The 282,875-nt window shown below is 43.5% G+C and overlaps 6 protein-coding genes across 11 annotated transcripts; 3 read left to right on the forward strand and 3 right to left on the reverse strand.

Annotated features, from left to right (window-relative positions):
- Positions 1 to 3,908: 3,908 nt before the first annotated feature.
- LOC117057989 (collagen alpha-1(XV) chain-like) lies at positions 3,909 to 49,411 on the reverse strand. The gene is made up of 3 exons (XM_033168828.1): positions 49,317 to 49,411; positions 49,130 to 49,212; positions 3,909 to 4,669 (listed from the first exon to the last, which is right to left on the reverse strand). Exons 1-3 carry the CDS (start codon positions 49,325 to 49,327, stop codon positions 3,909 to 3,911), a joined length of 855 nt encoding a protein of 284 aa, XP_033024719.1. The 5' UTR covers positions 49,328 to 49,411.
- Positions 49,412 to 70,308: 20,897 nt separating this feature from the next.
- Positions 70,309 to 84,661, reverse strand: TRIP13 (thyroid hormone receptor interactor 13). 2 transcript variants are annotated; one of them, XM_033170404.1, is made up of 14 exons: positions 84,581 to 84,661; positions 83,579 to 83,681; positions 82,598 to 82,763; positions 81,858 to 81,987; positions 80,675 to 80,730; positions 78,363 to 78,453; positions 77,782 to 77,854; positions 76,924 to 76,987; positions 74,728 to 74,814; positions 74,276 to 74,382; positions 73,606 to 73,759; positions 72,338 to 72,450; positions 71,091 to 71,160; positions 70,309 to 70,772 (listed from the first exon to the last, which is right to left on the reverse strand). In XM_033170404.1, exons 2-14 carry the CDS (start codon positions 83,668 to 83,670, stop codon positions 70,677 to 70,679), a joined length of 1,299 nt encoding a protein of 432 aa, XP_033026295.1. In that variant the 5' UTR covers positions 83,671 to 83,681; positions 84,581 to 84,661; the 3' UTR covers positions 70,309 to 70,676. The 2 variants fall into 2 exon arrangements, with proteins under 2 accessions (XP_033026295.1, XP_033026294.1); XM_033170403.1 differs by having other exon boundaries at positions 83,579 to 83,685.
- Positions 84,662 to 84,889: 228 nt separating this feature from the next.
- Positions 84,890 to 106,442, forward strand: BRD9 (bromodomain containing 9). 4 transcript variants are annotated; one of them, XM_033169430.1, is made up of 17 exons: positions 84,890 to 84,995; positions 85,896 to 86,116; positions 86,626 to 86,758; positions 87,117 to 87,177; positions 88,274 to 88,418; positions 89,452 to 89,562; positions 90,799 to 90,914; positions 93,243 to 93,375; positions 94,513 to 94,588; positions 95,614 to 95,709; positions 96,338 to 96,470; positions 96,827 to 96,938; positions 101,483 to 101,521; positions 101,976 to 102,047; positions 103,992 to 104,094; positions 104,294 to 104,461; positions 105,597 to 106,442. In XM_033169430.1, the coding sequence occupies exons 1-17, from the start codon at positions 84,890 to 84,892 to the stop codon at positions 105,692 to 105,694; spliced, it is 1,923 nt and encodes a 640-aa protein (XP_033025321.1). In that variant the 3' UTR covers positions 105,695 to 106,442. The 4 variants fall into 4 exon arrangements, with proteins under 4 accessions (XP_033025321.1, XP_033025323.1, XP_033025322.1 ...); XM_033169432.1 differs by having other exon boundaries at positions 90,802 to 90,914; XM_033169431.1 differs by having other exon boundaries at positions 87,120 to 87,177.
- A 5,092-nt stretch (positions 106,443 to 111,534) lies between these two features.
- Positions 111,535 to 133,278, forward strand: LOC117059112 (probable palmitoyltransferase ZDHHC11). The gene is made up of 10 exons (XM_033170634.1): positions 111,535 to 111,582; positions 111,967 to 112,076; positions 117,301 to 117,513; positions 120,037 to 120,215; positions 121,083 to 121,184; positions 125,262 to 125,386; positions 127,152 to 127,307; positions 127,890 to 128,011; positions 128,845 to 128,897; positions 131,899 to 133,278. The coding sequence occupies exons 2-10, from the start codon at positions 112,059 to 112,061 to the stop codon at positions 131,912 to 131,914; spliced, it is 984 nt and encodes a 327-aa protein (XP_033026525.1). The 5' UTR covers positions 111,535 to 111,582; positions 111,967 to 112,058; the 3' UTR covers positions 131,915 to 133,278.
- A 4,725-nt stretch (positions 133,279 to 138,003) lies between these two features.
- Positions 138,004 to 180,054, forward strand: TPPP (tubulin polymerization promoting protein). Of its 2 annotated transcripts, none has more exons than XM_033170310.1 (4): positions 138,004 to 138,074; positions 152,702 to 153,018; positions 175,738 to 175,888; positions 179,586 to 180,054. In XM_033170310.1, exons 2-4 carry the CDS (start codon positions 152,708 to 152,710, stop codon positions 179,778 to 179,780), a joined length of 657 nt encoding a protein of 218 aa, XP_033026201.1. In that variant the 5' UTR covers positions 138,004 to 138,074; positions 152,702 to 152,707; the 3' UTR covers positions 179,781 to 180,054. The 2 variants fall into 2 exon arrangements, with proteins under 2 accessions (XP_033026201.1, XP_033026200.1); XM_033170309.1 differs by having other exon boundaries at positions 138,017 to 138,091; positions 152,704 to 153,018.
- Positions 180,055 to 193,324: 13,270 nt separating this feature from the next.
- CEP72 (centrosomal protein 72) lies at positions 193,325 to 222,165 on the reverse strand. Its single transcript, XM_033169945.1, has 14 exons — positions 222,027 to 222,165; positions 220,280 to 220,407; positions 217,047 to 217,239; positions 213,442 to 213,556; positions 210,500 to 210,678; positions 209,488 to 209,591; positions 208,030 to 208,081; positions 207,175 to 207,384; positions 205,803 to 205,867; positions 203,108 to 203,237; positions 201,608 to 201,807; positions 198,823 to 198,949; positions 195,021 to 195,132; positions 193,325 to 194,134 (listed from the first exon to the last, which is right to left on the reverse strand). Exons 1-14 carry the CDS (start codon positions 222,097 to 222,099, stop codon positions 193,993 to 193,995), a joined length of 1,830 nt encoding a protein of 609 aa, XP_033025836.1. The 5' UTR covers positions 222,100 to 222,165; the 3' UTR covers positions 193,325 to 193,992.
- Positions 222,166 to 282,875: the final 60,710 nt, after the last annotated feature.

Here is a 282,875-nt window from a genome sequence, read left to right on the forward strand (position 1 = left end):
TCCGGCGCCCCCGCCATGCCGCCTCTCCGCCGCCTCCCTCCCGCGCTTGCCACCCCTTGGGAGGGGGGTGGGCGAGCGGGGGATGAGGGGTGTGGCGATGGAGCGGCGCGGGGCTCTGCGCGCCCTTCCAGCGCTTCCGGGATGGGAGGCGAGGGCGTGGCGTGGCCAGCCAGCTCCCTTGCCGGGAGTCAGAGGGCGCTGCCGGCAGGCACTGCCAGCGGGGCTGGAGGGCGGAGGCGCCCTCCAGGCCATTGCGCCCTGGTGCGCCGCGCCACCAGCCCCAATGGCTGAGACGGCTCTGGTCATGAGAAAGAGAGAGATTAAATTAAGAATATAAGAAGGCCCTGTTGGATCAGGCCAGTGGCCCATCTAGTCCAGCATCCCGTTCTCACAGAGGCCAACCAGGTGCCCATGGGAAGGCCGCAAGCAAGACCTGAGCACAACAGCAGCTCCTCGTCCTGCAGTTTCCAGCAACTGATATTCAGCAGCGTATTGCCTCTACTGAACTCCAATCCTGCTCTTCCTTCAAGGAAAGAATGCAGGGCAGCATATTATAATACCATGACAGTCCAGAGCACCTTTAGTGCACATGTGCATTTAAAAGTAAAAATTCTGAGGAGCTTTTACAACTGAGAATCTGTCAAAGAGAGGTAGGTAAGGTAATGAGAGAACAAAGTGTTGTGTATTGATTCAAGGGTTATCATATCTGATTACAGTACTATTGTCTGTATTCACATTAGGGGAAAGTAACTGCCTTCCTGTTCCAGAAGGAACAGTTACTATTGGTTCATTCAAGTTGCTGCATTTGGATCCTCAGTCTTATTGGTTCCCACCAAAAGGCAGCTTTGTGATTGCTTGAGATTGTTCCCTCCAAAATGTATCTTTTCTAGCCAGTCTTTCTGTCCCTATAAATGTATCTCCCTCTCCTCAGTTCCCCAGTCTTGTTTGTCTGAATAAAGAGTGTTACATGAAGAAGCTGTCTCCTGCCTGCTCTGTCAGAGCTGAAATCACTTGCTGAATCATGATCCCCACACTACAACACAAAGTACACTAACATGCACTGAAATGCACTTACGTGTACCTTTTCATATGTATACAAATGATTGACTGATTCATTGATTGATTTGTATCCCAATGTTTTTAGGGAGCTCGGAGTGGCAAATATAGTCCCCCTCTATCCATTTTATCCTCACAACAACCCTATGAATCATCTTGCGTTGTATGTTGAATTTCCTCCTGCTCATTTATTTAAAAGGCAGAGGGGGAGGTTAGTTCAACTTTGAGTATAAAGGGAAATATTATGTGAAAGGGCAATCAACAAACGCACCCTACATAATAATAACAAAAGAGGTTTAAAGACTGTCTCAAGGCAAATCTTAAGAAATGTAGTATAAACACTGACAACTGGGAAACACTGGCCTGCGAGCTCTCCAGTTGGAGAACAGCCTTTATACCAAAGGTGTCATGGGCTTTGAAGACACTCGAACTCAGGACGCAAGGGAGAAACGTGCTAAGAGGAAGGCACGCCTGGCAAATCCACACCGTGATCAACTCCCGCCCGGAAACCAATGTCTCCACTGTGGAAGGACGTATGGATCCAGAATTGGCCTCCACAGTCACTTACAGACTCATTGTTAAAACCATGTTTATGGAAGACAATCTTGGCTAAGAGTGATTGCCAAAGAATTATTATTATTATTATTATTATTATTATTATTATTATTATTATTTCACCTGCGGTTTAAAATTCTAGAAATGTACCTGTGAGTACTGTCACACACGAAAAGCACTGTAACATAACCTACAGTTTCCATGATGGCATTATGTTCTGTATTCCAAAAATATGGAAGAATTGGGAACTCTCAACATGCATGGATAAAATCTACCCCACATTTCCAACCTTGTCCTGTTTTAATGTATCAGTTTCCCCTTAAACCAGCTGATACCATCCTAGATGGTCTATGATTCCATAACTGTTTTGACTAATCTATTCTTATTTCAGAGCCAATTTCCCTTCCTATTTTCTCATAAAGCTATTGACTATTCTGTATCTGAAATCATCTAATAGAATTTGCCTATATAGTACCTCTTCTCTCTTCACTTATGAACAGTATTTCATGTTTATTTTCTGTCCTTAGTGCTTTATGCTTCCTAAGTATAGAACTTAATCTGGGGTGGGTGGTGGGTGGGATGAAAATATTGTGGGTCTTGTTTCCCTCATTATTTTGCAATTTCCTTGTAGGACAAGTCCGCTTGCCCTCTCGCTACGGCGGAAGCTCCTTCAAGGGCCCCAATGAAGGTGGCTCAGGATCAGCGCCCAGTCTGGATGTGTGGCGGGGGCGTAAGCCTGCACCGCCTATCAGGAGCTGGATCCAAACCTCCACCCAGGATTGGCAAATGGGGGTGCAGGTTTGGATGTGGGCTGGGCCAGGGGGCGGAGCTGATGGAGCAGGAAGGCTTCCCTCAGGTCCACGCCTGGCCACGGGCGTATTTGGTGTCCTCACCTGGGTTTTTCCCTCATCGAGGACACAAAATTGCATATGAGTATATGCAAATTCATGTCCTCTTTTTGAGTGGAACAGAAGACTCAATCCAGACATACATGCATTGAGCCTAGAAAATCCTGTTGGCATCTTTGTATTCTGTTCTGGTCACCACATCTCAAAAAGGATATTGCAGAGCTGGGAAAGATGCAGAAAAAGACAACCAACCTTGTCAAGGAATTGGAGCAAATTTAACATTGTTGACACTTTTTTTGGGGGGGGGGAAGTAAAGGGAAACATGACAGTGGTCCATAAAACCATGCACTGTGTAGAGAAAATAGAGTAGTTTTTCTCTTCTCACACAACACTCAGAGTCGCCCAATAAAGCTGAATTCTGGAAGATTTGGGACAGACAAAAGGGAGTATTTCTTCACACAGCACATGGTTAAACAATGGAATTTGCTACCACAAGATGTAGTGAGGGCTGCCAACTAGGGGATTAGATACAATCGTGGAGGATAAAGCTGTCAGAGACTACTAGTCATGAAGGCTGCTTCTGAACACCAGTTGCTATGGATAGGAATAACCTATTTCCAGTGCATGTCATAATTAAGTTCCATCTCATTTCTTCACTAATGTGCAACTGTTTTTTTAAAAATAAAAGTCCATATGAAAATTTGAAAATACCTATTTTATCATAAAATAGTTAAATCTCAGTATATTCCTTTCTAAACATATTATATATATATATAAAAACCATTTTAAAATGCATTTGGGTGTGTTTTTGAGCAAAGTTCAGGGAAGTGTGAAACAGAAGGGATAATGGTCTTCTGATCCATCTATCAGTATGGTACATGGAAATTAGGTCAGTTCACTTAAAAATGCAGACCCTCCATCTCCTGCTAGGATTCTCTCCCCCACAGACACACCCTTAGTACAGGGCTGTCTTAGAGGGATCGGCCGCCGTGGTGCAGTGATCCCTCGGCGCCCCCGGCCTGCTGCCTCTCCGCCCGCCTCCCTCCCGCGCTGGCCGCCCCTCGGGAGGGGGGGGTGGGCGAGCGGGGAATGAGGGGCGTGGCGTTGGAGCGGGCGCTCACGCGCCGGCGGGCAAGGGATGAGGGGCGGGCAGGCGCTCGCGCACCGGCGGGCGGGCGGGCTGCAAGCTGGGGCTCCAGGAGGCGAGGGCGTCCGGCTTGCAGCCCTCCCGCCCACCCGCCCGCCCGTGGGGGTGGGGGCGGGTTGGGGAAGGGGAGCCCGGTATGCCGGCGGGGAAGTTGGCCTTCCAGGTGCCAGTATCAATTCTCCTTGTCTCAAGAACCACCAGGGCCAGCCCTACCATTAGGCAGAATGAGACAGCTGCCCGAGGGAACAGATGCTGAGAAGCAGGGAGCAGGCAGAGCTTTGTGTGCCAAGCTGGCTTGCTGCCTATTGGTGCAGCGGATGAAGCTGTCCCAATACCAGTGCCAGTACAGTCAGCTTCTGTATGTGGAATGGGGTGGCGGTGCTGCCATCTTGCCCTTTCCCTTGGGCATGTCTTGGGCTGGCCCCGAAAGCCACGGACCAAACCTCTCTCCTGCAGAACCGCTGTGATAGACTAGCTGCAGAATAATCCACGCATTTACTACATGGTGTACTTACAGTGAATCTTTCCAGTCCCGTCGCTCCAGCGTTGCCAACAAATATTCCTGAGCTCGATTCAAAGAGCAGGGGCTGGTCTGATCTCTGAAACTGCACCCTGTGATATTCCTCGCAGTCCATAAACAATGTAATGTCATTGCCCTGTACGGCTATTGTAAAGCGGTTCCATTTGTTGGTCATCACTGGGACTTTAAACGAAGCAGCTTCTCGGGATATGTGAGAACCTGGTTCAGTGTAGTACATAATTATTCTCTGAGTGCTGTCATCCACAGGCGATAGTCTGGCTCCCAGGTAAATTGTCTTCTGGAAGGCATCCGTTACAGCGAACAAGACACCTCCACGGTCGCTGTTTGGTTTGACGGTGACGGCGATAGCAAAATCTCTGTAGAACGGTTGAGGTATCAGAGTCCTTGTCAGGCGGCCAATGTTTGCCTCTGGTCCAAAACTGTATGCTGGAAACCCTCCATAACCGGTAATGAAGGAGACAGAAGGTGGCAGTGGGACTCCTATTAGTTCGGTGAGATCAAGGTGCTCCTTTGACCCTCTTTCTGCAACACAAAACAAAAAGTATTTATCCTAAGGCCTGTGGTGCATCCATCTAAACAAATGCTCTAGACTCAGGGAGTGCAAGCAAGAGTTGTAGCCAGGATAGGGGGAAAGGGCAGCTGGGATGTGACCTCTCCAGGGATGTTTCAGGCACCTTCACTGAATTCTCAGCTTCCTTTCTCTTTAAGGGTCTAGTTCCTTTTATTAGTAAGAGCATGCAGTCAGGATTCCATCCAATTTTTCCAACCTTCCCAAATTCTCCTGACCAGTGAGAGAAAAGGAACTCAGACGGTTAAGCAATGGACATTTTTTATACTGTTAAATGTCACGTAACTTTAGACGTAGACCATTGGTACTGAGCTTCTGTTGTTGTTTTTTTGCCTTTTGCTTCTGCATTGGTTTTCATTCTTCCCTGGGGACCTGGGCACCCACAGCTCCCCTTGCAAAATAGCAGGGGGGGGTAATGAGTAGCAGAGAACCAGCAAGTGTGTGTGCTTAACCCATTCTTTCTCTTCTCTGGGCATCAAGAGTGGGGGTGGGGGAGACAGCTGATCTACAGAGCAGATCAGTCACAGAAGCACCCTCCCCCCACCTGCCATTTCTTTGCTGCACATTCCATCTGACACATCTACCTTGGTTTTTGAACAGCTTAGTTCACGAACCACTTGGAACCCGAACACTGCAAAACCGGAAGTGAGTGTTTCCGGTTTTCGAACTTTTTTTCGGAAGCCGAATATGCTCTGTTTTGAGCCCCCCCCCCCCGTGTTTCCTGTTATGCTGCTAATTTGCGCCCCCCCCTTTATAATTCAAGCCTTCCATTTCCGATTGCAGTGTTCTAAGGTGATATTTGGAGCTTATATTTGGTGCTATTTATTTTGCGTTTTTTGTTTTGAGGCCTTTTCAGTTAATTTGTTTTTGGGACTGTGTGGATCCCAGTTAAGCTACTGATTGATTGATTGATTGATTGATGGTGTGACTGCGGAAATGGATAAAAGCCCCCCATCCAAACAATGACTATCATCAGTGCAGGTAAGAAAAGAAGTAATTTTAATTTTTATCATCTACAATACTGTTTTATTTATTTTATAGTACAGTACATTGATTATTGCTTTCATTTTATGGATCAATGGTCTCGTTAGATTCATGTTAAATTGCTGTTTTAGGGGTTGTTTTTAAAAGTCTGGAACGGATTAATCCGTTTTGCATTACTTTATATGGGAAAGCGCGCCTTGGTTTTGGAACGCTTTGGTTTTGGAACGGACTTCTGGAACGGATTAAGTTTGAGAAACAAGGTCCCGCTGTAGTTCCACCCTTGCTGTATTGCAGTGTGCACCAAGCATTGATCACGGTCTCAAAACCGTGCTCCAAGGCAAGTAGTTCTGCTGTGAAGTTACAGCATTTCTGGCACATAGCTTGGTGCACTGACCTCTTCCCTCAGACCACAGGCTCTCCCTCTTCCTTAGAAACACCCTCATTTCCCTTCATTCAACAGAGAGGTGGGAGAACCGCTGGCTCCAAACACTCTCAGGCTGTCCCTTCCAAAAATTGGGGAAACCTGATTGCATATTGCATTTGTGTTTTTCAAAGAACTCTTTTGCACTGACAAACCTAGTACAAAATCAGGGCGACCAGGAGATTTGGGGTTATCTGGAATGACTCAAAGAGTAGAAATGAAACACAAGCTCAGCTGGTGTGAGGGAAGGGCTAGACAAAATCTGTTGCTAATACTGAATGTATGGGCTGGCAGCGCAATCTTTACAAGGTTTCCTTTTGTTTAAATTACACAGAGGAAAGTGCAGTCTAATCCCCTCCATTATAGAACAGCTTTATATTAATCCTTTGGAACACATAATCCAGCTTGTCTACATAGTTTGAAATGAAGCAAGGGGGGAAAAATGAAAGTATAGACTGTAAGGGAAAAGACAAAATGGAAAGATTTCATCCTCGGAGTGTATTAAGTTTCTGGAATTCTCTTCATAAATCCCACTAATTAGACAGACGGGTTTATTTCATGTATTTTGAACTGTTTTATTTAGCTGGTAGTACTTTGCACGCTCTCTTTTATTGTGGTTTGATTTAAAAATAATTGAATGCCTGTAAGGAGTAACGTAGCTGCACTTTTTTGAAGGTGCCCCAGTGATACCAATAACACCTCATCATAATGCCATAAATTAATAAATATGAATCTGATAAGGTCATGGAGAATACCAGCATTTTTCTCAAATAAATTAATATAACAACAAAAGAGAAGTATTTCCTTCATTGGCACATAACGCACAGAAGGTACTTTAAGAGGTGCCTCCCCAGCAGAACGCAATATTAGGGAATATATATATATATATGGAAAGAATTTCCATCAAGTATTCTGGTCCCAAGCTGAATTACTGACACATGCAATCCCCGTAATTAAACAATGTGCAATTTTTCATTAGTGTGTCATTATTCCTGAATGAGAAGGTGGTTGTTGTTGTTGTTTTAATGTATTTTGTACACTGAGATCCAAGGCCTTATGGTGGTTCCCTCGTTGTGAGAGGTGAGATTACAGGGAACCAGGCAGAGGACCTTCTCGGTGGTAGCACCCTCCCTGTGGAACGCCATCCCGTCATCGGAAGGCAGCCCTGTATCGGGAAGCTTTCACTGTTTGATGTTCTACTGTGCTTAATGTTTTGAATTTGTTGGAAGCCACCCAGAGCGGCTGGGGCAACCCAGTCAGATGAATAACTTATTATTATCAAAATTTATATACTGCTCAATCAACAGAAAACCTCTAAGAGGTTTACAAACAAAATGCTCTAAACAGGGTCATTATAGCCATCATACAAATTATGCAGAGAAATCAATAATTAATCTTCCAACTTTTAAACAAATGAAATGTAGCCGTAGGAACATTAAGACATACTAAATTTAATTGTGGGAGTGGTGAGCCCCCCCCACCCCACCTCAATGAAGTTAGAGTGCCATCATGCCATTTTTCATCATTTTAATCAATCCTTCAAAGCTGCTGATTGCTCCATAGTAGAAAAATTAAGGCTTCTGAAAGGAGAGCTTTTGAATTTGGGTGTAGGTCATCTGAAACTACCTCCCTTGGCCCCCAGAGCTTTATTTCAAGGGGGGGGGAATGTGCTGGCACTCACCATGAAGTTGTTACAGTGAGTGCCACACTTTTAACTTTGGGGGGAAAGGTGCCAGTACTGCATACCCTTCAGTGCCCGGGGGGGGGGGGAGGGAGCACTGTCATTTCCCCTCCAGAATTCTCTTGGGAACTGTGCTACATGATGTCATTGCACCAGGCACACACGGCAGACACCAAGAGCAAGGCAAATTATTCTCCCCACCTTCAAAAAGTTAACCCCCTTAAAAGCTTTGCTAAAATACCTCCCCAAATTTTGCCACTTACAAATGACTGGCAAAATTGCAAGTATGCTTTGCCTCATTGCTAGGCTAAACCTCAATCAAATTAGCATCATCATGTGTTTGGGGGGGGGATGAATCGACAGACCAACCATGGACCTCTCAGCATAATACACATAGTTTGGCCTACTGTGCCAGTCTTTTCTAAGCCGTGAGTGGTCCTAACCAGCCTCCTCCACAATTCCACCCATGCTTTGTATACGACCCTATCCCTAAGGCTTAAGGTAGGTAATAACATTCATTGCAATTAATTTGCATAATAAACCTGCTGAATAGAAAGGCAACTTATTATTCCAATCTCACAAAAGAGCGACTGATGGTGAGGGCTTGCCCATAATTCCACTTCTCCTGTCCCTAGAAAGCACGGGTCTGGGTGGTTTTCCGTTTGTCCTGCCACTTTCCCCAGGAAAAACTGCTCTTTACTGCTGAATCGGAACAAACGTCAACCCGCAGGAAAACCAATGGATGTTTATTTTGATTTAGTGGTAAATAAGCAGCGTGTTTCTCTGGGAGGGGGAGATCAGTGGGGCAAGCAGAAGTGTGGACGAGCCCTGAGAAATAATAACCTACACAAGACCACCCAACAGCTGATCAGAAATTGGAATCAAGGTCTCTCTCCGCTGATCACAAGAAAACCAGCAGTCCACTTTGCTGGGGCAAGCTCTTATTTTACAGCTAATGTACCTGCTGCTTTCTTCTGTTTCCACATATTTATTTTCTCCGCTGTTCTGTACTCCAGATCTAATTCCATAGCTGTTTTCCTAGGGAAATGCACGGCTATTTTTCCAGTAGCTAAGGTAGGTTTGGAAGGTACACCAGCAACACGTGACGCCATGCCAGGAGTATCCCGTGCTGCTGAAACTGCCAAGCGACTGGTTGAATATATCCTTGGCTTGGGAGAAGTAACAGGACTGGCAGTCACTGGCAAAGGTGAAATAGCTGTCCCAGGAGAGCCCCACAGCCGTTGCCACCACCATTGACCTTGGACCAGGCCACATGGCATTAGGAGAAATAGCCAGGCAAGTTTAGCAAGCATCTTCTGTTTCAAAGCCAGCACAACAAAGGGTCAAAACTCCTTTCTGCTTCAACATCTACAAGTGGCCTGTCGAGAGTGAAAAGAAGCAACTTCATCCTTCTGCTTGTTTTAAAAGAAGCTCCATGTTGTTCTCGGTGGTGTATCAGCTTTTCGATGGAAGGACAGGGTGGAGGGGTTGCCCTTCTCCAAATCCCACTGCTCCTCTTAAATGATTCTAACAAGCCTTCATCCTTCTGCAAAGCCTGTTAGTTAGCGATTTCCTTTCTCATGGAAATGAAGGGTTTGCCAGCCAGTATTAGGAGGAGTCTTTTGTGTTTGCCAATCGCAGTAAAGGGGGCCAGTCTGCCTCCCTCCCTGATCCCAAATCTTTGCCTCCTAAGCAGTTTCAGGGAATTCCATCACGTGTTAAGTCTCTCCATGGTAGGTTCAGGCACACATAAGGAATTAGGAAGTAATGTTCACATTAAACTCAGAAGAACCAGGGGTGTAATCTTTATCAGGTGCATTTGATAAGGGCTTCTGTGAGACATGAATATATGGATATAGATTTATTTTTCTGACTCTTATCACAGCAGCGTTAAGGCGTGAGTGAGATTTGCTCCTAAACATTCTGCTCTAACCCTGACCTGCGTTCTTCTTTCTTCCCACCCGTAATAATTCATAGTTTTGGGGAAAGCAGGAAAAGGCATCCAAATGAGCATGCTATTTGTTTTATGGTTACATATCTTTTTGTCAAATACAGTCATACCTCGGGTTACGGAATGGGTTACATCTGGGTTTCAGCTCTCGCGCATGCGCAAAGACACTAAATCACGCTTTGTGCATGTGCAGAAGCGCTGAATTGCGTGGCGTGCGTGCGCAGATGCAAAACGCTTTAGCAACCCGAGTGTCCACTGTATATATCGAAAGAGTTATTGATACTTATTCAAAGATATACAGAAATACATACTGTATATTCTGGCGTGTAAGACTACTTTTTAACCCAGGAAAATCTTCTCAAAAGTCGGGGGTCGTCTTATACGCCGGTTGGAGAATCTGCGGTCTCAAACTCTGTATTTTAACTGGAAAAGTTGGGGGTCGTCTTATACACCCAGCAGTCTTATACGCCGGAAAATACGGTACCAATTACAAAGTATCTTTTTATAATATACTGAAACATAAAAAAACTAAGATCATGGCCACTGGTCCCATCACCTCCTGGCAAATAGAAGGGGAAGAAATGGAGACAGTGAGAGATTTCACTTTCTTGGGTTCCACGATCACTGCAGATGGTGACAGCAGTCACGAAATTAGAACACGCCTGCTTCTTGGAAGAAAAGCAATGACAAACCTAGACAGCATCTTAAAAAGCAGAGACACCACCTTGCCCTCAAAGGTCCGTATAGTTAAAGCTATGGTTTTCCCAGTAGTAATGTATGGAAGTGAGAGCTGGACCATAAAGAAGACTGATCACTGAAGAATTGATGCTTTTGAATTACGGTGCTGGGGGAGACTCTTGAGAGTCCCATGGACTGCAAGAAGATCAAACCTATCCATTCTCAAAGAAATCAGCCCTGAGTGCTCACTAGAAGGACAGATCCTGAAGTTGAGGCTCCAGTACTTTGGCCACCTCATGAGAAGAGAAGACTCCCTGGAAAAGACCCTGATGTTGGGAAAGATGGAGGGCACAAGGAGAAGGGGACGACAGAGGATGAGATGGTTGGACAGTGTTCTCGAAGCTACTAACATGAGTTTGGCCAGACTGCGGGAAGCAGTGAAATATAGGCGTGCCTGGCGTGCTCTGGTCCATGGGGTCACGAAGAGTCGGACACGACTGAACGACTGAACAACAAAAACAACAAAGGTGAATGAAAGCCAAAAAGCAAAGAGAGAAGAAAAAAAAAAACTGAAGAAAATTAAATGATGATAAAAGGCCTTCCGGCTCTCTGTCCTGCAGCCAAATACAGGTATAGCATTCACTCATTAAGATCCAACCATTCTATCTTCTATAAAACAGTATTTTATTCATTCTTCAAATCCAGATACTACAAGTTCATTTTCTCTTTCACATAAAAAGTCTATAAGAAATTTCCAGTGCTTAATGAATGTCAGTAATGATTTTTCTCTAATTAAACACGTTAACTTTGCTATCTTTTTTAAAAAATTGTATTTTTAGTAAAGATTTTTAAAAGTAGTCAAGTCCAATAGTTTTATCAGCTGTATCTTTTCATCTTCGTGCATATAGCAGTCTCACCGCTGTGATCATACACTGGGGTAATCACCTTTAATCCTTTTTCAATTGTGTACCCATTAACCCTAAATTAAAGCATTCTGGCTTCAATTGAATATTAACCTTTAAAATCTGCTGTATCAATGTATGTATTTGTATCCAATATTTTTTTTTAGTCTTTTTACATGTCCACCAAGCACGATAAAATGTCGTTTTATGGTTGCAGATCAAGACACTCCCAAAAATCTCTCCCTCCTCCAAAGCCCTGAAAGCTTCAGTTTTGAAATCTTTGTGGGACAAGAATCAAAGCCCAGTGGCACACAATAGCAGTGGACCCAAACTGAAATGCTATGAGGGTTTAAACAAACGGACCTGCCCCAATCACGTAGAAAACGCGGGGGGGGGGGGGGGTATGGGAATTCCTAAATAGTCCAAACACCTGTGTCTTACTCCCCCCCCCCCAATCCTCCCAAGTTCACTTTCCCCTCGCCCATGGACAATTTTGGGCTTCTTCAGTAAATTCTTTCCCAGGATTCTTTCCCAGGATTTACTGTATATACATACATACAAATTTACATGTTATATCTCATCTAAACTAGGACATCTAGTCTTCTTCTTCAAAATATTCATATGAAGTTGAAAATTTGCAAATGTACCAAATCTCTGAGAAAGAATATTTTGAAGAAGACTAGATGTTCTAGTTTAGATGAGATATAACATGTAAATTTGTATGTACCGGTATGTATATACAGTAAATCCTGGGAAAGAATTTACTGAAGAAGCCCAAAATTGTCCATGGGTGAAACAGGGGACAAACGCCGGCAGCCTGTCAAATTTGTGTGTGTCACATCTTCAATATTCCATCTGATTGGACTTGTTTCCATCTATCAACATCTGTGCGTATCATCTGATTGGACCTATTGTCATCTATATCTACAGGAGCCTGGCTAAAGACATTTAAAGACTGAAATTGTCCTGTTGTACCAACTTGAATGAGTTTTCTGTTTGTGGCTTCTTTGTTTGACTTTTTGCATTGCTCTCTTTTTGATTGGACTACCAATATAGAATTCAATACTGTACATGGAATGGTTTGGTAGATTTGTGTGCGCCGTTTTTGTGCTGCTTATTGTATACTGATTTACCACGAGTATTGGCAGCATAGGTTAATTTTTTCGGCCTGACATTTTGTAGCTGCCTCTGCAGGCCCATGGACTGGCTGATAGGGCAACCCCAATTCTTTTGCCTGGAAAGGGGCACAGCCACCCACTGTCTGCGCCACGGGCGCCTGACCAGGCTTGCCCCCACCCACACTAAACCTCCTTTTACCCATGTTGCTCTCCCAAGGACAGCACAGCAGAAGTCTGCTCACTTTTTCCGGTGGGCGGCGTTGCAGCCGGGCAGCCAGGACTCAACAGTGATCCGGCCAGGGGAGCAGAGAGTTGATGCCCCCTTCTGTGTCATCCCAGCCGCATCGCCGGTGCTGGGCGGGGCCACACCCATCACGGCCATGCTGACCAGTCAGCACTGAGAGAGGGCATGGGCGTGGAAGATTTAACCGCAGCGTGGCCAGCCAGGACCCTCTCTCTCGCCCTTTTTGGCCAGTCTGTCAACCTACCCACCCTCTTTTAAAGCTTTGCTCTGATATGACCTTGCTATGGACACTTGTCAGCCGCCATATCGTTGGGGCCGAGTAGGAATTTTTCCACTTGGCAAATTGGCACCAGCCATTTGGTTTTCGCCTTCTTGGTAGCAATCGCCACAACTTTGAGCGAGGCCTTGGCACACAAACACTAGGCCAGGGGCCAGCAAACTTTTTCAGCAGGGGGCCAGTCCACTATCCCTCAGACCTTGTGGGGGGCCAGAATATATTTTTGGGGGAAAAATAAGAGTGAATTCCTATGCCCCACAAATAACCCAGAGATGCATTTTAAATAAAAGCACACATTCTACTCTTGTAAAAACAGTGATTCCCGGACCATCCGCGGGCTGCATTTAGAAGGCGATTGGGCCGTATAGTTTGGGGACCCTTGCACTAGGCTATGAATTCCTAATAGGGCAAGAGCCATCCCTCAAAGAGAGAAAGAAAAAAGAAAATGGTTCCTTTGGTAGAGCTGTTCATTTCAAGGGCACAAGACCTTTAAAATTACTAGGAACTGTGCAAGAACATGGTCTGGGAGAATGCAAGTAAAGATCATTCAAAGCTCTTTCTCCGAATTACTCTGCATGGTGCCAAGTTCCTCATCTATGGCTTCAATGCTCTCGTCAGAGCACTCCTTCACATTGCAGATGTGACCTACTTTTTAAAAAGTGAAGTTTTCCCATAATCTGTGGAAGTAATTCCATGCCAAGTGTCCCGGAACGTTCCAAGTAGAGGAAGGGCTGATTGCCAGAGCTTTCTGGAATGACTTTGCTAACCAACGACTGTTAGCAAACTGTACAAATCAGGAACATTAGGTTAATATAATAAAAGCCAAGCTGTTAGCCAGAATTTTCAGGGCTTCTGTACATTTTCAGCACAGCATGATATGAAGTAGGTGCCCCCTCAGAGGTGGATATAGGGCAGCGCAACCGGTTCAGTCACCCTGGGCACAGAGTTTCGGGGGCACTTCTGGGGGGGACACAACTATGATTTAGAATGGAGCATGAGAACCTGGGGTGCCAAATTTTGGTGTTGCACAGGTTGCCGCTGAAAGTTTAGACCCCAAAGTCTATCACCGACCCCCTGTAGGAAAGAACTGAGCTGCAAAGACAAGAGAAACCTCTTCCAAAAGTAAGGTCACAATTCAGGAAACACACAATTTCTGGCTGCAGGTGTACCTGGACAGGGGCGTAGCAAGGTAAATTGGTACCCGGGGGCAACAAAAAAATTGTCCCTCCCCCCTGAAGGCATGGGACGGTCAGGTGGTACCCAATGTGGAAAATTTCTTGTCAACCCCCCCCCCATTGATTCCCCCCCTGCAAAAATGGTTTTACGTTATTTCATATTTTCTTACAAAGGAATAATAACAAGTAATAATTAAAAAACTTTTATTTATATCCCACCCTCCCCGGCCGAAGTTGGGCTCAGGGTGGCTAACATCAGATACATAACATTGGTATAAAATCAAACAATAATTAAATTACCTCCTAAAAACATCTCAAAATCAAATTAAAGTCTAATTAGATGGCTTTCCACAGGGTTAGGGTTGGGAACAGTAAAGTGTTCTCTGAACTGAAATTTCAGCCTTCACGACATAGGAAAACAGCCAAGTGAACAGCTATTTTGGTGGAGGAGGGTCAAGATATTAACCGATATGCATGAAATTTCATATATAGCTATATAATCCCTAGTATAGTAAGATAAGGCATTTTCAAAAAATAAAAAATAAAAAAAATGTTCCTAGATAATTTGTCACCCCCTCCATTATGGAACACGAGGCAGCCTGCCCCCCAGCCCCCCTTGCTACGCCCCTGTACCTGGAACCTCTTTAGAATGCTGAGGTGCAAACCTTGAACACGTGGTGTAATAATAAAGGAGACAATGCTTAGGGGTATCAGCAGTTAATTCTAAAAATCTAGGAATAGAGGGCTGAGGGCTGAGCCAGAGGGGAGACCCCAGTGATTTGTAGCAGGTGTGTAGGCAGAGACCAGCACGATCCTAAGGGATATAACTAGGGATGGGAGAATATGTCCATTTTGGTTTCTCTCATTTCTTCCCATCTTAACATCCGTTCTCCACATTTCCACACCAATTTGCAACTTATTAAAAAGAGTTCTCATGAAAATTTATTAGCATTTTCGTGCAATTTTCTTCTGATATACACTTTTTATATGCAATTTTGCTTACAAACGTTTCCCCTAAAATAATGCTTTTTTTGATTGTTAGTTGCACTAATATAAGCATTTCATGGGACACGTTACCTCATTATATGAATTTTTGTACCCAATACTTGGCTGGGGAACTGTACTGCTAAATTTGGGGAAGTGGAAGTTTGGGAATATTGCTGTGCTTTGGTTCTCAGAAGTGTGGATTTGGGAAGTTCACATTTAAATGCAAATTCAATTACTTCTGCCCCTCCCCCAGCATCCTAGATAACTGATTACAAATAATTAGTTGGACGTCGAGGACTTTTCTGGCAACTGACTCCAAAACAAACCAAAAGCCAGTTATTTTGTCCTTTTTCTGGTCAGCTGCTTACCGTAAGGGTGGCCCAGCAGAGGCTTCAGCTGCAATGACCATTCCCCACATTAAATGGGGAACGACTTTTGTGTAGTCACCCGCAGCCCCCTTGGATCCCAGAGCGGCCCCTGCCAGTTCGGGCTGGCGTCGCCTTCCCCAAGCTGGATACCTGTGGTCTCTGCCTACCTCAGCCAGCGCCCTATCCTGCCTGGGGGAGGTGTTGCCAGGGGGATTGGCCAGGTAAGGGGAGGGACCACCCAGCCCACACAACAGAAGGCGTAGCTTACCTGGGAAACGGCAGTTGGGCTCCAGAGCTACTCCCACCCTCCACTCCCTCAATTAACTCTTAATTTTGCAAGTTAAACTCTTCTCTACAGGTATCCAGGCACTGCTGTGTGTTGAAGGGCCAGAAAGGAATTTCCCTGCATTGGCAGGTTTCACCTTTCCCGTAGCAAAATGTCACAACTTTGTCAGTTTCAGGCCTTGGGCGGAATCCTTTAGTCATCTTCCTAAATGGGGGTGGGGTGGTGACCCCCTGCCACCAGTGCGGTGGTGATACCAGGGTTCCCCATTAAAGGGGTATTGGGGGGAGGCATTGACCATACGCCAAGAAGTTGTCATTGCCCTCCTCCTCCAGCGATGGCGAATGGGGGGCGGGCTCTCTGCTTGAACATATGTTCTCCAGAGCCAGCCCAATCCCCACACATTCTGGATACCCCACACATCCCTGAAGTTTCCCAGATCCCCGGCTGGGGGCTGGGAAGGATAAACGCCCAATGCCTGAGCCAAGGTCTCCCTACATCTGAATCTTAATAAAGTTGTGGCCAATTTTAATCCCATAGCACGTTGTCTTGTGTCATTATTCCGCTCAGGGGTCGCCTGGGGTTTGGGGGACTCCACCTGTCCACGCAAAGGGCCTTCACAGTGGTTGGGAATGGCTTGTGTATGATCAAAGCTTTAACTGATGTTGCTACCTGGCTTGTTTTAAATTTAGCCTGACCTTTTCTAACACCCACACAGGTTAATCTTTTAGCTCTGCTTCAGAGCTAGGTCATCTATATTTCAAATATGTATGTATTTCAGTGAGTATGCAACCATTCCCCTTCAGAGACAACCACAGCCTTAACTCTCATCTATCATACATTAATCATACATATAACCCATATATTCTGCAAAAAAACAAACCACACCACCTGTTTTGTTCTGCTACTAGTGCCTGTGAGGCTGGTTATCACCATGCAATGGAAATCTCAAAAAACACCGTAAAAATGACTTAGTATAGCAATATATGGGACATTGTCCCTGCAGAACACCTTTTGCAGCAGCATCGAGTGAGCAGGGGAGAAACTAAGACTTATCATTTGCTTTATGGTTTATGATTTTAATGAACTTCAGTTGTACTCCTACATCTCATTCCTCTCTATGGTTTTGTTATCTATATATAATTTGACATGTATTGTGTGATTTGGTCATTTTCTAGACAGGATACATGCTCTCTATCCACTCCTGCAGGTCTGTATTGATACTTTCATTTTTCAGTTGTTTTGATTCTATGCCACATGAGGTTTTTTAAATGCAAACAATAACAATAATAATATAATTATAATAATTTTATTATTTATTCCTCCCCAAAATATATCTTTACTTTGCCCCCCTCCTCACACCTCTCAGAGATTTAATTTCTGGAAATCCCAGTGAACAGAAATTGAAATCTGATGAATGGGGAATTCCAGTAGCTCACTGCAGCAAACCCCTTAAAAGAGGAAGTTGCATCACTAAAAAAGAAGTCAAAAGATCACATGGATTTGCATAAAATTTGTGGGTGTCAATTTATATGCTTAGAGGCAAGTTTTAAAACAAATACCGTAATTTGAATGGGAAAAGTATGTCACATCATAGTACAGGAACTGTGGCCAGGTGACCTTCTGCAGTGTGTACCTGCTGAGACTGTTGCTCCCCACTGATGGCCAACACCAGGGCCTCCCTTTCCCATCTCAGGGTTATCTTTAAACTGGACTTGGATAGCTCGATAAAGAGAGGATTCCTTCAAATATAGAACTGTCCTCTGGCATCCCTCCCAATATACTGTAGGCCTGCCCTCTTCAAATCAGAGCACACAGCCACTCTAAGGGACAAAGAGGCTTTTCTAGCCTGCGGAAATGGATATTGCTGAAGGATTTCAATAGCACAAAACACTTTTAATGATTAAGTAGCAGATTGCAGGGTGAGATCATCTTTGGGTCAACCTTTCCTTGAATATCTACTGTACTTCCTAACATTTGTTGCTTAAGGCGTCTCTCATTCGTCTTCTGTCCTCTGCTGGACAGAAAAATAGTTCACACAGCAAAATTGCTGCTCTTTTAACTACTTTTTTCAAAACCTCCTTCCTGATTTGAAAGTCTTGTTGTGATGAACCCAATGCATACCCTCCAACATTCCTCAGATGAAAATAAGGACATTTCTCACTCCCCATCCTTGGACGACCCCCCCCCCCATTTTTTGTCCCTCCTCCGTAGAGCATTTCCTATCAGAAGAAGGCTACACCAATGGGACACAGCACACATGACTTCTGCCATCCTGAGAAAACCACTTAATCCTTATATAATTAAGATGCTTAATTTTTATATCAATCTTATTCCAGAAGTATCAGCAGCAAACATTTTGAAGTAAATACTTTTTTCAGAGATCAGCTGATTCTGTGACACCCATTATAAAAAGGTATGGGACAAAAATCAGGAAAGAGTCTTTAGAAAAAAATTAAGTAGTCTTGAAAACGTGCATCTGGAAACTATTCCATTAGCTATATACATAAACAGCTCAATGAAACAAAATTTATTGGAAAATTACTTTTGCGAAGCAGGAGACAGCAGAATGGGGGAAGTAAATTCAGAAAGCTATTAGCTTAACCATTCAACAAAGAGCAGGACTATACGGCAAATTCTTTCCATAAAGAATGGAACAGATTTAGCCAAGTCCCCAGAAGAGCTATCTCAAGTATTTTCAAATTGCTAATTAAAAGTATATAAACTAGACAACCCCAATACAGACAAGTACTTTCCCATCTAAGATACCAGACTCTAAAATTATCTTGTGACGTTCATATTGCATTATCTGAACTGGTTTTGTTAGAAGACATAGCTGACAGGGAGCTAGCTAGCCCCAATGGAAGCTGTTTCGCTCTCAGGATATCCCAGAGCCACTGTCCTTGGAATAAAGGAGATGGATCTGAGGTTTAGCTGCAGGGCAACTTTAGGGCAGACTGGGACCCAGTGAGCTGCCTGAATAAAACCAGTGAGCCATTGGGGAAAAGCTGAGAGTGGGAGCTAGCTGGAGAAAGCTTGGGTCCACACCGCCAGTCCCCCATGGAAGCTGTGAAGCCCTCTGGACCCTCTGCAACAAGGATGTGCTTGGAATAAGCTGCTTTCCCCACTGGAAGGATAAGGAAAAGGACGAGGCGGCCAAAGCTATAATGCTTGGGGCTTTCCAAGCAGCCCCACTGATCACACTGGTTCTAATAGCAGTGACAGTCTAGGTGAGATACAATAGAGAATTATTATTTTTTAAGAGAAGCAGGAGAACTTAAGGTGGAGGGCTGTAGCTCAGGTGTAGAGCACCTGAGTGTGTCAGGCCCTCTGGTCCCCTAATTGGACAATTTGAAATTCTAGGGGATGGTGGGCTATCCTGTTTTCTCTTTGTGACTGGCCAGGGGAATTCTGTGGGAATGTTTTAGGAGTGTGGATGATGATATATTACTTCATATATCTCACCCCCTCTTGAATTAACAAGCTCCAAACTTAGCAGAGTTTCATTCCCTTTTAAAACACACACAGGCTTGGTTAAAGCCTCTATAAGAAATATATATTCCTGGTATAATTCCCCTATATCCCTCTTAAAAGGCTGCACACGACACAATATATCTTAAATGAATAAAAAGAGTTTACTTACATTACTTCCTGAGTTACACAGCGTTTCTCAGAATGGCAGGCTTGCTTAGTAAAAGATATTTACATGTGGTTGCTACTTCCATAGGGAAAAGTAGCTTCCTTTGTTCTCTTGGCTGAGAGCCAGGAGAACATCTTGTTGCATCTTGAACAGACCAAGAGAAAATGGTGAATGAACCCTGGGATCTTGTTCCCAGGTAAGACCACACCTAGGCCTACTTCTGGTCAGAGGAAGTTAACTCAGTCCAGGAAGCAGGAAGTTACACCTGGACGACTGAGTTACCTTCATGTCCACTCTAGCAATGTTGTGTTTGGCTGCCATGTGTTTACATCCCACAAATTCCCCAACACAATGGGGAGGCCTTTGCTCTGTGGAGCTGAGGGCCTGCAATGACGGGCCACAACTGCTACCCATCCAGGAACTAGGTAAGTGGCCATTTTTGCCTACCCTGGGCGATTACAGGCAAAATATTCATGCCCAAAAGCTGCTCTGTAAAAGCCCTTCTCTGGGACCTTTTCCATTGTTCCTTATGGGCAGAGGATAAAACCCGGCTGTAATTCAGTCCAGGAAAGTCCGCATATTTATCTCGAGATCCTTGGAGAAGGGATGGGATAAAAGCAAAGTATAGAAGGGAGCCACAAGAAAAAGAACAATCCGTCCCGTGAAGTCAAACCCCATTTCCTTCCCAAGGGACTTCTCTTCTTATTGGCCTCCGTCTGCCATGCTATGAAAAGTCAGCTCCTCCTCGATGGGAATGCTCACGGATTAAAAACTCTAGGTTGCAGATATTTCAGGAAATGGAACAAATTACATCTCAATCAATTACTTTAGATCCCAAAATGACACTACTTTCAATATTTACAGATGAAGCACAAGATCTTGGGGACAGAGACTTAATTTTGCATCTTATAGCTGCAGCACCTCTTCCTGCTGCTATGCTCCAGGGCGTTGAATACGAACTTATATGACGCTTGTTATGCTGCTTATGTTTGGGACTTGTTTTTGATGGGAAAGTTGACAGAAAAGGTATGAGAAAGAAGACAATGTAAGCATCTACAAAACTTTTACAAAACATGGCCTACTTTTATTTCTTTTGCAGCAAAGAGAGAACATGCCGTATAAACCACCCGAGACACACAGGAACCTGTGGAACGAAACTTTTTAAATCGGCAGCTATTGAATTAATGTTTTATTTTATACAGCAGGCAGGGGCGTAGCAGGGGGGGCGGGGGTGGCCCGTCACTGGTTCCAGGGGAGGGGGGGTGACACTTTGGCCGCTCCCTCCCACCCCGCCTCGCTGGGCGGGCCCCGAACGGGGGCATGTCGCCTTTCCCCCCTTCCAGCGGCTATTTTTCGGCGTGAGGGGCGGGCCAGCGAGGAGGGGGCGTCATACTTGTCGCTGGCATGACACCCCCTCCTCGCTGGCCCATCCCTCGCACAGAAAAAAAGCCGCTGGAAGGGGGAAAGGGGGAGGCAAAGCAGGCGCTTGAAAGCGCCTGCTCTGCTTCCCTTTCCCCCCCCTCCCAGCGGTTTTTTCGGCAGGGGGTGGGCCAAGGACAAGCGTGATGCCCCCTCCTCGCTAGCCCGCCCCTCACCCCTCGCACCGAAAAAAAGCCGCGGAAAAGGAGAAGCTTCCCCTTTTCCCCTTTCAGTGGCATCCATAGCAGGACATAGTTGGGGTTGCTGGGGGGGAGCACAGGAGGGAAACTGCAACTGATTTTATGTTTGTTCCTATATGCAAAATTTAAAAAAAGAAAGAAAGATCCCCCTCCTTCCCCAGCTTGCCTACATCACAGATTTAACTTCTAGTTGACTTTGGCATGGGACTTTTCATCTTGTTTCACTGAATGTGTGTTCTTCTGAGCTGCCGCTCTGACTTCCTCAAGAAGCCGGCTACGCTCCAAACAGACCAAGCAGTGTGCTCCCCTGCCCCCCCCCCCCGCTGCCTGCACTTAGCTGACAGATGCGGCCAGGCAGTCCACAGCTGTGCATCATGTGCTATCTCTTGTCTGCAGAATGAGCAATAGCCAGCAGGAGTCCCAGTGCCAACAGCAGGAGATTGCCAGCTGATTAAGTTATAGGAACGTTTCTGTTAGCCAGAGCTACATCTTGTGACTGCCGCGTTCAAAGATAAAGCTTGCAAATAACATTATACTGCAAAGAAAGTGTTTTATCAGTATATCTGCTATTTAGCTATTTAGTGCAGCTATTTTTATAATGTCATCTAATAAAAGTAATCCCCAGGTGGTTTACATAAGAAAGAAATACAAAAATATGTGCACACAAAATCGCAACTGAAACAAGAACCCAGGTTCACCTCCACCCTGGTCTGATCTGACTTTAGCTGACCTCAGTTGGGCAACCATAAGTGAGGGGTGCCTAGAGCTTGGTGGGCTTAGCCATTTGAAAAGTCTACTGAGTGAGTGGGAGAAGAGAAACAGGGTGCTTAACCCTTTCCCAGCTGCTGTTCTCCACTCCAAATCCCCACTCACAGAGCCCCAATACATGGAAATGTCATATGGGGGGGGGAATTTGGGGGTGGTGACACGTTCTCCTCACCCTAAATCTGCTTTTAAAATATAGGGAGCATCAGCCTAGAGATACATGGTGCATAGTTTGACCCTAACAAATGTTATAGTCAAACCCTCCCAACTGGCAGCAGTAGTAATCTAGTTTCTTGTTGCAGAATGCCTGACAGAAAATGCATTGCTGTGGGGTGATAGGTATGTATTAGTTTTATTTGATTGTTATTTGTATTTTGTGGTGTGTTTGTATTTTATGTAGAATGTATGTTTTTTATTTGTTGTTTTGTGTGGAAATACCAATAAATTCCTTTAAAAAAGAAAAAGAAAATGCATTGCTGGAATGGAATCCTAGCTTGAAAGAAGAGGATGCCACAACTGTTACCGTGACAACAGACATAGAACTAAAGTACCATGGAAATGGACACAGTGATCATTGAGATGATGCAGCCATATAGGATAATGTCTGCTGGAACCAACATGTATTCGTGTGTGTGGTTTTTTTCTTCTTCTGAAAGTTAGAAAATACGTTGTGAGCAACTTCTTTTAGTTATGGCTTGTTTAATTAAAATATTGCAAAATTGGGTTTTAATATAGAAAGCGTGATTTGTGACATGTGGTGTGGAATTCATAGTGTTGTACTGACCATTCAGTATCTGGCCTGGCTGATTCTTCTTCTGCGACTTGCAAGATGATATCTGTTCACACAAATTTCCACCCACACTGTTCCCACTCATGCCTTTTCCAGCTGACAGCTGGGAAAGAAGAATACACTGCAGTCCAACAAACACATCAGCTAAGATAGCCTCCGGCACAAGCCAGAGATCTGACAAGAGCACAGATATGCTCCTCTGTTAACTGCTCCAGCTTGGGCGGGACAGGGACACAAGAAAGGAAGTCATGCAGTTATGAGAGTGTAACAAAGCAGAATGAAAATGTAATTAAAGGCAATAACTAAATAAGAAGCAGACAGGATACAGTTTCTGTAATTGAAAAGAAAGTATCATTGAATCAGGGTGCTTATACTTTTCAGAGCTGTTGCTGGTACTGCAGTCATGCATCTTTACAGTTCTATAAGCATCCAACCTGTGTGGCCATGAAGCGCTTTTTCCAAGACAGGAGCATTATGAGGGAGATCTCATATGGCATTATAATACGGTTATCAGGTACTATCTAGGGTTTCCATATTTCAAACAGTGAAAATCCGGACAGAAAAGTTGTTGAGCTGACATGGGTTGCCATACGTCCGGATTTTCCCAGACATTTTAAGAGATTTTCACCCGGAAATTTCTTCTGACTGCAGTACAGTGGTACCTTGGTTTGCGTACGTTTTGGATTACAAACACATCAAACCCGGAAGTGCGTGTCCCTGTTTGCAACCTTTTTTTTGGATTGCAACCCTTTTCTCTTTTTTTTGGGATTACGGACAAATTTTTTGGGAGGCCCCATTGGCGAAAGTGCGCCTTGGGTTACAACCCGTTTTGGTTTACAAACGGACCTCTGGAAGAGATTATGGTTGTAAACCAAGGTGCCACTGTATTCCATATATGTCTGGGAAATTCTGGGCGTATGGTCTTTAAAGTGTTGTTTTGCTTCCATCTCTCTGAACGAACCAACCACAGACTATAGAGGAGCTGTGGCTTCCAATATACCCAAAACATCAATTTTTGTTGAATCAAACTTAATTTTAAATGTGAATAAGCCCTTCATGTGGATGCTAAAGCAACTTTCAATGGACTGAACAGAATGAAACCTTCTGGGAGCATTTGGTTCTTGGTGTTCTTTTGCCATTAGTAAAGGTAAAGGGACCCCTGACCACTTAATTCATTCCGGAGGTCCGTTCTTAACCTGAAACTGTTCTTAACCTGAGGTACCACTTTAGCTAATGGGACCTCCCGCTGCCGCTGCGCCGCCACAGCACGATTTCTGTTCTTATCCTGAAGCAAAGTTCTTAACCTGAAGCGTTATTTCTGGGTTAGCGGAGTCTGTATCCTGAAGCGTCTGTAACCCGAGGTACCACTGTAGTATAGTATAGTATAGTATAGTATAGTATAGTATAGTATAGTATAATAATAGGCCTAATAGCCTTGTCGGAGTACCCTGGTGATTCCCTCAGGTGTCTTAGACCCGAGTTGTTTACAGCCTTGTAAGTCAAATCCAAAACCTTAAACCTTTTGCTTGTTAGACATGATATTGAAACACTGGCGATGATTAAGTAGCATTCTGTAATGGATGAGCTCCCGCAACAAAGCATGTGTAGCGTTTGGAGCGGATATAGTGGACTCTGTGTTTAAGCACAATGACTCCAGACCAAAAAAAAAAAAATGTCTGCAAGAAATTGTTAGCTATTCTGATTATTATTGCAGGAGCAGACAGACCAGTCTTCCAGAAGGGTCTTTCACCCAGTAACCCTTTATACAAAGATTCTTTGTCTGTCTATTTAACAAATAACCATTTAGGAAGCTGCCTTGCTGGCTTCCTTTGCAGACTTTCAAGGCTTTTGTTAGGAAACCTTTCAGGAAAGCTTTTATTATCTTAGCATTATAAAGGTGTAATTTGATATTATTTTCAAGTACTATTTAAAAGGAGGTCGCAGCTAGTACAAAAAGAAACAGCCTTTTGCTTCCTTGAATAATTTAAACTGAGTGAAGCCTTGCCGCATCTCCCTTAAAAGCAGGAACCTTTTGCCGTTCCAATTCCTAGACCCAGTCACCCACTCATAGGGCTAGGGTCTTGTTGGAATCTAGCTTCAGCTTATTGCCCCATCCCTCTTCCAGTCCAAGTTTTAGGTCTTTCACTGCACACCTGATTCAGATGCAATAGAGAAACAGAGCTCAGTGTCATCAGAGAGGAGATGGGTGGTTGACATGACCACTGCCAAATGTCCTCTCCAGGGTTGCAGAGTCTGAGTAGCTTCTTGTTATTCTGCAGAGCTGTGTGCCAGGAAGCAAAGCAGCTGAGAACTAGAGCTTAAGTGGCACAAGGGTCTCTGAAGCTGACCAGACGCTGGCTAGTGGACGTAATCAGCAGCAAAGGAGATGCATTTTGCAGTAGGCATTGCACCCTCTAGTAGTGTTATGTACTAAGCTTGGATCCTAGAACAATAGGCAGGTAGGATCCTAGAATGCAACAACTGATTGGCTTGCAGGAGAAGACCAATCAGTCTCCAGGAAGAAGTTAATCAGCCTATTAGACTGGTAGGATCCTATATTGCAACAACTGATTGGCCTGCAGGAAAAGACCAATCAGGCTCCAAGAGGGAAGCAGAATCAACCAATCAAACGGGACCCATTGTGTAAATAATGTATATAAAAGCCTGAGGTTTGGGGGGCAATTAAATCACTGTTTTACAAGCTGCAATAAAGAGTATATTTCAAGTAGCCTGCTAGCAGAGTTAATTTGGATGATCTAAAGGTTATAGATTCCCATTGTGGCAGAACCTGATGTGACCAGCTGGCTGCACATTTTGAAGATAAAAGTTGCTTGACTTTGGAGGGAGCTTGAATCCACATTTGTTGCAGTCAAAGCACCCATTGCCACAGTCTGGGATGTGCTGTGGACTCGGTTTCAGTTTATGCAGCTGTGGACAAGCTGCTTACAACTATATGCTTGACCGTGTGAGGGGGGAGTCCCTGTCCTCTTGAAAGAGGCTGTGGTACCGCAGCTTCTAAAGAAACTAGCCTTGAACCCTTTGGTTCAGAATACCTCTCAACCAAATAAACTTCCCTCATAGGGAAGGTGCTGGAGAGGGTTGTGGTGGGGTAGCTGCCGGCATTCTTAGATGACATCTCTAGTCACATTCCCATGTGGACTCAACCCTGGACACAGTGTCAGTTCCTCGGCTCGCCAGCTTGTTTTAGCTGGCCCCAGGCGCAGGCAGCAGAAAACAGCTTTGATCAGAGCAGTTGAGGTTATTCCCTTGATCACTCTTCATCCCAGAGTGATTTGATAGCCAAACCTTATGTCTGACTACCATTAATAACCACCACCAAGGCAGTCTGTCCCAGGCGCGTAGGAAGGCGTGGCAGAGGTGGGCAGCCTGCCCCAGGTGTCATCCCTGGGGGTGAGTGTCAAAATCCCCCCTGGGTGGATAGCTGCCGTGCATGTCGATCGCCTCCCTGGTGGATTGCCGTCGCATCAATTGGCCCCCCTGGGCGGATCGGCCTGCCCCCATGGTGGATCACCCTGCCCCCGGGGGCACAGCACGTGCGCCGCTCTGGTGCCCAAGCAGCTAGCTCTGCTGATGGTCTGTCCTCCCCTGGAAGTCCCCTTGCGCCTACTTCTCCTTGACTGGCTCCCTGGGATGGGAATGGAGAGGACAGTGTTACAGGGGTTCCGGTTCTGTTCCTCTTACAATTGCATAACATGCAGGGATTCAGAAGGTGTTACCATATCTTTATGGCAGGGGGAAATGCAGCCATTGAACTTCTGCCTGCTGAGCCAATCTTAAAAGCTCCAGAATCCTAAAAACCATGTTACTGTATGAACCACATTCAAGCATGCAAACGGCCAGCCCCTTGCACTGATTGTTATAACCAAGCACTCGTATGTGTGATAGAGGGAAATCAACAATTGTCACAAACTGACACCAACAAAACCTTTACTGTATTCTTAAGCAAAGTGTAAAAGATAATAAATATGCTGTTTATTCCAAAGGGGGAAAAGGAAGTGCTTCAATGAGAATTTATATTAAAAAATTTTTTATCAAAAAAATCATTGTGCATACATATAGACATAAATACAACAGTTGTTCCATGCTGGAAGTCACTGCCTTCTTATCAGGCTGTCTATTCCTTTTTACTCGTGGGACACGGGTGGCGCTGTGGTCTAAACCACAGAGCCTAGGGCTTGCCGACCAGAAGGTCGGCGGTTCGAATCCCCGCGACTGGGTGAACTCCCACTGCTCGGTTCCAGCTCCTGCCAACCTAACAGTTCGAAAGCATGTCGAAGTGCAAGTAGATAAATAGGTACCGCTCCGGCGGGAAGGTAAACGGTGTTTCCCTGCGCTGCTCCGGTTGACCAGAAGCGGCTTAGTCATGCTGGCCACATGACCCGGAAGCTGTCTGCGGACAAACGCCGGCTCCCTCGGCCTATAGAGCGAGATGAGTGCGCAACCCCAGAGTCATCCGTGACTGGACCGAATGGTCAGGGGTACCTTTACCTTTCATTCCTTTTTACAGTTAATCTGTTTCCATGGACTTTCACAGCAGAAGCTGGAAGGGCTCAGTGCCGATTGGCCAATGACTGTAATGCCACAGTCCACCTCCTTCCTATAGTGGATTTCTCATGCTGACTACTAAACAATATTGTGTGTCTGCACAAGTTTTTTTTTTTAATATTGTTAATTAAATCACTTTCCATATTTACTACTACCCTAAGTGGGCAGTCTTGTTTTAGCATTGTCTAGGAATACCCAAAATTGATGCACTAATTGAGACTGACAAGGAAAGGAAAGTGCAAAGACACCTTTCCTGGAGGAAAGTGGAACTTTATTTCATTCCCAAAAACACGTGTTCCAAAGGTTTAGAATAACCTACAGATCAATGAATTAGAACGTGCTTTATAGATGTGCCATTATGTATGGGAATATAGGTTTTCATAATGTATGGTGCCCCAAAATCATGCCTCTCCACTCTGGCTAGGAGTGGCTAGGAGCTCAACACGCTCCTTTGGAATCCCCTGGCTCCCCCCCCCCAATTCTTTCCACACTCAAGGAGGGGCTGCCATTGAAGAGGAGTTGGGGACTTGCACGCATCAGACAAGGGGGGGGGGTTAAAGAGGCAGGGGGTGGGGCTCTATGCTGTCGCTCCAACTGTCTGAAAGGGCACCACAGGTCTGTAGCCATAGGTTGCCTAGAGAGCTAGCTAGTAGGGAATGTCATTGTATATCACTTGCACATAAGGAACCAATGTAACTCAGTGCTTTGCCAATAAATAATTAAAGATCTAGCAGCTTGTCCTCGTTGGTCCAGGTGCGTTCAGGACACCCACCAGCAGGGGCGTAGCAAGGGGGGGCATAGGGGGCGGACCACCCCATGTTCCGTAATGGAGGGGGTGACAAATTATCAAGGAACAATTACTGCCCTGCTAGGGCGGTTCGTAAAAAAAAACTTTTTTAAAAAATCCTGCTCCAAAGGTCTTATCTTACTATACTAGGGATTACATAGCTATATATGAAATTTCATGCATATCGGTTAATATCTTGACCCTCCTCCACCAAAATAGCTGTTCACTTGGCTGTTTTCCTATGTCGTGAAGGCTGAAATTTCAGTTCAGTGGAGCACTTATTGTTCCCAACCCTAACCCTGTGGAAAGCCATCTAATTAGACTTTAATTTGATTTTGAGATGTTTTTTAGGAGGTAATTTGATTATTGTTTGATTTCATACCAATGTTATGTATCTGATGTTAGCCACCCTGAGCCCGACTTCGGCCGGGGAGGGCGGGATATAAATAAAAGTTTTTTATTATTATTACTTGTTATTATTCCTTTGTAAGAAAATATGAAATAACGTAAAACCATTTTTGCAGGGGGGGTGGGAATCAATGCGGGTGTGTGACAATAAATTTTCCGCACCGGGTACCACCTGACCTTCCTACACCTCTGCCCACCATGTCCAGTGGTCACCACCTGCCACTGTAACCTACCTAGGTCCGGATGGGACCGAGATCGTAGAATCATAGAATTGTAGAGTTGGAAGGGACCCCAAGGGTCATCTAGTCCAACCCCCTGCAATGCAGGAATCTCAGCTAAAGCAACCTGTGCAGGTGGCCATCTAACCTCTGCTGAAAAACCACCAAGGAAGGAGTGTCTACCACCTCCCAATGGAGACTGTTCCACTGCACTGTCTAGTGACCTGAGAGGGGGCAGGATGATTTTCCAGACTCCTGCCGTGTGCCAGGCAGGCACAGTCCAAACGGCAATTCCCGGAACCTCTCCTTGAAATCTCAGAGCATGAGCAAGTTGACTGGGCAATGTAAACAGACTAGTTCTTGTTGCTAGGAAGCACGTAACCAATTCCAGAGTTCCAAATTACAAGAACATATTTATTTAAATTTGCATAAGAGTGGACGAAAGTGGAAGTGGCTTTAGAAGAAAGAAAACACATGTTCCCCATCTAAGCAATTTACAAATTATCTTCATCGGATATCCAAAGCATCCTGGGTCATCCGAGGCAATTCAAGGGAGAGAGCCAGAACACAGGAAACGTAAATCTTTTTTCATCTCTGTGAATTGAAAGGTGGGGGGCTGGCCAGGTAAGGGGGGGGTCACCAGTGGGGACATGTGCCATATCCCTTGGGCATCACATCCTTGAGATTTATCATATACACAGAGGGGGATTTGACCAGTCACATTTGCCAACAACCCAGCAAAGCTGCGACAAGAGATGGGAATGAAGCCAATCTCCTCCTGGCATTTCCTGTAAGCTGAGAGCATTCCTATGTGGGAGATACTTTGACCATGACTTGCTATCTCCTAGCTAATGGTGTAAAAAGTGTATGGGGCAGTTAAATTCTATGAAAGGGACAGAGAGAAGGAAGACTGGATTTTTGATAACGAAAGCGGTGACTTTGGGTCATTCACTATTTCTCAACCTGACCTTCCTCACAGGATTTTTGTGAGGGTATAAGTGTGGGTGTGCCTTGAGCTGCTTAGATAAGGTATGGGACATACTGTGAATGCAATAAATAAAATCGTTTTTGTCTTTGTTGCATTTTCATTTTTGGCTTTTCTTCCCACCTGCTGTTTGTTTAAATTCCTGCTATCTGGTTTTGTGCAAAACTCCAGCTGCTGAAAATTTGAGGGCATGTAATGGCAAGAGGGGATGCGGTGGTGGCACTGTGGGTTAAACTACAGAGCCTAGGGCTTGCTGATCAGAAGGTCGGCGGTTCGAATCCCCGCGATGGGGTGAGCTTCTGTTATCAAACCACCATACATGACTGGCAGGAGGTAACTGGGCATGTTGAGTTCACAAACTGTGCAGGGTGTCATTCTGGTTATAGGCATCTGAGCTCAATTCAAAGTGCCAGTTATTAGTTTAACTGGAAGTAATAGGCCTAATGGGATGCGGGTGGCGCTGTGGGTTAAACCACAGAGCCCAGGGCTTGCTGATCAGAAGGTTGGCGGTTCAAATCCCTACGACGGGGTGAGCTCCCGTTGCTCGGTCCCTGCTCCTGCCCACCTAGCAGTTCAAAAGCACGCCAAAGGGCAAGTAGATAAATAGGTACCACTCCAGCGGGAAGGTAAACGGCGTTTCCATGCGCTGCTCTGGTTCACCAGAAGCGGCTTTGTCATGCTGGCCACATGACCCGGAAGCTGTATGCCGGCTCCCTCGGCCAGTAACACAAGATGAGCGCCGCAACCCCAGAGTCGGACACGACTGGACCTAATGGTCAGGGGTCCCTTTAATAGGCCTAAACAATTTGGTCCTGGTTATTAGAAGGAACAACTTCTCCCCTGTAAGCCTGCCCACGCACCATGTTCCATGGCCTGCTTTGTTTGCTTGTTTGGGGTGCTAGATGACTTTCCTAGATGACTTTTCAGTAAATTGTAAAGTTTTTATTTTGCCAGGTCCTTGCCTTGATTTGATCTGTTAATTCCCTTTCAATGAGTGGTTTTAGCACCACTGCTAGCTCTCTTTTACAATTTTATTATGTTATATTGTGTCCAGTTCTGGGCACCACAGTTCAAGAAGGATACTGACAAGCTGGAACGTGTCCAGAGGAGGGCAACCAAAATGGTCAAAGGCCTGGAAACAATGCCTTATGAGGAATGGCTTAGGGACCTGGGTATGTTTAGCCTGGAGAAGAGAAGGTTAAGGGGTGATATGATAGCCATGTTCAAATATATCAAAGGATGTCATCTAGAGGAGGGAGAAAGGTTGTTTTCTGCTGCTCCAGAGAAGCGGACATGGAGCAATGGATTCAAACTACAAGAAAGAAGATTCCACCTAAACATTAGGAAGAACTTCCTGACAGTAAGAGCTGTTCGACAGTGGAATTTGCTGCCAAGGAATGTGGTGGAGTCTCCTTCTTTGGAGGTCTTTAAGCGGAGGCTTGACAGCCATCTGTCAGGAATGCTTTGATGGTGTTTCCTGCTTGGCAGGGGGTTGGACTGGATGGCCCTTGTGGTCTCTTCCAACTCTATGATTCTATGTTTTTAGAGCTAGAGTTTTGTTTTTATGTTTTGAGTAAAATATGTTGCCCTGAAGTCTAAAAGGCAGCCTAAAAAATTATGGATAAATAATAAATAATAAGCTCCCAAACTTGAGATGCTTCAGAACTTTCCCTTCTGCCAGTAGTAATGAAAATACACAATTCAAATTTTAGAAGCTGGGTTCAGAAGAAATCTCAGTTTTAATTATTTGTAACCATCTCATCAGCATTGACATAGCTCTAAAACATAGAATGAGAAGTCAATAACATGAGAAATTAGTTTGCATAATGGTTGCACTGCATAATGGTTTGCAGAAATGATAGCATTTCAACACTTACCCAGCAGTTCCCAGGCATCAGTGGGGCTTTGTGAAGGCCTAGTAACATTGCTGCAATAAAATGAAATAAATTCCAGACTTGGAAACTGCAAGTGTGGTTGGGTTTTGTCGAGATAGTTATTTTCTCCTGCTGCGCCAATCTCTTACGCAGCAAAAATAGCATGAAAAAGAAGCCGTTTGTTAAACTACATTTACAAAACTAGAAAGCAGAACCCCTGAAATAACTTTGGACTTCACTAAAAGTTGCCAAAACTCCTTCTTAAAACACACACACACACACACACACATACTGTTCCATATATCTCTTTCGTGTTTGTTTGTTTTTTAAATCAGGACTTCCAGTTGTGAGCTGAGGGACTGTGATCCAGTAAGGAAAGTTGATGCAATGGAATTCCTTGCCCTAATTAGAGTCAAACTGTACGCTGAAAATCTCACAAGAAAAAGCCTCTTTTGGAAAGTGCCCCCCACCCTTGCAACCAGCTCAGTCTTATGACACAGAAAACAGCTAGCTGGGGCGATGTGAACAGAAATTAGTTCCATATTTCTTGGGAAGGGTTCGTGCATCAAAGGGGAAACAATTCCTCTGGGAAAGGCAGGGGAAAGCGCTCGAAACGACAAATCCTTAGTTCAGCATTGCCCCAACTTATTTGTCGTTTGGGAAGAAGAACTGCATCGTTTGGAAGACACAGAAATATGGCTCATTTCTTGCAGATGTGGATTTACTAAGCTGAGCCTTCACAACCTTCTCAGGGGCCTTGTATGAACTAGATGTTTATATATGTGACGCCAGTTAATTTTGCATTTCAGTGTTTGCCTTCGCCATGATGCTTCCAATCCCACATGCCAAGCAATCCAGATAAATATTGTATTAAATATTCTTGAATCCCATGCAGAATTCTATCAAATGTATTTTATGTGCTATACTGGACGCACACCAAGAGGGGAGGTGTAGCTCATCCATTATATATTTTGTAAAGTTGTTCGTTTGCTATGCATATGGGTAGCAGATCCAAATTCTACCTGATGGCTCCTGAGATCAAGGAGCAGATTTTCATGTATGTTGGGATACAACTGGACACCATTTTGAATCAAGATGACAAACTGCACTGATTTTTTTTTGTTTTGTTTTCTTAGAATTTTTGAGCAATGCAGGGCACAGGGTGGCTGGCAATTCTCAGACTGGAGATCCTCTGAAAACATGACACCTGCCACAAGCTTCAGGAACATGATTATGAAAATGCAGATTCAGTATCATTTAGAAGCACAGAATAAACTAAAGGAAACATAATACTGAAAATCTAATCTGGAAGAACAAAATATATCTAGAAATCTGTCTGCTCTGACATTATGGTGCAGAGGTAAATGCTTATATGCTACAAGCACTTTTGAATCCCAACCATTTTTGTATAGTTATATAGACAGCTAGATGTTGTCTTGTAAGCCTCCTTCCGGCAACTCCTGCAGCCAAACTGGTGCCAAATGTATTGCTCTACTGTGGGGATAACCAGCATCTGGGACGACCAGTAATTCCCGGAGTTCCTGCTCCCACTGGCCGTGAAAGGGTCTGCTGGTTATGAACCTGAAGGTCGTGAGATTGTTGTTGGGAGTTCTGAAGGTTTCTGAAGGTTTCTGAACATTCCGGAGGTTCTGGAGGTTTCCGGATAGGAAAGATAGGCAAAGCTAAAGAAGCGGCCAAAACTAAGAAGGCCAAATAAACTTTTGAAATAAAAGAAATAAAGACTAAGAGACTGCAGTCAATGGTGAAGTTGCGCTCTACTGCTCTGTGCGGCTTGGTTTCTCTTTTGGTTTCTCTCTTGCTTGTCTCGCACGGATGTTCTCTCTTGGCTTGTCTCGCGCGCACTCCACACCGCTACAGAGAGCAGGGGCTATTTATTAGGAAGTTGAACATCATCATAACATTGTCAATAACCAATCACAACGTTGTATCTAGGTGAGATTCTGGGCGGGAAACTCTTAACTGACCATTAATGAAGCTTGTCTTGGCGCGCTTTGCCCCAAGCGCGGAGGGATCCAGGCAGCAACCTCTGCCGGATCTCCTTGCCTTCCATGCAATGCGCGGAAGGTTACCTTAAAGCGAACAGGTGCAGGAGCACCTTAAAACGTATTCCCACACTCTGCTTTCCTTTGGACAACATCCGCAAGACTGAGAGGTGGGTCTTGTTGTCTGGGCAGCCCAGGACCTCCATACACACTGCTGAGGCCTGGGATCCAGAGAGGTCACTTCAGTACTGCTAACATAGCTAAAGCAACGTGGGAGTCAGCAGTTACGAGTTACCATTCTCTGCAGCCACAGCAGGTGCTGTAATTCTTCAGCGGTTTCACTTCACCTCTTGAGGTGCACTCCATTGTCTCTCAAGACAGATGAATGTCAACAACAAAGGTGTATAGCAGAGAAAAGTTTAGCCCTACAACCCTACATTTACTTGCTGGTGATTTTCTCTGGTGCTGATATTTTTAAAAGGCTCCAGAGATGCTACGGTTTGTTTACAGATGTCTATTCCAGTATTTACCAGACTTGGGAAGAAACTACAAGCTTGTGATTAATCACCTTATGTATTAAAACAATCCAAAGAGAGGAACAAAAGAGATTTCAAGATAAAAGCTCAAAGGAGCTTTGGTAAATATTGGAAATGTTTAAAATGTTGTACAAGCAAGACAACTAACCGGCAAACAATCTTCATCTCTAAGTACCAGCTTTACTTGCTTGTCTCCTTCCTCTGTTAATTCAGTTCCTGACATTCAAATCGCATGTCAAAATACAGATAATCTAATTGCAATGCAGCAAGGCAATGGTGATGAAACCCCTGGCACTGAATTGTCCAACTGTCAATCTCTTGTGGGTTGTCAGAAAGACCTCTGCCTGCCCCCTGGCAGATCTGTTCTTTTTCCAAGGGAGATTAGACTCTTGAAGCTAAGCAAATTTGGCCCTGGAAGCTGCCTGAATGGATACCATATGTGCTTGGTTACCATACATGATCCACTCTGAGGTTCTTAGGGGAAGGGTGGCTTACCAGTATGAAAGACAGAGAGAAACAGACAAGGTCAACAGGAAAAAAGGGACCTGCTTTACACTGGCTAAGGTGCTGTCATCCTAAATCCCAGCTACCATTGCTAGAGCCCAACAGATACTGAAAGGGATGGGATGGGAGGAAGCTATACAAGGAAGACTGGAACATGGTCAGAAAGAATTACAAGGAAACTGAAGTGAGGGTGGGAGAGAGAAAACTAGGACAGAGTAGGGTGCAGGGAGGAGAGATGATGGCCGAAGCTCACATGTTGGTATGAAAAAAGCAGGCAGACCAAGGCTATAGGCCTTTAGTCTCGGCATCAATAAATATTCTTGATAGAGGCATCCCTATTCTGAGACAGCCAAGGATTCATGCCAGGTTTCCTCATGGTGCGCATATTATTTAGCCATTAAGGGAGTTAGGTTGGTATGTCAAGCTTCTCTGAAGTGAAAGCTTTGCAAACTAATGAAGTTCCCTGACCTTCTCTTGCAACTAACTTGAGAACTTGAAGCCAGCTATCTGCATAATTGAGGGCAGGGTCGGCTAACGTGTGGCCCTCCAGATGTTGCTTGGCTGCAACTCCCATCAGCCCCAGTCCCCGTGGACCCTGGTCATGGAGGAGGAGAGCTCTGGTCCAGCAACATCTCAAGGGGGTTGACCTCGCTTGGCTTAGGGGAACATGTCCCTAAGGTCACACGTCCATTGGAATATAATGAATCTCGCTAAATCTGCTAAGCAGAGAGCAAAGCCATGCATGACTTAAGTCCCAAGGATTGCTGACTAGCAGGATATTTTTCAACTCAAATGCCTGGATACTAAGTAGAACTCATCCTACGCTTTAGGAGAACTGAAACTGAGCTTCTTGATATTCCCCAGCCTGGCAGTGAGCAACTACACGTGTGCTTGTGTATATATCAAGCTAGTCAAGACTAGAAGAGCGCTGCCATGCACAGTGTGTAAAAGGCATAACCAGTGTGTTTCTACCTCATACATTCCAGAGGTAGCAATCTTAAACTGTTGCAAGAAAGACAACTGAGCCTTCCTAGGGACTATATTATTATTATTATTTGTTGTTGTTGTTGTTGTTTACCCACACTTTACCCTAAGCTCCCAGGGTGGATTGCAACTTTAAAAAACAATGTTAGATACAGTTAAAAGCAATTTACAATCACAAAAATAAGTTGGGTCATAAAAATATATAGGATTGCACCCTAACAGATGCATTGTAGCATGAGCTTTTGAGGGTCAGAGTCTACTTTGTCAAATGCATGAAATAGTAACCTCAGTAGTTTATGCGCTTGAGCCTGCAGATAAGAAAGAGATTTACCGGTACTTATTTTTTCAAAAGTGAGGCCACAAGGCAAGCAATGCTAAAAAAACAACCATAAAGAAAAGGAATAGAAAACGATACCAGTTCCAATAAGATTGGATGTGACTATGATCCATCACCAGAAGATGATGAGCTGGCAAAGCAATATTAGTTAGTTAGTTAGTTAGCTTGTAGCCTGCCTGTCCATCAAGTGAAACAATAATGGAAATGCAGTTGAAGAGGCGAAGATCACTTTCAGCCAAGGACTAGATTTGAACATTGCCAACCTTTTGAGGCTGCATTCCAGTGGTGGGTGTCACCAAATGTAGAAGTAGGTTGGGCCAATGATAATGAAATGAAATGCTTATGAGTGGGGGGGCTTCTCCTCCAAAACATCCACCATTTCACTCGCAAGTCTATTGGGATTATCCCAATACAGGAATGTCTCAAACTCATGAACCAGTCAGAGTTGTGCACAGGTTGTCCCTGCCCACTTGGGCCTCCTGCTGCAATTTGAGATAAGCGAGCAACCCAAGATAGGCACCTGCTCTCTCAGGGGGTGTACTAACCCGCCCAGAACATCTCCTTAATTCCTGCACCTGAGAGCCATGAAATCACACCACCGCCATCTTCAAAATCCAGCTGCAGTTTATTGGCCCTAATCCAGCCCACTGCCAGCTCCAGACCCTGGTCCAACACCTGTCCAGCCTCTCTAGAGTCTGCAGTTCTGGAGTGAGGTCACTGGTGGAGGAAGAGGAGTGCGGAGGGAGCACACCGCCCCTGTCAGGGCGATCCTGGTGGGGTGCCATCGTGGCTGTCCCCCCCCCCCCCACCAATGCTGGGCAGCACGCTCCTGCAGTTGGCGCACCATGCCCCCAGGACGCGTGCCAGCCCCGCCCCTGCCTGCCCCCCCCAGGTGCCGGAGCATGAAGCTCTGCGACTGAGTGAGGTGACTTCAACTTCTATCAGCTCCAGTCAGTATGGCCTGTGGTCAAGGATTATAAGAACTGGACTCTAACAGCATATTGGGGAAGGGTGCATACTCCACACTGCTGATAAACGATTTTCAAATGTTCTAGCCTCATGGAACCATTTCAACATGTTCTTCTCTGCAAGGGGCCCCAGCTCACAGCTTATGATCCTGAAGCATGTACATGGGTGCAGCCTGCATGAATGGAGAGCTCACGCTGTAGAATGCACTTCCATCTGCAAATTACAGGGAAAGGTCTGCAGTGGTGGGCAGGGAATTGCCTTCCATTACTGATCTTCTCACTGAGGAGCCCCTAATAAGATATCCGCAGGCGCCAGAGTTCCCTGGAATACAGTTTCCACTCATACAGCGCACCCACCAAATCGATGGAGGCTACTGAAAAAATAATACACTCCAGGTCAGATCTTTTAAATTATTTGTGCTACACTTTTCTCCTTCTGGCAGATATAGTTCTCAACTGAGATAGCATTTTTAATACTGTACACATACTCTCACACACATTGCTTTTAAAATATTTCCCTTGGAGAAGCTTCAAAAAAAGGTCCCAAGAGTCATTTGCAGTTCAGCTGTGAGGAACTTAGCAAATACATTTTGTTTGTGTGCTTCAAGCATTGCTACACAAAGGCCAGCACGCAAACATAATCGATTTTGAAAACAGTATGTAATACGGTAAGTCTGCTTTACTAAAATTTGTTCCACGGGGGTTACCAGAAACCCTCTCTTACCCTCGATGCAGATTACACTTGGACCCTTTTCACCCCCAGATAATTGGCTCTCCTTTGATTAAGGGAATGCATTTTAACGGCCATAAAACCAGGACAGGCTGTACAAGAAGGAGCAGCCAGCACAGCTGGTAACACCCTTGAAGATGTTCTGTAAAGATACAAAGGCCCTTGTTTTAATGTGGACGGCTGGGCACAAGTACAATATTCTATACGGAAAGGCAGCGGAATTAAAGGGCTTATCCCATGCTTTTTAGTGTCAAAACATAATTGTACTCATTGTTTACTTTCTTGGAGCAGAACTGGAGATACTGGGCCCTTCCTTTCCACATCTGCTTCAACATATTTATGGATGGATGGATGCCTGTTCACATTCAGAAAATGACTGCCTGAATGCATTCTTATTTACACCCACGGCACTGGCACTTTGAAGCAAAAAAATAAATAAAACGGCTCCACAATCAATCTGCTGCTCACCCACAGAATTCCATGAAGGTGACCAACGGATGTCAAGGCGCAGAGATGCTGGGCTCCCTTTGGAGCAACTGCTGCTTCTGTCAGAAAACTGAAGGAATGAGGCTATAAAGATAATGTGCGATTGGCAGAGCAAGCCAGGATCCGGCTGGGAGAAGAAAGGGGGTCTGGAAGAGCAGGTGGGTCAGAACAAAATAGCTTTGAGGAACTCTTAGGGCAGAGACTATTCTAATGCCATTCTGGATTGTTCCCTCCAAGCGCAGGCCTCAGCAGTGCAAAGTTTAAGTCAACATTTTACTGACCATCGCTGCATGTGCGCTTAGAAAAGACAAATATTTACTCTCCAAGACTGTTGCCGAGCACTTTATTTACAGCAGGCTGCATAGGTTTGCTGATAATACAGCACAGATGTTAATGGGAAAGGATTTAAGGTCTTTGAAGAGAAAAAGGATTCAGCTTATGGTGTGACACATCCTACAAATTAATACCTAACCGTCTTTTATTCTGAGCTGTGGAAGTGTATTAGCTTTCCAAGTGTGACTGTTTAGCATTGTTAAAAGAAAATTCCGGGTTGAGAGACTACTCAACAGCCCAGCTCATCGGAGTACAAGTCCCCCGCGGGTCCATGCGGTCAGTAAAAGAAGGAAATTCCAGCCAAGTAATTTGGAACAAAACAGCAGTCAGTAGACTTAGATCCTTTATTGTTGCGCAACAGGTTCAAACAGCAGTAAGTGAACCCAGAGCCTGAGGCGACATTGACTTTTAAAACTTCCCACAATACCCCAGAATGCAGTTCGTACAGCATCATTGATACATCATCTTTACATCACTGACATGTCACAGAAGGGGAGGGGTAGACAGGGGTTACAGTAGTTCAACCTTGGAAAACATGTCCACACAAGTGCTTGGTACAAGATTAAAAGGTAAAGGTAAAGGGACCCCTGACCATTAGGTCCAGTCATGGATGACTCTGGGGTTGCGGCGCTCATCTCGCTCTATAGGCCGAGGGAGCCGGCGTTTGTCCGCAGACAGTTTTCCCAGGTCATGTGGCCAGCATGACTAAGCCGCTTCTGGTGAAACCAGAGCAGCGCACAGAAATGCCATTTATCTTCCCGCTGGAGTGGTACCTATTTATCTACTTGCACTTTGTGCTTTAAAACTGCTACGTTGGCAGGAGCTGGGACCGAACAACGGGAGCTCACCCCGTCACAGGGATTTGAACCGCCGACCTCCTGATCGGCAAGCCCCTAGGCTCTGTGGTTTAGACCACAGCGCCACCCGTGTCCCTTTTTGGTACAAGATTAGCATAGGCAAAACATGTCCAGGCACCTCTCAAGTACCCACCATCAAAGGACAAAAGAGCTCCCTTTGCACATCCATAGCCTGGGGCAAGTCCAGTGATGGGCTTTTGGAAACTAACTGCTCAGCAACTGTCACCCCTGGGCACTTCCCTGGGTGGGGTGGGTGTACATGTCCTGACGAGAGGTGGCAGGGAAGAGTCCTTTTTCCAAGGGCAAAATGGCGTTGGAATGGAGGAAGTTGGCAAAGGGGTTGATTTTATATAATTTATAAAGCTAGGTATCTTCCCTGAGCTGTCAAGTCGAAAGAATACATTCAGGCATAATATTTGTAACATTTAACAACTTTAAAGATGTGCCCTGCCTCCATAATTTCCGTAACAGCATGTACTTGAATTACTTGGGGGGTTGTTTTTTTGATGGAGATTATTCATCGTGGGATCCAGGAGGCCAAAAAAACCTGTGTTTCCCATTTACTCATGTTCACAGTCCAATGTTTCAGATTTGACCTTGAGGCCAAGTAATAGATCTGTCCAACGTTATGTTCTCTGATTTGTTTTATTTCAAGCTATGGCACATCTTACAAGTTTACTTACTATTTCAGCACTAATCAAAACACAAAATAAGTCTATTGAAAAGTGGGCTTCATTTATAAACACTTAGAATGATAAGATTCAATATAATATAAAATTGTATATTTTTTAAAAACCCATTATGAATTCACCTTCCTTCATCAATTAAATCCCACCCTTAAGAGATAGCCATTAACCTTCTGAATAACCATAATGTTATGATGATATCAGATAGACCAAGGAAATGGCCCTTATTTTGTATTATTTGAATTTCATTCAATATACTGAAGCTATCACTCTACATATACTTTATGCGTTTCCGAGCACAATTCAAAGTGTTGGTGCTGACCTTTAAAGCCCTAAATGGCCTTGGTCCAGTATACCTGAAGTCTCCACCCCCATCGATCTACCCAGACACTGAGGTCCAGCTCCAACGGCCTTCTGGCGATTCCCTCACTACGAGAAGCCAAGTTACAGGGAACCAGGCAGAGGGCCTTCTCGGTAGTGGCACCCGCCCTGTGGAAGTCCCTCCCACCAGATGTCAAAGAGAAAAACAACTACCAGACTTTTAGAAGACATCTGAAGGCAGCCCTGTTTAGGGAAGCTTTTGGTGTTTGATTGATTATTGTATTTTAATATTTTGTTGGAGGCCACCCAGAGTGGCTGGGGAGGCCCAGCCAGATGGGCGGGGTATAAATAATAAATTATTATTATTATTTATGCTTTTAGGCTTTATATATTGTTTTAAACTTACTGTTGTGCTTATATTTTATAAATTTATATTTTAATGAAGGCAATTAAAAGACATCCCAAAAGAGCACTGGAAGAAAACATGTTTTCACTGACCCCCCCTGAAAGGCAACCAGAAGTGGAGTCTGGTGGATCTCTTTCAAGAGAGCAGTACAATTTTGGTGCCAAAGAAGAAAAGTATTTAATGTACAGTAGTTCTTCTGTTGATGGAAGAACACAGAGCAGGGTCCTCAGTGATTGCTTCAGCACTGAGCAGAGTCAAGGCAAACCATCCTGGCCCCAGGCTATCTGAGGCGCAGGTAGGAAGCCTGAACCCTCCAGGTGATGCTGCACTTCCAACCATAGCTGTCAACTTTCCCTTTTTTTGCGGGAAATTCCCTTATTCCAGCGCCGTTTCCCAATGCGAAAAAAGGAAGGTTGACAGCTCTGCTTCCAACTGCCACCAGCTCCAGCCAGCATGATCAGTGGTCAGAGGTAGAAGGAGTCCAGCAATGTATGGAGGTACTGATAGTCAAAGAAGGCAGTGTGTTTATTTATCGAAATATTTATATTTTGCTTTTTCAGATGCTCAGAGTGGTTTACAAGTCAATAATAAAAATACAATAAATAAATGCACATAAAAACCAATATGAGCTAAATCAGCTGCCTGAGAAAGATTTAACCAAAAGACAAACTAAAAAAAAAGTTCTATTCTTTCTAAAAAGGAAACGAAGAATATGCTTTGGAATATGTTTGTGCCTTCCAAGATCTGTCAAAATGCTCATAGCAACACTCTGCACCAAGTGAATCTTTGAAGGCAGCCCCACATAAAACATTTGCTATTTTACTGCCCATTCACTCAGTTCTGAGAGGTCCTTTTGGAGCTCTTTGCAGTCTATTTTTGTTTTAACAATCCTGAAAAAAATGGGTATCATCGACAAACTTGGCCACCTCACTGCTCACTCCTAACTCTAGATAGTTTATGAACAACCTAAACAGCACAGGTCCCAATATTGTTCCTCGGGAGACTCCATTTACTGTATCTCTATTTGGAGAACTGTCTATTTAATCCTACTCTTTGCTTCCTGCAACCAATTCCTGATCCACAAGAGGACCTCTCCTCTTATTCCTTGATGGCTAAGCTTACTCAGGAGTCTTTGGTGAGGTACTTTGTCACAGGTTTTTCAAAGTCCAAGTGCACTTTGGCAATGACTCTGCCTGCTTCTTAAAAGGAGTACAGGATCCAGGGTTGGCATTCTCTACCAATAGAGCTCCTATCCTGCCCAATTGCCCTTTTAACCTATTCTCCCTCACCCACCAGACCATGACAACCAAATCCTAATGAAGGACTGAGATAGCTGCTCCTGTATTAAAGATATGTAGAACTTACTTTCAAATGAAAAAAAATTATCTCCTTTGGTACCTGTGGGTTTCATCTGTGCTCCGCAGTTAAAGCCCTAGCCTCTATGTTACTGTGAGGAGAACCAGCATTTGGGAAGACCTAATAAAACCTTGCCAACAAAGGTCCGTATAATTAAAGCTATGGTTTTCCCAGTAGTGACGTATGGAAGTGAGAGCTGAACCATAAAGAAGGCTGATTGCCGAAGAATTGATGCTTTTGAATTATGGTGCTGGAGGAGACTCTTGAGAATCCCATGGATTGCAAGAAGATCAAACTTATCCATCCTTAAAGAAATCAGCCCTGAGTGCTCACTGAAAGGACAGATCCTGAAGTTGAGGCTCCAGTACTTTGGCCACTTCATGAGAAGAGAAGACTCCCTAGAAAAGACCCTGATGTTGGGAAAGATGGAAGGCACAAGGAGAAGGGGACGACAGAGGATGAGATGGTTGGACAGTGTTCTCGAAGCTACCAACATGAGTCTGACCAAACTGTGGGAGGCAGTGAAAGACAGGAGTGCCTGGTGTGCTCTGGTCCATGGGGTCACGAAGAGTAGGATATGACTAAACAACAACAAGAAAACTTGACCTCCAATGGCTCCTTAACTGTGTTGGGGGTGGTAGGAAGTAGGGCACAGCCGCTGAGGGTAGAAGGAATGGCTCTGAGTGAGAACTGAGGAACTGCTCCAGCATTCAAGGATTCATCTCTGGAAGTCCTCCTGTTTTCCCAGAGCCTGGACATGTCAAAGATTGTGCACATTGCCTCTTATTGGTCTGGATCCATTCCTGGGAGAGAGTCAGCTTGGCAGCTGGTGGGCTGCAGCATCTGACTGAGAAGGCCTGGTAGTCTGTAAAGAGGTGCTTGAAGTTTCACCAAAACATTTTCACATAGTTTGAAAATTAACTTATTTTAGACTTGATGAAGGTTAGCTACTCTGTAATGCTCTGGGGGATTTTGCAGCAGTCATGAAGCCTCTCAACCGACAGGTTGAGCAATGCTGATGTCATAAAGTCAAAGCAGCAGTGATGTCACAGACGGACAGAACACCAGAGATGCTGAGGAAGGCCAGACTCAAGGTTGCTGATGGAAGAGAGCAGACTGGTCTACAGGCTGAGGATCAGGGCCTGGGTGAAAGAAGTGGGAGGAGGAATGGAACAAAAAGGGAGCGGGCAGGTGAAGCAAGAAGCCCTACAAAAGTAGCTGAAGACAAAAAGAAAGGGCAGAGATAGGAAAGGAAGACTGGAGCAGGTCGAGAAGAAGAGAGCAAGGAAGAAGGTGGCTTCAGAAAGGAGGCTTGTTGTTGTTGTTGTTGTTCAGTCGTTCAGCCGTGTCCGACTCTTCGTGACCCCATGGACCAGAGCACTCCAGGCACGCCTATCCTTCACTTAGAACATGGTAAATGCGGGTGGCAAGGGAAAATATAAGTATAAAAAGGAGAATTTCCGGATGCCAGGATCCAAGTTTGAGGCAAGTACTCTTTGGTGAGAGAACCCCAGCAGAGATTTAAAATCACAAAATGTGCAACAAAGTAAAACATGGAAATATAGGCTTTTAGACCTTTAAAATAGACCAACTTCCTTCCAAAACTTCCCTCTTCCCCTAGCATAGAAAAAGAACACATGTTTAGTAAATTTTAAAATGGATTAATTACAAACTCTCCAAAGGTCAGATTCATGTGTTTTCCATATAGCATTCAGAAAAAGTTGCAAAGGCAGTAAAACTTAGTTACAGTGCTGAAAGTTCCTAAATCATTGGTACAGGAACTCGAATAGTGGCTTGTTAGAGCCATGCGGCTAAGCACACACTGAGCTCAGGTGGACTGAAGGGGAACAAAGACTTAGTAAACATTTCTATTTTCTGAATCTGACTTGCTGAGGTGGCAAGATAGCCAAAGAGGTGAAAACCTAGAAGATGCTAAGAAAATGTTTATTATGAAGAACTGCAGGTGTAGAAGTTCAACGCCTAATTGTTGTTGTTGTTTTTTGCCCCTCAAGGGCAATCTCTGACAACTGGTCATGGCAGCTAAATGGACCTTACATGAGAACAGGCCATGTACTTCTCTGAGCACCACTTGGTGATGGACAAACAGAAGGGGATGGCAAATGATTCCATGTTCTGCTTCCAGAAACTTCTGGCTCTGGCTCTTGCTTGCACCAAAATAATGGACTACATGAACCCTTGGTCTGCTCCAGCAAATCAACTCTTAGGTCAATTCTTTATGCTTCCCATGTAAGTGACCCAATCTAGTCCCATATAAAATACTCAACTGCAGCCCATCACAAGGAATCATTTCATTTGTTTCATGCTTCATATTTGTACTCCTCTTTTGCAGCAGTGTGCCTTTTCTATGGCATGCAACATACATCAAAACATTCAGCTGCCAGGGAGGCCATCTCTGTTATGATGTAGCTAACAAGGTAAGGATTGTCTTTCACAAAACACTTTCTCTTGGGCCTGCAACTCCTGGCTCAAGGAAACCATAGGACCACACCCTATCCATCACTCATTCACTTAAATAAATACAGAATTAGCAAGGTTGTCACCTGGAAAAAATGAACTATGTGAAATAGAATTAATACAGGAGTGACTAATCCCATGCTTTGGCTGACAAAAGAAAATAAACTCTTACATTCTCGGCTGTTTTAAAAATAGTCTGTAGAATATTGGGAGCAGATACAGAATTTTAGGAAGGGTGTAGAGTAAGAACATTCTTCCATAGCAATGCTGTACAGAGTTCCATGGATTCAAAACAAAACGAATGTTGCGTTACCCTGGGCATGCAGCACGTTCCTTTTCTGAGGCCATCAGGATCTGCTAGCTAATGCATTTGAAGGAATTTAATTCCCAGTGTTTATGGCATGCCCTATAGCAGGGGTCAGCACACTTGTTCAGCAGGGGGCCGGTCCACTGTCCCTCAGACCTTGTGGGGGGCCGGACTATATTTTGAAGAAGAAGAAAAAGAACAAATTCCTATGCCCCACCAATAACCCAGAGATGCATTTTAAATAAAAGCACACATTCTACTCATGTAAAAGCATGCTGATTCCCAGACTGTCTGCGGGCCGGATTTAGAAGGCGATTGGGCCGCATCCGGCCCCCAGGCCTTAGTTTGCCTACCCATGCCCTATAGGGTGTCTCCACCAACTGGCCAATGGGATTCTAATTGTGTTCTTACAGCAGGTTGGGGGAAAGGTCAGAGCCGGACAAGGATATGACCATGGCAGGAAAAGAAGGTGAAGTTCAAGCACAAATCAATGTAATCTACTCTAAAACCACCTTTGTCCTTTGCTTATTCCATAGATTTATTCTCCCTGTAAATTATATGCATAATAGAATTGGCACAATTAAAATATTTACCCCCCTGCAAGAGTATCTAAAGATGACAACTGTTACCCAACATACCAATGCTATGTGAAGCTTGGTGGACTAAAAAATACAAGAGTATCCATGTTTTTGCAGAAAATTGCACAAACATTATCTTGCAGCTCAAACAATTAGCAGGATCAAGTACTACCAAGACAATTTTTGTACCAGTTGTTGTGTTTACTGAGGACATTAAAGTTTAGTATTTGTCTTGTAAGCAAATGTTTGATGCTACAGCCAGTCACAAGCTCTGCCATCTGTAAAGGTAAAGGTAAAGGACCCCTGACAGTTAAGTCCAGTCGTGAACGACTCTGGGGTTGCGGCACTCATCTCGCTTTACTGACCAAGGGAGCTGGCGTTTGTCCACAGACAGCTTTTCCAGGTCATGTGGCCAGCATGACTAAGCCGCATCTGGCGAAAGCCAGAGAGGTGCACAGAAACGCCATTTACCTTCCCGCCAGAGCGGTACCTATTTATCTACTTGCACCTTTTGGTGTGCTTTCGGACTGCTAGGTTGGCAGGAGCAGGGACCGAGCAACGGGAGCTCACCCCGTCGCAGGGATTCGAACCGCCAACCTTCTGATCAGCAAGCCCTAGGCTCTGTGGTTTACACCACAGCACCACCTGCGTCCCATATCTGTAAAGAAGTGTGCATGCACACGAAAGCTCATACCAAGAACAAACTCAGTTGGTCTCTAAGGTGCTACTGGAAAGAATTTCCTATTTTGTAAAGTTAGATGTAATGAAAAAGAAAGCACATAAACAAGAGTTCCTAAGAATTATGGAATGACACAGGGAAACAAGCAAGGAGACCTTTAGCGCAATAACAGAGAAGTGCAAGAAACTGGCAGATGAAGGGGATGTAGAACTTTAAGCATGTAAAGAAACCAAACAACAGAAATACCATGCCAGTCATCACAACCAATCCACAAAAGAGTTCAACCAGTGGTCCATCTACAGTCCCTACCTGGGTGTACTTATTACCTCACTGAATATTAAAACCAACCTGCTCACAGTTTGTTGAGACTACCATCTATCTAAGATGGACCACACTGAAGAAAAATGCTTTCAAGCCCCTGTCAGCTCCATTCAGGTACTTTTCAAATCTGAAAACTTTGTGGATGAATCAGTTTAGTATGAGCTGTGAGCAAAGAGATATACCAAATAAATACCACCCCCATCACTGTGTTACATTTACAACATGAGCCTGACTGAACTATTGGAACCTGCTATTAAAATGGTCATCCTTTTAGTACTTTCCTTCCCAGTCACAACATGCATGTCTGAATAACCCTTTAACACTTTGTGTAGGATGAAGACTACTGCTGGAAGGAAGACCACTCCCTGCTGCAAGGCCCATTTCCACCTGGCCTAGGGGGCGGGGCCCAGACTCACCTTGGACAGCTAAAAGGGGCTCCTGGGAGTTGCTGGAACAACTCTTGGGTTGGGGCAACTGGCTAAAAAGTTTTAAAATGTTTTAAATGGTTCTAATTTTGGTTCCTCTGTTTCATTTTTGCCAGGTTGGTGTTAGTTAAATGTTTAGCTGGGGTTGGCGGTTATTTTAATTTGGGTATAACTGTAAACTGTTTGTTGTTGTTGTTGTCTATTGATTTATTGGTTTGTTTGTTGCTTCTATAGGATATTTTGTTTTTTAATGTTTGATGTTTTGTTGTGTTTTTATATATGTTGTAAGCCGCCAAGAGAGGCTGGGGAAACCCAGCCAGATGGGCAGGATATAAATTTAAAAAATATTATTATTATATTATGAAGACATGAGTGAAGTTCAACAATGAGTGAAGACAGTTGGTCTGACTTAGGTTTGTTTAGTTCCCCCCCAACCCTAACCCTGACTTGTGTTTGTTTTGTGTCCATATAAAAAATCCATATAGAAGTTACTGACCATTTTGGCAAGGGCCCTTTTTTTTTTTTCAATGAATGATCCACTTTGCATTACGGTGGTACCTTGGTTCTCAAACACCTTGGTACTCAAACAATTTGGAACCCAAATACTGCAACCCCGGAAGTGTTCCGGTTTGCGAACTTTTTTCGGAAGCCGAACATGTTCTGTTTTGAGTGTCACACTTCCGTTTTGAGTGTTACACTGAGGTCTGTCTGTTTTTGCTATTTATTTTGCGTTTTGTTTTTGCGGCTCTTTTTTGTGACTGTGTGGAACCCAGTTCAGCTACTGATTGATTGTGTGACTGCAGTACATTGTTTATTGCTTTCATTTTATGGATCAATGGTCTCGTTAAAATTCATGTTCAATTGCTGTTTTAGAGGTTGTTTTTAAAAGTCTGGAACGGATTAATCCATTTTGCATTACTTTCTATGGGAAAGCGCGCCTTGGTTTTGGAACGCTTTGGTTTTGGGACGGACTTCTGGAACAGATTAAGTTTGAGAACCAAGGGACCACTGTATATGTTTCTTTATGCTATAGACAGACCAGCTTAAACCAAAAAATAATATGACTGGTTTTGGACCTTATGTCTGGTATTTAGAGCAGTAAAGGCAGCTTCTGTGTAAAAGGTGTGAAATTCAGCCTTAGCAGGTATAGGTGTAGAGTCCTAGAGTATTGTTCAATGGAGAGATTGAAACTGTATATCTTTCTAGTGCCTTGGCCTGTTATTGTAAAATGGACAAAAAAAAACCTGTAGCCACAATACCTTTCCCTTCCGTGAATTATTTTTTGTGGACATCCATGCTTGCCTCCCTGAGAAGGCCCAATTCCACATTTGCAGCCTTAACCTAGAGTCTAAATGTCCTAAAGCTGATTAGTACACAACTTGTGACGATTACTTTTCTGAAATACCTGGTTAATTAAACCTTGAATGTGACCTAATTTGGTTTGGGCTAGTCAGGCTGGCCAACCTGTGGTTCTCCAGATGTTGCTGGAGTCCCAACGCCCTGCCAAGGGGCGGGGGTGATGGGAGGTGCTGCCCACATCTGGAGGGCCACGGGTTTCCTAGACTTGCTCTAAGACTTAGTTCACTGCCTGTGAAATGGGAATAGTGACTTCACTTAAAAAGTTGTTGCAAGAATGGATGAGAATTGTAAAGAGCCAGTGACAGGTAACAGTTTAATGGGGACTGGGAATAGGTAGAGCCAGATTTAAATCTTTTACCAGCAATGAAACAGCTGGCAATGCTGAGGCAGTTTCTCTTTCTTTTTGTCCAGCCTACCTTGATTATTGTGAGGATGAAGAGAAATAACCTGCCCTCCTCCCCATATGCTTCTCAAACTAGGGGAAAGGCCAAGTGATATGCACAGTAATTTTTTTAAGGTGATTAGAGAGCAAATGCACATTCTGTCTGCCTATCCTTATTTCTTTATTAGGATGACAGCCTGTCCCATCCTAAAATGCTGGGTTTGGCAGTGGCACACACATAGGAAATGAAATACCGTACCCATTAGGTATTTAAAACTCCACATCACCATGCCTAAAGGTCACTGGCACTTTGGAAAAATTCCTTACACCAAAGTGTTATACCATTTCAGGCATACTTTTGGAATGCTCTGCATACTCTGAAACCACGCAGAGCAATCCTTCCTGCTTTTCTGACACCAGAATGAAGGTTAAAAGAGTTTTTTTTCTGTTTAGCGAGCAGTTCTGCTGTAATCCTTCAAGTGCCAGAATGAATGACAGCTGTAAGTTTCCTGACATTCCCAACGCTTGATAAAGTTATCTGGCAGAAGCCCTCGGCATCCCGTTTTCAAGCGCACGCACATTTCCTGCTCACAGGAAAGACAGATTTCAGAATGCCCCCTCTCCCCAAAAACTAGGAAAGGGGAAAGAGGAGGTTCTTACCTTCTATGACCTGAGCGGGTAGACCAGCAGGGAGCAATGAACCCAAAAGCAGCAGGAGCAAATTCCAGGGCACCCGGGAATGACTGGAGAAAATTGGGAAAGAGGGAGAGGGAGGAAGCCAGAGGTGAGGTGAAACAATTCAGTGCCTACATGTGAGGGTGGCGAGGCTGAAGGTGGCGGTTCTTACCTGGGAAGCATTTTGTAAAAGCCAGTCTTCAGCAAAAGACAGGTCCAGCTGCTTGCATGGGGTTGGGGCAGAGAGAGGCTGCTGCTGCTGCTGCTGCTGCTGCTGCTTTCTTCCCCACCAAGTGGAACAAAGGCAGCTCTCTCTCAGGCTGGCTCTCTGTGAGTCACTGCAAGCCTACAAGCCGGGCTGGGAGCACTGAAATCCGACTCCTTCTGCTATGTTTTCCTTACAGAACCCACCATCTTCCAGCTCCTCTTCTTCTACCTCACAACTAAGTCCAGGACCTCCTGCTCCTCCTCCTATATTTTTGTCTGTCCTCAGATTTCCCATCCTATGACAGCACTTACAATCCCCACGACCCGGGAAGCTTCCTCAACTCCTCATTCTGCCTCTGAGTGCTGCATTATTATTCCCTTTGTGGTTAACATCCTCTGATTAAAAAAAGTAAGATTTCTTTTTAATGTTCGCTGCTATTTCGGGAAATTGCGGCAGCTCCTGTCTCAGCGGGGCTGACACAGGAGGAATTTCCACAGGAATAACAGTTTCACAAAAGAGCATTAAATCAGTTGGGCTGACATGAGGGAGAGCTTTCCCACGGGATCAGACACTTCATTTTCACGTGTATTTCTTGGTTTTAAGGATGCCTTCTGGTTTACTGAACATTGTCTAAAGTTGTGTATGTTAACAGGCAAACCATAAATGGTTTTTTAAAAAATTAAGTAAAGACCTCCAACAATTGTTCCTCACCACACCTCTGATATGTTCCACCTAGTTTGATGCAGCTAAACTGAAACATAAATGATGAAGGCAAGAATATCCAGAAAGATGTCACCTGCAGTATTTCTGGCTTGGGGAGGGTCCGAGTTTGTTTGTTTGTTTGTTTGTTTAATAAATCTTTATTACACATCCAACACATATTTACACAACAATTTGCCATGTTACAGTTTATGCATGAACACTACACATGAAAAAGACAAATACAACAATAAATAAATGAAAAGGAAAAGGAAATAAAGAATGAAAGTAAGAAGGATTAAAATAAACTTGCGATTGTTCTCAAAAAACTAAGTCTCATTTGTTATTTTTTACATAGTATAATATTATTATACTTAGTTTCCTTAATTTTCTTCAGAGAAATATTCTTTAGTTTATTGTCTATACATTACAAGAATCATTTAAGGTCTGCCAGGAGGTTTTTGCTATCATAATAGGTTTTCAAATACTCTTTAAATACTGGTTACAGTATTTGGTCTGCCATAGTCTAAACAAAATAAAATAAAAAATTCCTTCCTTAGAGACCAACTAAGTTTGTTCTTGGTATGAGCTTTCGTGTGCATGCACACTTCTTCAGATACACAAGTGTGCATGCACACAAAAGCTCATACCAAGAGCAAACTTAGTTGGTCTCTAAGGTGCTACTGGAAAGAATTTTTTATTTTATTTTCTTTAAATACTATCCACTCTTTATTCACCTTCTACACTGAATACCTTCTAACTCTCCCCGTCATTCTGGCCAATTGGATGAATTCTGTCATTCTTACCTACCATTCTGACTTTGCAGGTGTAATTTCACTCTTCCAATTCATTGCGACCAGAATCCTGGCAGCATGCATAAAAAGTGGTCTTACTTCTTTCTTGATTTCAGTTGACATTATCCCTAATAAAAAGGCCTCTGGTCACAGTTTGAGTGCTCCTGTCTGTCACCAACATTTGAATTTGAATTCCCCCCTCAGCATACTGCCAGGCTGTAGAATTCGTTCTAGGGAGTCCTTGTACTTCCAATAGCGAGGAGCATATTTTCACAGATACTTTTTTCATCCCTTTGTGTCAATCTGCACCCATCAAAACTCTCATTTTTATCTATTACATTTATGTCCCATTCTTCCTCCAAGAAGCTTCTCTTTCTCTCTTTTTTTTTTATCCATGTGATGTAGGTAAGGCTGCGAGATAGTGACTACCCCAGCTACTTAACTGAATGGATAAATTGGGATTTGAACTCAGGATTCCCCAAGCCTAATCCAACAGTCTAACCACTATACTATGCTGACTCTTGAACACATTTAAAGTATCTTGTTCTGTTGCTCTAGGGGGTAGATATTCAGGGAGGTGGCATTCCTCTTTGGCTTTGGCAATAGCCCATTCTGCAATAATTCGCTCCCTCCTATTCATTTCCAGTCACAATTAAATTGTTGCTGTGGGTTAAACCACAGAGCCTAGGGCTTGCTGATCAGAAGGTCAGCGGTTCGAATCCCCGCGATGGGGTGAGCTCCCGTTGCTCGGTCCCAGCTCCTGCCCACCTAGCAGTTCGAAAGCATGTCAAAGTGCAAGTAGATAAATAGGTACCACTCCGGCGGGAAGGTAAGCAGTGTTTCCGTGCGCTGCTCTGGTTCACCAGAAGCGGCTTTGTCATGCTGGCCACATGACCCAGAAGCTGTACGCCGGATCCCTCAGCCAGTAAAGCGAGATGAGCACCGCAACCCCAGAGCCGGACACGACCGGACCTAATGGTCAGGGGTCCCTTTACCCTTTACCTATTCATTTCCAGTCACAATTAAATTGTTGCTATGGTAGGACTGGGCAGCATTTGAGAGGTATTAAAACATAAAATGAACTTTATGCATGCATAAAATGGCTAACCTAAGCCCTTGGATCATGCAGTCTTTGGGTTAGCCTTCATCTTGGCTAACCCAAAGATTGCATGATCCAAGTTATTTCTTTTTAAGTCGTTAGGACGCTTTTTCTTCTTTGTCTTACTGCCAGCAGATGGAAACTTGTTGGCTGTAATTTCTGTGGTGGTGGAACATTCTCTCTCTCTCTCTCTCTCTCTCTCTCTCTCTCTCTCTCTCTCTCTCTCTCTCCGGCAAACTTGGCAAAGCTAAGTGTTGTGATTTATTCTATCCTAAATATTTTTCCCAGCTCCTGCCCACCTAGCAGTTCGAAAGCACATCAAAGTGCAAGTAGATAAATAGGTACCGCTCCGGCGGGAAGGTAAACGGCGTTTCCGTGCACTGCTCTGGTTCGCCAGAAGCGGCTTAGTCATGCTGGCCACATGACCCGGAAGCTGTACGCCGGCTCCCTCAGCCAGTAATGCGAGATGAGCACCGCAACCCCAGAGTCGGACACGACTGGACCTAATGGCCAGGGGTCCCTTTACCTTTACCTTTAAGTATTTTTGTGGGTAATGCTTGTTAAAGGTGAATGAGGGCAGATGCAAAATCTAATCAAGTTTTAATGTACTTAGAGCAATTGCCAACTCTGCTATGAGAGTAAGACTATCTCTTGCAAATATTTCTCTCCAACACCACCACACCACCACCCCAGTGGGTCTTTTGCTGTTGTATAAGAGGAAAGTATTCTAAAGGTGAAGCACCTCATGCTTCATCACTGTATCATACCACAAAAAGTTTCATCTACTAAATTTATAGTTGAATATTGAGATTAAAAGCACAAAAATATTACTCCCCTCCAAAGATGTCAACCCAAGTCGCTTCTGGATATCACACTGAAATTGCACTTGATGCTCAGAACAACCGCCCAACTTTAAATGCACAAACATTATTAGCAGAATTATACACTTGCTGCTGGCGAGTTCTTTCGGGATACTTCTGCTCCCTCCCATCCCTCAAAGAGTTGTCTTGATCTGGCTGAACTGTGTGCATATGTCAGAGTCTATGCATGTTTTAAATATCACTGCAACAGTGGCACCATTGATAAGCCTCAGAATTGTTTCCATGAGAAATATGTTTTTCTTTTTACCCCACCCTAAAGCATTCTGAATAGAGCTTTTTTCTCTCCCCCCCCCCCCCACATATGGCTGATTGTGTGCAACCCCTGCTCAAAATAAGTTGTTTTTAAAGTCTGGACCTAATCTGACGTCTTTGCTGATGTACATGACTTTGTACAAAAGGTATGTGTACCCACCCCCATTTTTGGAAAGAGGAGGAGGAGGAGCTGACACACTGAGCACCGAAGAGAGTGAAAGGGGCCTGGGGCAGAGAGAGGGGCTGGATCCTCAAGTACAGAATGGTGCTGTGACCATGCAGAGTGAAAATATGAGCTTATCAAGATATAGACAACTCTGGGGTTGTGGCGCTCATCTCACTTTACTGGTCGAGGGAGCCGGCGTACAGCTTCCAGGTCATGTGGCCAGCATGACTAAGCCGCTTCTGGCGAACCAGACCAGCGCACAGAAACGCCGTTTACCTTCCCTCCAGAGTGGTACCTATTTATCTATGTGCTTTCAATCTTCTAGGTTGGCAGGAGCAGGGAGCAAGCAACAGGAGCTCACCCCATCGCGGGGATTCGAACTGCCGACCTTCTGATCGGCAAGCCCTAGGCTCTGTGGTTTAGACCACAGTGCCACCCACGTCCCAGATATAGTTGGGTACAATTCTATACTCAAGGGGTGGCATTCAAATAAGTCTTGGAGAAAATCCATTGAAATGAACAAACCTGTTAGTCGTGCCAATCTATTTCAATATGTCTACTCTTGAGCTAGGGCAGGCACGTCCAACTTCCAAGAGACTGCAATCTACTCCCACTATAAATAAACTGGCAGTGCTCTACCCATTGGATTGACCAGAGTTGTTGAGCTTTTTGGTGGCAGGATGAGCCAAAGTTGTTGACCTTTTTTTTTTGGGGGGGACAATTGATCAGGATGACACAATTGACCACAGACACCCAGTTAGACATGTCTGTTCTAGGGGTTGTAGGGCCCACAGAGCAGGGGATTGAATTGAATTTATTTTTACGGTCACAGACCAGCTCACTAAATCAACAATACAAAAGTAATACATTAAAATTTGCACAACAAATACCATACACGTATATACACGTATACAGCAGCATTTAAAATATATAGAATAGAATCGGGGCATTTAAAATACTGCCTAAAAATTGCCATTTAGGGTTCTGTTCATAGCGACAACTCCGCTTGTTCTCTGAGCTTTATGGCTGCTACACAGTATTTAGCTACTTTCAGGGTAATCTCAGGGTCCCTGTCTTCTACAAGGCATTTAAGGCATAGGAATTCATTTAAAGGATTTTGTATGACTGGGCAAATAAAAACACGGCGTATGTCATTGTAGAAGCGGCAGCGTAATAAAACATGAGAAACAGATTCTACCTCCGGCAGGCCACAGGGGCAGAGTCGTTCCGCATATGGTTTACCTGCAGGCAGTTAAGACTCAAGGTAATTTGCAAATAGATTGCTCTCGTGAATTTTGTGAACCACCCTGAGATCTACGGAGGAAAGGAGGTATGCAAATTTAATAAATAATAAAACAATGGAATATGAGAAACCATTGACCGAAATTACTGGGGTTGCTTTGTTAACCGTATTTTGCTGCGCGTTTCATTAGTTTCCTGCACTAGATTCCACAGGGACAGGCATTCCAGCCCTCACCTGGAAACTGAGTGGTGGGGATGGAACAAAAACCAGGGAGGGAGCCTGAAGTTCGGCAGGAGAACATTGCGTGGAAAGGAAGGGAGGAGCACCAAAAACAAATTGTTGGAACATAAAAAAGGAAAAGTTATTTTTGCCACTCTGGCTGAAAAAGAGACACAGCGGTGGGCAGAGGCAGTTTTCAGGCCCCCCGTTCAGAGTTTGTGAGTTGCACCAACAACATCTGCCGTCTGTTGCACCTTTAATGACTGGGTAGGAGAGGGAAGTCCAGCCCAGGCTGTCGGGCTGACAATAGACTTGGCTTTTTCAGGAGGAAAGCCATAGCAAAGCCACTCCAAAAAGTGGCCAGTGTCAAATTTGCAAACAAGGAGATCCCTTATTTCTTCAAGTATGCAGAACAATGTTTGGCGTCCGCAGTCCTCTCCCATTTTATTTGGTCTGTTGGAATGTATATGTGACATTTAATCTGAATGGAGCCTTTCAATGAAATATATGGCCTTATAATAGTCAACATCTATTGCCAGAGGTATTTTTAAATGTTGCTAGTTAATAAGATCATCACTTTAACAGCTATGACTTCCCCTAAATAAATCTGGGAACTTGTGTGCGTGCACACACATTTAATTTTTTTAAAACCATATAACAATCTTTTTATGAAAAGCAGCCAAAAAATGTCTTGATTTATTAATATATGGAGAAACTGTACATTTAACAATCACACTCTATTTGTAAACAGTTATAAAGCCCCCAATGACATTCTACATATTTGTACAGAAATGCAGTTCAGAAGCATGCCAAACCTGGCATATTTGGAACTTCAGTATATTCCAGGAAAGCTGACAAAATCATTAACACATCAGCTGGAGTAATTTTTCCTCTGCTTGCTTCAGTTGAACAGGTAAGTTTCCTCATCACCAAAATATGTCGGCATGAGTCTTGAAGCAAGTTCAGCACTGCTGTGACACAGGGCTTCCAGCAAGAGATTGGCTGCATCTCACAAGGACTAGGAGGGATATGCTTGGCAGCAGTTTTGCAAACCTGGATGGGAGGTTTACATTAAATCCTGCAGGGGGAGACCAATGAAAAGATGGAGGGCACAAGGAGAAGGGGACGACAGAGGACGAGATGGTTGGACAGTGTCCTCGAAGCTACTAACTTGAGTCTGACCAAACTGCGGGAGGAAGTGGAAGTCAGGAGTGCCTGGCGTGCTCTGGTCCATGGGGTCACGAAGAGTCGGACACGACTGAACGACTAAACAACAACAACCAGAGATGTACTGGAGGACATCAACAGGGAAGTGGGATCAAGGGGCTCCCTGAGCCTGGGACTTCCAGTGGTGGGGACTCAGACATTACATACTCTTATCTCTGTGGCCTCATCCTGGAGGGATGCACTCTCATTATTTTTTAGTTTTAATCTAGTGTAATTCTGGATATTTGTCTACTGTACAGGAGGGCTCTCTGGTGCGTAGATGCATCACTTTGTCCTGAAAGAAACTGGAATGTTTTCTTTGCTATGGCATTTGTGGTTAGACAACACACCCATCCCTGATCTCAGACTTCCCACAACAGCAACAGCTCATGAAAAAGCAAAAGCATAACTAGATATTGCATATTGGCACCACAGAGATGGACAAATCCTAAACGACAATTTCTAACTACATGAGATAAATATATTCATGGACAGGCTATGATTTCTGAGGCACCAATAGCAGATGAACAAGCATGTTTTTTATGAGCTTGCGGGGAGTCAATCAAGTTTCCACTTCAGGCCTACCAGTTTTCTGAATTTCAGCTGGAACATATAAAACACTGACTGGCTTCTGTTCATTTTACAGTCATTACTACCAGGTAAGGGATGCTGGAGCCACTTCTTCTTGGCATTTTGGTTTAAAAAAATAGCAGCAATTCCATGTAAAAAGTAAAGGTAAAGACCCCTGGACGGTTAGGTCCAGTCAAATGTGACTATGAGGTACAGCGCTCATCCTGCTTTTCAGGCCGAGGGAGCCGGCATTTGTCCACAGACATATTTCTGGGTCATGTGGCCAGCATGACCACATTTTTAGTGATTCCATGTATCATGTGGCTGTCTGGGAATGAAGAATTTATTTTTCAGGCTGGAGTTACTGTTGTGGAATCATCTAATTTCTGCAGTTGATACCATTGTTGATAATGTAAGCTGCTCTGAGACATTAGGGTGAATTGCAGGTAAATAATAATAATAATAATAACAACAAAACAACAACAACAACAACAACAACAACAATAATAATAATATGCGAGTGGAGCCAGCTTTATATTTAAAGGGGCAGCTTCGGTTGTTTTGAAGCCTCTTGTTGCTGCTCGACTTGCAATTGCCCAAAACATGTCGCAGAGGACAGTTGGCTTAAGAAAGTGCTACCCTTTGCTATCCTGGAAAAACTCACACACCCCTTGAAAGCATTAAGTGAAAACACAGATCTGACCTAAGAACTTTTCAGCCGTTTAGATCACTATTATGACACATATGAACAATCGTTTCCATTTGAAGATTGTACCTTCCAAACATGACTTCGTATGGAACTATTCGTGACATCTACATATGTATTCACGTACAAATAGTTTGCAAAGTCCATGGTGCCTTTGGGTCTTCAGTCTTATCACATGGTGACCATTTGCCACCCATGTCCAGACACTCCCTTTTCTTCCTTTCCTCCTCTTTCTTTTTCCACCCCTTCCTCACATGGCAATGGAAAAGCCAGTAGTTTGCTTCCCCTATTTAATTACTTGTCTAGAATTTAAACATGGTTATATATGGTATTTGCACATTGCGTGTCGAGACCCTGCAACCACCCCCTCAAAGATGAATAAATACACGAGGACACGGAATATATGGTTAATGTTATTGGGTAAATTTTGGCCACAACTTTTATTGGTTACAGAATGTGAGCGGTAATTGGCTTAGGCATTGGATTTGTTGTTGTTGTTCAGTCATTCAGTCGTGTCCGACTCTTCGTGACCCCATGGACCAGAGCACGCCAGGCACGCCTATCCTTCACTGCCTCTCGCAGTTTGGACAAACTCATGTTAGTAGCTTCGAGAACACTGTCCAACCATCTCATCCTCTGTCGTCCCCTTCTCCTTGTGCCCTCCATCTTTCCCAACATCAGGGTCTTTTCCAGGGAGTCTTCCCTTCTCATGAGGTGGCCAAAGTACTGGAGCCTCAACTTCAGGATCTGCCCTTCCAGTGAGCACTCAGGGCTGATTTCTTTAAGAATGGATAGGTTTGATCTTCTTGCAGTCCATGGGACTCTCAAGAGTCTCCTCCAGCACCATAATTCAAAAGCATCAATTCTTCGGCGATCAGCCTTCTTTATGGTCCAGCTCTCACTTCTGTACATTACTACTGGGAAAACCATAGCTTTAACTATACGGACCTTTGTCGGCAAGGTGATGTATTTGCTTTTTACTATATCTGACTCCTGCCTGCTGTGCAGGAAGTCTGATGAGGGTAAACCACTGGTAAGGGGAGCCCTGTCGATGCAGACCAACTCGAGCTCGCCCCGGGCTTCGGACAAGATCCACACCCCCGGATTCCTTTAACGGAATACCCTTAAGCTTGGAGGGGCAGGCGATGGCTGGGCCTCCCCTCCCCCATCATATGGTCACCCAATGCCTAACCCCAAACCTTACAAAGTTGTGACTATTGCTAAGAGGTAGGTGGAAAACTAAATGGCTAAGCCAATCTGCCAAGTGGAAAAAATTCCAATCAGGCCCCTGAAACAAGAAAGGTGACCAACCAAAGTCCAAAGCAAGGCCAGTGAAGAACCTGAAAGCAGGGAGGGAAGGTGGGAAGCAAGCCAAGAGGAAGCCTCCTGGCTCACGCCTCTGTTTAAAAGGGTCCCAGCCACACCCCCACAGCCAGCCGATTGGCCGGCTGCCGATGACGTGGCCAGATCCGCCAGGCAATGCGGGACAACGTCTCCCACGCCTGGGGGAGAGTGGGTGGTCGCACGGTCCACCGCAACCCCGCCCCATGGGTAAGTGGAGCGTATTTGTTAAACATCCCTGCAAAGACCATGCCCCTTTTGTACCAAGTACTTATATTCCATCTGAGTCAAGCAGTATTTTCTCCGTGATGGATTTACATTTTTTTTTCATTTAAACTTCTGTGTTTTCTTTCTTGTTTTAAGATGCAAAACTATATTCTATGTATGTCGGTGAATTACTGTAAGTGAGCACTCAGCCTTTGCTGCAGCATAAGACTTCTAAACTGAATAAAACTTGAAAACTGAAATAAATGAAGCTTTCTGCCAGTTCTTCTGGTTAGACGTTAAGCTAACCACTCTGTAATTTCCAGAACCTCTTTCTCAAAAAAACGATGTTATGTTGGCCACCTTCCAGCCCTCAGCTATGGAGACTGACCTTAGGGACATGTATTTTTGTTGGGAGGGCAGCAGTTTCTCATTTCTTTACGAACTCTCAGGTGGAGGCTACCTGTACCGGCTGTTTGGTTCATTTGCCTCAGTTCCTCAGACCCCCTTCCTGAGCAAGTTGGTTCAGGCACAGGGATTCATTCCCTACATTTTCTGCAATGAAGACAAATGCAAATAATTCATTCAGCTTCTCTGCGGTTAGTAAACTCTGCTAGTTTGAATAGTGTTCAACATCAGAATAATGTTAACCATTATATCGTCATCATCCAGAGGGGGGAAATTTAGCTACATCTGAATGTTTGTTTTGCCACTCTAAAATGTCAGTCTTATGAAAGGATTATAGTCAAGCAGAGAGATAATGAATGTCTGAGAAAATATTGTTGACCAAAGGAAGTGCTCAAAACAAAGTTGGAAAGAGCAGGAGGAAAATAATAAAGAGAAACATCTGTATAAGATTATGATACCACAGGGAAGAAGAAAGCACAAGAACTGCTATTCCTCTAAAGCTCAATGCTTTGCTTCCTGCAAGCATCACTCCCATCTCTGTCTCTTCTGATGACTGCTCCAGAAGCCAGTAAACTTGTCTAGGCCAATGGTTCTAACTGTGGTCACAGATCTGGTGAACTAGGATAGTACTTTGGTCAAGAAGCCAAAATGACACTCCTCACCCCAGTATGGAGAGCCACTTTCTCTCCGGTTTGGTTTTGCTGGTGTAGTGCGTGGGCAATTGATTTGATTTGCCCCTCTTAAATCTGAGATTATTGCAGCCTATGGGAAGGCAAAACCTCAAAAGCATTTTGGCAGTGAGCACCTGCCTTTTCTTTCTTTCCCATGAAGACACCACAGCCTGCTTCCCTTCCCCATTATCCTCATGTAATAAGACTCAATAATAAGCACTCAGCTTTCCCTTTGCGCAGTACCACAAATTCCAAAGTAATGTGGTCTGATTTACCCAAAATATGCATTGCTTCATGTCATCAACGCGCAAAGTGTGGATAATATAGGTTGTTAGACCTTTCAAATATGCCCTTCTAAGTTCCTTCCAAAGTTTCCCTCTTCCCCTAGCATAGAAAAAGACAACGTTTGGTAAGTTAAAAATGGTTTACAGACAAACTCTCCAAAGGTCAAATTCATGTGCAATAATTTGTTTACAGGAGCATAAGAACAGACGTTTGGATCAGGCCAATGGCCCATCTAGTCCAGCATCCTGTTCTCACAGTGGCCAACCAGATGCCTGTGGGAAACCAGCGAGCAAAACATGAGCACAAAAGCACTTTCACCTCCCATCGTTTCCCGCAATTGGTTTTTACTGCCTCCAGCTGCAGGCACTGCTAGCCCTCTGCTGCTCCATGAATTTGTCTAATCCTCTTTTAAAGACATCCAAGTTGGTGACCGTCATGATGAAGAAGCACTTTTTTAAAAATCTGTCCTGAACCTTCCAACATTCAGCTTCAATGGATGTCCACGAGTTCAAGTGTTGTGACAGAGTCCATATACAGTGGAACCTCGGTTTAAGAACAGTTTGGTTTAAGAACGATTCGGTTTACGAACTCCGCAAAACCGGAAATAGTGTCCCAGTTTGCGAAATTTACCTCAGTCTAAGAACGGAATCAAAACGGTGGAAAGGCACCGGTGGCGGGAGGCCTCATCAGGGAAAGCGCACCTCGGGTTAAGAACGGTTTCGGTTTCAGAACGGACTTCCGGAACGGATTAAGTTTGTAAATTGAGGTACCACTGTATTCCAGATATGAATTTCACCCTGCCATGTTTCAGTTATGCCTCTTAAATCGTGTTCACCTTCTTGCATAAGTCAAGATATCAACTTCTTCCTGTTTATTTCCCATTCTCTGCACATTGGTGTAGACATAGGATTTACATCCTGACTTCTCCTTTATTTTTCCCTACATGCATATTGTAATATTAGGGTTGCCATATGACTTGCCTAAGATCCAGGACAAAGCGCCACCTTTCGAATGTTCCCCCCTGGACATCAATTCCGCCTTTGAAATCCTGGACATATGGCAGCCATGGTGGTACACTCTCATAGTTCTCCTGGCTTCATTCACTGGCCCCTGTATATATGGTATCATTCTCTCTTCGGGGATTTCATTGGTCTCCCCCTGCAGGATTTAATTTAAAGTCCTCCCATCCATGTTTGCAAAACACCTGCCAAGCATATCCCTCCTAGTCCTTGTGAGATGCAGCCAATCTCTTGCTGGAAGCCCTGCATCACAGCAGTGCAGAACTTGCTTCAAGACTCAAGCCGGCATATTTTGGCGATGAGGAAACTTACCTGTTCAGCTGAAGCAAGCAGAGGAAAAATTACTCCAGCTGATGTGTAAATGATTTTGTCAGCTTTCCTGGAATATACTGAAGTTCCAAATATGCCAGGTTTGGCATGCTTCTGATCTGCATTTCTGTACATATATTTTTGCGTGTCGAGGTCCCCAAACCACCCCTCAAGTAAATCACACTTCACACCAGATATAAGTTTTAGGTTTTTGGCATTAATTTGGCCACAACTTTATTGAATACAAATTAAGTGAGTGGTTGCTTAGGCATTGGTTAAGACTATCTGTCCCGCTGGGGACAGAACTGACATCCACCCGCCTGTGGAGTCAGTATAGGGGAAAACACTTTGGGGAGAGAATGTGCGCCCGTTCTCCCCAAATGCTCCCAGGGGCTCTTGCGTGGGCCCTGGCCCTCGACCGGGGGATACGGACAAGCATGGTGAGCCCCTGGATTCCTGTAACGGAATTCCCCTCGCAGCAGCAGCTTTGAAGGGGCAACCACAGCCAACCTGCCCCTTCGCAGCATAGGAGGGGCAACCACAGCCAACTCTGCCCCTCCTAAACCAATTTATAACCAATGCCTAACCGCCAACCTTACAAGTTGTGACTAATTGCTACGCAGTAGGCGAAAAACCAAATGGCAACATTCCAATCAGCCAAGTGGCAAAAATTCCTACCAGGCCCCTGCTCAACGCAGACGACCCCATGACAGGCATAGCAAGGTCAACGCAGAGGCCTAATAACAGGGCGGGAGGGCGGGCGATCCGATGCACGAAGCCAGGAGGGCTCCGACGCTGAGTGCAGGGTCATTTATAGGCTCTGGGCTGTCCATCAACAAATTGCAACATATGAATCTCCCCAACGACAGCCAGAGCCCAATCACAGTAGTGGCCATCCAAACTAACCCGCCCAGCAGCAGAGGGGTGACTTGTTAGCCCCCACCGCAACACGTGCTCTCCATGAAGGAGAACACGCTTTATCATGTTATTTGAAAGGGAGTGGTTATTGTGTTAAACAACCCAGTAAGTTAAGTATTTGTTTTGTCCTTTATAGTACTTTATTACTGTGCAATATTGGGTGCTTGTTGTGAGATGAATTCTCCTTGTGCAGGCATGGGTTGACTTGTTTTAATTGTAGCATCCACATGATGTGTTAAAAAAACAAAAAACTGTTGCCAGCAGCCTGTTTGTGACATTTTAAAAAACCCTTTACAACATTAAGCCCCATCTAGAAGCATCCTTATCAAATCCACACACCCACACCCCGAAAAGGGTAAATCCAGATTAAACTGGGGGGGAGAGGGCGGAAATACGAGCTGGCATTTTGATGCCAACTTTGTTGTGTGGGCACCATGAGAAACGTGCACGAGGAGTAGCTACACATCCCGCAACAAATGGGTCTGGAAGCAGCCATTGTTATTTTGTATTTGAAAAATAAAAATAAAGTTTTAAAAATACACAACTGTTTCACAGAAGGAAAACGGATGCCTGGGTAATTGCAGCAGTCTCTAACCTTTAATTTGAGCGCTAACCACTTTGGGAAAGGCCACTCTCTGAAGCAACTCATTTAGAACCATTTAGAACCGCCCTTTCCCTATCTATAAGCAAGAACCAGCTACCGTACTTACCATCCTGCCAGTTGAAAATTTCCCGACTGCTGGTTGCAAGAGATTTCTAAGCACATTCAACCAAAAACAGGTAGAATAGATAAACAAGAAAGAAAGGGCGATATCCAACGTTAGATATACACGGAACAGATCCATCGACAGCAATGAACATGCTTCCACTAATCCCAATGTCTGTTGTTGTGTGTAATTAACTGGAAAAAAATATTTTCCAGAAATAAACTTTTTGTTTAGGAAATGTCTGCAGCGTTCTTTAATTCCAAGAATATCATTACTAAAAATGCAAGTACAAATTGAAGGAGGAGGATTTGGTATTTCAAATTTGGAACTACATTACCAAGTTTATTTAATGTCAAATGCTAAATACTGGAAAGCTAAATCTGGTGTAAACTTTCTGGCCTGCGTTTTAAAATGTTATGGAATAATATTATCCATAATAATTTCATTGTGTTAAAATTGATTTTATAACCCTATTTTATTTTATAGAATAACACATCTCCAGCTAATGTCCATATTTTATACCAAACTTAGGTTCCTCTGGCTGTTAGAAAACTCAAAACAGCTGCATTAACTTCCAGCTCCCAAAAGTGAATTGTTTGTGCGTGTGAAAGCTTTGCTTAGTGAGTGTAAAATTTCAGAGGTATTAATGCATATCACACATAATTTGCGCATCTGCAAACCAAAACCCAGTAATAACTGGCAACAGGTTAAGGCTGCCGGCTGTCTTTTGGGGGCACGGCTGCTGCTGTGGTTCTTTCTCATGGGCACTAACCCAACATTTCAAAGTTTTGCATCCCTGAGAGAGCAGAGGAAGGCAGAACAAATGATAACACTCCTACGCAAAGCCCCTTGGAGTAATAAACATCATCCCTCTATTAAGTCGCTGCCCCTCTTGCCAGGCTAGTTTTCCTGACACTCTTTTTTTATCCAAAAAGTGTCTTCATCATCAAAGAATTAACTTATATTCTTGTCCAGCAGACCAATTAACTGGATACTTGCTGCTCACCGAAAAAGCTTTTGGCATTTTAATTCCTAGATGTGGAATCAGAAATTACTATCTCTACTCTCAAAGAAAATGCTTGCAGCCGCAGTAGTAGCATTTTTGGGTGCCATTCTCACACCCTCCAACATTTCTCCGATGAAAATAGGGACATCCCATTCCACAATGATAATTTTACTATTTATACCCCACACATCTTACTGGGTTGCCCCAGCCACTCTGGACAGCTTCCAACATATATAAAAACACAATAAAACATTAAACATTATTATTTATTTATTTTTTAAAAAAAAACCTTCCCTATACAGTGGTGCCCCGCTAGACGAATGCCTCACTAGACGAAAAACTCGCTAGACGAAGGCATTCGTCTAGCGGAAGGCTGCCCCGCAAGACGAAAAAGTCTATGGGGCTGCCTCGCAAGACGAAAAAAAAATTTTTCCGTCTAGCGAAAACCGCGGTTTGCATTGCCGCTTCGCTAGACAAAAAAACCGCTAGATGAAAAGATTCGCAGAACGAATTATTTTCGTCTAGCGGGGCACCACTGTATAGGATTGCCTTCAGATGGCTCAGGAATCAGATAACTCCATACCTTCCGACATTTCTCCAATGAAAATAGGGACATCCTAAGGAAAAGTGGGACATTCTGGGATCAAATCAGAAACTGGGATGGCTTCTGTAAATTAGGGACATCCCTGGAAAATAGGGACACTTGGAGGGTCTGCATTCTAAGGGAGTTCAGAAAGTGTTTCACGCTTATTCTCTTAGTCGCCATAAGAAGAGCCCGGCAGGATCAGACTAAGGAACCTTCTTGTCCAGCATCTTCTTGCAAACCCTGACTAGAGAGTTGCTGCCAGGAGCAACTGGCGTTCAGAGACATCATGCCCCAGGGTTCAAGGTCTATTGGGCTGTTGAATTAAAATACATCTATGTTGGTGGGCAAGTAGGACATCTTACGGCAGAGAATTCCACAACCGCAGTTAAAGGAGGCTCCGTGTTGAATTTGCACTGACCCAATTAGAGCTTCTTAGTATTTTCAGTTCTGCAACGTTAGATGGAAATATTTACTTTTATAGTTTCCACTTCTTACAGCTGAATCTTTTTTTTAATAATCCAGTACAAATGTAAGAAGCAAACAGTAGTCCCTTTGTACCCCTACCCAAAGGGGGGGGGATCTGTTAACTGGACGGAAGCACTTTAAAATTAGGGGTGTGAGCCAACCACAAGAATTGGTTAAGACCCCTCTTCAGAATTTCTGAAAAATGCAAGATTCAGTCTGACTTCAGTTCAGGGTTCAAATCTACACCCTGTTTTGGAAAAATGAAGAGTGGTTTCATTTCATTTCAGCTCAGACAAGCCCACAATCTCTCAAAGTGACCCACATTGGGGGGGGGGGAGTTTCATTCCAAGATTTGTCCATATCTGTGACACACCCCTAATTAAAATGTTCAGCATTGCTTTCCTTATTCCCTTCATCCCCCTCCCAACCTCCAGGAAAAAAAATCACATACAGTATGCAAATCTAAACAAAAATGTAGCGAGAGGAGAACTTTGCTGATTAGGAATGGAAACATCACGACTACAATACACAGGGGAGAAGGTTTTCAGGAAGCCCAGGGTCAAAGGTCAGGAAAAGACATTTTAAAAAATACAGATCCTAACATATCTTCAATGCAGAGAAAGAGCCAACTTAATTTTTTATTTTCCTGTTTCAAGCACTGAATATTTTTCTTAGGACAGGAGAGCTGCCAAGTTGCAACCCAGAAAGAGTTTCTTCATGTGTAAATCCTCCTCATGGAAAAAGGAAATTTTACATTATACAATTCATTTAAACACTGGGATGCATTTAACACACTTGACGGTTATTTAACGAAATGCATCTGTTTCTAATTTGCTATTTAACAGAATTAGTCTGAAGGTCTGATCAGAGCTAGTGTTGCGCTGAGAGGGGGTTTAGCCCTCCTTGAAATGCACATTCACACACAATTACTTATTGCCTTTATATATCACCTTCTCCTTGAAGGAAGAAGAGTTTGGATTTGATATCCCGCTTTATCACTACCCAAAGGAGTCTCAAAGCGGCTCACATTCTCCTTTCCCTTCCTCCCCCACAACAAACCCTGTGTGAGGTGAGTGGGGCTGAGAGACTTCAGAGAAGTGTGACTACATGCATGTGGAGGAGCGGAGACGCGAACCCGGTTCACCAGATTACAAGTCCACCACTCTTAACCACTATACCACACTGGCTCTCAAGAAGGAGCTCAAGATGACATGTACATGGTCCTCCCCCTCCTCATTTAATCCCCACAACCCTGTGAGGTGGGTCAGGCGGAGAAGCAAATTTTTGCATTGCAGGGGGTTGGACTAGATGACCCTCAGGGTCCCTTCCAACTCTACAACTCCATAATTTTGTGACTGGCCCAAGGTCACCCAGTGAGCTTCATGGCAGCTGAGTGGGGATTTGAACCCTGGTCTCCCAGGTCCTAATCCAGCACTTTTAACCACTACATCACAGCGGCTCTCAACACACAGAACATGGCCCCAAGCAAATCCTCCTATGGATCATTGCCCCAGAAGAGGGTTCCCATGGTAGCATCTCTCTTGGGACAAATATCTCTCTTGGCATATAATGTGTGCATGGGGGAGAGCTGGGGTGGAGTCCTGGGCAAGAGCCAGGAGACTGCAAGGTGTTGGCTGGGGAAGTGTTTCAGAAGAAGGAATTCATATTAGCTTTTATTAATAACATGCATTGTATTTCTGCTAACATTTGTTGTTTTAGTTTGCTAAGCAACACTTAAAGAGATATTTCTATATCTTAAGCAGCATCAAAATTGCCTAAATAACAACAACTTCATCGCAGGACTACAAGGAAGTCTAACTGGAAAGTCATGTTCTTCCTCTAGTGAATCAAAGACTCCAAATAGGAAGGCTGGTGGAGTCTGTAGTGAAGCTGAGCCTGTAATGCAAAGCGTTTGTAGCACCGTTCCTGAGCAGGTCAGTTTCTGCACATTGGTACCTGGATGAACAAGAGCAGCTTCAGATTTGGTCAAGAAAGAACCACGCAACAATCTCGTACCCCCACCATCCTGCCTGCTACTGAGAAACCCCAGCCCTGAATCCGCCAACCCATTATTAAGAGGCAGGAAAGTAGCAGAGAGGGTCAGCTCAGTGGAACTGAATTTTAACACAGTAATAATTGTGCCACCCACAACGCTAACCCAAAACACCAATTTGAGCAGAGAAGATGTCAGGATGACGTCAATTTCAGCTGTTCCCTTCTGTTTTTATGGTTGTCTTGAGTTGATATAATCCAAAGCATTTCTGCCCCCCCCCCACCGCCTCCCCTTATCCTGCAGATTTTGGCTCAAGCAGCTGGTGGAGTTCACTTTCCAAACTTTCACTGAGTCTATAGTACTTGTTAAAGTAACAACCAATTGCATCCTGCAGCCTACTTCTTCACAACCTGAGAAGGAAAACGCTTCTCTTGTTATCATTCTATCCACTCTAGTATTTTAAAATGTGTGCTTGCGTATAGATCAGCCAGCACAGACAATATTCAGGATGGGGGTTGGGGGCTGGATCCCAACATCTGGAAGACAACGCACCTTCTGCATTGCAGGGGGTTGGACTAGATGTCCCTCGGGTCCCCTTCCAACTCTATGATTCTTTGTTCTCCTAATGTGCCACCCAGCAGTATTGCTAGTGGGTTCAACATGAATTTCAAGGGGTGTTGCAGTACACTGCTCTCAACTCTCGGGCTTTTTCAGTGGGAATGCAGAGACTTGTGAGGTTCTCAGCCTCAAGGGATCTCCCTTGTCCCTTCTGTCTTCTGCTACAGTATGAAGACCATATTTTAAAGGAAATCCTTCTGTTCCTAATGATTTGGGTGAACTTTGGTTTTCACTGCTTCTTGTGGCTTATCTTTCTGGGTTCTGCTGTTCTGCTTCTTCTTCTTCTAAGTAATGATGTTTTTATCTTTATTGTGTTTTATCCATCTTGCAGTTATAGCTTTTATTGATGCTTTTAGCTGTCTCAAACATTTCAGAAAGGCAGGCTGGAAACATTTTAATGAAATAAATATACTGTAGCTAGTTTTCAGCAAGTCAGCGGTATGAAGAAGGATAAGGTGTGTTTGCATAATGAGGAGTGCTTCACTTTTTAAAAGTGTGAAGCAGGTTTCTTGAACCCCTAATAATGAAATATTAACAGGTAGGTAGCCGTGTTGGTCTGCCGTAGTCAAAACAAAATAAAAAATAAAAAATAAAATCCTTCCAGTAGCACCTTAGAGACCAACTAAGTTTGTTCTTGGTATGAGCTTTCAGGTATCTGAAGAAGTGTGCATGCACACGAAAGCTCATACCAAGAACAAACTTAGTTGGTTTCTAAGGTGCTACTGGAAGGATTTATTTTTATTTTTTATAATGAAACATTAAGTGCATCTTGGTCAGACAGACAGTGTTCAAAATGTCGAAGGACTGAGTGGTGCATGCAATAACTTAGTCACTTCACAGCAGACGGAAAAAAACAAAGCCCAAACATGCTCAGTTTCCAACAGACTTCACATTCTCAGGCAATTGTCTCTTATTCAGTGGACACCTGCCACCTAGTGGCTACAAGCACGAAAAAATATTTTTCCGTAAGTGGAAAATAAGTGAGCAATGTGTTTGGGCTGGAAACTCTTCAGCCTCCCTTACTGCATGGATGGAAGAAACAGGTTTAACTATTAATGTACTGTGTACTCTTTAGTAGCAGAGGAATCTGGAAATTACCTAAGTGTGTCTGAACATTTACAGGGAGCGGGGGACAGCTGCCTTGTATAAAGGAAGGCTATAAATTGTTGCAATAAAAGGAGAATTCAGGAACTCTGGGTTTGTGTATATTAGGGTTATAACTTTTTGACTTTTTAAAAAAAGATTTCCTGTATCATAAAGGGATGAACTTTTGCTTAGAAACACTGAGAAGGGGACTAATACTTCTCAGTTGTGAAGAAAGGTCACCGCGAAATGAAAAGTTGGAATCACTGCATATGTAATGTAACTCCTAAGTATTAGCACTTTTAAAAACTTTATGGAACTGTTTAGAACTTTTACAGCTGTCTGTAAAACTTCCTAAAACTGTTTAGAATGTTCTAGAAGAATCCAAATATTGGTCTATAGAAAGAACACGTAATCAAAGTGATACGGGAACTTTATGGTGCTTGCAGCACAAACCAAGACAAACTGCAACCTCAGTTTATTCTAAGCAACAAGAAGTGATGGACAATATACAAAACATTATACAAGTATTAGAAAATTTGCAATATCTATTTTTCCTCTTACAGGTAGGTAGCCGTGTTGGTCTGCCAGTCAGACACAGGCATTTCATCTTCACCTGATGAAACATAAAGTACTCTAAGTCTGCCCAGTAATTATACTAGTGACCCTGTGCACTTTTATATCAATCATTGTTAAATTGTGGCAGACTGAATGGCATTGGGGGGGGGGGGTGTTCCCTATTTCACAAGGCTTCTTTGTCTGCTCAGGGACAATTGTTGCACAGCACCAGAGTGACTATTTGAGCCTAATATGGAAGCCTTAGGAGTGGTGACATCCAATGACGCTTGTCCATTCGCACGTCACCCCCCCCCCAGCCCCACCACACAGGCCCAGAATCTGCTCCAGGGTTCTTGTTTTTTGGGAGGAGGGGGGGGCTGCAGCTGGGAGGAGAAGCCCTGTTGTCCAGGCAGATTCCCACTCATACTAAGCTGGATCAATTTACAATAGACTTTTACTAAGACTTAATGTGTTTCCCACTGAAATGCTCTGGGGTAGATTTGCTGGTGTCCCGTATTTCGCAAGATTATGTCCCTGTGCTAATCAGGAAGTAGAATGCATGAAGAACATTCTCCTGTCCAGTAGTAGACTATAGAAACAGGCCCGGCAACATCTGATTAATCCACTAATGGCAAATCTACTAGGTAAATCTGCCCAATTCTGTGCCAAGTTCCTACTAGACGGTAAGATTCCCAGTGTGACTTTGGCTGTTGCCAAGTTTCTGTCTGAGGTGGTCAGGATCCGAGATCAATTTGTATTAGACGAAAGTCAGAAACATGCCTAGTCTTATGATCTGTCCTATTAGTCTGTGTGCTTTTAATGTACTTTACATGCACTGAATTTCATCTTGTGGGTCAAAAGAATTGACGGAAAGACTAAGCTGGATCTCACCCATAATCAGCACATCTGTTTCGGCAGTTTTGTTTTTTTTTAATGGGGGGATCAGAATTATTTTGTTGACAATATTCTAGTTCAGAAAAATACCAGAAAATGATACAAATTACAGGTACACAAAGTGCAGGATTTCCGATACAGCTTTAAAAAATGTACATGAACAGTGACAAAAATAGTTATTTGTAGGAATTAATCAGGTTTACAGCTCATATGAAATAAAGCTCTTCATTGTATATAAAGTCTCTATGCCTAAACTGCACTTGGAAAACATATCATTGAAAAAACTATACGTTTCCCTACTTGTTCTTACTCAGGCTTTTATGGGTTCCTCAATAAGTCCTAACAATCATGCAGAAAGACAATACAACAGTGTAACTAACGGAAGTGTTATACTCAGTCAAGCACTGGAGGAGGAAGGAGAATGTCAAACGCAATCTGCAAGTTTTGCTCTTTCTTCAAATTGCTTGTCCACCACAAGTGACAAGGCTTGAAGGAAAGCTGTCGTTGTGACGTTAGGTGACTAGAATAAAAAATAAAAGTAAAAACAGGGTCAAGGTAAGTGTATCCACCACATAAGAGAGGGAGGGACTGGCCCCATGGCACCGGCATTTTACAAGCAAAAGGTAAATTGCTAAATTCCATCAAAACTGGGGGAAAGCCAATAGGCAATAAATATATTAGAGCAAGTTCCAAAAGCTGTATACAGAAGTCTGAAATGGGTCAACAAAGAGTAGGTGCTGCACATATTGCTGTTGGCACCCAATCCCTGGGTCAGAGGAAGCCAGCAAGCGAACACGGTCCATCCCTGCAGTAACAAGAATAAGTAGCATGGCCTTACCTGAATGTAAAGTGCATGTGCCAGAAAAGGAAGTTTCCTTAAAACACGGCCACTAAGTCCTTCACTTTTCCTGTATTAACACAGAAGCATGAGAGGCATCAAGCTCACTTTCACAAATACAAGCACATAAGGAAGTGTTAAGTGTGCCACGAATAGCAAAATTAGGATATGAGATTGGTAATTTCTACAACATCTCCTGTTGCTGGTAGTCAGTAGCTCTGGTGTTCAGAAATGAGTCTCCCTTAGACCTAGTTCTCACGAAGAGCAGATGAGGAGATAAGACTGTACTTGTTCAGATTGCAGGTGGGAACTCAGTTTCCCTACAGAAAATTCCCTGTCTGCTGATATTTAGATGTTGGTGGGGGGAAGTTCTAAGCCTTGTCCAGAACCAGGATGACTTCTTCCATTGCTTTTTTTGATGTATTTGACATGAAAAGCTGATTTACTTTTTAAAAAGAAAAAAAAGTCTTCCTTTTGTTATTCTTGCCGTTTACTTTGTGACAAGGAGAGGCATTTTGCAGATAAAGCGCAGCAACTCTTGTTCACTATTCAACGTTTATTATTTCAGAAAGTTACTCAAACACCACAAAACAATTCTACATCCCCTGAGAAAGAGAGTGATGAAATATCAAGAAAAAGGACAGAACTAGCCTTAGATCGCGGAAGCTCCTAGACCAGGCTTCCTCAACCTCGGCCCTCCAGATGTTTTGAGACTACAATTCCCATCATCCCTGACCACTAGTCCTGCTAGCTAGGGATCATGGGAGTTGTAGGCCAAAAACATCTGGAGGGCCGAGGTTGAGGAAGCCTGGTCTAGACCATAAAATGCAGTGGCCCACATACCTATGTTGATCACAGGTGGAAGAAGAGGACCAGTTAATTCCCCTTTGGAAAGGCTTCCCCCTTCTGGCTCACCTGGATGCAATTCATACTTGCCATAAGCACTTGCATTTTCAGTGCTGCACTACGTTATAATAGTTTTTCTCTAGCAAAAAGCTCATTAAAAATCATGGGAATTTTATTACCCTATTAGAAGCAGCATTAATTGCTTATTTTACCCCCCAAAAGTACCGGTACTAAACCTGCATAGATCCATCAAGAAACAGCAGAAAATAATTTCTCACTTTGGCTTGTATTCTGAAAACACAAGCATTTTATTTCATGGGAGAGCATGTGAAGAACCACAACCTTCACTTTACATGTGAGGGTAAAATTGAAAGACAGATAAATGAAACCAGGAATCCTACCTTGAAATTTCTCTCAATATGAGACTCAATTTCGACACATCACTGTCTAAATAACCGATCACCTCCAGCTCACGGAGTGTCAGCAGCTGCTGTCGAGGATATATTATCTGGCACTTGGGAGGGAAAAGATCTTATCTGTAATAAATGTATGAATCTCACAAGTGCATTACTACTCAAAACGTAACAAAGGTTGGGGGGAACACACAGCATCACTCCAACTGTGGAAGTCCCTCCCAAGGGAGGTGAGACTGGCCCCACCTGGGTTCACCTTCAGGTGGGAAGCAAAAACAATGTCTATTCCACACAGCTCTTAATGATTTGCAGATTGTGGAGGTTATTCCAATCCTCTGAGTTTTGCTTACACACACTCACACACATTTTGTTCTTTTCTCAATCTGGTTTGTTTGAATGTGTTGTATACCACCTTGAGGGCCCTGGGTACAACCAAAAAACAATTTTTTAATTCCCACATGTTGTCTACTAGTAGCTCACCAATATCTAGCGCAGGTAAGTAACATAATGAGCATTCAGAGGTAAATGATGGAACAACGATAATCAAACATCTGTAAGCAGAAAAGCAACAATAGAAACAAACATACCCAAGGTATGCAAACACCAAAGTATGGAGAAGTAGATTTATTTTAAAAAAAACACACAAAAGGTTTATTAAAACCCTGAAAAGTGGTAGAAACAAACTGCTCTCCCTCCCTCTGCTGTGAAACAGATGCTCTGGGCTCATGTGGGGTGGAGAGAAGAGAAGGAATGTGTTCCATTTCCTTTAAGGGTCAGGTTGCTCATTCAAAGGGAACAATGACTTCCCTATTCCAGGACTGAGAAAAAGGGAGAGTTGAGGTGCCCCAAGGATTTTTCTTATGGCTCTGCTGAGCTTCAGCAGCTGCCCAGTCCTTTTCTCCTTCTTCCCTCAGAAGGGTGGCAGGTGATCACAAGATAGCCCTCCCTTTATAGCTGGATGGGAGGTGGAGAAAGCCTGGGCACCCAGTCGCACAGCTCGGCTCCCCCCACCTTCTCTCACAGCCTGGGGAAAGCAGAGCCAGCCTGACCACACGGTCACTTGCTAGAGGAGGCAGGCCTCACCGACCCCCACCTCTGCACTGACTTGGGGCTGCCTCCTGCTTGAGCAAAGAGGGCTTTGAAGTCTCACACATGCACAGCGTTTTACTGTGAGGGCCCACCTTCTAACCTAGGATGCTAGTCGTGCCTCTAAGGATTTGATACAATGTGGATGATAAGAGCTTCTGAGCGTTTACCTTCATTAGTTCCTCCAAGCAAGAAAGATATATTTTGAACACTGCTTCAGCAGAAGGTGGACCAATGTATTGCTTGATATCTGCTCTGTCCACAAAGGCCATATCAATTTTCTCCGTGATATTTGAAGTCGTCAAGATAACTACATTAGGATACCTTTAAGAAACACACACAGATGTTGTAACATTCATTTCATAGGTTCAACACTTGAAAGTTTCCACTGTCAGTTACATTTGCATTGATAGCCTATTGGGTGACTGCACCTGCAGGACTTAATCTGAAATTTTTGCCATGCCACTCTGTGACTACAATAGCTAAGAACATACTTTGAATCTAAAAGGTGAAAGCTGAGGTTTAGAGGACCCCAAAGGACACTGGGACTGCATATCAGCGTTGTAGGGGTATCTACTGCCTCAACAACTAAAGGGACCCACTCAAAACTGGACAAATGAATCTGGATGCTTTCCAATGAAACCTGGATGGAGCAATTATCCTGTAAGAATGGCAAATATCATCTGATCATATTTTATGCCAGATGGGAGGATATAAATGTTGCCTTATTAGGACCTACTAATCAGATCTTGTAAATTAGCTCCTTTGCTTCTGTTCCTTCCAATTGTTCCTAGGCAATTTATACCCTTCCAGAAAAAAGTTATAAATGTGGTTTGTTACCTTTTGATCTGATCGATTTGTGTCAAGACTGCATTTACAACCCGGATGGCATCAGAAGGTTCTGTACCTGCCCGAAAAGCACTACGTGCTGCTGTGAGACTTTCCACCTTAAACAAACAAACAAACAAACAAAACTAGCTCTCTCACAGATTTTTAGGAGCAGTAATCACAGTAGAACATGTATTTAATGCGTGTACAGCTACTCTGTCCTGGAGGCATCAACCAGTCACATTTAGGACTTTCCTTGTCCTGTCAACTAAGTTGCCATCTACAGCAACTCTCAAACACCATTATCATAAATGTTAAAAGGGACTAAAAATAAGTTATGTTTAAATAATATGATCATCTTCTTGCCAATCAAAGTTGCCCCTTCCGCCATTCTCTTTCCCACCATGACCCAGAAATGTAGTGCAGCCAATGTTTTGTCATTTAAAATGGTGCTGTGGCCATACCTCATCGATCAGCACAAATACAAGGGCATCTTTGTCATCAATTAATTCTTGAATCTTCTGGAACATTTTGGTAACCAGTTTGCCACTCTGAGGGGAAAAAATGCATGTGTAAAAATAATGCATTCCTTTCTGCCAGCCTTGTCATTTGGCACCTTCCCAGTCACCTCTGGTGACCAAATGTGGGGACTTGCTGCCGCCACAACAGCTATACCAGCAGCAGAAACAGGACTGTTCTTGACCTGTGGGCTCAACATCCTTTGGTGAGGATGATGGAGAACTTGAAAAGAGGTGCAGCATTCCAGTGGGGCACAGGGCCATGTGGCAGATGGGGCCTTTCTCCTCCAAGAAGTCTAGGTGGCAGAGGATCCTCATGGAATTGCAGGTGTGACTGCACACACAGTGCTCCCATCTGGCTTAGAATGAACAAACGTTTTTTGCTAACAGGGAGCATCAAGCAGAGCTGCTGATTTGTTCCCACTGTAGTTCCTTCTCTGTGATTTTAGGAGAAGGTAAGATAGGTAAGAAAGGGGACACAGGTGGCACTGTGGTCTAAACCACAGAGCCTAGGGCTTGCCGATCATAAGGTTGGCGGTTCAAATCCCTGCAGCGGGGTGAGCTCCCATTGCTCGGTCCCAGCTCCTGCCAACCTAGCAGTTCAAAAGCACGTCAAAGTGCAAGTAGATAAATAGGTACCACTCCGCCGGGAAGGTAAACGGTGTTTCCGTGTGCTGCTCTGGTTCGCCAGAAGCAGCTTTGTCATGCTGGCCACATGACCTGGAAGCTGTACGCCGGCTCCCTCGGCCAATAAAGCAAGATGAACGCTGCAACCCCAGAGTCATCCGCGGCTGGACCTAACGGTCAGGGATCCCTTTACCTTTAAGATAGGTGTCCTGCTTTGTTCCTCTTCCAGCACCACAATCCACTATGTTCAGTTGGATTTACTCCCAGGTAAGCAAGTACAGAATTGCAGTCTTAGACAATAAGCTAAATCAGGGATCAGCCATAAAACCTCTCCCTCATCAGATATTAAGGCGGTGAAGGCCGTTAACTTTTTCTTCCTTGAAAAGACCATAGCACCAAAGGAAGCTGGAAGACGGACACTCTTTCCCACTTCCTTTTTCAGCTCTATGTGCTTTTCAGGATTCAGAGCAGTTCTATTGGATCCAGGCTTTACACAGATCCCTTGTATTTATGGAAATACCTTTGCAGACAATCCCCCTGACTAGCACTACTGAACTTGCAGAGTCATGAAATGTTGCAAATTAGAACAACTGACTCATAATACATGTGTGCATGCTTTCTGTCTCTCAGGGAGGCCTGATGCAAGCGAGGGAAGGGGAAGAGAAGCGACTAGAGGGAGTGGTATCCATGGCACTTTCTCAGAAATCCAAATGTGGCCTAAAAGGTTGACAATTGCTGCCATAGGCCAAGTACATGCTGCAGAGATATCCTGGTGGTGCAAGAAGTGGAAGGCTGATGAAGGGATAGGGTTCCTGTGCTAAAAAGAGGGTTAGCCATTCACACCATTTATCAGGTAAAGGCAAAGGGACCCCTGACCATTAGGTCCAGTCGCGGACGACTCTGGGGTTGTGACACTCATCTCGCTCTATAGGCCGAGGGAGCCAGCGTTTGTCTGCAGACAGCTTCCGGGTCATGTGGCCAGCATGACTAAGTCGCTTCTGGCGAACCAGAGCAGCGCACGGAAACGCCATTTACCTTCCCGCCAGAGCAGTACCTATTTATCTACTTGTACTTCGTGCTTTCGAACTGCTAGGTTGGCAGGAGCAGGGACCAAGCAATGGGAGCTCACCCCGTTGCAGGGATTCGAACCGCCGACCTTCTGATCGGCAAGCCCTAGGCTCTGCGGTTTAACCCACAGCGCCACCTGCATCCCTTATCAGGCCTCTGCAATTTTTCTTACTGTGCATTGTCACATGAGGCAGCTCTATTTTGGTACAATCTTCACAATCCACTTCATTTCGTCTAAAGGACTGTACTGGAGAACACTGTTTTCTCTGCATCAGGTTCATGGATACCGTATTTACTTTTACACCAAAAAATAAAAAGAACCATGTGCTAAAGCACAGCCTATGAACCCTAGCTACTGGAAAATTTGACAGTATCTTTAAACCACTGCATAGGCAGGAAACATTCTCTGAATCACAAAACTGCTAAGAATGTTGCATAAATACTTACCTCAGAAAACCACTTGGAGAAGAGGCTATGACTGTTTATCTCTATCAGCTGTCCATAGCGATATCTAAAATTTAAGTGAAAAGTCAGCTCAGTAAAAGCAGGGAATCATTACTGCTGCTGGTGCTCCTATAGCTCATAGGGGAAAGTCCAGGAGTGCAGTCATAACCCTGCAGAAAGTGAAATTAAGTCGAGGGCAAGGGCTGCCTGCAGCTTGATGCTTCACCTGCAAACAGTCCCTGGGTCAGTCCTCAGCGGCATCTGCAGGCAGAGCAGGGAGTCTGCAACGCAGGGGAGTCACTGTCAACAATGCTGAGTGAGACGGACAAATGCTCTGACTTGGCATAGGACAGATTCCTGTGTTCCCAACTTATCCGTAAGAGCGTTTCCCCAAGGATCCTGGTGGAAGATCTAAGTTCGCACAGCATGATCCAGCCCAAGTTAACTTTCCCACTAAAGCTGCAAGCACCTAAGTATGTCCTTTGATCCCCACTGAAAACACGCTCAACTTGTTATTTATAAAAAGTGCTCAACCTATCGTTATTTGTTAAATAATTTAGAATTTCAATAGCTACGTTATTTCAATTACTTTGGGACATAGTATTTTGTTTTCTCACTTTCTAATACAAAAGTGCGGCATTGCTTTTAATTTCTTCCATCCAAGAGTTCATCTTGCCAGTGAGGAGGCACAGAACAGAGGGAAGGTGTCCAAGGAACAATCCGCTGGAAAATTCTCTCCTGCAAGTCGCAGGCAAATGAAAAGGAGCTGCATAGCACAGAAATAGTCTACTTTTGAAAAGCAGAGCTCTTAGACTAGATATTATCTTAATTTTTAAGATACCAAACAGTTATCCGAATTACCTATGAGAAAGTCTAATAGTCAGCTTCTGGGCCAGTGCTTTACATAGCGAAGTTTTACCAGTTCCTGGAGGACCTGCAGTTAAAGTACAGAACACATTGAACACATATCTAATTTTGTAAGTTGCTTTGAGTTATTTTGCTAAAAAAGAAAAGGGCAGGGGCTAACAAGTTTAATCATCATCTCCAACTAAAGTGAGGTTTTGGCCTTTGCATGCTTCATGTTTGATGAAACTGAAGCAATTTACTTCTGTCTAGTATTTTAAGATTCCTTTCGTACATTAAAATATACACTAACTTGTGGTTTGGTTCAACAACCACAAACCATGGTTAAAGTAAACCATGGCTATGTGTCACATACGAATGAGGCCAAGGCATGTGAAGTACTTTCAACACTTTAAGGGTGCTATATAAAGGCTATAACAGAAGAAGATTTTGGATTTGACATCCCGCTTTATCACTACCCGAAGGAGTCTCAAAGTGGCTAACAGGGACGCGAACCCAGTTCACCAGATTACAAGTCTACCGCTCTTAACCACTACACCACACTGTATAAAACAGCAAAATTTAAATATAAACTTTACCATGCAGCAGAACAACTCTATTCCATGATATCAAGTTGCTGTTGACATTTCTGTCAGAGAACAGTAATGTTGTAGTCACATAATCTAATAGCTAATTGAGCAGAGAGAGAGAAAGGGGTGGGGAGAGAAAATAAAAATTCCACATTATAACAGAATTATTCAGTTGTTGTTTTTTTTAAAAAAATGAAGCACTCTCTTTTTCTCAATGATGGCAAAAAGGAGGTGTGAACAGTAACCACCACATTGGAACATCAGAACCCAGTATTGTATTTGTAGGCAAATAACACAAGACTTCCAAGATCAGTAGGCAATAAAAACTAACACCTATAGCTGTGAAATTTGTCAGATATCCTGCTGCCTCTGGCATTTCCAATATATTTACAGAATGTTTGCACAAACATTCATTTCCATTATTTGTTTTGTTTTTTGTTTGCTGTTAATGTCTTGTGTCTATTCTGGCAGACATTCCTAAAACAGTCTGTTAAAATATTAGTGTAGTATTGCATCCCATTTGGAAAACAATCATGTTCAGAAGACGTTCCTTAGAAGAGTCACAGGCAATTTCTCATTTACCATGATTAACTGTGTAATGATCTTGAAAGACATTTTCCTGCAAACCAGCAAACAAGTTGTACACTTTTGAACCAATATACCTAATCAATTAGTACAGTGGGATCCATGCCCAGCTATTTAGGGATTTAAACAGTGGACAGAGTAGTAAGAAGATAGAGATTCCATACTCAAGTCTCGTTTGCAAGCCAATAAAAAGTTGCTAGCCTGCAAAGTTTTCCACTAGTCAACTTATGGATAGCACAAAATTTAAAACAAAGGAATAACTTATTAATTTGCTCAGCATCCCTGTGCCTCCTTGACATCCCACTTTTCACTCTTCCCTTCAATAGTGCAACTTTAAATTGTGATCCTACACCTGCTTGTATGTATGTATATATGTATGTATTTATAGAGAGAGAACATTGCACTGTTAGCTACTCCAGCTAGGCACACTAAGGCCCAGAGGCCAGATCCAGCCTAATCACTTTCTAAATCCGGCCTGTGGACGGTCCGGGAATCAGTGTTTTAAATGAGAAGATTGTGTCCTTTTATTTAAAATACATCTCTGAGTTATTTGTGGGGCATAGGAATTCATTCATTTCCCCACCACCACCAAAATATAGTCCAGTCCCCAAGGTCTGGGGACAGTGGACCGGCCCCCTGCTGAAAGTTTGCTGATGCTTGCTCAAGATGCTAGATCAACATATGGAGACCAAGGGACCATTTCCAAGTGGTACAGGAACACTGACTATTACAGCAGAGGGGGAAGCGACAGAACAGGTGAGGATCCTTTTGGAAACTCATTAAATGCAATCTACAGGTAATTAAACTGATAGGGACCCTAAAGAAAGCATAAATCCTCAACAAACTGTGAGAATGTTTAGGAATTATGGAAAACTTCTTATATTTCTCATTTGCATAAACCTATGTGTCCAGGAGCCTTGCAAAATCCCAGAGCAATCTGTACATAAATAGCCCACTACAAGCAGCTTGAAGAAATTTAAGAGCCATAGAATCAGAAGAGAAAGAAACAAGGAGAGGAAATGCAACTAAATAACAAAACTGGTCCAGCAACAGAAGCAGTTTTTCCAGAAGCAGCCCTCAAAGCTGTATTTTCCAATCACAGGAAGAACAAGGATATACAGTGGACGCTCGGGTCGCGAACGCGATCCGTGCGGGAGCGCCGCTGCGTCTGCGCACACACATAATTCAGCACTTCTGTTCATGCACAAAGCACGATTTAGCGCTTCTGCACATGCACGAGCACCCAAACATGGAAGTAACCCGTTCTTGTATTTCCGGGTTTGGAGCATTTGTATCCCGCAGCGAGCGCAACCCGAGGTATGACTCTGGTTGGTTTGAGTTCCTAACTTGTAGTTTTGTAAATCATTTAATGTGTCAACACAAATAGAAATTATTAATATTGCAGTTGTTGTATAAGGGATTATTATTAAGATCAGAATATAACTGAAATTAATAAGATTTTGGAATGCAGAAACAAAGAAAATCATCAAACCATCAAATCTAGCATGCAGGTTATCTAAATTATATTTGGACGATTGGTATTGATAATTGTATTATAAATTGGTACTGTTATAATGAGACTATTAATGGACTGTAATTGAAAACTAATTAAAAAAAAAACTGCTTCTGAACTTGACACAAGCCTGAGTAAGAATGGACAACTCATCTAGTGCAGTGAAAGCTTACAATGAAGAACCATTTATATCCCAGATAAAAACTTAATACTTTCAACTTACATCTGATTTTATCTCAGCATCATAAATAAGGCTCTCCCATAGACCATGGAATTCAACTGAAATATAGAACCATTATACATCATTTCCAGTATGTAGTTTTGCAAATCAAAATATCATTTTGAAACCCAACAACCCATTTGCTACTTAATGAATTACACCAACTTTGCTGGGAACTTAATAAAATAGTGCTGCATTCTTTGCACTGAACATACTTATGAACACACATACATAGGATCACATAATATTTCGTATTCCAGTTAAGAAAACATGACACGTTTTAACCTTGGTGTGGGACCTGTTCCCTTCCAAATGTTGCTGGACTCCAGCTCCCATCAGCCTCAGCCAGCATGGCCAATGGGCAGCAATGACAGCAGTTGTGGTCCAGCAACATCCAGAGTCCCATGGACTGCAAGAAGATCAAACCTATCCATTCTCAAAGAAATCAGCCCTGAGTGCTCACTAGAAGGACAGATCCTGAAGTTGAGGCTCCAGTACTTTGGCCACCTCATGAGAAGAGAAGACACCCTAGAAAAGACCCTGATGTTGGGAAAGATGGAGGGCACAAGGAGAAGGGGACGACAGAGGATGAGATGGTTGGACAGTGTTCTCGAAGCTACTAACATGAGTCTGACCAAACTGTGGGAGGCAGTGGAAGACAGGAGTGCCTGGCGTGCTCTGGTCCATGGGGTCACGAAGAGTCAGACACGACTGAACGACTGAACAACAACAACATCCAGAGGGTCAAAGATTCCCCATCTGCAATCTAATCACCTGTAAATTTGAGTCAAGTCATGGAAAGAGCTTTTTGAGCCCTCCACCTTGCTTACTGGACTCTGGGAAATTTGTGTGAGATCTAGGACTACTCTCGCTCTTCATTTATTTTCATGTATAGCTGCAATCGTAGAATCACAGAGTTGGAAGAGACCACTAGGATAATGCAGAAATCTTTTGCCCAACATGAGACTCAAACCCCCATTACAAGTAAGTGGCAGGAACTCTAATTTAGTGTTCTATGCAGTTTTCAATTTCTTGCTTGCTCCCACCACAGCTTTAATCTAAATCTGTCCCTGCCCACATAATCAAACCATCCTTCTACTTCCTCTTGACAAGTACTTTCTGATCCTATGCTGTTCCAACCCCATCAGGGACCATCTTAAAAACTGTACATAATTTAAAAAAATACCTGCTGGTAACACCCAGTGATTAGCCGCAACAATATTCTCATCCTCTGCCTCCAGATTTTCAGCACTGGGCCCTTCTTCAACGAGATGAAAAATGTGAATGGAAAGGCTGCACTTACTCAGATTAATTGCCTGTAATGAAGAGGAAAAACCACATGAGAACTCTCTGGCAAGCAATCTGGATAAATCTTTTAAGATAACTTTTGTTAAAGCAAGGTAAAGTGTCCAGTTTCTCAAGTGGTGGTAAAAATGGTCTGAGGCAGTTTTCAAAGGAGTCTGGCCTAGTCTAACCAAACTTGCCATGAATTATAGCAAATAAGCCCTCATCTATACATGCAAGAGAATGAGGTGGTAGCGTGAACTTCACCACTTCAGACTGTAGGAGGGAAATGCAAGGAACACTCTTCATATTAAAAAAAGTGGCACTTGCGGGAGAAATGCTGTTGTCCACCCATTCTCTGTCATGTCAGTTTTCTATCTGGCGTTCTATTTTCATACGAGGAGCATTCAAAACTGAAATCTTACACAATGCATGCATTCTCCAGTAGCAGTTGGAAAAGGGGAGCCAACAATACGGGGGAATTTGGACTGCAGAAAGCATTCATAATCCAGACAAATGCACTTAATAGCAATTGTAGTGGACGTTACTTCCGCTTTCATCATCTTATTTAATAGTAACAAGCTGCAGCCTTCCACCACCACCCCCAATAAGTTTTGAATAAGGTAAGCCATAAGGTAATACCTGTCTTTCCTTCAACTTTAGCTCTGTGTCCACAACTGCAATGGACTGCACATTATTTGTTAGGAAACAATCATCAAACTCAGTCCATTTGTAATCACCAAAGACCACAGGATGCCTTTCTAGTAGTTTTAAGACACCCAGTTTGATATCCTCTTTCTTTGCAGTGCTGGGTAAAAGAGAAAAACATCATAGGTTCAGGCATAACCGTTACAGCTAGAAAAGACCCAGTGCAAGGAGACCCCACCTACTCGGTGGCCATGAAAAGTATGCCCAGCAGCTAACCCTCACATTCCTGATTATGGTATCCTACAAAGGATTGACCAAGCTGCTCTCAGCTGAAGGGCCTGCAGAAAGGAGAAACTTAGGAAAAAATAAAACAAAATCTACCTGCCTAAACCTCATGCACTAAGCTTCACTGTACAGAGGAAAGGTCCCCTGCTATGGGCACAGGTGAAAATATGCTTTTTAGCCAGAAGCGGCTTTGTCATGCTGGCTCCCTTGGCCAGTAATGCGAGATGAGCGCTGCAACCCCAGAGTCAGACACGACTGGACCTAATGGTCAGGGGTCCCTTTACTTTTACCTTTATACAAAAGTAACAAAAGTTACCCATGTAACTGATTCTCCTCCTGAAGGTACGATTTCCTTAATCTTTAGAATGTAGGAGATAGCAAAGTTCTGTGGCAGATCATTTACTTTGCATAAAGGTCCTATGTGCAATTTTCAGTATCTCTGAAAGTGATCTTGGAGTGTTGGGGGCTAGGTGGACCAATGATCTGTATAAGGCAACTACACAGAACACGCAACAACTTCGTTAAGAAATAAGGCTGTTTTTTCTAAACATTTTATACAGCGTGGATGAGATCTACACATGGTTTTGAGCCCCACCGTGTCTAGTCAGCTTCTAGGACTTATTATTTACATGACATTTTGCGACAAGTGAGGATGAAAGGGGTTTTCTGAATGCAACTTTTTTAACCAACCTGTTTGATTTTTGATGAACTTCTACATGTATCTGCAAGGATTCACATCCATTGTGAAGAGCCAATTTTAAGTCACCTGCAGCTTTGTCCATTTCATAGAAACCTAACTGTGAAAATAAATAGAGGTTATAAGAGGAAGGTCCTTATTGTCAACTGTAAAAACATTGGTTTATTGTAGTGCTCATTTTTCCCTTCTACCCTAGTGTCATTTCTATCAAATTTATGTCATTCATGTCAAAGCAACTGTGATAATAAATATGTAGAAAATGATGGTAGAATTTCAATATTTAATCTGAGGAGTATGACTGAAAGGTAGTAAATAACTGACCACATAACAGAAATAGAAAAACTATATGGCGCTATCCCCCCCCTTCGTTTCCTCTTGTACATGTTTCATGAGATGTAAGTTTTGCACACAAAGGTACAACACCCCCCAAAAATGTGATTGTGGAGTGGTCTAGAAGTACCAAAGCAACCTGAATACCAATGGCACCGTTATGAAAAATTTAGGCTAGCTGAGTTCAGGCAATACATGTAATGTGACTTTCCCCACAATAATACAGATGCTATCATCTATATTACCAAAATATCACTTGCATTAAGACAATTATGTTAAGCTTTCTGGGTTAATTTGTTAGACAAGTAATTTGAACTGCTTTATCGAAATTGGGGGGGGGGGATCCTCGCCTTCCTTGATGCTTTTTTTATATATTCTGTGTTTTCATGTTGTGAGCCGCCCTGTGATCTTTGGGTCAAGGGCGGCATACAAATTTAGTGATAGACAGACAGATAGATAAAACAAAGCAACCACCAGCTCCCAACAACGCCGCTATAAAAGTGAATAAATACGATCATCCAAAGCTCCGCTTCCTGTCCACCTAACCGCTCCAATTCCGTGGTGGCACGAATATTATTATTATTATTAACACTGATAATTTATTATTTATTTTCATGCATATGGTGGGGAGGCTCGGCCGCAGGAGGAGCGGGAGAGGGGCTCACCTCGACCGAGAAAGAGGCCGGGGCTTCTCCGCGCTTCCCTCGCTCCTTCCTTCCGCCTTCCAGCCTCCCAAGTCGAAATTCCCGCCCGCCCTTCTCATCCCCAGCCGCGTCGCCTCCCGGTTTCGTCACTTCCGGCCACGCCCCCTTCCCCCCTAGGTCGAGAAGAGACGGCTTCCTAGGCGGGCGGGCAAAGTGCTTCCTCTTTCCTCGCCGGGGCCCTTCCGTCACTTCCGGACACGCCCCCTTCCCCCTGAGCCTTCGCCTCCTCCCTCGCCTTCCTTGCCTCTTTCCCTCGGATTCGCGGCAATTATGGGCAAGAAGCACAAGAAGCACAAGGCGGAGTGGAGGTCCGCGCCCGCCCCGGCCGTCGTCGCCGCCACCGGCGGGGGAGGAAGCGGCGGCGCCGCCTATGACGGTGGGTGGGGAGAAGGCAGGCGCCGCTCCTCCTCGGGGAGGACCGTGCAGGACCCAGGCATAGGCAACCTCGGCCCGCCGGGTGGTTTGGGACTACAACTCCCATCACCCCTAGCTAACGGGACCAGTGGTCAGTGATCATGGGAGTTGTAGTCCCAAAACACCTGGAGGGCCGAGGTTGCCGATGCCTGCGTGTAGATTTATCTATGTATTGATTCATTGTCTTTCTCTCCCCTCCATCCCCAGTTCCTCCATCCCCACAACAACCCTGTGAGGTAGGCGAGACCTCATTTCCTTCTCTCCCCCCCCCCCCATTTATTTATTTATGCATTTATTGCATTTCTAGCCCAAGTTTCCCCCCCCTCCACTGTAGGACTGGGGTATTGTGTCAGGTTTTCTATTGGGGCGAGGGGCTGTTGCTGTTGGTTTTTTTTTTTTTTTGCATCTTTATATTTTGTTGTGTTTTATCGCTTAACTTGTTTTTGCGTATTTTAATGTTTAATTTTATTGTTTATGCCTACTTTTGTTATGCGGTAGTTATGTTCTTTTTTTCTGAACTCCGTAAAGGCGGCATACCAATAAAACTATGTGCAGTATGTATGTAACACAAAACCATATATGCTATAAGAAATTAATATGCTTTATCTTGCTTTTAGCCACTTTGGGTGGCTAAAATACTGTTGTTTTTCTCTCAGACACTTGTTGAGGGGGGAAGGTGCCACCTTTCTTCCTGACAGAGGGTATCGGTGCACATTTGCTTGAGACCTGCTTTTAGCATCATAATCTGCTCTTACACTTTTCTATGAATAAGGCTTATGTGAGCAGCATTCCTGCTGAATATTTGCTGTGCTAGTTTGATACTGTTTGTTTATTTATTGCTTTTTACTTTTCACCCTCTTAGATTATGCGGATAAGCCCTTGGAGAAGCCATTGAAGTTGGTGTTGAAAGTTGGTGGAAGTGAAGTGACAGAACTTTCAGGATCAGGCCACGATTCCAGTTATTATGATGATAGATCAGACCATGAGAGAGAGCGACATAAGGAGAAGAAAAAGAAGAAGAAGAAGAAATCTGACAAAGAGAAAGAAAAGCATCTTGATGATGAGGAGAGACGGAAGAGAAAGGTAATGATCCATGTCACTGACTTATTTTCAGAGATGCTGGTCAAAGCTTTAAAATGGAAAGCCCTAAATGACTTAGTGCTACTACTTTATGTAGTTTGCTTGTTTCTTCAGCAGCTCTTTGAATTTTGAATAACCATTTTCCAACACACTCTTGAAAACCAACAACAAAACAAATTATTATATTTTACTATTTATGCCCCGCCCATCTGTCTGGGTTTCCCCGGCCACTCTGGGCGGCTTACGGTACATATAAAACAGTAAGCTAAATAAAATAGCTAAATAAAAGCAGGATGACAAAGGCAAATGGAAATAACCCGTGTGCTTTTTTAAAAAATCCTGTTTTCCTAAGCATTTGGAATCTGTTTTCCCATTGCTAAGTATCCTGAATTTTTAATGTCACAAAAGACTAATTTCAGTGATGGTTTTGCATGAATATGTTATTCTTTCATTTGTACTTGAAGAGGTTATGTTGACTTGTCTTTTTTACTTTTCTGTTTCTTTGGTATCAGGAAGAGAAGAAAAGAAAAAGGGAGAAAGAACAATGTGATACTGAGGGTGAAACAGATGACTTTGATCCTGGAAAGAAAGTAGAGGTTGAGCCACCCTCTGATCGTCCAGTCCGAGCCTGTAGAACACAGCCAGGTGCGTTGTCAGTGACATCTGAAACTAATGTGCCATATATAAAGATTGGTATAGCGTAGGAAAACACTTCTCAGATTCTTGTTTGCTCTCAGCCCCTTTTTTGGTTAAGGATGCGGTTTATTCACGTGGATAGAAATTCATGTGATTCTTGTGTTATCCTTAATATTCCTCAGAATATTTCAGAAGTCCAACCACAGAATGTAATGTGTGTTTTACTGTCCTATGCAAAAAACCCAGGATTAATAGTGGCTACATTATTTTGCAGCAATAGCATCTTTATCATTTTAGAGCTGTGGTATACAGATGACAGGAACTTTCAAAGGAGTGATCATTTGCTTTTCCTTACATTGAATTATAGCAGAAAGCGAGAGCACACCTATTCAGCAATTGTTGGAACATTTTCTTCGCCAGTTACAGAGGTAAGACTGAAGTGCACCCCATAATCATGCGCAGTGACCTAGAACACAACCCCCGCGCAAAGGGGGGTTGTATGTGTTTCAAAGTTTTCTGGAAAACCCACATCACTGCTTAATAACATCTAATTAGTTTAAGATCGGTACTCAATAATGTAAAATGTGTAGATAGATGTGCTAAAGCGCTGGAGTGCTGGATCTGTACGCCCCCTCACTTTTAGCAGCAGCTCATGTTAGTATATTCAGATGTTTCTATACAGCTTATCCTGATGATTACTTGCTAATACAGAAAGTCCTGAAGTCACCTGCATTTCAGATATCAAGCTGTATTCAAGCAGGCTAGAATCATAGAGTTGGAAGAAGAGATCACAGGGGCCATCCAGTCCAACCCCCTGCCAAGCAGGAAACACCATCAAAGCATTCCTGACAGATGGCTGTCAAGCCTCCGCTTCAAGACCTCCAAAGAAGGAGACTCCACCACACTCCTTGGCAGCAAATTCCACTGTCGAACAGCTCTTACTGTCAGGAAGTTCTTCCTAATGTTTAGGTGGAATCTTCTTTCTTGTAGTTTGAATCCATTGCCCCGTGTCCGCTTCTCTGGAGCAGCAGAAAACAACCTTTCTCCCTCCTCTATATGACATCCTTTTATATATTTGAACATGGCTATCATGTTCAAATATATAAAAGGATGTCATTATAAAAGGATGGCTGATTATTATTATTTTATTATGATTACATTTCTGTACTGCCCTTCATTGCTTTGAATACACATTTTGCCAAATGCAGAAAAACATAAAATGCTCCCCCCTTTTTTAATGAAGCAAGGCAGGTGGTTTAGGGAAGCTTTTAATGTTTGATGGATTACTGTATTTTAATATTTTGTTGGAAGCCGCCCAGAGTGGCTGGGGAAGCCCAGCCAGATGGGCGGGGTATAAATAATACATTATTATTATTATTATTATTATTGACTGGTGGAAAATGCGTTTTGTTTTACATAGGTGTTTGGGGGGTGTATAGACACACACATACATTTATACACATACACACATGATTTTATCCCCAAATATAACATTCCCTATATGTATGTGTTTCCCTTTTATAGGAAAGATCCTCACGGGTTTTTTGCTTTTCCAGTCACGGATGCCATTGCCCCTGGATATTCCATGATAATAAAGCATCCTATGGATTTTGGCACTATGAAAGAAAAAATTGCAGCAAACGAGTACAAGTCAGTAACAGAATTCAAGGTGAATTAATAGAGATTTGATAAAACTTCTCACAGTGTGAATTGCTAATTATTATATTTGGTCAATAAGGATGGTAGATCATGTAAATAGCTCCAGAAATGGTTCTGTCATATTTGTACATTTCCTGTGAGTGGGCAGCAATCCTGTTACTCCAGTGTGAAAGTCACATAATTTTTATGTGATACCCCCAGAGCAGGTTGTGCACAGCAAAAGTCTGTGGTTTTAAGTGCAGGTGTCGGGTTGGGGGGGGGTTGCCCATTGAGCCCTGAATAACATGCAGAGGCCTGTGGAATCTACTAAGTCAAGCACAGCCCTGTGCACCAGGGGCTCAGTAAATCTCCTGTTTTTATTGCCTGCCTGAGACAACAAAAGCAGGATTTACCAAGCACATGAAAGGCCATAATACATTACTGGCTGTACTTGTTTTAGCAGATCACAGATTGTGACAGCTTGCCCTGTAATAGATTTACAATTCTATGGTCTAGTCCTTGCAAGCAGCCGGTGAAGAGGTGAGCCTGTGTCTTACTTACACCAAGTTACATGTGGGCATTTATGTGAACAAGTGCTGTTCCGTGTAAATGAATTTCTGGCCTATAGAAAATTAGTATGCATGCAACACGCTAGTTTTCTCTGTGGAGGAATTCTACCTCCCCCTTACAGTCTGAAGAGGAATAGTCCTAATGCAGGCTTACAATTTCGTGTGAGAACCAGGTTTTAAAAGTACTGAGAGAGAATATCAGTGAACCAGCCAGCTCCTTGTGTTAAACAGCAAGGTGTTTTGCAAAGTTTGGCATAAATGTTAAAGCCCTGATCAATTAAATCCGTTGGAAGTCCTAGTGCAGCAACATTGTGATCTAAGCTTTTCTGGTTTCATTGTTTACCATAGGAAACCAAAAGGGCCCAGGGCCCCTTACAGGTCATCTGAGAAAATGTTGGCTGATATTCACCAACTGTACTATTCATTTTAACATTCTGTTGAATTTGGCCTGGTATGGCTGTGACTGCACAACTGCAAAATGTTCATATTTTTCAGGCAGATTTTAAGCTGATGTGTGACAACGCAATGACATACAACAGACCAGACACTGTGTACTACAAACTGGCCAAGAAGATCCTCCATACAGGCTTTAAGATGATGAGCAAAGTAAGACAGCTATGAAAGTGAACATGATGAGACCAAATGTGCACGTTAAACTACTATAGTGGGTCAAAGTGAAGGATTATTTCATTAATCTGTATAAGATGGCTGCTGTATTCTTATGCACTGGGCTTTAATAAAAACCCAGTAAATCTGCACTTTTATACAAATAAAGCACTTTTAGGGAAAAATACGAAATATATTCTGCTTCTAGGTATGGAAAGAGAAGTTGCTGTGTAGGATATTGAAGCGCCACCCTGTCACCACTAGATACCGCATGGGTTTCTAAGAGTCACCAGACATTAGCCCCACACTTTTGCATAAATGCTTAAAATCACCTTCCTCTTTTAAAAAAGAAAGAAACGAAAAGCTGAAATTATGAGGAAGCTGAATTCTGAGCCCAGTACCACATTCTGCACTCCTACAGAAATATGACATTCTCATAGCATGTTATATAGAAGGACATTTCCATTATAAATCACTCGCCTTTTATGGTGGATTGGAACACCAGGTAAGATTTGGTTTCAGGGTGGAAACTTTGAACAGAAGCTTCCAGCATGGAAGCAAATTTTTCCATATTAACTTTTAAGTTCATTGGACTTGCTTAAGTTGTTTACAAGTGAAAAATAAATAAATTCTGAAACTTCTTTTGGAAGGCCAAGCATGTTAAACATCAAGGTGATGGATAGAAACATGCTTTCCTTTAAAACATTGTTGAAATGTTTTATGATTATAAAGTACAATTCATAATTCCTCTTAGTCCCCTTCTTAGCAGAAAACAGGCCCTCCCCTCATTCCTCACCTAAAATTTAAGAAAGAAACACATTTAAAGGGAAATACTTAAGGTAGGAGATGGATTTATGTATACTTTACATTAAGGTTTATTAGTACCATATTAAAAGCAGTCAAACAACTGATTTATCATATGAGCTACTGCTGCTAGCCTGTTCTGCAGGAAGATTGTGGTAAGTTCCACTTTGCAGGTAGGTGGTGGTCTTTTCTTTCCTAGGTTGCAGATATTCTGGTGTCGTGCTGCCATGACTGAATCATGTTGCATCCTCATTGAAGGTGTAGCTCTTAGGCACAAAGCCATGGCCATTCCCATCCCATCCCATCATCATAGCACCTTGGCTATGAGGGAAAGGTGTAAAGTCCCTGCTGCTCTGTCCTTTCTAATTCTAGGAACGGCTGTTAGCTTTGAAGCGCAGCATGTCGTTTATGCAGGACATGGATTTTTCTCAGCAGGCAGCTATTTTGGGCGACGAAGACCCAGCTGTTGAGGAACCTGTGCCCGAAGTTGTTCCTGTTCACGTAGAGACTACCAAGAAATCCAAAAAGCCAAGTAAAGAAGTTATTAGGTAATGATATGGATGGAATGCTTTGCCCTTTTGTGCGGCTTAATCACAAATTTGAATTGTGCGGATATGAAGCAGACGAGTTCCCTGAAATTTCAGTGTACTTAGGCAGTCACATATTTTTCCCCCATTGCAGCCACACATTTTCCAAGGTGTTGCAGGTTGTGTGTGTGTGTGTGTGAGAGAGAGAGAGAGAGAGAGATTTTCTGTTTGAAAAATCTCTTAGTTCACTTCTTTGGAGATTTACTATGACCCAAACAAGACATGTTTTGATTTTCATTTGTAAGGCAACCATATAAGTTCCACTTCTTTAAGGACTGTAGAACAGTATAAAAAGTACAATAAAGATAATAGATGTGCTCATTTCCCCCCCCCCCTTTTGAGCCACTTAGTAATTTCATTGTGCCCTGCCTCAGCCTTAACACAGCAGAGGCCATTTCTGTGATGTTGTCTTCTCGGATCCCAGTATCCTCCAGTTCCCCCTCCAAGAGCACCATTAATTCCCATAATGTTTCTGAGTGCACAGTGATGCTGGCTACATTGCAAATTCTCCCCTGAGCTTGAACTTGCCCTCAAGCTGTCTTGTAGCTGCTGCTGACCTGACTGCTTTTGGAGGCAGTGGTGCCATTTCCCCTGAAGCCAGCAGTGGCCTCCTCTTTATTGCAGTCCCTGGGCTTATAAAAGGGGGTAAGATCCTATTTTTGTGTTAGGGGGGCTGACACTTGCCCTACAAGGCATATTTTGCGGCCCACTGCTTTCCTTCTACTTCTCAAAGGGGGTGAAGATTTCTGGCCCATCAGAGCAATATTTTTAAATGACCATCTTCATGCTCCAGAACCATGCCCTTCCTACTCCCAGCACAAGCCAAAGTTAAGCATGTCTGATGCCTGTTGGTCTATATAGGGAAATAAAGCATGGACGTCACTCCCTCCCTCTCCTCCTCCTCCTCCTCCTTCTCCTCCTCCTCCTCTCTGAAGCTAACAAGACTTTAAATTGCTGAACTTGTGTCCAGTAGTAGTAGTAAAATAATAGATACAAACAAATACAATATTTGCCTATATAGGGAACAGCACAATAAATATGGCATCTATTGTACCATATTTTTAATGCTTACCTACATAAGACAGATATCTTCCCCCATGGTTCTTTTACATAGAAAATCTTCCTTTGAGTTGGTGTTTGATAAGGTGGTCATACATTCTGTTTAAAAAGCTGAAGTACTATATTCATTTAAGCATATTAACTTGTATTTGAAGTCGGATTACTTACACCTTAAACAAAATTATTTTTCTAACTGAAGGCTGAAGAAAAATTTGATTTTTTGTAAATGACACAACTGATTTTTATTGACCTTGCACTTGGGAGAAATGTGTATCTCCAACCACCCCTTAAGACGAAAGGGGGGTGGCTGGGGAGTATACACAAGATATCTGACAGAGTGGGCAGTTTATGCCACAGCAAATCTGCTAAATGAGACATAATTCTCATTAGGATATACAGTAATGGGATCCAGGCTCAAATTCCTCTTGGATCGTAGGCAGAAGTGAGGCCTGCTTTTTAGAGAATTAGGACTAGGATATTGTCACCTCCTTTATCCTTTGCTTGTTTTCCCAGGGACATCAGGCTGGCCCTTGTTGGAAACTGAAAGTTAGACTATTTGGATCTTCTGGTTCAACAATGCAATTCTTAGGTTCTTAAGCTGAAACTAAAAGCTGTGCACTGGCTAATGATGTACATTGTATAATCCCTTGCATGCCTATAAAAAACGTACATAAATGACAGGTCTCGCTATCAGCCTGCTTGCTATTTACAAATTCACGTATCCGAACACAAAGAATTATGCCCAGACCTCACTACATGCACAGCTGATTCAGGCATCTGAACAGCCAGAGTTTGCCCCCTTCTGTACTTGTTTGTGTTTTGCTGGTCAGTGGCAGGCATTTTTGGGCAAAAACCATGGAGAGTGGGCGTGGGGGAAGAGATTGGACAAATCAGTTTCTCCTTTGTGTCTGTTTTGGTTGGCTGCAAAAGAAACCATAGAAGAAACCATTATGGGAGCAGGGAGAGAGATCATGAATTAGAAATTTTACCGTAGGAATCAGTGGAAACTGAACTTGTTATGCAAACTCTCACCTAACGAATGATTTCTAGGGAACACATTGTATTTGGTAAGCGGAGCCTGTGTCTAATACACATAATAATAAGAAAATTCTGATTAACCCTGGAGAATGGCCACAGTTAGTTCACAGTCATAATCTGTTGCCTAGAAATTCTTTGGAGAAAAGTAGACATGATTTCATATTTATTGCACAACTTGTAACTTGTTTGTAGCTGCATATTTGAACCAGAAGGCAATGCATGCAGCCTGACTGACAGCACTGCTGAAGAGCACGTTCTGGCTTTGGTGGAACATGCAGCAGATGAAGCTCGGGACCGGATCAGTCGATGTCTCCCAAACAGCAAGGTCGTGCCGCTTGATCCAAGTTTCCATTTTTTCATTCTGCTTAACATTGCCAGAAACAACGTCCTTATCAGATTGAATAAGCATCTGATACGTTAATTATATTTCAAGGACCGCCTCTTCCCGTAATGGGAATTAATAAGTTAATAATATTAGTTATTTAATGGATCCAGAGTGCTGTCAGGATAGGACCTGGGAGATGAAGGTTCAGAGCTTCAGCAGTGGGCCTATCACAATCTCTCATCATCACGAGATCATTGTGAAGATAAAATAAGTGATGGGGGAGCATGTACCTTGAGCTTCTTGGAAGAAAAGGACAATATAGAAGTAATAATACACTAAATAAGAAGGTAAAAGGACCCCTGACCATTAGGTCAAGTCGCGGACGACTCTGGGGTTGAGACGTTCATCTCGCTCTATAGGCCAAGGGAGCCAGCGTACAGCTTCTGGGTCATGTGGCCAGCATGACAAAGCTGCTTCTGGCGAACCAGAGCAGCGCACGGAAACGCCGTTTACCTTCCCGCTGGAGCAGTACCTATTTATCTACTTGCACTTTGACGTGCTTTTGAACTGCTAGGTGGGCAGGAGAATACACTAAATAGCTACATGTAATACTGCTGATTGGGGCTACCAAAGGTTGATAAGGTTCTCCATTATGGCACTATGGGAAGAAAAATAAAAGATTGTAGCCTTCTGGTGAATCATATCCAGCATATTAAACAATTCAGGTGTTTATATTAAAAGCACTGATGCTCTGAACACACTCATGAAAGCAGACTAAAGATGATGCGGCTTTTTTTAAAGGTGCTTATTCATATTGGATGTGAGTGTCGAGTGGCCCAGGGGGAGGCTGTACTCTGTCTTGAGCACAGGCTCTGCACAGCAACCATAGGTGAATAAAGTAGAGAATAAAGGCGTTAAGGAAATAAGGTTCAGTTGTCACCAAACACACAAAGGAATTTTTGCATATTGGATGGAGGAAAAGCTCTGGAACATGCTATCAAAAAAGGCAGTCCAAGTGCTAATGTTGTAGATCTCACCAGCGCAGACAAACTGACATTTAAAAATCTGGATAGGTGCTTCCTTTTGATTGGTGAATGTAAAAATAATTGGTATTTCTGCCATGTTTTTTAAGTACAGATAGGCTACCTGAAAAAGAATGGCGATGGGTCTTTGGTCTTCAGCGTCCTCAATCCATCAGATCCAGAAGCAGAAGGTAAGTGTTGTGCTAACTTGTGCAAGCTTTGTTTTAGGTTGTAGGTATGCTTTTATTGTTGCATGGCTAGGTTCTCTTTTTAAATTTGCTCTGAAGTGCTTTCATCTTGGATTGAATAACCCAAACAGATATGAAGCAGTAATGATATGCATTGAAATGTTTGCAACAGTACAGTAAGATGTGTATTCTGAAATACACTTTGCAACTCATCCTAAGCTGAAATGGATATCTAATACAGACACGGTTGAAGATTTGCGGCTGATGATACAAATTGCTTCAACATTCAGCTTCATTTGTCCGTAGTGTCTAAAGAAAAGTCTAAGGAGTCTTATTGATACCTGTGATGTTCCTCTAAACTCTTGTTTGAATTACCTAGCATAAATGCATCTTCTACTTTTTCGACCTGATCTTCATCTGCTTAATTAAAATATGAATTGCCAGTCTGTGATACAGCAGTGTGGGCTTTAAGAAATTCTTGGACAGAAGGAAGAAGACCCAATGGTCTGGGCAGTGGTGTTGAAAAATATCTGTATTCCTCTTTGCCTCTCCCTGTTTGCTGGTGCCTGCTCCACAGCCAAATAAACTAGAGGCTGTGCAATGAAGTCCAGAGGGGAATGGCACCATCTCAGTTGAAGAAAAAAATGCACATCAGTGAGGAACTTGACTTGTGTTTGTCTGCTTATACATATGTACAGTGTATGGACTAAAATACATAATAAATGCTGAGTGTGATAAAAAAAAATCCATACTCAGGAATATTATATATGTGTGTTCCTGATGATGAATTTAGAGGTTTGTAAAATGTGTAGAAGGGACTTTAAGATCCATGCCAAATCAACCATGTAGTTCATGATGCCTTGGCCTTCGTGGCAACCATGGGCATGTCTCATATTATAAAATGGATTGTTATCTTACTTATAATTATTATTTTGTGTTTTTCATTGCCTTGTGAACATAGTGTCTTAAAAAGCAGGATAGAAATTAGTTATATAAATAAATGTAATGCACATTTCCTTTTAATACAGAGGAGGAAACCCACCCAGTGGATCTGAGTTCTTTGTCAAACAAGTTATTACCCGGTTTCACGGCCCTGGGCTTCAAAGATGAAAGAAGGCACAAAGGTAGATAAGGCAACTAAACATTGTGTCTTCAGGATTAAACATTTGTCCTCATATTAAACCATTCATTCAGAACCGAATAGTGATTTCAGTTAACTAGTTGTTTTCAGAACTTGATTAGTTGACTGTGTATCTAAACCAAACAAGTAAAAGAAAATGTTGGGAGAAGTAATTGGCCATGTTTGGACATTCATACTTCAGTTTAACCAGGAAGTCTCTAATTAAATGTAGTTCCTTGTTTTCTTTGAACCAGGAGAATATTAAACCCCATTTTGTTTCTAAGATCCTGGCTTGTTCTGAAGCTGGAAACCATAGTTTTTCAGCTGAGTCTTTATAGAAAACCATGGTTAATTAGAGGCTTTGTGGTTTGACTCCTCACACTGCAAAGGGAAGCGTGAAGACAAACAAATAAGTTTGTTTGTATCTTAATTTAATACGCCAATATATGTTTGTCAAAGCTGGGTGATTATTACAATTCTGTTTGTGGTGTCTGACCTACGATAGCTGATTCACACATGCATTATCAAAGGATGTACATGGATCTGTAAACAAATCCTAAGAAATGCAGTTGGGTTTGGGAGGGGACGAGGTTGAGAAGAGGATTTCAAACACGTTTTTCTTATATTTCCAGTCACATTCCTTTCAAGTGCTAATACAGCACTTTCGATGCAGCACCATTCTATCTTTCATGATCTGAAAGCAGATGAAATGGAACTGCTGTATTCAGCATATGGGGATGAAACTGGGATCCAGTGTGCCTTAAGGTAAGGAAGTTGTCGTGCACATTGAACTCTTACATAATTATTAATTGCTTTGTTTACTTTTGTCTGTCATTCGTATCATACTCTCCTTCCATCTCGGTGCAACAGACCAGACCACCAGCACAGCAGCTTAAGATTAGGATATACAAAGAACAACAATAGTTCACGTGGAAGCGAGAATAAATAGCATACAAAAATCTGTAGCTTCAAATTCCATCAGGGTGACAACTTTTTTGAAGAACCACGGAAGACGGCTTTTCAAAACCAAAATGTATTTTGCTTTTTGCAGTGTTTACATTTAATTTACAAATATATATGCAGCCAACTGAATTGCTGATCTTATGTCACAAATCTTCTAGTTTGCAGGAGTTCGTGAAGGATTCTGGAATTTACAGCCAAAAAATAGTGGATGACTTGCTGGATCAAATCACTGGTGGAGATCATTCCAAAATCATTTATCAGCTAAAGCAGGTAGGTCTATATTATGCAGAGATGCAGCCAGCTTTAACACAGTTAGTGTGGGACCAGTAGTTTCCCCTTCAACGTATTTTTGTTAAACTCTTCAAATTATGTACAGTAGAATTGGTCAGTGGTGAAACCCTTAAAGCCTTTTCTGGAAGTCATGAATACGGCTACACTGGTAGAACACCTTCCACAAATCCTTGTCCTGACCAACAGTCCCCTTCAGATCTAGCACAGTCAGAGAGGCTCAAGGTGACAAAGGTGTGCAGAAGGGTTTGTCTGCAGAGGGCGCTTCTCATGAGAAAAGCTGCACATGTATGTTTCAGTCAGAATTAAAGTTGCATAATATTACATGTTTGTAAAACTAATCCTTTGCGGGGGCAAGAGAAGCATGCTTTCTCAGTCAAGCTATTCAGAAGTACTGTTTTTTCATGTATAAGGTGAAGTTTTTTGCTTTAAAAAAGAAGTAAAAAATAGGGGGTCATCTTGTACACGGAACATGGACATCCAGGGGGATTTTTTTAAATATTTAAGCATATGTCCAGGATTTTGGCTTGGGCGGGCTAAGGCAGTCCCTCCTGCTGTCGTCCCTCCTTTCTCCCCCCCCCCCTCCCTGGGCTGCATGCTGGCGACTGGCTCGCCTCCTGGAGCCCCCACTGGATCGAGAGCAGCTGCCACTGCCGCCACTGAGAGCTGCCTCAGCTACCTCTCATTGCCCTTCTTTCCTTTTTTCTCTCTTCCCCTCTCAAACTCCCACCCTGCCCCCAGCCCATTCACCGCCTTCCTCAGCTCACTTTGCTCGATGGCATGGCCCGGCACAGAATCCTCGGCATCCTGCTTGGGATCCTCCTTCCCCTCGCTTCCCCGCAGCAGCTGCCACCACCGAGGGGGAGCATGCGGTGCCCCAGTCTCTGCCTTTGCTTCTGCACCACGGAGCACCGCATGCAGCTCATGCTGGAAACTTTGAAGGCGATTGCCCAAATAACGATAAACTTGCCACCGCAGATCATCCAGATTTTGACTTCTATTTCAGGGTTTTGTTTTCTTAATTTTGGGTTCAAAAAAATAAGGGTAGTCTTATACATGGAAAAATACTGTAAATCTTAAATTCAGGGTTGTCTTCAACATTAGTCCTACTCATAGTAGACCACAGAGCCTAGGGCTTGCCGATCAGAAGGTCGGCGGTTCGAATCCCCACCATGGGGTGAGCTCCCGTTGCTCGGTCCCAGCTCCTGCCAACCTAGCAGTTCGAAAGCATGTCAAAGTGCAAGTAGATAAATAGATACCGCTGCAGCGGTACCTAACTTGTTGTTGTTCAGTCGTTCAGTCGTGTCCGACTCTTCGTGACCCCATGGACCAGAGCACGCCAGGCACGCCTATCCTTCACTGCCTCTCGTAGTTTGGCCAAACTCATGTTAGTAGCTTCGAGAACACTGTCCAACCATCTCATCCTCTGTCGTCCCCTTCTCCTTGTGCCCTCCATCTTTCCCAACATCAGGGTCTTTTCTAGGGAGTCTTCTCTTCTCATGAGGTGGCCAAAGTACTGGAGCCTCAACTTCAGGATCTGTCCTTCTAGTGAGCACTCAGGGCTGATTTCTTTGAGAATGGATAGGTTTGATCTTCTTGCAGTCCATGGGACTCTCAAGAGTCTCCTCCAGCACCATAATTCAAAAGCATCAATTCTTCGGCGATCAGCCTTCTTGATGGTCCAGCTGTCACTTCCGTACATTACTACTGGGAAAACCATAGCTTTAACTATACGGACCTTTGCTTTTTAAGATGCTGTCTAGGTTTGTCATTGCTTTTCTCCCAAGAAGCAGGCGTCTTCTAATTTCGTGGCTGCTGTCACCATCTGCAGTGATCATGGAACCCAAGAACGTGAAATTTCTCACTGCCTCCATTTCTTCCCCTTCTATTTGCCAAGAGGTGATGGGACCAGTGGCCATGATCTTAGTTTTTTTTATGTTGAGCTTCGGACCATATTTTGCGCTCTCCTCTTTCACCCTCATTAAAAGGTTCTTTAATTCCTCCTCACTTTCTGCCATCAAGGTTGTGTCATCAGCATATCTGAGGTTGTTGATATTTTTTCCGGCAATCTTAATTCCGGTTTGGGATTCATCCAGTCCAGCCTTTCGCATGATGAATTCTGCATATAAGTTAAATAAGCAGGGAGACAATATACAGCCTTGTCGTACTCCTTTCCCAATTTTGAACCAATCAGTTGTTCCATATCCAGTTCTAACTGTAGCTTCTTGTCCCACATAGAGATTTCTCAGGAGACAAATGAGGTGATCCGGCACTCCCATTTCTTTAAGAATTTGCCATAGTTTGCTGTGGTCGACACAGTCAAATGCTTTTGCGTAGTCAATGAAGCAGAAGTAGATGTTTTTCTGGAACTCTCTAGCTTTCTCCATAATCCAGCGCATGTTTGCAATTTGGTCTCTGGTCCCTCTGCCCCTTCGAAATCCAGCTTGCACTTCTGGGAGTTTTCGGTCCACATACTGCTTAAGCCTGCCTTGTAGAATTTTAAGCATAACCTTGCTAGCGTGTGAAATGAGTGCAATTGTGTGGTAGTTGGAGCATTCTTTGGCACTGCCCTTCTTTGGGATAGGGATGTAGACTGATCTTCTCCAATCCTCTGGCCACTGCTGAGTTTTCCAAACTTGCTGGCATATTGAGTGTAGCACCTTAACAGCATCATCTTTTAAAATTTTACCTAACTTAGATATATTTATTTCAGTGGGTAGGACTAGCATTTGATATGACCTGATTTTGGTTTATTATTCCCAAAAAGTCCTGCAGAGCAACATCCTTATAGCCTGCTTGGAATCTGGTACTGTCTCTTAATAGAAACGTTTTGACCTTGACGGACAAGATATAAATGTATAAAACAATAGAAGTGGCAGGGGTTGATTGCAAACAAGGAAGGTCCCTCCAGGACTGCAAGCCAAGGGAGCCCTCTATGCCTGTCCCAATTCTGTCACCTAAGACAGGTGTAGGGCTGGAAGGAAAGAGAGAAAAGAGGAATATCTCATAAAACTGAGTTGCATTTAATGAAACACATTTTTTCCAGTCATGTGGAAGACCTTTAATTGGTAAAAACCTTGCAACCATATATATATTGTCTACAAACTCCAAAGGTTCAGCAGGCCTCTCCCTGTTCAGAATGCCTTTCTTAATTCCTGGCTAACAGTGATACATTCTTTTTCTACAATAACCAAGGCATTACAACCAAATGTGACTTGCATATTGTTTTTGTTGCTTAGCTTTAATAATAGGATAATCCTGTCTTTTCAGTTGGTGCTGGGCTTAGAGCAGTCCTTCACTCCCATGGATTTGGTCTAGTTCTGACATGTCCCATTTTGTCTTTGTGTCTCTCTGTTTCTCAGAGGCTCATGGGGTAATAGAAACCATATGGTGAACATCAGCAAAAAGTGTTTGAAATTATTTATTAATAATTACTTCTTCACTTTGCTGACTTAGCCTATTGCATTCTTCTTGAGCTGATGCAAGTTCCAGCACCTTAATTCAACAAGCTCATAATGGAGCAGAATGATCCGCAGAGCAATCTAAACAATGAAACTCTGCCATTTTGTGCCGGGAGCAGTCCCCATCAGCATAAAAAAAAACTGCATCCAAACGCTGCTTGGCAGTGTATGAGAGGGGCTCTGGCTGGTAGAAGACTCCTGAGCCCAGCAGAGCCTACAAGCACTGCCTCTTCCAGACAGTCCCAAAACACTTCCTGCCATGGTTGGGGAACCCTCCAGATCAGGGGTTGGGAAGTAGTGGAAACAGAATTTCCCTTGCATCTGCTGGCATGACATTGGATCTAACCCTTAACTGCTTCCTGATGGACACTGATCGCTGGAAAGGAGGGGTATAAACACTTCAAATAAACTAAAGAATAATAACTCTGCTCTCTGTTCTGTTTGAAGATCCTCAAAGCTTGTGGGTTTTTTGTTTTTTAAAAAAGTTGGTCTGTATTAGTCCAGATTCAAAAGAAGCAAGGTTTTGACCCTATCTTCTTTCTTCACTGTCCCATATTCCTAGTTTGAAAGTAAATACAAATTATGACTGATTTAATAGAAACACAGCTTATTCCACAGATGTCTCTCATTGGCCTGATTTGCCCATTACATTAAATCACTGTTTAAAGTGCTGGTGTACACAGCTCAGATGTTCCCATGCCACTTCTTCCTTGCTTCTACATCACAAACAAGCCAGAATCTGGTTTGTTGGGTCGACCAAACCCCAAGGCTCATGGTTTGTTTCATGCAAACAAAAAACAAAAAAAAACCCACCAGCGGTAACCAAGGTTTGTTCTTCAGTTCTCTTGGTTGGTTTGAATAAAAGAAACCTGGGTGCAGGCAGCACAGCAAGGCAGGCTCTGGCTTGTTTTGTCCACAGTGTGGCAACAAGATTGGCGTAGAAGAGACATGGGAACTTTTGAGTATCATGCACCAGCTCACTGCTTGTTCACATAAAACCATTAGTGTGCTTTACTCAAAAAAAGAAACAGGAAAAATGAACAATTTTAATGTTCTGGTTTTCAGAGGAGAAACATTCCAGTGAAACCACCAGATGAAGTCAAAGTAAGTCCTATTACATTTTTTTTTAAACCAGCCTTCTTGTTCATATGTAATAGTGTGCTTTTTCTTGGAAACCGCCCTGAGAATATGATTGAAATATGCTTTAATTGATATTCCTGCATTATAGTTCTGTGATTCTCCGATTCTACAGTAAATGCAGAAATAAGAATTGTAATCACTGTGTTCCATAAATCGTAGAATCGCTTTAATCTAGATGTTTCAGAAACCTCAAGGTTTGTTTAAATTGGGTTTTCTGTACTATTTTCGATTGCCTTTCATTTTACAAATTTTGTATTTCTTTATTGGTTTTTAAGTACCAAAGGAAAAAAATAATTCATATTGAAAGCTGGCATTTTCTCCTTGTGACTTTGTTGGTGGTGTAAAATAAAAGATGTCAAATGGAAAATGAATATAGATTGTAAATTGCCAACAATCTGAATGTGCTTTGATGTTTAAGGTTCCACCAGTCCTCATAAAAGAAGAACACAAATTGCGCAATACTTGCCCAGATGCCTCCAAGCAGAGTATGGTAAGATTTATTGTTTAGTCTGTGCCTTTTAAATGGCCTAGTGAACCACCAGACCACAGGTCTAATCCAGCCCCTCCCCCTCCCCCAGCTTTTTTATGGCTGTACCAAATTTGGCAGTGTGGAATCTGCAGGGATACGTGGTTGGAGAAGTTGATCAGATGAAGGTGGCGGGTCGGCTGCAGCAGCAGCAGCAGTGGTGTTGTCCCTGTCTGCTGCAACTTCTGCCTCTGTCCTGCTGTGCCCTTGCTCCTCTGGGCAGATTAAAGTTTCATTGGAAAACTCTGGTAACACCGTAAGGGCTTGCGTTTGATCAGAACCATGCTTCTCCTACCCTCTCCCCTTATTGCTTCCTGTAAGTTAGCATGCAGCTGAACAGCCTGAAATGTTCACATCCAAATCTTGGAGAGCATTGTTAGATCTTTACATGAGTTTGTGGGTGATCCATAAAAAGCCAATTGACATGGTTGTTGCTGTCACGATTAAGTAACCGTTTATTTCAGATTATCGTATTAAAAGCCATGCAAAAAGGTATTAGTAAGTCAGTAAGTCATGGTGGGAGAGGGTGCTCTCTTTATTAACTTATTTGATCTTTATCACAATGAAATTCATTTTCATTCATTATGAAGACTGCTAACTGGAGGATGGGGGGTGGTAGGTAATACCCAGAATACACAGATGCCTACTAAATTAACTTAAGTGGCAAAAATATAACCTCACCCATAGCTGTCAGGAATTTTTTTGCAGGAAATTCCCTTATTATAGCATTGGGAAACAGCAGGGAGGGTTGACAGCTGTGTGTATAGCAGTGGGGAACAGCAGGGAGGGTTGACAGCTATGCCTCACCTGCTTTTGGGGCTTGCACACTTTTGGCATTTGAGTTTGTAATGAGGAAATGCAGCCTTGAACCGAAGAATGTTGGCCATTATGAATTGTGGTTAGTTTTGCTTCAAGCAAACCACCATGATAAGCCAGGGTTCATTCTTGGCTTTCCAGTTATGCTTTGTTTGAGCAAAACAAAGCACGATCCCTTGTTCAAATCTAATGCTAAGCCCAGGGGTCATGGTTGGTTTCCTCCTCCCAGCCCTTGTAGGAAAGGAGTAAATCAGGTGCCGTTCAGAGAGTCACAGTGAATGGTTTCCTGTGATGGGAATGCAGCCTGCTGGATCAGGCCAATGGCCCATGTAGTCCAGCATCCTGTTCTCACAGTGACCAACCAGATGCTTATGGAAAGCTCACAAACAGGACTGAGCACAACCACCGCTCTCCATCTGTGATTCCTTGCCATCAGCATTCAGAAGCATAGTTCTTTCCATCCTCTTGTTTAATCCATCCAAGATGGTGGCCATCACTACGTCTTGTGGGAGTAAACCGCATAGTTTAACTATGCACTGTCTGAGCACTTTCTTTTGTCTGTCTTGAATCCTTCAGTATTCAGCTTCCTTGGATGTTAACAAACTCTAGTGTCGTGAGAAAGGAAGAAACACTTTTCTCTGCCCTCTTTCTCTAAACTAAAAAGCCCCCAATGTTATAACAGTTCCTCATAGATGAGATGTTCCATCCCCTTCATCATTTTGGTTGTCCTTTTCTGAACCTTTCCCAGTTCCACAACATCCTTTTTGATGTGAGGATAATCCTATGAGTTCCTTCTTAAAGCAGTAAAGAATGGTATTGGGCAATAGCGGCGAATTCTTTTTGGAATGCTGCCAGGATTAGATCTGAATCTCCAGACCATGTAAAAAATAACATTTTCTCCTCCATGCAGTACACGTTTTCAACATGGTCACCAGTGTTTGCCCATTTGACTTCCCAGTGAAAGTCATGAAGGGTGCAGTTAGCCTTACTTGACAATGTGCTTCTACTGGAGAGGGGAGTCATGTCTGTAGCAGCCCCTACATAAACAGTTACTTACATTGTATAGCTGTCATTTTTCTCTTCTTTTTTCAGGTTGGGGAAGCCATTGGAGACAATACTAGTTCCGTTTTGGATTTTTTGTCTATGAAGCCATATTCAGACGTGTCCCTTGATATATCCATGTTGAGTTCATTGGGTAAGCATGTTCTTAGAGTAGTTCAGTGTTGAAAGTATGATTCAGTAGTGTATTATATGTAGTTTGGTCCACTAATCAAATTTTATTCTAGGCCTAGTCTAACATGGTTTTGCCACAGATTGCCACCCTTTTGTTAAATCGTTCATTCAAAATGATTTAACAAAATGCATTGCATTGAATGATGTGTTGTTGTTCTCAGGTAAAGTAAAGAAGGAGCTTGATCATGAGGACAATCATTTACACTTGGATGAAACCACCAAATTACTGCAGGACCTTCATGAGGCTCAGGCTGACAGAGTAGGATCCAGACCGTCCTCCAACCTCAGCTCCCTCTCCAATGCTTCTGAAAGGGATCAACACCACCTAGGTAAATCTGGTTGAACAACATGACCATCCTCAGCCTTCTCAGTCCCACTTAAAATTGAATACTTTGTGAGATGGCCAAGATACTGACTGCATTGACAGTTTTCACAATCACATAATTACAGTGGTAATAAGATGAGATTGCCCCATAAGGTCCTTGGGAGGGCAGGATGCAAATACAAAAAAGTTGATAGATAGGACCATTACTGTGATTTATTCCTACTTAAAATTGCAAATTTAAAATCCTTTGTTTGAATACATTTGACCTTTCAATGATTATTAGAAAAAATGACAAGAAATTAAATGGCCACAAAAACCTAAGTGAAAACTATTTGCAGTATGTTGTTGTTGTTCAGTCGTTCAGTCGTGTCCGACTCTTCGTGACCCCATGGACCAGAGCACGCCAGGCACCCCTATCCTCCACTGCCTCCCGCAGTTTGGCCAAACTCATGCTAGTCGCTTCGAGAACACTGTCCAACCATCTCATCCTCTGTCGTCCCCTTCTCCTTGTGCCCATCAGGGTCTTTTCTAGGGAGTCTTATCTTCTCAAGAGGTGGCCAAAGCACTGGAGCCTCAACTTAAGGATCTGTCCTTCTAGTGAACACTCAGGGCTGATTTCTTTAAGGATGGATAGGTTTGATCTTCTTACAGTCCATGGGACTCTCAAGAGTCTCCTCCAGCACCATAATTCAAAAGCATCAATTCTTTGGTGATCAGTCTTCTTTATGATCAGTCTTCTTTATTTGCAGTATAAAACAGCCCAAAAGCAATTTTACAATGATGGCTTTCATGTTATAAGAACATGAAATTCACACATGTTTTCGTTCCAAGTCTCAGGGCCACCGCAGGAAGTGTGTGCTCATACCCAGCATCAATCACACTTCTAATAGAAGGGACTAAGTAGATAGGCTGAGTGCGGGGTTTAGCCACAAATGTAATGAAAAATTGACATTTCTAAAATCATTGATGGCGAAAGTGATTAAAAACCACAGACTATAATCCTTTACCCGTTTAACTGAACTCAGTGAGAATTCTGAGTTAACATGCATAAAATTGCACTGCGAAAATATTTCCTGAGTGTATGTAACTTTTCAAACTTGTTAATTTATCCTTTCTGGCCCTCTCCTTGTTTTCCACAGGAAGCCCTTCTCACTTAAGTGTAGGAGAACAACAAGATATGGTCCATGACCCCTATGAATTTCTTCAGTCTCCAGAACCTACAAATGCCAATAATTAATCTTGCATATATTGTATTTATTTTGTGCTTTTTATACTGTGTAAACAATTTATGTAGTTTCGTCGAATAGCATGCATTTCTATTTGCCCTTTTTATTTTGTATGAAGATTGCTAAATAATAATGCTCGTGCATATTTGTAAATATTACTTGGGTTTATATATCATGGTATTTGGACCATCTCATATGGTATTTTAGGTGTGTACAATAGATCTGAAGAAGCAATTTCAAATTACGTATTTAAGATACCTTATTTATATAAAAAAATGCTAACCAGCTGTTTATCATGCTGTCAATCATTTAAAAGTTTTTTATTTAGTGTGCAGCTATGGCCGTATAGGAGGAGCATTTTCCCCAGTGGTGATACAGTGTTAATCACAGAGAGGCCTATTAATACCAAGGTGGCTCTGTTCTACGACTGACTTTAGATATCACCCAGACATTTCAGAACCGTAGTTGTCTTTGTATTTTCTCCTTCTCTTCCTCCAGTTGCCCACTGCAAAAATGGCCAGATTAAAAGTTATAAACAGTCCAGATCCTCAATAGTAATATTGAAGATTTACAGCTTAAAAAATTCAGACCTTGCCAAATTATCCAGATTTTTAACACGTTTTAAATTTTAAATGAAGAATTTGAAATTTGACACTAAATGACCTTTTAAAAACAATTTATATTATGGATAAACTAGAATAATTTTGTTGTTCATTAACAATATTGTAAATATGAATAAAGCTCATCAATGCAATTGTGCTCTGGTGTTCTTGGTACTTAGTTCTCCAGTTCTTTGTTAACTTGAAATTTGGTGTACCAGAAAGAGACCTGCCTAAAGCTCTCTTTACATTTTACACATGGAAAATACAGTGTGGGGAAAGTGATCAGCCAGAGTTGTGATCTATGCGGGGAGAAAGTCTCTCCACTGCAGCAGTTCTGTCCAGTGCACCAACAGCAGCGAGAAAAGGAGCAGCAGAACTTTGGGATGGGGCTAAATACACAGTCCTTTCACTATGCTTTTCCTCTACACATGAGATAAAGATTAAAAAGTGCTTTGAAACTTTGGCCATGTGAAATCCTATAGCAAATCTGTTTTATGCTTGTGGTGATCCCAATTTTCTAGGCTAATGCTGTGTCGCAAAATGTTCCCAAACAATTACCAAGCTCAGGTAGGCACCAACAGTTTTTAGTTTAGCATTTGACTAAGCTTAACAGCTATCTGAGAGCTAATCCAAGACTTCCTTTTGTGCTGTGTTTCTAGGCATAGGTCTGGGCTTTAAAGGTCTGTGTCCTGATGGTCCGCCCCACCCCACCCCCCAAAAAAACATGCTTTATAAGTGAATCAGAACAAAAGACAAAGCAAGTTTTCTGCAGGTTGCTGTTTGTTCAAATTCAGAGGTAAAATGTGGGTTTTCTGGGAGAAAGTACAGTACTGGAACAAAAAAAAAAAAAAAACCCAACCCTGCTCAGAAACTGCTTTTAAAGCATGGACCTGTGCCTGGAAAACATGGTACAAAAGGAAGTCTGGATGAGGCCTGAGTGATAAAATTCCAGCTTGAGGGCAGGCTGAGGAAGAAGCTGTCAGAGAAAACACAACCAATGTGGTTAAAAGAGGCAGTGTAGCATTAAGATTGAAGATAAGCGAAGAGAAAGGAAACTGGTCTAAACCACTGAGCCTAGAGCTTGCTGATCGGAAAGTCAGCGGTTTGAACCCCCATGATGGGGTGAGCTCCCATTGTTTGGTCCCTGCTCCTGCCCACCTAGCAGTTCAAAAGCATGTCAAAGTGCAAGTAGATAAATAGGTACCGCTCCAGCGGGAAGGTAAACAGCATTTCCGTGCACTGCTCTAGTTCACCAGGAGTGGCTAGCCACATGACCTCCCTCTAGTTCACCAGGAGTGGCTGGCCACATGACCTGTACACTGGCTCCCTCGGCCAGTAACGCGAGATGAGCACCACAACCCCAGAGTTGTCCGTGACTGGACCTAATGGTCAGGGGTCTCTTTACTTTTACCAGTAAGGATCTGTTACTTTTCTTTTGGTGGCACCACAGTTAATCAGTGCAGAATTGGAAAGTGACACGTACACATCACACAATGGCAACAGAAAGCATGAACAATTGCTTCAGTTGACCAAAAGAGTGCATCCTTTGAACTGCACATGTGACATGGATAACCTTTTTACTGTATATCAGTGTTTTTCAACCACTGTTCCGTGGCACAGTAGTGTGCCGCGAGATGTTGCCTGGTGTGCCGTGGGAAAAATTGAAAAATTACTTTATATATAGTCAATATAGGCACAGAGTTAATTTTTTTTAACATTTTCTAATGGTGGTGTGCCTCGTGAATTTTTTCATGAAACAAGTGTGCCTTTGCCCAAAAAAGGTTGAAAAACACTGCTGTATATGATTTCCTGAAGAACTTTCTAATGATTAGCATCCACCAAGTTCACAAATGATAAACTGATCATCTGTTGTGGAAGGAAGGGAGAGGGAAGGGGAACAGGAGAAGTTTTGTGCTAAGTTTATAATTTGCTGAAAACCAATAAAAAATAACAGAGATATAGCATGGATGTGACAATTTAAATGCAACCTGGTACATGCTAACCTGTCTTCAGTACAGAATTGCTTGAAGGATTATTAGATTGGGGGGGAGTCCTGGATCTGCAGTTGTTGACATGGGAATTATTTATTACTTCTTTGTAAATTATTTTTATTGAGTTTTCTTATACTTAGAAAATTGAACCCCAAGTCACACACTGAGTAGCCGTGCAAGCAATTATAAATCACAATAACTGATTCCAAAATATAGCCATAGGGCTGTGAGTTTGTAGAGACGCCTAGCCTTTTAGCAACAGGTTGTGGAAAGTTAGCCTGTTTCTATACATGGAAAAGTGGAAGGGCACATGTTTTAATTGTTGGCTGTTAAGGTTTGTGTAGTTTGCTGCCTTCCCAGCTGTGTGATGTCATTTAGCCCAAAGTCAAACATTATGAAGTCAGCAGTGAGGTCAATGCACTCTCAGTGGGAGGTGACCCTTCCAGTGCCTTTGATTTCAATTTCATTTCTGTGGGACAAAGTAATTGCGATATTGGAGGGTAAAAGAAGAAAGGCACAATGGAGAGACAAGCGACCCAAGAGAACATAGCAGAAGAGAATGATATAACCAAAGCTCCGATAGATATCTTGAAGTGGCATTTTGTGATTAACTTGCAGAGCTCAGTGAAAAATGCAACCTGTCTGTGTTTGAGGAAGGGAATCGCTCTAAATAAAAGTGAAAGAAACCCTTCTATTAGTATGGCTGGGAATCAGAGGATTGGCGGTTCTCTTCTTTGCTTAGGAAAATGCCATGATGTGGTAAGAAGCACAGCTGAAAGTGCTACTTTTTCTGTAGGTACTTTTTATTACCAAGGTAACTCTAGAGATTTTTGAAATAGCAAGTGGTTTATAAATTCTTTTAAGTAAAAATAAATATTTTCCCCAATCTAATTTTGAAAGATCTTAGTTTTTATTAATGCAAAATAACTGCCATGCAGTCGAGAGTGCTCAAAGTGTCGCACTCCTTCATTTTGAAAAATACCAGTATTCCCAAGTTACGAGGAAACAGCGAGGTTTGCAGGACTAGGTGGGGTGTAAAGATTGCTGGAGTTTTTTTTAATAGGTCACAAAATGTCCTGACCTTAACACCTTAAGTTCTTCAGGTAACCCGGTCCCTTGTCAGTTGGTTGCCACGGTGACCGCTCCAGTTTCCACAGCTCCAACATTCCAAAAAGAGGCAGACACGGCCCTTCTGGACCAGATGGAGGTCATCCAGTCACAGGTTGTTTTTATTCCACATTCAGTAAATTTTGGATACCTGGGGAGAGGAAGATTAGCCGTAGAGGTAGTATATAGGAGTTGCCTGGTACTAATACAGCTGGTGCGAGGATTCCTTATGTCTAGAGACTTTTTTGGATCATAATTTGACATCTGCATTTCTTTCAATGCGCTTAGAACATCATACATGTACGGAGGTTTAATACCATGTATCACTAGCAGATGCCTCCATTCCCAGAGTTAAAAGTACATAAAGTGTCAAAGAAAATAAAGATTTTATTCATTCAGGAGGCACAAACTTATACACAGGTCCCGCTTCCAAATGCTCGTTAAATGAAAATTCACTTAATGGTAGGCAAGGAATTAGTAGCCAAGCCTCGCTATAGACGCTGCAGATTCAGATATCCAAACAGTTGGACCTGCATATGGTACTTGCAAACAAATAAGCAGCCTTAAACCACCCTTACTTGTTTTGTGTTTTGCCAGAAGCAATGGTGGGAAGGAGGGAAAAGAGATTGGACAAATAAGAGAGCATTTGTTCCTCCCTTGTTTGCCTTTTGCAAGGTTTCAGAGGATTTTCCAAGGTCTGCTCAGCAGACAAATTTCCAATCCATGTGTTGTCACCAGATATTCCTGATATGTCACTGTGAAGCCAATATGATCGTCCTGTAAATCTCATTTTATAAAAGTGAGCAGCTTTAAGAATCGTTTTAGATGAAAAGTAATACCCATAGCTGTCAACTTTTCCCATTTTTTTAAGGGAAATTCCCTTATTCCGAATAGGATTCCTCGCAAGAAGAGGGAAAAGTTGACAGCTATGGTAATACCCCAATATGGTTACTGGGCTGATCCTGGATGAAACCACAGAAATTGGGAAGGGTCATAGCTCAGTGGTGGAGCAAGTTTTTTGAACGCAGAAGATTCCAGGTCCATCCCATAGTATCTCCAGGCAGAGGCTGGGAAAGATTCCTGCCTGAAATACTTACTGCTGCTGAGCAAGGTGATCCAGGGGTCTGGCTGGGTAGAAGGCAGCTTCCTATGTCCCTGAACCTGTTTTGGGGGAGCTACCTGTTGATAGGATGTGAAGCACAAATGTTCAAGTGGCCCTGTTAATACCGCAGTTCACAACCTGTGTACACGGAGGTAGTTCTATTAACTATAATACAACTACTCCAGAATAATATGAATTATGGGTTTCACCTCAAGATTCCAATCATTTGTCAGAGTTACTTAGGTTGGAACCCTAACTATGTAAGTCCTATTGAATTCAATGGGGCTCACTCATAAATAAGTGGGGTTAGAAAATTGAGATGGCCATGGTACCCTCAGCAGAATGAATAGGTCTGAGGCTGTGATCCCATTTGCAATTACTGGGAAGTGCTGGACTGCAAATCATGCCACAGCACAAATCCTTGAACTCTGGCCAGGCGAGAGATCAGTTTTAAAGTCTTCATACAGAGAATTGGTACACCTTGACCATGGAAATCTAGCTGATGAAGAATTATCGAAACAGGACCTTGTCCTGGAATCTATTTCAACTGGAATTTGTTCCAATACCTTAATAATAAAACTGTTTGAAGACTTTAAAACTGATCTCCCGCCTGGCCAGAGTTCCTGGATTTTTTTTAAAAAAATATTTTTTGACTTCTGGATATCACCAAGAACTCCAATTTCTACGGCGCAAATCCTTAGCAAATACTTGCAGAAGTCAGCAACTTTAAAGAGCACCAAAACAAAGATTTAAAATTGTTAAAGGCTTTAAGGAAAGGCTTTTGAGTGGAAAACTGGTGAGGAAATTACAATCAGACTTGCTTCTGTGCCTTTAACAAAAGCTTGATCTTGGGGGGGAAATCAGGCAAAGGTCTTCACAGCACTCTCTTCTAATATCTGCATAGCATGCTGTTGTTAAAGAAGTACGGCCTGGTAAAAACAAAAGAAAAAGCTAGCAGCTCCCCCCCCCCACCTCCGGTCGTAGGTCTCCTGTTTGGAGAAGTTCATTCTGAAAATCTTGCGTCACAGAGGAAACCTCCAACTAATGTTTGTCTGATTTCATATCAGAGAAGCACTCAGTAGCCAGACCTTGGTGAGGTTGGTATTTTCTGCTATTTTGTATTAGGCGGTTCATCTATGGTGGTGGCGGCTGGCTTTTGGTTGCTCAGAAATTTGATTAAAAGTTTGTTTTTTCTGATAATTACTTCTAATAGGAAATCGGTGGGTTTTTTGCCATAATCCTGACAAACCAAAGTTTTGCAGGTAGGTGACAGCAGGGTGGCTGCTTGAACCACTTCCTCTGTAGGACCCAAGAGAGAACCACTGCCTTGCCGTGAAGTGGAGTGGAAACTGTTTCCATAGCTACAAAGGGAGTTGCTCTGTTAAAAAGAAACCAAGCAGTCTTTCTAAAAGTTGTTGACAGAGACAAATCCTTTAAATGCCCAACTCTCTGGTAATACTACATGACATTTCGACCCACAGGGGGAAAGATCCCACAGGAGTTGTAGAGCTCATCCAAACCTCTTTCTGCACGGCCCTGGGAATCGAGGGAGCAGAGGCCTGGCCAGGAGAACATGCTGAACATTGCAGACGTGAGTCACAAGGGGGAAATGATCCTGAACTTTGGGCTTCTCACTGAATTACTGGCTCTCTTAGGACAGAAGCAGAAGAATTAGCATTGTACCAATTATTTCTGAAAGTAAGCAAGTGAGACTGGAGACAGAAAGTTGGGAAAACCCTGCTTTACTTCATCAACAAATATGTTTCACTCAGTAGCTGCTCACTTATAAACTTTATAAACTGCTCACTTATAAACTTAGTTACTCTGAAACAATTCCCATCTGTTTGTGGGCAGATACTGACATTTCCCAGCTTTTCCATATATTTCAACCATCAGGGAATATACTCTCACATCAATTTGCTCGCTAGGAAACAGAAGCTGCACATGTTACAGAGGATTCTGGGAACAGATATACTAGGAGGGGTTAATATGCTAAAATAGCTGCCTTTTCAGTTACATTTATTTAAAATTTGTGAGCTTCCATCACAAATACCTGAGGAGTGTTTGCACTTTCCTTAATGGTTTACCATGCTAAACTGCAGATAACTTTTCCGCCATACCAAGTGACAGTGGGATACTTACCAAGGTGCCTATTGGTAAGATTCCACAAAGAACTAGAGAAAATTCTCCCAATAGTCAGGGTTTTCTTTTCCTTTCATTCTCTCATCAGTGAAAAAATCCCCTTTCCGGAAAATAACACCTTCCCTCCAGAAAGACAATTTCCCAGGGCAGCTTACAGAGTCAGAATACAGTAAGTATGCAACAAAACGTACAAAAAGTAGAAGTAGAATGGAAAACTAGCACAGAAATCTTCAGGAAAGGTACAAACAAGCTAAGTTAAAAAGGGCTGTGGAAAATAAAAGTGTGTTTGGAAACCAAGTCAGTGTCAGACAAACCTCCAGAACAGAGGTGCAGGATTACATTTCAGTTTTTAAAAGCGATTAGTGAGTGTTGCAGTCGCTGTAGTTAAGAAACAAAAATGAAGTGCCTTGGAGAGCGAGCTTTGTATTGAAACTGTCATTCAAGAGGACAAAATGCTTCCTTGCCTTTGGCTGTAGCAACAGTCAATAACTTCCTCCATGCTCTTAAGAGAAAGACATAAGCTAAATGAACATCATATTTGACTATTTTTATGAGTTTGAAAGAGCTCTTAATTGGGTCAGAGCTGATGGCTTAATCTTCCCATAACTGAGGAATGTATGACTGACCCTTTCTAAGATTCTGTAGTGTTCTCATCTCTTGTATCTGAAGAAGTGTGCATGCACACGAAAGCTCATACCAAGAACAAACTTAGTTGGTCTCTAAGGTGCTACTGGAAGGAATGTTTTATTTTGTTTTGCCAGATTCTTGTAAACGGAAACTGAAATGGCATCTTGGCGTGGAAGTGGAGTTGTGTGTTGGACTCCCTAAAGGTCTGGTGCTTATAGCACACCAACAGTCATTTGCCAAGTTCCAGATAAACCACTTTACTCAGAACTGGTCTGTTGGGTGTTTAACCATGCTGTGAGGGCATTTTTCATCCCTGAACACCGCATGTTTGGGTGCTGCCACGTGATGACAGTTAATGTGAGACATCAACACTATTCAACACTATTATTTCTTTAAAATCTGATCCTGTGGTCTGCATAATTCCATTTGCCAAGGATGAAGGGATATTTCTGCCCCTTAAACAAATTGTTTGCAGATAGAGCCAAATCCCTGGTAGGTTTTTTCCCCCCATTTTATAACCAGACACCTTTTAAACCTATTGATTATAGGACAATAAATGCTAACCAGAGCGAGAGAAAGAAGTGAGAGACAGGGGGCTTGTGAGACCAACACTTGTCATAGCTCAGTCACTTGTCATATTGCTCAGTCATAGTTTAACACTGTGTGTGACCAACCCAGTGACCATTAGGGAAGTTTTAGGTATTTCACTTGGAGTGCTGGGCCTGGGACCTACAGTCTGGTTTGGGGAAGCTTTGACGACAAGTAGAACAGAGCTCTGAATTACTCTCTTCTGTCACAAGAGACTACAGTGGTATTAAAGCATGCATTTTATGCAGAAGGACATTGCATACATATGCATGTTAGATATAAGAAGTTTTAAGAAGTTTTCCATCTGTCTCTAGCACGTGATATCTGTCTTGCAAAAGTTCACGCAGATCACCACTAGAGGTCACTAGTTCACACAATTTACAGTTGTATGAATAGATCTCTTCTGCATTTTTGCAAGTGCTTTTGTGCAAGCTGAAACAAAACCAGTATCACAGGGATTATTTAATATGAGAACAATCTATTATTTTACATACTTGATTACCAAACTGGGTTGTACAAGAATTACTTTTCATTAAAGTTTTCTTTGACATTTTCACAATACGATAAAAGACACACCAACCCACACAAAGAAAATTGAAAAAGGAAAGAAGATACAAGATTCTCTCTCACAAGTATATTCCAACTTTTGTCCCATACATAAAAATATGTGTGTCCCCAGCTCTCGCTCATGTGTGTCCCATACATAAAAACATGTGTGTCCCCATACATAAAAACATGTGTGTCCCCAGCTCATCTGTTTCTTCTCCCACCCTAATTACAACAGATGTAATTTTATTATCCACCTGAATATTCCTAGTAAATTACTGTGGTATAATTAAGCATTCAATGGAACTCTTCTTTTCTAAAATCATATACATCTGAGACATCAATAGTAATCTATCACACATGACCTGAGATATAAGGGAATTTTGTTGGTAGGAAGTTACTTTATTTTATTTTCATTCCAGACCCTCCCAGGTGTCATTATTTTCCAGGGCTGTCCCAGATTTAGAGAAGCTGTCCCGGTTTCTGATCTGATCCAGAATGTTCCACTTTCCTTATTGGAGAAATGTTGGAGGGTATGGAGTTATCCAACCTCTGAGCTGTCTGAAGGCAATCCTGTATAGGGATATTTTTTTTTAAAGTTATATTATGATTTTAATATGTTGGAAGCTGCCCAGAGTGGCTGGGGCAACCCAGTAAGATGTGTGGGGTATAAATAGTAAAATTATCATTATGGAATGGAACGTCCCTATGTTCATTGAAGAAATGTTGGAGAGTATGTGATTCTTGTTCTCTTCTTTGTATTAAAAAAAAATGCATCTATGAGAATAATAGCTGATAATCAGGCAATGTTGTGTATTGTAAACAATAGGAAAGACTGAATGTATGTTTGGGCAATGCTTTAAATAAGAGAATTTTTGAAAACCAAAAAGTAAAAGAGAAAATCCACCACACCGCCAGGGAACATTTGCTGCATTCTTGACTGCAGGTTCGTTATGGTAAGTGAAATTGGCTTTTGAAGACATAGTGCATCGTAGAGAGAGGCGTGTTGCAAATGCTCATTCTTTATTGTGCAGTAATTGCATTGGAGACGCATCTCTTGCGCCGTGGGGAGGCTTCCAGCAAATGGGAATAACATAATGTCTTATTGAACACAGAACAATGTAGGTCTAGGTTTTAAAAGCACTGATGAGTCTTTTGACCACTTCCTTGCATTATGTACCCCCCAAAAAAATCTTTGTTCCCTAGAGCTACCTAGGCATGCTTTTTCGTAGATTGTCTAATGCCATTATGTAAACGGGAGAGAGCAACTCTCAAAGGCTTGCTGGTGTTCATTGATGAATGGTGGCAGGAAAATGTAGGACTAAGAACGTGGCGAAGAATCCTGCGCTGCTTGTTTGAAACAGGCTTGGGTTGCATGAGATGCTTGCCTTCAGATGTAGATATAAGAAGAAGGGAGGCTGTTTACTACACTTCTCAAATGTTTGATTTCGTTCTGAAAAAAAAGCATTTGGTTACCATTTTTGTAGTAGAATGTACGAGGAAGAATATATTTATTGCAGGAGAGCAGAGGTAGTCCACGTGGTGCCTTCCAGAAATTGCAGGACTACATTTACCCATCATCCATGACTATGATTGGCCATGCACAATGATGGGAGTTGTAGTCCACATCTGGAGGGCATACACTGGCTGTCCCTGCAGGAGATAATACAATGATTTATGTAATATTCTTGTGACGGTAAGTGAATTTCTTTGACAATTCTTGATGGAAAATGTGCTGCCTTGATAGAGTTAGCACAGGAGTAAGAGAGACTAAGGAGGAACAAAGCAGCTGCAGCTTCCCTTCTGGAAGCCTGTCCCTGGAAGCCCTAGTTCACCCTACCAAAACGTGTGAACCAGGCCTCTAGGTCATCATCCTGGGCCATCTCTGAATTCAAGAGATCCACCAGGGTTAGCTGGAAAAGACCCATCAGAAAACTATCCAGATTCATTAGCCTCTAGGGGTGGACCATCCTAACCAGAGGTTCTACCCTGCACCTAAGATTGTGGGGCCCTGGCGTGTGTTTCACTTGTGTGATGTTACGCCCACACATCGTCATGTGCCCGATGTGTGTGTGTGACATCATGCATGCGACGTCACATCATCGGGAGGAGGCCAGTTGCAGAGCCCAGCCCAGCACGGCTTCCTCCCTCATGCTCAAGAGGAATCGGCCACTGAACTGCGCCACCCGTGCCCTCGGCATTGAGAGGGCCCACCCCCCTGCCAGCTGATATTGAGGGGGATGGAGACATTTCCACCCCTAGGAGTTGGCACACCTAATCCTAACTGAGCTTCCACAGCCGGATATGACTTAAACCTAATCAGGAAGTCAATCTGATCAGCAGAAGGGCAGAGTTGATCTTGAATTAATGTGTGACTTGAGATGAGTAATGTGCAAATCACAATGAAACTTTTTATTCCGTAGTCTTGAATTTATATTCTTACACTCGTCTTGGGAAGGAGCACTGCTTAGATTTATTTTGCCATCTGCTTTAGGAAAGCAGATTTTCTTTCTTTCTGGATGATCAAAATCACAAGAAAATAATTAACTTTTAATTGCCATATCTCAAAAGCTTTGCATTTACTAGAGATCTGAAAGCTTGACAAATGATGCACCCTTTGCCCTAAGGGTACCTGCCACATCAGTAAGAGCATTTTGTGCGTCCCTTGGTACAAGTGATTTATTTCTTAAAATTTGTATACCACTTGGTTGTGGAGGGAAAACTCAAAGCAGTGGTGGGACGTGGGTGGGTGATGTCACATTTTTGCAGAATTGTGAACGAGCGAGATGCAGTGTCTAAGATCTTCTTCCCGTCCCACAGTGTGCCCTGAGTGTTGCTGTTGTTTGTTTCTTTCTCGGCCTAGAAAGCACACTGGTTATTTTTAACAGGTGATTCTGGTTTCTGTCTTGCAGATGACCTGCTATGACAAGAAGCTGAGGCAGACAAGTCCTGAGCAGCTGAATGACCACATGGTGGTTCCACTGCACTCCAGAGTGAACGGCTGGTCTTTGCCACTCCACTCGTTCCAGCTGATCACCCTAGTGCTTTATTCGTACTTGGCCATAGTGGGCTTTGGTATCTACATTCCTCTTCTCCCAAATGAATGGAAATTGGTAGCCTATGCTGTATCCTTTCCCCTTCCGTTTAAAATCCTGTGGTAAAACTAACACTGCAAATGAACTGCATATGCCATGTGTGGCGGGAGGGATAGCCAGTGATTTGCCTAAGCTGCAATTCTGGATCCAGTTACTTCCGAGTAAGCTCCATTTAATACAGTGGGACTTAGGCTGCAATTCCCAGCAAGCTTACTCCAAAGTAACTCCCTCTGGAATCAGAGGCACTTACTTCCAGGTAAGTAGGGTTACATTTGCAGCCTGCATAGGATTGCACTCTTATTCTCTCATTGTATTCTGAAAACAGGTGCAAGTTGTGAGTTGTTTTGAAATGTGACTGATCTTTCTTTGCAATCCAGACCACATGGTTAGGGGCAAGCAGGGCTGTTCTGTCTTCATTCTCTTCTCCACCTCCACCTTTTCCACTTCCCCATTCCTTCTCTCCTTCTGGGTTTCCCACCCTCGTGAAATTAGGCCAAGCTCATGGGCCACAGAACCAGACAGGCACCTTTACTAAATTAGGTGGTTTATGTCCATAGCTGTCAACTTTCCCTCTTTTTTAAAGGGAAATTCCCTTATTCCGAATAGGATTCCTCGCAAGAAAAGGGAAAAGTTGACAGCTATGTTTATGTCCTTAAGGGAAATGTCAAAATGTTCATCTCTCAAGCTACTAAACATTTTCGTGGGCGACTTATGTCGGCAAACCTGCAGCGTGAACAGCAACATTCAGTAGTATTATGACAGCATTATTACAACCAGTGGGCCTTTTCCCCAGTTAAGTGTGTGCACAGGATTGCAGCCTTCTTTGAAACTTGTGGGGTTTTGTCTTTCAGAGGAGTAGGGTCTTGTCTGGATTGAACTTTTTGGGTACCAAAATGTATTATCCCTCTGTTTATACTTTTAAAACTTGATTGTGATCATTCAGTAATGTATTTTAAACCATTTGTAGTGGTGCTTAGTGTTGTGTAATGTGGCACGGCTGCTTCATTTAGCTGCTCTTTTTAAAAGGCTCAGTAAAGTTTCCCCCCCTTCCTCTGTACAGGATGAGGAGTCCAGGGGTCAAGAAGGACACTAACATAGTGAATAGGAAACTCATAAATCCTGTAATTGATACACTCTTTGTGTACTAAACACATGATTGTTGCTAGGAAGACTTAACGGTGCCCTCAATTATTCTTGCACACGATGATCCAGTTTAAAGTGAGAATATAATTGTCAAGTTAGAACAAGTGTTCAAGTATGGGTGCCAGATGCAGTTTTTGGCCCTTCTGCTCCATTTGAGCATCAACTAGAAAAACAATTATTTTAGTAATAAAACTTTAAATCACAAATGAGAACCATTTTCCTGACCTTTAACTATCCTGTTCAAACAGATTGAAACATGACAGCCAGTTGATTTAATGGATTGATTAATGAATTATAGAATCGTAGGATTGTAGCGTTGTAAGGGAGCCCAAGGGTCATCTAGTCCAACCCCATGAAATGCAGGAATCCCAACTAAAGCACCCGTGACAGATGGCCATCCAACCACTGCTTTAAAACCTCCAAGAAAGGGTCAATGATGAGGGCAAATCGCTTGAAGATGAAGTTGTTGTAATGCTTTCTTATAGATGATCTGCTTCTAGGGTCGACATCTTGCTGGTTTTGTTTGATCAGGGTGCTCCCCTGATGTTGGAATAAAACTTCCATCATCTCTGACTGTCAGCCAAGCTAGCTGGGGCTGATGGCCATATAGAAAGGAATTAAGACATTTGTTGATAGTTGGTTGTTATTGTATGAGTGGGAGCAGTTTTAGATCTGAAAGATAATGGGTAGATATTTTTTCATATCATGCATGGTTATTGAAGGACCTTGTCTTTCCTTTCTAAAAGTGTTCATATATGGAACTAGTAAACTTTTAAATAAAACCAACTATAGTACATTAACAGGAATTTTCCTATTCTGGGGAGAGTAAGGAGGGCACCTGAGATTGTTTGGGATTGCCTTTCCTACAAGCAAGGGAGTCTCAAGACGTGTTGTCCAGGTGTAGTACCTTCTCAGAATAAATTATTGTACTGCTTTGATGTCTTCAAGACGTTCAGTTCTGTTTGTATAGAACTGTGGTGCATGGGAAATTCCTTTTCCTGACATGTCCTGGTTTTCAGGTGTAAAAATGGTGTCAAGGGGGGGATTTTGCTGAATCTGCAAAATTTCAGGGAAATCTCAGGTCTCCCCAAAGAAAGCTCAACAGCTTTGTGGGTGTCAGGAATTTTACATTTTGAAATATGGCAAAAATGGTGGCGGTCAATGTTGAATCTGTGACAATCAGACAGTATTTTTCTCTTCCAGAGTCCTGCAAACAAATCCACTAAAACTAGTAGCCTTTCTTTGTGGCATAAGAGAAAATTATACCAGTGACAAAGCTTTCTGCCTGGCGATTTGAATACTGAGACAACTAAGCAAATCTGGTGACTTAATGTAACAAATGTAAAAAAATAATCCAGATTCTTGCATTCTCTTGTTTTTTGACTTTTCCTTAACCTCATTGCAATGCAGGTGATTGGCTTAATTTTCGTGCATCACTTAATCACTCATCTTGTTGCAATCACTATCGATCCAGCAGATCAAAATATATTGAAGAAGAAAAATTACAAGAAACCAATGCCAATTTTTGACCGAAGCAAATGCAAGCATGTTATTCAGAACCAGTACTGCTATCTTTGCGAAGCTGATGTGTAAGTCACTCCCATCACGGACCATAGGACGCACCGGACCATAAGACGCGCTTCATTTTTAAAGGAGGAAAACAAGAAAAAAAATATTCTAACTCAAAACTGACTGCAGCGGCTGCGGAGGAGGAGAAAGCAGCTTTTGGGCTGCACGTTCCTCCTCCACAGCCGCAGCCGCCAGTGGCAAAGGGGCTGGGGGAACGTTTCTCCTTCCTCCCCCGCCCCTTTGCCGCTTGATTTAAAGCCAACTGGGGAGAAGGGATGGATCCTAGCATCCTCCCCTTCTCCCCAGCTGGCTTTAAAGCCGGGGGGGGGGAGAGCCGCCCTGATGCTGTGCGTGGTGCTAGCTGTTCTCCCCCCGCTTGCTTTAAAGCCAGCTGGGGAGAAGGGGAGGAAGCAGGTCTCACCTTGTTTCGGATTGGGTTGCACTCCCCCTAAAAGTTCAAGTACCTGCTCTGGGAATTTACTTTGTCTTTGAAGGGTCAAGGAGACACAGTGGTTCGGAGAGCCTATAGCTTTCCCTGCTCTTGGATAGTACGACTGCAGAAACCTACATCCTCGTAAACTTCCTAGTTAGCTACTGTGATGAACTCTGGGTGAGGCTATCCTTAAAGATGGTTCAGAGACTTGCTATTCATATCCATATTTCTAATCCAGTGCAGTACTTTCAAATTTTAAAAAACTGTATCTCTGACTTCCTGCATGGCTCTTCTGGTTGTGCATGGACGGCTCATCAGTTCCATGTACATTTTGTAAATGCAATGTATAAATATTTAGACTTATCATAAACACGAGACAGTCTTTATTTATGTGGTCTATTTTAGTACCTGAGTTCTATTGTGTTCTATTTAATGTATCTCTTCTTCTCCTCAGAGGGCCAAAAACCAAACACTGTAGTACCTGCAATAAGTGTATTGCGGACTTTGACCATCACTGTAATTGGCTAAATAACTGTGTTGGAAGCCGAAACTACTGGTAAGCTAACAGCAGTTGGCTTTGGAAATATGTCTCTAAAATAAAGGCCCTATTTAGGAAGCCAGAAGTGAAACACCCACCCCCATCTCTAGGAACACCCGTACTTTTAAGCAATCTGCTAGTTTTGCATCCAAAGTATCAAAACTGAAGTGGTTCTATGCATTAAATAAGCATTCCAGAGCAACTAATCCAATTACCTAAAAAGCTAAATTTTTGCCCTGAGTAAATAACTTTGATTGCTTCCAAATTGGCACTTTTCAGAGGGAACATCATCCTTTGATCGCACACTCTTTATGTGGCATCTAGAAAACCTATTTGGCATTCCAATGTCTTCTGTGTTGTCCTCCTGTCTTCTCTGAGCCCTGGTTTGTAAATAATTTTTTTTAATGAAATGCAGTTGAAGTATAGACATGGTTCCATTAAGGCTCCTGTGCCTTTAATTAAATACTTACTGTTTGTTGCTTCATCACATTTTATTGCTTCTTGTTGAGCATGACGGGGGGTGGAGTTAGTGATGAATAGCCAATTAATTGCTCCTTAAATAGCCTCTCTCAATTTCTGTGCGTTTTGGTATCCGGATTCTTCTTATTCTTTATTAAATAGCATATTAATGTTGTTTCTCAATAACAATGGAAGGCGGGGGTGGGGTGGACAATGCAATTGGTCAGTAAATCCAGGGGAACAGAAACTGAAATTAGAGTGATTAAGAAAGATTGTTCAGGGCAGGCTTCCTCAAACTCGGCCCTTCAGATGTTTTTGGCCTACAACTCCCATGATCCCTAGCTAGCTGGACCAGTGGTCAGGGATGATGGGAAGTGTAGTCTCAAAACATCTGGAGGGTCGAGTCTGAGGAAGCCTAGTTCAGGGGGTAATGAACAAGCTTCTTATCACTCTATAGGGGAAGCACTCTAATGAGCCGAACTTGCAAGAATTAAACTTTTAAATGGTCAGATTTTTTATTTTTATTTTTTGCTGAATGGGACTTTTGAGTTAATATTATAGGAGGATGGCATGGGAAGGGATATCAGGTTAGGATAAAGTGCTGTATGTTCCATTTTTATGACACTTCCAGCTCACTGTAAACAAGCAGTGCCTTAGCAGCACTTAAGGGCTCTAGTGTGGAAGTAACCCGTCCTATTTTTATGAGTTATACAAGAGTAGCCACAACAAATCCTCTCAAAAACACACTCCAAATGTGAATATATCTAAGAGCAGGCCAAGGATCTTTCCACCTCTATTGAACTCTTTACTCCACACCCTGAAATCTTGGATAGTTCCCCAGCTAGAGAGAGCTACCGGGAGCGGGGAGTGTTTTTGCTTTCTGCCTTCAAGCCATCGGGGCATTTTTTACTCCACGGCATAGAGGTGCATTAATTAGGTATTAAAGAGAGCCAGCAAGATCTTAATCAACTGGACGGAACCTATTTTCAAATAAAGCCAAAGTATTGGTTTGCTTTAGGAGAAATCAGTTTTAAATCTCCCCCAAGTTTTTATATGCCGATGTTGTAATGCATTTATTATAAATGAGCTGGCTGAGGAAAAGCTCATGAAAGGCTATTCATCCCTTGTGACACAGCTCTGGGAGCTGTGTAAGTCACTCATTGCATGATAATTAATTTCTCCTCTCCTTATGCTAGCTTTCATTTTATTAATGCAAGTATAAATTGAAGGTTTTTATGCTGATGAAGATAGCCCAAAGTGGTCTGATCCAAGGCCCCTACACTGTGGCCACCTCCTTTAACAAGCTAAGCATTATTGCTCCAATTAATGCACACCACAGATGGAGAGCAATCGCCTCATGCTAGGTGACATTCAAAGAAGACTTCATTCTTTGAAAGGTTGTTGCTCTCAGTTTCTTCATTTACTGGTTTTTAGTTTGTCTGGACCACAAAGTGGTGGGGTGGGGGAATTGTATAGAAGGGACAATTTCCTAGATGCCAAGATCCAAGTTTGGGACAAGTACTCCTTGGTGAAAGAACCCCAGCACACAATATGTAGCAAAGTAAAGTATGGAAATATAGGTTGTTAGACCTTTAAAATATGCATTTTTAAGTGAGTGCCAATGTTTCCTTCTTCCCCTAGCATAGAAAAAGGTGTTTGATAAGTTAAAAATGGTTTACTTACAAACTCTCCAAAAGTCAGATTAATCTGCTTTTCCATGAAGCAGCCAGAAAAAGTTGTACAGGCAGTAAAACTTGGCTTACTTGTACAGTGGTGAAAACTCTTAAATTATTGGTATAGCAACTCAAGAGTGGCTTGTGAGAGCCTTGCGGTCGGAGCTGGAACAACCAACTAAATCTCTTGGGAACTAATCTCTGGAGGAGAACAATGTCTTGAATATCTAGTTCCTCCCAAGGTGAGGGGGAGTGACCTAGGCTAAGCCTGGCAACACAGTTTATTCTGTGTTATTAATCTCTTCATGCATTAGATTTAAGCATGTCAGTTATATGAGACTGGCTATCCCACAAATGCTAGGTGGTGTGGGGAGCACTAGTGGCAGCCCCTCTAGCTGTTTCTCCTGAACACCCTAACACTTCCCCTCTGTTGGCTGACAAAGATGTGTGTGCCCCATGGTCTTCCCACCAGCCTCTAAGCTGGCCTGCTGCCACCAGGTGCGCCAAAGGACACTGCCCTGTTGAAGTAAGAGTCTTTTCTACATGGAATGAGAGGTTCAATCTGCTGCTGTGTTCACAATCTGCCCTTCCAATTCCCTGTTCAAAATGATTTATGTCCAACACTGCTGGCTGTCCTCACTGATATTTGATTAAATCCTAATTTGCTCATTCCCTAGGAATCTGGGAATTTAAAAGGTGTCACAGCATCATGGGGAGGGCCAATGGAGATGAGAAGGCAAATAGCTCCTTCAGCATTTGGGGCAAACTGTTCTGCGGCAAAATTGAGGGCCAAGCTAAGATTGTTAGTGAGGTCAGTCACACAGGCCAGCTGCAGAACCTTTTTTGGAGAAGCATAGTTTAGGGAGCAGTATCCTGAGCCAAAATCAGTTGGTCTTGTACACTTCCAGCTGCGACAACTGGCACTGTGTGCCTTCAGATAACCCTTTCTGCTTATATACCTATCCCACAGAATTCAGAGCAGAGTATTCTGGAACATGTTCTCTTGGGAGTTGGACATTCCTGTTCTAGGGCATTAATTTAGATGAAGCACCAGCCCAAGCTCTTGGGTCTAGTTGTTGCCCTGCTTGGACTGATAGTACAACCTAAAACACACTTGCCACTTCCCTGCAGCTGCACATTTGTGGGAGATTTTGTAGTCATGGGCAAGCTGTCTTTCAGGAGAGGTGGTTTTCTCATTGACGAACCTCTGGTAGGTTTCCCAAGAATTGCAGAGTTATCTGGAACACAGTATGAAAATCATTCCTGAGCGTGGATGGGGAACCCCAGGCTTGCAGGCCTCATTAGGTCTCCCAGGGATCCTAATTTGGCCCACCGAGGCCGTTTCCCCTCAGCCACAACCCTTGCTCCGCACTGGTTGTCATGGCGTAAAGCTACAGCTGCAAAGGAACAAGCAGAAACCTTAGGGTGGGCTCCCAGGTGTTCCATCTACATGAGACCTGCATTCAGTAGCACCTTTTAAATCCACCAAGGGTTAAAATCTAATGGAGGATTCCACTGTTAAACTAGCCAGGCAAGTTTCTTGGTCAGTAAATGGCACTATCTTCTGTCATTAGTATAACAAGGGAGGTTGCTTTGGCCTGAAGACAAATGGGTGGGCTCCCCTCCCCCACTTGGCTGGTAGTGAGAAAGATAAAAGCCAGAGTTGTGTGTGCAGCTGGCACAGAAGCAGAGAGACAGAGCCATGCTCGACTTCTGCTGGAATCCAAGGCTGTGACTTGGATGGGAGAAGCAGGACCTTCTCGGATGCTAATGCTCCATTGTAGGCTCAGGTTGTAAATGTGTGCAAATGACACAACATTCACAAAGTCTCTGTTGTTCCTCATTACAAGAAAACCAAACCCTGGATAAGCACTGAAACCCACGGAGGAAACGTTCAATTTGTATTTGTACAGCCTTCCACAGATTATGGCTAACTGGAATCTTTCTGTTGACGTGTTCATAGGTTTTTCTTCAATGCGATTGCTTCTGCTGCTCTTGGAATCCTTCTGCTGATATTGGTGATGATATATGTCTTCATCCAGTATTTCGTGGACCCAGAACGGCTACGCACATCTCCTCAGTTTGAAAGTATTGTTCCACCGACTTAAAAAAAAAACTTTTTACACCAATGTGACCTAGTAGTACTTTTCCAAGGTAGTGCCTATGGTTTCTTAAACAGAAACGGGTGGTAATTAAGAGGGAAAACCAACTCATAATTGGTATAGTACTGATTAGACAGGCATTTGAGCAATGTCCTTCTCTCAACCAAAATTAGGGTTCGTTTGCACAACTATTGTAATTTTGTGGGTGGCCACACAAAGTGGTATAAACATACAGTGGTACCTCGGGTTATGTACGCTTCAGGTTACATACTCCGCTAACCCAAAAATAATGCTTCAGGTTAAGAACTTTGCTTCAGGATAAGAACAGAAATCGTGCTCTGGCAGTGTAGCAGCAGTGGGAGGTCCCATTAGCTAAACAACAACAACAACAACAACAACAACAACAACAACTTATTTATACCCCACCCATCTGGCTGGGTTCCCCCAGCCACTCTGGGCGGCTTCCAACAGAATGTTAAAATACAATAATATATTAAACATTAAAAGCTTCCCTAAACAGGGCTGCTTTCAGATGTCTCCTAAAAGTCTGGTAGTTGGTTTCCTCTTTGACATCTGGTGGGAGGGTGTTCCACAGGGCGGGTGCCACTACCGAGAAGGCCCTCTGCCTAGTTCCCTGTAACTTGGCTTCTTGTAGCGAGGAAAGTGGTGCTTCAGGTTAAGAACAGTTTCGGGTTAAGAACGGACTTCCGGAACGAATTAAGTACATAACCAGAGGTACCACTGTACTTGTTCTTTTCAAAATATAATAAAGTAAGACCCTGGTTGAGAGGACTTTCACAAGATGAATTCACCATGTAAGAAGGAAGATATCATTGAGGTGGCAAGGTTTTCATCTTGTTGCATTAATTAGTTTAGGAACATAAAAGCAGAAGAAAAGCTTTCTGGCCCGTCTAGTGCAGCATCCTGTTCTCATAGTGGTCAGCCAGCTGTCTGTGGGAAACCCGCAAGCAGGATTCGACCGCAAGAGCAACTCTCCCCTCCATGTAGTTTCAGAAGCACTGCTGCCTCCAGCTGTGGAGATGGAGTGGAGCCCTCATGGCTAGTAGCCATCAAGAGCCGTCTCCTCTGTGAATTTGTCAAGTCCTATCTTAAAGCCATCTTGGTTGGTGGCCATCACTGCCTGTTAGCACCCTGTGTGCAAGATTGCGTAGTGCATGCAATGGTGCCAAATGGTTCACATCAATGCAACACATCATGATGTTACTACTGTCTGAAATCTGGAAATATTTTATGAGATTCCAGTTTTAATGTTATACATTTCTGAGTTTTTTGGAAGTTTGTAATTATGTTTTCATTAGTAAAACTGCCCAGAGTGGCTGAGGAAACCCAGCCACATGGGTGGGGTAGAAATAATAATAATAATAATAATAATAATAATAATAGTAAGAATGTGAAAAATTTTCATGCAATATTCTTTGCTGAATTTTATTGTGTTATTATCTTCCTGAGTGGGTCATGCAAACTGCTATTCTGAATGATGCTTTGAATAGGGCAGTGGGCAGGGGGGGAACCAAGAGGGCGGTAGCCCAGAAAACCTTGGCAACCACTGCTTTAAAAGTGTGTTTCATCAATATTTATTTATTCACTGATATCCGGGTGATTGGCCAGCGTAGACCTTAGGGAACAGTTTCAAAACTCCTGCCATAGTATTAGAACAAAAGGGAACAGCATTCATTTCATAATTGAAACCAGAATAAAATTACTTCTCCCCATTATTTTTCCCCCAATAGGTGTCACTAGAAATGGCACCTGGCTGGTATTTCTCCCTGTTGCTCCAGTAGAGACCACAGCAGCTGGCATCCTGAGTGTAGCAACATTAACTGTGTTTTTGGGATCTGCTTCTTTCTTGCTGCTTGGACATTTGTTGACGTTTCATCTTTACCTCTGTAAGTAAAACAATTCTGAAAAAGAAAGGATAAGGTAAAGGTAAAGGGACCCCTGACCATCAGGTCCAGTCGTGTCCGACTCTGGGGTTGTGGCGCTCATCTCGCTCTATAGGCCGAGGGAGCCGGCGTTTGTCCGCAGACAGCTTCCGGGTCATGTGGCCAGCATGACAAAGCCGCTTCTGGCGAACCAGAGTAGCGCACAGAAACGCCGTTTACCTTCCCGCTGGAGCAGTCCCTATTTATCTACTTGCACTTTGACGTGCTTTCGAACTGCTAGGTGGGCAGGAGCTGGGACCGAGCAACGGGAGCTCACCCCGTGGCCGGGATTCGAACCGCCAACCTTCTGATCAGCAAGCCCTAGGCTCTGTGGAGTGCAAATGAAGGGCTCAGTTTATGCAAAAGACAGGCTTTTATCCCCAATCTTAATGGTGCCCTGAGTGTACACTATTTTATCACTAAAGGGAATGATGGTCACAGATAATGTGAAAGCTCACTGAATTTGCTGACACCCATCTAAGCTGCAAAGCTTTAGGGATTTATAGTTTTTAAATCTTTAAAAAGCACAAACTTCCATGTACGTAGTGAATAAAAAGATGAACACATATGAATACATGACTCGACATCGACCCAGGCTGTCTACCATATCTCGGGAAACAAGCACAGAGGGAACATCAGATACAACACACACGGTGGACTCTTTACAGGTAAGATCTTCTGTCCTCCTTAGATTTGCCTTTCCGTAGCATACCTGTTTCTAGTATATATTCATCTGGAAGATCAAACGTGTGGCCCTATTCAGGTGTTCGCCTGAATATGTGCGAACAAAATGTGCAGAGGAGGCAGGTGTGTGCATGAAAGCCCCACCTCCAACATCTGCACACGCCAGTTCCATTTGAAACCTTCCCGCACTAAGAGTGATCGGAAAGAACACACTTAGAATCCTCCCCATGATCAGGAACCATATGTTTTCAGGGTTCCCAAATCACAATGAGGATTTTGACTTCACCTGAATGTGGTTAGAATCCCCCTTCTGCAAGGGCGCTGACTTGGGCTCCAGATCATGGGTGCCCAATGGTGCCCACGACAGAACAAGACACCCTCTATGAGAAGCTTAGGTTCTGTTTAGGTGGAGGAGAGCCGGGGATCCGAGTGCTGTGGCCTCCTCGCCATGCTGCTGAACTCGCTTGGCTGTTCCACTTGCCTTGACACTTTGCCCGCTGGCTCCTCTTGCTCAATTTATAGGCAGGGGAAAGGCTTAACCCCTCTTTTTCCAACGCTATGGCCTTGATGCAAACTGCGCCACCGCCACCCAGGCTGGGTATGTTTGATGCTTTGAAGCTATGAAACATTAATTTCATGGATATCCTGCCTGATTTCCAGTTTGGCCTTTAATCTTCCAGCTTTTGCCACACATGCATTCTAGACACCATTTAGAACATCTCCCCCTCTTTAACGTGCATTTAAACTTAAATCATAAAAAGTAGTATCTATCTAGCACAGGAGCAACCCTCTTATAGGTTTGTGTTCACATTCTTAGGATGTAACTGAAGTAAGAAAACCAGATGAAGTAGCACCCTCCTCTATATCAGGGTAAGTTAACAGATACGTGATTATCATTTTATTGAGACCAGTGTCCAATGAGCAAGTGAAAATTGTTGCAACCAGAAAGAGGAATTTGGCTTTATTTAGGAATTTGCCTTTCATCAAACACCAGGTAAAGTAAACCATAGTAATAACTGCTGCATACACCTGTTTTCCATAGAAACATGAACCATGGTCCTGGGCTCAGACAAAAGGCTCAGCAAACCCAGCTTAGCTGTGGGAAGAGTTAAGGCAGGAGGAGAAAAGAAGAGCTTTGGTTTTTCCTTTGAGCATCTGCATGCCATAGTTTGTCTTGGTGTTTCATGACAACTGGCCAGTGGGTTATTTCTGTTCCAATTAAAATCATCTCAGGCTTCAACTACTTAGTAGAAAACACAGCCATTATATATGATTGACAGATTGTGACCATCCATAATGTAAGTAATCCATTGCTCAAAACACAAATCAGGGGCAGATGAGAGCCATTTTTTTTTTTTTTTTTTTTTTAACAGAATTTATTGGCATTTTCACAAAACAACATAAACCCAACCCCCACACCTACAAATATCAAAACAAATACAAATACACATACACATAATGTCAGGATTCTTCTTCTTATCTGTATATCTTGCTATAGAAAAAAAAAAAATTCTAGTTCCGAATCTTGACACTTGACTTCCCCCGCCTATGCACCTTCGGTTTTAATACAATACACTTTCTCCTTAACATCTTTTCTCTATAAAAGTTTAACTTAACTTGATATAGAAAGAAAAAACACCTTTGTCTTATCTTTTGCATTATAGCCTAAAACTTAACCAAATATTCTTAGAGCTAAACTTATTTCTTCTATCATTTAGCATGCTGCTTTTAACTTAAATTCAATATCTCCTTACTTATTTAAAATAAACTTATTTAACAAACTTCACACTCCGATTTCGGATACCATGGCAGACCATCTATGTTATACAATGATTAATTCAACCCACTCCCCTTTTGTCCATTGTCTTCTCCTGTCTTTCACCAGAACCGAATCCCCTATTGTATGCTTCTGAATGTCCACAGATCCAGGTTACAACCCCAACAAACCCTGCATCGAGCTCCAAGATGTTCATCCTCTGCATTCTGAGCTTCTCCGTAGCTTTGTACCAAAATTCTTCTTCTTGTAGAAATCTTAATTCTCTGTCCCTCGACCCCGAGCTGCCACCTCGGAATCTAGATATTAAAAAACTTTCCGTTTCAGGGTTTCTGCCACCCCCTGAAAACAGTCCCTGTTCCAATCGGATTTGCTCTGCCATCTCAGACCATCCTTCCAGCACATCTTCCAGCTCTTTGCAAAAGTCTGTTTCCATTGAGTAGATTTTTTGGAAAGCCTCCTCTGTGGAATGCAGATTATTTCCATTTATAATCCCACACAAGACTCTTAATTTTCGATTAGTCAGCTCCAATTGAAAGACAGTGAGCTTTTCCTCTACCTCCCAGTCCTTCTGTGCCAGCATAAGCGCAAAGTCCAACATCTTCGGGGAAGGGAGGTGGGTATCAAATTACATTTCCTGTCTTTTTCCTCCTTTGTCTCAATTTTTTCCTGCGCAATTCCAAATCGCCGCCATTTCTTCCGAAGCCAGAGTATAAAGACCAAAACTTCAAATGGAGATATTTTTCCTCAATTAACCCCTGAGAGGGAATCTCTACAGAGTCAGTTTTCAAATTCCAAGTACTTTCAAATGATTAGTGTAGCAGCAGTCACTTAAAGAGTTAAGTCCTTCCACCACCCGAAGGGAGAGAGGCGGGCTGCCTTTTCTTTTGATCCCAGAGCTTTTCCCGAAGTACAAAGAGTCAGTCAATTACTCACAGCTTCTGGTTTCTTAGCAACTCCTTAATGACAGGTAGAACAGAGACGCTCCTCACGGACTTTGCCGCCGCATGTAAACATCCCGGTTGGGGCATGTCCCCCTAGAGCCCGACTCCGTGGTCCCTTCACCCCCACTCCCCCCTTACAGGGGGCGCGGGGGAAGGGTTCGGAGCACAGCGGGCATAGCCGGGGAGCCCAGGGCGCGGGACGCTCTTCCCGCGCCCCAACCAGAGCCCTGCATGCGGCTGCAGGGCTCCTAACCCCCGGGATGAACTGGGTGCCTCGCCACCGAAGCAGCCCAGGACCATCCGTGATGGCGCCAGCCGCCGGAAGTACCGAGAGCCATTTTTTTCTGGAAACAGAACAACAGAAATATCAGTCTGATAGTACCATCATCACAAGGTTGGCATACTTTAGTTGGGAGGCTGTGCACTCCCAACAGGACTTAAAACAAGGCATAATGTGGACACACCACCAAAATGCCAAATACCATGGTGTACCAACCATGTCCCCTCATTAGCCATATACAGAAGAGGTCGACCCATGTCTGGCAATGGGCAAATACTTCCATGGTGAGGCAACTCCACCCCAGTCCATAGATATAATAATGCCACAACACCACCAACTTGTATGGATGCTTGAGTCTCCTTATCCTGCACACACAGTCTGCAAAGAACAACCCTTTTAAAATAAAAACAATGCCCCCCCTAGGGGGCGCGGGGCAGCAGTCTAGCAAGACAACCACACAGCCACAGCTCATTTCAAAGAAGCATGTATAGAGAATTCTGTCCTGCCAGAGATTCAGTGTCCCTGTGGGTGGGAGGAACTTTCCCCCTAGAAAAGGGAAGGCGCAGGTGTGGCCATAATTATATCTTCACAGAACCACCGCAGTAGCTCAGAATTAAACAGTGCTGAGACAGGAAGCTGGAGGAAGAAGTTTTGGGTCACACCAGGGAGAAGATGTGGTCATTTTTTCAATATCCATTTTTCACAAGTTTTGCATAGTTCTGGAAGTCTGCATGCAAATCAGCTGGAATAATTTCAGGAGGCTGCACACAGTCTATTGGCTTGGTTACTGTATATGCTCATAAGATGCCATCTCTGCCCAAAGGGCATCTGCAAGGGAATAATTTAATACTTTAATTTTGCTTTGCTCCCTAGAACTCATGCCAATTAACTGCGCTTGATCAAGAACAGCATCAGGAACAGCTGGCTTCCTCAGAAACAGCCTGTGTAGCATTTCCAGAAGATGACTGTGTTTCATCGATGCAAAATGACCATTGTATGCACTTGATTCAGCATAGCTAAAAGGAAATGTGGAACGCCAGTTCCTGCTCTCAGTTGGGTCGAAACTGGACACTGAAATCACGAGAGGAGATGTTCCCTTCCTTATCCAAATCAGCATGCTTCTTTTGTCTCTGAGAAGGTGCTGTTATGTGGAAGGCTGTGGCCAGTCAAAAGACCACATGTAAAGAACATGGTGAACTTGGAGGATGCACCAGGTCATTCTTCTAGACCAGGTCTGTGTGTACAGAACTGATGAAATTTTGGTCTGCAGGTTCCCCAGTCTATGATAATGAAGGCCTTGAAGTGTTTTTCATCAGCTGGCAATGCGTTATATGAAGACCAGCTGATAACAGCTAATTATTTGGTTATAAGCTGCTTGGAGAAGAGGGTGAGGATAGGCAGAGGGTGGCTGGATAGAATTTCAATGACAGGAATCATTTTGAGGCCCATGCCTCAAATGTGTCTCCCAACTCTGTCTCTTTTTAATGGGAGCAGCATGTGTTTCCTGAAGTTGTACCTCAAGTGTGAGTAATCTCAGCTGCAGAGCCAGCAGATATCCATAAGGCATTCACAGTAGCCATTCACAGGTTCTTCCTTGCACAGAACCAGTAATAGCTACTGTTGTGAATGCATTTGAGAGTCTCTCCCTAGTAAATGGGAAGCTAGTAAATGGGTAGCAAAATATGTAGCAGATCACAGGATATAGAGAAGATAGCTTGGAGGGTAATCATTTGACATTGCCAAAAAGAGTAGTAAGTCTTAGAGTCAAAAGTATCCTCCAAGTGGCATTGGGAAGGCTCAAATAAATTAGTCTGATTTCCCAAAAATGTATTTATATAAAGTCCTGCTTATTAAATGCCAGTTGGAAAATACTTTCCTTTTTGTCTCTATGCTGAAAACCAGTTTTTTAAAATAGAAAATGGATTGTGTATTTGATCCTTTTTTAAATTGCTATTTCTTATAAATAAATTATATGACTTTGTGGCATTACAGGAACATTTTAATAAACTCCCCCCCGAAAACAACACAAGAGTCTGTCTATCCTATTTACATATGTAAGATTGGGCCTTACTTGACTAAAAATTACAGAGGTTGATTCTCATTTGCACTTTGCATGGGGGTGAGATCCTTTAGATTGGAAAGTTTTCTAGATTTTTAATATGTGTATGATGAAAGGAAAATGTTATTGAATGAAATGTACTTGTTTTTTAATCCTCATTCTTTTCATAAAAAGCATTAAAGATAATGAAATTATTATTTTAAAATTGCCTTTCAAATATGGGGAGGAATATAGTCTATGAAATATTGGAGGCATATAAGGCAATTGTGTCATAAAGAGCCTAACACTAGGCTGCTTCGTTCTGTAGGTAAAGGTTGGAAAGCACATTCCTGAAAAAATGAACGTCACCCAAAGCTTATATTAAAAAAACACACAGTAAATTAATTGTACAAGTGCATGATGAAGAATAACTAGCCAAGTGGCATCTATTCTGACCCTGTGGAGTTAGCAGCCACCAGTTCTGCGTGGCTGCTCTCATTCTCTGGGAGCTTGTGAACAGGGGCTTTTGCGAGGGTGTTTAGTGAGCTGGTTTGAGGGAAAGCCTGGAGTGCTATGACACAAGTGTATGCAGGAGCAAGAGGCATGGGCAGTGACCTGGAACACCTGTGCCATGTTTGTTTCCCTGCCTGAGGGTGTATTGAAGTTACACCTGCAGCAAATGTAAGCTGGCTGCCTTGCTGGAAGAGAAGGTTCAGCAACCTGAGGCCCACCTCTCCACACGTAGAGTCTTCAGAGAAAGATATTCTAGAGGGAGCAGACTGTCCTGGATTAGTGATACTGTGGGGGGGGTGGTGGGACACCCCTAGAGGAGGAAGATCACTAAATGCAGGAAGCAAACACTTGGAGGAATGCGACACACAGAAGCGGGACTGTCAAGAAACATGTTGTGTCTTTGGGGCGGCACAATTGATTCCAGGCCCTCCCCTTGGACCCTTAATTCTGGGCCACAGGAACAAGGACAGCAGTTGCAGGTCTCAGAACATACCCAGATAGCTATAGAAGGAACAGTATATAGAAGGATTCCTGCCACTGTCCAGAGGAGGATGCGATGTGTTGTGGTGGAAGGTGACTCCCCCTACTGATGGGACAGAGGTTGCAGTGTGCAGATGTAACAAGATGTCCCAGGAGGTGTGCTGTCTTCCAGTTGCAAAGATTCAAGATGTGACAGAGAAGTTACCAGCTCTTATAAAGCCCATCAACCATTATGCATCCCTCCCTCCCTTGTATCCCATGTGGGTACCAATGATACCACCAGACACAGCCTTTGGCATACAGCAAGGGACTATGAGACTATGGGTAGGAAGCTGAAGGCACTTGGGGCACAGTTGGTTATTTCATCACTCCTTCTTGTTGAGTGATGGACCCTCAACAGGATGACCCAGGAAGAAAGAGGAAAATACTGGAAGTAAACAACTGGCTGTGCAGATGGTGTTGGGGAAATATTGGCTTCTTTGAACATGGTTCTCACTTCCACGAAGAAAGACTTCTGGCAAGAGATGGGTTGCACCTCATAGAGGTTGGCAAGAATGTGGATTAAATTAGGATTAAATTTAGGTTTGTTTCATAATCAAATGCCCAGCTGAACACTATTTTCTTATGGATTCTTGTCTCATTATACATGACAAAGCTATCTTTAGCCATCTCACCCCATGCTTTTTCCTTTAGGACTAATTGCAGTCGTTAACAGTCATCAACAGGTTTTCCACACCTATCAGCCAATCACCCATTCCCACCACCCTTCTGAGTAATACCCCTTCTCACTCTCTCTATATAAGGGTCTGGTGACTTCTATTTCAGTGTATCTGAAGAAGTGTGCATGCACATGAAAGCTCATACCAAGAACAAACTGAGTTGGTCTCTAAAGTGCTACTGGAAGGATCTTTTTTATTTTTTATTTGTTTTGTTTTGTCTATTTTCTCCCATCAACTTGTTCTAATCAGATAGTTGAGGGGCAGAGTCCTTTGCCCCATTGTCAAGAACAGGAAGACTTTGCAGAGGGTAACTATGCAACTCAGTCATAACTTTTGATAACAGCAGCCTAGCAACTGGGATTTATAAACAGCAGCTGGAAAACACATTTCTTTCACTATTTTGCTGAATTATTTGTTTTTAAGGCAGGGAACCTGGCACTCATTTTACATGTTTGTTTTTAAAAACATGAATGTCTTTCTCAAAAGCTGATAATACAAATATTCAAATGTGGACGGGGAACTTAATCTTGGAGGTTTGCCCTGTGCAGATGTTGAGGGAAAACACAGAGCTTTATCTTCTCGGGATGAGGAATGATCTCAACGGTAGCTGTGTTTAACAAAGAGATCTATAATGACCAGTAAACATAATCCAAACAATTGAATAACTGAACAGGGAAACTTTTCAGGGGAGGGAAAGACTTAGGCTTTCAAATCCGTTTATTTTCCCCTCCCTTCTTTGGAATCTAGTGGTTTGGCCAAAGACAAAACTTAATTTTGCAATTAGCAAAAGCAAGCAGGAAAAAAACCCTAAATAATAATTAGTGTGCAAACATTTGTATTCCCACCATGATGTTTATTATTGCCAGTTCCCAGACTGAAAGATGGAAATCTGGCAGGCTGGGTTGCCACACCGCCCACCAAGTGTTGCCTGCCTCAAGTTTTGAATTTTTAAACCAGAAGATTATGCAGCTGAAGTCTACAGAAAACTAGAGAAGTCTGCTAGTGTTCCTGAGCAAAGTGACTATCCATAGAAAAGGAACATAAGCCCTTTTGCTAAAGAAGTGTTAGAGCTGGTGTAGCATACTGGCTAGCTAGGAGGCCAAAGATGCAATAACCCCACTTATCCAGGAGTAATTCTCACTGAATTCAATATGGTTTACTTCTGAGTATAAATGGTTAAGATTGGGCTATACATACATGAGTCAGAAAGTCCTTCATTCAAATATCTCTTTGGCCACACACTCACTCCGTTGCCTTAGTCCAGAGATTTTTAATTTTTTGAGTCCATGGCTTCCTTGACCAACCACATTCTTTCTGCAGCATCCCTGTGGGGCTGCTGTGTCCTGTGGTCACTGAACCGAAGCTTAAAGATGGCAATTATTTTTTTATCACTTGTCTCCCCCTTGTTGCTGAGGATTATACTGTATTGTAAACTGCCCCATGATCTTTGGATGAAGGGCAATATATAAATTAAATAAGTAAGTAAATAAAATAAGATTGCTCTTCAGTTCCATGTACTGCTTTATACATATGCAAAACTGCATCTGTCTTGATGTCTTCACAAAAGCTAGTGCCAACAACTGGGCAAAAAGCATTCTGCTTAGGATAACTCCCATGAATTTTTATGTATTTCAGAAGTCTTGGTAAGTAAGTAGTAAGCAGAGCATGCATTATGGATGAACTTCATTAATGTTTTCTAATCCCAATGGACTACAGTGGATTGCGCCGTTAACAGATGAGTCTCAGCAGGTATGGGTGGGAAACTGATCAGATTTTGGTTTGTTTTAGTGTGTTTTAGTGTTCTCATTTTGTATTTTTATGTTGTGATCTTTGGGTGAAGGATGGTGTAACAAACAAGGAAACATATAGGTAAAGGCAATGCTGTTTTTATCCCAAGCAGGGAAATTGGCATTACTTCAGGGAAAACTGAATACTGGCTTATAGAAAGTAGGCATCGTGGCCTTACCAGTGCAATGAATGAAATTACCGGTATGTTTTAAATTTTGCCCTGTTTCCAGGAGGAAAACAATAACTTAGTTGGTCCCACCCCCACCACAGATCACTGGATACCCTTGTTTAAAAGGTAGAAGTGATTCTGGCAAGGATTCACAGAAGGACAGTTTTTTTTTGTTTTTTTTGTAGAGAGATCCCAACTGGTGGCTACTTACCTATTTCCTGCCTCCTTTCCCACGTCTGTTGATGGCAGATTAAAAACCATGTTCAATTGATTTTACAAAGTCAATAAAAGGATACCATATTGCATAGAACCTGTAGACCCCCCCCCCTCGGGATGTTCGCTTTGTTTGTCTGGACAAATTAAGTGTTTTACAATGTTGCATTCCTGCAACCTGAGAGATTTCCATTTCGTTTGCTACCACTAACTTAGCTGTATCTGTTTACAGGTAGGCAGCCTTGTTGGTCTGCCATAGTCAAAACAAAATCAAAAAATCATTCCAGTAGCACCTTAGAGACACGAAAGCTCATACCAAGAACAAACTTAGTTGGTCTCTAAGGTGCTACTGGAAGGAATTTTTTTATTTTTTATTTTGTTTTAGCTGCAAGTGTAAGAGAAGATCTTTCTTGATTGAATCTCGACTCTGCGGAGTAAAGATAAGAGGGGCGATTTTGGATCTGGGGGGCTGTCTTGTCATCAGGTTGGTTTTTGCGGGGTGGAAGTTCCCTCCAAAAGGGATAAATTCGGGGGCACCGCCACCACGCAGCAAGTCAAGACCCAGGTAAAGGCTATTCACTTGTGCGGCATGTACCGGTATGTACCTATATGTATGTGTATGTAGTATACCGCCCTATACTCGTAGATCTCAGGGCGGATCACGACACCCCCCAAACATTCTTCGGCATGATTGCTGGAAAGACTAGAGACGCTCCATGACGCAGCTACCTGCTGCCCGTGTGGAGGCTGCGCTCGGCGCGAGGAGGCGGGACCCGCTCCCGGCCCCGGCAGAGCTCACCTGCCCGCCCCGTCCGGCCCTCGGGGAGCCGCGGGAGGGCGCGCCGAGGGCCACGGAAGGCGCCTGACTGGGGCGGAGTCTCCGCGTCCGGCCGGGCGCCTCCGGGGGTGGGGTGGGCAGCGCGCGCTGGGCGGGCCCCTCGACGGCCCTTCGCCAATGCCAGGCGCGGAGGGAGGAGCCGCCCGCCTCAGCGCCGCGCTAGTCGCGCCTCGCTCAGCCACCGCCGCCGCCGCCGCTGCTGCTGCGGACGCTTCTGCCGCGGGCTCCGCGCACCCGAGTCCGGGGCTGAGAGTTGGCAGCGCGGACGGGGAGGAGCGGAGCGGAGCGGAGCCCGCCCGAGCGGGGAGGTAAGCGAGGCGGAGGAGCGGGGGGCTTAGAGGGACTGCGCGCCCCCAGGCAGCGCCGCGGGCGGGCGGACGAGCGAGCGAGTGAGTTCCGGGTCCCCTGTGGCCTTTTTTGGGCTGCTGCTGCTGCAGCCAGCCAGCCTGCTGCCCCACAGAGCTCCGCGCCCGGCAGCTGAAGGCGGCAGAGTCTGACCGACGGTCGGGCTGCCGGCGAGGGAGCGGGAGAGAGGCGCCGGCATTCCCAGCGCGCGCGCGTCTTGCGCTTGCTCCTGCTGCCTCTGGGCGCCCGCGCTGGGGCTGCCGCGCCGAGAAAGGCGCTGCTGGCTTGTCGCCTCTCGGGCTGCAAAACGAAAGCGAAGAGGCATGCACGGGGGCGGGCGGAGAGGGAGACGGCGGTTTCCCCCTGCTGAAGTTGGCCAGCGAAGCCGCGGCGTCTAAACATTGCCGGGCTTCGCTGTTGGCCGCCCTCCTCCGAGAGAGATCCCAGCTGCCTGCTTGCTGCTGTATTTGTAGCCCTCACACAGCCCCGGGCGAAAGGCTCTCAAAGCTCGTTGAGCGGTCGAAAGAAACAGGCGCATGCATGCATGCAAGGAGCACCCCAGAGAGGTGGCATTCTTTGCAATTGCAGGAGCTTTCTTGCAGTTAAAGGGACGGCTCCCTTTGGACCTCTTGCTCTGAGATGTGCACCCTTCTGCTCCAATAGATCTTGCTTTTAAAAAAACTGACTCCCTTTCTAGATCCTTTCTGCCCCTCAACCCCAGAGAAATCTGAAAGATTTTGCTGGCGAATAAAGAGCATATTCCTGCAAAAAGAAGCTGCACACATACACGAGTGGGGTATCTTCCATTTAGATGGTAGCACTTGTAGGGTGTGTGTGTGGATGTGATGAGAGAGGGAATCTTTAGGTTCTTCCTAGTTGTGGCTTCTAGATTTTTCTGGTGTTTTTCTAGGTGCTTCAGTGTTACGTAATAAATCTAGAGTGTGTGTCAGACTCGCTGAGGACCCCCTTCTCTTTCCCCTTACATTGCAGTGTTTATCTTTCATTTTCTGGGGAAGAAGGTTCCTGGGAAGCTACTGGGCTTCTCCAGCGGTTGTAAAGCAATAGCTTTTGGGGGGGGGGCGGCAACAGCAACAACTGAGGATCCTTATGCATCTGTTTCACAAGGTGGAATCTATGAGGGAGCGGCTGGATCCTTCAGTGGGATTCCTTCTCCTCCCCCTCCCCCTTCACTGTGGAGAATAAATTATGCACCTTCCCTGGAGGTAGCAGGTGCAATGGAAATGATTGACACTGGATCCTTTGGTTCCACTTTCTGATTTCATTCCAGCCAGAGGGAGAGCAATATTTACTCATTTCCTCAGCGTGTTGCTGTCTGTGCACACACCTGATCTGGGCTGCAATCCTCAGACCTGGCCATTTTCAGAGCAAGCCCCTTGCTTCAGTCAGGAACACTGAGAGGCAGAGAGAGGGAGGTGGAGGGCTGGGACAGGGGCTCAGGTGGTCTTGTGTCCTCTGCAGCAGGGGGGGGGGAGGCAAGATCTGTCGGCAAACAGTCCCCTCAGGGATGACCCGAGGCCCCTTCCCTGAATTTTCCGCTTTCATTCTTTTACAGCCTTTTGATTTACACAAGTCAATAGAAAGGAAAGGCAGGCAGGCAGGATTCTACCTTGTTATACAGTAAAACCCCCCCTCATCTGCCTTCTAGTATGCTGACCAGTGAGGACAAAAGCACTGGGGAGATTGGACTAAATGCTTAGGTGTTTGCTACTTGTATCTTAGTTATATCTTATAATTGTGGAATAACTGAACTATATCTTAGTAAATAACTGTAAAGGGTAAATATATCTTGTGTTTTGCTGTGTCGTGCCCTACCTAGGTGTTCAGAACCACATCACAGTAAGTGTGTGGGGGGGGGGGCTGTGCGTGTCTGTGTCTTCATTGAGCAGCCATGTTGGGTCTGACCCTCTGACTTGGAGGATCTTTGTACAAGTAAAATACATGATGGCTTGTTGTGGTTATCTGGGTGCTAAAGAGAGCCACTCTGCACAAGCTCAGAATCTTTTTTATTATTTCAGGACAGTTACAGCACTGGAAAACCTCTGGAGATTAGATTATTTTTATTCTGCCTGTTACAGTTTTGGCCTGGTTCTTGCTAAGGTGGCGAAACCTGTGCCCGAAGGTTACCATTTTATAGTGTAGGTGGAGACTCGCCAGAAGGAATGCATTATCTGCACATAGAAAAGTGGTGTATCAAGGAGAAGACTAGCCTAGAGCCCTTCTCGCATTGACATGCTGGTTTTTCCATGTGCTATTAACCACCTGCTTGGTTTGCTCATAGGGAAAGAAGAGCAATTTATTAGAACTTTGTAAAATTGCAAACTTTGCCATTGATGAATCTATTGCTAGGGAGATCTAAGTAACCAAAATTAAATTCTTATACCATTTCCATATGATCTTAATTCAGATTAGTTTTTGTCTACATGGTCAAAGTGGTTCCCCAACTCTTTCAAATGACACTCAAGTGTGGTAGCTCTAAGTTCTATTGTCTATTGTGTCTGGAGACAATAGTTCTTTCAGAGAGCTGAAGAGTGATCTAAGATAGGCATCATTGCCAATGTTGTACATGCTCATCCCACTGTAATGTCTCTTCACAGGTTTGTAACTTTTTCGGGTGATTCAGAAACCTGCAAACTCTTTTTAACCAGAGACAACACTGGGTGCTTCCATGCTTAGTGAGACCATATGAATTTTTGGACTCACACCCGCTTTGCCCTGCCCAGTCCTGCGCTGTACCAAGGTTTGACTTGGCTCGTCATCCAGCTAGGATTCGTGGTTAAGCTCTCTCCTCACTAATCGCAAGGAAGAACAGACGTTCACGATACTGGGCAAAAAGGACTGGGCAGGAGCAAAGTGCCTGCAGGCTCCCCTCCAGGAGTCCTCATGCTCCTGTAATCTTGCTAGGCTGCAGATTGTGCAAAACAGGCCACAGAGTAGCTATAAGGAAAAGAGGAGAGATGCCCACTTTGGCTGCTTTGAGCGTTATGGTGGTTACCTGGAACATTATTCTTTGCTTGCTGTGACTATGCAAACTACCCAGTCCCATTTTGCTTTGAATCGCTCAAAATGAGTTTTTGCGGGAGCCGAACAAGCACTACCTGAAACCAAACAAAGAATGTTAGCTCTGTCCCTGAAGATCTTTTGTGCTTGTGTTATCTCAGCCTCGGAAAGGCACCCAGTGAGAGTGGATGGTTATGTAGGAGGGGAGAAGTGATGCAGCATGTGAGCATGAGACATGTGCAAACAAAATTGTTTAGAGAAAGCTGTCATGACGAGTTCTCCTGAGAGCAGGGAGTACCTGCCCATCAGCTGATATCAAAATAATGCCTGATGACTTTCATGTCCTGCATGTGTCTTGCGTAGTGCTCTACGAGACCCTCTGAAGAAGCCCCTTTCAAAGTGCGGCAGAAGATAGAACTCTGAAAGGGGCTTCCCAAATCCCACCCCTTAATTGTAATCTCTTCCTAAATTCCTTTCCATCTTGGCCAGCACTTTGAAAGGGACTTAAGCAAGACCTGATCTGACAATCAGCTGATCCTAGAGAATCAACTCTCCATTTATCCCCCTTGTTTTGTGTCTGTGTGTGCATTTTTTTTTAAACATTGGTTATCTTGGTGCTGAGATTTACTAGCATAGGTAGATGACTGATTATGTAATTAGGATTGGTGTCTTGAATTGCAAAACACTGCTTGCATATTCTGCATCCTACTGCAGCTCAGTGCACCATTTGATTCCTGTTTTCTGTAAAGCCCTGAAGCACTTAACACTATCCTATATTAGAACTGCGGTCACATTTACCCCTGTGATATTGGTATCTATCACAGGATAGATGACCCATCTGTACAGTACTGTTGCTTGTCCTCAGGCTTGCAAATAACCACTAGCCTGCTTGCCTGCTGGAGTGAAAGAATATTTTCCAGCCAACCAGGTTGGAAAGCTTTTGCAAATGAGAGGACAGTTTATTCTTCATTTATTTTGGGCTGTCAAAAAGACCCAGCATAGGTGTGCGTGAGCTGGTGTGCTAGGAAAGCTGCCTTGTGCCTTTGCTATGTTTAGCTCTACCTTGGTCTGACCATTGGAGTTGTTTTATATGTCATTATCATCCCCATTTCTGTTCCTCCAAGCAGCTGAGAATATATGGTCAGGTCAGCTGATTTATTTAGGCAGTTTGAGCTTCTTTTCTCTTGCCTCAGAATAATTCCTGTGTGTTTTGGAAAGAGGCCGGAAAAGTCCCTATATCAAGTTGCTATGATGCTCTTATTTGCAGTGCACTTTTTAATGTACTTTATATATTAATGTGCTTTATGTATTATTAGCTTGTTTGTTCTGTCTGAAAGATACATTTTATAGGCACTTACCAGCATAGATAAATACTTCATAGGTGAAGTTTATGTAGGTTTATTATTTTATTTAAAAAAATTAACCTGAAATTGGTTCCACAGATTTTGTTTGTAAATGTGTTATATACCGGTAATTTCAAATTTTAAACTATTTCCATTTCCATTTTGTTGGAGGCATATGGGTAATGTGTAGCATTTGAACAGTAAGTTACTTATTTTAATTTTCTAAGAACTTCTGTTACAAAAATGAGACAAGACGGCCAGTTTTTCAAGGAGTCCTGTAGCACTTTGAAGAGCGAACATTTTTTTTGTGGGATAAGGGTTTTTTTTTTGTTTTCTACTTGCAGGGTAGAGTCTACTTCATAGATGCAGCTTTTTCCAAGCTGAATCAATGAAGTGCCTGACTGTGGTTTATTTTTAATCAGAATTCACCACAAGACCACATTTTAGGTATGTAGGCTGCTTGGTTTAGGATAGTGACTTGTTTCATATTTCCTTCAAGTGCCTCCATGACAAACAACCTGACCCGATTATGCTAAAACAAGAAACACTACTTTGCTCTTAATGCCTAATGAAAAAAACCCAAAAAATTGACAAGATAAAAAGCTCACGTGGATTGTTCATTAATAGTTCCATAAGCTCAAAAATGTTGGGGTTTTTTAATTTAAAAAAAAAATGAACAAAGGTTCACAAGGGCAGGTTGTGGGAATGCTTGTGTGTGTAATCATGTGAATCACCTGAAAACTACATGGATTGGTAGGGTAGCAAGCTAGCTAGGCCAAAATCCTTATTCTATTTGCAGACAGGAGATGCAGAGGAGCCCTAGTGACCACAGTAAGGCTGAGGTCCAGTTCACACATTATGGTTTTTCTGGTGTACACCAAAGATGCTCAGAGTGTACACCTAAAGCCTAATGTGTGTGTGCAGACACATATGTCATACATTTGTCAGATTGCAGCCTTGAGTTGCCCCGTCAGACTTCCAGACACAGATAGCAAACAAATGCAGCATCCCCTAGGACTGTCAACACCAACTATTCAACAGGTTGGATTCTGACAACCAGTATTCCTATCCAGTGGCAACTGGTCACAGACCTCATGCAGTTGAACCCATGAAGAATTTTGGCCTCCACCAAAGAATGGCTCCCTTCACTTTTGCTTGCAACAGCCGTGCTCAGCACAGAGTGAGAGAAACGTCCCAGGCAGAGGCAGTCTCTTCTCTTAAGACTATAGGAACTTCTTTGCTGGATCACATCAAGGTCCAACTTTGAAAAGAGTTCTGCTTTCAGCAGTGCCCAAATGTCTAGATGCTCACAAGCAAGGCATGGCCTCCACTTATTGCTTGCCTTCAGTATCACCCCTGAAGATAAGTCAGGCATGTCCACTTTCAACCTGTGTCCAGCCCTGGCAGCTGCAAGAACAAACTGGGATAAAAGACTTGACAGCACTAGCTGGGTTTGGATTGCAGGGACCAGACGTGAGAGTCATCTACATCAGCCTTAGATCACCTGGAAGGGCCAAATATTCCATCAGCTGATAGGCCACCAAACCATTATAAACCTTTTCCCATCTGACATTGTCCTACAATGTAGTGGATCTGCAAAACTGACTTCTCCCTTGGAAAGCTGGTCCTTCACTCCAGGTTCACCCCAAGGCACCCTTCATGCAATCTGGTCAAGCTTCACCAAAACTTAAATTTGGGTTATCAGCAGGACTTTTTTCAGCCAGAACTCACTGGAACTCAGTTTGGCACCTATCTGAGAACAAGAGAGGCAGTCATGGTGAGTTCTGGCACCTCTTTTTCTAGAAAAATAGCACTAGATATCAGAATTTTGTGGTTTCTAGCCCCCTACCCCAGCTCCACAATTGGAAAAAGGCTTGCAAACAGGCACTTGCCTGGTCACCTGTGGTGAGTAAGGACCAGTGGTGAGTACATGATCAGGCAGGGAAGTGCTGCAAATATTGGTGGCTCTTCTTCAGGCTGATTAAGGTAATCACACCAGCTTTGTGTTCATTTCCACCTCAGTGTTGAAATGGGATAGAGCACAACTGTTTAATTAACTTGTAACAATATTCCATAGAACTGAATTTAACAAGGCGGGGACGGAGTGGGGGATTAAATGGTCAGATTACAGAAATTTAATAGAGCCAGGAAAGTGAAATTGACACCCTGAAATCTCTCTCTGATGTCTTCAAGCAGTCACCACCTCTTCAATTTGCCTCTGACTGACACACACACACACAACGCAGCAGCTGTGCAGCACCCTAGAGCTGTACAGGGCAGCTGTTCAGAGCTCACTAAAAGAAACAGTGATCCTTTTCTTTATCAGTGGTAATGTTTACTACGAGACCCAGGGATGCGTTTAAAGTCATCCATGTAAATGCTGATCCTTTGTGACACCATTTGGCTGCAGCAGGGGATGATGGCATGGCTGCTCTTCGCTAGTCCAGTGCACACACAGCATCTAGTTTCATGCAGGATTTCCAAGCAAATCCTGAAAGCCTTCTGCACTAGCGTTTTAGGTGGTTCCTTTCTAATTTGCCCTCTAATAAAAACCAAAAACAGATTATGTCCAGTTTCGGCAAATGTGGAATGCCTTTATCTGGAAGCTGTGTTCATACAGCATGAGTGGCCCATGGCACTCAGGTCAGCCTTCCCTCTTGGAGCTGTGCTCCATTCGTCTGCTGCCATTCCTCCAAGGAGCATTCACATTTCCCCCCTTTCATTCTCACAACAACCCTGTGGTGTGGGTTAGGCTGAGACAAAGTGACATGGTTAAGCAAAGATATTAATCCTGCAGCAGCAGGGCTTCCTCTTCACTGGCCTGCAGTAGCTCTCAAGATCTTTCGTTGAGACCAGTCAGATTGTTTCTTATAGAGCAAATCTCAGGTTCTTTGCCTTTGTCACGTTTTGTTTGGTGCTATTTGCTAAACTGCACAGGCAAAAAGACTATTAAGACCGATCTCAGATGGACCGCAGTTTTATTTGCACAGATCAACTGATCCTTTTCCCTTGCATGAAGCACCTCTGTTAACACCACCGGTATTTTGGGATGTTTAGCCAGCTACAGCAATGGGAACGTGCAGTCACACTCACAAAGTACCGCAAGCTTCAGTCTTGTCTCTGATGTTTAGCATCTCTTTGAAGCTTCTGGGTGGTGGCGGCGGCGGGGCAGAATGGGGGGGGGGAATCCGGTGTTACCAATATGCGAATGACCCCAGCTTTATGCCAGCATTTCATCAGAATTAGGAGATGCTGTTGAAGTGCTGGACCAGCGTCTGGTCTTAGTTACGGGCTGGATGAGGGCCAGTAAACTGAAAGTGAATCCCAGGAAGTCTTGAGGTTCTGTGGATCAGTGGTTTACAGGTTTAGGAATTAGGGAGTTGGCCAGTTCTGGATGGAATAGTGCTTTACCTGAAGGACCAAGTTTGCAGCTTGAGAGGGCACCTTGATTCCACATTATTGCTGGAGGAATGCCCCTGCCCATGTCCAGCTGGTCTGTCCAGCTATAGTCATTCCTGGACTAGAACATCCTGACCTCAGGTACCCATGTACTAATATCCTCCAAATTTGGTCACTGCAATGTGCTTTAGGTGGACTGCCCTTTTTGGCTGCTTGACAATGTGAGACAGGGCATTGTTAGGTGTGGCCCCCTGATTATGAAACCGTGACCTCATTTAGCACAAGATGAAAACCATTTTGTTTACCCAGGCCTTTGAAATGTAATCAGCCTCGTTGCTGACAGTGTTACTAGGAACATCCTGTAGAGTCGGACCATTGCTCTATTTAGCTCAGTTTTGTCCACACTGAGTGGCAGCGGCTGTCCAGAATTTCTGACTGGGTTTTTCCCCTGTGCTGCCCAGAAATGTCTAGGATGGAACTGGGACTTTCTGTGTGTAAAGGTGATGCTCTACCGTTGAGCTACGCCACTTCCCATCGTGCATGTTGTTTTTGTGTTAATGCTAGTTTGTATTGTGCTGTGTTACTTTGTGCTACCACTGGGAGAAAGGGTGAGGAAATAAGTACATCTCTTGCAAAGCAGATATAGTTTCATAGCCGTTTTTTTGCAGTGTAGGGGAAAGCATGTTATGTATCATTTACTTATTTTTGATTACTCTCTGCAAATGTCTTCTAGAGAGCTTAGGGCAGCTGCATAGCTGGACCCACTTTACACTCCCCAGAGTGGTAACAGAGACAAGTCACTTTGGAAAGAGGTTCTGTATGGAACTACAAAACCCCCTGTGTAAGCTAATATGTTGTATTGCCCCGTCCCCCGGTCCCCAGCCATTATGTGCCCTCAGAAAAACCAATAAATTCTCTTTAGGATTTCCTTTCCTAAAGGGAGCCTTGGATAACCTGTGTTCTAAGAACTGCAGCAGCTGACAGTAAAATCAACTCTGTGTGTAGCATAGAAACATGTCTCTTAATTCAGCCCTGAGCAGAACTGAGAACCGAGAAACAGGCTGCATTAACGCTGATTCTTACTGATGCTTATAAAAATTTGGGCCAGAGATGCATTCATAGCGATGGCCTTCGGCTAATCATCCTCTGAATTAAGAGAAAACAACTATTCTCCTGCTGCGTCTGCCCAGCCCATCCAGTTTTTCTGAGTATGTTTTGTCAAAAGAGGGAATGAAAATACCAATATACTGTATAGGAAGTACTCTTATCAGGAAGTTTCTCAGTGCGAGCCCTTTATGAAATGAAAAGGAGCTGCTGCACAAGGACACACAAACTGTTGCTGATTGAATTTGATGCCCACACCTGCAGTGGGTGGGAATGTCTGTTCCCATTTAGTACTGCAGGAACACATACAGTAGTAGTGTGACCCTCCAGTTTTTAAGCATATGGGGGGAAACTATCCATTCATTTCTTTCCTCCCCACACCCTGTATTCTCAGCAGCCAAAGCAATGGTGGGAGTTTTCACTGGAATACATGCTCCGGGCTTCCTGTGTGTTCGACCGCAAACTTGAGGGGGGAATTGCCAAAATTGAGCAAACTGCTCATTTTTCAGAATTCCTCATCTCTCCTGCCTTTGCATAGTGCAGCACTGGTACAATTAAGGGCGTAGCTCTTATTCTGGTAGATGTCCGATATGGAACTTTCCTTTATTGTGGATTTCCTGGTAGGTTCTTGGCTACTGCAGACTGACATTGAGGATGACAATTCAGAAACTTCAGCCAGCCCCAAATGCAGGAGTGTGGCTTTGTCAGAAACTATGTATGAGGAGCACAGAATAGGATTATAGGTTTTGGTGCTAAATTATAGCATCCGAGGCACAGTTGACCTTTTTCCAGAAACAAACTTTGTTTGGAGGTGACTCCCCTTCTAGCGAATTCTTCCCCCAGAGTAGATTTCCTGATTGATTCAATTAGTGCTTTAAGAGAGACATTAAATGCATTTCTTTTCTACCAGGCCTTTTAATATTTAAACTGAATATTAACTGAATTTTAAACATGGGATTTGTAACGAATATTGGTATGTGGAGTGTTCCTATTCAAGGTTTCCTGACAGTGAGTCAGCCCTGTTCTTTTCAGGATACCCTGTTTTCTGTGTTTTGTTGCCAAAACATGCCCAGACCTCGTTGGATTGCTTGGGGTCTTTATTTTGCTTTTGCCCCCTTAGGTCACCCAGAAAACTTTTGTATTTCTTAAAACCTTGGAGTTTCCCTCAGCCGCCTGGTCTCTTTCTTAGCTACATAAGGATCCACATAAATCTGATATCAGGAATCACAAGGCAGAGAAACAAGTCGGAGAACACTTCCATCTCCCAGGACATTCCATACAAGATCTCAAAGTAGCTGTCTTAATACAGTACAAAGGAATTTCAGAAATAGACTGGAAAGAGAAGTGGCTGAATTGCAACTACCGTGTTTCTCCTAAAATAAGACACCGTCTTATATTTTTTTCCCCTCAACAAAACACAGTATGGCTTATTTTCAGGGGATGTCTTATTTTAACCGCATCGCATCAGTATGCTGCATAGCCACGCCTCTCCAGGCTGTTTTAATGGGAGGTGCCGCATCACTATGGCTTATTTTTGGGGTATGGCTTATTTTCGGGAAACGGCTTATATTTCACAAATGCATAGAAATTCTGCTATGGCTTATTTTATGGCCATGTCTTATTTTAGGAGAAACACGGTAATCACCAAACTTAAAACCATGGAGAGACCTGGTCTGAACAAAGACATTGGATTCTTGTCTCATTATACATGACAAAGCTATCTTTAGCCATCTAACCCCTTGCTTTTTCCTTTAAGACTAATTGCAGTCGTTATCAGTCATCAACAGTTTTTCCACACCCATCAGCCAATCTCCCATTCCCACCACCCTTCTGAGCAATACCCCTCCTCACTCTCTCACTATATATAAGGGTCTGGTGACTTCTGTTTCTGTGTATCTGAAGAAGTGTGCATGCACACGAAAGCTCATACCAAGAACAAACTTAGTTGGTCTCTAAGGTGCTACTGGAAGGATTTTTTTATTATTTTATTATTTATATTGTTTTGACTCAGAGAAGGTGTTTGCTATTAGCATATACAGGATCCTGTCTCCCGCTTTTATGATATATAGTGTCCTTCCAGCTGTTCACTGCTTCTTGGCAGTTTTATTTATATTTTATTGTGCTTCTTTTTATCTAGTGTTGTGAGGCACTTTGAGGACCTTGGCTGACAGAAGGTGGAAATTAAAACCTTTATATATGAACCTTTTCACTTGCAAAGGTTTTGTAGTTCTTGTCGGTTGGGTAATACTGGGGAGAAAATTGTATGGCCCTAAATTTCTGCACTCTCAGCCTGCTGCATGCATTGTGCTTGATGAACCCTGGCTGGAACAAGTATCTGTTGTACAGTGAATAGAATAAATAAATTGTACAATCCCTGTCCTTACCCGGCCGTTACCCACTTCCACCCTTATCTGTCCTGACATGATCTCTGTAGTTGAACTGTTGATGGACTGGTTGTCCTCTGTGCCCGTCTATGCTGAAAACAAGACTTCCATTGTAATCCTGACTATGCTATGTCTGCTCTGTCTAAAATGGAAGTCTCTCACTTGACAGGTGTCATCAGACGTGCCATCTGAATGTCTTCTACTTGGGCAGAATGCTTTGGGAGGTTTCAGTTGAGAGAGGGCACCAGGAAACCCATACTGTTGAGCATTAGGATTACTTATGTTGCTGGCTGTGATAGCAAAGATGATGGCAACACAATTTAAAAGCAAGTGTCATGGGAAGATAATGCTGCACACTTCTTTTCATGCCTTCCGGGCTTTAAGCACACCAAGGACCAGAATGATCCCTGGGCCAGATTCCAGCCTCAGACCCTGAGCTGCTGGACAGGAGGGACATTGGGCAGACAGAATCTTCCATGGGTGATAATTTCTAGGATGGAAAGCTCATGGCAGAAATAGCAGCTATGTTTAAAATTGGGGGTCGTCTTATACACGGATACAATCTCCCCCCATTTTCTTAATTTGGGGTCCCCCAAAACAGGGCGCGCCTTATACACGGGGGCGTCTTATACATGGGAAAATATGGTTGATTAGGTACAGGGACTAGAAAAATACACCAAGCCTATAAACATACTGTAATTTTAAAAGCCCAAATAGTTAAAATAGCCGCGAGGAATATTTGCAAGTGGGGGCACGTACATTTTTCTTGCTTGGCAGATATAAAGGAGGGAAGAATAGCTGAGAACGGCCACTTTCAAAGTGGCTAGAGATTTGGGGAGGGGTTTCCAAAGCAGGTGGGGATGTTGTATGGCTCACCTCGTAAAACTGACCCCTGCTTAGCAGGGAAGATTGCATGACGGTGGTTTACCTGAAGATCATAATTGTTCTAATGTTGGGAGACACTCACAGAGTAACCCTTACTCAGATGTAAGTCCTGTTGAGTTTTACATGGATGTGTACCCAGGATAGTAGCAGCTACAAGTTTTTGAAAATTGCTGGGGGTTTTGGTGGGCCACTTAAATTTTTTGTCGTTCCACAGATCAAAGTACATGCTGTGCGTAAACACACTTTCCCACCCCCCACTCCTTCAGCGCTGGCATTGTCAAAACTAGTGATGTTTTATGAAAGTGGGGGCTGGTGAATGCTTAGGGAGAAATTGGCAGGCTGTTCCATTGCCACGTTATGAACATGACAGGCCATTTCCAGGACCCTGACCTGCATTTTCAGAAAAAACAAATGAAGTGAGGGCAAAGTGCACATATTCTTGACTGTTCTGCAGCCTTCTTAGGTTCCTGAATGGAATTTGTAGAATAGAGCTTGCTTGAGAACTTCTGCTTATGTGAATGTACTGCTTGTAGCATAACTAGTTTGAGACGGTGGTCAGATTGCTGAATCTCACCTTCATCTCCCTTATGGTTTCTTGGGCAGTGAAGCATTTTTAATGGGTTAGTGATGCCTGTGGATTTATTTGCCAGGCTATCTTTAAAAAGAATAACATGCTGATGGTAATCTTACTGTTGCTCAGATACTGGTATGAATAATTTGATCCAAAAAAAATATCATTTTTTAATACATTTATTGTAAACAGATTTTGTGGTTTGGACAGCTGGCATGACTGGCTCCCCAGAGTCATTCATTGCCACTGTCACCTGGATGGGTGCCTCTCACTGCCCCCTCCTCCTCCTCCTCCTCCTCCTCTTCCTCCTCCTCCTCCTGCTTTTGCTGTTCCCTGCTTGTCTGGGAAAGGCTGCTGTGTCATCCATGGCTTCCCCCCTTGCATTTGGAGAGTACAGGATGAGACCCCATGGAGCAAACTGGGAGACGGAACAGGGCTTGCCCTTCCCTTATGTTCATCTGCCTTTGCACTGGCACCTATCCTGCACTCCTCCCCCCCCCCCAATATGCTGCTGCTTACACTGCCTCGCCTGGTGCAGGCGTCTACTTAAGACTGTTTGCTTGGGCTTACAGAAGTAGAATAACAATTCCCTTGAAAGGAACTATTGTTTGAATTTCTTTAAAATATGAATCGTTCCCCCCAAACAACAAATGATGTTCAAAATTCACCCTGAATGCCTTCTTAGGCTTGACACTCACACAAACAGACTTTGCTCGATCTCTTCTTACTTGAGCTCTCAACGCTTCCTGGTTGGCCCTTGAATAAACGACGGAAACTGAAAAGCAGATAAGAGATATGAAAGTTCTTCTGGCCAAATAAAGTAGGAATGGAGATTTTAGCCAGGGTGTGCATGCCTTTTTATTTTTCAGATTACATTAAGTACATTTGAGAAAACAACCATTGCAACAATATGCAACTTGACCTGGTATTTTTACAGATTTGTGTCATGCTGGATAATAAAAGTTTCATTTTATTATTCTAAAAGGTCACACTTATATTTTTCCATGGGTAGTGCGTGGTTTCCTGCCACAGTCCAAATAATTACCGTATTCAATAAGTATTTGCCGTGTGCTGTAGAAAGAAAATGGATTAGGCTTGCCTCTAGCTGCTCTAACTTGACATGCCAGTTTCTCAGCCAATGCTATGGATCACACTCCAGCCTACCAAGAGCCCATGCTGAGACCAGTGGAAGCGGCTCTAGGGGAGTGTGACCGGTGCAGTTGTACTGGGCATGGTGCTTCTGAAGCGCCGGAGGAGACTCCACCACTATTGCTCCAATGGGAGGCAGGACAGGGGCGCCGGATTTTGGTGCTGCACAGGGTGCCTCTGAAATTTGAGACGCCAAGGTCCGCCACTGAGACCGGTCCCAGTTTTCCAGCATCTGTCTATCTCCGTTTGTGCTGCTCTTAATAAGAAAGGCTAAGAGAGCATTGTGGGGGTGGCGGCGGCTCTGCAAGTAGAGGACTAGCAGAGTAGGGAGCAGCCTAGTTTAGGACATTTTACACTTGATACGCTGGTTTTCTTCTGGCTGAGAGTTTTTACACAGGGAAGTATTCAATAATGTCATTCTTTACTGGCATCCTGAAACGGTGCAGTCCACTGTACTATCTCTGACTGCAGCATGTGTAGACAGGGCCTCATTCACTCATGCCAACAAGCCATCCCTCACCTGACGTTGAACATCTGTTTTGGAATTCATACTTTTCAGTTGTGAGAGCAGTTTAAGAGAAACGGAACAAAAAATGCATATTGGTGTATTTTCTGAAAAGGACGAAAGCAGGGCAATTCTGTTTAGACGTGGTCTGGTTTTTGTTTTAATGCAAGCAGTGGCCTACAAAGAATGAACTTCCTCTTCTCCATCTTCTCTTTAGCACAATGGCTGACAACACAAGTAAACTCACCAAGCATGTGAACAAAACACCTCCAAGGTCTCCTGCAGATTCCGCAAAAGAAAAAGCAGCCAAAAGGTTATCCTGCGACTCAAACAGCTCCCACGACGGGGCCAGTGGGCCAGAGTTGAGCGCTCTTGAAGAGGCTTTCAGAAAATTTGCTATCCACGGGGATACGAGAGCCACAGGGAAAGAGATGCATGGGAAAAACTGGTCCAAGTTGTGTAAGGATTGCCACGTGATCGATAGCAAGAACGTGACTCTCACCGATGTTGACATCGTCTTCAGCAAGATCAAGTAATTTCTCCCTCTGCTTCTTCAACCTTATCTTAATCTCCCCCCCCCCCTGATATTTGTATTGCTGAGTCTGTTTGTGAGTAATAATAGGTGGCATATGTTGGTTACATATACCCCAATTACATCATAAACATTGTTCTTAAGTTCTGTAAAACGGGGGGGAACACCATGCTATCCTTTAGATTATTGTTGGACTTCAGCTTTCTCCAGCCCCAGCTAGCATGGGCAGTGATCACAGGTGATAGAATTTATAGTCCAGCAGAATCTGGAGAGCACCAGGTTTGTTCTGCCATGCTTTACAAGTTTAGATTGCACACCTGAGTTTATTTTTCCATACACATTCACAGGTTACACATTCCAGGCTAAAATACATTGAGTGATAGCCAACAGTCATACTCAAGAGTTGACACATTGAAATTCATGGCCTTAAGAAAATTAAGTATGTTTTAATTGACAAAATGTATGTACTGTTCAATTAATAACATCAAAGCATAGAAACATATTAAATTGTTGATTAAAATACCAATGAAATCAAGCATTAACACAAGGTTGGCATAACATTTATTAAAGTATAGTTTTAAAACAAATGCACAGAGTCAAAATTATATGTCTGGATAGACTTATCTTTAAAAATGCTTTTAAGAGGTGCCAAAAATAATGTTCCAAAGTGTAGGTGCTGCTACACTAAAGAATCAGTTCCTTGCAAGTGAGGAACAAACATTATGTGGCAGTTGTAAAAATGTCGGTTCTGCAGACAGAAGCAGTTGAGTGGGTGCATACAGGGTGTAAGGCACTCCTTCACGTCAACTTAAAGGCTTTATATACTAATAGTAATATCTTGAATTTGACTTAGAACTTTTTAAAAATATTTATTTCAACGGGACGAAATATGACTAACCTTGTATATTGGCCACTATCAGCTTCACTTCTGAAAATCTCTCTAATGCTGTTTTTATTCTGGGACAATTACTGTGCACTGGATATTTGTGTGATAAAAGCTGTTTTGCAGATTAGATGTATGGCGCCGGGTATGTACACTTCTGAAATGTTTTGGAGCCTAGCTTTTGCCGAGTATTGTTACCTTTCTTCAAAAGGAGAGATAGCGAATGCCTGGCTACCTGGTGCCATGCAGAAGGAAGGGCACGGGGAGGCCAACAGCCGCCCATCCCTTCTTCTGAATGTGCTACTTGAACATAAGGCCTGGTTGCAGTCTGAAGGTGCTTGATGGAGCAGTCTTGCGGAAGCTAAGCAGGCCTGACTTTGGACAGGGCCTCAATGGGAATAATTTGGGGGACTGTAGCTTAGCAGCAGAGCAGCTGCTGGGCAGGCAGTTGGTATTGGGTTCAATCCCTGGCATCATCCCAATTAGAAGATTCCAGGTGGAAGGTGATGTGAAAGAACCTCTGAGGAGCTGCTGCTGGCAGCCAGAGTAGAGACAGTGCTGAGCGAGATGGACCAGTGGCAGGGCTTTTTTTCCTAGCTGGAGCTCAGTTCTGGCACCTCTCAGGTGGGCGCCATTGCCATTCTAAGAGAACAAGGGAGGTATTCGTAGCAAGGTCCAGCACTTGACCAGGTGTAAAGCAACTTCCTATAAAGGAGAATGAGATAACAAGATGGACTGTGCTGCACATGGCTCCTCTGTGCTGGGAATGAGTCCCATTCTGCCATGATAATAAGAAATTGGGGGGCAGTAGGTTCTTCGGCTTCTGGTTAGGAAATAGTTCCTTGGATTGAAACTTGGCAGCGTAGGAGAGGCGGGTTGAGAATGGTCCTCCATTCCAAACTTGGGTAGAAAGGCTAGGAAATGACTTATTCTAAATGAGCTGAATGTTTGATGAGTGATTCTGGCATTTTGACGGGCGATGTCCGTTTCTGCCCATAGAGTTTGCTGAGGTGGACTTAGGAGAAAATGTCTCTGTTTTTACTGGGTCTTTTGGGGAAATGTTTTGTAAGGTCAAAGGGGAACATTTGGTATGTGCTGTTACCTAGTAGCAGTATAGCATATTTGTAGTTTTTATTTAAAAGGTACTTACCTGGCAAATGTTACTCTATGCAGGCAATAAGAAAATTCTCACACATGCTCAATATGAACCAGTGTGGTCTCACAACAATGTATACAGTCATACCTTGGGTTGCGTTCACCGGAACCGGTTATTTCCGGGTTTGGCGCTTCACACGTGCGCAGAAGCACTAAATCGCACTTCGCGCATGCACATAAGCGACGAATCACAACCTGTGCGTGTGGACACGTGGCGCTGCAGGTTACGGATGCTGCGGGTTGTGCACGCGCCTCCCACATGGATCATGTTCACAACCACTGTACTTCTGAAAATGGAAAGCTGATTCAGATTCCCTCCCAGAGCTAATGTCTGTACAGTGGTACCTCGGGTTAAGAACTTAATTTGTTCTGGAGGTCCGTTCTTAACCTGGAACTGTTCTTAACCTGAAGCATCACTTTAGCTAATGGGGCCTCCTGCTGCCACCACGCCGCCACGGTGCAATTTCTGTTCTCATCCTGAAGCAAAGTTCTTAACCTGAAGCGTTATTTCTGGGTTAGTGGAGTATGTAACCTGAAGCATATGTAACCTGAAGCGTATGTAACCTGAGGTACCACTGTATTTCACTCAAGGAAAGCTGAATTAGGGAACTCTTTGCTGCAAGGAAAACACTGTTTCACTTCTCACACCTTGTCATGGAATTTGTTCCAGGCTCTGTACACCATTACGTTTCCCCCCCCTTAGCCTGTTGAAGATGATAATATGATGGAGATCAGGATTCCAATGAGAGGTTTATTAAGATAAATGCTTGCTGCTTACCGGTATATAAATTATATGCAGTTGTTTGGAATCACACACACACACACACACACACACACAGGCTTACCTAATTACTTAAAAGGCAGGTGTTTTTACTAACTGCTAGTGACACAAACCAACACTGCAGTATTATGCAGAACTACTCTGCCTGGACTCCAGTCCTTCCATAGTTTGGCTTGTAGTTAACGTAAGTTTGCAAATAGTTACAGTGCATTTCAGTCCAAAGCTTGAATCCTATCTGTGCCATAAGCTCAAAAACTATTTAAAAGGAAGACACTCTTTTTCTCTCTCGCACTTTTATATTTTGCCGATTCTGCACTATGGAAGAGTATTGACCTACTGGACAGGATTTTTGTTTCACAATTACAAAACTAATCAAATCCCTGTGTGGGAGAGGTACAGGAGAAGTAAAGAGGAGTGTTTCACCTGCAGCCGTCTTGTACTAAAGCAGGGGGCTGGGCTGGAATCACTAGGTGACCATCAAGATCTTTCCCACCTTACCATTCTATGTGGATGGTAGTTATTACCAGTTAGGTGCCTGCAGCATGGAAGAGTGGCTCCAGTCGCATAGGCTCCGTGTGTTAGTGCAACGAAGAGGCAAATCTGGGACTTCAGTTCAGTCTGCCACTATCAGCCATCCAGCTCCAAGGTGGTACAGAAGCTGGAACTAAACACAGGCCAGGACACCATACCGTATCTCCTGAACAATGCATTTTCCTGTAATTTCCCACCATTTTGAAACAGAAACAAAGAATATATATTAACTAGGTGTTGAAACGATGAATTCTCGTGAGTCTGCTTCCTCTCCTGTTGTAGTTGCTCTTTATATCGTGAGAGAATCGCATGCTTAAATGCCCCTCCCATGAAAAAAAGCACTGCACATCGAAAGCTAGCCTGCCAAGAGGGGGTGGGTAGGTTCTGGCCTATAGTCTCTATCCTGACATGCTAGTTTTCTATCTGCAGAGCCCCTTTATATATGAAGAAACATTCAGATATACCTACAGTGTAACAGCTGGTGCCTATGATTCTCCGAAAAAGGTTATTTTTTGTTTGACTCTCCTGCCCTTCCTCTTGTCACCCAGTGTGTAGTAAATAGTTGGATTATGTTGCCATCCTCCGTTTAACAGATGTCAGCAGCCTGGATTAAGCAGTCTCAAAAAAGTGTTAAAATAGCCGCCTGCAGCGATCAACAGATTGAGGTCACATATTTTAATATTACACCATTAGTTCCCCATTAACCGACTTCGCCCATCCATTGTAAGATAACACAGTACGTTCCCATCATTTCCCCTCTCTTAAAGCAACACAGTCAATAAAACCTCAACTTGGGTTTTCTGGTTTTACTCTGTAGAAGGAGAAATAGGCAGAATCTGACTGGTTTTTTTTAATAAAAAAAAAGGTTGTCAAGGTCTAGCAAGGAGAAGAGGTTAACAAGGTGATACACAGCAGATTACAGGTGATTTGTGATGTTGTGTGTTGCTGAATGAGAACACCTGTGCAGGAGAAGAGAGGGCCACCCAAAGGTATTCTAACCCTATATGCCCAATGCAATCCTGTTACTCGGAAACAAGTGTGTGGGTAGTATCAATAAATAGTTGCGTCAGGGTGGAGCTAGGAGTTTCCTGTTACTGTTCTTGTTTGACAATAAAGTTCTTGTTTAGCTTCCTCAATGGGGTGTCCTTTAAATCTTCCATGACAGTAAATCCTCCTTGTCCCCTGGTAAGTCTGCTTCTCATGGAAGACTTAGTTGTTATTTTGATTGTGCAAACAATGAATTCGGTACTAGACAGAGAACTAGGCATCCTGAGAAACTCAGCTTTCCTTAAAAAGAATATACTGGTAAGTTTCTAGTCCCTAAGGTTGCAATGAACATTTGACCAATATTTGCTGCTCTCAGAAGCAAAGAGGTGACTGCACATCTGGAGGGCGCTGGCTTCAGGGTTTTGCATGGTTCTTTCCATCCCATAACTAGCAAAATGTGATATAAATATTGCAAAACAAAATATGTACAGACACAGATGTGTGGAAAACTTCATGCAGGTTGCTGGATTGTATCTAACCAAGCTTTACTCAGAGTAAACCTATTGAAATTAATGGAGGTGAATTAATCATGGCTATTCATTTCAGTGGGTTTACTCTTAAGTAAGACTTGCATGGGATACAATCCTCAGCTTTCCTTGGCTCAGCTGTACACTCCTGATAATACATTGGAACTGACCATGTGTGTGTTTTATATCCTGATAGGGGAGGGAGGAGCCAAAATCTTCTAAGAATAGATATGAGGAACCTATGACATATTGCTTTGGGCATATAAATTTTCCTTTTTATCGGGGTCAGCAACTGTTTGCGGGAATTTGATACTGCAGATATGCCATAAGTCATGTTGCCTGGCTGGTTGTAGTAATCAAATAGCCTGCTGTATAAATACTTTTTTATTTTATTTTCAAAGCTATGGTGGTGGATGCCACTGAAAATATGGCCATAAAGTTGCTCATTTGATGCCATTACTTGACAGAAAAAATCCAAATATTGCTGCACATACTGGCATGTTGCTATGGCCACAGGAGGCCTGAATGACATCATGTCCTGGATCTCTTGTGAGCATTTATTTAGATAGATGTCTCCATAGAAACATTTGTTTGTATATGTGTTTTTCTCTGATGTTACCAAGTGTTACATTTTAAATGTGGGTTTCTGTACCAGATTGCTAGCAACATTAATGTTAACATAAAGAGACACTATAAATACACTTAGGTCTCTTCACACCCCAAATTAGATAATTGGAAACCCATCAAAAGAATAAATACTGGGGGGGGGGGGGCGGGTTGGGGGGGAAAGAGAAGTAGTTGGTTTTCCATGGAGTGCTCCTATGTGTCTTGACTTCTGAAAATTTCCACCCATGTTGTCAACAACACAAGTTCCACTTGCCCGCTGTTGTAGCCTGGTTCCCACTGTACAGGTTACACGGGTCTCTTGAAAAGCTTCTCACCTGAGGCAAGCATGTCTGCATCATGCAAGCAGCTACAGCAAATCAAGTAAGCCAGATGCAGTAGGTGGATTTTAGGCAAGGAACCCTCTTCTGCCCTCCTTGTATGCTGTTGCTCAAGACTTCAAAGGGGTGAGCATTTCACAATTGCCATTCCTTTAAAACAAGTCCTTTATGAAATTGGTTGGAGGAAAGCTGTGCTGGTTGAATACGTCCTTACGATCTCCGGAGACTCTCTGAATGCTTTGTCTAATAGGGTGAGCTGTTCTTGTGGCTAAATGACACATACTGTCAGCTCTTGAAAAGATGTGCTAACCATGTTTTTGGTGATCAGTCATCTGGCTTTCAAATCAATTGATCATTAAACAGATAATCAAAATCTTAGTAGAAATGCATTTTTTTAAGGAAGCATGAGAAATACTTTGGATGAAGTTGCACAATACCTTTTTAATGTGTTGGGGGCTATAGGTTTGTTTTTTCCTTTGGTCTCCTTTTTATTATGTATTTTAAGTTCTCATTTTGTATCTTTATGTCGTAAGCCACCCTGTGATCTTCAGATGAAGGGGGTATACAAGCCTAATAAATAATAATAATATCCCTGAAATATCTGGTCTGAGATTGGGGGTACTTTTAGAAGCCCAAACGGCCTGAAGGACATTTCAATAGCCGCGGTTTTTGCACCAGATGTGGTTCTTCCTGAGAAAATTGGATCTTGCCGTAGTTATACCACCTTGGCAGGGCCTATGAAGCGAGGTGAGGCAACCACCTCAGGTGGCAGGAACCTCAGGGCGGCAGATCTGGCCTCAGCTTCTGTCATGGTGGCAGCAACAGTTGTGTCACACTCCCACCCTGTTCCCGATGTTCATCCTTATCTTCCACCTTGTTCCTTATATACTCTTCACTTCCCTCTTTTCCCCTGGCACCATTTTGTGGTTTGCCTCGGGTACCAAACTGTCTCGGGCCAGAAAACAGAAGTACCATATTGGCCTGAATATAATCCGCACCCACAAATAAGTCACACCTTTAAAATTCGGGGGGGGGGGAGGAAAAAAAAAGAAAATACCCAAATATAAGCCGCTCCCTTAAAATTGGGTTACAGGCTGAAAATCGCTGCGGTTGGTTGTAACTCTGAGCTAATTTAAGCCTTTGATCTTGCAAGCCCGCAAAAGTTACCATACAATCGCTAAAATCGCAAATCGCTATTCAGTTGCCACAATTCCGCAGGCACTCACACCCGTAAATGGCAAATGAACAGTCTCAAGCTCGCAAATTGGCAATAAAACTTCTTTTTTGTTCCGTTTTACCGTATGTCTGTTTCAGCAGCGGTACCGTAAAAGCCAATTTTTGTAAGGTTGCGAATTTAAGCTGCACTTGCAACTTTTCACGGTTGGAATTGGGGGGGGGGAGTGGGGCTTATATTCAGGCCAATACGGTACCTCTTGACACAATGCTTAGTAGTATCTTATGGGATTTACCATTACACAGTGTGGTAAGATCTTTCAAAAGCTATTAGACAAATCCATGGGTGCAAAGTCTCTCAAAAGCTATTTGCCGTGATAGGTAAATGGAACCTCCAGGTTCAGAGGCAGCATATCTCTGGGTGGTTGCTCTCTAGTTTGTCCCCAGAATCTATTATTCTCCTTTACATCCTGCTTGGCAACGGCTCTTGGAAACAGAATTCTCAAGTACCTGTGTCTTTGATTTGATCCATCAGGAAAGCTCTCATGTTAAGGAATGGCTATTTATAATATTTAATTTTTTTTAATTTCTGTATTAAAATGGTGCTAAAATACCCAATCACCCTGGCCCACCTCCCAGATGATCAATTTAAAGCCTATAGCCCTAGTTTTAATGCTGGAGATCCTGGGTGATTGCATACTGCCTCAATATAGTTGGCACCTGCACAGCATGAGAATTGCTTTTGTGTTCTAACCTTGGGCTATACAGTAAATAAATAGATGAGAAGAACGCAGTGCGTCTCTTGAGAGAGTTTGCCTTTTGTGCCAGATACTAAGTGGACTGTCTTTTATAGGGTCTATATTCTGTCCTGGGCTGTGTCTGGGATACTGATGTATGTTGACCTGAATTGGGGAATGTCTGCGATGCAGCTGTTCATGCTATCCAAAGCTGTTTCATGAGCATATAAATCAGGCCTGAATGATCTGAATGCCTGAAAGCAGGCTGGTCAATTTGCGATTGGTTTTCCCCGCTGAAACCAAGTACCGGTATGTAGAGAACTAGTCCAGTGCCAGTTTTCAAACACATCTGCAGTGCCTGAGCATGGGGACGCCAAGGGAAAATATCCCCGACCGACATTTTTGCCAGTTCCAGGAGAGGGTCATTAGCAACCAAGGCTGCAGTCAGCCCCAAATCTTGTTGCTGGCAAACAAACTGCCTGGACTTCCACATGTGATGACAGCAGGCTCTGATGCTGTGGCAAAATAAGTGCAAAATTTGTAGAATTAATAACAAGAAGCCAACCAACCTTCGGCCAGTGTACTGAATCTTTTGCTAAAAGGCTGGTTGTGCCCTGGAATGGATAGGCTTTCCTCACTTTTTTTCATCAATTTTCTTCCACACTATTTTGTAGATGATTCTGAAGAACTGCACTCATTTTGGGAGATCTGTTTGTTGGCTCACAGCATTAGTTCTTGGACAGGACCTGGGTTATAATACTGACAATGGAAGCTCAAATCAGTTTCCCTGTCTTCTTGTATTTTTAGAGTTTGAAATCTATAGTGGGTACATAGGAAAGAATCACAAGGGTCGTCTAGTCCAACTCAGGAATCTTTTGTCCAACCTGGGGCTCGAACCCACAACCCTGAGAGTAAGAGTCATGACAGAGCTATGTGCTCGTAGTCACTGTCCTGTGACAAGTATAATTGGGGTGGGACTTTTTAATCATTTGCTTTTACTTTGCAGATGACGAAGATGTATGTGTGGACAAGCTGGCTAGTTAAAAAAAAGCAACACCTTGTATGTTACCAACTTTGGGGGACTAATTTGTGAGGCTTCCAAAGAGCTTTGCTCAGAATATTGTGGAGGTTGCACATTATACTGGGCCAGTTTTGTTTATTTGCACTGCTGCTGTTATTATGTGGTAAAGTGAGGTGAATTGGATTGTGATGTGCTTCTTATTTTGCAGCATATTTCAGTGGGGGATAAGGGAGCATGAGTTGCTCAAACAAGCACATCAAAATGGCTTCTACTCGTGTAACATTTGCTCAGCAAATGTGAAGCTGTGTTGTGGATACAGGTTGACCTGAAGGCCGCTCTCAACTGCAGAGAGAGTATCCATTAATCATGATGCTAGGCTGCAACAGCTACACGCCAGGCAAACAGAAATCCTGAGAGTAGAGTTACGGCACAAGAATGGAAACATTGGCTTGTTAAATGCTAACCAAGCAACAGATGAACTGAGCACTTGGATCTGCTTGGGACATGATTAAAAGAGGTAGCAAGGGATTGGGGCCAAAAGAGTACAGTGCAGCTTATTAATTGCATCTTGTTACAGAATGGACTGCCATCAAAAAACAGTCTTTGCATGCTTTGACAGAGACGATAATTGGTGTGAAATTTATGTACTATATATAGATAAAGGGAGAGTTGTATTGCTAAAGGAGCCGAAGCTGATGTTACATGAAACCATTCCCCTTTGGAGTTTTCACGTTGAATTCTATGATGTGGTTAATATCTAGGATTTTATTTTGTTTTTAACTCCGGAAGGGGTAGGAAATGCAAGCATGCGCCTCTTGCCTTTTTCCATCTCTTGGTATTTTACTTATCCCATTTGAAAGTTGTAGTGATGTGGGAACGAGATTTTAACTTCTAAAACCATGTACGTAGCACAGAAACTTAGTTTTACGCACTAAGTTCTCAGAAAAGCAGAAGAGTAAATAGGACACCTCTAAAATATTGTCCAATTTTTGCCATTTCTACTTGTTGTGCAATTTTGTGAAACCCAGGTCCTCATATGTAAGATGTGCAGAAGTAGCCCATAGATCAGACGGTACCGGTAATTCCCCTGTTGCCCCTCTTTTTCCTGCTGGGTGCTGGTTTGCATAGGCAGTACGGTAATTGTGCCTGGGGTCCACCATTGGCCAGACTGACCAGGGTTGCTGGCAATCCATTGACACTTGGAGGTCCACAGATGAGCCACCCCTACCCTAGAGCACCACTTCAAGACCCACTGGAGACCAGGGTGTGAGGGGTCTTCACTCATTTTCAAAGACAGTACAGTATCCTACTTCCCCGACCTCCAGCTGTGGACACCAGTGAATGCTGGAAGCTCCCTTTGTTTCTGTCTCTGTTTGGACTTCCCATAGAAAAACTATGTGGGGTTGGGTGAGGTGAAGCTCACAAGGACATGATTTTTTGATTTTTTTAAACAGCTCTTTAATTACAATCATGTTTCCTGCAAAACACTCCCCTGCAGAACAACTGTAGAAAAATCACCATGGCGACCAGTGCTGAGGTGAATTATAGCATCTGTTTACATTTTTAGGTTGCTAAACAGGAGATTAATATAGGAAGTGAAGGAAGCATGGCTGAACTTTTCCTCATTGGGAAAATGGAGAGGCTGAATACAACAATGGCAGAAACTGAATTTAGCCAGGACACCTGAGTTAGATTAACTCCCCTGTTTCCATCACAGCATTTTCCTGGAAACAAAAGCTTGAGGATCTGAATAACAACACCATTGCCTAACTTTTTATGGGTGAGGTGATTTCCACACCACAATACACTGGTAATATCTGAGGGCTTGTTCATATTATTAATGGGGTTGGTTTAAAAAAACAACAAAAACTTACACAACTTTCAGTGTTGTGGTTGAATATTGTTTTTCTCCAGAGAAACCATTTGGTTTGTAAAAAAAAAGGTTGTTCCACATTCTCTACTTCCCTGAGGGACAGGAAGTTTCAGTGAAGCTGTTTTAGAGGCTCAGGTTCCTTGTAGGGACTTTGTTCTGGGACATGTGCTGCCTTTTGTTATAAACTACATATTTACAAAATGTGTGGGTCTCTCACATGGGCAACTACAAGTTTCAAAGCAACACCAGCTTGCTACCCTAAAATTTCTAGAAGTTTCTCTTGACACCTTTAATAAACAAACTTTACTCTCACATTAGTTTATTCCTGCCTAGGGGGGTGGAGTCAATTAATAATTTAATTTATTGCAGGAACAAATGACAGGAAAGATGCCAGTTTGATCCGAACAACCCTGTATGTATGTGCTTTATGTGTTTTTATCTTATGCTGGTCTATCATAATTGAGAGAATGAGTATTTGTACGCCCAACTTCTACAGTTGCCCTATTGCCTATTTAGCATGCGCTACTTATGGATGTACCGGTAGGTGTTTTTACCTTATGCTGACCTATGGCCACAATAAAGATTCCTCCTCTTCTTTCTTTTTCTTCACCTTTTAAGCACACATGCATGTGTCCGTACACCCTTCATGTAGAAATTTAATAGACCAGGTAGAAGCATCATTGTAATCCTTAATATGCTAGTTTGTACATAAGAAAGGTTTTCATGCTGTTTTCTCTCCCTAGCTTCCCGCCAGTCTGAAGTACACAGCCAGAATTTTGATCTCTCCTTCAGCACAATTTGTAGAATGGCTCTTAAAATTTCCAGACCCCTGCATTGCGGCATTGGCAACTAACTCTCTCATCTAGGTCTGCTTAGAATACTGTAGATCTGGTTCACTGCGCTTCGTTTTTAATCTTCTGGGTGTTAAAATTTCACTGGCCTGATAGATGTTCCTGTCCTGTGGGTTCGTCCCACTGTTATGACTCCACTATTTTTAGAAGATGTCTGAGGCTTCTCTTGGTGTTTCTTGCTGTTCAGAATGGATGAGTACTTGTCTTCTGTTTGTTTGCAGATTCTTCCTAGGTCCTAGCTCGAGATCAGGATGTAGCTGGTCTGGTTTATGCTATGTTTCTTTCTGGGGCTCACTTAATAATGCTGCTCTCTTTAATTAACAATAAAGCCATACCAGCTATGCTACTCTGCAAAGGTTACTTGGCATTCCCACTCCAAAACAAAAACCATCCAGGTTTTCATATATTTAAAGTTAAAGGGACCCCTGACCATTAGGTCCAGTCGCGAATGACTCTGGGGTTGCAGTACTCATCTTGCTTTACTGGCCGAGGGAGCTGGCATAAAGCTTCCGGGTCATGTGGCCAGCATGACTAAGCCGTTTCTGGTGAACCAGGGCAGCGCACAGAAACACAGTTTACCTTCCCGCCGGAGCGCTACCTATTTATCTACTTGCACTTTGATGTGCTTTCGAACTGCTAGATTGGCAGGAGCAGGGACTGAGCAACGGGAGCTCACCCCCTCGCGGGGATTCGAACCGCTGACTTCCCAGTCGGCAAGCCCTAGGCTCAGCGGTTTAGACCACAGCGCCACCTGCGTCCCTTTTCATATATTTAGAAAGTCTTTAATTAATGTTCATTTTCCTTTCCTTCTTATTGGAGGCGTCTTTAACCGCTACTCACTATGGCAAATGAGGAAAGGTTTCATAAGCTGGAAAAGATTTCAGCTCTTCTTTTATTCTTTTCTAGGCTCTCAGTGTGCCAATGATATCTGACATATTTATAGGTTAGCAATGTTTGTGGATTCCGGAGCACTTTGCTGTTTCACAGAGGAAATAGCCCTAAATGTGCAATCATCTGGGTATTATATCTCATGGCTCCCTGAATATGTACCTCTCCAATAAATGTGTTTACAAATATACTGGGTTGGGTTTTTTTGGAAACACATATTATATCCAAGCATCTTGGATATGTACACCTTTAAAAATGTGATGTATAAAGCAGCTTTTATTTGCAAGATTGAGGAGAGGCTAAGGAAAAAATAATGGGTCTTGCTCAAGAATCAGCATCAACTCGAAGGGAATTTTGGAACTGTTAGCATGACGAATACAAGAGGCTCAAGTAGGTTCCTTGGAACGCTCACATTTGACATTTATGACCAAGAGCTCCCCATGTTTTACAGAAATGAACTACCCCCACTGTTGGAGGCAGTATGCCTTTGAACTGCAAGGGAGGAGGAGAGTGCTGTGGCACTCAGGATTTGCTTGTGGGCTTCCCATAGACACCTGGTTACCACTGGGAGAATTGCCCTGTGATCGGATCAAAGGCGGTATACAAATTAATTAATTGAATTAATTAAATGCTGGATTAGATGGGCATTTGGCCTGGTCTAGCATGTTATTTTCTTCTCAACTCAAAATTTTATATTTATTTCAGAGATTTATATCCCACCCCAGGCAGCTTCTACAACATGGTAAAACAATGGAAGAGGAGTTTGGATTTGATATCCCGCTTTATCACTACCCGAAAGAGCCTCAAAGCGGCTAACATTCTCCTTTCCCTTCCTCCCCCACAACAAACACTCTGTGAGGTGGGTGGGGCTGAGAGACTTCAGAGAAGTGTGACTAGTCCAAGGTCACCCAGCAGCTGCATGTGGAGGAGCAAGGAATCGAACCTGGTTCACCAGATTACGAGTCCACTTCTCTTAACCACTACACCACACTGGAGACTTAAATAGAAATGGAAAACAGAACAAAACCCATGTATGTTTGTAAACACCCTTGGTTTGAAATTATGGAGGTTATCAGCTTCTGCTAGGTAGGCATCTAGCATAGCAGTAAAGTGCCATGCATTGCAGTGATTTGTGGTACCAGCCAAATGTTCATTTTTTTTTATTCTGATACATTCAGCTGTGAGGATTATAGGCTTATTAAATTAAGGAAATCAGTACATGAATTGTTTTTGTAGTCAATGGCAACCTTTTTCTTATTTGTTCATATTTAATATCAATAGAGCTAATTTAATGTCCCACAAGATAATGCCTCTTTTACACACACACACACACACACACACACAAAAAAAAAAACCCTAATGAATTAATAAATGGAAACATGAAAATGATGAGCAAGTGGCCTTGTAACAGGACAGCAGGTCATTGTGCTGTTGTTAATCCTGTTCAATTGCTGACTTGCTCTGCGCTTAACAATAGTGGGAAACTATATTGTTTAAAGAAATGCTGCGTTGTTTGGATATACTTCTCAGTAAACACAAGAGGCCCCAGGGCAGTGCATATGAGGCATGGCTTAGACGCTTTCAGCAATCCCTCCACTGGCCTGAGAAATTGCTCCATAGCAGGAAGGCAGGCTGAATGCCACTTGGATGGTAACTGCCATCACCTGTCCACGTGCTCTTGCATATCTTACAAAGGGATGTGGCAGAGAAATGTGAAGGGGAAAGGGTGCCGTGGGGGTGAGTTAAGAGGCTCAGGAATGGACTGCCGTAGCAGCTTCCCCCCCCCCACTTCCTCCCTCTCAAGGGGTGCAAATAGCCAATGGCCTATAACAAGCCAGTAGTGAGCCACAAAATTCCCAGTTAGGAGCAACCTACGGTATTTAGATATACAAACTTTATAAAATAATTGTTATACTAACAACAACAATAACATGACTGAGGACTCTGAAATAAGATGTACACACCTGCAAATTCCACCATGATTTGAGTGCTTTCAGTTCTAGAGTACCTGAGAACAAGCCGTTCGTCTGAGAAAGTAATCTCAAAAATGGGGAAAGTATGGATAATTTAAGACTATACAAATATGAGAGCAAGCCTGAGCAAATGAAAGAATACATGGTTAAATGAGCTCAAGATGTTGGACTTATTATTTCCGTAGAAGTCTGAGAGAAACTCTGGAAGCAGTTCTCATTTCAATATAAGCTTAACAGAAAATTGCTCTAAGGTAATGTTCCCAATGCACGTGTTTTGGACAGAGCGTGCTCCACCTCCCCATGCATTTCCAGAATGGTTGGTTGATTAGGATGGGGAGCCTGTGGCGGGACTACATTTCCTAACATCCCTGACCGTGCTGACTGGAAGTTGCAGTCAAGCAACATCTGGAGGGCCACAGGCTCCTCATTTCTGACTTGAGCACTTAGTGGCACAATGCAGCAGTAACAGGCAATATCCATCTACAATGCACAGTCTGAGCCAGCTCTAGACGTCTTTCTGGGAGCCCCTTTCGTCCTCCGTTGGGCTCCCTCTGCCGGCAGGGCCCACCTGACACCCGAGCCTCACTGGGGCCCTTGGAAGAGCAGGAAGCCCTTTCCACCTCACCTCCCCCCCAAAACCCTGTGCCCTTTGAACGGCTGCTGCCCTCAGCAAGGGCTTGCTTGGAAACCTCTAGTCCTGTGAAAAATAAACTGGGCTTATTTACTTCTGAGTTTAAAAATAAAAATAAACCTTGCCCTCTTCTGTAAGCCTCTTCCCTCCGTTCTCCCCTTCTGCATGTTCGTTTGTGTGTTTTTGTCTCCCTTCTCCCTTCTATTATTTTGTTCTGTAAAATTTTATCCATTCTTTCTGGTTTGACTTGGTTTATAAAAGAAAATTAACAAACAGTCAAATAACTGGTGTTCTGGGATATATACACACGTTCAACTGAAACTCGATAGTGAAGTATATTTGTATATGTAAAAGTATGACACGGAATTGGCTTCTTCCTTGTTTAGTAATGTAATTAAAGTTTTAGGGAACATTCTCTTCCCTTAACTTCGATATCTGTGCTACTAATCACTTCTGCAGCTTTAATTTTAGAGAAAACGTGTTAATTTAAAATTATCTCTACTATAAAATTACAGTTGTAGTAATATGCTAAAGGTAATTTAAAACATTATCAGTTTTAGACTCCTAAATAGTAGCAGCTGCCAGGATATTACCCCGTTCCCCTCTACGTCGCTCCATCCTTGTTTCAGACATCGTAATATATTGCTATATCACAATGTTTAGCAGGTGATATATTATGATGTTGAGAACCAGACATTGCTGAGCCCTAGCATGAAATATGAGTTTGTGCATTTTGGCAGATGTTTACTAATAAACAGCTGTGGTGCCTTAATAGCAGCAAATGCATTGCAAGTGAATGTCAAGGTCTTCCCCCCCCCCCATGTCATCTCCTTCTCCTCCTTCATTCCTTTCATGTTCCTCCAGCAAATTATTTCTCTCCTTCTCCTCTTCTTCTTTTTTAAACACCAAACAATGTGGCCTCTGAGGGGCAAAAGCATTGAAGCTCTAAACATTTTCTCCCCATGGGAACCAAACTGACTTCTTTGTCCTTTGATCCCAGACAATAATTTACACAAATCACCACAGAGTTGCACATGATCTGTTTGTGTATAAACTGGGCCTTTAACGTTACATTTATGAGCGAAGTGAAGCGAAGTTTCTCATGAACTGAACTACTTGAGGCGAAAGAGTCACAGGATTCTCCGCAACCTCCCCCCCCCCTCTTTGCATGCAGAAAATGTCCGGGAGATTTCTGGTCTGCACCTTTCCCCCTGATGCATTAGTTTTCTACGTGCAGAGAGTTGGGAAACATTCAGATACGCAGTCTGAAGTGATGCAGACCAGGAAAAGCTGTATCGCATGATTGCGTGTTCTTGGATAAATGGTCCTCAGTCTGTCAGCGCTACAAACAAGACAGATTGAGGACCACGAAATTTAAGTTCCCATCACTCCTCAAGGTCCAGTGCCCCCAGGCTAATTAGTCTCTGGCCCAGTTAGCATGTAACATTAAGCCAAACTATGGCTTAGCTGCAGGTAGCAAGGCGACATGACAACCAGGGGCAAATTGAATTTGTTTTTTTTTTACGTGTCCCCAACCCAAATGCATTGCCATAGTTTGGCTCAGTGTTGTGTGCAAATCAAGCCTATATAACTCCTGTTTGAATGTGTTATACGGGGAGCGAGTACTGTAAATGAGGAAATAAGGTGCAGTTGGACTGAGGTAAGATAATGAAAACTGAGCTTTATTCAAGGTGCGTGATATACCCACCTGCTCTTCCATCTTACCTTGTCTGTAAAGAGCACACCTGTTGTATGTTACAATAACCAGACTAATTGTCCCTGGAGGATAATCAGTCTCGCTGCAGGACCAGCTCTCAGTAACTAGGATGGAGTAACTTCTTCTTTGGCGATCACTCGTAGCTGAGTAAGATTGTCTTCTATGAACATGGTTTTAACAGTGTGTCCATAAGAGACTGTGGAGGCCAATTCTGGATCCACATGTCCTTCCACATTGGGGACATAGGTTTCCGGGTGGGAGTTGATCAGGGCGAGGGTTTGCCGAACGTGACTTCCTTTGAGCATGTTTCTCCCTTTCATCCTGAGCTCGAGCGTCTTCAAAGCCCATGACACCTTTGGTAAAGGCTGTAACAAGGGGGTTTAACAAGGATGGAGTAACGAGGGGGAATCAGGTGGCGCTGTCTAAACCACTGAGCCACTTGGGCCTGCTGATTGGAAGGTTGGCGGTTTGAATCTGTGCGGCGGCGTGAGCTCCTGTTGTCCCAGCTCCTGCCAACTTGGCAGTTCGAAAGCACACCAGTGAAAGTAGATATATAGGCACCACTGTGGTGGGAAAGTAAACAGCGTTTCCGTGCGCTCTGGCTTCTGTCACGGTGTTCCGTTGTGCCAGAAGTGGTTTAGACATGCTGGTCACATGACCCAGAAAGCTGTCTGTGGACAAACGCCTGCTCCCTTTGCCTGAAGCAAGATGAGTGCTGCACACCATAGTTGCCTTTGACTGGACTTAACTTTTTTTAAAAAAAAATCTTTAACAAGGATGGCTTTAAAATCTGACACTTGGACCAGTGGTGTGGAGTCACTAGTCCAGGTCATTCTCCTGTTCATTTTTCACTCTCATGTGCAAAATGGTAAGTTGATAAAGCAGCAGAAAATTACAGTATTGAAAACAGCAGCTGTTGATGCTTTTCAGTTTGGAGAATTTTTTCTGCTTTGTGTTTACTTTTGGAGATGTTTCTGTGGTCTGTTTATATCACAGTTCTTTGTTGCTTGGAGTGACAACACATTCCATACTAGTTTGAGTGCTTTGCTTGGTTATTCTAAATTGGCCTTTCTTGGTTAGAGGTTAATATTCCAGATAGATTCCTTCCAGCACTGGTTCTGTTGAACATGCTGGTGTGTCCACAGAGCCCCCTTTAATTTAAGACAACAGCAGTTTGCAGGCTTTTATAGGACGTGGGACAAACTGCCGGCGAGGTTCCCTTTTCTTTTCTGCCACAACAATGTGATTTATCAACCAAACAGCTTTGGCTGGGGCTGTGCAGCTTTGAGGGTGACTCCCTTAATGCCGGCTTCTGCTTCCTTCTGTTACATATTTGGAACTGGAATACTTGTTCAGCTTGATTGGCAGACAAAATACAGATGTCGTTTCCTGGCTCTGCCGTTTGCCATGAGCTTTGCAGGCAAAGAAAGAGCAGTTGCGAGCTGTTGCAGCCAAGGCAGTTTCATAAGTTACAAAGAAATGCAGCACTGTAGCCTGTTCACCTCTTCAGCTGCAAGACGGTTGAAAAACTTCAGCTGGTGCAAAATTCATTGGCCAGGTTGCTTACTGGGAAAAGATGGTTTGAGCATATAGCACCAATTCTGGCCCAACTGCAGTGGCTGCCAATTCAAAGTGCTGGCTTTGACCTATGAACGTCTTAAAACCTCAAGGACTGCTTCTCTCCATATGAAGCAATCTGGAACCTGCGATCATAATCTGAGGCCCTGAGGAAGGTATTCAGTAGGTATCCTTAAGAAGAGAGTTCCAATGGTAGGGAGGGGGACATAGCTGAAAAGGCCCTGTTCACAGTGCTTTCCAAGCTGACATCTTGGAAGTCATAGATTTGCCTCTTCACTGAAATAGATTTATGCAGTCTATGCAACTGAAGCCATCAAGCATCCCAAACTATTTTACCACTCCAAACTACCCAACTAGCAGCCATTACCATACACAGGGAATGACTGAGTTGGAAGGAAGCCTGTTCAGCACCCTGAAACAGATAAAATAATATTTCTTTTTAGCCAATTAAGAGACAGAATTAACAGGGTTAACTAATATGCCAGTGTCAGCACGATGTCATACATGGATTTATCATAATGCAGACTTACGCATTATTTGATCCAGAAGAAGATATTTTATATGCTATGCACCATATTCCATAACCTCTAAACCTTTTTATAGGACTGTTGAATATATAGATTTTTTCCCCTCTTAAAATGACAATTTTCCCCCAGGGAAAAGAGAAAAAAAATCTATCTTCCCCACAGCTTCAGAATTTCCCAATTTTATTTCTCTTATTTACACAGCTTTATTCATTTTGTCCTGTTGTAGTGCAGTTTTCATCTTGATTTTCATTTTCTGGTCAGAACTACTGACCATTATCACTGAGTTTATATCCTCAAAGTTTGGTTTATACTTTTTTTTTACACCATAATTGTTTTTGTTCTCTTTTCTCCTGTATTTCCTTTTCTTCTTCACAATGTGGTGCATTTCTTAAACGGCTTATCTTTGAATTTTGTGTTTCTGACTGGCTCTCTAGTTCCACAATTCATTATTTAAAAGGAAAAAACACCGGTGAGAGATCATATATTTGAATCCCCCCCCCTTTTTGTTTTGTTTTGAAAAGCAATCTACATGTATTATTATTATGGGGACTTCCAAACTGGCTTCACCTCTAAATGGTCTTACACCTTTCCTCATTTTTAGTAGGAATCTGCCTTCTCTGTAGTGGCATCTAACATTGTCACACAAATTCACGAACTGCTTCTGAGCCCTCCATGCTCTCCTCCACCCCCCTCTATGTTGTGGAGAACTGAAGGTGAACTGAGGACAGGCAAAGGCTGAATACTCTGATCCAGTTCTACACTTTCAGGGATTTGAAAGAGGCAGAATCTGCCCCAGGCTCATAATTATTCGTCAATAGTCGTACCACACAGAAACACGAGCATAAGCCAGTTAGGCAGTGACTGCCTGACCTAATTACTCAGTTTCTAAGCTAAATCCTCAAAGATATTGAGCAATATCTTCACCAAATACTCACCATGGTTGTACACACATCTCTTAATTTAGGGCAATTTATTTTACTCAAACTGGGCTGAATGTTATATCACATAACAGCACCCAGGTTAATTAAAATTAGTTTGGAGAACTTAGGTTGTAAGTGGGCTATCCATCCAGGGAAGATGCTAATTCCAGTTCATTAAACCTTCCTGTCTGATTTAAGGAGTGATTGGACATAACCTTGGCTAAAACTGGGTGGAAGAACATCTGGTGACTTGCTGGGAAGTAGAAAAGATGAATGAAAACTGGATCATCTGCAGAGCAACCAGGTTAAGAAAAATACATCCAAGCGAGGTTTAATGCTATAACTGAACAGAGTTTAATGTGAACAGACTTCTGCGAAGACCCTGGCAGATCAGTACTACAATGTCTGAGGTCTCCTGCTAATGCTTTTAAATTTTAAATTTAGGCTACTCTGTGTGATTTGTACAAATGAGAAGGAGAGGAGATAAGGAGGGGGGAGAAGGAGGAGGAGGAGGAGGAGAAGAAGATCACACCATTTTCATCAAAGTATTTTTATCTCTCATTATGTTTTCCTAAAATGCAGGTTTAAATATTCAGAAAAATACAGCAGAAGGAACAAGAACTAGTTTGACAGCGAGAAAGGCTCCAGCCTGGAAATTCTAGATCACATGTAGTGGACATACAGAACAGTCAGACTGGTTCGTCCCGAGTTTTGAGCTGAGAAATGCAGTATGTTTCAGATAACTTTTCAAAAGCCATTGAAACCAGAGAAATGACAAGGAAGAGAATATACAGAGGACTGATTACTAAAGTAATAACTCAGCTAAAATCACTGTCTCAGTAGCTGGTAACGGATTAACTGAATAAAATGTGCAACAAGTATGACAAGCTCATGTGTGGATCCTTGGTGCGAGAAGAGCAGGGGTTTTAAAAGTGTGGCCCTCTTTTCCTCTGTGAAGTTGGAGAGGTTGTGTAGCTGCAGCACAGAGCTAGGGCACAGCTCCTCTGCTGAAGTCATTGCTCTAAGACCAAGGTCATGACTTAAGTGCTCCTCACAGATCTCTTGGCATCTGCACAAGAACGGGGATGATACTTGATTAGACTCAGGGCAGATTTCCAGGTGGATAAATTACCTGCCAGTCAATTACGACACAACAAAAAATTATCGTTATGCATTGTAATTGAAGAACACGGCAGAATGGGAAAGGTGCGACCTGTATGTTTTTTGTGTGAACACTGTTCACCAAGTTTGCTTAAAAAAAAAAAAGGTCACAAAATGCTCAAGACAACCATTTCCAGGGTGGATAAAAATCAATGATTTTTTTTATTTAAATCAGATTTTTTTTTTTAAATAAAATGCTTTTTGAGGAAAATATATTACCACCCAAAGGTTATTCAATCATGAAATAAAGATTAGTTTTTTAATTATGTAGAATAAGGCTGTATATGTTTAATTATTTTGGTAAATAAATTCCATTAATCCATTCACAATGTCATTTATTCTCTTCCAGAGGTTTTTATAAAATTATTGGGCAGTTTCTCTGCCTACAAGATATTATCATAGATGCTTGATTTACTTTTGCAGTTCTCAAAACTGAATTTGACTCAGCAGAGATCACATGCTTCTTCTTCACAGCAAAAATGTTATAACATGAACAGAGTTGAGAAAAAGACCTTAATCCTATTGTTCTACAAACCTATGAATACAGAATCAACCCCTTCAGTGTTAAGTTTCAAGAAATTCAGTGAATAGAATAGAAACAACATTTTTCTGATTGTTTGGAGTGGAATGGATCTAATAAATCTATTTAAATTGCTATTATTAAGGTAATGATTATTTTTCTCCTTCCTAAGTACAACAGAAAAGTTGTCCAAATATGAATGATTAACCTATTAAACTGGGGATAAAAAAACTAATATGAAAAGTTGTTATTCTAAAAATCTTCATCTACTTGCATATTAAACTTATACCAGCAAGAATTAGTCTTTATGTAGAAAACTGTGATTTAAATCGTGATTTAAATCAAAATCCACCCTGACCATTTCTGTTGCATATCAAAAGTCTCCCCAAAATACCTCCTGGGATCATCTTGCCATTTTACTTTCTTAAAAGCCAGTTACCACAATTCAACTAAAGTTCCTTGTGACTAAGTATCTTCTTCTCATTTTTTGATAGTAAGCCCCCCAACTGAGCATCGCAGAACTAAATTCTAACTAAACCGCCATAAGATTGTGTCCCACTGAAAACAACGGGATTAAGAAAGTTGCAACAAGCTTGTTCCATTGGACAAGGTTACAATCCTATGTCTCTTACCTGGGAGTAAGCCCCATTGAACTGAACTCACTGGAATTTATTTTTCAGTGGACAAGCATAGGGTTTCACTGTAAGGCCTGCGATTGACTTTAGCTAGATCACGGCCAATATTCATGCGCGTAGTTAAGATAAAAGAATGATCCAAGAGCACAACTGAAAAAATAGTAATACTATTTAAGACAGCTAAAATAAGTTCTTTTTGAATACAAATTTGAAGCTGAAGTTTGAGCACTGATGTTTTCCCTCTGAAGGGCAACCCACAGACCGAGGGATAGTGGAGTGGTTTGTGTGTGCTTGCCCTTCCCCCTGTTCCCATACTAAGACCTCATATACTCACCTAGAGCCGCCTCAAGTTTTGAGAAATTTGGAGCAGAGCAGTGAAGTTTTCCCAAAATATTCCAAGTGGCATTACATTGTTAATAACGAAGGTTGATAGCAAAGGGGAAGGTGCCTCGCACAATTTACTGGTACTGTCTTTCTGACATCAAATGGATCTGTGACTTCTCCAAAGCATAGAAGGCAACCTATGGGGACAGTAAAACTGTTTTAGAGCTGAAACGTAACTTTAGATGTTCTTTAAAGAGTTGCATAGGACATGGAAACCAGGCGATTGAGTGGCCCACATGGTAAATATTGTTTGTGGAGTAATCCTCACAGGTAGATTGAGATGTTTCTGTAACGTCTCCCATTTTTGTTTTGTATGCTTTAGGGGGAAATCCAGGACAATTACTTTTGAGCAGTTCAAGGAGGCACTTCAGGAGCTCTCGAAGAAGCGTTTCAAAGACAAGAGCAACGAGGAAGCGGTGCAAGAAATGCACAAGCTCATTGAAGGGAAGGCGCCCGTCATAGCTGGAGTCACGGTATGGGATCCTGATGTTCAGTAACTCTTACATTCTTTTCTAAGGCCTCTCTTCTCACAAGAAGAGTCCTGAAGTTTTGATCAACCCAGCAGGAGAGGGCAAATTCCATGTACCCTACTGTATACGTAGGAGCAATCACAGTGTGGCTTTCTTTCCTTACCTATCCCCCCCACCCCCAAAAGGCTGCATGTTCTGGTGCATTATAAGCCACACATGGTATCAGATCACCAAGTAGCAGCTCAGTCCTAACTGTGGAAATGAGTTGCTTACTTCTACTCTCAAAATACAGGGCCAATTCTGAAGATTAACAGAGCAAGGTGAGCCATCGCCAGCCCATGGCATTGCCAAGTAAGCAGTGGCACTACCTCTTTCACACCAGCTTTATCAACAGTGCATTATATTATGGGTTTAAGGGCACCAGAGGCTCACTTACCAAATGCCACGATGGTGTGGGGAGTAAGCAGCAGTGGGTTGCCACTGCTCACCTAACCTCTGGTCAGTTGTGTTTCTGCAACATACCAGGCTGTAGATGAGGAGAAAGGTTGGCACAATACAAATATGCCAGCAGAGCAGAGCCAGTACATTTGCAACACGCTGGTGTCTCCACTGACTCCATCTCCTTGTAAGCGGTAGCAACCAACTGGAGGTTAGTTAAGCCGTGGCAGCCCACCCGCCCCCATTCACTACCGGGAGAAAGCTATGCCATTGTTCCTGGTTCAAGACCCATGGCACTTTACAGAAATTGAACTGAAGCCGAGAGGTTTGCTGAGGTGATGGCAGAGCTGGAGGGCCACACTCTGCTTCTTACCTCAACAGGTAAGATGAAAGCCTAAGATTGATCAGTGAAGGAGGACAACCTGTTCCAGTGCCTGGGAATAGAACCCCCCTTACTGATGCAATGTGGTCAGTGCCTCTTAGGACCTGTGGACTTCAAAGCGTGATATGTACACAAAGGTGCCCCAAATTCAAAATGCAATCTTGAACAGTGTTTTCTGTTACCAAGCACTCGCACCAGAAGCCTCTGACTGCACAGCTACTGGACAAGCTGAGATTTGACTTAAGAATAATGTGACATGTACATGGTTGATTGCTATGGATTAGGAAAACTGCAAAGAACTGAATCTCTGGTTTCTTAAAGGCTGACCCCACTGTTGTTTCGGAGACCTTTGCTGTTTCTTTGATGCCTTGGTTGATATATATGCAAAGCATGGTGGACATTAATCACGTTTAGAACAGCTGGCACTTGAACTCTTCCATCCAACCTATAAATTTCACAGCATCCACAATGAGCGGTGAAAAAGAAAGGAATGGAAACGCTTACGCCATTTGAATTGTTATCTCCGAGGTTCTTTTGAGCACGTCCAGCAGAGCCATGGATTTTCCTAGCTCAAATTCCATTTTTCTTTTGAAGTAGATGCCTTTAGAGGCAGAATGTTCAATCACCCTGTCTCCCAGAATGATTTGTGCTAAGAGGTGGCCAGAAAGGCTTGCAGCCACCAGCTTTGAAAAAGGACGTGGCAATGTTCCATCATGCCTTTGGGTGGACTTTGGAAAGCCCAATGTTTACTCAGTTAGGAGCAATTTGGAAGGAATCCCCAGTCTTTAGGGCAAGCCCAAGACATTTTGGCACCTGAGGCAAACCAGGCAAGAATGGATGAGTGAAGATCCTACATCAGGAACAAGGGGGGGAGAGACTAAAGATCTATATATGGGATCTGCTGCCCCATGGATCCTGCCTCCTAAGGCAGTTGCCTCACCTTGCCTCATGGCTACGTCCGTCCTGCATCTCTTACTGTTTTCTCGGCACTGGCAAAATCTCTACTGGCACCAGTCCACAGTGAAAATAATAGCATTTGCTCAAGTATCAGATATCCCTCTTAAATTTCTGCTGCATGCTGAAGGGGCAACTTGTTTTAATTTTTTTAATTAATTATTTTAAACCCAAATAATGACTTTCCTTTTCAGTATTGAAAGCTGCAGGGGAGCCAACCTGGACATATTGGACTGTGTTGCATGGTCACCTCCCATAAATGCACTGAAGACAAATGCAGTGCTTTAATTAAAAAACCTTTGAAGTGGCCTCCTAATATGATGGCCAGATAGTAAGAAAATGCTGTGGCAAGGCTAGCTGTGCCACACAGGCAGGCAGGGCTGACCCACCCATGAGGCAAGCTGAGGCAGACACCTCGGGCGGCAGACCTGTGCCCAAGGAGCATGCCGCTTGCCGACTCCTCTGCCTGTGCAACTATGCTTCCATCTCTGCTGCCACACCTCCACCACCTCCTCCTCTGTGGGCGTACCAAAGCCGTCCCCTGTGGCAGTGGCAAGGAGGGGTGTCCGTGGTGGCAGGGCACACCCAGGGTGGAGGAGGCAGGGGCATGGCAGCAGGATGGTATGTCCGTGGTGGATGAGGAGGAGGCAGCAGCGCATGCTTGCAGTGGGGTTTGCATCAAGCAGCGAAACATTCTGGGCCAGCCCTTCGGGAAGGTTAGTCTTCCCCCTAGAGCAGGGTGGTTAAGGTCTAGCTATCAAGCTGGAAGTAGCTTCCTTGTCCAAGCATTCATGCTTAGACATGGCCAACTCTCCCTGTGAACTGAGAGTGTGTCCCACAATCCTCTGCAACGATGTAGAAGCAAACTCTGTTCACATTAAATTCCAGTCCTAATAGCCTACTGTAATTAAACCTGTTGCTGTCACTGAAATAATAATATATTATTCACACAATTCCCTCTCCCACTTTCCTTTCTGTCTAAGACCTTTCAGACAGAGATCTCATCACTCATTTTATGCTACATAGATGACACTATGTAATTTTTTTTTAAAAAAGCTTAGGATTGATTGCATAATTCGCTGTATCAATCTATTTTTTGCTGTTGTAATTCTCCAAAGAAAGTCACAAAAATAAAAATTCCCAAGGATTGCACTAAGCATGACACCATTTGGAAGTAAAGGTGAATAAATTAAAACTTGGTTGAGAGCTTTCCAACATACTTGCCAAGAGGTCAAGAATACCTCACAATGTAAAGAACGTAACACTTACAAGAACAATGTTGTTTTAAAACTCATCCCAGAGTTCTATTGATTCTAGACACAGGTCTTCTAAGGAGCTAAATCTCTTGGGATGTTTACATCATGGGTGGTTCAGCTGTCAAACAACGTGGGCATTTCAAGAAGCAGTTCCCACAGTATTTGAAAGCACCAGCAAAACCGCCGGCTGCCATTTGATCATATGTTTTAGAAGTGTTCATGTAGACCAGGGATAGAATTTACTCCCCCCCCCCCCAACTTATGAATATAAACATAATTTCCCCACCGCCACCAGATTTAGGAGGACAGCTGAAACATCAAATGGCAATTCACATCTCATTATGCTTGAGGAACTGCTGGAGCATGGAGCTATAGAAGATTTGAATAAAACTTGTCAGCACTGTGAGGGTTCATTGATCCCAGTTATTGACCGAGCATTAAAAAAAACCCCATCCTGTCTGGTTTGGGGTAGCCAAACCCCATGAGTCAGTCATGGTTGGTGGTCTGCAAGGAACAAGCAAAGCAGAACAGAAGACCTCAGGACCATGAAGTTTTAGTACCTTGATTTATGTATATATTCATGCACGTGTTTGTGTTTGTGTTTGTGTGTGTGTGTTGTTTACATTGTTAATGCCCTCTTCTGTCTGTCTTTCTCTCTCCCCATTAATAGAAAGCCATTTCATCTCCAACTGTCTCACGGCTTACAGACACAACACGTTTCACTGGTTCCCATAAAGAGAGATTTGATCCAACTGGGAAAGGGAAAGGCAAAGCAGGACGTGAAGATCTGGTGGATACGTCTGGCTATGTATCTGGGTATAAGCATGCTGGCACATATGATCAGAAAGTGCAAGGAAGCAAGTAAGCCTGAAGGTTCACCTGTGAGGGGTGAGCAAGACAAGCCTCACCTGTTGCTGTAAATGCCAAAAAGACTATGTTGGAAAGCTGTGTTGTAGGATCCACTTTTGACATCGACTGAGACTCTTGCAGTGAAGAACCACTTCATTACATTCCTCATGCTTTATGGCAGTGAAAAGGAAGCAGCGAAGCATTCTGAGCAAGAAACCGCACCCAAGGGCTCTCTCACCACACCTCGTCTGTACTGGTAGCAGATCGCAAACATTCCTATATGCCTAATTCTCTGTCTTGTTCTGCTGTCTTTTTTCCTACAGTGGAGGCTACATGTGCTAGTAGCTTTGCTAAAAAGAATCCAGTTGCTCAATTTGATTATTTATTATTGAACAATGTCTTAATATGGAACAGATGCACCTCAAACGTAAGAATTCAGCCTTTAACTGAAGGGAATTAAATGGCTATTGACTTTTATTTTATTTTTGAATGTCCTCCATTAGTAGAAAACTGAGACCCCACTTGTCCCTGTCCTCACAGAAAAGGGAAATTGCAGCTCACTCCTAGCCTCCACAATTTTTCTTTTTTTTAAAAAAAAAAAACCCAAAACACTCTGTGTCATTGAAGTTATGTATTACTATTTCTGTAAGATTGCAACAAACATGATATATGGCAGTTCAAACCCCCACCCAAATATCTATTTGAAATACTGCCAGTTGAAATTATCTACTTTGTCTGGATCATTACCTTAAACAACATTTTGATTCATTATGTTGGTTAAATAGTTCCAGAATAAAGAAAATTTGTTGTTTTCTTGTTCACTCAGTGTAAAGCAGACATAACTTAATTGTCAGATTGTTTGCTGAAGGAAAACAAAGGTAGAAAATATTAAATACAGATTCATTGTTTTACAAATGATGTCATCAACCATCATGTTCCAGTGAGCCAGAGTCTAAATAGTGCTGAAATGTTGCTTCTTTTAAGGGAGAAAAAAGGATATAATTAACATATTTCCTGGAAAAGGACAACAAATATAATGTATTTATTTATTTGAAAGATTTCTATGCATGTATGCTGAAGAGTAACTGTCTAGTCAATAAGGTGGTTTCCTGTCTTTATTCTTGAGTAAATACCACACTGTGTTGAACTTACAATCCAGTGAAATAATAGCTGCAATCTTCACTTGGAGGTTTGCCAGCAGTTGTCCTCAGTCTTGTTTTCTGTGGAATACAGCTCAGCTGTATCTCCTCTGTAGAAAAATAAGAGATTGATCAGCTTTACTGCCATTCTTAATAGCTATCTCTTTGACAGGCCCAGTAAATGCTAAAGAGTTGGCTGCACTGATTTGCTTACAGTATTCCTTACAGACTGTTCCTTCGCACAGGCCAGCACCTTGAAGTTGGCCCTTGTCCGAGCACTGGCCATCTGTCATTTGCAGTTGTCTTTATCCCAATTGTTAAGGAAGGTATTTATTTGTGACTTGCAACCATGCATTCTTCAGCATGCACTACAAGCATGAATCCAAAATAATAATAATAGTAATAATGTTGTTAAGCACTGCCATTGTATGCCTGGAAACCCCCCCTTTTGACATTTTGAAATGTCAGGTTTGGGAAGAAGGAAGCCTGTAGAATTCTTGGCATGTTTTTGCAGGATGGTGGTTTTAGTGGTTGCCAGAAAAGGTCTGTGAGTGTGCCAGGCCTGTTGGTATTGAAATAGTGATAGTTGCTATCAGTTATATATCCATCTGCTTTCTGGGGACAAGCTCAGTGTCTAGAGTGTTGATAATAGGGCTGTTTGCTTTGATGGAATAATGAGCACTGAATACTTGAATACAGACCCCCAGGAACCCATTTGTCAAGCTTAAAGCGAGGCTAGGCTTATGGGGAATCCCATGTTATTACACGGAACTTCATTACACTAAATAGAATATGCAGAACAAATCCAGCTGTGTCCTCCAGTGGCAGCTAATTAATACAGTGGATGTGAAAGACTCCATTGATGTAATATGAGCAGATAAGCACACCAGGAAGATACCTGATTTGTTGATCCAGTCTAGCATGTCTCTTGTGTATTATGCATTTCGGGAAACATTCCCCCCCCCCCGAAAACCTAGCAGCTATTTGCTTGCATGAATTGGCCATGAACACTTGATTGCTCATTGTAAGGAGGACCTTAAGGTAACAATAATGCCACCAGGTTCTGGGCAAATAGTAGTTTTGTTTTTGATAGAAACTTCCTTTAGCACTAAAGTCTACTGCAGAACTCTCATCAAAAGATTTTAGAGCAGGCATTACATATCAGGTAGCCTTCTAGAGCCAAGGAAAGCTACTTTTAAAATGAGTGATCCATGTTCATTTTCATTTATTTTAAAACAAAAAGACAAAAGATGCTGCCATTGAAGCGTGGGTATCTAAAAAGCAAGCAGTTTTGTGAAACAATGACATGCTTTTCTGACATCCCAATTTCTCTCCCTTTCCCCATCCCCATTCCTTGTTCTGAAACTGTTGGCTCTCTCTATCCCTTTTTCTACCACTGTGCCACATTAAAGAGGAGGCTGTGTCAGAAGAAGGAAGGCCTGGGTGTCCATGCATCAGACCACAGTTTATGAAAACAGGACTACTTCCTCTAGTCCAGTCACCTAATAACACAATCCCATTCATGTCTGCTCAAAAATAAGTCCCATTGTGTTCTTTGGGGTTCACTCCTGGGTGAACGTGCATAGGATTGCAACCTAAGTCGCTGTTTGCATGCAACAGTGTTGTTCTTGGAATATTCTCACACCAGCCACTCTCACCCCTGTATATTCCTTGTCAGTGACTTCTGCCCCCTTTAAATATTTATTTAAGTGCAAAACATACTGTAAATGTGCAGTGATGCTGCCTTTGTTGTCTCCTTTCCATACAATAGGTTATCCGTCAGGCCCTTTTGAACTCTTATAAATAGGGGGAAATGTGAAACAGTTCTCCAAATGTGAAAATGATAAAGATCAGTACCTGTAGGTTTTTTTTAAAAGCTATTTTACTACCACAATGTGTTTACAATTCTTTGCTGATTGAATAAATCACATTAAGCACATAGAGTCCTTTTGCTATGTGTAAATCACTCCAGGGTATATTATGTATATATAAATAGATATACGTGCCGTTTTCTACAGCCTCTGAATGGTGCTCACTTTTGTAGCATCATGCACACTGGGACTGCCTTGTTATCTGCTGAGACCTGGAAAAAGGCTTCATGTGCCCAGAATGCAGCCCATTCCTCACGCAAGAAGGCAACCCAGCCGGAGCTACGTATGGATATGGGGGCCTCGCTGAGTTTCCGATTATTGCCTGTATTTCCCTTCCAATTTTATAGACATACAATTTATGGAGTCAAGTCAATCTTCTTTTCCCCCTGCTTGCATTCCTGTGCATGTCACTGGAATTTGTACTGGAAGTTGTGGGCAATTCCTTTGTGTTTAGCTGACATCTAAAGCAGGTCTAGAATCAGGTGGGCAATTTATCTGGCCTCCTAAGCCCATGCATAGCAATTCAGGCAGAAGGGCAGGACTCAGGGAAGAGCAGCAGGGACACTTTAAGAGGGAAGGCCTTCCCAGGAGCAGCTGCCACAGGTGGCGGAAACCCAAAAGATGGCACCCTCATAGGCTCCCCACCACTTCCGCCACCGCTGGAGAAGCAGCTTCCAGTGCGGCCTTCCTTGCAGAAATCCCACCAGACCTTGTGTGCTCTGCAAGTTCTTGCTAGAACCCACCGTTATTGCCATTGCTTTGTGGACGCTGCCGCACAACCCAGCAGGGTGGCACCTTCCTGTTTTGCCTCAGGCCAGGCCACCCCTGCCCAGAATGGAGCTTTTTATTACCAACTCTGCCTTAGACTTTGATGTATGAAGTCGCCTTATCCTGAGGGAGACCATCAGTCAGTTTGGACTCCAGCCCATAGCAGTTTACTTTGATCAGGAGGCAGCTCTGTAAGCTCTCGGGCAGAAAGTGGCATTTTCTACCGTTGCCCAAAGATCCTCTTAAAAGGAGATGCCAAGAAATGAACTCGCATCTTCAGCTTCCTATATAGGGGGGATGCTTTGCAATGCTGTGTGTGTGTGTGTGTGTGTGTGTGTGTGTGTGTGTAGTTTATTCTTAAGCCTCCCAAATGAGATTACTTTGCAAATGACTTTGAAGTCTTCCAAACATAAAACTATTATTCCTGTCTCAGTTTCCAGCGGTTTGGGGGTGCCCTTGTGCTTCCCTAGGGAGTAGCACCTTACACTGTTTGACCCCATCCTCCAACATACAGTAAGCTACAACTTAGGCACATTAACTTGTGTGCATTCAGCTTTACACGCATGGCCCCCCAAAAATGAATAAATAAAAGGGGGTGAGGATCCAGGAAAAATGACTTTGGCAATCCCAGCCATCAATGGGTTTTGATTATAAGTGATTTTGGCTTTAGGCACGATCCCCAGAACGTATCCCCTTCGTAAGTTGTGGGCTTACTGTATCTTAGATCAGAAATTTTTGAAATTCCCATTTACTTTGTGGGATATTGTTATGGAATAAACTTTCAACTCTTTGTGCCTGAGTGTACTCTACAGTGTGTCTTGCTTCAAGTCTCCCTATGCCTTACATGTGCAGCTGCGAAGGACACTTGTGAGCGTTTCATGCCTATAGCCACATGTAGATAGGTTCTGCTACTGTTGGTATAGAAGCCACTGTCTCAAACTTCACAAAAAGAAGGAAAATGTGCAAACCGTAATCATGGTTATCCAAAGCAGTCACTCCTTTTTTGTATGTTAGGCTTGCATTGTGAACTTTTAATGTTCATTGTTAGCTACTCAGTCATGGGAGCCAAGATGTATCTGTGTGCCTGCAATTGGTAATACTTGTGTATGGGTGATAAATACTACTTAGAATAGATCTTAGTTACATGTAAGTGGCTTGTCATAGTATATCCCTCCTCCAGTGTGGTGTAGTGGTTAAGAGCGGTAGACTCGTAATCTGGTGAACCGGGTTTGCATCTCTGCTCCTCCACATGCAGCTGCTGGGTGACCTTGAGCTAGTCACACTTCTCTGAAGTCTCTCAGCCCCACTCACCTCACAGAGTGTTTGTTGTGGGGGAGGAAGGGAAAGGAGAATGTGAGCCGCTTTGAGACTCCTTTGGGTGGTGATAAAGCGGGACATCAAATCCAAACTCCAAACTCTTCTTAGATCATTATTTGGTTACAGAATGAGAGTAGAATACACTGTACTTGACTTCTGCTTGCACCTTTAATTCACTGGAAGTCCAAAAGACCTTTTCTCCCTCTGAAAGGCCTCGTCTCCCTCTGTCTTCTGACTATGTAATGCTGTTCAGGTGGCATCTCAAGGTGAATAACCAAATGCCCAGAGGACCTTACTCGCTAAGCATATTTTGGATTGCAAACCGGGCTACATTCTAAATCAGTATTTGTATGTTTTAAATTCTGATCCAAATCAATATCTGACTTAGCGGGGTAGGAGAGCTGAAAACAATGTCAATATATTTCACATCCGGCAACCAATGCACCCCTTTGGTTTCGGACAGTACATGGGTAGACAGTCTAAAAAGCCCTGGATTCTGACCAAACTATGCCGCCTGATGTATATTTTGCTCTAGGATGCTTAATTTGGTCAGAATTGATTATATACCGTACTTTCAGATTTAACATGAAATACATTACTTCTGGTAAATGAGCCACCATAGCCACTAGAGGGCCATGAAAATTGGTGTCCTGGGCTTCTGGGACTCCTCTACCCATGTACTGTCTGAAACCCAAGGGGCGCATTGGTTGTCAGGTGTGAATTTCCCCCCAGCTCTCCTATCCCACCAAACTTTGCATGCATAAGTGGCTTGAATTTGCACCACGCTGCCCATTTAAAAGCATTAACATTTATCTAATCAAGATAATGTAGATCAGATTGTTTGTTGCCCATTATGTACACCTTATCCCCCAACAGTTAGCTGAACTGTTCACACAAGTGAACAACTTTGGTGCCTGTGTGAGAGCAAAAGAGGCTGCCATGATACCTACTGTATGTTAGGACACTTATCCACAACAGCCAGCATGTCGGTTTCACAAACGAAGCAGGAATGGATATTCACAATATCTCTACTGCAGATGGAGGGTTGAGTTAACACCTTTTAGAATCTGGACCATAAAGAAGGCTGGTTGCCAAAGAATTGATGCTTTTGAATTATGGTGCTGGAAGGAGACTCTTGAGAGTCCCATGGACTGCAAGATCAAATCTATCCATTCTTAAGGAAATCAGGCCTCAGTGCTCACTGGAAAGACAGATCCTGAAGCTGAGGCTCCAATACTTTGGCCACTTCGTGAGAACAGAAGACTCCCTGGAAAAGACCCTGATGTTGGGAAAGATGGAGGGCACAAGGAGAAGGCGATGACAGAGAACGAGATGGTTGGACAGTGTTCCCAAAGCTACTAACATAAGTCGGACCAAACTGCAGGAGGCAGTGGAAGACAGGAGTGCCTGGTGTGCTCTGGTCCATGGGGTCACAAAGAGGCAGACATGACTAAACAACAACAATCCCTGCATTAGTTAGGAAAATCCCCTCCTCCTAACAGTGAATAGATATATTTTTTCACACCTTTAAGATGCCAAAGTATCTTTCTGTTCTCTCCAGTGTTATGAACAGTTAAAGATAAGGAAGCAATAATCCATGAATAAAGCAGGGTATATTTTGCTAAAATGTTCTGTTCCTAGCAAACTAGGGTCATGGGCTAACAGATATTGATAGAACTAGGGGAAACTACAACAGAGGTTCTGCTTTTAAGGGGGCAAATCTACAAGACCTGCTTAATATACTGAGAATATGAACTGGTTGACATATGACCAAGAGATCATGTAATTGTTTCACTGCATGGTTGGTGTGATATAAATGTGGAGCTTTTATGTTGGAATTGTAACAATCTACCATTCTGCGTGGGTCACATCAGTTTGCACATGGGAATTAACTCTTCCATCTCAGAAGCCCCAACTTGTGAGGGAGATTGGGAGGACTGACGTTGTGTATACGACATAACATGTGCAACGTCTCAACATCAGGACATTGAGAAGAGCCAGGTGCGGAGCTGAAAGTGATGGCAGCTTGGCTTCAATGGCTGGTGGCTCCTGCTGCTGCCACTGCCTGAGGGCTGCTTCCTCCCAACTTCACCTCTGTGGCAAGAGGAGGAGGAGAAAGATGCAGCCAATGAAATCACTCTGTGCTTGGCTCTGACTTTTTTAAACATTGCGCCCCCCCAAAAAAAACCCACCCAATGTGGGGGCTCAAAAGGGTTGGGTCCTCAGGAGCTGGCACCCCTGTTCCATCTTTCTGAGAGCAGCCACACAATCATTTTGATGTGTAGAAATCCTTCTGTGCCATTTCCCTGCCCATAGCCAGTTGGTTGTGGCAAATAGTTCTGAGGAAGAGCTAGATAGACTTGAAATTTCAGTTTAGGTTCTGTGCTCCCAACAGGAGACATACTCAAGTCTATCCTGGAATTGTCTGTAAGATGCAAGTATGCATAGAAATGAAATTTCAATGACAGCAAATGTTTTCAGGGTTATATATACTAAATAGACTCCACAAAAGTTGAGGCATGTGACAAAATGTCCATTTATTTCAGTGGTCTCAGGCTTGAATTGTGTGAGTATGACCAATGTGAAGGACAGATCCTGATACTGGCAAAGGGCAGAATGGCTACTCCAGAAATGGCACAGGGATTGGGAGACCATACCATGACCAAAATCTTAAATGATTTTTGTTATGAAGTGTCTTGACACTTGAAGGAACTGGTTCTGGCTGCAGTCTTTGCATTCTTTGAGGGAAGGCTTGGTTATGTTTAAAATCGTCAGTGCAAGTCAAAACTTACTCAAATCAAATGTAAATTGAATAAACAGTAGTTGGCAGGGAGGAGCGCAGAAACTTGCATGGTTCATAAAACTCTTAAACTAGCTGTTATTTTTAAAGTTAGATGGGTTTGTATGTATTTTAAAAGTAAAGATTGAATATGGGTATAGTTGATAATTGGGGTAAATGTGAACCACAAAATGCAGCTGTTGCTTTTTCCTCTATGCTAAACATCCACTGTGCAAATGCTATTAGACCTCAGATGATTGGTGAATGGAAGCCATTTCACAGCTAATGCATGTCAACTTTATCACGTGGTTTTATGAGGTTTCGGTGGTCATATTTGCAGGCCAAAGGTGCATTAGGCACACTTGGCAAAGACGTGTGTCAACCATTACATGTGTTCCACCACTGCCTCCTCTTCCCTGACGTTGTTCATGGGTTGGGGGGGGGGACATGTTCCTCAAAAGCTTATGGCAGCCTTCCCAAACCCTGTGCTGTCCAGATGTTTTGGACTTCAATTCCCATCAGCCCAGGGCAGCATGGTACTTTTAAAGTTATAGCCCACAACATCTGGAGAGCCTACAGTGACAGATCCACGCCTCTGGGTTGTATCTAGAATAACCATGCATTCCTACACGTCTCCTCCAAGGTAGGCCTTGTTTAGTTAAATGGGACTTACTCCATTCAGTTATATCAGATGTACACCCAGTTAAGTGTGCATAAAATTGCAGCTGCATTTAGGTGAACTTTGGTGCCACTGAAATAAGTGTAACAACCTCAGACTGGGCCCTAGCCATCTTTCTCCCTCAATTCATAGCTAAACATAAGGGAAATGGGTGTGTTTTGGGGTTACTTCTGGTGTAGCGGGGCACAGGAGGCCGAGACAGCCAGGGCCAACAAGAACAGGGATTCTCTCCTTGGAGCTGCTTGTGTGTCCTCTGCAACAAACTCGGTGTCTGTGTCAGGTGTACCTGTAGATGTGGGAGGGTTCTCGGAAGGTAGCAAGTTATAAAACTCCTGCTCTGCTGTGTTAACTGGAGAGGGATAAGTAAATCAGTTTATCCTTGCTGAATAGTAAATGTTTCCAAGTACTTTAAGCACAAGAGGAAGATTATATATTTATATTGAAAACTATTTTTGACTAATACTGTGAGCATGTTTTTTTGTTTTGCACAATTTAAGGAAACACAGGTTTGGCTTACCTTTTTGTTGTATATATATATAAATATTGGTATATGGCCAGGGAAGGGGAAATGTGGTGTCCCCCCCCCCCCAGTGTTATTGGGTAACTCCCAACCCTGAACATTTGCTGTGCTGGGAGACGCTAATGGGAGCTGAAGGTACATTGGCTACCCCAGCATATGACAACACATGGCTTGCTTTCAAATTGCTTCCCTCTGGCTACCTAGAGATGCAGTTGTATCATACGCTGGCTCCTGGTGGAGAAGGTGAACTTGCTGTTATCTCTCCCGGAACACTAGACAGCATAACAAAAGCTGGCATGGACTCCACCTGTTTCTTTTTTCTCATTGACACGTCATGCATTAAAACCAGTGAAACGGTAACCTGTACAATGTACTCGCAGATCTCAGAAGGCGTAACATTTGGCTGCTCTGAGCACAGTGGGCCCCGCACAGCACAAATTAGTCAAACCCAGAGTGGTGCCCTAGGGCATGTTTTTTCTGGAAGTCACTCAAAATGAAATGGGGTGTGTGCCTTGCTGAGTAAGCCTGCATAGATTTGTACACCAGCAGCAGCCGCTCTTTCGGGAGAATGTTTTTTGGAGGTGCAATTTTTTCAGGATGCAAGTGTAGCAGGTGGTTAATCCCCTTCTAGCAGTGTGAATTCTTACTGGATCCCCCCATAGCTGTTATGATAGTAACATGTTAAAACGCAACCATGCATTTTAACAAATGTAGTGCCCGTTTTGCCAGATTATGTGTGTTGTCCCCACTGAGATTCGAACATTATGAAAGTCCTATGTAAATGTGGAGTGAGACCAGTTACTGAGAATTTCTAGTTTGGAAAACATCTGGTGTAACTTCAGACTTAAGCTCTGGGGGCGCAGCGTGAGAAGGGGCTGATGGATGTTACAGAATTCACCAGCAGGGGGAACCTTTGAAGTTGGAGGCTTCCCTGGTGCTCCACCACTGCCGCTGGACCACGGTTGGCCCCCAAACAGGATGCTCTAGGGCAGGGGTCGGCAAGGCTTACTGGGCATGGGCAGGATCACTCCCGCAGAGATCCTCCGTGGGTTGGATCGGCACAGTGTGACGCCGGAAATCACGTCTGCACATGTCCGCGGTGCCGGAAATCGCTTCTGTGCATGCCCAGACACCGGAAATTGAACCTGCGCAGAAGCAATTTCTGGCATCTGGGCATGCACAGAAGCGATTTCCGGAGCTGCAGAAGAGAGTCCCCACACTGCGCCAGTTTAGCGTAGCGTGTGCGGACTTGCCCAGCGGGCGGCTCAGTTCGGGGGCAGCTCATGGGCTGGTTAAGCGACCCTCATGGGCCACTTCCGGCCCATGGGCCTTAGGTTGCCGACCTCTGCTCTAGGGGGTGAGCAGCCTTTGGTCTGCTTGCTCCAAAGCCTCTCCTGACATGCCCTCAGAGAGGCCAAAGAAATTGTGTCAGTCCTGGAGCTTGACTAATTTGCTCCCAAATGTGAGGGGAGTTGTGGAGAATTTTAAAAGGCCAAATGAGGCTTTTAGAATTGCCCTGAAAATGGCAAAAGAAACAAGAGAACTAACATTGGCTGATGAAATTTCACCATATGGTGGCCAATCTAATAGTGGAAAGTAACGCCCAGGCAAAATCTATTCTGATTGCAGGTCTTTATTTTTTATTAATTTATAATACCAGTATTAAATATTTACACAAGTAAATTAAAAGAAACTTGAAAGTGAGCTATATACTACTAGTTTGTACTAGGCTTTTTCAGGAAAATGAAACAAATTTATATATGTGTGTGTGTATATATGCAATATATTTTTACACAATTTATTAATGCTAGAAACTTAAATGTGTTATCACTTTATCTGTGTGAATGTTAAAATTGTGATAAGTGTTCCAAATGCTGAAATCTTCTGCTAGTTGTCTTTCTAATTTCTAAAACCACATTGATGGCTTCTGTGGTTTTCATTCTTTCTTCATTCATTAGGAAAAAAATCAAGTTCATCAGTTCTAATAGTGCTGTAAAAAGCTTGGCTTGAGAATAGATGTCAGTTTTCATAGTGTTTTATAGCTGTTCTTTAAAATCAAGCTTTCTGTAATATATATTATTGCTATTGAGAGTATAGAATTGTATCTTAAGTTGGTAAAGTGATCAATAAATGTATTAATATAAACGTCTTAATTTGCTTTTGCAAGTGTCGTGTGTGTACATTTCTAAGAGAACCGTCTTAATGTGGTCAGTTACAGGTAGGTAGCCGTGTTGGTCTGCCATAGTCAAAACAAAATAAAAAATAAAAAATTCCTTCCAGTAGCACCTTAGAGACCACCTTTAGTCTCTCCAGGTGCTACTGGAAGGATTTTTTTTTAATGTGGTCAGATCACTGGGCAGCTCTGTTCAACATACCTTAATGGTCAGAGCATTTTTTGCTGCTTTGTGTCACTTGCACTACTGACCAGAATGCCCTTCATAATTGCCTGGCAGCCCACCCATATGCTGTTTCCTACCCTGTGTTGCTGGAATGCAATTCTCACTATCTCCATCTACCATGCTGCCCAGGGCTGATGGGAGTTGCGGTCACCATTGGAGGGCCACAGGTTGTGTGACATGATGACATGGCAATGCTAGTGGACAGATATCATGGCCACAAGTGGCTAATTGCAGCCATCACCTGAGAAGCGGCACTGGAGCTCGCGTCATTAACTTTCACCTATCTCCAGAGGAAGCAGAGATCCAAGTGCACTATCTGAAAGCTGATTTAGCAGGCTAGCTCCTTTGCTAGATCCCATTCACCTTCTGATCTCATCTACTGGGAGTATTTTTAGGCAGCTTAGCATACCTTGCAACTGTACAGTTTAAGTGGCAGCTGTGTTTATCCTGCCTCATACGGCATTCAAGGTGTACTTGCCCTACTTTCTCCACAAAGCAGTCAACAAACACTTCACATTTTGCTCATCATTCACACCCAACCAGTTCCCTGCTGTTTACAATGGAACCAATGTAATAAGAGTACTACCCAACTTGCCTACAGGGTTAACACCCAGAACCTTAGAGCACTGGAACTCTGGTTGCTTTAAGGAATCCTTGCATGAAGTCCTTCGGTGAAACCTCTTGGGAGTTTCTTTTTCAACACTGAAAAACTGCACAGTTTCTAAAATGAAGAAAAGGTGCTCACATGGCCATGAAACCCTTTTCACCCAGGCAGCAGGGGGAGAGGGAAGATCACTTCACTGGGGTTTGCCCTCAACATGCACACCACCTGGCTCAATGGAGACTGCTATTTCCTGTAAAAACATAAGAACAGCCCCGTTGGATCCGGCTAATGGCCTGCCTAGGCCAGCATCCTGTTCTCATAGTAGCCAACCAGTTGCCTGTGGGAAACCAGCAAACGGGAACTGGTATTTGGAAGCACTGTTGCCTCCAAGTGTGGAGCAGAGCAGAGCCATTGACTGCCCTCTCCATGACTTGGTCTCTTCATTCAAAGCCACCTCTGTTGGTGGCCATCACAGACTCTTGGGGGGAGCAAGTTCCATAGTTTTGATTGTGCTCTGCATGAAGAAGTAATTTCTCTGTCCTGGATCCTCCAACATTCAGCTTCACTGGCTGTCCACAAAGTCTAGTGTTAGGAGAGAGGGAGGAAAAAACTGCTCTCCTCACTTCCTCCCTGCCAGGCATAATTTCACACACTTCTATCATGTCACCTCTTCCTCGACTTTCTTCTAATCTAAAGTGTCCCAAACGCTGCAACCTTTCTTTGCAGGGGAGTTGCTGTATATCTGATCATTTAGGTTGCCATTTTCTGAACTTGTTTCCAACACCGCAATATCCTTTTTGAGGTGAGGCAACCAGAAATGTACACAGGACTTCAAATGTGGTCACACCAGAGATTTGTGTGACGGTATTATGATAGTGGCAGTTTTATTTTCAATTCATTTCATAATGAGCCCTAGCATGGAATTTGCCTTTTTTCTCTGCAATTCTATGATTCAATTAGAATGCCTTATCTGGAAAACAAGATTTTAAAAATTGTTGGAAGTTTTAAAATTAAGTGCATTTAGAGAAGTTTTTTATCTGGTCCACTTATAATTCTTGATTATAATTACTATTGCTATTATTTTATTTGACTGTGAAAAGGAAGGTGCTGTTTCAGCAGGGAACATATTGCCATAGGAGATGCTTTTTGTTCAAAAGTAGCATCAAAGGAAATTGAGGCAGCAACCATGTGGCTCTGGCTGCCACCCCACAGGGATCAGTTGGACTTGGAAAGGCACAGTGATGGGCAAATCCTTTACTTGCCATTCCATCAGCAGATGCAAAATTTCAATGGTTTGAAATCCAGAAATAATTGTCCAAAACGTTAAAGAAAACAAAAGGTCACTTCAGTGACATAGGGCACACACCATTATATTTCCCACCAGCAGGAATTTGGAACTGCCAGAATGCAGAGAGAAACTGGACCTCAGTGAGCAATCAACCTAATTAGTTGATCAAATGGTATTAACGAAGATGTGGACAGTATTGTTGAAACAGCATCTTTTTAATGGAATATGGAAACAGCAGCTACTGATCTCATATGCCAAAGGTTAATTCTTGATCCACAGATATCACGTTCAAGGACAGGATAAGTGAAAGAATAAGCTAGGATTATTTTTAAAGCACCTGCAACAGTATGAGAATCCCTCATCCCTTCTAAGGCTGCAGTCCAAGAAAACATGGACAGGATTGCACTGCAAGTCACATTTCTGCTAAATTTCATTCCATGAGCAGAAGTGCTCAAAGTTTAAGCATGTCTTAATGCCATGATTTTGCAGCTGTTCCTAAAGTATCAGTACACAGCTCTGCAACAATAACTTGGTCAATGATAAACATGATCCCTATTTGAAAAAGTTTGAGGTGAATACAAAATTCACAGTAGAAGAGATCATTTTTATTTTACTTAAAAACTTTACTTTCCATATAAATTGCCATTGATCGAATAATGCATTAAAATCATTCAATAATTTAATATATTCAGCCCTATATTCAAAAACCATGGGGAGGATGTCTTAAAAAACAAGGTACAAGAGAAATCAGCCACAGTGTTAAAAGCTGGTTGGTTCATGGAAGTAAATAACCCCAAGGGTTAGTCATCCTTTATAAATCATTTACACTCACATGCCTTTAACTGTTATTAACATCTGTTGCTGTTAATTTTGGGTGATGTTGCTAGGAGGAAGTGTTTTCTTTAACTGTTTGTAGTTCCAGTGTAGTTGCTCCACTTCGGCCTTATGTCGGCAACGTGCCTCTTCCAGTTCTCTTAAGAGACGTTCATTTGTAGAAACCAAGGTTCTGCAAGAAAGCGTTGCATTTTTTAAAAAGAAAATAAATTATTACGTTACAAAATAAACTATGGAGCCTACAGACGTGAAGAACAGGCCTGCACACACACAGCTGCACTCAAACCTGGAGAGATCATAGATAACATATTTTGTGGCTTGAAAGCATGTCTTGGCTGCTGCGCTGTCAAAAGGGAGCCAGTTCTTTCTACCCCTTGGCTCCATTGGTTCAATAATGGGGGGGGGATCCTTTTCTCTCCTACAGGATAACAAATAGATGCTCATGTGCATTTTTTCACATGCCTTAAGGTAGGTCAGGTGCCTTCTCCTTACTTGTCCATTTTGTTTGAGACCTGTTGGTATTTTCTCTCTCTCTCTTGCAAATGAAAGAACTAGAGGTAAGAGTGAGAAAAATGACAAGTCTTTTTTGGGAGGGCAGTCAGGGAGGAAAAATTGGGAACCAAGTTTTTGGAGGTAAGCAGGGTGCAAGAGAAGAGAACCTGGCATGAAATTAAAACTTGTGTAAGAACAGCTGGTTCTTGGCTTTTGTGATTCAGACCCTGCCTCGACCTTTCACTCAGTTTGTCTACTTGTGCAATCACGTCTCTCCTCCTGGGTCTGCCCTCCGTTTCCTCATTTTTCACACTGTTTAGTATTTAGACGTTGAGCACTGGAGGTTCCAGGTGGCCAATGTGGCTGAGCAGAGCTTGGGGTCCAACAAGGAGGAGCAGCTCTGTGTGGAGGGAGATGAAAGAACGTGTGTTGGAAGCAGCTTGGCAAAGACAGCGACCAAACATTGGGAGAAGCAGGATGCCGTGGAACACAGGAACAAAATTTTAAATGGTCAAACGTTTGAAATCTTGAGAACTTCCACTTAACATCCAGTACTAAACTTCTACCTGTGGCTTTCCTGCAACATCTTTGTGAGTTCCTGCATCTTGTCAAAGTGGTGGAGGCGCTGTTTCAAACTGGCATTCTCATCAGCCAACAGCTTGTGATGGTTTTCAAGCTCTGGAGAGAGAAAGAAGATAGCCATAGGCAACCACCTTACTTAAAAAAGGCGTTAGCACTGTATGACAGGAAAGTATATATGAAAAAGATGAGGAGAAGGGGCTTGCTTGTTGCACTCCCATCCACTGCATTCCCCCAAGCCGTATGCAAAAGATCAGAAGGAATGGGTATTTGTCAGCTGAGCCAAGCAGTTGAGTGAGGCAGCTATGGGTCATGGATCCAAAAGGGAACACACACTGGCTGTTTGTGAGCTATCAAGCCCAATTCAAGGTTTTAGTGCTGGTGTACAAAGCCCAAAGCTTGGAGGCCCAAGTGCTTAAAGAAATTCCTCCTCCAGTGCCAGCCAACCTGTGCCCTGAGGTCAGCAGAGGATGCCCAGCACGACTGATGGGTATTGAATTATGAGTATTGATATAAAATTGAAGCAACTTTAACTCTACTTGTATAGGTTATAGTGATGTATTTTTTAAAAGTTTTAATCTTTGCAAGCATTGTGTTTTAATCATGTTGTATATCACCCCCATGAAACAAAGGGTGGGGTTAGAAAAGGGACCAAAAAAGGTCTTTGGGGGTAGCAGCTGCCAACTGATGAGCTGGTGACCTTTTCCTATGAGCAAAGCATTGGGATCTCAACAGGATCTAGCACAACAGGAATGAGACAGTGAATGAAATCACTTCAGACACGAGGGTTAAGAAATTTTGGAACTTTTAAGATTTACTCTCTGAAATTCCATTTTACAAACCCCAACAATGCATATATTTGATATGCTATTTTATATCAGACCTCAGGTGGAACAATAACAATAATAATATTTATACCCTGCCCATCTGGCTGGGTTTTCCCAGCCACTCTGGGCGGCTTCCAACAGATCATTAAAATACAATAATCTCTTAAACATTAAAAGCCTCCCTGGAGGCTGAAGGGCTGCCTTCAGATGTCTTCTAAAGGTCTGGTAGTTGTAAATGTGTGTTTGTTCAAAACCTCAAATCTCCGAAAGTACTGCACCGATCGCTTTGAAATCTTGACACAACGTTGGGTTCCATTCCTGGAGTGTTTTTATGCAAGAATATTACATAGAAGTCACACCAGCGACAGGTAAAAAGGAAAAAAACATACTTTTTTAGATCTTAACCAATCACATAGTGAGCAGCATGACATCACAATACTACATAGCCACATAGCCACCACCATTGTCAATGTAGTGACATCACATCACATACAGGCTATACAAGGTCTGACAGCCCAGGAGGAGGGAGGAGAGGGAGATGGGGGGGATTGGGAGAGCGATGGTCTGAGGGGGATCTTGGAGGCGAGATCCTACCCACGTTGTCAGAGGGAGGCGAGCACAAACTACAGAGAGAGAGAGTCAGTGAGTGGGGTCGGGTGTGCAGGGGGTGGAGCCAGCACTATTACCGGGACGTCCATTCTTGGGGAGGGGATTCCGCCCCCCCTGTGTGTGTGCGGGGGCGGATCCAGCAGTTTTGGCGGAAAAATGAAAGAAGCCGTTTGGGAGGGAGGAAGAAAGGTGGGGTGTAACGGAGGCAGGCGGGAGTTCAACGGAAGAAGCTGTGGGGAGGCAGGCAAAAACGGGGTCTCCTTCCACTATGGGGGGAGGGGGAAGACGGAGAGGAGCCAGGAGGGAGTTCAACGGGAGAAGCTGTGGGGAGGCAGGCGAAAAGCAGGTGGGAGCTCAACGGGAGAAGATGGGCCTAAAAAGCTTTCTCTTTTCTATCTTCCAAATGAGCCACAACAACACGTGGCCGGGAACAGCTAGTACTGTTATACATTTGCAGGAGACCCTAGAAACTGATAAATGGTAGGATTATGATTAATTGGGATTTCAATGAAAGTACAGGTTTGCAGAACTGTGCCAGGCAAGGAATCCCTGGGCTGACTTTTGCAAACCAGGCCAGCCGGTCTAGTAAAGAGCACACCTGTTAACACACCTGAGCTTGCTGGGCACACGACCCAAGGGGAAGTGGGGATGAGCCCCAAAGGTATGGTGGGTACACAGCCTATGGTTTTAAGGTCTCTAGCGGGCTTGAGCTCACACGAGGCAGTAACGTAGTGAGATTTATTTGGTATTATTTGTTTACAGCATCACTGCATGTGACCCTTCCCAAAGAGGTTCCTTAAACTCCTTTAATTTGACACAAGGAGGCAACAGTGAAAGGTTGAGGGTCCAGGGTGGTCCCTGAGTCCTGCTGAAAAGCATAAGCCTGAATCCGACACTTTAGACTTCTGGGTTCCCTGGCATTTCCCATATGTAACCTCTGTGACAACACAGGGCCTCTGTTTTTATTTTTCTTTCTGTGTCCCAGGTCCTCAGACATGAAGGACACAGCGGCTGCTATGGCGCTGTAAAAATGAGGAAGCTACATTTGAAATTGTGGTATGTTAATTCCATGGGGAATCCGTTCCTCACATGTGTGACCCTTGATAAAAAGGTCCCTGCCCTGAGGGGCTTACAATCTTTAATATGACACAGGGAGGGAACAGAGAAAGGTTGAGGTCCAGGGTGGATCCTGAGTCCTCCTGCAAGACATAAGCCAGGGGCTCTGAGTTTAGACTTGGGCATTCCCAGACATTTCCCACCTGTAACCTCTTCTTCTGCTTTTATCTTCCTTTCTGTCTCCTAGGGCATAAGAGATTTTTTCACTGGCCACAGGAGGCACCCCTGACCCTTGTGGTAGTTTAATTCCATGGGGAATCTGTTCCCCACATGTGCAGGGAGGTTGTGGTGCTGACCTGAGTGGTTGGGGGGTTGCAGGCCCGTCTCGCCCCAGCCCCTCGTCCCCTTCCTTCAAGCCAGGGGTCAGGCCAGGCAGAAGCAGTGACCATTGGCAGCCAGTGGTGACGTGGGCATGGGCAGCATGGCAGGGGGGCTTGTTCTGTCCCCCTCCTTCCCTGGGTCAGCTGGCCAGGCACTCTCGTTGGCGCTCAGGCTGTCCCTACAGAAGTTTGGGGGCTTCTCCCCCTGGGGGCCCCATGTCTCCACCGCCGGAGGGCCCTGCCTCCACTGGCTTGCCTTCCCATGGTCTGAAGCTTGTCTGCTCTTTGCCATGCAGGAGAAGGAGGGATGTGGCTGGGGGGAGGCAGCAGAGGGAGGAAGCTGGGAAGGCAGACAGGAGGAAGGGGGAAGAGAAAATATTGAGGGTGATGTGACCCAGAAGAAAATAATTGAGGACAGTCCACGGGACCCCTGTCCCCTAGAGAGTACAACGTCCTTCTTCCCTCACAGGGCCGTAGTTTGAAGAAAAGCAAAACACCCCAGCAGTAGTAGCCCAGCGAAAGACATCACGGTCCTGCTTCTGGGGACCACCCCCCCCTCTTAGCTGGCCTGGAGGCCCTGCCAGGTTCACGGTCCTTTCCAGCCACCACCAGTTAGAATGTGCCCCAAGCATCTTTGCCTGTACACCAGGGATAGGCTCATTCGCCCCCTCGCACTGCAGCAAATGCTATTCCTAAGGAGTCTGCAGTGATTACTGCAAGGCTAGAAAGGACCAAAATGTACATGCAAAGTTCCGTATGCCATTTGCAGGATCTCTGCTCTAGGTTGCCTCTCCCCCAACTGCTATAAACTTACAAAGTTGCCGTTTATTGGATGGAGGATACAGAATCTTTATGTGTTCAAAAACCACATGGACTGTTTTATTCAGATATATATATATATATTTTTACAAACTTACCGATTATCTGCAGTGGTGCTGCCTGGGCGGCATCTGCATTCTGGGTCCTGTGTTCCATTTTGGGACTGTGCACTTTCAGAGCTGCATGTTCTTTCAGTAATTTGTCTAAATTATGCTTCAATATATCCTAATACAATGGGGGGGTGTAGAAAGGAGAAAACGATGAGACAGAGAAAATGATTAAAGTGGCCATTACCTCACCAAACCTTTATTAGGCATTACAAATGATTAAAGTAGCATTTCAGACTCTGTTATATTGTCTACATCATTTTCCTTGAAGTAGTTTTGGAGAGTTTTTGTGAGACCATCTCTAATTTGTTTGTTTGTAGTTAGGATGGGACTGAAGGACCATGATGGGGTGGTTTGTGTTCCCTCTCCTATTTCAACAGTGACTTCTACTGGGGCGTGATCTGTGATTTTTATGTACCTATGTTTGTTGATTTCACTGAGGAGATCAGACCCTGTGTGAGCAGAATGCTGTCCAGTCTGGACACTGTACCATGGCGTCTGGATTGGAATGTATGGCTGATGTCTCCCTGGTGTTGCTCACCCCAAATGTCAAAGAGACCCCTGTTTTTTTTAGCATTTTTAGTAACTTGTAAGAGTCCCTAGTTGTTGGGGGTTTCCTTGGAAGGAAGGTTGCCCGTGGGGTTGTAGGGTGGATGTCTTTGGGGATATACCTTTCATATTTAGATTGAGGTCCCCTCCTAGGATTGCTTCCCCTTCGGAGAAGAAGAGGAACTTGTTTAGTGTTTTCTGGATGAATTCTAGTTGTTTCTAGTTTGGGGGCATATATGGAGCCGATTGTCAGTTTAATTTTGCCATCTAGTGTCCCTTTAGCAAAAATGAATCTGCCTCTTTTGTCCTTAAGGACTGTGGTGGCTTTGAAGTTCAGGTCTCTACTAAGTATTATGGCTACTCCGCGGGCCTTCCCTGATACTCTCTATAATCTCTCCCCCACTCTTTAACCCAAATCTAATCCTAATCCCACTAGTCCCCCACCCACCACACTCTAGGTCAGCGCAACCCCATTGAACAACACAAAGTGAGAGACACAGGACAACCCAGACGGGTTGGCAAGGAATCACCCTACATTTCAGACTCTGTTGACAGGCCTACATTAAGACCACTCCCACAGGCGAGGATGAGAGGCCCCTCCCCTGGTGTTGGTGCAGGGAACCACCTGACTGAGACACAGGTCAAGTACCTCCCTCTCAGCTGTGCAGGGGCTTTGGAAGAGAAATGATGGCCGGCAGCACCGGCAAGGGAGTAGAAAGGGGCAAGCTGGTTGGATCAACGTCTTCACCTGCTTAGCCATGCATGGCACCTGTTGTTCCCAATAACCCTTGCTGACTTTTTCCATTCTGTACCAATTTGAGCAACCAAGGAAGCAAAAGAGGAAGGAGATCTGAGTTCAAGTCCTCCATCCGGCAGGAGCCAGGACATTTAAAGGCCAAAGCCAAGGCTTCATGCAAGTGTACTCTTCCTGCCCCCCTGTTCTGACAGGGCCACACTGCCAGGGAGCACTGATCTGATGTCAGTGGTAGCAGGTTAAGCATGTTCATATGACTGAACTGGGAAGAGTTTTCAGGGGCAATTTGACCCTGTCTTCTGAAGAGGAGTTAACCCTGTCCTATATGCTCTGCTGACAGAGAAAAAGTAGTCGGGTGGATGTGAGACAGAAATCCAACAAGATGAGGAAAGAAAAGAGGGATTTCTAGTGACTAATTGGCAAGATAGACTCGACTGTATTTAGCTCAAGCTGCTGACCAGTAAATTACAGTAAAATGAAGAACAAGGAATTCATGCATGTGTTACCCAATATTAGTGGCTTGAAATACTGACCTAGTACACCAATAATTCCATAAAGGGGCTATAAACCGTTCAATGATATGCCCTGCAGAGCTCTGACAGATGCAAATGGGAAGCTCCAACTGCCAGTGTGGCTGCAACCTCTGAGCACTCCTACCTACAGATTCTACCCAACAGCTGCTCCAACTGCTGTGGGATCCCTGTGATTCTCTGAGCTAAAAGTAATCAGAATAGACCCTGCGGATCAAGCAACAGCTGCTATAAACACAACACCAGAGGACAAAATAAATTAGAATGGTCTGAATTTCAGTGTTTGCTTTGTATTTTGAAGGAATTATAGAGCTTCTATAGTTAAGGTGGCTTAAACTGAAAAGAAAGAAATCTCTGATTTGCAAACAAGTTTGGAGAAATTCTGCCCTGAAAAACAGAACACTGCTGCCTGGGGAGAGATTCATTAAGCAGGATTTGTGCTTTACATGGCCTTTAGTGATGGCTGTGTATATGCTGAACTTCCACAAAAAGGACAGAATGTGACATTGGAAACAAAAACTCAACTTTCCTTTTAAAAATAAAGCAAATTTCTACCCCTTTGCCTAGGAGTACATACTCAATGCTTGCTGAAACATCGGAAACCAGAGTGAATTGCTGAACTTGTCGCCAATTGCTGAAGTCTTCCCTATGACTGGCAGAAGCAACATTAAGCATAAAATGATAGAAGACAAATCTGGTCATCAGCAATACAGGAACACCAGTATGGCATCCTGCACTCTGGGACCTTTGGATGATGGGGTGGACTTTTAAGTTCGAATAAATGCATTTTTAAAAAAATCTGAAACTGGCTGTTGGGAGTTTTGACAGCTGCATCTTGCCATCCCAGATTAGAACATTGTTTGTTTGTATGTATGTATGTATGTATTACATACATATATGCACAGGGAAATCATGGGGTCGCGGAATACTGCATTCTACTTACCCTGTCTTTTTTAGCGCTATTCAAGTCTGATGCCAAACTATTGATCTTGGCATTGTACTGCTCTTCTTGCTCAGAGATACGCTTTTGCAAAGCCTGTCTCTCTAACCGAAGGTTATTCAGCTGTTGGTGTTCTGCAGCAGGTCTCTGTTGATCTGTTGGCGTGGATTTCTGAATTGCAGACAAAACAGTTTCTGCCTGAGCTAGGAATTAAAGGAGATTTTTCTAAGTTCATATTTAGTGACCAGGGTTTTTTTGGGGGGTGGGGGGTGGGGGTGTAATTTCCTTCAAACCACCTGTTCAGTCTTTACAAATTCAGGCTTTTACTTGCAAGTAACCTCAGCAAAATTGATCCTAACAGAGCTGCTTTACTATGAGAGCAGAAGGCGATGTCCGATAGGCACGCCTTTGTATTTTTAAAACAAAGTAAAAAATAAAAAATTCCATCCAGTAGCACCTTAGAGACCAACTAACTTTGTTCTTGGTATGAGCTTTCGTGTGCATGCACACTTCTTCAGAACTTTTTAAGTTCACAAAGAAATTCTGCTGCTGGAAAATTAGTTATTTGCTCCTGTGACCCAAGGCCCTCTCATAGCATCACCACTGAGCCACTCACCCACTGGTTCTCCAGGCCCCAGTTCAAACAGAAGCCCCTTTTCAAAATCCTTATGCCGAGCCAAGTACCCTCCAGTCTAATCCTATCTATTGAGACATGGGGTCACATTGCAAAACACAGTACTGATCAAATGAGAGCTCTTCAGACCATTTTCTTCCTGTGATTATTTCCAGGCAGTTACTTACAGGTAGGTAGCTGTGTTGGTCTGCCATAGGCAAAACAAAATAAAAAATTCCTTCCAGTAGCACCTTAGAGACCAACTAAGAACAAACTTAGTTAGTCTCTAAGGTGCTACTGGAAGGAATTTTTTATTTTATTATTTTATTTCCAGGCAGAGAGACTAGGCGTTGGGATCACCTGCTTCCTCCGTCGCCCCACTGTGCTTCATAGCGTGAAGAAACCGAGGTAACCAATGCCAGTTTGGGAAGATGCATTCCCCCAGGTAAGCGCTGCTCACATTGCTTCTCCTCCGGCTGACACTCCTCCCATCACTCTCTGGAATAATCTCCTGCTTTCCAAGGAAAGGGACCACTTTTGTGTTGCTACTCGCATGACAACAGGTGTCCATCCCAGCAGGAGTTCGGAATTAGTTCGTGAAATGGCACAATAAGCCTTTAAACTGGCCAGTCTTGCTCCTTGAGCCAATGCAGTGAATGGTGCTGAAGAGGCCAAAAACACGCGAGGGAAAATAAAAGCCCACCTCTCATTTCCCCACTGGGACTATTTCTGCCAGGTGAAAAGCAGTGCACATCTGTCAAACCTGTTGCCAGGGTTGGAGAAATCCATGGGGGAAACCGAGCTATCGTTACTCGCAAGTCACCTTGCAGGAGGAAGGAGCCAAATTAACATGAAGAAACACACATCCCCTACAAATGACTCGTACTTACATAAAAAAGCTGGGTTGCAATGAAGTGATCTGCATCCATTCCAGTGTTTATCAACCAAGTCTAGAAGACATTCAAGTCCTGTTTCATATAGCACTTCATCTGCCAACTGAACTGCTCCTTGAGGTATGCACTAAAAAAAAATTACTTTAATGTTTTACTTTACATGTTTTTTTAAAAAAAATCTTAATGCTTTTAATTTTTTTAAATATGCTTTTGTTTTATTTTTAATAGTGCTATTTTACTACTCGGTGTCTACTATCCTGGACAGGATAAATACGCACTGCACACAGAAAAAATGTTGTGAGCTCCCCAATCACTATTGTGTAGGATCTAGACCAGGCACCCCCCAAACTCGGCCCTCCAGCTGTTTTGGGACTACAATTCCCATCATCCCTGACCACTGGTCCTGTTGGCTAGGAGTGATGGGAGTTGTAGTCCCAAAACAGCTGGAGGGCCAGGTTTGGGGATGCCTGATCTAGACACAGCTTAAAACGAGGAGCTGCACACAGCCTGCAGCCTAGCACAGTGAGCAAGCCTGTGCTTTCGCATTAGCACTGCAAGATGAACAAAGTAATGTATTCTCACCTTATCCATAATGCTCTGGGGTTCAGAAATGCCTGGAATGCTGATATGCCCATGTGCTCAAATTTGCATATCTAGTCCCCAGCACTCACCTTTGTCAGATCAGTGCACAAGGCTCTTTACTGGAAGTAAACTGCAAATAGACTAGCTCAGGCATAGGCAAACTCAGCCCTCCAGATGTTTTGGGACTACAACTCCCATCATCCCTGACCACTGGTCCTGTTAGCTAGGGACGATGGGATTTGTAGTCCCAAAACATCCGGAGGGCCGAGTCTGCCTATGCCTGGCCTAGCTTATTAAAGTCAAACAGCTAAAATCCAAAGTGTTGCTTAGCATTCTGCTGCCCCCACTCACTCCTCTGGAAGTGATCAGCTGCATATGTTTAGAAGTGATATTTTCAGGCTTGTGGGCAGAAGAATAAAGATAAATCTACTCTCTGGACATAATGCTCTTAATCAACAAAACTGTTAGTCCCAGGCTATGCGCAAAGGAAGGAACATACAAAGCTGCTAGCAGACCAGAATGCTGGGTTAGAAAAGGAACAAGGAAAAGGAACAAGGATGGAACAAATGGAAATGGAACCAAACACAACGATGCAAGGAGGCAGGTGTGCAGGAGGCAAAAAGTGCAAACTCAGATTTGAATCTTTGCTGACAGAAAAAGCAAGAGGCAGGTTAACTCAGCTAACAGGGTTGGAGGAGCATGGTCCCTACATCTGAAAAAGAGGGAAGCAACTATTTTAGGGAATATGACAAATGGATCAAGAAGACAATTAGGAAAAGATTCTCTTGGCTCTCGGGTCAAAGCCACGGCCCCTTTAAAAGGAAAGTTTAATTTGGAAATGGCAGAACAAAGTCCAAAGGGAATGGGACAGAGAAGAACTTCAACAAGGCAGGCTGAGTTTGGGCCTAGTCCTAGTGTCCAATTGGGAAAGGTGTCACACTAGTTAATTTACCGGTAGATGCTTATTTTAAGTCACCCACCCAATTATACAGCATTGTTGCTGTTCCGCCCATTCTGGGTGGATTCCAGCAAATTAAAACTTCAATCACAGTAAAACATCAAACATTGAAAATTGTCTTCAGATGTCTTCTAAAAGTCAGATAGTTGTTTATTTCCTTGACATCTGACAGGAGGGCGTTCCACAGGGGGGTGCATCACTACCGAGAAGGCCCTCTGCCTAGTTCCCTGTAACCTCAATTCGCACAATAATCTGTCTGAATTTGATATTCTAACACAGAGAGAACAAGAATAGTGATGGGGTTTTAAAAAGGACTGGTTGTCTGGCCTGGTTCCCCTTGCCAGGGTTCTTTTCAGTCTGTTTTCTTGTCCCATTATTAATCCTTGGTCATAGAAAATAGTTAAGTCGCCAAGTCAGCTATGGCGAGAAGAAATGCAACCAGCCAGTGAGTCACAGAAGGTTTATGAAAACCTCTTGCAGATTACAAATTACTAATAATGTATGGCTGGCTAGTAAACATTCTGTGGGTTACTGACTTATATAAGAAGGCATTGCTATCCTTGACAGGTTGCCTGTACATAAACGCTTTTGACTGGCTCACCAATACACATCAATTTTGGTATTGGTGCACTCATGCCTATCAAATAATTCTGACACAGTGAAGAAAAATGAGGAGGGGATTTTCCTGAAACATTTCAGAAGAATTACAAACCAGGAATGAAAACTTAAGCAAAGTATGTTGTCTATGCCAAACTTTTTAAAAAGGGGAAATTACTTCACTAATGAAAGGGAGATGAATATGCACAGATTTCAGAAAGGAATTGGGATCCTATTATGGAGGAGTCAGTTACCAGGATAAGGAAATAGCAGGGGAAAATTAGTGCCTCTTTAAATGAAGTACTAACTTTCATTCAAAATACACACACCAGGAAATGGAATGCTGATAAGGGGGGAAAACTTAGCCAGTTCATGCTAGTATCAGTGAGCAGTTGCAGACACACATCCTTAGGAATCTTCCGTGTACCCGTTTTGTTATAACTGATCCACTAGAGAAGTTTGTTTGATCCTAAACTGACACATTTTAGACATTATCTCCTTTCTTTAGGTCTGACACCGTGGTCTTTGCTCTTTAAGCCTTTCACGTTCAGGTACCTTCTGGTCATGTCCCGCTGTTGTCTTCTGAGAAGTAACAACTATTTCATTTACTTCTGGTGGGGCTACAAATGGAAAAAAATAAGTATTTGAACATAATTGTTTCAGTTTAGGTGAAAAAGCACTAAACCATGAAATAACAGAAATCTTAAAAATTAAAAAAAGCATTTTTATTCCTCCCCTGTGAGGTCGGTTAGGCTGAGAGGCAGTGACTGGCATCATAGCAGAGTGAAGATATGGACTGGTCCCCCAGGTGCTAGCCTGACACTCTAACCAGAACACTGCACTGGCTCCCAGCAACTTTCATAATAATAAGATAATCTCAGTATAAGCTAACTATATTCCTTTTCCAGTTGTGTACATTATGTCACATGCAGGAGTTACATCTGGTTTGTGGGTGAATGGAAACCGTTCTCATAACAAATGCCGGATGTTTCAATATGTAGGTTTACACATAATACTAAACCAGTTTACACATAGGCCCAGTTTACACATAATACTATGCCAGAACACAGGTCAGCACCAATTAGCAAATGCATGGGCTCCTGGACAGGTGATCATGTCTACTCTGTTCCTACCTGGTCATTTGCTGCTGCCCTGTGCTCAGTTAAGTCATAGTTTGGCTCATGGTTTAGCTCTCCCAAGGGAAACCATGAAATACAGATAAGCTCATTTTCTCTACAGAGAAATACAGTGGTACCTCTGGTTACGAATGGGATCCGTTCCGGAGGCCCGTTCATAACCCGTGATGTGCGTAACCTGAAGCGATTCTGCGCATGTGCATGACGTCATTTGACGCGTCTGTGCATGCGCGAACCCGGAAGTAGCGCGTTCTGTTATTTCTGGGTTCGGCGCGTTCATAACCCGTGTGGTACGCATCCTGAAGCATTTGTAACAAGAGGTACGACTGTAGGTTCAACTGAAGCTGGATAAATGAAGTACAGTACATAAATAACTAGTGAAATACTGGGCTAATCCACATGGTGGCACTCTTATCATAAAGAGGGTTAGGAATTCGCCATATATTTGAGGCACAGAGTCCCAGATCTAAGACAATCCCTCTATTTCAGAAAGACAACTGCCACAGCCAACCATCTTTGCTGAAAACTGCAGCTCCCACATTCCTCTTCATACAATCTAGCAGAACTGATCCATATCCCATATCCCTGAGTTTCCACCTGCCTCTTGTGGTGGGTAGGGAGTGGAGTGTCACGGATACTGACGGAGACACCAAAATGCAGGTTAAGTTTGACAAGACAGGCTGGGTGGGTGGGGGAGGCAGATGCATGGCCGCTGTTGCTGCTGCTTTCGGTGGCAGCCGTATATTTAGATGTACAGCAAGGCCGCAGAAACACTTCAAAAACAATTTTACCTGGATGGGGTGTAAAAATAGCATGGCTTGTGATCCTTTCATATGCTTCAGCCTCATTGTGGAACTTCAAATTAGGGTCTGTCTTGGCCAGCTCTTCTGATTTAGATCCTAAGAACGAAACTCTAACGCCGATTTTCTTTTTCTTGTGTCCTTGACCAAGGGCACTATGAGAAACTTGTAGAGTTTGTGAAGTAGGCAAGCATCTATATTCTGGAGGGGGAAACCCGAATTACTGCAATATACTGACATGAAAGGAGGCTAAGGGCCAGTTTACTTTGGTCAGCAGAATCACAGAGCAAGGCTGGTCCAGGACTGAACCGCTTTCATGGGCAGGTGACAGAGCTTGCTGACAAAAACTTCCTTGAACATTTAAAGTTTTATTTCCCTGCAGAACAATATATCCTGCTTAACCATTCAGGCAGTGCACAGTTTAGGCCACAGTCCAACTGTCTAAGGCCATTTATTCCCAAAGTACTGAAGTGTGAAGGCTGCAATACAATGCCAAGGAGTTCAGTCCCACTGAAGTCAGTGAGATTTACTTCTAAATAGTTATGCACAGCATTGCGATGTCACTCTCCATGCTGGATTCTGATCATTAACTGTAAAAAAGGGTACAAATCTAAAACCAAGATGCAGTGCAATTAAGTGATACGTGTTTGCCTGTATGCTGGACGTGTTCAATATAAAACCACAAAAGTGAGGATTATAAGGATATTTGTTTTAGCCACTTCACTTCTGTTGCTTGTCAGTAAAACCATGCAAAGTGACAGCTGGAACCCTGTGCAACAGATGCCTATGGTATCAATGACCAAACTCTGCCATTTAATTAGCCCAATAACATTTGTTATAACATACCTTCATTCGTTTCTGAGGCTTTCAGCATATTTCTGTTTTCTAACTGGGCAGCCTAGAAGAAGAAAAAGAAAAAGAGGACTCTTCTACAATCAGGATCTCTGGACTCAGCTATACAGCTGCAAATATACAATGTGCAATATACAGTGCAATATACAATGTGACACTAGATGGCAATGGTGAGCCTTATGAAAAAATCAATGTATTTAAAAAACACACGCTTTAAAAGGTATTTTCAGAACAGTTTCTACATGTGTGTAGATTCCACCTCTGTAGCACAACCGACACCTGACAAAAGCAGGTCTTAAGTCTGAACCCACCAGCCGACTGGCAGTCCTGTTTGGATCTTGCTTTGCGGTATGGCTTGGCATCCGCTGCAGGAATTTGGAACCCATGTTGCTGTCCTGTTGGCTTTGGGGCTTTTTGAAAGGGGGGAGCTGTTCCCATGAGAGTGGGAGAGGTACTCACTCACTCCTTTCTCCAGCTCTTGTCTCCAGTTCACACCAAATTATGTTTTGAAGCCTGGGTACTTCCTGGCCCCATCACTCAACTTGCTGCTCTTTAATGCTATAATGTTCCTGGCCCCTATGGAGACTCCTGTGTGCTATGGAGACTTCCACTGTCTCACACCTACTCTTCCGAGCTCTTCCCGGGTGGTTTGTAGCCAGGCAAACAGCCGTAAACCACCAGGTCTCCTGCTGAAGTTCCTACCCCTCTAGGAATCCCTTGTGAGTCCTGCAGTCCCTGGTGGATGCGTCAACAGGAAAAATAATTCGGGACGGGGAGGGCAAAACAGAGAAGCAGATACATCATTTAAAGGCTTTTGTGATAAAGCTAAACAGCTGGGTTTTTAAGAGCTCCATCTAGACCCAAATAACCTGCCAGTTGCAGAGAACTGGTCGGGGGGAGAGGGAGGCTCCCAGAGATGTATCATGAGGATGTGAACCCTGCCTATCTCTGCCGGGGGGGGGGGGGAGCCATTCCAAGGTAATGGAACGCTGGAATGCACTGGGAGCTTCAGAACACTGTTTTTTGTTTGTTTGATTTATATTCCCCCTTTTCTCCAAGGAGCTCAAGGTGGCGGACACACTTCTCCTGCCCTCCCCATTAATCCTCACAGGCTAGGAGGCTGTGACTAGCCCAAGGTGACCCAGTGAAATCCATGGCTGAGTGGGGATCCTAACCCTGGTCTCCTGGGTCCTAGTCCAACCCTCTGGCCATGCTGCCTTTCACACTGGTTGTGTTAAAGGCAACCAGAATCTGTATGGTATCTGAAGAAGTGTGCATGCACACGAAAGCTCATACCAAGAACAAACTCAGTTGGTCTCTAAGGTGCTACTGGAAAGAATTTCCTATTTTGTTTAGAATCTGTATGGTTTGCTTCAAGAACCACACACTGAGTTGGAGGCATTCTTGACGTGGGAAGGATGTACAACACAGGATTTAAATGTTTTTATTTACCTCGGGCAGGTTTTCTTGCTTCCACTTCTGCAATAAGACAAGCCGTGCTGGAGAGGTTCCTGGCTTCCGATGCCTCTTAGTATTATCTTCTATTTTGTGAATACCTCAAGAAATAGATTTAAATAGTAAATTAATCTACAGAAACCCATACTATATACCACAGCCCTGTAGTTTCCCTTCCAAGGTCGTCACTTTTACTATAGCTCTGCCTTTGTGAGTTTTCTGCTGTGTGTTTTGCTTCTCTCCCCCCCCCCTTCCTACTGTTGTTTACTTTTTTTAAAAAAAAAAAGCTTGTCTGTCCTTTCTTTGTTTGGTTCTTCCCTCCTGAACTAGCTGCCTTAAGATAAGGCTCCATCTCCTTGGTTGGAACTAGAAAAGGGGCCTTTTAGTAGTGGCGCCATATATTTGGAACACTCATGCAAACTAGAATATACCACGAATGCTCATACCAAGAACAAATTTAGTTGGTCTCTAAGGTGCTACTGGAAGGAATTTTTTATTTTATTTTGTTTTGGCTATGGTAGACCAACACGGCTACCTACCTGTAACCACCCTACATCTGTTTTTCGGCAGGCCTTTAAAAACTGGTTTTTAAACTGTGTTTAAAAGTATCTGGTTGGCTACTGCTGAAAACAGGATGTTGAACTAAAAGGACTTGGCCTGATCCAGTCGGGCTCTTCTTACACTCCAAATCCCAACCTTGGCTCAGTGGGGTATCAATACAAAGGCAGTGGTTGAGTGTTTTGAGATGGCAGACTGCAAAAAAAAACTTCCATTTATCTCAATGGTATTGCAGGGTGGTCTAAGGCTCCAAGCCTACATTGTGACATCATCACAAAACATCAGAATGGATACTGAAGAGAGGGATGTCTACCACACAAGTAATAAATTCCCAACTATGAAATAGGTCGGTGAGCATTTTAAACTACCATGCAACCCAGAAACATGGCGTTCCACCCAGCCTGTCATTGAAGACAACATGAGAAAAGTAACAAACAAACAAACCACATACTGTTTAAATCATGGAATTCAACTTTGGGGTGACTCTCGGTCGATCCAGTTATTCCTGGAGGCTTACTTAAGTCCCATTCACACTTTGTAATGAGGTTCAGGACCTCCTCATCATCTTTATCCATCACCAAGCACGTTTTGGACATCAAGTTAATGTATTCAACTCTTGGATGGGCAGAACTGCAGCAAGAAAATGGCATGCTTTTTATACCTTGCTTAAGTTTTCATTTGAGAGAAAAATGTATCTTAAGAAACAAATTACGACGTGATCCCTCTTCAGGCACTGCTGCCCTAAAAGGGTTGCGTGGATGTTAGCTTAGCCCTGCCCCGCAGGGCCATGCATCCAACACTCAGGTAACCTGAGCGAAGCTCTCAAGTGGGGAACCTTGTGTACCCATAGAGGCTTCCTGCATGACTGGGGAGCTTGTGGGGAGCCTCCACAGACAGGCAACACTCTCTGCTGCAGAAGATCACTCAAATCACCTGAGAGAGGCTAAATGTTGTCCTCCACAGGGCTGCTGTACCAGGGTTGCTTTTTAAAGTGGTGACATCTGAAGACGGCCATGGAGAGCTCATAATCTAATTCTAATTAACACACTTTTGATGAGGGAAAGTAGGTCAGTTAGCCTGATTAAGGATTAAGACTCAGAAGATCTAACAAGAGGTTTTAAGCCTTTCAGAGACTTCCTGTGCCACAGAAAGCAAACATAGTTGCAGCTCAAGCTTTTAAATGAAGCCCAAGTACTTGGATATTCGCCATGTCTGCATAGTACATCCCTACATTCCTGGCTTTGCCTGAAGCAGGATGAAACGGCTCCCGTTTGAAACAGGAACCACATGGCCTGTAATGGCTCGGTGCCAAGGCAACTCTCAAGTATGACCAGATATGCCAATACTGTGCCTAACTCTTGTCTTCACACAGATAAACAAAAGGCATGTTTGCTGCAGAGTACAAGCTGCACATGAATCTTTATTGAACACTACTGATCAGTTATCATCCCGTTTTCCACTGGCGCATGTGACACAGAAAATCTGCCCTACTTGTAGATGGTGGGATTGTCGTCTTAGGTATGCAGAATTGCAGGAAGGAAGCAGGCTGCATCAGTTAAAGAAGCAAAAGCTTGTTCGCTCTGCCACACGAATCAAAGCACACCGGACCTGCACAAGTCTACCGATGGTGCACTACCCAGAGTGCCAATTACGGGGGTGGGTGGGGGGCACACATAGACCAGGCTGCTTCTACCCTTTTGAATCTTCATTGGCAGTTCGACCAAAATGCTTAGAAAACCAAAACCAGGCGGCTGATACTGATTTCCCTTCTTGCCAGGTGCTGCTGGCAGTCAGGCCTGTTGAAAAGCGGAGCAGTTATGCATCTTCTATCATGCCCATAAGCCCCACAGACTGAAAGCCTTCGCCAGACCCCTTCGGCCAGCCTTCCGAGAGAGGCAGTGTGGTGTAGTGGTTAAGGGCGGTAGACTCATAATCTGGTGAACTGGGTTCGTGTCTCCACTCCTCCACATGCAGCTGCTGGGTGACCTTGGGCTAGTCACACTTTTTGAAGTCTCTCAGCCCCACTCACCTCACAGAGTGTTTGTTGTGGGGGAGGAAGGGAAAGGAGAATGTTAGCCGCTTTAAGACTCCTTCGGCTAGTGAAAAGCGGGATATCAAATCCAAACTCTTCTTCTTCTTCTCTTCCTCCAGTCCGGTCTAAGGAAATTGAGAAATCCCAGCATTCACATGAAAATAACTGCTTGTGTCTAAGGCAATTGCCCCACCTTATACCTGCCAGTTGTTCTGGACTACAACTTCCATCTAGCTAGCATGACTGATTGTCAGGGATGATGGGAGTCATAGTCCAAAACATCTGGAGGGCAAAATGTTGAGTAGACTACCTTGCAGGGTCGCTTTACCTGTTCTCCTGTCCACCACTTCAGGCTGCAGAACTGGCAGGGCTAAAGATGCCACGCAATACCTGGTTCCACACTTGTAAGAAATAGCTATTTTAGTATGGCAACACCTACACTTTGGAACTCCCTTCCTATTGACAGCAGACAGGTGCCTCTGCTGCATTATTTCTGGTGCCTGCTTGAAACCTTTTTGTTTAGGCAAGCTACAGATGTTGACATGTTTTAATTTCTTTTTGGTTACTAATGATTTGTTTTTGAAATGTTGTTAGTTAATTGTATTTAACTGCTTTATTGATAATTCTCATATTTATTGAAAAGCACTTGGAGGTTTTGTTACAATATATAAAAATTGTATAATTTTGATATATTTTAATTGAATAAATAAAGTAAGACACAAGCAAATAGTTTCATGTTTGTTCATGCTAAGATTTCTCCATCTTTACTAATCTCATGCTAAGATTTCTCCATCTATTGTGACAGGGGCTGCTCCCCACAGATGGTTCTCCTGTCCCTTAGATAGTATGGGGTTGGGGTACCACACTCAGAAAGGGGAGCCTCAAACACAACCCTGCACATTTATCACTTTCTGTGCAGGCCTTGGAATCCCAGCCTATTACTTTTCAAATTCAAATCACTTGGTTTCAAAACTAATAACCTGTAATGCCTACAAAGCCAGTTTGAGGCCCTCTCTCTACAAAAAATTATCGCAGGCAGGAGCTATTAACACACAGGTAATTTCATGCATATTGCTGAGCCTTTCAGACTCTGGAGATAAAGCACTGAAAGTCGAGGGCCAAGATTCAAACGAAAAGCTGCATCCAATGCAGCAGAGAGTTGCAGTCAGGAGAGGCACTCGGAGAAGTCCAAGGGCTTCACCACACCATTATGGTGCTATTGCAGAGCACAGTAACAGAGCACAGTAACAGGAAGGGGAATCCATAAATTCCTCAGGAAGCCCTTTGGGAGCCCATCCCAATTTCCAGATATTTCCACAATCACATGATTACAGTTGCTTGAACCCTTGTTCTGATGCTACCTTTCCATTTCAGTCCATCTTGTTACCAGTGGAGGCTTCCTGAATTTATAAGCATGATCTGTAGGGAAATGTAAAAGGGATGCTTTTCGCTCACTGTCTCTCACAGGACGATCATCTAAAAAAAGAAAAAAAAAACCACCCAAAAGGGAAGAAAATGTATTTACGATGGTCTGCATGCAAGGAGAACATTTGCAAATTCAATACTAGAATATTCCCAAATTTATAAGATGGAAGTTTTTTTCCATAAAAACCCCACACCATTTTGTGCCTCGTGGCAACTGCCCCTGTGCGCCCCCCCACCCCACGCTTACACCACCGTGTTGAAGGGAACAGTGAGTGCAGAGGGAGGGTGGTTTCTGAATTTTTTCCAGTACAGGGAGAAGACTTCAAGGGCACCATGTTGGCAACCCAACTCCAGAGGGCAGAAACTAAACCAATGGGTTCAAATTCAAAGATGAAGGCTAAGTCTATACTAAGAACTTCCCAATAATATGAACCGATTGCCTTGGAAGGTGACAGACTCTGCTTGATAAGCTTGATACCCACTTATCAGGAATGTAGTAGAATTCCTGCACTGGCAAGAGGCTAACTAGATAACCTTTGAGGTACCTTCCAACTCTGACGATTCTCTTCCCTCCCCCTCATGCCTAAATCTGGTGCAATCGACTGGACTAAGTTCATGGTGACCCTGCGTACAACGTTTAAAATATGTGCACTGACTTATTTTGAACATTATCCGGGTTTTAATATTTAAGTTTCTTTCTTTCTTTCTTTTTTACAAACTCTATTGAAGTTTTTAAAAACAATTACCAAGCATAAAGTGTTGCCTACCAGGACAAAATACATGTACAGGTATTTTATACTTCTATTCATTTAAATTTTGAAATATTTTCAAGCTGTGAGTCACTATAAGTCACTTGTGAAAGCAGAGTATAAAATAATAATTCAAAAAAACTTTTCCCCAAAACTTGGGGAGAATGGCACAATGAAAAAGAGGGTACTGATTTGCTCCCTCAGTCTGTAAAACTCAGGCAAAAAATCGTCAGAACAATATCCTAGTGGCACAGAGACAGACGCCACCAAGAGATGCTTGTCAATTCACCCTTCTGAGCCATAGCCCCTTCTGGTTAATAATGAAAAGAAAGGGTCCAGGGTATCTTTCATAACACTGCAAACCAAGAAGGGGAGGTACTGCAAGTAAGAGAAAGAAATGGGAGGCCAATGATTTCTTTTTAATTTTCACACCATAAAGCAGCCCTATGCACCAGGGGCATTGCGTGGGGGGTGCCAGAGGGATGTGGCCCCGGGTGAGGATTTTTGAGGGGGCGCGAAGCAGGTGCCTTTATGCAGGTACCCAAGTGTGGGCCGCCACTCCTCTCCTGGTGTTGGAGAAACCGATGCTCACGGAAAGGAGAACTGGGCTGGGCTGCACTGGGGGCGCCAGAGTGGGGGTGCCTGGTTTGCCTGCCAAGTGCCATGTCAGCTGGGCTCCCCCAAGCAGGGGCAGACAGGTGGCACAGTGCAAGCCTGTGGGCTACAGTGTGGGGCAGGATCACTGCAACGGGGTCAGGGGGTGAGGGCTGGGGTGCTGCAACGGGCTCCTTCACCCTCCATGCCCTGTCGCACGCACACACCCCTGGCACTCCCAGCCACGTACCAGCGCATGTGCGCCCCAGGCGCTGTGAGCTCACCCCAGACTGCAGCTATGCACAGTAACTCAGAGCAAGGCTTTCAGTGCCGCTGCTCCGGTTTAGTGCAACAACATCTACAGGTACCCATGATCTGTAACTTCCAGAAACAATTGAGGACATTTGTTTCACCAAGGAGAAGGGTCTCCAAAACTATCCCCTGAGTAAGACTGCCAAGAACTGCATGGGTTTGTGTAAATGTAGGTAAGTATCCTGTCAACAGAAATCAAGCAGGAAACAAAGAAAACTATTTTCTTATCAAAGTATTTATGTAGATAGCTGCAATGTACAGCAAGGTGTGCGTTATGAGGACGTCTAATGATATCACATTTACAAAAAAATATTGAAATGCAACCGTCAAACGGAATAAAGCTCCCTTTCATACACAAACTACTATTACTGTGACATTGTTCAAATGATTGCTTTATGGTCATGGTTTGGCTCTTTAATCATTCAGAATCAAGACTCTGTAAACTGAAGTCACCTTTCCCTTCCCATCGAATCTATGATAATCTAACTGTGCTAGCTTTTCCGATTCCAAATGAACGGTAGAACTCACAGGAACTTTGATAGGAGAACCATGATAAATTCTCCTACTCCCTTCCCCCCCCCCCAGTTAATTTATTACATGTTTTTGTCATTGTGTATACACATGCACACTGTAACTAAGAAAGTCAACCTCAAAGTCCTGATTTCTTTATACTGCTCAGAAATTTTTACCTTGCAAGGGAAAAGAAGCCAGGCTCTCTGCCAAGATTCAACAGCCATCAAGGCTGTCTCTTACCACTTGGAGGCTGGATTTCTGCCTCTCAGCTACCTCTCCCTTCTACTTCATGGCTGACAGTTCCCAAACCCACCTTCAGGTGAAAAGCAGCTTAAATGCACTGAAGTATTTGTGGGATGGGACAAGACAACAGAGAACAGGAAACAGGACTGGCCCCTTTGAGCAAATGCAAAGAATTTGGATACAATTTGCAAAGCTTCCCTATAAAAAGGCAAGAATAATACAAATGGATTTGGTAGAAGGTTTAGAATCATAGAGGTGGAAGGGACCCTGAGGGTCATCTAGTCCAACCCCCTGCAATGCAGATCAAACCTGCAACCTTGGCATCATCAGCACCACACTCTTGTCAACTGAGCCATCTGTCAGTTTTTCAGAAAATGCATACATAGGAAATGAAAAAGAAGGTAAGCAGCAAAAGGGAATTATGGCACTTCGTTTTGCCACACAGCAAAACAAAAGCAAGAAGAAACAGCTTGGTCACAGAATGTACCCTCAACAAGTAGCAGCAGACATCCTTGTTTCCAGATGAGTGCATGTGTATATGATACATGTGCTTTCAAAGATCTGTTTACTGCATTCACATTCTACATTTACCGGTAGGTGCTTGCCTTTAAAAAGTAACATGAGATGATAAAAAATATTTCCCATCTTTGGGAATACTAAAGGTAAAGGGATCCCTGACCGTTAGGTCCAGTCGCGGACGACTCTGGGGTTGCGGCGCTCATCTTGCTTTACAGGCCGAGGGAGCCAGCGTACAGCTTCCGGGTCATGTGGCCAGCATGACTAAGCCGCTTCTGGCAAACCAGAGCAGCGCACGGAAATGCCATTTACCTTCCCGCCAGAGCGGTACCTATTTATCTACTTGCACTTCGTGCTTTTGAATTGCTAGGTTGGCAGGAGCAGGGACTGAGCAACGGGAGCTCACCCCGTCGCGGGGATTCGAACCGCCAACCTTCTGATCGGCAAGCCCTAGGTTCTGTGGTTTAACCCACAGCGCCACCCAGCTTTGGGAATAGCTGGGCTATAAATCTACCGGTAAACTAGTTCATCCACTGAAGAGAAAAAATATTCTAATCACCTTTCCCCCCTTTTCAATATGAACTAACATGGCTCTGTTGTGTCATCTTACTCACCCAACTGCCTGAGATTCGGGAGCATGTGAATGACAAAAAGACGATAATCAGATTCATTTTTAACAACAGGATTCAGCCGGAAATCCACATCCTTGAGTGCAGTTAAGCTGTGGAGTCGAAATACTTCTGACAAGGAGGAAATGCAATTGAAGTAAAGATTGAGCTTTTCTAGGCATGTAAGATGTTGAAGGCCCTGTTAAAAAATGGTTAAAAAGCAATTGTGTGTTTATTCCCATCTTACAACTCCAGTAAACTGTGTGTAAATCAGTATTTATTGCTTGTAGCCACAGACCATTGCAAACAGTACTGAGCAAGTTAAATAACTGAAGCTAAGATGTAAGAACATGAGCCACTGAGCCGCCCAATTTTCATTTAACATAAGAAAGCATAGCTAAAATAAACCATTCAGTGAATTCTTTCTGCTTACTAAGATTAGTGAACACTTTTGCAATCCACTGACGCTTTCTTTAAAGCTCAAACTTTCCTAACTGCAGCAGCAAATAATGCTACTTAATACACTCATGTTGATCTAAAAGCAAGTATCACACACTATCCTGTATTGAACACATATAATGGGATGGAAATTTCACTCTGAAAGCGTCATATAATGGATCAAACAATAAATAATGGGTTAAGTACTCTATGCAACCACATCCACAGATATATAATCTATATCAGGGGTGGCCAACTCCCAAGAGACTGCGATCTACTTACAGAGTTAAAAACTGGAAGTGATCTACCCCCTTTTGGGGGGTTCGGGACAAAGTTGTTGAGTTTTTTCAGGGAGGAGGTAAAATGTTGAGCTTTTTTAGGGGAGCCACAGATGTTCAGCCAGAGAGCCAGTGTGGTGTAGTGGTTAAGAGCGGTAGACTCGTAATCTGGGGAACCGGGTTCGCATCTCCGCTCCTCCACATGCAGCTGCTGGGTGATCTTGGGCTAGTCACACTTCTCTGAAGTCTCTCAGCCCCACTCACCTCACAGAGTGTTTGTTGTGGGGGAGGAAGGGAAAGGAGAATGTGAGCCGCTTTGAGACTCCTTCGGGTAGTGAAAAGCGGGATAGCAAATCCAAACTCTTCTTCTTCTTCTTCTTCTTCTTCTTCTTCTTCTTCTTCTTCTTCTTCTGGGGAGCCAATGATCTACCAGTGATCTACCACAGACATCCAGTGATCTACCAGTAGATCACGATCTACCTGTTGGACATACCTGAATATCTTACATAAATATGTTGGTACATACCTTCCAAAAGAAGCAGTTGCTTAATCTGAATAGGGTACCTTAGATAATTGTTTAGTTATAATGCCCACTACTCAAGTAAACCAACTGAGGCTCAACCCTCAAGGCTCAATGGTGGTCTGAAGGCCTCATTGAATAGTGGCAACAGGAATACACCTCACCAGTGGGGTTCAACCTCTCAGGGCCACTCAGATTCGCAGCCCTGAAGTGCTCTTGCAGGCATGGCTACACATAAGCCTTAGCTAGGATGGGCTTTAAGCCAGGAGTTTTTTGTTTTTTTACTATACTGTAGTACAATACACTAGTACCATAAATAATGACTATATTGTTATAAACACACATACACATAACACCATGTTTACAATATTTTACAGTTTATAATTTTTTTAAAAAAAATAATTACAACTAACTCTCCGTCAGAGGGAGAATGCCACTAAAAGCCCATTGCGCCCACCTCAGCTGACTTTAGGAACTTAGAAAGTTGCCATATACAATACAGCTCCTTGTTGTCTGTATTGACTGGTAGAAACTCACCAGGCTTTCGGTATTCGCAAGCCCTGCCTGGAGATGTTAGGGATTGAAACTGAGACCTTTTGCATGCAAAGTCCTGCCTACTTATGACTCTTCCCAAATCTATCTACTGTAATAGTTGCCAACTAGAAGTCTGTGAGCCAAACCCAGCCCTCAAATGGCCACCAGTGGACCCAGTGCTTGCTTACAGAGTCAACCTCCTCACAGCTAACCAGGAGGAAGGAGAAACAACCAGTTGACCAGAAATCTACCCTGGTCCGGATCTTTCAGCATCCGCTGACTTGGTGTACACTGGTAGGATGGACCCCAAAAGTTGGGAGTGCTGGTTTGGGCACACAAATTCGTGAGAGCACACGTATTTGAGACACCACATTCTCCTACTATATGTCAGTTATATCTCTATGACCAGATCCAATATCATGCTTATTTATCCTGAGTAAAAAGCTCCTTCCTACTACCTTAATTTTATCCACTAAGGAAACCTGAATTCAGTTCCCCACATAGCTATTAAGTTCACTGGGTGGCTTTGGACTACTCCCTGTTCCTCAGTTAACCTACCTCACTAGGTGCTAAACTGTAATTGGGGAGGTGATGCTGCTGTGAGATGTTTTAAAGAAAGAAGAATTAAAATGGATCACAAATATCATAAATCCAGACACAGAATAAGGAGTCATAGTGACTTCACCACACTTACGAAGACTGGGACCATCTCTTGGGGGCTCTGAGTGCCAGGGCACTCACAAAATTTTGACTGTGGGTGCCCGGCCTCCACCCATTGCCACAGGCTGCCTTACCTCTCTTGTGGGGCCTCTGTTGGGGCCTTCGTGAGACTGTGCCAGGTCCCATTGGGCCCACCCACAGACACACCAGGCCCCAACAGGCCTTCTGAAGATTGCACTGGGCCCTGTCGGGCCTTCTTGTTGGGCCTCCCCATGGTCGTGGTGGGTCCCATTGGGCCTCCTCCTGCCGTGTGATGTCACACACGTACCGCACGTGTGACATCACAGCTGCACACTGGGCACACATAAAGCAGTGCAGAATCTGGCATGCCTGCTTATGAAAACAACTTCTTCAGTGATTCCTGAAGCTAACCTTGAGCCTTTTGTGACAGTTTTTTTTTTTTTTTTACTCTGGCCAGTTTTTGTTGGCTACAATAAAAGACAAATGAATGTATGATATGAAGCTGCTTTATTATCAAGTTAAGAGTATTGGTGCATCTAGCTCAGTATTGTCTATTCTGAATGGCAGTGGCATGTTTTATAACCTATACTAGACCACTGAAATATGGTACCTTCTCAAGGGATTGAGATATCTTGGGTGAGCTTTAATCTTTTTACAGATTGTTTATAGTTGTAAACCACAACAGGGTAAAATAACCAATCCTATATGCAAACTGGGTGAACAATGTCTGAAATGTTAATTCAATAGATCTACAATGTAAAACATACAAAGCCCCAAATATGCCTTACCTCCAAAGTAGTCAATGCATTGCGTGAAAGGTCAAGTGATTTTAGATGAATAAAATTTTCCAATGAGTTTCCTAAATGACTAATCTTTTCATGGTAAGTTCCAGGAAGAGACAATGACCGGACATCAGCTAGAATGAGAAAATTGTTGAGAGCTTAATAATTCATTCCGATGGCACTTAAGGAACAACGTATTTCATGATAATAGTGTGGATCAAAGTGTTTAGAAGAAGTGTTCATCAAGGAAGAAAAAGAGAATAGGAAGGAAACGGGGTGGGGAAAACCAGACTTCCCCTGCACTGACAAAATATTATGTGTAGCCTACATTTCAAACTGCAACTGAATGTGGGTCCCAAGTCCTAAAAGGCTAAAACAGAAAGTTGATTTTCTGATGGCTCCAGAGAACAAGAGATAGAAAATTGGCAAAGTACAATATTGGATTGGACCAGATTTTTTTTACTTTAAAAAGGGTATATGAAACTTTGAAGTTGTGCAAAATCTTTTGATCCCATAGTTAATGGTTCCTTTGAGTCTACTGCATCTCTGCTATGGTCTCATCTCCTTCCAAATGGTCTCACTGGGGACAGGCAGTTATTGTCAATCTTTGCATAACTGGGGCATTCAAGTACTTCCAAATCAAATACCTATCCAGCTTCAGAATAAATTCATGTTGTTTCTTCACACAAGTGAGTGCTTTGTCTTTGCCTTTTACCAGTTGGGGTACAAAATACACCCCTCAAAGGCAGGGTGGAAGAGTTTAATTCTTATTCCCACACACACACATTCTCCAGGTGGCTCCCCAATGTTGCTAGCCTCCAACTCCCATCATCCCCAGCCAGCATGGCCAATCATGAGGGATGATGGGATATGGCAGGGGTGCCCAAACCTTTTTCAAAGAGGGCCAGATTTGATGAAGTGAACATGTGTGAGGGCCAACCAAAGTTGTTCAGCTTTCTTTTACGGCTGAGGTTTACCCCAAAGTTTTTGAGCTTTTTTTTAGGATTTAAGATGCTGAGCTTTCAGAAGGATTTTACCCCAGGACAGGGGATTAGGATTAGGCCCCTGAAATGGACTTTGGACATGCCTGGGATATGGAATCAGGCAACAGAGAACCAGTTTAGTCATCTCTGTGCTAAATTATTTCAGGTGTAAGGATGTGCTATCTAATAACACCTGGAGAGGCAGATTCTACATTTATTTTCAGTATTATTTCCATTTTAATTCAGAAAAGGAAGTGTATGATGGGAAACACTGCTGCAAAATATTGTGCCTTTCTCTTTTGAAGAAATTCTGAATGTGTATTCCAAAAGTGTGGGCTGGTGCAAATGGGGGGGGGGGGGGTTGGGTCAAAGTTGTTGATCTACCGCAGACATCCAGTGATCTACCGGTAGATCACGATCTACCTGTTGGACATGCCTGCGCACTGGGGGGGGGGGCTGGGAGCAGCAGCAGCAGCACGTTGACTGCGCCTGCGCGAAGCCTAGGACGGTTTCCCCAAGGAAACATAAACGCTTGCACATACAGCGTCCCCTACTGGACAGAGCATCGACCCGTCAATCAACAGCCTCCTGCCTCTCCGATAGGACAGCGCGCACCCCTTGTCCAGCCCCCTCCGCGGGTAGTGCACCAACCCGCCCTTTTTGCCGCCTGATTAACGGATCCAACAGCCAGTCAGGGGCGCCTGGAGTGCGGTTTGAAAGCTCCGTCTGTCAGTCCACCCCCCCTCCCTGCACCCACGCTCGTCGGTCACCGAGATTCTGGTGCGTCAGGCAGACTCTCTCGCGGATGCTTTCCTCCGTCAGCGGAACCCCGTCCGCGGCCATCGCTTTTCGTGCGCCCCGCTTTAAACAGGCGCTTGCCGCCCTGCCTGAGGGGAAACCAGAGCTGCCGGAGCCTCCGCAGGGCGCATGCGCCGGGTCATGCTAATCCCGCGCCGGGAAGAGGCCAATCGGACCCTCGGCCTTTGGGAGCGGAGCCGCCCCCGAAGAGGCCGCTGCCCACTCAGCCGCTTAAGAGTCGGGAGCTCCGGTTGCCGGGCAACGGCTGAGCGAGTTCCGCCTTCGGGGCTGCCGGGCGGGAGATTCTCTGCCTCTCGCTCGGGGCTCTGGAGCGACCTTTCAGAATAAACATGAGAAATACATGGGGGAAACAAAAGCTACCTACCAGGGCTTGATTTGTAACACAAAGCACAACTACATTATACTGTACTATGATCCGGGGACATCCAGAAAGTACAAAATAAATGCAGCTGCATAAGAACACGAACCATTCCCAAAATAGGATAATAAACGAACCTCTTAAATATATATGTACATATGTAATGAGAGGCATGAGCTCACTTTTGCCGGGCGATCTCTTAATATTGAGTCTAATTTGAGACGAGCAATCTCTTTAAAATGTGTGTGTGCTTATTAGGTTCTTATTTTTACTTTGCTTATGTATTCTGTGATTTTATATTGAGATTTCATCCTGTGAGCTATTTTATTGCTTAGCCCTGTGATTATGAGAAGATTTACTGGAATTTTGTTCTTTTGCAATTGCAGCTGAGTAATAATTTGTCATTTATGCCTTATTTTTATGCCTTTTTGAAATGGAGTTGTGTTTGCAAAATATACTGAGTCCCAAGAATGTAGAAGCTGGTCAATCCTTTCCTAAATGAATAATGAAAACTGGATTATTTATAAAGAGCACCATAGAAATGCGTTCAAAACAATGGGAGTACAACACCTTCAGCACAGAGCATGATTCTTCCTCTGCCAGGAACTTTAAAGGGGAAAGTGGGATGTTCAGTTTTTTATGGAAGTAAGAAGGAGGATGTGTGTTGCAAATGTCTTCAAGATGTTCTTGTACAAAGTCTTGCTTTTCATGAGATATCAAAAGGTACAGAGGGAGGATGCTCACAAACTGCCTCTTCTTGGGTGGAGATTTGATGTCAGAGTTTTCCTCAGCATTTGGAACAAGATGTTAATAAACTTACATATTACAAAAAAGATGTAATCAAGCATAGGAACTGAGTGATGGCAAAAGTGTTTATCATGAGAAGGATTTTGTAATTTCTTGAAGAACATAGCTTAAAATGGGTCTCCTTCCCATTGGTTGTGAAAACAAGTACAGTAGCATACTCTGGTCTGCAAAGGAAAGTTGAACCTAGTGGCCATGAAAGGGCAGGATTATACATACACACATTTATAATATCACTTGATTATTCAATTCTTTATGACAGTAGCCTGGTCTTCCCATACAGCAGAATGAAGATGTAGAATCCCAAGGTAGATAGCATCATTTCTGAATCCTAATCAACCCTTTAACTTACAAACTAGACTACCACGAACAAAGATTTAGACTTCCTCCTCCCTGCAGATGATTGCTTCTTTCCAGAAGAGGTAAACAGGCATCAGGTACCCTCTTGTGACATCACTTACCTGTACATAGGCCTTTTAATATTTTTGGCAAACTCTTTTCACATCTTCAAAACATGAGCAGGTCATTCCTGTTATGCTAGGGGAATCTCTCCTCAGAACATTCTTGATCCTCTGTTGACCAGTCATCAAAATTTGGTGGAAGTGTGACCCACCGACCCACCTGGAACAGACCAGCAAGTGGATCCATGTCTTTTTCAGAGCTACAGTTGTCAGAGAACTCTCCCTTTGCAGAGTTGTGGTCTGGGGCTTTGGCAAAGCAATCCATTGATTAAATTCTTAAAAGTTTATAGTTTTACATTTTGTAGGTACGGAACAGGCAAGAGAAAGTTAAATTCCCAAGGCCACCCCAGATAAATCCTTGAATTTGAACCAACATTGATCAGATTTGTACCCTACATTTTAGCAAATGGAACACTGGCCTGCATATAAAATGCATTTCTGAATCCAAAAAATGTATACCAATATACATTTGCCAATAGTGTTAAATTCATTGCACCCCTAAATTGTTTTTACAGTAAGAATACAAATTGGCATCCCTTTTATTAAACAGTTAAGAAAAGTGCTTTTATTTTAAGTCTGTTCTATGGATTTTGGCAAGGTAACAGTAATAGTTTTAGAATAATGTGAGTTTTGAAAGAATGATGATGAATCTGTCGTTATGTGAAGCAAGCACAGAATAAAGTATTTGGATGTTCTGCCAGTTTTTAGAAATATCTTCCTTCCCTTTAATTTTAACATAATGATAGCATTCATAGACTGTTTATGCTGCTTTTATTAGGGTTTTACAGCAAACATGTGCAGGCCAAAAAGGCAAATCATTAAATTAAAAATTGAAGCAGGAATTTCAGTAGAGCAGATTTCTCCCCTAAGAGTGGTATCATATAACTAAAGTACAGAGCAGGTTGTAACTTTTCAAGCCACTGTCCTCTTCAGTAATTTTCAGAGCTCTGAAAGCTTTGCACTCTGCGTTTTGTTTCATTGTTTTAGATGCAAATAAGCTTGCACTGATTGTTTAAATGGTCTACTTTTAAGATAGGCAACTAGCTGGCAGACCTTTGACTCAATCTGTCCCTTATGCACATCAACCATCTTACTAGTATGAAATGAGACACACAGAGAGGGCTCCTTTTTTAATTCCCCTTCTCCAGTGTGAATAGCAACAGAGACTGCCTCGATTTCCCCCCTCAGTTTCTGAATCACATGCACAAAACACATGCAAATGGGAGCAGGCCACTGAAGTGATTAAGGGAGAGCTCTACCAAAACTTCCCTTATTCACATAGAGTTGGGGGGCTAAATACCCCTTTTTGCCTGTATGATGAGAGTAAGCAACTGAGTTGAATAATGGCAAGAGAGGACTCTTGGTTTTCACATGGAGTTGAGGGACCTCTGTTTAAAATTCTGTGCATTCCTTAGGTAACTTAAGTATAGTTCCACTCTAAGGCAAGCTCATGTGGGCCATATTACTAGCATCTGTGGAGGTATCTCAGCAGCTTAGTGAGAAAATCTTCTACAGCCTCAAATGTTTCTTCCTTTCTCAGGCCTCAGAAGCAGCAGCATAGTGTGTGCTACTGTCGCCCGGGGCATGTGTGCACATGGACGTCCCTTCAGTGGCCATAAGGAGAAGGAGGCACTGCTGTCGCTCCCTTGAAGGTCCAGACTGGGTATGGCTTCCCTCCATGCAGTTGTAGTCTTAAGGAGGGAGCTTGTTGTGGGGGCGCCTGGTTGCGCCCCATCAACAAAATGCGCCTAAGGCCACACTCCCGCCAGCCCCCCACGCTACGCCACTGCTCAGAAGACAGGCTTAAAAAACCCCGCTATAGCACACGGCTTAACAGAACTTAACCACACTGACATTTGAGCAGTGAGAGATGATGTTAAAGGTATGGCTGTGTTAGGAAGGAAAATAAAGAGAGAGGAATTGAGAATCATTAAGCAAGCTAAAATGAGGTCCAAAAAAGATAAATGGCTAAAAATAACCTGCCTTGAATTTCGGGGGCGGGGGGGCGCACTAAAGATGTTAAAACATTTGAGATTTGGAAACATGCCCTGCAGGGTTCCTGGAAGCAGTGTTATCAGTCACAACGGAGGAGGGGGCAAGGGTGGACAAGACAGAAGGATTAAGGGGGTCTAAAAATAGCTTCCACCCAGGAACATAGTGAATGATAAACACCAAATTGCTCCCAGACGCTGTGAGGACTAATCATATGTGGTTGGAAAAGGGAATGTGATTTCCCACTCCGCCCTCCTTCCAGTAAATTGGGGTTTGCGAGTTCTTCTGTTCTCAGCCTGGAGCTCAGGTGTTGTTCAATATTTGTAGTTCACTCTATTTATCTAATGATGGGCTTTAGTTTCTAACAGTAGGCCTATTTGAATTAGGAAGTTCCTAAAACAATTTTTTGAGTGCGCTTCATCTGCTTCCTTTGCAATTCAAGCTACCTTGAAGAAACTTAGAAGGCAAGTTGTGTGTGTAACTGCCAGATTGTGATATTTTGTAAGAGCTCATACACAAAATCATAGAATTGTAAAGTTGCAAGGGACCACTGGGATCATCTAGTACCCCTGCAATGCAGGAAACTTTTTGCCCAATGTGGGGCTCGAACCCATGACCCTGAGATTAAGATTTTCATGCTCTACTGACTGAGTTATTCAGTTGCCCTGGGCTGAAGTTCTGAAGGAATTTAATTAATTCCTAGTTATTAGAAGCATGGTCAAGGGGGTCATTTAAGGGGGGTGGGGGTCAACTATCTCCCCCCCCCCAAAAAATGTTCAGAGCTTGTGTGCTTATTCCTCAGGAGCATCTCTGACCATCTCACTAAAGGTAAAGGGACCCCTGACCATCAGGTCCAGTCGTGTCTGACTCTGGGGTTGCGGCACTCATCTCGCTCTATAGGTGAGGGAGCCGGCATTTGTCCGCAGACAGCTTCCGGGTCATGTGGCCAGCATGACTAAGCCGCTTCTGGCGAACCAGAGCAGCGCACGGAAACACCGTTTACCTTCCCGCTGGAGCGGTCCCTATTTATTTACTTGCACTTTGACGTGCTTTCAAACTGCTAGGTGGGCAGGAACAGGGACTGAGCAACGGGAGCAGGGATTTGAACCGCCGACCTTCTGATCAGCAAGTCCTAGACTCTGTGGTTTAACCCACAGCGCCACCTGGGTGCCCCACTACATTTGCTTTATACTGGTCTATTATATGAGCTGATGGCACACATTCATGTTGCTTCAGAAACTAGGGGGCTGGGCTGTTTTTCCTGCAATAACATCCCAATAGAACTTATGCAACAGAAAAAGTAAATGATCACAAAAAATGTGCTACTTTTCTACCATTTAACTTTCAAGAGTGGAGTCATGGGCTGTTCCAAATCTTCTTGTGTCTGCCTCCCAGAGCTGGCCCAACCATGAGGTAGGGTGAAGGAGCTGCCTCAGGCAGCAGAAACCCAAAAGGTGGTGTCCCTGCAGTCACCTCACCTGCCCCCAGGGGCGTAGCAAGGGGGGCGTAGGTGGTGGTCCGACCCATGTTCCATAATGGAGGGGGTGACAAATTATCAAGGAACAATTACTGCCCTACTAGGGCGGTCCATAAAAAACTTTTTTTTAAATGCCTGCTCCAAAGCTCTTATCTTACTATACTATGGATTATATAGCTATATATGAAATTTCATGCATATCAGTTGATATCTTGACCCTCCTTCACCAAAATAGCTGTTTACTTGGCTGTTTTCCTATGTTGTGAAGGCTGAAATTTCAGTTCAGTGGAGCACTTACTGTTCCCAACCCTAACCCTGTGGAAAGCCATCTAATTAGACTTTAATTTGATTTTGAGATGTTTTTAGGAGGTAATTTAATTATTGTTTGGTTTTATACCAGTGTTATGTATCTGATGTTAGCCACCCTGAGTCCGACTTCGGCTGGGGAGGACGGAATATAAATAAAAGATTATTATTATTATTATTATTATTATTATTATTATTATTATTTGTTATTATTCCTTTGTAAGAAAATATGAAATAACGTAAAACCATTTTTGCAGGGGGGGGGGAGAATCAATCAATCAAGAAATTTTCTGCACCGGGTACCACCTGACCTTCCTACACCTCTGCCTGCTCCACTGCTTCCAAACCACCGGAGAAGCAGCCCAGGTAAGGGAGGAGGTGGTGGCAGAGCAGCCCAGCCTTGCTTGCTAGTCCCTCCCACCCCTGAGGGCAGACAGAGACAGCAGCAAAGCCTTGCGGATCACCCCCCTTTTGCAGGGAGAGCCACTAAGAGGGAGGTGTTCTGTTGCATAGCTTTGCACCCCGGCAGCGTGGCGAGGCTTTGCAATAGGTTTTCCTTGAGGAGAAGCCCTTGCAGAGCCTCACCCCCCATCCAATTGTGGGGATGTTTTGCCTCAGATGCCAAAATATATTGAACTGCTGCTGCTGCCTCCCCACCCAAATTATTTTTTTGCCCCTTCGCCTGTTGGAATCTGAAATGGTATCTCTGTCCAAATGAGATTGCCAGTTCCTGCCTCAGTTGATGGCACCCAAAGTGACTCAATCTCTTCTTCCTGGGGCAGTTTTCCTTAGGTTTTCGGCACTCAGCACACCCACCCACGCACCAGGCCCAAGCACCTGTTGCATGGGTGAGAACATACAGACCACCCCACACTGTCATGTACAGAAGCCTCTAATCCATAATGGGGCTTAGAATAAGAATAGGAATAACAACTCTGCAACCGTGCACAGGGAAATGTCACTCTTTCTGAGTTTCCTTCTTCTCATACATCTTCTCATGCCAGCGACTCCTGAAATGTCCTCTTCTACAAAACTATACAAGGTGCAGGAGCCCTGGATTCTTTCCCATCTAGAGCCCCTTCATAATGTTGATGTCTCAACTCGTTCTGAGGGCCTGACATTGGACATAATCAGGAGAATGAGAACTTTGACAGACCAGCTCTAGAATAGAATGTCCTTGAACCTGTGATTGGAGCATAACAGCGCAGAGAATCAGAATCCTAGAGTTGGAAGAGACCACAAGGGCCATCCAGTCCAACCCCCTGCCAAGCAGGAAACACCATCAAAGCAGGAAACACCAGATGGCTGTTAAGCCTCTGCTTAAAGACCTCCAAAGAAGGAGAGTCCACCACACTCCTTGGCAGCAAATTCCACTGTCGAACAGCTCTTACTGTCAGGAAGTTCTTCCTAATGTTTAGGTGGAATCTTCTTTCTTGTGGTTTGAATCCATTGCTCTGTGTCTGCTTCTCTGGAGCTTCTCTGGAGAAGAAAGGGTGGGTTTTGTTTTGTTTTTTAATAGTACTGCCCTGGTAGGTGCTTGGTTGACCCCAATAACCCTAAGCTTTCATCTACTAATGATAAAGGCTTAAAAAAAAAGGATAAAAAAGGATATCTTGTTTCTGCCATACAGTCTGGCACTCTGATCAAATACTTCATTTTCAAACAGACCATTGTTATAATGTTTGTCCCAGGGACATAAGAGATACAAATTACTGGAGTATTGTTTTCATTAAGCCACATCTGTTGGTGTAAGAGAATGCCAACCACTTGCAGGATCTCTTGATGAAGAATCATTGTGTAATTCAGTAGCTGGAATGTTCTTACACCACAAAAATAGTCCAATGAATTCATAATCCTTTAACTATTTTGTATAATTTCTCCCCAATAACTCCTCTAGGGCCTCATATAACCTCCTGAGGCTTTTCATAATTCTGTGCCCTGGGTTCTCTTCCAAACTCACTTCACTGTGTTATGCAATATCATGGAGGCCTACAATGGTTTTGTTATTTTTGATGACCTTAGATGACCTGAAGTCTTCTTCTCAATAGACAAGGAAAGAAGTGCCAAGACTCCATGGTATGCTGCTGATTTAGATGGCACCCCTGCAGCCTTTTATCTACTTCAACTATGTGGGAAATTTGCATTAAAATTCTGTACTTATCTCACAGATTCTTTAGTTTCTAGCAAAAGAATTCTTTCACCAAGTTTTTGTTTGAGTCTAATGCCTTTTATTTTATTTTTTTAAAAAATCTTCCAAATGATTCCCATATTTCAATTCAATGTGTCTTGGCTTCTTTAGTTTAGGTTCCATCGTTTTAATTAGTCTTTACATGATGCCATTAATCAATTCCGATTTCTGCATTAATTAAATACATACAAATCAAAGACATCACAAAATCCTGTGGCACCTAAGAGCAAGAGGAAAAGTAATGGAAGGGCATTTGGGAATAAAAAGGGATCTGAATATTTTACAATGTGATGCCAAAAACGTGATGTTTCAAGTGCAGGTAGGTAGCCGTGTTAGTCTGCCATAGTCGAAACAAAATAATTTTTTTTTAAAAAAAATCCTTCCAGTAGCACCTTAAAGACCAACTAAGTTTGTTCTTGGTATGAGCTTTCATGTGCATCTGAAGAATTGTGCATGCACTTTTTAATTTTTTATTATATTTCATATGGCCACCCTACATCTCACTGTAGGAAGTTGGCAAAAGGGGCTGTCATCTACAGTGCTGGAAGTAGACACAGTGTACATGCAGGTGCCACAAAAAGTGCCAACTTCATGTCTAGTTTAGGGTGGCTAGGTGGAGCTTCTATTCCTACAGAAGTTTCCTTTTCTACACAACTATTAAAAGTGCAGGAACCTGCTCACTTTCTCTCCCAATTTTCCTCCTTTTCTTCTGTAACGTTTGATACAACATATCCTTTGCATGTGCACGGTCACAAATTCAATCCCTGGTGTCTCTAAACAGGGCTGGGAGAAAATCTGGATTACCTGTGCATGGAATCGTATTTTTTTAATGTCTATAGCCAGCATTGTGAATCTTCAATCTCAGTACACATTTCACAGGAAAATTCATCATTACTCGTTTTGGACTCAGGTTGATACATAACCCACATTTTGTGCTTGTGTCCTTGCAAACAATACCTCACCTTTCATGGATTTATAAACTGTCATTTTGTTGAAGAGAATTGACTGGGAACATGGCTTTTCCTTTGCCTCCGTCAGCTTTTTATTGTGTGCGTAAGTTTTCGATTAGGTTAGACACGCCATCATTGATTTTTATGCAACTTAATGTCATTTTAAAATCACCTATCATGCTTCAAATAAATGCAGAGTACATGGTTCCAAAGTACAATACCTGTTATCAGAATAAATGACCTAGTGAGACTGGGACTGTCTTTGTGAGTCACAGTCCTTTCACATGTGACACATTAAAACAGGGGTGGGGAACGGTTTTGGCCCAGTGGGCCAGATTTTTATCTACCACACCCTCATGGGCTAATTTTGAAAGTTGAGCAGGACAGCCTACCTGTTAATCACCATTACAACGTTGGCCTGCAGGGGTGTGGAAAAAAATACCATCCCAGAAGGATCAAACTCTCTGCACATCAGCTAATGTGTTAATTAATAAGTAATAAAATAATAATGCATGGAGAGTTCAACCTTCACCCATCTCTGCGGGCCAACTTTGTAATGAACATTCCTGAGTAAGCTTAGCAACCATGGATCAGGAATTGGTTAAGTATCAGGATGTAAAGGTAAAGTTAAAGGGACCCCTGACCGTTAGGTCCAGTTGTGGACGACTCTGGGGTTGCGGCGCTCATCTCGCTTTACTGGCCGAGGGAGCCAGCGTACAGCTTCTGGGTCATGTGGCCAGCATGACTAAGCCGCTTCTGGCAAACCAGAGCAGCGCACGGAAACGCCATTTACCTTCCCGCTGGAGCGGTACCTATTTACCGGTATCTACTTGCACTTTGATGTGCTTTCGAACTGCTAGGTTGGCAGGAGCAGGGACCAAGCAACGGGAGCTCACCCCGTCGTGGGGATTTGAACCGCCGACCTTCTGATCAGCAAGCCCAGAGTAAGAATAAATGGACAATTCTCTGAATGGAGAGACGTAGAAAGTGAAGGCCTCCAAGAATCAGTATTTGGACCTGTGCTTTTTAGTACAGAATCATAGAGCTATAGAGTTGAAAGGGACTCTGGGGCTCATCTAGTCAAGGCCCCTGCAAGGCTGGAATCTCAACTAGATCATAGATGACAAATGGCCATCCAATCCCTGCTTAAAAACTTCCAAGGAAGGAGAATCCACCACCTCTCTGGGAGTCTGTTCCACTATGAAACAACTCTTAACTGTCAGAAAGTTTTTCTTGATGTTTAGTTGGAATCTTCTTCTTTGTAACTTGGATCCATTGGTTTGGGCCCTACCCTCCAGAGCAGAAGAAAACAAGCTTGCTCCATCTTCCTTAGAAATACAATTTAGAATATGAAAGACAAAAATGGTGTAAAGAGCTAGGAGTACAGATAACAAATGATATATGGGAGACAAGTATAAAATCAATAGAAAAAGCCTCTATGGATTTAAGACTTCGACTTATTCAACAGAAAATAGTATTTAGAGTCCACTGGACTCCAGCAAGGTTATATCAGAAGAAAATAAGAAGTGCAGATAATTGCTGGAGATGTGGGAGTAAAAATGTGAACTTAATACATATGTTGATTAAATGCCGGATGATCAGACCATTCTGGAGCGAGGTGAGGATATTTATAGCAAAAGTAATAAAAAGAAATTGTTATTTAGGGGAACTCAATTTAATTCTAAATTATATTCTGAAAACTTGGAAGATCCCAAGGGGCCAAAAAAAGTGGTTGTATCGCGTTATATTAGAAGCAAAAAAAATTGCTTTGATGAATTGGAAGAGTCTCAAAAAGATTCCACTGATGGATAATATAGACAGATTAGCTACATACAAAATAATTGCTTGTTGACGCAAAATAAGAATGGATAAATACGAAGAAATTTGGAATGAATATTTTAAGTGACAAGGCAGATAACAATGGGAAATGGGGGGGGAGTGGTGATAAACAAGGCGTAGGCATAGGGATATTACTGTATCTAAATTTGTGTTGTCAAATTTGTGTTATTGTTATTATGGTTTTTTGTTGTACATGTCTTTTTAGTTTGGTGTTTGTACTGACTGGAAAAAGTGAATAAAAAAAAACAGTCAAAAAAAAGAGAAGAAGCTTGCTCTGTCTTCCTTCTGACAGCCTTTGAGATATTTGAAGGTGGCTGTCATATCTCTTCTCAGGCTAAACACACAATTCCCTCAACTTTTCCTCATAAAGCTTGATTTCCAGTCCCTTGACCATTTCGATGGCCCACCTCTGCACACATTACATATTGTCTATATTCATCTTAAATTGTAGTATCCAGAACGATGCAGGATTCCAGGTGGGATCTGATCAAAGCAGGACAATTACACCCCTTGTTTGGGACACTATACTTCTATTGATGCAGCCTAGAATAACATTTCACTTTTTGGGTTCCATGATCACTGCAGATGGTGACAGCAGTCACGAAATTAGAAGACGCCTGCTTCTTGGGAGAAAAGCAATGACAAACCTAGACAGCATCTTAAAAAGCAAAGACATCACCTTGCCGACAAAGGTCCGTATAGTTAAAGCTATGGTTTTCCCAGTAGTATGGTAATATATGGAACTGAGAGCTGGACCATAAAGAAGGCTGATCGCCGAAGAATTGATGCTTTTGAATTATGGTGTTGGAGGAGACTCTTGAGAGTCCCATGGACTGCAAGAAGATCAAACCTATCCATTCTTAAAGAAATCAGCCCTGAGTGCTCACTAGAAGGACAGATCCTGAAGTTGAGACTCCAGTACTTTGGCCACCTCATGAGAAGAGAAGACTCCCTAGAAAAGACCCTGATGTTGGGAAAGATGGAGGGCACAAGGAGAAGGGGACGACAGAGGATGAGATGGTTGGACAGTGTTCTCGAAGCTACTAACATGAGTTTGGCCAAACTGCGGGAGGCAGTGAAGGATAGGCATGCCTGGCGTGCTCTGGTCCATGGGGTCACGAAGAGTCGGACACGACTGAACAACTGAACAACAACAACAATGGAACATCAACAGAAAGGGGGCAAGATTTCCCCCTATTGAACAAGGCAAGAAGTTCCGGAGCCAAGGAGCCATGGAGAAGACTCTCCCCTTGTCCCTGGCTGTCTTGCTTCAACTACTGGTGGGAGGCGAACCATTCCAAATAAGTTGTACGGGTAGCAATTCTTCCACAGGAAAAGGTCTTCCTGCCTTCACTTTTTTTAATTAAACAGACTACAGTAGATTCATTTGATCTTGGTTTGTAGAATAGATTCTCCATTGCTAATCCAGATCTAATTAATCCTTCTTTAGCTCAGCTGATGGACATTGCTTTTCTAAATTTGAATTGCTCTTTCTGGGAACTACTGTACCTTAGACCAGGGCGGTCCAATGCACGGCACGAGAGCCGCATGCTGCGCTCGAGGCCTTTTTTAGTGGCCCTCAGCAACATTTGATGCCCCCTCCCGCAGCCTTTGTGCTGCCTTCCCAAAGCCACATAAGAAAGGTGCTGGGCTTTGGGAAGGTGACACGAGGGCTCTCTGACAGGGTCCTAGAATCCTCCAGCGCCTTCCCAAAGCTGGGAGCCTGCCATAGCCTCATGCCTCCTTCCCAAAGCCCATCACCTCACGTAGCTTTGGGAAGGCAGCTCCGGGGCTGGGGTTGGGGGGGAGCATCAAATTATGGCCTCCCCCCCCCACACTGACAAGACAGTGTGGAACCCATGGCCCACCTGATATTAAAAGTTATACCACCTGCCTTAGAGGTTGTAGACCTAAACTGATGTTGGCTGGCTCATCACTTAACTGACAATCGGCTGTATTCATTCAAATTTCCCCTACTTACTAAACGCCCCCCCCTCACTGTAAAGTATTTTTATTAAAGATTTTCTTGATTTACAAAAGTATGTGCAATGTCTCTCTCTCGTATTTTCCCCCCCATGTAACATTTTTGCAAGTCGGTTTAGTTTGTTGAGACATTGGGAAGAAAAGGGCGGAAGAGGTGGGCGGGGTGGGGAGATGGGTGGTGGTGGGCTCGGATGACGATGTTTCTATTTTACTTAATATATGTAGGGTTTGATGTCAGCGTTGCTTGTTCAGGTTCTCTGTTGTTCGCTTGTGTTCCTTTGATGGTGAGAGAGAGGTTGGGGTTGGCCTAGAGGGTGTGGTTGTTCATTTGTGGCTGGCTGTGGTGGTCTTTGTTTTCATTTGTGAGTGGGGTGCGTGTGTGTGTGTGTGTTTTGGATCAGGTTAACCATATTGATTTGTATGCTGTTGGTGGATTTTTTGTCACTGTCTTGTTGGGCGGTGTGTGTGATGAAGGGGAGCCATACTGGGCTGAAGGCGTCTTCTTCTATTTGTCCCCGTGTCAGTTTCAGCTTATTGATTAATTTTTCTAGTAAGGCTGTTTATGTTATTTGGTACAATTGTCAGGTGTCCTTTGGCTGACTACCTGTCCTGAAGGTTACCACCTGCAGTTTGCTTTTTACCTGAATGGCTTGTTGCTACATGTTAATCTCCCTTTAGGATGCACTTTGCTCAAGGGAGACCGAAGTCCTCCTTTGCAATCCAAAAGAACCTTAAACACCCCCCTCTCTATAATTATTAAGAAGAGATGTCATTAATCTTTTACACTTATTTACAAATCAGAACTGAGGGGGAAAGTAGCCACCATAAACCTGCCTAGAGGTTTATCTGGCTCCTCCTTCCAGTTAAACACGATAAAAAGCACTCCTTCTTCCAAAGGCAGGAAAGAGGTTTAGAGGTTCTCCTAGAGTTGGTAAGATCCTTGCGCCCAGTGCTGCACCTGCCAAAGTGCTGCCCAGCTCTTCAAGAGTAAACGGCTTGAGAGGTAGTGCCCCCCACTGGCTGGAGAGCAGGCAGCAAAGTTTGAGAGGAAGAACCTGATATTGACATGGTTTCTGACAGCTAGAAGTTCTCAACTGGGCATCCAAGAAAATACAAGCAAAAGTGGGAAGCCCGCTCTGACTAAGCAATACTAAAAAGGGATAAAAAGCACATTGCATGTACAAGGAGGCAATTTTTAGATAGTAGTTCTTTGATCATGAAGGAAAGGGCATTTGTTTTGTCTTTCCTCATTTTGCTAATAGTGTTGATGTGCCGTTCAGAAGGGCTTACTGAAAGAGATGGAACTGCAAATGAAACCATTAAGGCAACTAACCACAGCGGCGGCTTCGCGATAGTCACCTTTGATTGGCTCCATGTGCATGTGCCTTTCCTCGTTACTTTCTGGATCCTGGTGGCTTTCTCAGCTGGGATTGGTAAGTAATGACGCTTTGGCACTCTTTGGGGTCATTTGTCTGTTTTAAATGGCATTACTACAGTATTGTTACCCCAGTCTCTGAGCAATGAGAAGTTTCACTGGGCAACAGTATGTGCGTAAGCTGGTTTGGTTTCCTTTGAGTGAGGTCACTGGAGGCTTGTAGTGTTTCTGTGATATAAGGGTTATTTGCACATATATACGGGTTCAGCATAAGATGGTGGTTTGTAGCATCAACTCCAACAGATATTGCTCCCCATCGGATTTCATGGGGAACTGCCAATGCCATAGCATTTGATTCTCATAGAGAGCGGGGTGTGTCTGTCTTTTTCTGATTTAGGTGAGATTTAAATGTATGCCCTTCAGTTTGAGAATTATTTCATATGTAATCTGAGGAGTTTTATAGTAAAGACAGTCTTTTCTGAAATGCATGTCTTTGTCCCATTTTGACAGATCCAATATTTTACTTTCTTTCATGTAAACTAGTAATAATAATAATAATAATAATAATAATAATAATAATAATAATAATTTATTTATTCCCCAGCCACTCTGGGCGGCTTCCAACAACAATCAAATACATTAAAATATCACACATTAAAAGCCTCCCTAAACAGGGCTGCCTTCAGATGTCTTCTAAATGGCTGGTAGTTGTTTTTTGACATCTGGTGGGAGGGCGTTCCACAGGGCGGATGCCACTACCGAAAAGGCCCTCGGCCTTGTTCCCTGTCACTTGGCTTCTCGTAGCGAGGGAACCGCCAGAAGGCCCTTGGCACTGGACCTCAGTGTCCGGGTAGAACGATGGGGATGGAGACGCTCCTTCAGGTATACTGGACCAAGGCCGTTTAGGGCTTTAAAGGTCAGCACCAACACATAGAATTGTGCTCGGAAACTTACTGGGAGTCAATGTAGGTCTTTCAAGACCAGTGTTATGTGGTCTCGGCAGCCACTCCCAGTCACCAGTCTAGCTGCCGCATTCTGGATTAGTTGTAGTTTCCGGGTCACTTTCAAAGGTACATAGAGCGCATTGCAGTAATCCAAGCGAGAGATAACTAGAGCATGCACCACTCTGGCGAGACAGTCCGCGGGCAGATAGGGTCTCAGCCTGTGTACCAGATGGAGCTGGTAAACAGCTGCCCTGGACACAGAATTAACCTGTGAGTCCAAAATGACTCCCAGGCTGCGCACCTGGTACTGCTCTGACGTTTGCAGCTGGAGGAAAGCATCGTTTCACAGAGTACAGCATTACCGTTTTGCTTCCCAGTTCCATGTGATGAATGCCACAGTGTGTGATGGGATAAAATGTAATAATCTGACAAAACATGTACTTTCTTATACAGATTTTTAATAGATTAAACTACTTGCTGTTGAAAATCTGGTATATGTGTTTAGTAGTTGTTGTTAAAAAGGAAGGATGTCTTGTGAACCGACTGCACAATGTCTGTTATGTATTCAGGTTTCTGTGTTTGCCCAAGCTTGAGTCTGGACTTGCTACATGATATTCAATCACAGAACATTTCAGGATTTGGGCCACTGCCATTGGCCCTTAAACTCTGAGTTATGATTCGCTGCTTGGGAGTTTAGACAGCCAATCACATTGAGAGTGGGAGTGGCTCAGCCCTTCATAAATGTATATACTGTAAGCAGTTGCTTTGCCCCTGGTTTCCAGTTCTGTAGTTCAATAAAGGTTCTTGCTGTTTCTTGCTTCATGGAAACCCACCTACGCTTCAGTCCTCCTTACAGTTTATGGAAAACATATTTTCAAACAGTAGCTGTTCAATCCTTTTTGTGGACATTAAGTATTCTCATTGAGAGCACAGGACTGAAGAAATCCAATGGAAACTAACTTGTCCCGAGTTTCCATAAAAGAGCTACATGAACTGACAGATTTATTCTTATGCTCAATATATATATTGGATATTGCATTTGTTTAAAAGTACATTTTATTTTCAAATTTGCTTGTTTTGTGGATATTCAGGCAATTCCATGTGTTTTTCAGAGGTTGTTTTTACTCTAGTTGTATATATTTTTAGGATTATTTTTTGGGGGGGTGGATATAAGCTCAAGTCATTATCAGGTGTCTCTCTCCCCCTCCCACCCTCTACCTCGTAAGGGAGGAATGCCATTCCAGAACCTCCCTTTTCTCAGGTTACCAAACGAATGTGTTAAACAAATAATCCTTGAGTCTTTTAATCTGTGACAATAGTTATTTCTGAATGCATCACATTCTTCACAGACAGATGCATATTTCCTGAGGAACTCTCCCCCGCGTCGGGGCATTCCATTTCACTGAAACATGCCATGATAGGGGCATGTTCTCTGGTACAATGTGGAGAGAAAACCATGGGGAGACTGCAGTCTTCTGGAAAACGCTTGTGCCAAAAAACATTGCAAAAAGTTAGGAGGTCTGTGTTGCTGAATGTTCTCTTGTGTTCTGTAGCGAACATTTTCACAACAAAAAACCAAAATGCTTACCTCTTTCATTTTACCCCTTTTGCTGCTATTTGCAACCTAGTACTCAAAATGGAAGGGCAAAAGGGAACCGGGGTGGTTTTATTTCAAATTAAAGCCAGACTCGGGTCCATTGAAAGGAAGTGGGGTCGTTTTAGAGCTTCCTGAAAATATGCAAGGCAGCAGCCCAGCTCACTTTGCACTCCAGCTTAAACACCGTTTGGGTCTTCTCCTGGTAACAGCAAAATCTCCACCATGCCAGTGTGATTTGATTTCATGATCATGTCACTGAGGACAAACTAATCTAACGCAGTGTAAGGGAATTGCCGTCCGTCTGATTTAGGTGAGACATTATTGCATAACCAACCCTTTTTGGTTTCATGTTAACGTCACTGTCTCTAGGCAGAGAAGGCTAAACGGGGAACAAATGGCACTGAACCTTCTGAAAGATGCTTTTTCTGAGGGCACTATTACCTGAGAGAATTGGCTTGTTGCCCAAATGGTGCTGGAGAGGAGGCACCACCATCTTAATGCATATCAGAGGATCATGGCCATGGGTAGGCAAATTAAGGCCCAGGGGCCAGATCTGGCCCATTCGCCTTCTAAATCCGGCCTGCGGATGGCCCAGGAATCAGCGTGTTTTTACATGAGTAGAATGTGTGATTTTATTTAAAACGAATCTCTGGATTATTTGTGGGGCATAGGAATTCGTCCATTCCCCCCCCCCAAAATATAGTCTGTCCCCCCACAAGGTCTGAGGGACAGTGGACCGGCCCCCTGCTGAAAAAGTTTGCTGACCCCTGTCATGGCTGTCTGAATGTGTTATTGAGTGCAAACTCTTTTGACACCTTTTATCTCCAACTAATTATTGAAGCTTGTGAGACCATGTTTTGGGAAAAGCCATGTTACTCAATGGAAATCTACTGAAGACATTACATTAAGTGCATGGCACCACTAAAAAGGGGAACGTTTTCACCCTCCCTAATGTACAATACTTACACCTTCTGTTCCGACATCACGCGCTGCACTGGCTAAGTGTAAGGGTGAAAAAAGCCCACTGGTTCCTTTCTGGCCCCTTTGAGTGACAGAACTCAACACTGACTGGTGGTAGAGGATTTCCACTTTCTCCCAGGTGTGGGGAACCTTTGGTCCTGCCTTTGTGGCTGAATGACAACTCTCATTGGCCCCAGCAAACAAGGGCAATGGCCAGGGTGATGTAGTTCAGCAGCATCTGAAGGGCCAGAGGTTCCCCCCCACCTGCTTTTTGCTCCTGTTGACATTAAAATTATATATATTTAGGCTTTACAATACAATGCAATAACCAATCTAAACTAAAATAAAAATTCAAAGTCTTTTCTCGAAGGTAGACAACTAAGGGACTGGGGGCTAAAGGAGGTGCCACTGATTGAGGCGCACATTTTATGCATTTCAGGATCTTAGGATCTCAGTATGTCAAACAAAGTGGGTGTTCAATACTACTGGAGCACTAACAGCACCTGAGCAGGATACATCTGCCAGTCCCTGATTACATTGGGAAGATAAGAAGCTTTCCCAAGAGCTGGAGGGATTTGCTTACAAGAAGAGGGAGGCAGGAGGAATTTTTGTAAAAAAATAAATAAATGCAAATAATAATAGCAATATAAACTTACCTTATGAAACAAGTTAAGGGGAGCCAGGGACAAATAGGAGCTAACTAGATGTAAACAAAAGAGGCAGGGATAGGACACACCCTATATTTCTTAATACCATGTGGTTCTAATCATATCCGCACCATATGAAACACATGCTGTCTTTCAAATAATGCTGTGCACCAGGCCGGCTCACACATAAGGTGTGTGGGGGTGTGTGTGAGGCAGCCGCCTTCAGCTGTGGTGCCAACTTCTGGTGAGATGTCGTGAGATCTCGCCACAACCCACTCTCATTGGTTCAGCTTTGCAGGTGCGGCCAGGTACATTCCCATTTTGGCTCAGGTGGCAAAACAGGACCCGCCCGCCACCCCTGCTGGGCACCATAGTTTACCCTTCACAGAGGTACAATTCCCAGCAACCCTTAACAACTACAGTTCCCAGAATTCCCTGAGGGAAATATTGCCTTCTGATTGTGCTTTAAAGGTATAGTGCAGCGTACACAACCTTAAGAGTGACCATTGTGAAGCTCGTTTTTCATTAAGCAGGTGAACACAGCTACATGTCTGGTGCTTTGATTCAGTCATAAATATTATAAGTCGGGGCTGCATGCTGAAGAAGGAGAACACAAACAATGCACAGTGAACAGGAGCACAAAGGGGCCTCTTGGTCCTGTGAATCAGGCATTCCCCAAAAACGAATCCCTTCCCTGTGCCGGTTATAAAACTTCCCAATCTATCGCACTCTTTCAGCCTGGTTTATTGCTCTTCCTCGCAGATGTTTGCTCTGTTTACCCCATCTGTAAAATGGCAGAAGGGAGTCTGAAAATTACATCTTCAAATAACTATACTAGTTCGCTTCAAAGCTAAACTCGAGGTGTTGGTTTTGACCTTAAAATCCTTTGCATCTTGGACCACCTATACCTTAAGTACTTCTTTATCAATAAACATTACAATCTTCCACTGTGATTAGAGAACAAGTGGCTGGCAATAAAGAAGAGGGATTTCTCATCTGTGGTTCTCCATCCCCAAGAAGATACACTCAACACCCAGTGTATAAAGTTTCAGACAAGACAGGTTTCTTTTCTGCGGCATTTTAATGGGTTGTATTTTAAGTATTAGAAATATACTGTATTTTAAACATCACAAATTAAGTTCTCTCTCTGCTGAAGAAAATAAATACTTTTTTAAAAAACTGATTTAAAATGTTTTATTGCATGTCTTATTTTTGCCTTTGTTTTAATTGCCATTGTAAGCTACTCTGGGGTAGAACTAATAGCATACAAATAGTGTCAGCTTCTAGCCACACAGTGTGGGTCCACATTAGACAGATTTTGGGTGGTATGTATTCATGGACATAAAAACATTAATTGCAAAATTGGAGGAAATTTATAGTTACTGGATCACACTTGCGTGCATGAAAGTTAACAGAGTGTATATGGCCTGGCAGACTCTCTGCAGCCATTTCTCTCTCACACACACTCTCTTTCTCTCTCTCTCTCTCCCCCCCCCTTTCTCTTCTCTCTTTGTGCTTCCTGGAACAAGCAGGAAGCCATGCGGCCATGGTTCCCTGGAAGTGAACTGAATCTCTCTAAAAGGAGATTTTACAGACTACATCTTTGCTAACCCAAAGATTGTGTGATCCTTTATGTAGGGAAGCCAATTTATTTTTCTTTTTAAGTTGTATGGAACCTTTTTTAATCTTTGTTTTACTGCTAGCAGATGGAGACTTGTTCGCTGTAACTTCTGGAAACTATGCGAGTAAAACATTAATTTATTTGCGAAGCTGAGTGCCTGTGATTTATTCTAGCCTAAGTATTTTCATGGAGAACATTTGTTTAATGGTGGGTGAGGGCAGTTGCAACATCTAACCAACTTTTAATGTGCTTGTAACAATGTGAAAAAGTGGAAGATCTCTCTTCCAAACCTCTCTCTCCAATGATTAATTACTAATTAATTTTGTTCATAAATACAACTGACACCAATTACTTTTATTACAGAATCTGGCTTTCTGGCTTTATTTATTGCATTGCATTGCATTGCATTGCATACTTGTGACTCACTTCCCATTAAATATCCTGAAATTGTTTTTTTAGGGCAACTCTTTTGCCCAGCACTCCTCTTGTATGAAACACCTGTGTTAAGAAAATTAATATAGCCTGTGCAGACACTGGAGGCAGGGAAGGGGGGGAAGGGAAGATTATAAGGAACCTCTGTTTCCATAAAAAAATTCCTTCCAGTAGCACCTTAGAGACCAACTAAGTTTGTTCTTGGTATGAGCTTTCGTGTGCATGCACACGAAAGCTCATACCAAGAACAAACTTAGTTGGTCTCTACGAAAGCTCATACCAAGAACAAACTTAGTTGGTCTCTAAGGTGCTACTGGAAGGAATTTTTTATTTTATTTTGTTTTGACTATGGCAGACCAACACAGCTACCTACCTGTAACTCTGTTTCCATGCCTTTCACAATTCCATGCTCTGCTAAAACAGTAACTAGAATTCCTTAGTTCCTGCTGGCATTTATTATGCGCAGAAAAGAGAAGCCGACAAAGCTTGGCAGCTGACCGGAAGCAGAAGATGGCAGCGTGTTTGCGATTAGCAGTTGCACGTGGCAAATAATGTCTGTGACAACTGCGCAACTCAAATAAAGGATCCCCCGCAAGCACTGTTTCATCTGTCCACTAGGTGGCAGCAGGTGCTGAATGTTGAACGAAAGTGAAACTGAGGAATGCAAGAAGCCTATTATTCCGTCGGGGAAAAAACCCCAAAACCCACATTCAGGATAGGGATGGTGGAATCTGTCAGTCTGGGCTCCTCTCTGTTTCTTTTTTCTCGAAACTTAAGATCAGTTCCTCACATTTCCATACCAGTTTGAATTGAAACTTAGCCCTGTTGTGTGGCTAAATTATGTATTTTTCAAGTCAAACAAACAAGAAACAAAAGTCAGCCCTTATGAAAAATACACAAATCCACATTTTGGAAACCGACTGGTAGGTACAAAATAGTTTACAAGCATTTGAATTCTCCATAATTATTCAGCAGGCTAGATGGTAAACAAATGGGTGAGGGGAATGAAAAATAATAATAAAGCGAGGTGATGTAGGAGCCATGGATCAATCTTAATTACTTGCACACCACTGAAAATTAATCTCCAGTTTTGCTAACATAATAGGCTACCATTTTTTATTTATTTCTGCTCTCTGCATAGCTAGAAATCCATGTGTTGATGGATCAGGGTAATAGCAGCTGGCTTTTGTGTGTTTTTATCTGAGGTGTGCAACCTGACACCTGTAAATATCTAGCAGAGATTTCCAGAGCAATCCTAACACTGGCAGAAGAGTCATAGAATTTGGGCTACTGGGATGCAAGATTTATTTAAAGTGCAGAATGCTCACATCCTTGGTTAAGAGGCTGAAATGGAAAAACATAATAAAACATTGAACATTAAAAAAACTTCCCTATACAGGATTGCGGAAGTTCAGATAACTCCACACCCTCCAACATTTCTCTAATGAAAATAGGGTCATCCTAAGGAAAAGTGGGACATTCCAGGATCAAATTAGAAACCAGAATGGCTTCTCTAAATCAGGGATGTCCCTGGAAAATAGGGACACTTGGAGGGTCTGCAAATAGTTTAAAATATTTTCCTACCGGTAGAAATGCATCCGAGACAAGAAGCTGCCACTACTTTTTGAGCATAAACACTCTCCAAGTGCTCCTCTAAACCATGAACTCTGGAGCGGAGTACAACATCGCACAACTATCAGGGAAATAAATCTTGAGATACAAGGCTCTGGCCTCATGTTCCTGTGCACAGGCATGGATCCCACACATGCTTAGGCCTTCGCTCTTTTATTAGTTGGAGACTTATTCCCGCTTGTGGAGAGGGAATGCCTGAGCATAGGGATGCTTGAGCGATTCCGTGGGTCTCATCAGTTCCTGGCCTTTTTCCGTCTACTTCCTCATGGCATCCCCCTGGTGGACAAAGCCAGAGGCTAAAGTGTGAAGACCATTGTACAGAAGACTCTATTCCACACAAAAGCACAACTTTGTGCTAGGTGGTCTGGGGCTGACTTTACTACAGTTCTTCATTTTTTTAAAAAAATGGGCACATTGCTGGGGGACCATTTTGGTGTAACAGGCCTGCTACACTGCTGTGTTTTGCAATCCTGCACAAGCCAAACAACTTGGTGATACTGCAGAGCTGCAGGGCTGCCTGGGTGGGAAGCCGCCATGGAAAAGGCTCATTCTTGTGTTGCTGCCCCTGTGGAGATGGCTCACGGAGAAGGGCTGGCGTATTGTTTAGGTGGGTTCATTGCTGTTATTGACATTCATTTTCCGTATCTTTATTTTAGATCTTATGATTTATATGGAAATTGTTGTGATTTGGTTGTGTACTTTTTTGATATCTTTTATTGTTTATGCCTACTTTTGTGATGTCTGTGATTGTGTAACTTTTTGCATACACGCCTTGAGCATGGTTTAACTTTGGAAAGGCAGCATAAAATAAAATGATTGATCGCAAGGTCTGGGTCTGTTCAAATGGAGGAAGGCAGTTCTTGAGGTCTTGGGGTCCTGAGCTGCATAGGCTGTATAGGTAAAAACCAACATTTTGAATTGAGTCTGGAAGCTAATTGGTAGCAGAGGAATTAAGTTAGGATTGGTGTTATGTGCTCAGAGCGTCTCTCCAGGGTGAGCAACTAAGTTCTGCACCGGCTGCAGTTTTCAAACTGTCTTTAAGGTAGTCCCATCTCTCTATGTCCAGGATGGGTGTCTGTATCTATGGAATAGCATCTGAGGATTTTTGCACTCTGAAAAACCAGGTACCACAACTGTGGAACTGTTTAGAATATCTGATCACCACGTTCTCCAGGCAGTAGTCAAGGCAAATCAAATATTTACTCCTCACAGCCTCAGTCATGAGTCACTTTCTCTGCCCTTCTTCAGCATCAATAAAATAGAAGAGACATGATCTCATCCGAAAGGTGCTGTAAGCGGATTTATCACTGCTATTCAAGACTATGTAATTGCTACCAATAACTATCAAAACATATAGAACAAAGGTCAAATATGCAGAGATTTATAAGAAATAGAGAGAGGCCTTAACTACATCTGATTCACGTGAATTTTTCCTCCTTGCTTTTTTTTTTTTAAAATCATTTGCATAGGCTGCAGCCTTGATCAGCAGACTGATGAGTACATTGGGGGGGGGGGGGTTGTGTAACTCTTCTGCTGTTTTTTTCTGCTTAAAACCCACTCAGACATGGTGGGGGGGAGATTTTGAACAACAACAAAAAGATCAGAGGTGAAAGGGTTAAGCAGCCTACTGTCTTCCTCATGTCAAGAATGCAGCCTCCTCAACTGCTTTGGATTAAAATCAGGAAAATGCAAGAGAACGAGTATGACATATAGTTTGGGCCTCTAAAACAGCAGAACTTGTAATCCGGGGTTGCCAAACTTTTTAGGCTTGTGGGTGCATTTGGCTATTTAAATGAGCTTCAAGAAACAACAGAGATGAAGGGGAAAGTGTGTAATTGTCCCAGCTTCCTGCTTTGACTCTATGTGCTCTTCAAGGGAGAGAAAAGTAAGCCCTCTCACTTCCTCATGACCAAGAGGGCGGTGAGGAGACACCTGGAGAAGAGCTCCGAGGGGCCACCGTGCTCAAGGCCCCGTCTCACCAAATATATATACTAAGTTTGAGTTCATTCATAGATCCAAAAATTAGAAAGAATCCATAGCTCTCCACACACACACACACACACACACACACACCATTATTAGGAAGGTTAATTCATGTGCACTTCAAAAAAAGGATACGTGAAGAGAGGTCTTCCTCATTAACATCTGTGAGCTGTTGTGTTTTGTTTTGTTTTTAAAAAGAGATACAGTTGTTAAAATGCTGTTGTTTCTGAATATGTTTGGTTTGTCAGAATTTTTTAAAATGATGTTTTAATTATTTTCATTGCTTTGAGGACCGTGTGATGGGAAAGCCACCTATAAATTTAAATATAAGTAAAAGTATTTACTGATTATTATTAACTCTACGGTCTAATTTAAAGTGTCTTAACTTGTCATTGGCCTTTTTTTTATCTCCGCTGACTTTATGGTTCAGTACTTTGACCCTCTTCCTACATGGGAATAGTACAGGGGGCCACCATTTTAGGCACATCCAACTGACACATGATCGCCATAGCTGTCAACCTTTACCTTTTTTTGCGGGAAATTCCCTTATTATAGCATTGGGAAACAGCAGGGAGGGTTGACAGCTATGATGATCTCTGACGCACAGGTACTTTTGGACCTGGAAGAAGGCAGGATGGGGGGCAGAACGGGGAGGAGGAAGTAACAGGACAGGGGGCGCTTATATGCAGTCTGCCAATGTGTGCAAGGGCCAGGTATGGATCCCCTGAGGGAAATGGTTGCTGCCTGTATATATATATATATATATATATATATATATATATATATATATATAAGCTGGATAATAGTAATGGAAGCAACTTTTATGGGTTTCCTGAAAAAGATTTTAGCTGGAGTGGCTGGTTTTAGGGAAGCTCCTTTCTGCATCTGTTATTTTGTACACTCCCAAAGCCTATGGCACCTCAGAAGCTTTTCTGTGGCCCATGAAGGATCCCTCTGTATTTGTTGAAAGCAACAACCTGTTGTTGTTGTTTTTAATAACATTTCTTTTTAGTTTTGGCTGACCACAATGTTGTCTGGTGCTCCATTGCTGACTTGAAGTGATTCTGTTATGTTTCTGGTAAGAAACCCCCCCCCCCCTAAATTGGCAGCCATTTACTTTGCTTCTACATCCATTTTCAGATTACTTTTGGGGCTTGTGTGAGCAATTGTGTGCTGCCCTTTCTGTGTGTGTAATGCATATTCATGTTTATCCCTCTAAATATTCCAACAATGTGGGGTGTTTCTGGACTGTGCTAAAAGTGTATTTGTACACTTCCTGGAAGCCCGCCTCTTTCCTGCCTACTTTTTAATATTTTTATTTTTTTTTGCCATGTGCATATAGCAGAATGTGCACAAGTTAAATGTGCGCAAATTCTGGGTTTACTGTATTACGCCAGACAAATCCTGCACAGTAATCTCTGAACAGTTACGCAGACAAGCATTTCCAACTTACATTAAATTTTCATATGAACGACAGACTTTAATGTAGGAAGAAGTTCATAACCTTCCAGCCTTTAACACAACAAGTTTACAGAAGCATATCAGCAGATTCTGCGCCTGAAATTGATGGTCTCTGTTGAAGCCAATGCTGAGAATGTGTTTGCAGCTCCTACAAAACATTTTACAAGTTCTTTATTGGTTTCTGAAACAAAAGCTCCACTTTACTGGGCTTTGGGCTGTTCCTGCCTATGCAAAGCCAACATTCATCTTAACCTGTCTTATCACTACAAAATAAAATAAAAAATTCCTTCCAGTAGCACCTTAGAGACCAACCAAGTTTGTTCTTGGTATGAGCTTTCGTGTGCATGCACACTTCTTCAGATACACTGAAACAGATACCAAGAACAAAGTTAGTTGGTCTCTAAGGTGCTACTGGAAGGATTTTTTTTTTTTTTTTTTTTTTTACTATGGCAGACCAACACGGCTACCGACCTGTAACTGTCTTATCACTGCAACTGCTGGCTAGGATTAAGACTGGCGCTTTTCTAAATTGATTGCGCAGAATTTCATTAGTCTAAAATAGTATATTGGACTCAGACTGCTCATCTGAAGGTCTGCACTGTTTTCTGGAACCAGGGCTGCCAACTTATTTTCTGGCAAGGTCCTCCTGTGCCTTTCTTAACTTCAAGGCAAGCACAAATTAAACAGCTGGACCTTTTCCTAATGTGGAGAATTTTGCTTTCCTCTTCTGCTACTGTTACAGAGTGCAGGATTGCGAGAGAACTTCCTTCACAGATATGAACATACAGCCTAGGTATGGAAATAGGTGTTCCCCTTGCTTATAAGACTTGACCCTTGTTTGAATTCCTGAAACGAATAAATTATTATGATCCCTGAATTAATAATAATAATAATAATAATAATAATAATAATATTTATTATTTGTACCCCGCCCATCTGGCTGGATTTCCCCAGCCACTCTGGGTGGCTTCCAACAAAAATCAAATACATTAAAATATCACACATTAAAAGCTTCCCTAAACAGGGCTGCCTTCAGATGTCCTCTAAATGTCTGGTAGTTGTCTATCTCTTTGACATCTGAAGGGAGGGACTTCCACAGGGCGGGCGCCACTACCGAGAAGGCCCTCTGCCTGGTTCCCTGTAGCTTTGCTTCTCGCAGCGAGGGAACCAGCAGAACACCCTTGGAGCAGGACCTCAGTGTCCGTGCAGAAAGATGGAGGTGGAGACGCTCCTTCAGGTATACAGGACCGAGGCTGTTTAGGGCTTTAAAGGTCAGCACCAACACTTTGAATTGTGCTCGGAAACGTACTGGGAGCCAATGTAGATTTCTCAGGACCGGTGTTATGTGGTCCCGGCGGCCACTCCCATTCACCAGTCTAGCTGCCACATTCTGGATTAATTGCAGTTTCCGGGTCACCTTCAAATTAGAGAGATTATTGATTATTTTAAGAAACAAGTTGCTCTTAGGAATGGAGGGAACTTTGACACTTCTTCGGATTTGTGATCTTTTCCAACTATGAGCTGTTGAAGATAACTGTCTTAAAAGGTCAAAATGCGCACACAACTTTCAAACAACCAGTGTTGTCAACAGTACACTGACTCTCTTGCAGTTTCCATTAGGGAATGCCTGTATCTGGACTCTTCTTTTGTGTTCTATGCAGACAAGCTGTTGTCATCTACCTAAGTAAGGATGAGGTGTTTACCGACAGGTTAGGGGGAAATTCCCATTTTTAAAAAAATTCCTGCAATGAGCCATTGAAATGTTTTTAATATCCCAGAAAGTATTGCCAATGAATTTTCCCATTGGTAGAGCAGCAGCAGGGAGAAGGCACATCTGTATACAGATGGGATCATTAAGATTGCTCTATAATGTGTGTGGGTTCTTCAAGGACAGAAATTGTTTAGTATTTTGCTGCTTTTTAAAAAATAATAATGACAACAGTTATGCACAGTTAGAGTGGGATACCCAAATAAATACATTTAGGGCTGCATTTTTTGGTCACCTATATGTTCTTAAAATCAGTTTCGGTGTTAAAATAAGCCTGTGATTGGAGCAGTAGCAGTCTTCAGCCTCAATCTCCTCTATGAGGCTCATATTTCATTCCCTGCCCTCTGCCTCTCTCCTGCCCATGCCCTTCTTTCTGCTTTCCTTTCTTCCCTCCATCCTCTGCGTAGGTGCTACTTACATACACTGTTTATCTGATACAAACAGGCATGTTCAACCTCACTGCCCCTTCATATCCTGCACAACGACACTTTCACATGTTTCTGCAAAGCTTGGTGGTAAAAATCATGAGAAGATGCCTTTGTCTTGCCAAATTTCACATAACTAATGTTTCTTGTAGGTGTACCCATGTGTGCCAATAATTGGTATTGCACTGCAAGACACCTTGATTAAGGATTAAATTTAACCAGGTGCAAGCAAACACACACACACACACACAGGCTCTCCCTACACAGCAGTGGATTCGTAAGATCTGTTCCTTGCATGATGTGGACGCAATAAAGGGCTTATCCTCTCTTCCTCTTATCCCGCTGCTTTTCCTCCCCCGTGGAAACCACTCTTTAGCACTCAATCAGTGCAGACGGCAATTTGGGTTTTCCCAGGATTGCCATTTGTTCCAGTCTGTCGCTAAAGAGCAGGTTTTCCCTTGGAAAGGAGCAGGGCAAGGGGGAAGCCACTTGGATCTGTGCTTTCTAGGCCCAGCACAAGTGGAAGTGTGGACGAGTCCAAAGTCTCTTCATGAAGGCTTTATTGTGCAAGTGAACTTGAGTGGGGGCCATAATCTTGTCAGCACAATGTGGTACAATCAGGGATCCCATAGCCTCTAAATGATGTGGGAATTAGCATATTTGGGGATTAAATTACATTTTCTTGAATTTACTTTCCTAAGCATCCATAATTAGAAATGGTGGTTCCTCTCTGGTTTTGCATTCTTTTCATCAGAAGCCCCAGTGGACCAGATTAGATAACAAGTGGGCTGTTAGTTGTGTCTGCAAATCTTTGATCTGCCCACTCAACTGCAATTGAGTGTTCAGGGATTGAGTATGTTCCCCTCTGGCTCTGATCATTCAGAGGATAATGTATTTTACAGGGCAGAAGTAAACTCTTCTTTGTCCTTTGCTGAAACTCAGTTTTGCCCTGATAATTTCACATGAGACCATAAAAATTTCATTGCCTTTTTCAAATGCAAACACTGGAGAACCTCAGGGGAAGAACATAATTCTCTCAGGGTAGTTTCTTGTTCCTGGTCTGTGGGCTATTATAAAATTCAATGCAACAAATGTGGTGATGGCTCCTGGGCATAGAAGGAGAGGTCAGTCTATCAGTGGCTAAATGAAAGCTCCAGGTTCAGAGGTAGTGTGTCTCCAAATCCCAGTTACTGAGGGATAAACATCAGTTCTCAGCATGCCTTGCTTGTGAGCTTCCTGGGAGCATCAGATTGGTTCCTGTTGGAAACAGACATTAGACTAACCAATAGACAGACCATTGGTATCATCTAGCAGGGCTGTTCTTATGTTCTTAGTTTTCTCAGAATTTCAGATTACTTTAGGGCTTATGTTAAGGAATGCCTTCATCTATATGCTCAGCCCCTGAGTGCTTATTGGTGCACACTGCCATATACTGAGGGTGTGGGAAAATGCATTTTTATTACCGTACCATAGTCTTCCTTAGAAAGGTCTGACTTTATCTATTTTGATCAAATCTTAGGAAGACAGTAAAAATGGTTGTAGAGTTGGAAAAGGGCAACCAAAATGATCAAGGGGGTGAGGTGACTCCCCTACGAGGAAAGGTTAAAATCATTTTGCACCTTCCTAGTTTACAGAAAAGGCAAGTCAAAAGTGACTTGTTAGAATTTTATAAAGTGGATAGAGGGAAGTTTTTCTCCCTCTCTCAAAGTTGTGGAGATCCAATGGAGCTCAATATTGGACAATTCAGGACAGATAAAAGATGGTTCTTCTTCACACAGCACATAGTTCAGCTATGGAACTTGTGCCTACAGGAGACAGTGATGGACACCAACTGGAAGGATTTTAAAAGAGGATTCGACAGATTCAAGCAGGATAGGTCTATTGATGGTTACTAGCCATGTTGGAGACTATTCTCTGCCCACATGTTTGGAGACTATGTGCTTCTGAATACCAGTTGCTGGAGGCCAGGGGACGGGAGAGGCTCTTGTGTTCAGGTCTTGCTTACAGGTTTCCCCACAGTCAACTGGTTGGCCACTGTGAGAACAGAATGCTGGACTAGATGAGCCAGTGGCCCATGCAGTTGCCTCTTCTTATATGTCCTATTTGTCAGGGAGCACTCCTGAGTAAAAGTCAGTGTTCCACAAAGCTCTTCAGCTAGAAAAGAAAGCCAGCAATTCTTCACCCAATCATTAACTTGCTCTTTGGGTGTCAATATTCAATTGGGGAACCTGCTCTGCCACAGATTTCATTTACTGTCCTTTTGCTAGTCAGTCTCTCCAACCTTACAGGACTGTTGAAAGCATTAAAAGGGGTAGCCCACTCAGGACGAGGAAGGTTTAAATATGAAATATGTGTGCATGCATGATATCAGGCCCAGCACCACTACCTGGCAAAATGGGGCAAATGCCGAAGGCCTAGGCGCCCAGAGGACTTGATTTCAGGTGACAGTGATTTTCCCAGGACTAAATTGTCTTAAAGCCAAATATTCCCGTTTAACTAGTTTATAGGTTGGGCTGTAAATGAGCACCCCAGCAAGTGACAAAACCACAGAATATCTGACTTAGGTGGGAGCTCTGACAACAGTCTTGAATATTTTTCCACCCCAAAAAACTAGCCCTTGATTTAACCTAGAAGCCAAAATTAAAAGTTGAGTTGGGGAAAAGGTAGTCTTTGAGTGGTTGGTAAGTAATTGGATTGAATTCATTCTTCCTAGCTATATGAATGGTTGGGAGTACAAGACTCATTTTATGTCTTCATCTCAGAATACACCTGAGGCCCAGATCACATGTATACTTTCAGGCAGTTGCTTATTCTCAGTCATAAACAACTTGGCAATTTCTTTAAAGCCAATCTCAGCAATCATAAAGATGAGAAATGTGGGTCTTTTGTTGTGTATTTAACATGAAAGCTGAAATTGCCTGTTACCTGATGTGGGGGATGTGACAGGGACAGTAATATTCTGAGGAATACCAGTTGCGGCTGTCAGGAATTTTGTGGTATGAGTGATTGTGTGACAGATCCTTAAGGGCAAAGGAATCACTTTCCTACAGTTTCACTGTCACCTTTTCTTGGTTAGTAGTTTTAGTTTTGTCCAGGCACAAGTTAGGAGAGAGGTTCTGGTACATTTCTCTCTCCTTCACTGGGTCTCTACATGTAAAAAGTGACACTTGAACACATGGTCTTCACTTCTAGTTTTGTACAAGTTGTTAGCTGCATGCACAAAAATGTAGAACAGCATTCATATTGGCAGTCACTCCGTGATTGGATAAAACCTATTTAGTTAAGATAAAACACTTGCAGACCCAGTCAGATGAAAGATGTGTAATTATTGTGAGCTTGATCACTACGAAATAGAGGCCAGGAATTTTTAATAAAAGAACCTTAATGGTCTTTAAAATAACTGGATACACATTTCCTAATTGCATGAGATCCAGCCTTCAGAGGGTGACACAAATCAGAGCTAGGAGGAGGGAACAGAGAAACAGTTTGGAGACAGGTTACAACTTGAGTTCATTGTGATTGACAGAGGACTTTCTGGTTCTACAGTGGTACCTCGGGTTAAGAACTTAATTCATTCTGGAGCTCCGTTCTTAACCTGAAACTGTTCTTAACCTGAGGTACCACTTTAGCTAATGGGGCCCCCCGCTGCCGCCACACGATTTCTGTTCTAATCCTGAAGCAAAGTTCTTAACCCGAGGTACTATTTCTGGGTTAGTGGAGTCTGTAACCTGAAGCGTCTGTAACCCGAGGTACCACTGTACTTGGGTGGAACTGGGGCACAGCTTGGATAGGGGTGGCTGTACAGGACTAAGCAGTTTGACACTTACAGAAGTGTCAGAACTTGCCTCCATTCATATCCACATGTATAATTGTAAATAAAGCAAGTATTAATCTCAGGGATGCCCTGAAACTCATGTGTCCTCTCATCCACAGGACAGTTGGAAGATAAACAGGAGCTAGGTGACCCCTCGATTTAACAATAACCACTGGACTCTGTGTTATCTATTAGTTTCCGTAAATCAGTTGTTTGGAATCTGCGGCCCACAGTCTAACTTCACGCAGCTCTCTAAATAGTGGGCCTGGGTGTGGGGGAGAGCACTGTGGAATCCTGAAAATGTCATCCACTTTTGACTCTGCCTCCACCCTCACATGAGAGGCTCCCTACTGCTTAAATAATAGTACCGGCGGAACATGTCTCAGGACAAAGTTCCATAATTGTGATTTTCCAGTAGCTACTACCTGATTTCAGAGGGCATGGTGCATAGATAAGATGATCTCACATTCATACGAGACAGGGCCGTCTTTAGCAGATGCAGCGCCGGGTGCAAATATCCGCCCAGAACCCCCAAATTACCACAGATAGTGTTGGGGTGGCCGTAGCTGTGCACTGCCAGCCATGCCCCCCCCCCGCAACTCTCCCCCATGCCGCTGCGGGAGAGCGATCCTCGCAGAGACTTGGGAGTGAAGTTGGGCCACTCCCAAACCTCCGCTGGAGGAGAGCGCAGCTTCCCTCCCAAGCCTCCTCGGGTGGAGAGCGATCCCTGCAGAGGCTTGGGAGGGAAGCTGCACGCCCACCAGCCTTATGGTTGGCGGGGCGCAGCTGGCGGGCGTGCAGGGAAAGGGGAGGCCGCCGGCAAAGCCACACAGCTCCCCCACTTGCTGGGGCGCCCCTGAGAGGCTGGCACCCTGGCGCAACACACCACTAAGCCCTATGAGAAAGATGGCTCTGATACGAGAGAATACCTCCATCCAAGCAAGACACCTTTCTAGCCATTTCCAACACCAATTGGGGATTAAATATTGCAATTTGCATCAAGCTGGATATTGCAAGTTTTAGTATGCTATCTATTATGCCAGTCCATTGTCTCAAAAATAATTTCTTATGCAATTAGTTTGAAGTGTTCAGCCTTATTCTTGCTGCACAATTTCTTGAGTGAGCTTCTTTTTTATTCATGTTACTATTAGCTTTAACTCAGAAGCATCATTAAGAAAGAAGAGACAGTCTATGAAATGGCGCCTTGCATTACTTAATGACAGATTGGTTATTATCATAGGGCCACCATGTAAATAATCATTAGCAGGGGGAATCAATAACTATTGAAACAAGAAAATCCAGTAAGTGCCAAGCATAATATATCACAGCAGGATGTTGAGCCAATTGAAATGTGTGTCGTGTACAATGTTAGGTAGATACTGGGGAATGTCCACAGTCTTGAGTGTTGTCATACAACAGAAGCAGGCCTCAGAGTACAAGACAAATGTCCCTTTACGCTGTGCTACCATAAAGCTTTGGAGAGTCATTTGATGACAACCAGAGACCATACCAAGTGGTTACATGCTTACTATGGTAAGTTATTACTTGGTAAAGTTTCAGTTACAGGTAGGTAGCCGTGTTGGACTGCCATAGTAAAAATAAAACAAAATAAAATAAATCCTTCCAGTAGCACCTTAGAGACCAACTAAGTTTGTTCTTGGTATGAGCTTTCGTGTGCATGCACACGAAAGCTCATACCAAGAACAAACTTAGTTGGTCTCTAAGGTGCTACTGGAAGGATTTATTTTGTTTTGTTTTGGGAAAGTTTGTACGTGATTATTGCTTTCTGGCATGTTTTATCACACATCTGCCTCTGACATCTGGCAAAATTAAGGATTGGTGATGGTGCCAAAATTTAGAACGGAAGGTTTTGGAAACTGAACTTCTCCAGTTTGAGAACATGGTGTACTATCACAAACTGGGTCCACACACCATGTTTTCTGGGTTCACCTTGCTATTCTCCTGGCACTGAAGATTGACATGCTCCCTGCCCATTCCCCCAGGAAAAGGGAACACAATGCAAGACATCCAGCACCAAGGTGAAGGAAGCAGAATACTTCTCTCCCCCTGCTCCTCCTTTACACCAGTGACAGTCTATGAGGGAGGTAAGACATAGGAGAGGTGGTCAGTTTAATCAGATGCATATGGCTTACCACTTTAAATCTAAGAGAGAGAGCCAGTGTGGTGTAGTGGTTAAGAGCGGTAGGCTCGTAATCTGGTGAACTGGGTTCGCGTCTCCGCTCCTCCACATGCAGCTGCTGGGTGACCTTGGGCTAGTCACCCTTCTCTGAAGTCTCTCAGCCCCACTCACCTCACAGAGTGTTTGTTGTGGGGGAGGAAGGGAAAGGAGAATGTGAGCCGCTTTGAGACTCCTTTGGGTAGTGATAAAGCGGGATATCAAATCCAAACTCTTCTTCTAATTTGATCATTTAACGCTGCAAAAAAACAAGTTGTAAAAAGGAAGAGGGGAATAATCTTTGCTAAACTACCCAGTTTCACAAATAACATAATGTATTGTTTGTTATATTTCCTCATGGCTTCTAGAAGATACTGTTCTTGAGTTAAAGGTTACCACAGAATATTGAACGCTGATTGTTTCTTCCTCAACAGTGTTCTTCTTTGGTGTTTTATGCCTTGAATTTATATTTTTATTGATCAAAGTGAAGTGTATTTGCACAGCAATAGTGCAAAGTGTACAGCTGAAGTTTGACAGTGGGTGACTATGTATTAGGTGAAAGGCTTTTTCTGAATGAAGCAATGTCAAAAGTGGAGTTCCCCAACCATCCATTTTGGGACCTGCACTTCTTAACTTGTTCATAAATGATTAAGAGTCAGAGGTGAACAACCACCAAATTTACTGATGATGCTAAATTGCTCAGTTGCTAAAACAAAGAAGGACCTCTCCAAACTGAGCGAATGAGCAATAAAAATGGCAAAAGCAACTGAATGTAAAAAGATACTTGAGGGCACAAAAAATATTTATTTCCATACATACCCCTGGGCTCTGAACTGGCAGTCGCTGACCAGGACTAAAACCTTGGGGTCATAGTGAAGATGTCAACCCAGTTTGCGGCAGCTGTGAAAAGGGAAATTTCCATGGGATCATTAGGAAAGGAATTGAAAACAAAACTACTAATATCTTAACAATATTATACAAATCTATGATACAGCTGCATTTGGAATACTGTGTACAGTTCCGGTTCCCTCTCCTCAAAAAAGGATATTGTAGAGTTGGGAAATGTTCAGAAAAAAGGGCCGCCAAAATGATCCAGCTCAGTGTGGTCTACTCTACACTGACTGGCAGCAATGACTCCTCCAAGAAGAAAGGTTATAGTGTTTGGGACTTTTTGGTTTAGAGAAAAGGTTTGTAAGAAGTGATATGATAGAAGCTTGTAAAATTATGCCTGGCATGGAGAAAGTGGAGTTTTTCTCCCTCTCTCGTAACACGAGAACTCATGGACGTCCAAAAAAAACGCATGTTGGAAAATTCAGGACAGATTAAAGAAAGTACTTCCTAGCAATGTGCTAAGGAGGTAGTGATGGCCACCAACCTGGATGGTTTTTGAAGAGGATTAGACAAGTTCATTGAGGAAAAGGCTATCCATGGCTACTAGGCATAATAGCTACGTTCTACCTTGACTGTGAGAGGCATACCTGTTGCTGTGAATTGCCGGTGGACAGAGTACTGTTGGGAACTATAGTGTTCACCTCATAAAGCTGCAGTTCCCAGCACCCTTAACAAATTATAGCTCATGCCATCTTCTCTGCAACGGTTTCCTTCTCCTGCAGCTTTTACCATTCTTGGCAGAGCAGCACACTCTGAGAACTTCCACAAAACAATCACCGCAAGATCACAGTTACGTCGCTTCTGTGTGTGTCATCAGCTGCTTCCGGAAAAACAATCCCTTAGGAGTCAACATTTTGCCTCTATTGCCCTTCAATGAACTCTCTCCCCCTTGGTAGCTAAACATGAACTCTGCTACTTTCTTCTTCAAATTACTTTATTGCGTAATGGTAGCTGGCTGTTCTTCAAAAGCTGTGGAAGGTGCAAAGGGGATTAAACTGCTCTACCAATTTCCTGGGTTTGTGAAATGTCTGCTGTTCACTATCTCTAAGTGGACGCACACACATTTACTAACTTGGAAACGTCGATATCAATTCATGGCAAATGGCCTGACACAATCATTCTTTTATGTCAGTGTTTTTTCAAGCTGTATCCCCAGAACCTGGGAAAGTATCACTAATGATGGACCAGCCTCCCTTAAAATCAGCTGGATGACCACTGCTGATCTTTCCTGACAATGCAAGAGTGTTGGGTGTATTCTGGGCCATTATCTCAGTGGCACATGGGTCATCAGTCAGGGCCAATAGGCCTGACCAGTGGCCTGCATAAACAGGGTGTGGGTCTCACTGGAACATACCCTGGAGTCTTCTGTGACTCTGTGAGAGATAAGCAGGGTCTCCTGGCAGGCAAGTCAATGTGGGAAGGATTCCTAGAGGCAGAAAAGTATGTAAAGAATTGCTTTATTTGAACATGGAAAGCTGCCTAACACCAAGTCAGGCCATTGGTCCATGCAGCTCAGCGCTATCTACACTGACCGGCAGCGTCTGTCTAGGGTTTCAGACAGGGGACATTCCCAGCCCTACCTGCAGATGCTAGGGATTGAATTTGGGAGTATCTGCATACAGAGCAGTTGGACGGTGTTCTCGAGGCTACCAACATGAGTCTGACCAAACTGCGGGAGGCAGTGGAAGACAGGCGTGCCTGGCGTGCTCTGGTCCATGGGGTCACGAAGAGTCGGACACGACTGAACGACAACAAGCATACAGAGCAGATGTTGTACCACTAAACTGTGATCAGGAGGACGATGCTGCTCATTTAAGAATCCACTGGTACAAGAACCAACTCTTATACTCCATCCAGTCCATCAGTATCCAATGGGCAACCTGGGTGGGTGGAGTCAGTCCAGGATCGGAAGGTACCATGAGAAGCTGCCAGGGGTGATTCACCATGCAAGGCAGATATGCACAGATCCAGCAGTTCCTGACATTATGTGCATCTGCTAATTTTATTCATACCAGCTCAACTGCTTATCATTATTTATCATATTTGTATAATGTCTTCTTCTGACAAGCACCGGACAGGAAATATGGGGTTATCCCATTTTATCTCACAACCAGCTTGCATGGCAGTGCTAGGTGGATGTCCTGTGGGCCCCTCTTGATTTAGACTCTGCCTCCCCCTCCAAGATGTGACTTCTTGCCTCTAGTCACAAATCAGACGGAGAAAGGATTCTTAACAAATAAAATTACAATGTTGGAGAATTATGGTAAAGAAAGTAAATTGCTCTTCAGAATGACTTCAGTTAAATCAAGAAAGACACAAATATATGAAAACAAGCCTACCAACCACGGTTGTAAGTGAACTGGTTTAAACCAATAATTCCAAGGTTAAAATATCCCTGCAAACATCCTGTTTGGAATTAGTAACCAGTAATAAAGTGAGGTTAAAATAACAAGGTGCTTAACTCAAGTCAAAGATTAACATAAGTTTTGATCAACCCGACCAAGGTTGTCTGTAATTACCAGAGTTATCGCATGTTGGTGCTGCCCCAGAATGATAGTTTTGTTTGGATTTGGAAGTTGCTGTTCAAACTTTTTCAAACTATTGCACTGTTCAAACTTTTTTGGCTAAAACCTGTAAATTAAATATTTGAAATTTTGAATATCATAATATCAATAAGTCAAAACTGATTTCACCTCACAGCTGTGAACTGTAAACCATCAATACCTTAGGTCCAAAAAAGGATTTAAACATCTAACAATCAATTTGATAATAGTCTATTTACAATTATATTCTGCATTTGACCAATTTTGTAGGCTTGCAACAGTCAGATATGCTAACAGCACAGGCAGAGCTTCACTTTGTACTTGAACTCGCTCTGTAGGTTGGTAAATCAGTGGAGACAAATTCAGTGGTGGAGCTTCATGCTCTGGCACCGGGGGCGGGAAGCAGGTGGGGGAGGGGCTGGCGCGTGTTCTGGGGGTGTGGCACACCGAGATGGAACCCTATTGGGATTCCACTGCCCGGGGCGCCCCACCCTTCCTACGCCAGTGGTCAAACTACACATAAAGGAGTCAAACTATATATTTTGCTGGGTCACCCAGCCCTTACGGTGACCAGCTCTGCTTCCACCAAGAACTGCTGCACAGATGAAGCTGTCAGTGTGTGACAGTGGCCACATCCTAGCAAACAGTTATGATTGGCTGGCTAAACCAGGTGAAGGTAGCTGATGGGTCTCAAACCCTCAATGAGTTAGGGACATCCCCTGCATGCGAAGACAGCCTCCAGTGGATTGAGTGGATGGGACCAATAGTGGGTCCAACAGTCAAGAAGGAGGTTTTTGCATGTGCTGTAGAGGGAAGTGAGGGGCAGGTGGGGCTCGCCCACCTGGGAAAGGTAGCCCATCTGGGAGATTGAAATCTCTGATCTGAAACCTCCACTGCCTTATGGCTATACTCAGTTTTGGGAAAGACTTCAGGAGTAAACCCTGAGAATTAATCTCTACATGCTTTCTTGTGACACATCTTTGGGAGAAGAAAGGGCCAAGGAGTAAACCCTATGCAAATCGGAGCGGAATCCCTGAGGCAGTTGGATGGTGCCTTGTATGCCTCCTTCTGACAACTCTTGCAGCCAAGCTGGTGCCAAGTGTGTGCCCTGAAAGAAGATGCTTGCTGAACTGAGAAGAGCAAAGAGTGATGCCCGCCCAGTGGATTGCCAGATGATGTGCCAATGACTGGAAAGCCGTGTCAGAACATTCAATCCGAATCTCCCTGCTGAGTTCTGTGGGGAAAGCCTTTGCCTGTGTAGTTCTCAACATGTTACAGTCACTTGCTAACAAGGTCTATCCTGAGTCACAATGTGGCTTTAGAGCTCAGGGGTCAACAGTCAACATGATTTTCTCACTGCACCAGCTGCAAGAGCAGAGACACCCCCTGTACATCATCTTCATGCACCTGATAAAGGCCTTTGACCTCTTCAGCCAAAAAAGACTCTTCACACTGCTCAACAAGATAGGGTGCCCTCCTAAACTCCACAAGATTATCATTTCTGAAGGCATCTGAAGGCAGCCCTGTATAGAGAAGCTTTTAATGTTTGACGGACTACTGTATTTTAATATTTTGTTGGAAGCTGTCCAGAGTGGCTGGGGAAACCCAACCAAATGGGCGGGGTATAAGTAATATACATTTATTTATTTATTTATTTAATATTATTATTATTATATTATTATTATTCCATGAGAACATGCACAGCCCTGTCCAGTATGACGGTTCATCATCGGATGCCTTCCTTCTAAAGAGCAGTGTGAAACATGGCTGTGTCCTCACCCCAGCTCTCTTGGGCATATTCTTCTTCCCCTTGCCCTCCTATGCCTTCAGCTTAACTGAAGAAGGAGCAACAGGGGTCTGTTCAACCTGGCACGTCTCGATGCCAGCAATCTCTCCATTGATGCTGAGCTGGACAAGTGTATTGGCAAAGCAGCTACAGCAATGGCTCCCCTCTGCAAAAGGGTATGAGAGAATGTGATGCTAACAACCAATACCATGATGAAGGTCTACTAGGCTTGTGTGCTGAGTGCGCTGCTTTATGGAAATAAGTTATGCACAACTTACAGGCATCAGGAGCAACGCCTCAATGCCTTTCGTATGCACTGCACCAGGAAGATTATGGGCATCATATGGCAGGACAGAATCTCAAACAAAGATGTGCTGTCCCAAGCCCACATTCCCAGCATAAGAAAATGGTGCAAGCCTTCACACCTTGTAGGGCTGCTTTTGTTTTTCTACATCCCTAGTTTAATGCTGAATTCAACTCCTGGTACAAGAAGTTCCTAGGTAGGTGGTCTCTTGGTGGTGATAAATATCTGCAGTTGATGACATGGTGATGATGCACAGTTGCAAAGAAGGAATAGGAAAGGCTACAGGAGAGGCTTTTCTGTATGAAAACCTTTAACACCTCTCTATCAGATATGATATAGGATTTGGAAAGTCAGCTGACAATAGGAGGCTAAATGGATCATTTGTGTGGCTCTGTATAAGGCAACTTTGTTTATTCATCTTACGGAAAGATGAACTCCAGCTGGGAGGTGCAACTGGTAGGACTGAGAGGCCAAAGGAGAACCTGTATCTTTCAAGATTAAAATCAGTGATGTTATTTCGCTACCCAAAATAACAGGTGAGTTGTTCTTTACAAATGTTTGTCAAAGCACAGGTGAAAAATGTATTGAGGAAGGAGAATGAAAATTGAAAGAAGTTAACAATCTTCCATCCCATATAAAAAATTACAAATAATCTCCAGTTATCGTCCTACGGTCTTTGGTCTGAAAATAGAAGAGTTCTAAGTATGAAAGGGATGAAATCTTGAAACCTCTTCCTCCTGGCTAATTCTGTAAACATTTCTAACAATTCAGTAAGGGGCTATTGATGCTGACTGACTGGGTTCCTTAAGGCTGTTTTCTCACTTTCACTGGGGCACCAGAGAAAACTACATATTAAGAGGGGTTTGCCTCCTCCAGGATAGAAAGGTGATAAAATGCCAGAACAATGTTATCTGAGTGAACTATTGATGCACAAAACTTGCCTGCACCTCCAGCTCATTCCTGCAGAAAGGAATTTCTCTCCAGGTCTGGCTTGCACAGGGGAATTAATGATATGGCTCCACTTGTATGTGGCAGCCCTCTGTGTTGTGCTGTACCAGGAATTTCTGGCATGGTATGCCATAGACTTTTTCATGTTACTTTTAGAACATCTGCTGAATTTTCTTTTTCTTTTAGAAATTGTATTTATTTTGGAACACATAAAATGTCAATGCTGTGGGTTAGAATTGCTAGTCTTGAGTGTGAGAGGACCATGTATCATCAGTACAGGGGTTTGCAGCAGAGACTCTCGTGCCCCTCTCAGTCACATAACGCTAAATGCAGTTCAACAACAGACCAGCGCTTTGGGCAATGGCTCTACGGTCTCTTATCTTGTTTATAACCTGGCAGCTGAATTCTGCACTAGCTGCAGCTTCTGAATGGAATGATAATCCTAATTGTTTAGTACCTAGATAAAGGTTATATGAGGGAATATGGAGTGGCTTATTTGTGTACAGTGAAGAGGAAGTGAAACACACATGTGGCCTCCAAGCACAACACCTACTTAAAATGGGTCTTCCCAAGGCAAAAATCCTTATTGACCAGCGCCTGAAGGATATTGAATTGCAGAATAATCTGGCCTCTATCAAGAAATTTAGTGCTTGGTACGCTTATCTGCCCCCCTTCCACTTCAAATCTCGGGCACCATACTTGTCCAACCTAACCATCCCAAAATTTAGGCGGCCTTTACACTGGCCAGACTAAATATGTTACCCTCAGCTGTTCTTGAAGGTAGATACCAAAAAATTCCAATCGAGATCCGGCTATGCCCCTGTGGATCCGGCTATGTAGAGACTGCGTCACACGTACTCTTGTCCTGCCCCCTATATAAAGATCTGAGGGATGAGACCATCACGCCGCTCCTATCTGCCATCCCGGGCCGCTCTTGTGAAGCCAAATTGTTTTCACTTCTAGCCGACCAGAACAGCTCGATAACAGAGAAGGTTGCCAGATTTATCGAGAGAGCAATGAGATTGAGAGCTGCTATCTGAACGACAACAGTGTAGTCATCCGGATTCCAGCATAGGATTTTATTATTATCATTATTATTAATATTTTACTATTTATGCTAAGTTCTGAGAAGCTATTACCTTGAGTTTTAATAGGTTATAAGGTTTATTGGTAACCATATTTGTTGTATTTTTGTTGGTGTTTGTCTTTTAGATGCTATGGCTAGTCGGCTATGCAAATAAAGTTTGAATTGAATTGAGGAAGTGAAACACAATACATCCTGCTATATATACTGGATGTCTGGAAGATTACTTTGCTTGGCTAATCAAAATTAGATTAGATTGCCTTCAGCAATTGAAGTGGACCTTGAAACTATGACCTTTGTCACTTCAGAATGTGTGGGGTGGGTGGGGGTGGGTTGGTAAAAAGTTATGGAAAGTGAATATTTCCCTCTACTCTCCCCCATTTCTCCATTTTAAAGCATCTTTGATTTATGATTGACAATTGTTCAAACATGTATGCTTACCACTAGAGAGGAATTCAAACAAATAGCCAGCACGTGTAGAGACAAAGTCAGAAAAGCTAAAGCACAGAATGAACTCAGGCTTACTAGAGAGGTTAAAAGCAATAAAAAGGGCTTTTATGGGTATGTCTGTAGCAGATAACTACATCCAAGAGTATTAAAAGAACTGGCAGAGGTGATTTCAGAACCACTGGCAGTAATCTTTGAGAATTCCTGGAGAACAGGCGAAGTCCCAGCAGACTGGAGGAGGGCAAAATGTTGTCCCTATTTCAAAAAGGGGGGAAGAGAGGATCCAAACAATTACCACCCAGTCAGCCTGACATCAATACCAGGAAAGATTCTAGAGCAGATCATTAAGCAAATGGTCTGTGAGCACCTAGAAAGGAACGCTGTGATCACTAAAAGTCAGCATGGGTTTCTGAAAAATAAGTCATGTCAGACCAATCTGATCTCATTTTTTGACAGAATTACAAGCCTGGTAGATGAAGGGAACGCTGTGGATGTAGCCTATCTTGATTTCAGCAAGGCCTTTGACAAGGTGCCCCATGATATTATTGTAAGGAAGCTGATAAAATGCGGGCTAGACAATGCTACCATTCAATGGATTTGTAACTGGCTGACTGACCGAACCCAAAGGGTGCTCATCAATGGCTTCTCTTCATCCTGGAGAGAAGTGACTAGTGGGGTGCCACAGGGTTCTGTCTTGGGCCCAGTCTTATTCAACATCTTTATCAATGACTTGGATGATGGGCTTGAGGGCATCCTGATCAAGTTTGCAGATGAGACCAAATTGGGAGGGGTGGCTAATACCCCAGAGGACAGGATCACACTTCAAAATGACCTTAACAGATTGGAGAACTGGGCCAAACCAAACAAGATGAATTTTAACAGGGAGAAATGTAAAGTACTACACTTGGGCAAAAAAAATGAAAGGCGCAAATACAGGATGGGTGACACCTGGCTTGAGAGCAGTACATGTGAACAGGATCTAGGAGTCTTGGTAGACCATAAACTTGACATGAGTCAACAGTGTGATGCAGCAGCTAAAAAGCCAATGCAATTCTGGGCTGCATCAATAGGAGTATAGCATCTAGATCAAGGGAAGTAATATTACCACTGTATTCCGCTCTGGTCAGACCTCACCTGGAATACTGTGTCCAGTTCTGGGTACCACAGTTCAAGAAGGATACTGACAAGCTGGAACGTGTCCAGAGGAGGGCAACCAAAATGGTCAAAGGGCTGGAAATGATGCCTTATGAGGAACGGCATGGGAGCTGGGTATGTTTAGCCTGGAGAAGAGAAGGTTAAGGGGTGATATGATAGCCATGTTCAAATATATAAAAGGATGTCATATAGAGGAGGGAGAAAGGTTGTTTTCTGCTGCTCCAGAGCATTCCTGACAGATGGCTGTCAAGCCTCCGCTTAAATACCTCCAAAGAAGGAGACTCCACCACACTCCTTGGCAGCAAATTCCACTGTCGAACAGCGGACACGGGGCAATGGATTCAAACTACAAGAAAGAAGATTCCACCTAAACATTAGGAAGAACTTCCTTACAGTAAGAGCTGTTCGACAGTGGAATTTGCTGCCAAGGAGTGTGGTGGAGTCTCCTTCTTTGGAGGTCTTTAAGCGGAGGCTTGACAGCCATCTGTCAGGAATGCTTTGATGGTGTTTCCTGCTTGGCAGGGGGTTGGACTGGATGGCCCTGGTGGTCTCTTCCAACTCTATGATTCTATGACTACAGCATGAAGTAGTGCATTGTGACGAGACAAATTATTTCCCACAGAACTTTCTCACCATCTTGTATATGTAATACAGTTGATTCTGCAAATACTGTTATTCTCAGGGTTGTGAGCTCAAGCCTCATGTTGAGCAAAAGATTCCTGCATTGCAGGGGGTTGGACTAGATGATCCTCGTGGTCCCTTTCAACTCTACAATCATATGATTCTATGATAATCCAAGTGCATGTGTAAACTTTCCCAAAGTACACTAATCAGGTGGAGAGAAACAAAGTCCTGTTCCTGACTCTGAACTACCGAAAAGTTACAAAATAAAAATGGCCTTTCTGTTACTTTAACCTGCATTGTTACCTATCCATCTTCCTCTAATTTTGCTAGTTCTGTTTTCCTGTTATTTCAGCTGAAAATTCAGAAGTTCAGAAATCACCAAGCGGAATCTAGTTTAGGAGATTACCTGCTTCAGCTGAAGAGCTCAGAAGCCTGGAAAAACCGTTGAATAATTTAAAACAAAACAAAATAAAAAACTTCCTTCCAGTAGCACCTTAGAGACCAAGTTTGTTCTTGGTATGAGCTTTCATGTGCATGCACACTTCTTCAGATACCAATAATTTCAGATAATCAATAATGTTGAATAATTTGTTAGGGCCTTATGTGTACAGTAGCCATTTATGCATTGCCATAATGAGAAGATCTGCACCACTGGAAAAAAGAGAATGAAACGGCACGCAAATTTGCACACATATTTATATGACCGTTTATAAATAATTACTAGAATTTAAAAGTGCACATTCAGTGGCAAAGCTTCATGTTCCGGCACTGGGGGGCGGAGAGCAGAGGTGGCGGGGCTGGGGCAGCTGCGATGGCACCCTATTGGGATTGTGCTGCTGGGGGGCGGTGTGCTCCCCCTGCACTCCTCTTCCTCCGCCAGTGTTCACATAATGAATCCGGTTAATTCTTCATAAAGTTTACCCCAAATAAATTAATGTGCCTCCCACCTGTGGGAATACACTTCGTGGGTTCCTTTGAACCCGCGGTTATTTGTTTAATTTAATGTTATTTATGTACTGTTTTATGTGTTCTTCCACGTAAAAGTGAAAGTAAAAGCAGGGCTCAGTAGGCATCTTGCCTCTGAGATCCCTCCGCCTAAAATTCTAGTTCCAGAGGTTTTGGAAGTTATCAATGGTCGTTTATTCTGCTTCCCGCCTTTTTTGGGGGCAGCAACAGCGTTCCTATTGGTAAATATATCGATCATGACGTTGCACTTGGTTATTAATAAAAGGCTGCGGCTCCCCGCTTTAGGGGTCTTTTGGGTCTTTTGTTGCTTATCTTCAGTTTAGTTCAGTTTAGTTAACGGGGTTTTTGGGGAGCGGGTTGGATGGGTTGGAAGCGCGTGCAGGAGGTAGCTAGGACTTAGCTTGCGGAAGATTTGGAAAGGTTTAGATAGCTTTAGTTTAGCATAGGCTTAGATCGCGGAAGATTTGGCGGTGCAGGGTCTGTTAGCTTAGGAAAAGCTTAGTATAGGGCTAGGAATAGTGAAGTGTAAAAGCCTATGTGGGTCAGCCAAAGCCATTCAAAGAAGTAACGTTGTCTGTCTTTATTTCATCTTTATTTAAAAAATTTCGGGGTCTATTTAGCCTTTATGCTTGGGTATGTAACTTTAGAGTAACTCAGGAGGTCGCAAGTGTTTGTAGATACTTTCACGAGGCATTTTCATTCGAACCACTCACGCACCTTCAGATTTAGCCTGGCGGACAGCGGAGCGGTGCGAGTTTATGCTCCAGAATTATCGGCCGCTTCGTTCGCAGGCTCGGCCGGTGCCCGTGCTTTTTACGCATGTGAGGCGCTGGCCGCAGATCCCCAGCAACTGGAATCCCACGTGTAGGTGGCCTAAACTTACACGTGGGAAGCTCCAGCAAAGAATCCCCGCACCCACCCATATCACTCAAATAAAATATTCCATTAATTTACCCAATAAAACAATTAAATGTTGAACTCCAATGTTCCAGTTACAGTACAGAGAAATTGCTGAATTGCAACTCATTACCAAACTTAAAACCATGGAGAGACCTGGTCTGAACAAAGACATTGGATTCTTATCTCATTATACACGACAAAGCTATTTTTAGCCATCTCACCCCTTGCTTTTTCCTGTAAGACCAATTGCAGTCGTTAAGAGTCGTCAACATGTTTTCCACACCTATCAGCCAATCCCCCATTCCCACCACCTTTCTGAGTAATACCCCTCCCCACTCTCTCACTATATAAAAGGGTCTGGTGACTTCTGTTTCAGTGTATCTGAAGAAGTGTGCATGCACACAAAAGCTCATACCAAGAACAAACTTAGTTGGTCTCTAAGGTGCTACTGGAAGGATTTTTTTTATTTTGTTCCAGTGTTCCACATCTTGCTCCAAAATCCCTGTTCCTTCCATTAGTTACCCTCAATATTACATCCATTTCCTCACCTAAATTCAATTAAGAATGAATAGTGGCAGCAGTGCATGAGTCCCTTCAGGTAGGAATTCTTATTATGAGAGAGAAGACGCCTGGTGGTGTTTTTTAAGTTCTTGCCTTTAACTTCACTGAGCCGCTGGCTTGCAGCAATGCCTCACACTTGGGCATCTGGGTATGACACCTAATAGCAAAACGCCCTTTTTTTGAACCCTTCCTGCATTGCACTCTTCTACCTAGGCAACCTGTTCCAAGGTCAATAACTTTTCTACGTCTTGTGCATGCTGTCAGAAAGATGGGGGCTTTTTGCTGCAAACTGGTTTTTTAATGGGCAAAAAAATCTTAATTTCACATGCACTGGCAATGATGGACCAGGAGCGAAGTCTGGGGTTCATAGTGAATGGCTTGCTGAAAATAGTTGGAGAAACAGAATAAGTGTTTGGGGACCCTGCTGTTCAAATGAGATCCTGTGGACATTTTTTTTTTAAGATTGGATGCGCAGCCACACAGCATACAAACACGCCACAAAATCCCCACTCCCCATTCACACCAGGTGAAAATGAAGCTGAAAGGAGTGAAGGAAATAACTAAAGAAATAATGGTGGCATCTGCACCAATGGTAAATGCTTCAAAGAGAAGTTCATTTCTTACCAAGGTGAGAACCTTGTCCATGGGACAAGTGATCACAAAACATGACGTAAAGCTATCTTATTCCATGGGTGCTTAAGATCCGCAGAGGAAGCTGGTAGCATATTGTGAAGTCTGAACAGGCAACATCTGGTCAAGGTAAGCAAAGTCAACTTGTGACAGGCTACATAAAGACTGGTCAAGGTAGGCCAAGTCAAGTCACCACAGGCCAACTTAGTTCAAAGCACAGAAAGCCTAGGAAAGGTAGGCAAAGTCAGGTCCAAAGTATCCTTCACCTCCAGGGGAACACCTACCTATGGATAAAGCTCTTCTTAGGCGTAGGAGAAAGTTGTTTCAGCAGGGAGACTAATGCCAACCGAAGCCTTATGCACACTAACAAGAGCTGTAGTGTGCTTGACCTCATCTCCATGAAGGAACTACCGGTAGCTGGACCCTTGCCTGATTTTGCCATCTTTGACCTAGAGAGATGCAGGTACTGCAGATGACTCCACCTCTGAGTCTTAAGGATGGCGGTAGGGCTGGGTCCTCTGACAGTGAGAACCCTTAATAAGTTACTGGTGGTTCTCCCCTTGAGTAAGTGGCCTGAGCCTAGTCAGAATCATCCACCATGCACCATAAAGCATCAAGGAGTTAAGTTTCCTGCGCTCACATGAATCTCCCTGCCTAGTAAACAATTCCCCTGCCTTTCCCTTCTCCTGTCTCTGGAGAGTCAATCTCAACATTTTGCTTCCTAAACTTCTGATTATTACAAAGACCCCCAGATGAGAAAGCCATAGCAGTGATTGTCCTCTGTTTGATATTTAGGAAGCTGGAAGTTTAAGGAAATGATTTTAGAAGAAATGGGTTTATTGTTGTCGTTGTTAGCTTGCCAAGACCAGTTTGCTTAAAATGTTAACACCACCTTGCAAAGTGAAAGCAAGCGACTTTGTCTTTGATAAAAGATAATATACACACGACTTCCAATTATTATTTTTTAAGCGCTCATATAACTAAGAAAATGTTGTCCTATTTTTGGCTTCTGAAAGCAAATATCGTTCCTGAAATTAAAAACAAAATTTGCTTAGACGTCCCTTATTTGAGATTTATGACAGTGCACTATTATTTTTTTACTAAAAAGTAGTTTGTATGTTTAAAAAAAAACTGTACTTACAATACAGGCCATGCATACATACATACATACATACATACATACAGTACATACATTTAACTTGGAGCCAGTTTTTATTTTTTCTGTTTCAGGTTGAGTTTGAATTCCCACCCTTCTTGGCTCATGAAATGTGTACTTCCAAATCCGCTTTCCTTTTCATCTTTGCTTCAGGCAGGCGGTTCATCTTAAAAAAAAGATCAGGGCCTTGAAAGTTAATCAAATCTATTAAACTATAAGTTTTCAAACTAGAAAAACTGCCTTGGGAACTTTGTGATGTAACCAGGGTCAGTCACTCAGTTGATATGCACACACGGATTCTGCAATGGAAACTAGCAGGTTTCTCCTGAACTTGATCTTGCAAGGAAAACTGTATGTCCAACTAAAGCAGGGTCAGTGTGCTTCAACAGCAGCCTAACTGCTTTATTTGTGTTAATGTCTGGTTCTGAAAATGCTCTGTATTTACCTGAGGACAAACATATCTGTGTGCCGTTTCTGCAGTCCATCTTTGAGCTGACTGAAGTGCTGCTGGCAGGGCCAGATCCCAGGTTTTGGAAGACCTTGGTGCAAGGTGCCTTATGGACCCCCTCCTTGTGTGTTGATGTATCTCCTCCTCATTATGGTCCCTGCTGTCTTTTCATTTGTCCTCTCCCTTTGGGCCAAATCCACACAGTGGGAGAGGAGAGGGCAAGGTGAATGGAAGCTCCTCCTCCTTGCTCCTCTCACTCTTCACTTGTTAAGTGAGGACAAGTGAACAGGCAGGAACAGCAAAGAGGGGTAGGGAAATTGGGGGTTGGCAGTGGGTGATACTCCTGATACCTCCTCATTTCACGGCCTTCTCAGAAGCACTGCTTAACTTGGCCTGTACCACTTGGAGAGCGCTTGCTCATGAAGCAAGGCAGCTGTGATGGACAGCAGAGCCGGACCAAAGAGAATTCAACCAGAGGGCTGGAGCCTCTCTCTGATTGGATACCAAGACAGCTAGTCAGAGGGGGGTGGAGCCAGCAATTTGGGGGAGAGAATAAAAGGAGCTGTTTCCGAGGGAGTGGTTAGAAAAGGCTTGATTTGAGAGGGGGTTTGTCTGAGAGAGTTGGTTCAAAATTGAGTTTAACATCCAGCCAGGAGAAGTAGAAGCTGTGAGGATACTCTGGTCTCATTTCAGTCAGGAGAGGAGACATCTTCTAGAAAGAGAAGACTCCCAGACCAGTTAAGAGGGGTGTGGTGATCCCCTGTGTCTGTAATGCTATTCAAAGTACTGTACGTACCTCAGGAGTGTCATTGATAGAATAGGGTAACTGACAGAAAGTACCACCTTGTTTAAGAACCAAAGTATTAAATTATAGCATCTATGCAACTAACTTAAGGAACTGAACTGAAGTAACTCTAAATAATCTGAGCATTTTCCATCAAGTCTGGACACCTGTAACAACTACCTGAAGTGTAATAACTGAACTTAAGTGACTGACATTTAAAAGAAGCTGTGCTTGATTAGAAGCCTGTAACATCAATTAGATTTAGGATAATTATTAATAGGTTAGCTGTTTCCTGAAAGGGCATCATCGCCTGGCACATCCTTTGTTTTATCCACCTCGTTCTGTGAAATGAATCTTGATTATTTGTTCAACTTCTGCCTGAGTCTTCAAGTATTTAAGATTTCCCTCACAGATAAACCAGAAGATAACCTGTGGTGGTTATTATACAATGTGTAAGTAGTTTGGACCCACTGCAATTGGTATATAGCGGTGGGATCTGCTACTTCTGAGTTGGTCTTGCTCTTCAGCTTCCTCAGCACCAAATGGGAAGGCAGCGCTGGACTTTGCGTTCACCAAAACGGTTCTGTCTCCACTAGTGAGTGCTGATGTGCTTCTGGCTACAGTATTTCAGAAGCAGCGCCTGGTCAGTCTGCAGTGCTATATCCTGAGTGCGTTCTCAGAAAGAAGCCAGCATCATCATAGAAGTCAGCACCTGGGAGATGGCAGGGTGAGCCAGGTGTGGCTGTTCTCGACACTTGTGCTCGCCTAGTTAGTGTACAAGTCTGGAAAGGCTATTTGTAGCCTCATTTCCTCTATGGAAAACAAGATATATGCACACATGGATTTCAGAGTGATCCATAAATTTCCTTATTCTGTTAGTCCGCTACAAACTTCCACTGAAAGTAAGCTTTTTTTTTTTTAGAGCTGCAATCCTATGCTTACTTACTAGGGAGTAAGTCCATTAAACACAATAGCACTTACTTCTGAGCAAAACATGCAACTGTGTTCTTACTTAATAACAGAGTAAACCACGTTATGAAATTTCTAATTGAAGTCAGTGCGTTTATCACTGAAATGGATGAACCATAAGTTTGCATACTATTGACTGGATCATACCCAAACTGAAATGTGAGAATCTCTCTTAATTTCTGTTCTGTTCATGGGGACTTTTCCATTGTGCCGTGTAAGGGAAGTCTGCTGCAGGAAACCCGATACTTTTTTTAAAGAGAAACAACAGCACACCGGTTTGGGGGATCTTGTAGTTTTATATTTGCAAGGATACAATTAGTTCATACATATTGTTACTTACACTACTATTTGAGATAAAACTCATGCTATGTTCCCTTCAAAAGAATTTTCTTTTCTAATGTTATATTTTTATGATCTCCCATGTCGTTGATTCTTTCTGGAAGCAAAGCACAATGTGCGTTGCCAGAGAGGGTGTTGAGTAAAACGTTTGAAAGGTTTTTTCACATGAAAAAACAATGAATAAAATAAACACAGACTAAGATAGGATTTCTAGATAGGGAGGTGCAGCTGGCACAAGGACCCAGTGGGTGGATGCTTGCCCCTGGAACTGGTAGTTCCCAGGCCAGGTGTGTGAGTGCAGCATTTTCCTGTGCCTGATCATCCCAACTGAAGGTGAACAAAGAGCAAGTTGGGGGGGGGGGCTGAGGCCAGAGAGGTCAGCAAGTGTTCGTTGCGGAAGGGACCCAAGGTCAGGGAGAGAGGAGGACACGCTTTGCATCCAGAAGGTCTCTGGCTCCACCCTTGACCTTAAAATAGGATCTGTTTAGAAGGGCTGTGAAAGGTCATTTGCCTGAGATCTTGGAGGGCCACTGCCAGTCAGGGTAGACATCATTGGGCTACATAAGACAAATAACCTGATGTGGTATAAGGATGTTGCTAAACACACTGCCCAAAAGTTCTGTTCTGTAAAGTGTAAATAACTCTAAAGCTGGTTTTTATGAGCAGAAAGAGAGTGCAGACAGAGGTCTGCCATAGTGAGCTTTGCCAGGGCATGAATTTGAGGGCAAACCCAGGCATGGGAAGAGGCAGACTCCTTTGGAAATTGTTTGCCAAGATGATGATGATTTAACAGTATTCCAGACCCTCCAAATGTCCCTATTTTCCAGGGACGTCCTGATTTAAAGAAGCCGTCTTGGTTTCTGATTTGATCCCAGAACATCCCACTTTTCCTTAGGATGTCCCTATTTTCATTGGAGAAATGTTGGAGGGTATGGTATTCGTAAGTTGCCTTTCAAATGGCGAATGGACGAATCCTGCCCCACCCCTATGTTGAAGTGCAAGCACAGCTGCTAGTTCTCCCACTCTGACTGTGATTGCAATCAGGGGATTCCAGCACTAGCCCCCAAAGAGAGTGGGTATCACACTCACCCTCATATGGAAGCAAGGCTCCAATCTGTCAGCAATAAGCTGCACAGCCAGCAGCATCCAGGCAGGTGAGTTTAGTATCTTTGGTCTCCCTTGAGGAGGAGCGATAGAGTCACCCAGGTGCAATCCTCGGTTGTCTCCCTCCCTCAACACAGGACAGAAAGAGCTGGCCCACCTGCTGTTCTACTCCAGTGGCAAGATAGGGAGACTGCCATGGGTCAGGTTGTGCCTGTTGTGTTCCTGGAGGCTTTGTGCCTTAGCATATCTGAATTGCTCTGATTCTCCGGGAACTCTCCATAGGGCAGCAAGCATGTCTGCATTCTTGGCCTGTGTGCCCTGGAGGCAGGCCGGCCCCAGCCCTGGAAACTTTCAAAGGTTTCCAAGTGAACGTCTTTATTATGTGGGTGGACCCTTGATTCACTTGATTAAATGGAGAAATTGATCCCTGGAATGTGTGTGGGTCTCCTAACCTGCATTTAAAAACAAAGATTATAATATGCAAACTGTTAACAAGGTACAAGAATATTGAACTGAATTTATGTTTGATGTAAAGAAAACTGTCACTTTAGCTAAATTATTGTGATAGAATTATTTGATTATTGTTTTTGTTTTGGATTCCTAAGCTTCTCTTGGTGTAAAAGGAGAAGCACCTTCTTATGTAATCCTTTACATTTATTGGTTGTAAACCTGATGTGTGCCTAGAAGATTAGATTATTTAAGGTTAATTGTTTAATTGGATTGTTTTATACTTTTTTCTAATTTACTGCAAGGTTCAGGGTGCAAATCCTTGCACCTTTACTCAGAAACCAGAAGGGCTTGCCTCCAAAGAAGGTATCCCTAGAATTGCAGATTTTCTCTGCTGTTTAAAAGCCATGACTACTGGGTGGTTAACATACCTGGCTCTATATATTTGTGAGTTTATTTCCAAATCCTTTCCACTTTTTGACAATATCCCCAAAGTGGGACATAATAAAGATACTGGAAGCAAAAGTTTAATTAACAATTACAATACAATATAAAATAGTAAAAATGTAATTAGCATAACAGAAGCAAGGTCTACAGTTCCAAAACCACCAAGCTGGTTCTCAGTATCTATTCCAGGGGTGGCCAACTCCCAAGAGACTGCAATCTACTTACAGAATAAAAAAACTGGCAGTGATCTACTCACGTTTTTTGGGGTTCAGGTCAAGGAGGAGGAAAGCCCCGTTTTTATGGGTTTTGGGGAAGTAAGAAGTACCGCCACTCACCAACAGATCGCTGGGGAAACTCTGTCTTCCGTTCTGCAGATCGTGCAACAGTGGAGGGCTGGGCAGGATTCGACCCAGCGATCAGCCGCAATCTACCCAAAACCTCCCCAGGATCTACCAGTAGATCACAATCGACTTGTTGGACATCCCTGTATTACACTAATATAGAGCACCATCAGTGTGCCTTACAGGGTCTACCTTTGCAGTCTAAGTTTGAGTGTGGGGGTGAAACGACAAAAGCAGGTGAGGGAAGGCAGGCCAATAATAGGCAACAAGTAGCACGCAAACTTGAATAGTGCCCCTCAACACCACAATGTGTATGAACCACTAAGGCAACTCTGAGCTCATCCACACTTCCGCTTGCTACGTGACTCCCAGTCATAGGCCCGAGAGGTTTAACTTGGTCTTGCCACTTTCCCTAGGAAAACTCACTGATCACTGCTGAATTGGAACAAACGTCAATTTGCAGAAAACCTGGTTGATGTTTGCTCTGTAGAAAACTGCAGGTTTTCCTGGGGAAAGTGTCGGGACAAGAAGAAAAGAAACCCTCAAACCCATACGTAGAAATGGGGACAAATGGAAATGTGGATGAGCCCCAAGATTTGCCGCAAAATCATGTCAACAGACCAGTTCTTCTATTTGGGCTCCACACACTGTTCCGATCATTGCTATGCATGGAGGCTTCCTCCTCCTTGAAGGCATCCCATAGGCAGTGGTCAATAAAAATCAACAAAAGAAGGTCTTCTAAATTTCATTCTGCACTTCACATTTATTTTATAAAGGAAATGATTTTGCTTATTTTATAACCATGTATCTTGGCTACGTCAGGGACATTTTTGGAATTTTGCCTGTTGGTGTCCTCAGCATCAAGGCGTGCACACCCCTTGGCTCTCTTTCCTGAGATGTAGCTTACAACAATTAAAATCAATGGGAGTTGCTATTGATTAAATGGGGCATTCATACCAGTAAAGATAAGTTCACCCACCACGTGGAACAGCTTTGCCTCAGAAATAAGTCATGGAATTATGTGCGTGATGAAAACCTACATACACATGCGTTTTGGGACCAATAATATGAGTTGGTGCATACAGTTGGCTACTGTGGTTACTTGTATTACTATGAATTTTATATAAAAAAAATTCCTTCCAGTAGCACCTTAGAGACCAACTAAGTTTGTTATTGGTATGAGCTTTCATGTGCATGCAATCCCAAACCGGAATTAAGATTGCCGGAAAAAATATCAACAACCTCAGATATGCTGATGATACAACCTTGATGGCAGAAAGTGAGGAATTAAAGAACCTTTTAATGAGGGTGAAAGTGGAAAGCGCAAAATATGGTCTGAAGCTCAACATCAAAAAAACTAAGATCATGGCCACTGGTCCCATCACCTCCTGGCAAATAGAAGGGGAAATGTTAAATGTAACCACTTTGAAAATGTTAAATGTAAAGCAGTATATAAATGTTTAAAATCAATTCAATAAATTAAGGTAAGATAAGTAGCCAGGGAGAATCTATGAGAAAGGTAATTGTGAACTGTAAGGCTAAGGACTGGAGTCCTGTGCACACTTGCATGGAGGTTAGACCCATTGAAATCAGTGGGGTGTATTTCTGAGCAAAACTGTTATTAGCATTGGGGTTTTTAATGCTGTAACACACAGTATAGCTGGAGCCCGTGTACACAGTCAGCAGAACCATGATAAAGTGCAGCCATATGACTTTGGGCTATAGGTGTTTGCCCATATGAATTCTTCCTGCATTAAAATACCTGTCATGTAAAAACAAACCAAAACTAGTACAGACAGGAGAGAAGGTTCTACCATCTTCCCCTCACATGCCATTTATATTGTTGTTACAAAAGTTGGGTGCCACTCCCACTCTCTGCCAGGTGATAGCAAGGTTCCAGGCCAGGGGGTTCCAGATGCTCACCCAGATTTTATGCTCCTTTGGAGAACTGGAGACACAGCAGAGACTGTTGTAGCTTTAAGAAATATGAATTATTCACATATTTTACACCTTTAGTCTGCATGGGGGGAGTCCAGATCTTACAGCATGGTCATTCAGGGGGGGCACCTAAAGTAGCCCTTTTCCTGACACCTCAAACACCATGGCAACCTCTGCCTGCCCAGGCCCCATTCCTCTCAGATGGGCCATCCACCCCTTTTGTCATGTTAATGCCACTATCCCAGGTGAGGATCTGGTTTAGCCTCTATTCCCCCCCCCCCCCCCCGCTGGCCTGCAATCTTCCCTTCAATACTCAAAATCCTACTGTTTATTAATTTCTAAGGTTTAGGGGGGTCCCCCAAATCTATAACATCATGTATATGTGTGTAGGAGTCCTTTTTTATTTCCCTACAAGAACATAGACTGGGTTTTGACCTAAACAGCTTGGGACCAGATTGCCCATATAATCCTGGCCAAGAGCTGAGCCCTTTCTTGGGTGCTTTTCTCTCCGTCCCTTCACAGGTAGGTGTTCATGAGGTGACAAGGTAGGAGAGGGTCTTTTCTGGGGTGTCTCTCTCCCTCCTGAGCTCCCCCTCTGGGAAATCTGTAGGGTTCCTAGGAGTAACTTTTAAATCAAGCTTTTGAATACTCCTAGATAATTTGGCTGCTGTGGGTTTTGTTGCTTTCCATTGCATGTTTATATGTTGTTTTTCATTTTTAGTATACATTACTCTGATTTCTCTTAGGGATCAGGATAGATATTAAACAAGCAAATAAATGAGCTTGCACCCCGTCTATCAAATCTACAACCCAAGTGGTAGATTCCAGGAAGAGTGCTACCATTTGAGGGTCCTGGTTGTATAAACTTTCCTGGAGTTAGTGGCAATGTTGAGAGGCATTATTCTCTTCCGGAATCACAGTGTCTATGTCATAACTGAAGCATAAATGTTGTGGTAGTTTATTACAATGTGACAATAGCATTTTATTCCTGGCATTTTTGCCACACCCTGGTGGTTTTGAAATCCATATCCTCAGAATGGCAGACACAATTTGTGTTTAACTAAACCACAGAGCCTTGGGCTTGCCGATCAAAAGGTTGGCAGTTCGAATCCCTGCGATGGGGTGAGCTCCTGTTGCTCGTTCCCTGCTCCTGCCAACCTAGCAGTTCGAAAGCACGCAAAGTGCAAGTAGATAAATAGGTTACCGCTCCAGTGGGAAGGTAAACAGTGTTTCTGTGTGCTGCTCTGGTTCGCCAGAAGCGGCTTAGTCATGCTGGCCACATGACCCAGAATTTTTTCGGGCAGCCCCACGACCCGCTGCTCGCTCACCGCAGGAGCAGCAGTGCCAGCGAGCGAGCAGTGGGTCGGGCAGCCCCGTCCGTAAAGAACCACGGATGGGGGGGGCCAGGTGGCGGGGGAGGGGGCTGGGGAGTGTCACCCCCTCCCCTGGAACCGGGGGCGGAGCGCCCCCTACGCCCTGCCCTTCCTACGCCACTATGTACCATACACCAGTGGTCCAGTGTGCCGTGGCACCCTGGGGTGCCTTGAATGATGGTTAGGGGTACTGCAGGCAACAACAAGGTGAAAACCTCTGCCATACACTATGTAGCATTTAAAAATGGGGATGTAGACCTCCCTTGGCAACCGTGCTCAAGGACATTATTCTTTGCATCACACCCAGCAGCCTTGCAAGCAGTTTTTTCAAAGCTCTAAAAATGGGAGGAAGGAGCAGATCTGGGACCCATAGAGACCCGTCCAAAGATAACCCCTGTGTTAAGTGTCTATTGCATATTTGTAATATCCCAGGATACACGATGGCTTTCTTGACTTTGTTAAGTCCAGGGGGGAGCAAAATTGAGGGGCTCCCCACCTGTGTGTAGAAGGGGTGGGAGAAGCTTGATTGCAACACAGGCACTTTCTCCCTCCCATCTTTCCCGTCCACTGGTATCTTCCCCACTGACTGCTTGAAATTTGCCGAGGGTCTTGGCAGACCACTTTCTGCCTGTTGCAGCAACTGTTCCTCAATAGAATTCAATTGGTAATGCTGTAAAATGCACAATAAGAAACAAAAGCACTAAAAAAGGCAATTCAAATTCAATATGAATATTTAATATGATGGATATGGCAGCCCCACCCCACCCCACCCCCCACCGCATCTTCACAAATCGACAGATATGCAACGGACCACCTGAACAAAGCTCACAGACCACCAATTGGGGGACCTCTGCTCCAGTACTTTGGAGTGCTAGGATGTTACGGTACTTCTGGCATGCCAAACCATCAGGAGGACAATGATTCAGTATAATCATGGTTGGGACTGTTTGCCTTTGCTCCCCCCCCCCCTTTTCTTCCTTCCTGTCACAAAAGTAACCTGCAACTCTTAACAAGTCGCTGACTTTATAACCTGGCCCATTGAAGTAGTGCCTGGACTAAAAGATGTGTTCTCAGCTTCCCCTGCAATGCCATAGAACAGGGGTCAGCAAACTTTTTCAGCAGGGGGCCGGTCCACTGTCCCTCAGGCCTTGTGGGGGACTGGACTATATTGGGGGGGGGGGAATGAACCAATTCCTATGCCCCACAAATAACCCAGAGGTGCATCTTAAATAAAAGCACACATTCTGCTCATGTAAAAACACGCTGATTCCCGGACTGTCCATGGGCCAGATTTAAAAGGCGATTGAAGAAGAAGAAGAGTTTGGATTGATATCCCGCTTTTCACTACCCGAAGGAGTCTCAAAGCGGCTAACATTCTCCTTTCCCTTCCTCCCCCACAACAAACACTCTGTGAGGTGGGTGGGGCTGAGAGACTTCAGAGAATGTGACTAGCCCAAAGGTCACCCAGCAGCTGCATGTGGAGGAGTGGAGACGCGAACCCAGTTCACCAGATAACGATTCTACCGCTCTTAACCACTACACCACACTGGCTCTCCCAGATGCCCGGCCCCTGGGCCTTAGTTTCCCTATCCATTGCCATAGAAGATGCAGAAGGGCAACAAGTGTCATTAGAGAACTGCATACCAGCAGCCTCTCCAATATGGATATGTCAGATGTATCTGTACAGTGTAGACACTAAATGCTTCTGAGGCAACATGCTTCTGAATCCCAGTTGCTGGAAACTGCAGGGGGGAAAGTTCCTCTTCTGTTTGGGTCCTGCTTGTGGCTTCCCTTTGGGGTATCTGGTCAGCCACTGTGAGAACAAGATGCTGGACGTGGTGGGTACTTAGCCTGAGCCAGCAGGCACTTCTTAGGCTCTGACGTTTTATTTTCTCCACTATTTAGGCTGGGTTGAAACATCATCACCTTGAAGCCTGAGAGGACACAGCAGCACTGCTTCCCACTTCACCACGGGAAAAGCCATGCTGTGGCTTCCGGTTCCCACTGTGGCCACAGTGAACCCACTTTCCTGGCGTTTAGCCCTGCTGTGGGGAGAGGTGACCTTCTCTGGCCAGCTCCCATAGCACCAAGATAACTTGCAGGATTTTACAAAACATTGAAAAGAGAGGAGTAAAACCTGAGATGTAATACTAGTTCCTGAATGATATTAAGATAACTCCTTGGTTGCCTATCAGTGCCTTGAGATGGCAGGAGCAAGTTATGCTTCACTTCTGCCAGAAATGTGCCATGCTTTGAGGCAGAAGTCCGCAACCTGCTGCCAACCAGCTGCTTGGGACCACAAGACCCACCAGCCAGTGTCCTGCCTGGAGAAAGGCTGCCTTCAGGCAGAAGGGCACAAGCTACAAACTTCCCTGGCCTGGGGAAATTCTTCACCTTTTTCTGACACGTAGTGCCAAAGAAAGCACTATTTTGTTTTTTACATGTGGCGTGGGGCTCTTGTAGGTAGGGGCCCTTCCTTCCGTTCCTCCTCCAAGACGTTGCAGCAGGCCATCTGACATCTGAGCTGGGGGGGGGTGCGGTTTGGGAATCAAATACCTTGCAGTCGCCCCCACACGCCAGAAGTCTGAACAAGGCGCGCAAGTAAAACTTTATTTTGAAGCTTGCTGCAAGAATCGCTCATCCCGCAGTGTTAGTCAATTGCTAATATGACTACATGGTGGAACTGGACACGGCCCCCTTAGAGCTCCAGGACCAGTTTTACAGCCCCTTTTGCCTAAACCGAAGAAGTCTCTCACTTCCCGCCGCGAGGTTTGTTTCCCCCGTCGATCCTCTTCCACGCTCGCTCCCTTATCTCTCCGGGGAGATGTTTGAACTCCCACGCCAAGTGGCGGGGCCGGGAAGGTGGGTGGCGAGTCGCGCAAATGGGCTCGGCGTGCAGCTTTTCCAGGGTGTCCGGCTCGCAGTGCCTGTGAAAATAGGGAGGCATCCGGTGAGGGATCGGGAACCCCAGCCAGCCCTGCCTTGGGCCGCGGCGGACTCCAACTTGCTCCTTGTCCGCCGCCCGCCGCGCGCTCTCTGTGCGCTGGGGAAAGGCATCGGCTCCTTGGGAAGCAGGAAGGCACCAGGCTCTGGATCGGCCGGGAAGAAGAAAACCAGCGCGGAACCAGCGCGCCGCTCCCTCCAGCGCGTGGGACGAGCGCGGTTCCGACGGTGGTTCGGTTCCCCTGCTGGGGAACCGGAGCAAGTTCCCCGGCTTCCTCCCCAGAGGAAGGAAGGGGCGAGCAGCGATCCTCCGGACGCAGCGCCGCTACGCCCCCGACCCACTTTCCTCGGCGCCCCGAGTGGCGCTGGCCGCCTAGCCAAGTGGATGGCTCCGGGCTCCCCGGGGCCAAGTCAAGCGACCAGGTGCCCTCGGGCCGGGGAAGAGCCCTCCCCGGCGGGCCACCACTTCGGGCAAGAGGGCTCCGCCGAGGAAGCTCCTCCCCTCGGGGGCGGGGGGCACAGCATAAAGGCGGCGGCGGCGGCGTGGCCGATCCCTGCCGGCCGTGCGCGTTGGGGCAGACGCTGTGCGCTCGCTGCTCCTGACCGGCGCGCTAGGCTCGCCTTCCCCGACAATCGCCGCCAGCCGCCTGGAAGGTCTCTGCCCCGATGGGGTTCGGACATGATGAGGCCGCTGCAGCCTTGGGGGCTCCTGTTGGGATTGCTCCTGCTGCCCGCCGCCGCGGGAATGGAAGAGTTGCCGGCGGAGCACAAAAGCGAGGGCTTCCAGATCGTCACCTTCAAGTGGCATCACGTGCAGGCACCCTACATCATCGTCCTGTGGATTTTCGTCGCCAGCGTGGCTAAGATTTGTGAGTCTGCGAGCCTCTTCTATTCCTCTCCCCCCGTCCCCCCTCCCTCCACTCCTTTTGTACTCCGCCTTGGCAAATGGGTTCTCCAACTGAATTGGTGCGCCTTAACTTTCTGCATACAGTAGTTTATTCTTCCACGCTGAAGAATCTGGAACATATAATTCTGTCATTGCCCGGGTATTGCTCCGTAGGGCGTCTTGCTTTCTCTTCAGTGCCTGCAGCGCGCTCCTGGGAAGAGCGGCTAGGGCAAATCGTGCTGCGCCTGTTGGCCGGTTTGCCAGCTTAGCATCCCCCAGACCAAAGATGCTTCCAGGCCTGCCTGCCAACCATGTTCCAATTATGTAGCTGTTTGTGCAATGAATGAAAAGTGCTCTTTTCTGTTCCATGAAGCATCTTGGCTGACTCCATTAGCACTAAAGGGCATTGCTCTCCTGTAAAGGTGGAGAAGAAAGAGTGCAATGTGGCAGTTTGAGAGAAGGAGGGGCAGACCATGCAACTGTAGTGGGCTTTGGTAAAAGGAGCTCAGGCAGTAGGATAGAGGAGGAGGAATCGGGCAAGCTTTTTGCCCTATAGAAGGTCCCAGGTTCAGCCCCACCCGGTGGCTCCGCCCAGCACTACCGAAAGGATCCAATGCAGCGGGACTAAATACGTCCCTGCCTGAAAATACCAGCAAGACCAGTGACCAGACAATGTTGGGCTAGATGGATCAGTGGTCTGACCTGGCTGCTTCATTCAAGTGGTGTTGGTGAGGGACCCCCAGGAGTCGGACGTGGCCCCAGGGGCCAAAGGCGGCGGGGGGGGGGGAATGCACCCCTGGTGGGGCTTATGAATGAAATTGCTGATAATTTGATCTCCCTTACTTGTAACTCCAAATACTGCGCAGAGACAGGCCACTTCACTGCTGATGTCAAGCTGGCCTTTTGCACTGCAATAATAATTATTTATTAAATTTGTATACAGCCCTTCATTCGCAGATCTCAGGGCTGTTCACAAACATAAAAATGCAATATAGAAGCATCAAATACATGATAATAACAAGAACAAAAAAACAAAAACAATCAATAACCCCCTCCCCCAAAACATATTAAAGAGGTATAAGATGACACAAATAATTGTGCCAATGGGGGTTATGTATGAAAACTTCTCAGTGTCTCATGCCGCTGGTATTGCTCGGTTTCTTGTTAGCCCTAGCCAGTTAGGATTTCCCTGTGAGTAGTATTAAAATCTGAGCAGTTTGTAATGATGTTCCCTGGATTATAAAATTCAACATTTAATTGCGATGCTTTGCTGCAATGGTGTTAGGGTTCCATAAGTACCTGCTGCAGACTAGCTGCTTTGCACGGGCTGCTTCTTGACACCTGGCTAGGACCACCAGCTCCCTCTGCATTTTCCATATGAATATGGAAGACCAATTTGCATTTTACTATTTTTTTTTCAATCAAGGGACAAAAAAGGTAGCCAGGTTTCAATGGCGCACATGTCTAGTGCGGGTGTGTTTAATGATGTCTAGTGCTGGTGTGTTTAATGACCAAGGATTCCTGCAATAAGCACAAGTAGGGGCTGATTCAGTGTGCGTATTTTGCCATCTTAAAGTCTCATACTTTTTGCGC

The sequence above is a fragment of the Lacerta agilis genome, chromosome 14 (genome assembly GCF_009819535.1).
Source record: "Lacerta agilis isolate rLacAgi1 chromosome 14, rLacAgi1.pri, whole genome shotgun sequence".
In the NCBI taxonomy this organism is placed as follows: Eukaryota; Metazoa; Chordata; class Lepidosauria; order Squamata; family Lacertidae; genus Lacerta; species Lacerta agilis.

What these genes read in the sequence shown, in the direction of transcription:
- LOC117057989 (XM_033168828.1), bottom strand. An exon ending in ACCCGCTCAGGTCATAGAAG is followed by an intron (nt 4,670 to 49,129) that starts GTAAGAACCTCC and finishes TTTGTGTTGCAG; the next exon opens with AAAGAGGGTCAAAGGAGCAC.
- TRIP13 (XM_033170404.1), bottom strand. Translation starts at nt 83,670, where the DNA reads ATGGACAAAGCTGCAGGTGACTTAAAATTGGCTCTTCACAATGGATGT. An exon ending in ATGCTGAGATAAAATCAGAT is followed by an intron (nt 78,454 to 80,674) that starts GTAAGTTGAAAG and finishes CTGCTCAATTAG; the next exon opens with CTATTAGATTATGTGACTAC. An exon ending in ACTATTAGACTTTCTCATAG is followed by an intron (nt 76,988 to 77,781) that starts GTAATTCGGATA and finishes CTTAAATTTTAG; the next exon opens with ATATCGCTATGGACAGCTGA.
- BRD9 (XM_033169430.1), top strand. Translation starts at nt 84,890, where the DNA reads ATGGGCAAGAAGCACAAGAAGCACAAGGCGGAGTGGAGGTCCGCGCCC. An exon ending in ATCAGATCCAGAAGCAGAAG is followed by an intron (nt 94,589 to 95,613) that starts GTAAGTGTTGTG and finishes CTTTTAATACAG; the next exon opens with AGGAGGAAACCCACCCAGTG. An exon ending in ATGCCTCCAAGCAGAGTATG is followed by an intron (nt 102,048 to 103,991) that starts GTAAGATTTATT and finishes TTCTTTTTTCAG; the next exon opens with GTTGGGGAAGCCATTGGAGA.
- LOC117059112 (XM_033170634.1), top strand. An exon ending in TATCTTTGCGAAGCTGATGT is followed by an intron (nt 120,216 to 121,082) that starts GTAAGTCACTCC and finishes TCTTCTCCTCAG; the next exon opens with AGGGCCAAAAACCAAACACT. An exon ending in GTTGGAAGCCGAAACTACTG is followed by an intron (nt 121,185 to 125,261) that starts GTAAGCTAACAG and finishes ACGTGTTCATAG; the next exon opens with GTTTTTCTTCAATGCGATTG.
- TPPP (XM_033170310.1), top strand. Translation starts at nt 152,708, where the DNA reads ATGGCTGACAACACAAGTAAACTCACCAAGCATGTGAACAAAACACCT. An exon ending in ATCGTCTTCAGCAAGATCAA is followed by an intron (nt 153,019 to 175,737) that starts GTAATTTCTCCC and finishes TGTATGCTTTAG; the next exon opens with GGGGAAATCCAGGACAATTA. An exon ending in CCGTCATAGCTGGAGTCACG is followed by an intron (nt 175,889 to 179,585) that starts GTATGGGATCCT and finishes CCCCATTAATAG; the next exon opens with AAAGCCATTTCATCTCCAAC.
- CEP72 (XM_033169945.1), bottom strand. Translation starts at nt 222,099, where the DNA reads ATGGCCGCGGACGGGGTTCCGCTGACGGAGGAAAGCATCCGCGAGAGA. An exon ending in TTGCAACCCAGCTTTTTTAT is followed by an intron (nt 201,808 to 203,107) that starts GTAAGTACGAGT and finishes TTTAATTCCTAG; the next exon opens with CTCAGGCAGAAACTGTTTTG. An exon ending in ATGTTGCAGGAAAGCCACAG is followed by an intron (nt 194,135 to 195,020) that starts GTAGAAGTTTAG and finishes GCTTTCTTGCAG; the next exon opens with AACCTTGGTTTCTACAAATG.